This window comes from Rousettus aegyptiacus, unplaced genomic scaffold (assembly GCF_014176215.1).
Source record: "Rousettus aegyptiacus isolate mRouAeg1 unplaced genomic scaffold, mRouAeg1.p scaffold_m13_p_11, whole genome shotgun sequence".
In the NCBI taxonomy this organism is placed as follows: domain Eukaryota; kingdom Metazoa; phylum Chordata; class Mammalia; order Chiroptera; family Pteropodidae; genus Rousettus; species Rousettus aegyptiacus.
In genome coordinates, this window is record NW_023416286.1 from 25767715 (window position 1) to 26056072 (window position 288358).

The window sequence follows — 288358 nt, forward strand, 5'->3', positions numbered from 1 at the left end:
AAGTTATTACAGTCACAAATCCTGGAGACTATTCATACTGTTCTTTGAGTTCATTCACTCACCCATTCAATACTTACTGTACTGCGTGAATACTGTGTGCTGGGCACACTGCTAGACTCTGAGGATACAGCACAGACTGTCAAGAGGTTTACAATCTAGTGGATATCAGAGGAGAAACAATGTAAATGAGTAGTTGTGATGCATGTGATGAAAGCTATACTAGAGCAATATACAGCTTCTGTGTGTTAGAGAGAAGAGAGCTTCTAATGCCTTGACAGTATGGTGAAGAGAGTGCTGGGAATACAGATAAGTAATTCATTTAATTACGAAAATATTAACTTTGGATATACACACTGAAGTGAGCTTGCTGGACCATATGGTCACTCTATTTTTTAGTTTTTTGAGGAAACTTCATACTGTTTTCCACAGTGGCTGTACCAGTTTACATCGACACCAACACTGCACAGGGTAGCCTTTTCTCTATGTCCACACCTAAACCGGTTGTTTCCTATCTTTTGAAGGTGGTTATTCTAACAAGTGTAAGGTGATATCTCATTGTGGCTTTAATTTGCATTTCCCTGAAGATAAGGGAGGAGCACCTTTTCATGTACTATTGGCCACTTGCATGTCTTCTTTGGAAAAATGTATATTCAAGTACTCTGGCTAATTTTTGATTGGAATGTTTGTTTATTTTTTACTATCGAAGTTGTATAAGAAAATAAAAACATGATCTTGAGGCAATATCTATACTCCCATTGCAGCATTATTCATAATAACCAAGATACGGGAAAAAAAAACCCTGTGTCTCTCAATGGATGAACAAATAAAGAAAGCAAGGTATATATATATATATACACAATGGATTCAATGATGAGAAAGAAGAAAACCCTGCCATTTGAGACGACATGGATGTACCTAAAAGACATTAGGCTAAGTGAAATAAGCCAGGCAGAGAAAAACAAATGCCGCATGATATCACTTATATGTAGTATGCAAAAAATCCAAACTTATAGAAACAGAGAGAAGAATGGTGGTTACTAGGGTTTAAGGGTGAGAGAAATGGAAAGATGCTGGTCAAAGAGTACAAACTTTCAGTTATAAGATAAATAAATTCTGGAGCTCTAATATCCATCGCGGTGATTATAGTAATATTGTACTTATTATACACTTGAAAATTACTAAGAGAGAAGATATTAAATGTTCTCACTGCAAAAAAAAAAAAAAAAGATAATTATGTGACATGAAGGCAGTGTTAGCTAACACTATAATGGTAATCATCCTGCAATATGTTTATCAAATCAACATCTTGTGCAACTTAAATTGACACATGTTATGTGTCAATTATACCTCAATAAACCTGGAAAAAATATTGAGTATCTACAGTATAAATTCTTGTATAGTTTTAATGAAGTATGTTAAATGCTAGAATAAAGGTAAAGTGCTTTGAGAATTTTCTTTTCTTTAAAGGAACTTACTTTACCTTTAGGATAGAAGGTTTCAAGTGAAGCCTCCATGAGGGAGAAAACCACAAAGCGAGAGTATTTTTTTATTGAGAAATTAAAGAAGAGCTTTCGAATAACAAGCACAGCAATGTGAAAGAACATCAGTGCTTGGGGAATGGAGAGCCACTGAGCCAAGGCCAAAGGAGGTAGAACTGAAGGAGGAGGGAGGGAGACAAAGCAGACAAGGCTGGAAAATTAAATTGGAGTCAAGTAATGTCGGCCTTGTAAGCCAGCTAATGAAAAGAGCTAAAAGTCGGCCTCCAAGAAGTTGATATGAAATCCATAAAAATGAATGCTGTCGTCAAGAAAGAAAAATAGAAGAGCTAAGAGTAGAGAAAGACTAATCACTTTCTTTCATAAATTTACTTAAGAAAGTCAGGAAGAATTACCTACATTAAGTGCTAGTTTTACTAGTCTTCACTTATGACACAAGGATTATTGATGCACCATTAGTAGGTGCCAGGTTTAGTGGTTTTTCCAGCAGTGGAGATGAATTTGCACTAAATGTCAAGGCTGCCTTGTTATCACCTTTTCAAGTAGGCTGGGAGTTATTAAGAGTTTTGTGGGGCTGGGTTTAAATAAAGAAAAAATTCAGAAACAGGCAAAGCTCTTTTTTAATTCTCATCAGATTTGCAAATGGAGAGAGAGAGGGAGAGAGAGAGAGAGAGAGAGAGAGAGAGAGAGAGAGAGAGAGAGAGAGAAAGAAAGAAAGATTGAGAAGTTAATGGAGAGAATATTGAAAAGAGAGAGGGCGCAAAACAACTTTCCCTTTGGATTACAAATCTGTACATATTTCAAGGAAAATATAACCTATTTCTAATAAAATAGTTCCAATTAAGTAAAATTTGATTTGGCAAGAAATATTAGAACACTAATAATTCCTTACAACTTATTTGCTAAACTTCCTTAAATCTCTTGTTTGAAGGAGAAATTCATCGCTTGCCAGCCTTGAATCTTGAGAGACTTGAGTTTTGTTTCTGGCTTTGGAATGACAAACTACATTCTACTATGCTTAATTGTTCAGAGAGAAAGAGATTCTTGTCAGAACATTCTGAATATAAGAAAATTATGTGTGAACAGTGATTTCTGAAAACACAAATACACAACTGTGACCGATTTTATTCTTCTGAGATTTGCGTCAGTGGGAAACACCGAACATGGAAAGGATTTGCTAAAATAATAATGAGCAAAGCTCTGCAAACAGCTACTTAGATTCTTTTAGACTGCCTGGTTGCCTAGGGGGTGACCTTGGGCAGTTGCAGAAGCAAAGAAAAAGATATTTGATCCAAAAGGTGGTGAATGGAATGGAAAGAGAGAAGTAGTTACTCATTTCTCAGGCAAAGCTGAACACTCATCAGCGAGCACAAACTGGTTGCATATATTTATATTTAAATTTTTACACGCAGGAGTGAAACCATTCTCTATCATAATATATGTTACATTTCAATTTAATTTTTATTTTCCATTGATGATCATTGCAATGTAATGTTATTTTACCCACACTAATGAAAGTGACAATTTTTCAGTTCTAAGAATGGGAATAAAAATATGTTGGCCCATATTCATCTATAAATGAATTTATTGAAAAGCTCTTGATATTCCCTAGATATTCATGTCAGGGACAACTGATTTTAATTTGTCTTTTTAAAGTCTTCTCACAACATTCATTAAGAAAGGCAGGCACTACAAGAATTCATACATCGAGGATTTTATGCCCGACAAGTTACGTGAAAAAGACTTAAGTACTGCATGATTCTTGAAAGCATTTACCACCAGATGATTGCAATTTGCTTACATTTGAAAAAAAATATGCATTTGATTCAAATTTAAAATAATGCTGAGATCTTCAACTTGCCGAAACATAAAGTCAGAAATGTAGTCGGAAGAAGAAAAAAAAAATCACTTTAAAATGCAATGCGTATCATTTTGGGGGAGCATATTCAATATAATATAAATAAAAAGATCTGTGCTGTGATAATTCTGATTATTTCCATTATCTGGTCAGTAACAGAAAGAAAATCAAAGTTATTTGTAGTTTACAGCAAATTTATAGTTCTACCTCATCTCAGCAGATGAACTTTAAATGAGAAGTTGTATTGCTTATCTTAAGGTTTTAAAAAATAGATTCATTAGCTATATTGCTATGGCATGTAGACCCCATATTGTACCTAGAGCTTTTCCCCATTTCGCTGCCAGGACCCTAATTTAGGCTCTTGCTATTTCTTAAAGGGCACTGAAAATCCCTTCTTCTGCCAAGCCATGTCTTCCTACAATATTAAACATTATTGATTGCCTACTTTCTCACCTCAAGTCTGTTATAGATGGACTCGTGTCCTCCCAAAAGATGCTGAAGTCCTAACCACCAGTACCTGTGTTGTGGCCTTCTTTGAAAATAGAATGTTTACAGATTATCAAATTAAGAGAAGGTCATCAGGGTGAGCCCTAACTTAATATAATTGTGTTTTTAAAAAGAGGAAGTTTTGGACACAGAAACAGAGGCAGATACACAGATAGGATGGTACATGAAGATTGGAGTTTGGCTGTCACGAACCAAGGAACTAGAAAGTTAAGAGAAAGGCCTGAAACAGGTTCTTCCTTATCACTTTCAGAGAGAGCATGACCCCGCCAACACCCTGATTTCAGACTTCCAGCCTCCAGAACTGTGACAATAAATTTCTGTTGTTTAAGCCGCTGAGATTATAGTACTTCATTATGGCAACCCTAGCAAACTAGTACATGGTACCTCATTTATTTTGTTTTGCTGCCAATGTTTACTTTCTATAGCTCTATGTGTTTTTATCACTTCTCCAGTGATGACAGGACTAAATTATCTCTTGTGTCTAGAGTGTCAGACAAGGATTAGGTACTCATAATTTGTTGAAAAATGATAAATGACCATATTAATTACCTATAATGTTAAGAAAAATTACCTCATTCAAAAACATCGAGAAAATAAACCATCTGTCTTTAATCTGTTTTCCAGTCTTATTAATTCTCATTCTTTTACATGTATCATATACTAAAATAAAACTTGGCTCTTAGCTACACTTTCAAAACACTGAGTTTATGCATTTAACCGGAATGTTTTTATGTACTGTGGGTCAGGTTCTGTGATGTTCATTTTGTACTATTTTCTGATGCTCTGCTGGCCTCTCCACCAAAGTTCATCTGGTCACAAACCTATATATCATTAGAAGCCTATTATCCCGCCTACTTTATGAATCCCTTTATGACTCTGGAGATTGGAATCTAAAGTTTTGTCTCTTCTCTCTGAACCCCTAAGAACTTTTGCAACTGGTTTTATGTCATTTATATGATATTCTTCCTCAAAATGTGGATATCTAGGAAATACTTTTATACACGCAGTTAAATGCTCAATTATTTGAGGGCTGGGGCCATATTTTACTCCAATGGGCACCTCACATAACGTGAGTGAAATTCATGCACAGAGTAGATACTCAATACATATTTCGAATTAAATAAAATTATTAAAAATTAATGAGACATATTTAAATGTTATGCTAGCATAATCTTTGCCAATTTTCAGAAAAAGGGAGATATGATGACAGAGGCAGAAGTTGAAGTGATGAGAGCCAGATAATGAGGAAGCCTCTCGAAACCAGAAAAGGCAAGGAAATGTGTTTTCCCCTGGAGACCCCAGAAGGAATGCAGGCCCACACCCAACTTTGATTTTAGTCCCATAAAGCTTATTGAAGAATTATGGCTTCCAGAATTATCTCTAAATTAATTCGTATTGTTTTAAGCCACTAGTTTTGTGGTAATTTGTTAGAGTAGCAGTAGGAAATTTATACAGAACTAGAAGTTTTACAATTGGATAAACCAGTATTTTCTGTAGCAGTGTGAAACGCTATGAGAAAAAGGGTATTGTAGTCAAATACATTGACAAATGTGTCACATTCCTCTTGGATAGTCACACATGCCCCACTTGGAGATTCAAGATTCAAATCATCATGTTAGGCTTGGAGGAAATTTAAAGTAAAAAATCTATTTAAGCTAGCATGAAAAAAAAAAAAAAAAGACTATATAATCACAGTTCCCCAACACACACACACAAACACACAGAGACCATATATGACTTATTAACACCCTAAAAGAATGCATTTGGGAAATTCTAAAATGCAAGCTCTTTAGATCGTCAGGTGAATTTTGTTCACTGCTGCAGTATCGCAGAAGTATTTTTTCAGGATACACTCAAATATTACAATCTAAAAAATGAAATTTCTAGTTCTGAAATTTGAACTTATCTGGATTTATGTCACATTCATTGTGAACATACCTACCAAAAGGTAATAAATAGGATGTGAGGCTACATTCTAAATAATAAATGTATTTTGAGATTCAAAGCCTCAGCGGTTTAGACACTTAGGAATTTTAAGTAGTCAAATTTTAAATTGTTGCATTCTAGTGTCAGCATCAAGAATTTCTTCTTTGATTCAGTCACTTACTTAGGAAGTTTCATAGGTACTCATAAAATTATTTCCTACAAATGTTCTCCTTTTAATTTTCTAGTAAGTAGTGGGCAAAGACAAATGAAGATTAGCTGGAAGGAAACATGTCCCAAGGTGAGGAAAATTAAATGCTCTAGACTTTATATTTAGCCTCATGAGGTCCTTTTGGCTACTTGCGATAGATTCTCTCATTTTTTCCAAAGCCTGGTTTTCTGATTTTAAACCACCACGAACCATATCATGAAGGCAGAATTCTTTGTATCATCTAGTGAACTTATCTTATTTTTCTTAAGACCTATTAGCAAGAGATATATTATCTGAAATTCATGGATACTATAGTATATGATTGCAGATTAATTAATATTTTATTCAACTGATATTTACTAATTGCTTATTATCTGCAAGTTGCCAGGACTGTAGTGACGAGAAAAAAAAAAAAAAAGAAGAAAAAAAAGAACTCCCAACAAACCACTATGCTTGCCTTAATAAATTTTAAAGTCTAGTTGGGGGAAAGGGGCAAACATTAATCTAAAATAACTACTAGGCAAGCCATAGAATAAACTGCTATTGCTAATGCAACTATAGCAGCTTTCATTCAAGTATAAGCTTGTCTCCAGAAGTCAGATTATACTCAGGAACAAAAGCAAGCAGCTTTCTGTCAGAAAAAGTTTATTAATACACATAAATAACCTTGCTTATTTCAAAATAGAGGTACTCCACAGATTTCCTATCAAAATTGATCCAGTCTGCTTACATTTTTTTTCAAAATTCATGTTTTAAAACAATTATTCACAGTAGATTTATAAAAGGAACAAATGTAATAAGACATACCCTAAACTTCCAGGTAATTACCAAAAAGCAAAATGCAGAATGTTGATTATAATTACCTGAGTTGAATGAAATTGGGATAGGAGAGCTAGGTAACAGCTTGGACGCAAAATTTAAGGAGTCACCAAAAAACTCAATACTCAAGGTAAATAACACTGTAATGTGATATTTTAAAAATCAAAATTAATGTTAAAACACATGATGAATAAAATATAAACATTTTAAGTAAAGATGGAAACATTATCACAGACATTTCTTTTTGCCTCCAGTAGGGCTTCGCACAGCACCCTTTAGCTGGCCTGCTGTCCTGGGTATTATCTTTTCATCCATCCAAATTCAGTCTCCACCTTTCTCCAACCCATTTTATACCTTAGAAAGCTAGCCTTCAGAGACTTGCATCAATAGTTTCTCTTCCTCTCTGTTTTCAGAAGAGCCTTTGTCAATGGGAAGTTGGGCAGATTATCAGAGGACAGGAAAATAATAGGACTGAGATGATATCCTAATTCTTTTCTTACTGAGTAGTGGCAGTTGCTACACTCCTCTACCAGAAGCCACAGCTCCTCTTCAGCAGCCCACCCCTATAGCTACTATTCCTTAGCTTTGCTCCTTGAACCAGGAGTGGTGATGGCTTTCTGCTGTTGCCAGGAGGCTTCCACATCCCTCCTTGGTTCTCACAGTCTTGCTCACATTTCTGTAGAAAGACTTTATTATGTCCTCCAATCCTCTGTTTAAATAGGCTAAGTATTTGCTGCTGGGACTTAATAGGCTTGGACTGAGCCAGGTCTTATGCAATGCCAAAATACAAATTATGACAAAGCAATGTCTTAATCTACATTCTGCAATAAGAACTAACTATGATTAGACCTTGTCTCCAAAGCAATGCCTCCTCATGATCTCTCAAGTATTGACCTGACCGCTTTGCCCTCACAGAACACGCTCCGGTCCAAACTGGGCAACTTCTTTGTTTCATAGATGACGAACAATTTTTGATGTTTGTTAAGACTAGACAAAATACTTCTATAATTAATAAAATTGAGAAAGTTTTGCAAATATATATTGAATTTAGATGATAAAGCATTTATTTCAAAAGTTAGTTATCAATCAAAATTTCTCTTAATTTCTAGGCTTACTTGAACAAAAACCATTTTCTTTAAAACTAATGAGTTGAGATAATTAGAGCTATGATACAATTTTAGAATAGACTCTGGGCTGATCTGAACTCGAAGGAATGATTCATATAACTGCATCCGTTCTCATCTTTCGAACCATGTGTTTGTCATATTAAGACCAACAAAAACAATGTTCAAAACAGCTAGGAGGACTATCATGAAATATTTGTCTTACAGCAAAATTCTTTCTCATGAGAATCATACAATTGAGTTAATAATTTTTTTATATATCAGTTATGTGGTATTATAATTCAGATAGTATTACATTAATTTTTCTTGTTTCCTAAATTTGAGTGAATGTTTCAACTTTTAGTTTTTTAAGTATGCATTTACAATTGTAATTTTTTATGATAAGAAAATATGCTATTTTATAATAGACTAGAAATACCAAAAGGAGTAATAGAAGGCAGACATTTAGACATATTTATCTAAAATATTAATTTTCATCAAGATATGAGAAAATTGATGAGTAAAGCTTACTTTTATATTTTTATAATAAAATTTAATATAAAAGTTAGTTAATATATACTTATTAGCTTGTTTTAAGACAGGGCATATTGTAACAACGTAAGGTCTACTTATAATAGAATGAATTAGCTAATGAAATAATATAAAGTTCTTTGAGATCTTCAGAAGAACAATGCTATATAAACAGAAATTAGTAAAAAAATTGACATCCTGATTGTAAAATATATTATATTCTACTTATTGATATCCGACCATACTCCCTTCCCTCCCTTCTCATCTAATATGGGTCATAATATCTTTGTGTTCATATTAAGGAGGAGGGAGTTACATAATTTACATATTAAGATTTTTCTTATATTCTTCATCTCTTTTAAATATTGGAAATTTCAGAGCTTCATAAAAGACACTAATGCCAACACTAATTTCTGTGTATTATGCAAACATCCTTTATAAAATCAAATACACTGGGTCTTCTAATTTGGTCAAGATTTTATCAACTCGCATTTGTATGATTGCTTTAGTTTTGCAGATTTATAATATAAATTCACACTAAATTCGAGTGCTGAGCTTTCAAAAGTATTCAAACAACTCAAATTCCAAATTCTTCTCCAATAAAATCAGTTAGAGGGCACAGGCAAAAATCAAGCAAATTAGATTTTTTTTTTCTGTTGAGATAAGTCAGTCAGGACACAATGAAATCAATCCAGTTTCAGCAGCCACAGAAGTATTGCACTAAAAACTCAAACACTCTTTTGGTGTGTTTCTGAGCTTTCATTTGAAAAAGTAAAAGGAGTTTAATTAAATGTGGATTGAGACTTCCATCCACCAAATCAAACCCGTGTGATGATAGATGTAAGTAGCTTTCTAGCTCTAAGACTACACACTTAATCCACCTTTATTTTTCAGCTGCCAGAAGTTAAATAAATAAGTAAGTTCCGGCACTTAACATTTACTTGATGCTTTGCTTTTTTAAAGATTGAGATGGCAAGTCAGATGAAGGAAAGCATAGCCAAATACATCATGGTCGAGAGGCCTCCACCTACGCAGGTCCTCTCTCTCACCTTTCCTTAGGAGATTAGCAAAGACAATGTGCACATGTTCATACTCACCAGTATCCGTGTAACGAAGAGTCTCTCAGGCTATTACTTCACTGCCCATATATTTTAAATGTAAATTAGAACACCTACTGAAATGAATTGAGAAGAAAATTCATAAGATCAATTTCACAGGCCAAAGGAGAGCAAACTAATAATATGGATATTCAAACAACAGAGCACATAAAATAGCAAGGATGTCAGGCAATTTGCCCCTAAATTACATATTCTAGGTGACTTGAAGTCCATTTGCATATGCTACTGTGCGGCTGTTGTAGTGTTTTCTTTTTTCCTTCAGTGACTTTAGGGCTCTGCTAATATGCAGACCTGTGAAGTTTATGGAAAGACTTCTATTATGTGCCTTCATCTAAATTTTTATTAGCATAACATCAAGTGTTACAAGTAATCACCACAATATCATGCAGTCATTGCAATCACTGTCAAACTCAGTGTATCAGAGTCCCCACGCTCTGCTGCAGGAATTCCTGGGTATGCCTCAGGAAGGAGCAGAAAGATGCCTAATGAGAATTGCCAGGGTACAAGTGCCTTGCTTGTTTGTTATTTATTCCCTCTGATCACGTTCCCAGTAGCACCCACTTTTTAATATTATATATAAGGCATAGATTTATGATTCTATGCATATACTTTGGAGCTATATGCATCTGGGTTTGAATCCTGATTTCCTGATTGTTATCATTTACCCACGTCATGTTAGGGCAAGTGACTTAACATGACTAAATAGAAAATGATGATGATGGTATCTAACCCACAGTGCTGTTGTGAGGATCAAATAAAATGATACATGTAGATAGTCCAGTGTTATAGAAAGTAGCTGTTTTCATAAGTAGCTTCAAAATTTGTTTTTTCTTTCTGCATCTCTCCTTTGCTTCCAATCAACCCTTCACACTGTCCATTTTTCTCTCCTGCTTTCCCAACTACATCCTGAGGCCCACAGGACAAAGGAGCGCAAGGTCCACCACATCTAGACTCAGCCTTCCTTTCCAGCACTGGCTCCCATCAGTGTCCCCACAGACTCTACTGTCCAGACCCACTAAACTTTTCACAGTCTATACTGTCAAGTGCCTTGCCTGGACCCATACCTTTGCACATGCTGCTCTCTCCACTGCATGAACGAATTCCAGTTCACTTGTTAGAACTAAACTCAAGTGTTGCCCCCTCTTCTCTTCTTTCTTTATATTCCTATCGACCCCCACCACTATGATCTCCTTATAGTTCAATTATTGCCTGAGTGTTCATGTATTCAACCAGATAACACCAATCAGAGACCAAGCAAAAGCATCTCTGAATTTTTGATCTTTAATTTTTTCTGTTCTTGTCTTGATGCACTCACAATCACACCACAGGAATTCAACACATTTGTTGAAGAGTGGCCTGCACATCCATAAAACAGCAATGAAAAACAGCCATCTCATTCTTATGGTCAACAACATTGTATTGTATATTTGAAAGTTGCAAGAGGGAAGGTCTAACAAGTTCTTATTGCAAGAAAAAAAATAATAACTATGTGTGGTGATGAACATTAACTAGACTTATAATGATCATTTTGCAATATATATGTATATTGAATCCTATTGAAAGTCCTGAAAATAATAGGTTATATGTCAATTATATTTCAAAAAAATAAAAATAAACAAAATGAAAACCTTGTCTGCCACCCTTACCTCCAAAAATCAATGTATTTTCACATAACTTGCATGAGTAAGATAGCCCCTGCCCTCTAGACACTAAATGTCTTAGAAAAGAAATGAACATGTAAACAGACAATTGCAATAAATGCAAAGTGAAAAAGGTTGTTATGGGAACTCATGGGAAGGTCACTCCTTTCACTATAAAAAAGTAGATAAAGGTATTCTGAAAGAGTTGAAACCAACGCTTCAAAAGAGCATCTTTAGAGCATTATTATTATTGTTTATGTTTAAATTTATAAGTATAACAATTGCCAAACATATTATCAATGAGGTCTATAAAATTTTCTAGTTAATGTAAGCAACTATTATTATTAGTCATGATAAGAAATTTAAATAATTCTTATTAACATAGTCTTAGCATTAAAATTAAATTGACAATAACTGCCTCTTTGATAATACAGAAGGCACTTTAGAAAGCTGCAGTGACTGAAGGTCAGTGTAAAAGTAACTCCTAATACATAAAGAAAATGGCTATTTGAACATTTTTTGAATTATGTTCAAGTAAGCATTTGCTGAAACATCTACAATTTTGCCGCCCAACATATAGGACTACATAATTGATACTCAAAAGGCCAGTTGCTTTATAAGTAGCATAGTAAAATACTTACACTCGTTTACTCTCTTCCTTCTTTGTCTTCAAATTTAAGATTACAACTCTAGGACTAAATGTATGGGCATGAAGAATTTCTGTCAAATTAGAGATGACCATTTTGTTAACTTTTTTCAAAACCTTTTAAAATTTTTATTTAGTTGACACAGAATTAGTAGGCTGGAAGGTTTCAAATTAAGCACTCAGGTGGTGAATAAGCTAGAATAAAGAGCCTTTAAGAATTGCACTTTCATCTTTGTTCACGCAACTTGCAACATTAGTAATTTTGTGAGAACTCTTTCAAAATGAAAGGTCATCATATACCAAGAAGAGTTAATTTCTAACCATTTTTCTTCGCATTTCTTTTCTGTCTACCAAATACATTAAACAAATTTTCACAGTTAATCTTACCTTGGAAATTATAATTTTTTTTCCTAAAAATTTCGAAGTAGATTACATAAAAAATCTTAGTCTATAAATCTATTACTAATATCTGTGGAACATTTAGAGTCCACTAGTTGTGGAACATAAAGTCAAAACAGTAGTAACAATATCTTTTATATTTTGAGATGTATGTATTATGGATTATCCATATTGTAGTTTTAAATATATGTATTATGGATAAATTACTCACCAAAATGAAAATGAGGTGTGTGAAAATTAAACTAAGGAAATTACTGATCACTGTGAAGAGTTAACACATAAAAACTTGTTTTTTTTCACTTGCCTTTTGGAGGACTGACATTGCTATGTCTTCCTGCTGTACCGTAAATGTGGACATCCTCACGAGCGCGCTTCAGTATTTATCAGGAATGGGAATTATATACATGATTGCCAGCAAATGAAAGCATTCAGTGTCACACAAAATGGATTTATTCCACCGCATTACTGTCATCCCTTCCAAAAACCACAGCTGCCAGAACGAAGCAGGAACACAAACAAGCAGAGGGCATGCGCTTCTGCGGCTTTGTTCTGGGGGCTCCTGGCAGACAGGCAGGGCCTCTGCCGAACTCCGATTATAGCTACAGCGACCAGAAGCAGCTGTGGACAGAAATAAGTTTTAATTCTGAGTGAATACCAAAAGGACTCTGCTAAAAACAGGCATTTGACGATACATAGCAGCCTGGCTAAAATAGTAACACTCTTTTTATACTCTCTCATTTCATAAAAGTGAAGGCAATTATTGAAAAATACACAGTAACAGGCTTTGATTCTCCTATTCAATCTCAATCTGCTTTCAGGAAAAGGAGATGAAATAAAGTTTTTCTTTTCGTGTGTGTATATTTTTGTTTGTTTGTTTTTAACCAATGACATAAAAATAATTTAAGTTGTGTAAAAACTGTTATATAAGCAATGTACTCCCATAGTTTAAAAATCAGAATGACATATAAAAGATGTTTTAGAGAAATAATCACACTTTTAAATTTCTGTTGTATTTGTATTTTATTTGTTGTAGTTTGTGTATGCACTTCTGTAAATGGACAACTGCTTATACATCAATTACTTCAAATGTTAGGTAAATGCAAGCTGTAAGTTTCATGCCTATCTTTAAAAATAAAAGCTTTTAAATGAGATGAGACTATTTAGACCTAAGGTGAAAAGAGTTTATATCATTACTCTAAGATCTTCAATGTATATTAAAGCCATAAATCAAATGATGATAGTATAATATTCATATTGCAAAATATTATTGGTTCTGTGCATAAATGGTAAGCACACACATACAGTTTATAACTCGGTATAACAGCCGCTATCTCTAAATACAAAGGTCATTCAAAAACCAGCCACTGAACTACTAGTTCGCTCTGTGTAGTAAGTAAATTAAAACCAAGAATATCCATATAATTCTCAAAGAAACTCAATGATATCTATACATAAACAGAGAAATGCAAATGAGAAAAGGACCATATAGAATCCTTATTATTTTACTGGTAATTCAACGAAGTGCAATGAAGTTAAGCAAAGTTGTCCAGACTGTGCAGCTGAGCCAAGATTCAATATCAGACATGTTATTTCTGATTGGTCCTCCGGGTCCTAAGAGACACTGTTTTATCAATAAACGAACCTGTGTACGTGCAACTGTATTATGCACAGAAGGAAATGAAGAAAATATCTTTTTGTAAGGATAGTAAATATAAACTGAAAATGTCAAACTTAACAGAAGTTGACTTTAATACAAAGTAATGTTTACATTTTCAAAGCATTTTAAAAGTGAATTATGAAGTTTCTGGCAGTAGTTGTTACAATGACAGTGTTATGTTTAGCATATTACTAGGATGAGGTCATATCCTGTGTGTTTTCTGGGTGGTTTCAGAGTAGGTAGAGCCATAGGGAAGAGTAAAGCAGTCAAGTCAGTCACATTTGGACCCTGGGTCTGGTAACTGAAAGGCTACTTATTTACGCCCTGAGAAAATCATTTCTGGAGAAAGAAGACACAATGAATTTGGATGGGTAAATTTATTCAATTAATAATTATTGAGTACCTACTATGTGCCATGGACTGTTCTATATTCTGGGAAGGAGAACAGTTTTTATAGTATATTAGAAGGTGATAAGTACTATAAAAGGATGATAAGGAGTGGATGGGGTTAAATAAAAATAAATAATTCAATAAATTTAAGATAGTCAGGGAAGGTGTTATGGTTGAACTGTGTCTTTTTCCAAATCTATACATTAAAATCTCAACTCCGTGAACTTAAATGCGACCTTATTCGGAGACAAGTTCTTTACAAAGGTAATTAAGTAAAACTAAGTTTGTTAGGATGGACCCTAACTAATATGACATAGAAGGAGAAATTTGGACACAGATATACACAGAGAGAAGAAGATGTGAAGATACAGGGAAACACCATGTGTGTATAAGGATGTCTATCTCCAAGCCAAGGAGAATGACCTGGGACAGATTTTGCCCTCACAGTTCTCAGAAGGAACCAACCCTGCTGACACCCTGATTTCAGACTTCTAGCCCCTAGAACTGTGAGACAATACATTTCTGTTGTTTAAACCATGCATTTCGTGATACTTTATTACAGTACCCCTAGCAAGCTAATACAAAAAGTTTCATTGTAAAGGCAGCACCTGAGTGAAGACTTGAAAGTAATGAGAAAGTTGGCTGTGGAGTGTATAAGGGAACAGTGCTCTAGGCAGAGAACATGGCCAGTGTAAAGAACTCAGACCAGAAGCATGTTTGGTCTATTGGAGCAATAGCAGGAAGGCTAGAGTGGCTGGAGGGAGTGAGCAAATTGGGAGGTGATGAGGTCAGAGGAATAGTGTACCGGGGGCAGCACAGATCCTATAGAGCTGGTAGAGCTTTGTAGTGTTAGGATTTTAGCTTTTACTACAAATGAGGTAGGAAGCTACTGGATGGTTTTGAGCAGAGGAGGGATATGGTTTTTACTTAACAAGATCATTTTGCTATAGTGTTGAGAACAAACTCTGTAAGGACTAGGGCATTTGGAAGCAGGCAGACCACTTAGCAGGCTGTTGCCATAACCTAGGCAAGAGATGTTGGCAGCAAGCCTGAGATTAGCAAGCCTGAGAAATGGTTATATTGCAGAAATATTTTGAAGGTAGAACAAATAAGACTGTCTGATGGTTTGGATATAAAGTGTGAGAAGAAAGAAGTCAAAAATAACCTTAATTTTTGTCCTGGGAAGTGAGAAGAATGGAACTGTTGTTTAACATTGGTGGGCATCTCTGATCGAAACAAAGGTATATAAGAAAAATTAGTTCAGTTGATTTATTATCATCATAATCACATTTTGTAACAATACATTCTAAAACTGAATGGATTTAAAGAACAATCATATATTTCTGCTCACTTGACTAAATTGTGTTGATATCAGCTGATAGGAACTGAGCATGCCTGGGTATGGCTACAGGCTATTGGTTAGGTCATAGTTGCTTCACTATGTCATTATCTTTGGACCAGTAGGATAGTTGAGGCATGTGTTTTTGGGGGTGGGAGGAACAGAGTACCCTCAACTTTTCTTAAACCTAAGCCCAGACCTTGGGTATTACCACTCTCTACCACAGTCCACTGGTCAAAGCAAGTCATCAAGTTAAGTTCAAAATCAAGGGTTTCCTAGCTATGTGGTCAAAAACAAAGGATATTATGAGTTTGGAGTTCACAGGAACAGACTGGGTTCTCCTGACAGAGATAAAAATTGAGACATCACCATAATACAAATGATAATTAATGCTAAGAGATTAGATAAGATTATCAAATGAGTGACTATGGCAGAGAAAAGGTTCAAGAACTGAATATCTTGAAGCTTAAAATTTAGGTAGTCAGAATAATAGGAAAAAACTTGAAACTGCATTGAAAAATTGTTGCAAAAGAGATCAGATGAAAACTCAGAAAACCCTGTGTCCTGAAAGCCAAGTGAAGAAAGTATATGATGGGGGAGAAAGTGACCGACTATGTCAAATGTTGCATATCAGACCACTAAGATAAGAGCTGAGCATTGACTATTGGACTTAACGATGTGGGGGCACTGGTGACATTGATGAGAGTAGCAAGGCAAAGCTCTGACTGGAATGATTTTAAGAGAGAATAGGAATCTAAGAGAGATTCATATGTGTGAATATGCACGTATACATATAAATATACAGTATTATATATTTGCATAGTATATATAAAAGATATTGTCCTACATATGTGTTAAGTTTAGTGTGTGTATGTGCGTGCACACATGCGCATACAGATATATTCAATTGATTCTGATTCTCTGGAAAACCCTGAATAATATCCACTTATTATTTTTTTCCAGACAAATAGGAAACAAAATCATCAGATAAGAGTGAGCATAATGGGGAAGCACTGAAGGTTTAAGGAGAGAAGAATGAATGGACAAAGGATGGCCTAGCTCTGTTAAATGCCATCTTCGGGCAAATGATTGTACATTTTAAATTGTTCAGTTGGTTTTAATGTGTGCTTTAATGTGGTCTTATTTGGCCTCAAGAGGACAAATGCAAATTGTTCACATGCATCTGTGCTGGGCAGGGTGAATAGAAAAATGGATATAGCCAATGTTGGTTTTGTTAGGGAAGTAAGATTGAAAAAAATAGGAAGAGAGTTGAAGGCGTAGGAAAGGGAGTGATTATAAATGATTGGCCATGTTATTTCAGCTGGGTATAAAGGGAAATCTGTACAAGAAGGGGTTAGAGACAGTGAAAAGGTGAGTCTTTGAATGAAATTCAGGTCCTGGTGGGGTGAAAAAATTGTGTTTTAGACAGAGTATTCTAGAGAAATAAGAGGTAATGGAGGGAGCATGTGATGCATGAAATTAAGATTATGAAGAGTTTGCAGTTACAAGGACAAAGTCTAGGATATAACAATGGAAGGAAAGAGCTTAGGGAGGAAGACAAGAGTATTTGAGAAAAAGTCAAAGTACCAAGGGGCTATTTTGGGAGAACTATCTATGTGAGTATTGCAGTCACTAAGAAAAGTGAACATATAGTGTTAGAAAGACGGTTAGTAAACCAGGAGTAAAACCTTCCAGGAATGAGAGGATTGAGTTGAAGGTCAGTAGCTGCCAACAATGAAGAGTGGTAATAGGTGGTCTGACGATGTTAGCCTCCAAACCAGGAGGTTCTATGGAGGAAAGAGGGAAAATTATCTGGAAAGAGTAAGGAGGAGCAGATAGGAAGGCCTTTCAGTATGATATTTGAAGGAGAAAAACAGCCATAACTCAGAAGGCTGTAGGAGGAGCACAGAGCCAAAACTAACCATAGAGCAAATAAATGTTTCTGCCGGCTCCACTTAGAAAAGCTTCAAAAAGAATTTTAAATTGGTCTACCCTTGGTCACATGTTCATCTCTAGCCAATTATTGAGTCCTGGAGGGTAAGATATTAAAATTGAAAATATTCACCAGCACCACATTTTTCTTGAAAGAGTTAAACATTAAAACCATTAAAAAGAAAAGAGAGTATAATTAAAGCAGGCCAAAGTCACAAGGCATAAAAGAGCTTTTTTTTTTTTCCAATAAAAGATTTAAAATTATATAACATGGTCTATAGTAGCACAACAAATGCAAAAATATCGATTACATCAAATTGGTAATAATACATCATTACATTGCTTGAGAGTTTAGAGAAAGGAAAGAAAGAAGTGAGCCAACATACAAAGAATATTAAAAACTGTGAATCAAAATCCATTGATTCTAAGTGTTTTTTGAATTTCTCTTATTTTTCTTTTCTGATAGACTATCTTACTCTTAAACCAGTAGAGTTCACCACTGTAGACATATTTTGAAAGGTTTTTTTTTTTTCCTATGGAAGTTGTAAGTTCAGAGAAAGTATTTTTATAAAATAGGCAATTTGCCTTGTTCCAAATCTATATCACTTAAGTGAAGCAGATTTTAGAATGGCTCAGTGGATATTTGAGGAACAAATTGGTTGTTCAAGCTAGGTTATTATAGACCTCCCTAAAGAACTTAGGTTCTATTTTCACTGTGTAATTATTCAACACCCCAGTTTACTTGACTATACACGCTTAGATTTTAATGATCAGATTCCAAATAGGAGAGGGGCAAATTGAAAGAGAGAGAAAATCAAAATCAAAGTGGCTGTCTATTAATGCAATTTACAATTCAAACCTAGATTGAACAGGACAGAGAAGAGAAAGAAGAAAGGTTAATAAAAGATGTCAGCTCCTTGACCTGGAACAGAAATCTCACTGTTCATCAAAGGCCAAGAATTATACCATAGCAATCCTTTGACATATTTTTTAATGCTTTTTCACAGAAGCCTTAAATTCGAGTCTTAATTCTAAGTTAACTAGTTAACTTGGAACAAGTCACTTACCATTTTCAAGTTTTGTGTATACACTTCAAAAATTATAAACTGAGATAAAACATTAATTATTATTATTATGCCACTATTTGGTGATATATATGTACATATTACATGTGCATATATACATGTATATACATATATATTATACACATCCATATCTGTGATACCAGCTGGAATAATGTATTTTATTCATTTCATTCATTTATGCATTGCTTACAACCGTATAGCCTTAGGCAACATGTTTGGCTTCTCTGAACTCGCGTTTCCTCATTTGTACCTTTGCAGAGTTGTTTTGAAGGTTACACACAATTTTATATAGTTTCTGTCATGTGTAGACACTTAAAGCTAGAAATTATTAGTATATTTATTCTCATCTAGTTTCATATCCTTTGGCATAAAATGTTATTACACATTTTGAAGATTTGTAATTACCTAAACCTTCTGTTCTTCATTTTTAGTTCTGAAACCAAAAGAGCAATGATACCATATACATTTCTGCTATTGGCTCTGAATCATTACTCCTATACTGTGAGCGCTGAATGCAATAGAGAGTTTGAACTTACTGGGGAAAATTGTGACTCAGAAGTAGATATGACTCAAATCAAGTACTTCTCAGAAAAGTATGCTATGAGAATGAATGGTTATATTTTTTCAGTGATATATCACTTGGCTTGAGGGAGCATGCTCTTATAACATTGGTGATTTTTCTAGGCAGATCTGGATCATCTGACACCTGTGAAAGGAACCATCTTGAATTCTATCACAATTTCTGACAGAAAAATGTGGAAAGACCCTGTGATCTCATATTAGGTTCTTTTAAAAATTAAAAGATATTGGCAGAAATACAGAAATTGGATTGGTAAACAACTGCCAAGTTCATGATTGTACATTTAAATAAATGATGATAGACTTAAAGCAAATATAAATATTATTATATAATTAAAATATTTTATTCTGATGTAACTTTAATATATCAGTGTTTATGCTTTAGTCTAATTTCCATTGCATTTTGTGTAACTTTTTAAAGCATCTTTAGTGTTACATAATTGACTACCATAAATTAACCATTTGAAGTTTACAATTCAGTGCTTTTTAGTATATTCACAGTGGTATAGACATCACCCAATCTAAATTTGAAACATTTTTATCAACTCAGAAATAAACCTGTATTCATTAACATTCACTTGATAATCTTTTTTCTCAAGCTTCCCCAGATCCAGACACTAGGCTAATGATATACTGTCTGTCTTCATAGATTTGCCTATTCTAAACATTTTATGTAAATGGATTCATTCTACATGTGGTTCTCAGTAACTAGCTTTTTTCACTTAACATAATATTTTCAATGTTCATTCATACTGCAGCATGTATCAGTACTTTGTTATTTTATTATTAAATAAATATATGTGATTTATTGTTTTTATTGTTAAATAATTATATGAATACATCACATTTTATTTATCAATTCATTAGTTTAAGGACATTTGCACTGCTTCACTTTTTGCTATTTTGGGTAATACTACTATGAACATTTATGTACAGATTTTTGTCTTGACATGTATTTTCAATTTTTTTTGAGTATACATCTTCTCCATATCCTGGTCAACATTATTGTCTGTCTCTGATTGTAGCCATCTTAGAGGGGGTGAATTAGTATCTTCATTATGTTTTTGAGTTATATTTCCTTAATAACTAATGATGTTGAGCATCTTTTTATTTATTTATTACCCATTTTCATATCTTCTTTGGAGGAATCTCCTACTTGAGTTTTTTGCCCATTTGTAAAATGTCTTTTTATTATTGATTTGTAAAAGTTCTTTATGTGTTGTAGATGTATACGAGTCCATTATCAGATAAATGATTTCCACTTTCTTTTGGGTACCATCTGCAGCATAAACTTTTTATTTTTAAGTCTAATTTATCTTTTTTGTTCTTTTTCTGTGCATTTTTGGTGTTATACATAAGAAACCATTGCTTTAACCAAGGTACAGAGATTTACACCTATGTTTTCATCTAAGAGTTTTATACTAGCAGAAAAAATGTGTAAAAGCTCTCTAATGCTACTTTTTAAAAATATACAATATTTTGGTTTTAAAAATATTGCTGCTTGTCAATGGAAAGGATCATATAATTGAATGCCAAGAGAAAAAAACTGACAATAGAAACGGACCTATAAAAAACTCAAATGTTAGAATCAGCAAATGAGAACAATATAACTATGATTAATATACAATTGAAAATTTCACACTCTTGGATATTAAATCTTGTATTTCTAAAAATTCCATGGGTAAAAAGAAGAAATAAATATAGGAAGTAAACAATATTTATACTGACTACTATTGAATACATAACTCATTAAACTTGAGAGATGTAGCCAATGCAGAGTTTAGAAATTTACTGTTTAAGCATGTATTAGAAAATAAACACTGAAAAAAAGTCAATGATTTAAACTTGATCTCAAAAACTAGGAAAAAAATCAAACCTATATAATATAGAATGAAACTATAAGTAAGCATATAATTTAATAAAATAGAAAATAAATATACAATAGAGAAAAATTACCAAGCCACAATTTGTTTCACTGAAAAAATTTAATAAAAGTGATAAACTGCTATCAAAGCAAATCCATAGGAAAAGAGAAACACAAGTTGCCAATGTCAAGAAAGGAAAAGAGGACTTTAATATAGAAATTAGATTCAATAAATGAGAACAAGAGCATGTTTTGAAAGAAATAGTGAACAGTCTAATTAGAATATAAATTGGGTCTTGTCATTTTTCCTTTCAAAAATCTTTCAAATTTTTCCCATTGTCCTGAGGATAAATGAAGGCAAGTATGATTTGCTCCTTATCTGTATACTCAGCCCATTTGCTGGGGCAGAACATTCTCTTCCTTCTTTAAGCTGCAGCCATACTGGCTACTGGCTTCTTTCAGGTCTTCAGAACTCTTACCAAAAATCAAGGTCTTCACAAATACCATTGCCTCTGCCTGTGACCGGTTAGACAAAGAATCTATAACTAGTACTTCTTACTTTTGAGAGCCCTTGAGAATATATTTTGCTATCTTGGTTTAGCATGATATATTCTTTTTGCAATGAACTCTGTAATTTACTTTTTTGAATTACAAAACTATTATAGTGATTAAAAGATAGTTAATAAACACATAAAAGCAGAAAAAGAGAAAAAAGCAATCCATAATCCAATATCCTAAATGAAAAGTATTATTAACATTAATAAGTAGAGTTTTATATTGCATTTTTATATAATGCAATTTTAAGTAATTTTCCACACTACTATACTTTTATGAGTTCACAATATTCCATCATATAGATATGTCAAAAGTAATTATTTTCTCTCTGATGGAAAATTAAGTTTCGATTCTGTTCTATTATAAATAATGCTTTGATAAATGTCTTTTTCCATAAAGCAATTTCTGAATTTAGAAAGATTTCATTAGGCACTCATACATTGCGGGTGGGAATGCTCATTGGTACAACCACTGTGGAAAACCGTATGGGGGTTCCTCAAAAAACTAAGAATTGAATAACTACATGACCCATAAATTCCTTTTCTGGGTACTTACACCCCCAAGGAAACATGAAAACATTTGTCCACAAAGATATATGCATCTCAATGTTCATAGCAACATTATTCACAGTGGCCAGGACATGGAAGTAACAGAAATGTCCTATGATAGAGAATTGGATAAAGAAATGTGATACAAAAATACAATGGAATATTATTCAGCCATAAGGAAAAGATGAAAGAAGAAAAGATGAAAGACAGCCATTTGTGACAACATGGAAAGAACTGGAGATAATCATGCTAAGCAAAATAAGTCAGAAAAAGTTGAAAACCACATGATATCACTCATACATGGGATATAAAACTAAAAACAACAAACAAACATGACAAACAGCAACTTATGGACAAAGATAGTGAATTAGTGGTTAAAGGGGGTGGGGAAGGGGGAGGTAAATAGGAGTAAAACAGATCAAATATCTGCTGATGAAAAGAAGTCTGGGAAGTAAACACAGTGAGATATATATATGACTTACTGTTGAATGATGCACTTGCAACTTATTTGACTTTGTTAATCAATGTCACCTTAATAATTTTTAATAAAAAATATGCACAATTTTGAAGCAATTACTACATAATGCAAAATTACTATCTAAAGGATAATGTTACTTCCCACTTCATTGGAAGAATAGGACAGTGCTCATTCCTTTGAGCTCTTCTTAAGACTGGATTTTTTCAATCTTTCAAATATTTCCTAACTGGATATTAGAAACCATGTTTTATTTTACATAAAAACAATTTGTTTTACTGCAAATACTTTCCATAGAGGTTTATGGTTGAGTCGTGTGTGTGTGTGTGTGTGTGTGTGCGCGTGTGTGTGCATGTACATATTTTTATTCATTTTTCTATTGCAAAAAAAAAAAGATCTTTATAGTTGATAACTTTCAGACCACTGGAAATTATCAGCAGTTAAGTTACATAGCCCATATGCATAGAATAGAAACAAAAGAAATAAATGCCTTTAAGAATAGATAGGGGTATTAGTTTTCTATGAAAAGTATTTGAATTGACCTTCAAAACATTTATCAAGTAGTTTACAGAAACTCACAATTCCTTAATTTTTGTTCTTTACTATCCCTTGTAAAGCACTATATTAGACATACTTAAAAGCACTTAGTTCCTAAGGCATATCTGCTCTATATTGAGAAGAGGTTGCCAATAAAATCGTTAATTAGCGGCTTATCAAAATATCCATGTCATTATGTATTGTAAAATGCCCATAGGCCAAATGTAAATTATTCATAAATTAACATAGAAAAAGCAAAAGCTAGATCAGCAAGTCGAAGGTCATATATACCTGACAGACTAAAATGCTAACCAACCCATAATTATTAAAAATGAATATAAATATATAAGCATTTCTGAACAAAAAATACATATTATACTGTGCCTTAATTAGCTTAATAAAAGTTCCAAATTAAATTTGTGAAAGGTCAGTCACAATTCTTTTTGGATAATCAAACATTTTTTTAGAGAAATCTAAACAATGAAGCTTAAGTAAAAATAATTTCAATTAGTTGTGAAAAATATCATAGGGAAAATAAAAAAAAACAAGTATCATTTTTTTAAACCCCTAATTCCTATGAAATCTTTCTAAATTCTGTTCTCATTGAATCACTTCAAAATATAATTATAATATTTTTAAAAAGTATGTCATACACATAGAGTACAATGGCATTGGAGAAATCTCACATAATTAATTTTTCATCAATAACAAACAAAACAAAGATGTCATTCAGATTCATAAATGCTAACTTATGCCTACTTGGCAAACAACTGTGTATGTCTGTAAAACAATGTAGATAGTCTGTTATTTGTTATCAAGTATATTAGATCATTTCAAGTTATTAAATATTCTTTGAACCCTTTTATATATATGCTTTAGCCCTTACAACAATAAGGAAGCTATTTTTCTGAAACTCACTGTACAGATGCGGAAACTGGGGCTTAGAGGGGTTGATAATTTCACAAAGATCCCATAGCAAGTAACAAGGGTTGCAGGACCAGGCTTCGATTCCAAAGCCTTTTCAACATCATATTACATCTATAGTGTTCAAGAGCATGGTCTTCTTCAAGTCCAATCCTTTTACTCAGGTGCTACTTTTTACCCTTACAACAAGATTCAACATGTTGTTTAAAGTTGCTCTCTTTATAAAGAGGGTAAAGAAATAATCTGGTCTCCTTTTACAAAGCAGTAGAGATCTTTCTAGTGCTTTGAACTCTGATTAATACTTTCTTTCTATTGTGCAATCAACTGTGATCTGGTATCCATTAGAACAAATAGGGAAAAGCTCTGTGTTAAATTTTTTAAAAAATAGTTTTAATGAAATAAGAAGGAATATGATGAAAACTGTGGGAAAGTGAAATACAAGGTATCTATATCAATATAACATTTCTGCATGTAGCAGACAATGGTCAGAGATTTCAATAACCAGTTCATAAAATCATATTTCTAAGGGAAGAATCCAGGGCTCTGAGTATTTTTCAGAGTTTTAATGAGCTTCACAATGTTAAAGCAATTTGTTTATTCCTCTTCACTTGTATCGAATAGAGCTTATCTGGCCACTAGGAAATGCACTCAACCTTATGATAGCTAAGACATAGAGAAGTTTATGAACACTTTTGAGAAAAAGAAGAGTATATGGAGAAAAAGCAGAAGAGGAAGAAATCATGGCCTTTAAGAATATTCCAAGGTAAGCAAGTCAGGTTACCAAGAAACATGGAGAGAAAGAGGTCATTGAGAGAAACCAGACTTTCCAGAGAGAAACTTGGCCCAGAATCTTTAGAAGGGACAGATGGGAAGAATGTATCTTAGGTCTCTGTACAAAAGTCCTCTGGTCCAAGAGCACTGATCCATGCATTTATAATCACTTCAAATAGCCCAACATTAGCTGGATACTTTACAGGCAAGTCAGCAAGCCTTACGTTCAATTGTACATCTTTAGTTATGTGCTGCCAAGCAAGTAACTGCTTCCTGGCAAAGCTTGGGCAAGTCTAGAACTCATTGCCTCCTCCCTCCATGTCGATCATCAGACCACAGTGAGTGTTATAAAGGTGAAAGATGAGAAATTATATTTTTAATGTTTTGTAAAAATGTACCAATTCTACTCTATCCTTTTCAAAGTTTTATAAGTACGTAAACAAATATTCTAAAATGCTGCTATTTAAGTTCATGTCTATAAAAGAAAAAATTCTGTCTTACTCCCAGACCACCAAATGCACTGCATTATAAATGCAATCGATGTCTTTGAAAAGCACTCTTTTGCTTTTTGGTAAAATTTTCTGTAATATTTTTCAATTCTTAAAATATTTGCTGTTTTGATAAGTTCCATAGTTAATTTTTATTGAAAAATTAAAATGGAGAAGATTCACTGATATCTTTGCTGGTAAATGGCCACTGAGAAGTTCAAGGAAGATAGTAAAAACTGCTTTAAAAACTGTAACACACTATGCAAAATTAAGGTACTATTTTGATTTGGTAATAATAAAGAATAGCAACAAATAAATTTTTGTATTTGGGTCCTGTCGAAAGAAATGAACAGCTGCATTGGGTTATATTGAAAATGAAAACTAAAGAAACACCCTAGTCTATCCCTCAAATGAGGAAAAATGTAAAGCCAAGTTTAATCTTCTTTCGACACCTAGTATATGTCATGTTCTCTCTTGCTTCCAGGTGTTTCCACATGTTGTTTCCCCTGCTTGGACACCCCGACCCCCAACCTCTTTGCTTGATTAACTTCTTTAACCTCAGCTTAGGCATCACTTGGGAATATGAGTTGATGAGATTCTTATGGAACTTGAGAAGGAAACTGTAATTCATGTTTTGTTTGTCACGTGTACAGCATAAAGACAGGCCATGTGGGAAACTCTTTACAGGATAAACTAATTCAAATCATATACTAGCCCAAGACAGAAGTGACCATGAAGATATCATTCTTGTCTCCTTACTGAAATTCCCTTTTCTACCCTCAAATTTACATAACTTTTATGGAGGCCTGGTCACCTCCAGTGTTTGTGATAGGGCTTGAACTGATCTTATGTAGATTCCCGGGGACTGGGAAACCTTAATGGTTATCTGGAAGGCATGAGCATACCAGCAGAGTGTCATCTGCTGTCAGGAAATTACTTGGCAGATATGTAAGGGGAAGAGAAGAGAAGGAATGATCACTTTCATTTAGGATATGTCTCAGTACATACAGAGATGCTTGCATGCTGTTAGGGAATTCACTTGTCTGTCCAATCTATTCAAGTCTCTGGATCATAGTTGTCAGATCTGCTGGACTCCTAACACAGCCTTTTTTTATGGATGAAAGACAGATTTATAAACAAAAAGACAAATAGCATGTCTGGAGATAGCACCTGATAGCCCTAGCAATGTTTCTGGAAAATTCAAATCTAAGTATCCATTAACAGATGATTGAATAAAGAAGTTATAGTTCATATATACAATGGAATATTACTCAGCCATTTAAAAAAATGAAATCCTGCCATTCTCAACGACATGGATGGACCTAGAGGTTATTATGTTGAGTGAAATAAGTCAGAGAAATATGAATACCGTATCATTTTACTTATATGCTGAATCTAAGAAACAAAAAGAACCAATCAAAAACAGACTCACAAATATAGAGGAAAATCTGGTGATGGCCAGAGGTACGGGATGTTTGGAGGCTGGGAGAAAGCGGTAACGAGTTAAAGAAGTAAAAATTAGTAGTTGATAGATGGTCACAGGGAGAGGGAACATGGTATAGGGAATGCAGTTCGTATTAATATAATGGCTAGGTAGAGAGCCAGAGGAGAGAAAGAGCAATTAGGGGGATCATTTTACAAACTATATAAATACTAATGTACTGTATACTTGAAAGTAATAAAAAAAAATCTTTCACTATGTACCAACAAATACAGAACCAACAATATTACATCTAAGTTGTTATAAGACTCACATAGTAAAACTGTGACACATATAATTCAGTAAAGTGTTTGGACCTGTCTTGTCCTTATTACTTTTTGTTTTAGAAGTGATTCAACTAGTGTTTTTTTTTTTTTTTTAAGTCAGTAAATACATGAATTTGGTAGTTTTTTAAAGTCAGTAAATAAACGCATTTGTAGAAACTGTCTCTCTAATAACTTTCCAAGTGATTTATTGGTCCATAAAAGCCTTTTTAATTTTTTTTTGCTAATTTTAAGAAATGTAATTTATTTAAACCACAACATTTATCATAAAAGTTTGAATAAGAAAACTTGAAGACAAAATATCATGATGTGTAGAAACGTATATGAAATCATTCAGAAAGGCACATTTTGCAAAATCTATTGAACTATCTGGTGGCAGATCCTTGTGGGAAATTCCTCCCTCGGAGGGCATTAGAAAAGAGTGTGGGGAAAGGACTGAGATGAAAACTTAATGAGGATCGTGCCCATGACTATTTAGGCATTATTGAGTCTTCAGTTGACGAAATGAACAAGTACTATAGATCTTTATGGAATTTGAGACAGTTACCAGAATTTAAGAAACTACATTAGAAGAAAAGCTGGCTAAGGATCTTACTCAACAAGTAGGAAGTGATCATGGTCTGGACCTTGGCATTTGTTCCTTAAATCTTATAACTAAGGGAGTTTTTTTTATAACAGAATAAAATGAATACATGCTGCACTTAACATTAACAGCATTTAATTAGAGCCCTGAGAAATACCATTTGTATCCACAGTATTGACCTTTGCAAATAATCCTCACGATAATCATTTTGCGTATGAGCTCTGAAGCCACAAAAGCAGAGTTTCAATTCTGGCTCCACTCCTCAGTAATTGAGTGACTCTGGACATCAATTAACCTCTCTGTGCCTCTGTTACTTCACTTATAATGTGGAATAATTATAGTATCTACTGCATCTTATGTGCAGGGATAAAAATAGTATCTACTTCACAGAATTATTGTGAGACTTAAGATAATAAGTGTAAAGCATTTCGAATAATATCTACTTAGCAAGGTCTGAGTAATATTAGCTATTAATATCTTTTCAATATCTTAAATTACCAATAAGCATGCCGAAGCTCAGCGAGCCTACGCGCATGCTACAAATCAAGTCTCCAAAAAGTGACAGGGCAGGGAATAAAATCCAGATCTACCTGATTACAAAAAACATATTTTTTCCACATTATCATACTATAGGTCTGTAAGTAGGTCAAAGTAAAAAAAGAAAAACAAACAGGTCATTGGTTTGGTTAGGTACATGAGAAGGGGATAAAGGGCGCTGATAAGGTGAGTTTAAAACCCTGAAATAAGGTTACTTGAGTTGGTGACTTTGTCTAAGCTATGATTGCAGAAATGACTTAAGGGAATGAAATACAGGTGGTTACATTTGGAAACTCTCCATAATTTTATCATATCTGGTAGTACGCGATATAGAATTATAAATGCATTTCTTAATATTCTGTATTTTAATTTTATAATTTTTAAAATAAAAAGAACAGCCAAAAATAATCTTTTAACGCCTTTTCACATTAAATCTTGGCTAAGTTATATACAATTAGCATTAGATTTTTGTCTAATCGAAACTTCTGTTTTTCACATTTTAAATGAACACTTGCCATTTTATTTATTAATAATTATTTATTGAGTTGTTACTAAGCATATAAACCCTGACAACTATTACAAGAGTTAAAGAGGTAAATTAGTGGTAATCCTGCTCTCAAAACAACCACATTCCTGCAGGAAGACTAGGTATATGCATGAAACATTCACTGCTAGATAGAAAACAATGATTCTTTTTGAACATACAAGTAAAATACTATTGAAATTCAAACCTTGGAAGATGTGGGGTTTCGGCAGGTTCTAGAATAGGAATGCACAGACAGAAATGGAGAACAGATATTTTGATAAAGTTTAGGGAACATGAAACATGTGAATCAAAACAGCTTTGCTGGAGTGTAGGGGATGTGAATGGAGAAGTAGAAGATGAAGTTTGATTTCTCAGTACATAAATGCTAAATAATCAGGGGTTGGAGGCTGGGGTAAGTACTTGACAGTAGTCTGGAGACAATAGGTAGCCATTGAAGTTTACACAGAAGATGACCAGATTAGAGTTGTATTTTAGAAGAATCTGACACCAGATGGTATGGAAGGGAAGAAGAAAAAAAAACTGCATAAAGAACAGTCGGTAAGGAATTGGCATCATTTTTAATCTGTCATTGAATGCACAAATATGTATCTTTGCTTGGTGGACCTGGTTCAACACTTTGCTAGCCCATTAATGTGCTGACTGAATGAATGACTAACGGTTTAACATTAGAAAAAAATAAGAAAATAATCTGTTAACTCATAATGAAATCCAATAGACTTGATCTGACAAGGATTAAGGTAATCCTGACAAAAATATAATAGCATTATAGAAAGCAGATTAAAGAACAGGAGGGATTTTGTCCACACAACCAAAAGTACAATCTAATACATCAAAATGTCCACATTATTTGCAGAATGGTCCTGTTTAATATTTTATTTCCACTCATACCCATATGTACAATCAAACTCAAATGTACTTTACATCTAAACTGTGAAATATGATAGCATGGTTAAAAAATATTATAATTACACAGCCTCAAAAAATTTACACAAATCTTTTAAAGAAAAAGCTTTCTCCACAATCTGTTTGTTGTGTAATCAATTTGTGAGTCCTTATATACAATTTCTCTTCTGCTTCAGTTCAGTTTGGGAAGTGTACATGGAATGTCCAAATTAAATAAAATTGAATAAATTGAATCATATAAGCATTAATTAGCACAAATCTTCATTGATGGCTTATAGGAGCCTGATAAATATAAAAACTGTATTTAATAAATCTCTTCTCCTTAAACAGTTTATCTGGTATTATTTACATGAGTACAACATATTCTTTTCTATTTACCCTGTGAGACTTGGCAAATAATTTGTGAATTTACACTAGAGTTTACAAAATTATCAGCTCTTATAAAGTTGATTGCTATTACAATTTTTTCTCCGTCTAGGTGTCTTAGTAGCTTTTATATCTTTTGTTACATGACCAACTTTCTTGCAAAGAGGGAGAGATATGTGTCCCGGCCTCTCCCTCAGAACCAAAGGCAACATTGCCTTCCTTAGAGAAATGCCTTCCCTATGCCATCTTTACCTCCCCTCTTTACCTGAGCCACAGCTCTTAACCAAAGAAAGGGAAGGTCACTTAAGTGGTTGCTATAGGGTATCTTATACAGTTAGGGTCCAGGAGGAAATGCTTCTGGTATTGAAGAACTTGCCGGTTTTGCTTCTCCATGGCTCATATAGAGAGAGACCTGTAAGGATCCCAATAAAAAAGAGAGGAAGGCTACATCTTACCTGATTCAATTAATTCTTGCTAAACTAGTTATTTGGAAAAAGTTATTAAATGGGACTCATAAAATACAACATTTATATATCTTGATAGTTTATTCATCTGTATATTTAATGAGTAATTTTTGATAGGAAACTAGACCTAGTTTTGAATATGGGTTCACAGTTTTTATAAATCCAAAAAACAATTTTTTTACAAAGATATATTTAATCTCTATTAATTCGTTGAAAAGAAAACAGTTAACTATAAAAGTCCTTTACAAATCATTGTAAAACACATTAATTGTTTTAACTCTAGCCTTAACTTTTATAAAATACTCACTAAATGAATTAGTTCAGATTGCATTTAAAATTTCATTTAATACAATCAAAAACAAAAAAATCCCTGAAAAAGCAAACTTCCAGGTATTTCAAGTAAAAATCTGTAGAACCAGTTTTTTTTTCACGCTTGTGAGGAGGAGCACCCAACATCATTTAAACTAAAATTTATAAGAACAATACTTTCAAGAATATACTCAACAAATTTACAAGCATGGCTTTTATTTCAAAGAATGATGCTCTAGCAACAGCTCATATATACAAGGTGGTCAGCCCTACATTTTGGCAGGTAAAGTGGTTCGACTGGAGCAATACTTGTGAAAACATTTACCTCCACAGCATAATACATCAGACACCCTCACACACTGCTATGTGAGGGTTTTCCACACCCTAAAAATAGGTCAGAGTTTTAGGCAAGCCTATGAAAAAACTGAGAAAAGAAAACTGGCATAGTGAAAAAAAAATTAAATTGTATTTAACTGGGCCCCATGAATTCTTTTTTTTTTAAATATAAAATTATACTTGTTTTGAAAATTAGGGGAAAACACTTCATATTCCAAAATTTCAAAATAATGAAGAACTCATCTACACACCTATTTCTCCTAAAATCATCACTGATGATGGCACGAAATTAAGCAATTATTTAAACACCTTGCTTTTGGATAATGCCTCAGAGGCTGAGCTCAATATGGCAGTAATGCCCCTTTCACATTTTTTTCATAACACATCTTTATGATTTTAAAATTAATGTTGCTTTAGAATAAATTAGAAACAGTGACAACCATGCAGCAAAATCAGTGCAGGATCCTATTGAACTTTGTCCTCCACACGCCTGTTTCACTTCTCTTGCCCACGTACAACCAACAACATGTTTTAACAGTGTATGTTTGATAAGCCTTCAAACAAATTTTTATTAGTTTTTATAAAAACAACTATTGCTTTTTAAATAAGTAAACCTAGCATAAACAGGTGTGGAAAAAAACCCAAGTTGTATATATACTATACAAAACAGTACTCAACCAATGGGAACGGAATTGCCCTGAGAATTTAGTTAGTTAATTGGAGGTTGATTAAATATGCTTATTCTTCCCTAGCTTTGTCAGCGCTTGTGTTCTTACTGAATTTCTAAGGCAGTTCATTATTTTGAGCACATATAATATATGTGAGTTATCTTGATCCTGTGTAATTTCCAGAAACAAAGTTTCTTTTGCCTTTAAATAATTGGTACATTTTATAACTAAGTAGTAGCTGAGAACTACTAATTATTAGCAATCACTCAAAACTTAACAGGTACTATGCTCGGTATTTCTAATCAATTATTTTATTTAATCTTTTCCACAACCCTATTAATTTGATACTAGTGTTATAAGAATTAGAAGATGAGGAAACTGAGGTTCAAAGATGTAAAGGAACTTGAGAGTCTCACAGGTAATAGGCAAGTGCTACAGATTAAAAATCATATTCCTCTGACCATAAAGCCTAGGCTTTTAACCATTATGCCATCATTTACTATTGTCTCATTTGTTTATTCATTCTTTAAATTAGCATATTTTGGATCCATCCAATGGACGATGTAGGTTTCTCAACCTCGATTGCTTTGCTATTTGTCCCCAAAGAAATTAATCTTTAACTTCTCTTTCTAGTCTCATTAATAATTTCTAAATTTTAATAATCAAAATTCATTCAAAGTTTTTATGACCACTTTCACATTATAATTACTTTTTAATGATTTGAGGTTTCTGTAGTGTTTACTCTTCCATCCTTCCTTCTTTCCATCTTTTCCTACCTCCCTCCTAAAACTAGTGAATATTACGACATTCATTAGTGCCCTAACTGTTCTTCCTACTTCCACTCTTATTCCCCAACTGTCTATTAGTACAGCAATCAGAGTAATTCTTACTAAGACATGTCAGACAGCATCACTCTGCTCTGACCTGCCAGTGCCTTTCTTACTTACCAAGAGAAAATCCAAAGTCCTTAAGGACATTCAAGGCCATGAAGGATTTCCTCCTCCAGCTCCTCAACTTCTTGACTTTGTCTTCCTCTGTTCCTCCCTCCCTTTGTTCTACCCACCAACTCCTTGCTCTTTTTGAACATATAGGGTATGCTCTTGTCTCAGGATTTCTGAATTTTTTGGTCTTTCCTAGAACTTACTTCTCTCAGATATCTAATCCCTCACTGCGTTTATTTTCATGTGTCCAGATGTTACTCTTTTGTTGAGATCTTTAGTTTACCATCCTACTTAATATTATATACTCCGAAGTCTTCTGTCCCCCTTTTCCACTTATTATACTTTCTCCGTAGTACTCATTACCTTCAATAGCATATGTGTGTGTGTGTGTGTGTGTGTGTGTGTGTGTAAATTCATTTATGTTGGATTAAGATGCTTAGTGTCTATCTGAGTAAAATGTCTGCTTTGTTCCACTGCTGAATTTTCAAAGCCTAGACCAATGCTCAACATTAAGTAATACTCTACATATTGTTGGATAAATGACTGAAATAATGAATTAAGATTTCAATAAAAATATTTTATAAAGTCATAACGTATGTATGTAGGAATGTCAACATGTTTAAAGCATGTATCAAACTGTAGGCAGTTAAAAGATCAGATATTTAGATTTAATAATTAAGAGGAAAAAGAAATTCACAAGAGATACAGTATTTTACTTTGACAATTTAAAATTGTTATTTAATCATAGGGAAGAATTTAAAATGCTGGAATTTTGTTACCTACTGTGAGCATAAAGGAAAATATGTCTGTGTGTATATGCATATATGTGTGTGTGTGTGTGTGTGTGTGTGACGTATATAGATTTATATACATTTTACACACACGTATGCCTATACATACCTTTCTATATGAGGATGTCGGAAAGTATATCCTCAGGTTTTGTTTAGCAAAAACACCACAATACTCTGTCCCTGTAGTAGTTTTATAATCTACCAAACCAACTTCAACTAAGTCAGTTACAATTAAGGGACAAAGATAGCTACAAAAGAACTGTATCAAGTAGTTCTTCAACTTAAAAGGTTGACTGGGAGAGAATTACATCAACCTGTTCTTAAAGCCTTGAGAGACTTAAGAATTCAGGTTGATTGGATTACACAACTGAGAAAAACATTTTCAAGTCATGCTTGCTATATGAGTTTCCATGAGAAATGTAGAGATAAAAAATAAATAACCAAGGTCTTAGCGTGGCCCAGAACAATGTCACATGCCTACTAGGTTAGTAGACATGGAAAAATTACACCCATTGTGGCTATTTGTAAGAAATATTCTGCTTTTCTGTTCTACATTTTTTCCAAAATGACTCCTACTCACTTGATGGGACAGATGAATTAAGTGTAATTCTATAAATTAAGGAGAGGACTTTTCAGTTACAAAACAATTCAACTGTGTTTACATCTCTCATATTAATACATTATGAGAGTCTGAAGTAGAAAATCTACATGTTTCTTTCCATTTCTATTGTGGCATAATGCTAACAAATCTAAAAAATTCACAGTTTATCTAATGTCATAAGTTTTTCCAAGGCCCAAATCATGTCCTCTAACTCTAGCCACACTGTAGCTTTGTTCATAATTTTCCATGATCTCTAATTGTTCTATACCATGATCATTAGAAAACTACTAAACTAATAGGTAATTATTAGCTATGGCACACTCCTAGTTTATTGATTATATTTGGTAATGTGTCCAGAGGCTCTCCTTAAAAATTATTTCTCTAGACGTGTGAACGAAAGAAGCTGCAAAATAAATCTCCAGCAGGTTTAACACAAAAGAAAACTGCATTCAATTGAAAACACCACTTTTTGCATGCTCAGTTCTGATTTGCTTCTGAATTGGCAGAGAAAATAACAATGTCTATTTAATTGGATATTAAAAAGAGAGTTCAGCTCACTCAAACTTTCAGTTAGTGGCAATAATGGCATAGGATTATATTGAATTGAGCATATTTCAATTAGTTTGTGTCAGTTTCTAAAGCCTTATGAGCAATTATTGAAGAAAAAAAGTCTTAAAAATGAGTCAACAAATTTAACTTTTTTGGGGAAAGATGCAATAGATTTTTAAAAATGAGTTCTACTACTAGGCTAGAACTGTTTTTGTTCCTGGAGTTAGCCACATGAAGGGTTGCCCCAAGATGCTCCTGAAGGTGAAATTAAATCACATGCTTTTCTCTCTCCCCTTTTTGACCAGGAGAGGATGTCTATTATCCAGGCTGAGCCAGTTATGTCCTTGGCTACCATTCCTCACAGCCGTACCTAGCTCCTTATTAAATAAATACATTAATACATAAAGGAATGAATTTCAAGTGAGTTTTAACTCAAGTAATCTTTTATGTCTCAATTATACAGAGTTGAGTTTGGGGGTGAAAAAAGTTAATATCCCTCCCTCTGTGGTCTCTTGCCTCCCAGCATCATTAAAAAGCATAGAGCTTTAAAATTTAGATGCTTAGTTGTTCCCCTGGCCTTCATACAGACCTCCTTTCTTTTTCATCACCACCTTTTCCTCTTCATTTATTTATTTTTTTTGAAATTCCAATTTTCCCCTATGTACTGGACACATCATTGCAGTTTTCAGTGTTCATGGAGTCAGAAATCTACCCTTATATTTTGTAAATTGTCATTTCTTCTATCATCGATTATGTCAAAAGTATCTACTTTCTCATTCGACCTGTAAGTGGTTTCATTTCTGATTGTGAAAGGGACAAGAACATTCTAGTACTCCTTCTATCTCAACTCAAAATTTATTTAAATTTACTCTAGTTTCCATTCATCACATCCTTCATGATAAGCTAAAGATTTACCTTATTTAAAAACACTTTTTACCATCCCTCACAAATTACTTCAGGTTCTATTAATACTTCTCTGGACTACTTAAATATTTGCCCATGTTTTCAGTATTTTTACATACAAACATTGCATTTCCCCATTCATAAGTTTAAATCAAGGAAAGAGACTGTATTCTCTCATTTAGAAATTTTCATTTAGAATTATAGAGTATTAGACCTGCAATTCACCTTAGAAATCATCTACTTCAGTGGCCTCATTGTACTGATGAGCAAATGGAATTATTTTACAGCCTCCCATTAACATATAACACAATGTACACAATAAATGTGCAACAAGTGCTTATCGAATAAAAAAATTAGCTGCTCATTTCTCTGGTCTCATTACGTACACACATTTGGCAGTATTTTTTAAGGTACCACTTCCATGTGAAACAGTGATAGATGTTAAACAAATGGAATTGAAATGAAATAATCACAGTATGAGACAGATAATGCTGAAGAAGGTAACTCTATTAAGGCTACAAATGTGACAGAGAAATTGGGGTTGGTGTGATATGTAATAATGAGGTAGTTACTAGAAAAAAAAGATTATAGTGGGGCGTGAAGGTTGCAAGGAATCTACCAGTGCTTGGCAAATTAGGAAAGAATAAGATTTAATTGAAAGAGTAAGATTCTAGAAGTTGAGTGATAGCCCTAAAGTGTCCAGGAAGATGGAGTACCCATTTATTTTGCTGTATGCTCTGTTAATAACTGGTTAAGTGTAGAATCAATTCTCTTGAGAAAATGTACTCTGTTATATTTACGTTCTTAATTAGTTCTATTCTTTCCTATAACATGATTCTTTCAAGGACAGTTATAATTGTTGAATCTTTAACATGCATTCATGGTTGTTAGAAAAATCATTTTTATTTAAAGTTATGGGCCTCATGTTGGAAGCCTTTAATTTAAATATCCAAGTGAAAAATGCAGTTAATTGGTCTCTGGCTTAAGCGGAAATATTCTTTAAGCCATGCTCAGGAGATGGAAATAATTGCCTAAATCTATTTAATCAGTTTCTTTTCTGGGAATGGTAAACATTAAAGTTCAAAAAAGAGAAGAAATGCAAAATCAAAGTAGGAAGCTATTTTAGACAAAGGGCAATGAAATCGTATAGTAATATGTCTAAGTCAGAGAATAAATAACTAAGTAAATACAGATATCTAGAAAATGAAGTAAGCATTTGGGATATAAAGTAAATGCTATACACTATAGAAACATAATTTTTTAAAATTATAATACACAGTAATGAAGAAATTCAGATACCATGTAAAGTTGGTTAAGGAAAGGAAAAGACTTATTTCCCACATTTCATTTCAATTTCCCAGAAATAACATTTGTTAGTAGAATTTATTGATTCCTTCTTTAAAATTCCCAAACTCAAAACCATATACTTCCATCTCTATTTTCATATCAATCTATTTCTCTCTCTCTCTACCTACCTAACTGCTTATCTACCTATCTTTTAATTTATAACTATAATATCAATCTATTTATCTTTATATTTCTCTGTCTATGGGTATATGGAGTTTTTACATAAATGAAATTATTACCCACTCCATTTTGCAATTTTTCCTTTTGTTCTAAAAGTTGACAACATACTTGACATCTTTTCAAACTAACAACTGTATTCTCCTATTTTTTCCCATTACAAAATATTCCATTATATGAGTGCAGATTTGGATTATTTCAAGTTTTGTTGCAACGAACTTCCCTGGACATATATCTCTATGATAGATTCAGAGCACTTTAAAGGCTCCTAAGAGGAGGCGTGAGCAAAGTTCTTGAGAAGGGTATATAGAGAAGAAATGAGTATACATGATTTTAATCAGATGGAATATTGAATGCAATTAGAGTCAGAACTACACTGCATAGTAATAAACACATATGAAAATCCTCACATGTTCAAATTATTTTTAAAGCTAAGAAATTAGTAAAATTTTCTATATTTTAAAATCCACTTAACACTGATTATATAATTCAAATCATCATTCTGGTTATAACTAGTTGTTATATTTAAGTTTGAACGAGAGGCATTGATATAGAATAGTAGTACCATTTTTGTCTTGGCAACATTTTTCTTTTTTAAATCAGAGTCAGCAATGAGTCTGTCTAGGAACTGAGCTTATACTAAATCATTCATTACTTTTAATTGTTTGCCAGAGCTTCCCAAAGTACCAGTGATTCTTTTCCTCAAGCTTTACAATTCCTGCAGATTTTAAGATAGGAAAAGCTAATTTTTGATACATTCAATATCCATTTAGAGTCTATTCCAATTCTGTAAGCCAGGATAAAGTTAACGATTTCTCTCACGAGGATAATATAAAGACAATGGCTAAATATTTGTGAAAAACTTTATATTAAACATATTTTATAGTGAATTTCGGCTATTTTAGTTATGTGCAAAATATGATGAGGGTCAAAATAGAAAAAAAGAAAAAAATCTATGTTACACACACACACACACACACACACTTTTTAGATCTTAAGAGAATTTTTAAAAATCTGAATTCTGGTGAGTGTGGTGGCCTTACTGTAGGCACATGGTACTGTGGTGAGTGTCCCTCCAGGGTTATGTACCTGTAATTGTACCTCTTTGCCCTACTCAGATGAGGGAGGGGTTTGAGCAGGGGAAAAGAACTAAGAAAATCTGAAAGAGATCATTTACAGAGGGTCAGACAAGAGCTTTACCAGCACTAAAAGGAGAGCTATGGATTGGGAAGAACATTGCTTTATTATTTAGGATGGTGGATGCATCTAGGTCAGTGGTTCCCAATCTGCCACTTGCACATAACTCACCTACAGAGTTTATTAAAATGCAGATTCTTATTTTCTAACAAACTCTCAGGCAATGCTAACACTACCATACTTTGAGTTGTAAGGCAGTCTAGGTATTAATGGAAAGATTAATTGTGGAAATGGGTGGCAAAGCTGATTGAAACTGGCAGTAGATAGTAGGGATAAACAATTTAATTTCTTTAGTTCTAAGAATGTGATTAAATATTTAGCAAATTTTGTTATTATTGGAATGTCAATTTCAGTTGCCGAAAACCTTTTTTGGCAAACAGTGTTAGAAAATGAATTATGGATGGGTATCGAGTTCTCAGAAACTTATTTTGGTCCAAAGTTTTGATTCATTTTATTAGACTCTGGAAGATGGGTAGGAAGTGAATTGAAGAGAACCAAGAGGAAAGAGGATAAAGGAATGGAGGGAACTGAAAGAAAGTGACCCCAACATCAACAATTCACTGATTAATCATAACAGAACTCTTAGTAGCTCTTTATGGCTAAAGATTTGTAACTTGTCAGCAAACATGTATCTGCTACATTTGCATACACAAATTAATTTCATTGAATTAAAAAGATTTTAGTTATTTAACTATTCTCAAGAATAATGCCAAATTACTGATTTAATGCAATCTTTCATTTTTAAAGCAATTTTTCTCCTCATTTTGGTAAAGATATGCTTTTTTATATAGATTGCTTCAAACAAGGAGTGTGACAGAAATCCTATCACATAGAGATACAATGCCTTCATATACTGTCATGTCTCCTACTAATGCTATAGCTAAATATGTCATGCAAACAATGTATAAACATTCGTTAATTTGACCATTTAAACTTAAATTAAAATGATCAATTTATTTCAAATCTTTATACCACTTATTTAAAAAAGTAACTTATTTGCTATAGTCATATTAAAGCAAATTATACAGAAGAATGAAAATCATCAGAAAGTATAGGGAATCTCTTATGTTCTGAAGACAAGGAAAAATCAAACTTTTTAAAAACGTAATATAAACATATTTCCTGATTATTTGTAGTTTTAAATGTGAATAAGAAAAAAATATATAGGGAAAGATGGAAAAATATTTAATTAAAGGATCAAGAGTCATATAATTTACTTTTTTTTTTATCAGTACTTTCATTTCCCAGAAACATGACCAAAGCCTGGAGTTTATAATTGTTCAGAAAATTTATTTTTTTAAACCTGAATAATACTCAAGAAGTTTCAAAAATGATTGTATTTATTGGAGAGAACAAAAATAAATGTATTAACTTCAAAATGTCTTGTTTTAAAACTTTCTCATTTTATATTTCTTTTTTATCCATGTACATTTTATAATTAATTTTCATGTTTTGACCAAAAGAATGGTATGTCCTTCAGCCTAACCTTTGCTATCCTCATGCATGATTATACTCAGTGCTTTCCATATGTAATCACATTAAAAAAAAAAAATTAGATTTAATGCCTTAAACTTGAGTCAAAGTGTTGAGAGAGGAAATCAGATAATTTGATTTTAAAGCAATGCTGCTTTTCTTACATTCTGCCCTATCTCTAAATCAGTTTTATTGTTCTCAGACACTTTTGGTAACATAACCAAAGTGGCTTCCACCATTCCTAACCACATTTAGGTTTTCCAAATGTTGAAATGTTGAAGCTGGAAAATGTACAGAATCAATTTAATTTTCCCCCTGTTTCCTAACCGGATAGGAAGCAACCAATCAACAACATTTATTGGTTTCTCACTGAGTGCTTCAAGCAATGAAGTTGATTGTATGCAAAAGTGTTGAAAGACATTTGGAAAAGTATCCAGTCTAGAAAAATTTGTGTCTCCAGTTTACTAATGCTCGTATGAAGGAGAGTCCTTTTGAGCTTAGTAAAAATTCAGATGAGATGATAGGTAAGAAACTGACCCAGAGTCATAATAAAGTTTAAATAGATGATTCTAAACACTCAGTAATAATAAGGTTAAATAGTAAAAAAATAAAAGTAAAAAAATAATAAATCAAATTTGCTCTATCTGAAAATATTTGTCAAAAAAAAACCCCATAACAATTATGTCAATTTATGCAAATTTTTTCTGAGAGTTTTGTCTGTCTATCATCTATCGTCTGTCTATCTATTTATCATCTATCTATCTATCTATCTACCCACCCACCTATCTACCTACCTATTATTTAACTTTGATTCAGAATCAGAACTTAAATAAAATGTCAATTTCCTCCCAATCTGATAACTGTTTTGTGGTTTATCTCACTCAATATGATAACAATATGATAATAAAGAAAATATTCTATTGTGCAATGGCAGAGAAGAAACAGGAAAAAGTTATCAGGCTGTATCATCACCACATTCAGATGTTGGTTATTTGTTTGATTCATCATATGGTTTAACAAAAAAAAGAGAATGTTTATTTTCTTTTTTTGCATTATTCAAATAAAAATTTTCACAGTTGTATTTAATTCAACTTATTACACTCATTTAAAAGCCAATAAATAAAAATTAAATAATGCAATATTTCTTGATTTAAAATATCATGTAAAAATTTGTTTATACTATACCAAACCATACCAGAAATGCACATTCAAATAACGCTTTATTAATATTGTACATATCCTTTACAATTGGCTTTTTGGCTTCTTTGACTTCATAAATCATACCATTGTAACATTAGAGAACAACTGTCATAATTCGTTACCTTCCATCTTTCAAGTCTATAGTTATTTCTAAATTTGTCACCACATTAACATTCCAAATGGTATCATTAGTAGATGATTAAAACAACAATAATAACAAATAAAGTTCATGGTGGTGGTGTTGACTATATTGTGATTTTCTACATTTTCAGACTGACATAAAAAGTAATATTACCAATAACCATTTTAAAGAGGTAATAGTATCTTCGTAGGTCCCATGTCTATACAATTAGTCAGAAATATCACTTCCTTTCTTTGAAGCAATAAATACTCATAATAGGCGATATTTATTGCTAAAACCACTGGGAGGGAAAAACATTAGACAAAAAAATACAGACAATTTCAAGCTCTGCTGTATTGTTTTGTAGGTTTGTCTTTATTTACTTAAAACATAATATACAAAGACTTAGAGTATTTGAAGAATTTTTAAATTTGTACCCTGGTATCTGTGAAAGTAACAACACATAATTTAAATGTATCTTTCTTAATTTAATATCTGACTTGAAGAATTCTACTCCCAGCGTCATGTTATACTGTCCATGTCATTCCTCTTTCTCACTGTCTCTGTTCTTATTTTGTTCTTTATGAATATGTAGTAGAAAGAAATTTCCCTTTTCCTGTTTAGAGATAAGCAAGGATTAAAACGAAGAGTTACAATGAAATTCTTCTTTATTTACCTGCTTTTTCAAGAAATGAGGGAAGACCTCGAAGTAGATTTTTCTTTTAAAAATATGATGAACAAAGCCATTTTGACTTATTATTTTTCTTCAAAGGACAGGTGACATTTCCTGCAACGATGACTTTAGTTCATAATCCTCTTTTTGGCAAGCCAAGGAGAATTACAATTGGAAAGATTGTCACGGTCAGATGCTTCACTAGAATGAAATGCTGTACAGTGCTTCATTTCAGCCAAACCAGCAAAATTCTTCCATTGCCAAATTTTTCTTTTATATTTTGAAGTTAGCCTCTCAGCACAGATTTGATTCACACCATTTAAAAATAAATCTAGCATCTGAAAAGCAAAAATATTGGGCTGTGTTGTCATAGTATCAGTATTTTCATTTTTATTCCTGAGACTACTTAGATTTCTATTTTATATTTACTAAAGAAAGAAGTTCCATATTTATATAGCACATTAAACATTTTTAGGAGCGATTTAATTCCATTAAAAAATAAATATTTGTGTCAAGAGGTGATACACAATGGCGAAAATTGATTTTGAGATATGTAGCTTAAATAAGAATTTTAATTTAATAAAAATATACCATTTGTTCTCACTTTACCATAACAATTCCATCATTACTTGCTTAAAACCAACTAAACAATCTATGAGATTTTCCTGGGAGACATGTAGTGTCTCACCTCTGAAGATCACTCTTCATAATTCTGTCTATGCTTCATCAAGAAGTGAAACTTTTGCTCCCTCCCTTGAGCTCCGTGACTGCTTTGACCAAGAGGTTAAAGAGGAAGTGATGTTTTGAGACTTCTGAGCCCTCAGAGTTTGATAACTCTCATTCCCTCTGTCTCAGAACCCTGAGCCACTATGTATAAAATCCAAACTACCTTCTGTGTGTGTATGTGTGTATGTGTGCATATGTGTGTGCATGGGGGAAGGAAAGGGGTGTGGCAGAGAGAGACACTTTGTGGAGAGGGTCGTGGAGGACAAGACGCTGCCAAAAAAATCAAGGCCACAAGTGTCCCTGCCAAGAGGAGTCAAAGGAGACGTGACAACTATATGTAGTGTAGGACCCTTGATGAGATCCTAGAACAGAAAAGGATATTAGGTACAAACTAAGGAAATCTGAAAAATAACAAAACAAACAAACAAAAAGTCCTATAAACTTCAGTTAATAATTTTGCATCAGTATCGGTGCATTATTAGTAACAAATGTATCACACTAATATAATAGTAATAGAGAAAACTTAAGTGTGAGCCGTGTGAAAATTCTGTACTACCTTCTTATGTTTTCGCAGTTTTAAATATAAAACTGTTTAAAAAATAAAACTCTATATTAAAAAACAAACAAACAACAACAACAACAAAAATGAAGCCACTGGGAGAACATTAGGGAGCTAGATATGGAGCCACAGCTGCTCCCAGCCACCATTTATCTGCAATTGCAGGAGAAACTCCAGGCGAGGCAGCAGAGGGAGCACCATCAGAGCCCCGCCAATCCACAGAATCAAAAGCCAATGAAACAACTGTTTAAGCCTCTGTGTTGTGGGGTTGTTTATTAAGCTGCAATAGAAAAAAAAAAAAATGCTACTTTGGTTTGGCTATATCAATGACTTATGCCCATTTTACTATATTTAACTTTTAATAAAGGAATTATTAAGAATTTCATTTCATTGAGAGGAATAGAGATGTCTGGAAAAGGGGTTTCTTTCTGGGAAAGATGATAGTTTGCTTTTGAAATATTTTTTCCCCCTATCAAATAGGTTGCCATGCTTATGTCATAGCATTAATGTGATTATAAGAGGTAATACATTCAGGTTCTAATAATCCCAGGCACAAAAACCATATGCATTAAATGTTGCCCATTAACAGGTTCCCTAAACAGGCCACACCGTCAAGCTGTGTCTCCTCACCATGTTCAGGAGGCCCTCTGTACCACTTAAGTAGCTTCAGATCTAGGTCTAGTCCTGTTAAAACTATGTCTGATCAAATATTAAATTCTGCTATTGAGTAATTAGTGTATGTCAAGTATTTGACATATTATCTCATTTCATCTTCACAACTACTGTCCAAGATGGAATTACTATGTTCTTTTATATGATAAGAAGCTCGTTCCTTATACTATTTAATTTAGGCTGTCCAAATTTAAGTAGAGAATAAATAGTACAGCTAGGATCCAAACCCATGCTGTCCGATTTCAGAGCCTATGCACCAGAACATACTGAGTTTCCTTATATACCTTCTACTTGAATGAGTTAGTCCTTCTTTGTTCTTAGTAAATACTGCTCTGAAATGTACTATTTTCCCTTGAGATAGGAAATCTTGGGTTTAGTTTATGCTAGAGCAAGTACTTCGTGTCTTTAGGTTAATGGGTTAACACTTCACAAACTGTTAAAATTATTATACTCATATGAAACAAGCTAGATATTAACCAGACTAATCTAGGTCAGAATTTTTAAAAATGCTTTACTGTGAAACTCTATTACAAAGAAAAATTTGGAAATACACACACACACACACACACACACACACACACACATCTGTATGTGTTCGTGTTAAATTGAGACGACCTAGAAGTAGAATACTCAAATAGCAGAAGGAAATATTTTTATACTTCAAGAAAGAAAAATTCAGTACAGCTAGATAAAGGTCAAGAAAAAATCTCCTACAATTCAGCACTGGTGGAGCTGAAGAATAGAATCAGGTTGCAATGAAGGGCAACAAATGATAATAATAGAGATATAAGATGGAAAAGAAACAAACAAGATAGGAGACATACAATATGTTCTAATATTGGCAGTGTTCCCAAGAATTCAGCTGCAGGAGGGAGAATCAAAGTCACATATCTAATCTCTGATCACAGTCTCCTAAAGTGAAATAAAAAAGGGACAGGAGAATTTCTATACAAATATTCCACAAAATAACATTGTTTAAAAAGCCGTAAAGTTGATTATCTGCAAAATACTCAGTTAGTCTAAGTCCACAGTTTAGGAGATGTATTTCTTAATGGAAAATGATTTGCCTCCTGATAAAAACGGCAAACTATTTTCTTTTTATGCTTCTGTAAATGTTGCAGGAATAAGAACAGAAGAGGGAAAAGAGGATCAGGATAACCCAAAATGGCCTCCTATAAAGGAGAAAAAAAAAATCCTTTTTTTTTAAAAAAGCTTTTTGTTCATGAGAAAAGAATAACATATTATTTACTTCTAATTAGATACTAAACATTGAATATCATATTTGTAGTTTCCTGTAACAAGATGCACATTCTGCCTTATGTGGCTGTTGCTTATAAACTTGACTTATTAGCTATATTTTTTTTTTTTGAAAAAAAGTGTGAGGTTTGTGATAGATAGAAAAATGCCTCTCCTAAAGATGTCTATGCCCTAATTCTTGGAACCTGTGAATATGTTATGTCGGGGCAAAGGAGACTTTGCAGCCATGGTTAAGGACACAGCCCTTCAAATGCTGATATTATCCTGGATTATCCAGCTGAGTCGAATTTAATCACATGTGTCTTTAAAAACTGAAAACCTTCTTTGGTGGATCAGAGATAGAATATGAGAGAGAATCAGCCCACAGCTGCTGGTTTTGAAGATGGAGGAAGGAGCCAAGAGGCAAGGAAAATGTGGTGGCCTCGCTAGAAATTGGGAATAGCCTTCGGTTTACAACCAACAACAACAACAAAAAAGTGTTGTTTGGGACCTGAGTCCTATGACTTCAGGGAAATGAATTCTGCCAACAACACGAATGAGCAAGAAAACATAGCCTCCAGAAAGGAGCTCCCCTGCAAAAACCTTGATTTTAGCCCCGTGGGGTGAGTAACAGACTTTGATCTATAAAAATGTAAGATAATAAATGTGTGGTGTTTTAAAATTCTAATTTGTTGTAATTTTGTTACAGCAGCAATAGAAACTTATACCAAGTTATTACATCTTGTCCATCTTTATAGTTTTATAGAGTGTAGCACAGTGCCTTAATTATATATAATATGGAAATGTTATATAACTATATTATATATAAATATTATAGAATTAATGATATATAATATGCATAATTATATAATTATTATTAATTGCTAAAATGTATTGATTATTTATTTTCTTGTCCTAAAATCATACACAAAGAAGCTTACCATTGGGATTCCCATGTTACAGAAAAGGAAACTAGACTTAAAGAGAACAGAGCATAATACTTAGGCATTTCTATTTCTTTTTAGATTTTCAAAGATGTAGAAATAACTTGTGAAGGTATCCATTATGATGGACCTAATTTAAAGATCCTTTGAATCATAGGTCATCTAACCACCCACATGTTGATTATATAGACATTAGTTATAAATATGGGCTTGATATTTTTCACCCATGCTAAATTTAAATGATAATTGATACAAGTTATTTTAAAAGCTAAAAATATTAATGTGGATAATTAAGACATCAAGCTTAAAGAATCAATCTAATTTTATTGTTCACTCGGAACAGAACTTATTACCCCCAAACACTCTCAACTCAATTAACATTTCCTTTCAAACTATAAAATAATATCTACTCCTGAAAAATGGACTTAATAATCTCCTAGCCTTTACTTCTTGTGCTTTATATCTCCCTGAACACAAAGTATGTTATAAATATATTGTTTAAGTAAATAACCAAACACAGATTAATTATTTAGCGAAGAAGCTATAGGATTTCTTAAAGATGTTATCTGTATGTCAGGACTGTTGTTTACCCAAGGCTAACAGGTAGTTAGAATAAAAAGGAAATGAATGCAATTTCATCTAGTGAATGACTCTAATTTGCTTGTCTGGAACAAGCAGAGCAACATCAGCCCAGAGCTTCGTAGGATAATAACAATAATGAGAAGGAGCAGGAAGAACACTGTAACCTCTAGGGGCTGCATTTCACACTCAGATTCTCACTGGATCCCCTACTAAATGTGAGAGGCATCTTTGCAACATTTTATAGGATGGAAATCCAGGCTATGCAAGGTTGGGTATCTCATATAAGGGCATAGATAAAGCACAATCTCTAGATATGAAGGTGTCCAAAATTAGCAAGTTCTCTGTTTTATACATTGCCACTTTTCATGATTTCTCTCATTTCAAAAGATTCTATCCTGAAGCTATTTCAGGTCTCTATCAAGAAGAAAAATTCATTAGTAAATGTGCAAATAATATTGTTTATCTTGTTTAGAAATAAGTAGCTATAATTGCTATAATCCATAAGTAAATTTTGACCTTCGAACTGTTTCCATTAATTCTTTCCCTTTACTTGAGTCTTATAAATACTTTTGCAAAATATCTAATGTGTCAAAAAATAAAAACACCTGATCCTTTATTTCTAATATTTTTAAATTAAGATAATAAATGGGATAAAATCAGGGCTATCTGTATGTGTGTGTGTGTATATAAATGTGTGTGTATATATATATATATAAAATATGTATATATACATGAAATACATATCTGAATAATATATATCTGATAAATGAAAATGATATATCTGAAATATCTATCTACCTAAGGGTTATATAGACATATTTCAAATGTATATCAAAGTTATATACATTTCAGATGTGTGTGTGTATATATATACATATGTATATGTATATATACACACACACATATATGTATATATATACACACACACACACTTATATAAAATTAATGGATTGTTGTATGAAATATTTGAATTTCAAAAGTTAAATTCTCACTCGATTTATATTTTCAAGGTAATTTTTAGTTCACCTTTAAGAGGTAGGCTCTGAAATAATGGGAGAAAGTATATATTTAGATATATATAGTTCCCGGATGTTTGACCTAGGAAAGATATTTTTAATATTTTCACTTAGGACCCAGGATGTCTACTAATCTATAATTTAATCACTGTGTTTGCTCATTTTTTCCCCATTAATTCTTATAATTATTTAAAAGATTTCTTTTGAAAAGCATGTTTTTTCCAGCTTTATTGAAATTTAGTAGACAATTAGTTGCTTATATTTACATTACACAATTCAATTCAATGAGTTTTTTTAAAATTATAGTTGGTGTACAATAATATATTAGTTTCGGTTGTACAGCATAGTGATTAGAGATCTATATAACTCTCAAAATGGTCATCCCACTAAATCTAGTACCCTTCCTCTTCCTTACATATATATTACAACATTGCTAACTATTTTCCCAATGTTACACTTTATAGCTCCATGTTTATTTTATAACTATTCATTCGTACTTCTTTGAAAAGCATGTTTTGATGGAGTGTTAGTATGCTACTCCAGAAGGAATAGCCACATGGGAACCAAAGTGCATTTATAAAAACTATATTCAGCTCAACTTTACCTCTGAATCCGTGACTTGTTTGAGAAAATAATAATACTCTCTTTAACAAATATAAATCCAAATTCCGTTAAATAAAAATTTGAATTTTGAGATTCCAGGAATAATTTTACTTCTAAATAGTTAAGATTTAAAACAATTCTTTATACTTCTTTGTTTATAAAAGAGCTAAAATTCTTTGTAAATGAAATCACAACCGCCAAGATATCTACGAGTCTCTATATTTTGAACAGGTGTGAAAATATTCTAAAATTTTTGATAAAATAAATTCATCCAGATGATGTTTAAAAATTTATATACTTAAAAAAGTGAAGTAAAATGTTTTATTTAGTACTTTTACACATATAAAATTTAAGAAAACAGAATTTCTGCACATTTATAGTGTAGTAAAAAACAATGTTCATCTTTCATTTTTTTATTCATTATAAAAATCACATACTGACCACTAAAATTTACTGATAAGATATACTCTATAAAGATAAGAAAATTTTGTCTTCGGGTAACATTTTATTAAGGTAAATTTTACTAAGAGAGCTCCACTGCTCTACAGAGTTTTATTATCCTACATCATATTCCAGCCCACAGGAATTCTCTCTCTGCCCTAACAAGTTACCACAAATTTGATGGCTTAAAACAACAGAAATGTATTCTCTCACAGTTCAGGAGGACAGAAGTCCAAAATCAAGGTGTTGGCAGGCTTGGTTCCATTGGATGCCCTGTTGGAGAACATGTTCTATACCGCCCTCCTAGCTTCTGGTGGTGGCTGGCAATCTTCGGCGTTCACTTACAGATGCATTACTCAAATCTCTGCCTCCATCTTCACATCACTTTTTCTGTATTTCTTTGTGTTATGCTCTTCTTATAAAGCTATTTATTATTGAATTTGGAGTTCATCTTAAGTCCAGAATGATCTTAAGATACTTAATTATATCTATAAAGGCCCTACTTCCAAATAATGCCATTTTCACAGGTTCTGGGGGTTAGAACTTGGCATATCTTTTGGGAGGCAACTATTCAATCCACCACACTTGTATGGCTCTTTGTTCTATTGGTTTTACAACCAATCATTGACCATCAATGTTATATATGTTCTGCCTTAAGGACGCAACAGAAGATAGCGGTTAAAAGCATGGACTCCTTACCCGAACTGCTTTTAAGTCTTGTGCAATTCCTGGCTCAGCTATTTTCCTAACAGTTTAACATTAGATGAATTACTTAACTCTTCCTGCCTTGGTTTCCTAGACTGTAAAATGTGCATAATAGTAGTGCTTAACCTATATTATTTTTTTATATTAAATAAGTTAATATGTATAAGCACATACACAACAAATTATCACCAATAACCATGAAAGAACATTTTTTTTTCTTTAGTAGAAGATGTTATTTTGAAGTATAGTCTTATTCACAAATTCTACAGAATGTCATTTAGGTGGGAGAGATGAAATTCAAGATCTTAGGTCAATAACTTGATAAAATGGCAGGGATGGTTTAAGTACATTCACGCCCCACTTAATGATGGGGATATGTTATGAGAAATGTGTCATTAAGTGATTTCATGTGAACATCATAGAGTGGACTTACACAAACTGAGACGGTCTTGCCTCTACACACCTAGGTTGTATGGCAGAGCACCGATAGATATGCAGTCTGTCATTGACCATAACATTGTTATGTAGTGCATGGCTTGATAAAACAGGCTTAGGAAAAGGTTTCTTATGTCAGCTCTTCTCCTAGATAGAATCTTCTGTCCTTTGGGGGCCATAAAGCAGGAGGAGCTAAGTAATGAGAGAGGAAAATAATTATTTCTGTTTGTGTACATTGTGTTTAAAGTAATAGCAGACATGCTAAGGCAGTGACTACAAAGTAGAATCAAAACTTTGGAGTGGAAATTTATTAGTTATTCATAGAGGAGTGTGTGAGAGAACCAAGAGAGAAAACTTAGAAAGAGAAAAATAACCTCAGAATACAAAAGAACATTAAAAGATATTCAATTGAGTAGGCCGGAAGAGAAAGGGTTCCCACTAAGAAAGATAAGAATGGGTATTTAAGAATAAAGGTGAAAAGGCAGTATTTGCAACCTCAGAAAGGTTGGGGAAGAAATTTGTGTGGAGAGAAGAAGGAGCTGACTAGAATTATGTGGAAATAGAAGAGTAGAAGAGGCCATAAGAACAATGAACAGCAGATTCTGTATGAATAACAGGCTAAGAAAGAGAGTTGAAATTATAGAAGGATATTAAATTGTTTTATACAATGAAAAGTACTCTACAAAATAACACTTTTGTTAAGTTTGAGAAATGAGGAAAAATAAGGCAAATTAAACAAAGAATTTTAGCTATTTCACATGAATGTTTTCAAACACATGCAATACTTCAAAGATAAGCAGTTTATAAAGCTTCAACTTTTTTAGTTTTTTTTTTTTTTCCCCTGAAAACTTCCTAATGCTTTCAATGTTCAGCATAATCGTGATGAAAAACAGATTTGGTAAAAAATCAGACTAGAGAGTTTGAATAGTGGCCTAAAATTATGTGTTCCTTTTGTGTCCTGAAAATTTAGAAATGGTCTGGACATTTCTGGTTTATTTTAATGTGTTTAAATGTATATAAAGAGTGGCTATACTTGGGCCTGAAAATCCCATGTTCTTCCCACCCTTGCAGTCTATGTGGACTAAAAAATAACACTTTTCCAAAAAGATCTTAATGCCCAGCTCTTGCTTGACTTTTATAGTCAATGTCTAAACTCCAGATAATGTAGGTTTATGATGAGAATGCTGACAGGCTCTTAGGTCTACTTTCTGGCTCAGACTCGCCACCCTGCATGATGTGACACTGTTAAAGGTTATTCAGTATGATCTTCAAAAAAGAGGATTCTGAGAAGGTAGGTCTGGGTGAATTCATACCATCAAAAACACATTGGTTTGCCATTTAAATTAGTTTAATACAGTACCCTCTTGGTCTTAATTCTAGGTGGATGTCAGAGTGTTTCTATTTTAAGTAAGTCACCTTCTCCTAATACTTGTATAAAAACAATTAGAAAACTTTTTTAAAAATGTGTGTGAAATATTGCAACTATTCCTTTTGGCTAAATCCACCTTCAAATACCTACACATTCCCATTCCCAATGCTCCACTGGAGTTATGATTGTCTTATTGTTCTCCTGATGTGTTCTTATTTATATTTCATGTGTAGAGAAGAAGCTTCATCCTGGTTTTAGGTTCATACCTGTTTATGTGTAATTACCTTGAAAAGACCTCCACGTGTTAACAAAACTATCAGAATGGCAAAAACAAGAACACATAACTTCCTAAGTGTATTAGAAAAACACTTTATTACTTTCTTTTCTAGAGTTTTTTTTTAGCATATAAAAACTAGTTTTAAGTACATACTGAAGCTTAACAAATACATTTAATAAATTCTCAATTTCACACCATTTTCATTAATATAAAAATGTATTTGTTATTTGAACTTTGGAGCTGGCACCAAACTACAGTGGTTACCAATTTTTAATCTTTCAGAGCTCTGCTTGCATGGCAGAAATGAGCATTAGAAGATAATAAATCAATATAGAATGCCTTGTAACATAATTTCCCAAACCACTTAAGATCTTTTTTATAAAATATAAAGGACATAATTTCTATATATCCACAAATGGTACTATAATCATTCTTCTAGTCTGTCTTTTTTGCCTATAAAATTGTAAAGGAATCCACTTAGTTTTCTATGAAATGACAGCAAAATCTTTATTACCATAAAAGATTTTACTGAAAAGATGCATATTAAAATGAACAAGTAACACTGAAACTATTTTTTTCAGCTAAATCATATTCTTCTCCTTTTGAAAATTGTCACGTGGAGAAAGATATTGAATATCCTCGGTATGATAGTTTCACTATTCAGAAGACACATCTTTCACGTACTAAATTTCTTATCAAATAAAATTTGCTATCGCCTCAATACAGAGGTTTCTTTCAATTATTTTTTGAAGTCCTTATAGTAAGATTTTGGAATTCTGAACACAAAAACCTTTTTATAGACTCTACTCCTTTTTAAAACCTGCTGTATTAGTCCGAGCATTGCATATATTGCCATCATTTGTCTGCATACTTTCTGGGCTTTTTCCCCAGTACTATACAAATTAGATCCCAAGAGTTTTCTACTGAATACCTCATTCATTACTGTTTCTTCTATGTATTTCTAAAAACATGTTAATATTGGATAGTACAGAAAGATTGAGCATACTCCATGATGACATTCCATGAATACATTAAAAAAAAAAAGATTCACTGTAATTTTTAAGCCAACTGTATGCAAGCCAGGGTTGGGGATGCAGTGAGAGACTATATCATGGCTTTGATTTCTATGGAAATTCTATAATTGTTTTTTATGTTGTGCTTTGTTCATTTGAGTGCACAGTCATACAGTTGCCAACCTTACTTGAAAACGATCTGCTCTATTTTAAACTACCGTCTCTATTAGTGAGTTCCAGGACCATTTTGAGTGTGTGTGTGTGTGTATGTGTGACAGAAAGAAAGAGAGAGAGAGAGAGAGAGAGAGAGAGAGAGAGAGAGAGAGAGAGAGAGAGAGAAGTGGGGGTAAAGTGAGCTCAGAGGTAAGACAACAGGACTCTCTTTTATACAATCTTTTTCTACAACTTTTGTTAATTGTCACTTTATTGCAATTGTTGTCATCCTTCTCTACAAGAACTCTGTTATTTTTATCACCAAAACTTCCAACATTTTAAGACGTTGCTGTTCGTAATCTAAAACTTACATCTTTAATATAATTTAACTCTATCACTAAAATCCAACACTATGAATCAGTTTAAGTTCATCATTATCATTAACATTAACAAGTCAAAGCCTGGTTAAATACTACATTGTATGTTCCGACCTCTTTATGTATTACATTGCTCCTAAAAATTTGACACTTATATAGCTTTTCAATAATTCTGACCCAACTCCTCTTCAAATTGCTTTTGATTAAAAACTGTAATTTTTCCACTTGCATACTTGTCTCCATTATCCCATGATTGAATTTAGTCTCTCATTTTACTCATATTTTCTCTCCCTTAATTGATTCAATATCCTTCCTATTATTTTCAGCATTCATATTTAATCCTCATTTATGCCTTCAATGAATCATTTAAAGTTATTTTAGTGGGAAGTGACAGAAATTTAAGTTAAAATAACTCATGCAGAAAAAGGACCTGATTGGCTCCTGCAGCTAACATACCCTGCAATGAAACTGACTTCACGTAAGAATGTAAACAGTGACTTTTAACTAACATGCTAAGCAGGTGGCGGGGCACGGATGCAGGTAAAGAGTGAGGTCTCCTTATGAGAGAGGAGTAGTTTATTGCTTGCATTGTTTAGAAACGTTGACACATGATAACAAAAAATCACAAATTGTTTTTTTTTTTTCATTTTTTAAGATTCTTTTTTTTTAAATAATTCTCTTTCATTAATTATGTAAATATTTATATGGATTTAAAGTAAAGTATAAAGCAAGATACATTCAGAAAAGTGGAGCTTTCTTCCTTGTCCTGAATACCCTGCTTCATCTGCCCACCTTTAGGTAACCATGGATTCTTTTTAAAAATAGCAGTGGGTCTATATAGTTAATACACTCACACTCATGCACACAAACAGATCCATCCATGTGTATGATATCTATATATGATAAATATGCTATATAACATATATAAATAAATTTATATTTATATAAAGTTTTCGTCTTTCCTGAAATGAATAGAGAAAAACAATTGTCCTTTTTGACGATTACATTACACGGTACTTTATTGTGCAATGGTAATATATCAGATCATTTAAAAAATTAATAACTGCAAAAATAATAAAAATAAGTTCCAGTTATAAAGTAACTTTAAATTTAGAGTACTATATAAAAATATATTCCCTTGGCCCTACAACAATGCCCTCTATGTGAGTTCATATTTGGAGAATAATTTCTACTCAACTACACTCAGTATTAAGATTTTTTAAAAGTAATTCCCTTTTATGGAATTTCCAATCTGGACCCAGAAAATTTGGGAAGGTTTTTCCTTTCTCCACCAGCAAAGATTTCCTTTATTAATTGATGTTGATGTCTCAGTTCAAAAGAAATTAAACCGTTTTCCTTTTTCAATATCAAAACTTTGCTGAAGAGTGTACAGCAAGTCCTCAAATAATGTTATTTGGTTCAACATTGTTTCATTACATGGTTGATGTGATATTATAGGAACTTAAATTTTGTTTATGTCAATTAGCATATGGTAAAATTGGTTCTGTTATTTGTCCTTTTGCTTAAAGTTGCAGAACCTATCATGGACATTATGAGAAGACTTACTGAATGTAGTCACTTGACAACTTAGTTTTTAAGACTCCTGATGAATTAGTGTCCAACATCATGGTTCTTTCTTAACATATAAAATCATCTCGGGTTCTCTGAACATGCTGATACCGTCTGCCTAGGGTTTTCTCCTCCCACTTGTTAGTTCACCTTTTCATATTTACCTATGATCCCTTCCCCTGAATAACTTATTTTGATACACCCTCCTCACAGACAAAGTCAGTGGTTTTTCTTTTACACTCTAAAAACTGTGCATATATCAACCTTCCCACTTATCATCTCGAGTTACTTATTTGCCTTTTCCCCTCCTCTCTGATTGGAGTTCCTTTAGGACAGGACTGTCACTCTTTTCAATACCTTCAACACTTAACAGAATACCTGACAAAGTAGGCACATTAGAAAGTTATTATGTGTATGGGTTGTTAATTGTGTCACAATCATTTTATACTGATATGCCTAACACAGTGCCTAAATATAGATCGAATGTAAAACATATTTCTTGAGCTGCAAAGTTTAAACGCTAAAAGAGACATTACCATCACTTAGGTTCACTTAGCAATAATACTTTTATTTTTGTTTAATGTTATAAAAAAAGAACTCACCAAAATTGTTCGGTTATAGAGGATATGGAATAGAGTCTATGGGTTTGAAAATAGTCACAATAATAACAGCACATTACCCAGAGATAATGAGATTTTGTTTATCTCTTTTTCTTAGCCTGCAGTTATGGTATTCTTTCTAGGTCATTCTGTCATGCATTCTGAAAATAGAATGCAGAACTTTCACTCTGATTATAGGAACAAAAATTTTTCTAAAAAAAAAAGTTAACAGATAATAGGAGGGTGACCATGTCCTCAGAAATTTATAAAATAAATAACATTGAAAAAATAAATACAAATTATTCTTGGTAGAGTGAATACTTCTGGATTTTGAACATTTTTTTGTGTGATTTGCTTTCATCATTTTAACAAGATTTTTTTTTTTGCCTAAATACTATATTACACACTCCAAAATGCCCTCATAAAGTTTATAAAATTCTTGCATTTAATTACTTGTCTTCACAAAATAATGTTTGGTCTGTAAACAATGAATAGTAGAAACATATTTTCAGGGGCAGAATGTAGACTTTTTAATTTTAAAATTGGATTGAATACGAATATCCAGGGTAGGAAAATATAATACTCTACATAATAACTTCATGATGGAAGTGAGCTATGTATTTTCTTCTAGAAGGACTGAGGTAAAATCATTTGCCAAAATATAACAGACAACATTTTCCCCCCAAAGAACCCCTTTTTCATTTTTGTCTAAATCTATACACTCATTACAAATTCTTTATCAAAAATGACTAATGAAAATAATAGTTCTTTGATATTGGGAAAAGTTGATCAGTCTGCTGAGTCTGGTGTTTTCTTAGACTTTATATGAAGTGAAAAAATAATCCTAACTTTTCATCTTGAATTAATAATTAGCATCAATAAAATGTTTTGTTGTTACCTTCTTTCAGAGATTGTTTCTAAATTTTAGAGATAATTTCAGGAAATCCAAAAAAGAGGATACACCATTATAATTATATTAGCTACATATTTATAAGAACATTGAATAACGTTATTCAAATTACTACATATATTTTAATACACTGCTCTTTTGCTGAGGCTGGTTCAAATTTTCTTATAAATATGCTGGATATCTTCCCATTCATATCTATCCTCCACCCAGCTCTACCTGCTTTCTGCCCCTAAGGGTCCAAGTAATACACACTAAATCAGTGGCTTAATTTCCAATTTCCAGGTGAGTTTTTATTATGATAGACGTCATCAGTAGGTAATTATGGCTGAAGAAAAGTGTAGCCAGGATCTTTATTCTTCTGGCTTTCTTGTTGCTAGATATTCTGAGCTAACTTTTATGTCCAGGAAAGACCACAGCTCCTCTCAGGCAGCCCTCTCTGTACAAGAGTCTCCAGATGTTGTTAACAACTTCCCCTCTTTGTCCCTTTAGGCTTAGCCCTGGAAACAAGTTTCTGTTATTAGCCCCAGTTATTACATGATCCTTTTTTGCTTTCACTAAATCCTTCCTACAACTTTATAAATAGTCCTTATTAAACTCTCCTCAAAATACCCACTTTGAGTGAACTATCTAATACCAGACAGGATTCAGACTGATACATACACTATTTTTACATATCTCCATTGATATTCAGTCCTTTAATTTCTGTGGATATTTGTAGTTTCATACACATAATATCTGAATAGATACATAAGAGCAAATTTGTAGACATTCATGGCACAGGTAAAAATGAAAAGTAGCCATGCAAGATGAACTATCTGTTCATAGACTTTATAGTCTATAAACTTTATCCAGAAGCAGAGTATCTTATTCAGAGTCACATTTCTCATTTTTAGAATATAATTATTATTAGCACGTCTCTCTGTTCTGACTAGAACATTTTATAAACTACAAATTGGATTGCAAGAGCACACTAACAGCAAAATTTAATGACAGATGACAATCAAACAGCAAGAAAGGTGACAGAAAATATAAATAGAAGACAAAAGACTTTAAAAAAAAAAAGCTGTGTAGAGCAAAAGGAAAAGTCAACATTTCTAAACACCTTGACAGACCGTGGAAACATTATTGCACTTGAACCCAAGGGAAAAACTCATGTCCATATTAGTGATCTCAGGCTGCATCGTACTGTGCTTAAGAACACTAATTGGCATAAAATATGCTAGAAATATTCTGTCAATGATAACTGAATTTGTTCAACTTTTTTTAACTTTAAGTGGTATTATTTAATTATGTGGGGAATAGATGTGTGTACATCAGAATTTCGCACACACACATGCATATATCTTAGAAAGACTGTACAGCATGAATTTAACTCTATGCTAATTTCATTTATTTTAATGTACTATTTCTATATATTTATTCACTCTACCACTATCTTAATTTTTAACCATTTCAGTATATCTAAACATGATCTGTTCAACTGTTTGGTTTCTCAATTTCTTGACTTCTTCTTCTCCAGTAAACTTGTCCTTCGCTCTAAGTCAGCCATGTGCTAGACCTTGCAATTACAATAGGTACAAATGTGTCATTATTTCTACTTCATAAATTAACATTCTATGCCCTTTACTTCCTATCTTTCTAGCTCACTCAATCTATGACAACAATTCTAACAAAGCTAAATCCCATGATCAATCATTATAATCTTTCCCTTGAACATATGTTCGACTCCCTTTTCATTTTCTCACTGTGGTGGGCTGAATAATGGCTCCAAAAAGATGTCCACACCCTAACTGCTGGACTTGTGGATGTTACTTCAAATAGGAGGGGGAAAAATGGTAGTTGGAGATGTGGTTAAATTATGAATCCTGAGATGGAGAGATTTTCTTGGCTTTTCAGTGTGGACTCTAAATGCAATAACATGTATCTTCATAAGAGGGAAGAAAAGTGATATTTGACACACAGAAAAAGAGAAGGTAATATGACCATAATGGAAGAGCTTGGAGTGATACAACCATATCAAGCCAAAGAATGTTAGCAGCCCCCTGAAGCTGGAAAAGGCAAGAAACGGATTCATTTCTAGAGGGAATGCGTCCCTTCTGACACACTGATTTCAGTGGTATTGATTTGGACTTCTGGCCTCCAGAACTGTGAGAGAATAAATTCCTATTGTTTTATATCACCTTGTTGATGGTAATTTGTAACAGTAGTCATAGGAAACTAATAATTCAGTTTTTAATACTTAAGATGAAACCACAGTCTTGGTTAAACCTAACCTCCATTTACCCCGCATCTGAAAACATGCAACTGAATGCGGTTAGGTAGAAATCACAACCATGTTGGCCAGTCACACTTTACATTCACACACATTCAATTTATGACCACAATTATCACGTGGGTCTTTGATGTTTCCAACAATCACACTATATCTGCTAGTCTATCCAAAGATCTAGATGACTATTGCGCACTTTCTCCTTCCTCCTCTTCACTAATACTGCCTCCATCATCTGCACTCTCAGCTGATGATCTTACTTCTTAACTGCATTGGGAAAATTTAAGCAACTAGAGGAAAGTTTCTGCAAAATTTCATTATGACATCTACTCTCTTTAATTAACTCTCACCCTAATTCGTCACACTCTTGAAATGGTTTTACTTAAAATCCTTCTCAATAAGACCTACCGTGAACATCTCATAAAAATTGCACCATCACGAAACTCTTAGTTTTCCTTGCTCTGTGTATGTTTTTCTTTCTGTTCCCCAAAGAACTCACCACCTCCAAACATACTACATAATTTGCTTATTTTTATGCATATAATTTATTCTCTGCCTCCTTCCTCTGGAATGTAAATGTTTCAAAGATAATATCTTTGTTTTATTCACTGATGTATTTTAAGCACTTAAAAATTGCCTGGCACATAGTAGGTGCTAAAATATTTATTACATTTGTAAGAGGTAATTAAGAGTGCTTAAGAGGTATGAAAATTTTATCATTAGATAGATATAATGAATGTAAATCGATATTATAATTTTAATAATTCATGCCAAACTCTGAAGCTAATATTAAGAATTCTCACTTTTTCAAACATTTCAATTGTAAACAAAAGTACCATTTTTATCACAATCTGATATGTTAGTATATTGGCCTGGAAAATCACTGTTTTTATTTTGGAGTTTCTGTCTTAGAATTACACTGAAAAAAAAAATGGATCATTCTCTCCTCTTCATCATAAAACATATAATTGCCATACTCAAAAAGTTATATAATATTAATCAATTTGGTGCTGTATATACTTAAATTTATACAAATAAGGTACATGATCTATAGCATTAGAATGTTAAAGAAGCAGAATAAAGAAGTAATATATGTGGAGTCCATAGCTCCTATATTTAAAATGTGCATATTTAGTTCCACTATTAAAATTGGTTTGTGTTTCTCGGCATTCTGCTAAGTAATTTACATATGCTGCTGAATAAATCTCAATGAATTAATCTCAACAACTCTACCAAGCAGATAAAATGATACACATTTTGTATGTGAGGAAACGAAGATGAAAAGAACTGAAGTCAGGTGCTTGGTGACACTCACAGATGTCAGAAGAGAGAATTAGACTTACGGGTTCATGATCTCGAAGTCCATGTGATATCACCCATATTGCGAAAGTCAACTATTGTAATTTATGTGGGACGCTAGATTCAAATACCATTTTTAACTTAAGGACACTCTTTTCTAAAAATAAAAGTTCTCATAATGAAAGGAATGCAGTTCCATAGTTATATACATAGTAGCTGGTTATGATATCCATTCCAGCAACTCATGCATTCTAAACATTACTTGTTCTCAGCTTTTAAGATACCTTTTAAGATGCTCTTCATCTTGAACTTTGGCTTAATTTTTATCACATGACATCATGAAGTCCAGATGTAAAAGACATGTTCTTCATCAGTGGACATGAAGAAAGCAACCACTCATGTTGACTCTTCCAAGAGGATACAATACACACACACACACACAAAAACTTACTCAAAAGGAGAGAAAAAATTGTCATCTCTATGAATATAAGGCTGAAATAAAAAGTAATGAGAAAGAAGAAATCTGGCCATATCACAAAGTCGTTAGTCTTACCCTTAGGATTAAAACATTGAAATGATAGAAATCTATAATTTACTCTCACCATTGTGAAATGTCACTGAGGAGGTATCCAAACACACTTTGTTGTGGGAGAATTGTTATGTAAAATATCAGGGGAATTCTTCCATTTTAAAATGCCGAGAGCAGCAGATATGAAACCACGAGCTTCATTTTCAAAGCCTTGGAAGACCTACAGTATGGCCGTGTGACTCTGCTCAAATATAGCTCCTGGGTTTTATCTGCAGTTATTTAAACATGAGTAATTCCTGATGCATATTTACTCTGAAGTTAACAATGAAGGATTACATTGCAAAATAAAACACTATTTTTTTCCCCCCAGTATATCTGGTAAGCATAAAATAACTCTTTAAAATTATTGTTCGCAATAAATTTTAGCAATCCTCAGCAATAAGCGAAGGAATGAATTAAAATTGAACAAGAAAGAGAATTAAAAAGCTAACTAATAAAAAATGAGATATAAAAGGTCGTATTGGAGGTATACTTATATTATTTAAAACTAGCCTGACAGGCCTCAAACTTTTTGAAATATGTGTGATTTTTTAGGATTTATATCTTCTAATTAATTTTTAAAAATCTGATAATCTATGAATTTCCACATTTTTGAGGTTTCTTTTGAGAGAAATTTTTCCAAGTATTGTTTTGATCTGTTTAAAAAAAAAAAACTTTATTGAGATGTAGTTCACATACAATAAAATAATGCCATTTCGAGTGTAAAATTAATGGTTTTAATATATTCACAGAGTTGGACATCCATCACCACTATCAATTTTAGAGCATTTTAATCATCCATAAAAGAAACCCCATAGCTTTTAGCTATTGCAACGCCCCCTAGAGGTCACATCGTCTGCAGTTTAAAACAACCACTAATTTATTTTTTTTCTGTGTAGATTTACCATTTCTGGACATTTTGTATAAATAGAATCATATATTATGTGGTCTATTATGAATGGCTTATCATTTACCATAGTGTTTTCAAAGTCTATCTACATCATAACATGTAACAGAATTCATTCTTTTTTATTGCAAGTAATATTCCATTGAATGGATTTACTACATTTTACCAATTGATCGGTTAAAGAAAATTTAGATCTTTCTTACTTTTTTGCTATGATGGATAATGCTATTGTAAATATCATGTACACGTTTTTGTATGAACATGTTTTTATTTCTCTTGAGTATAGACCTAATAGTGGTATTATTGGGTCATATTATTGGGTCAGTAATTATATTTAGCCTTTTGTGGAATGGACTCTTTCCTAAATGGCTGCACAATTTTACATTCCACAATGTATGAGTGTTCCAATACCTCCACATCTTGTCCACCTTTTCCTATGATAGTCATTGTAGTGAGTAAAAATAACATTTTTATTATGATTTTGACTTGAATTTTCCTACTAACCAAGACTGCTGAGCATCTTTTCATTTGCTTATTGGCCATTTGTGCATCCTCTTTAGGGAAATTTCTATTCAAATTCTTTACCCATATTTTAATTGCATAAGTTGCTTTTTTGTTCCTGAGTTGTAAAATTTTTTTACATAGTCTAGACATAACTGCTTTAGATATATAATTTGCAAATATTTTCTCCCATTATGTGGTTTGTCTTTTTACTTTGTTCAATCGTGTCCATTAAAGTCCAAAAGTATTTAATTTTGATGAGGTTTGATTTATTTTTTCTTTTGTCATTTGTGCTTTAAGAAGGCTTTGTTTAACCTAAGGCCATGAAATTCACTTCCATGCCTTTTTTTAGAAGTTTTATAGTTTTAGCTTTTACATTGATGTCTATGATCCATTTGAAGTTAATTTTTGAGTACGATATGAGAAAGAAATCCAACTTTATTATTTTTAAATGGGTATCTAAATGTCCCAGCACTATTTGTTGAAAAGACAGTTCTACCAGTTGTCTTGGTATCCCTAAAGAAAGCATTTGATTATAAATGTAAGAGTTTATTTCTGGATTCTCAGTTCTACTCCATTGAATTATAGATCTGTCTTTCTGCCAATACCACGTTATCTTGATCACTGTGGTTTTGTAGTAAATTTTGAAATAAGTAAACATAAGTTCTCCAGTTTTGCTATTCTGTGTACTTGTATTTTCATATGAACTTTAGGATCAACTTGTCATTGATTGTACTGAATATGTAGATCAGTTTGGGGATGTGGTTATGCTAATAATATTAAGCCTTTCAATCCATGAACATGGGATGTCTTTTCATTTATTTAGGTATACTTTCATTTCTTTCATCTATTTTTTTGTGATTTCAGAGTATAAGTTTGTACTTGTTTTTGTTAAATTTATTTCTAAGTATTTTTTTTCTTTTTGATCCCATTATAAGTGAAATTATTTTCTTAGCTTCATTTCAAAATGTTTATTTCTAATATACAGAAATACAATTATTTGTCTAATTTATCTTGTATATCCAAACTTGCTGGACTTAATTGTTTTTTAATTTTTTTTTAATTTTTCAATTGATATACAATATTATATTAGTTTCAGGTGTACACAAGTGATTATTCATTTTATAGTTTCCAAAGTGATTACCCTGATAAATCTAGTACCCACCTGACACCATATATAGTTGTATTATTGACTCTACTCCTTATGCTATATTTTACATCCCCTTGACTATTTTATAACTATCAGTTTGTACTTTTTAATCTCTACTCCCTCTTCATCCACCTCCCAACCCTCTTCCCATTGGGTGACCATCAAAATGTTTTCTGTATCCACGAGTTTCTCTATTTTGTTCGTTCATTTATTTTGTTCTTTAAATTCTGCAAATCAGTAAAATCATATAGCATTTGTCTTTCTCTGCCTGATATCCTCTAGGTCCATTCATGTTGTTGCAGATGGGAAGATTTCATTTATTTTATGGCTGAGATTAATTAGTTTTAATAGCTTTTTTTTTTTAGTTGATGCTTTCAGATTTTTTATGCGCAAGATAATTTCATCAACAAATAGAAATAGTTTTATTTTTTTCCTTGACAATTTGGACATTTTTTTTTCCTTTTACTTCCTTGCCTAATTCCCTTGGATAGAATCTCCAGGAAAATATTTAATAGAAGGGACAAGAGGAGATATCTTCATCTTGTTCCTGCTTAGAGGGAACATATTCCGTCTTTCACTATTTAGTAGAGTACCAACTGTTATATAATTATATTTTGTGACATTATGATTTTAAGTTACTTCATTTTATAGATTTTGTTTAGGAATTGTTACTTGAATTAAGTTACTCAGCCAGTCTTTTAAGAATAGTTTATTTATCTCAGTATGCATATATATAGATAGAGAAGCCTATTCAAATAGTTGGACAGAAAATGAAAGGAAAAATATGCATAGTTTTTAAATTACCTTAGTTCTCTCTTCCTCCCTGGATCTAGGTCCCTTCATGAGGATGGGCTGTCCTTTGGGACAACTTTGGGCTGTCTTTTCACCCAGAGGCTCAGCCTTGTGACTTGCTTTAGTCAATTAAATGTGAGCAAACATGACAGAAGAAAGGCTTGAAAAGTGTTTACTTAATTGGGCTTGCTTGCTTTTGCTTTTCTGCAATCATCCCAAGAGCAGGGTGTGATGAGCTAATGGAGAATGAGACACATGGAATAGAATAATGTCGCCCCAGTCATACCAGCTGAAACCATTCTATTTCAACAACAGTAAACCAGTTCCCCAACACGTGAAACTCAGCCAAAATCAGCAGAGCTCTTAGCCAACCCACAACCAGCTACAGAGTGAGCCACTGAGATCAGCTGAGTTCAGCTAAACCCACAAATTCCTAAGCTAAGTAAATATACTTTTTGTATGCCACCGAGGATTTTTAGTTGTTTGTTACAGAGAATTATTATTGCAAGAATAATCGTTAGAATACTCTACTATACATGCTATTTTCAATAGACTTCCTTTAAAAGTCTTAATATTATTCTACCAGAATGACTACATGACTAAATTTCAATATAGGTAAAATACTTAAATAAACATTCATAATTATAATCAATATAACATTAAAAATTCTTCAAAGTTTTTACATCAGCTTGTGAAATATATTAAGAATAAAGTCACTTAAAATATTTTTTAATTTTATTCACTACTGACATTTTGTCATAAAAAAAATTAGGAAATTGCTTTTTCCAGTTGTTCTATTTTGTTAATTATGTTACTATTTTAAATGTGTTTTATTTTGTTCTGCATCCGAAATATTCTTAGTTATTTAGTCCTACTTCTGTTTTCTTTCTTTTCTTTTTTTTTTTTTAATGAAAGCATTGCTACCTTACCAGTCTCTTATGATAATGTCTGTTTAATTATTTTCATTCATCTTTTGGTCTCCTAAGTTCTTTCATGTTTGAGAATGTATGATATTGTCTTTATGTCTGAAATATAATTTAGCTAGGTATAATATTTGTAGTTATACACCCTTTCACTCAAGACATGACCTATTGTTCCCTTATCTGTTGACTTTGAATATTTTTTCATATAGGTCAGTGAGAAAAATATCTACCTGTAAGTTGTTTACTATTTCTACCTGAGTTTCTGTAAAGTTCTTTCTTTATTATTTAATTTCAATTAACTGGTCAGAAAGTATGTCAGTTTCTGTATCATTTTTTTCTAAAACAGTATGTAATTTTTTGTTCCTTCAATTATTCAATTATTTCATTTCAATTATTTCAAATCAATTTATTCATATGTATTTTTGAATATTTTTTATTTTTATATGTTATGGTCTTCATATTAAGGTAACCAATTAAACTTGCATTTTGCTGTCTCTGCTTCTGCCCTAGATATCCATCAAGTACCCTCTAACTAATTTAATGTCTTTGTGTTTTTCTTCCATATTTCCTATAATTCCTTTTATTTGATAATTTAGTCTTATCCATTTTGCTTTTTTCATCCTGTTTATTAAGAAATGGTTTTGTTCTTCCTTGTTTTATTATGATAACTTTCCAAGATTCCTTTTAATTTCATTGTGATTTTACCTTTGGGACTGTATTCGATTAAACTTGTATTTCTACTATGTCTCTAAATCATTACACACTCTTCTCTTTCTTGGTTATTTATTCTGCAGACAGGAGTATTCATTGTATTACATGCTCCATTCTTATCTCTTCTTTGGAAATTTTTGCTATAATATATTTAGAAATTGTCAAGTAAGAGTTCTTTGTTTATTTTGTTTTGTTTTTAACCTTCCCAATACTTGAGGCTAGCAGCTTCGCCCAGATATTCTATTTGTACTTTTATAGTTTGGTGGATTCTTATTAATACCTTTATACTCTTTTCTACTTTTATCTTGGTTATCCTTGGTAAAGGTTTTTGAATTTTATGGATTGTTTCAAAGATGTAGCTTTGGGGTGATTTTCTGTATCATTTTCTTGTCTTAAATTTTATGGTTTCTGCTCTAATTTGTATTAATTCTGCTTACTTTAGACTTATATTCTTCTATGTTCCCTAGTTTGCTAATGCGGAATGTTAGATCCTTTTCCTAATACACACATTTTCCTAATACTATAAATTTTCCTTGAGGCACTGCTTTTCCTGCATCTCACATATTTTGACAAATTGTATTTTTATTCTTATTTACTTAAAAATATTTTAAATTTCTCTTGAAGTTCTTTATTTGATCCATGGGTAATTCAAAGTATTTTTGTTTGTTTTTTTGTTTGTTTGTTTTTTTAATATCCAAATATTTGGGGGAGGGGTATACCTTAGCTATTTTCTGTCATTTCTTTCTAATGTAATTTTCATTATGGTCTGAGAACATACTTTGCATAGTTCTAGCCTTGTTATAATGTGCTCTTTGGCACAGAATATAGTCCATTTTGATAAATGTTCTATGTGAACTTGAGAAGAATGGCTATTCTGAGGCTGTTGGATAGGGTACTCTATAAATGTCAATTAGAAACAGTTGATTAATAGTGCTGTTTATTTCAGCTACACCCTTACTAACTTTTTGCTTGCTGGATCTATCTATTACTGGTAGAGGAATGTTGAACTCTCCAAATATAATGGTGGATTTGTCTATATTACCTTGAAATTCTATCAGTTCTGACCTCATGTATTTTGACACTATGGTTAGGTGCATACATGGTAAAGATTGTTGTGCTTTCCTGAAGAACTGATATTTTTATTGTTATGTAGTGTCTCTCTTTATCCTTCATATTTTTTCTTGCTCTGAAGTCTGCTTTTTTTTGAAATTAATAGAGTTGCTTCAACTTTTTCCGATAAATGTTAAGTAAGAATATCTTTTCCATTCCTCTACTTTAAATCTGTCTTTGTCTTTATATTTAAAGTAGGATTCTTCTGGACAACATACAGTTGAGTCTTGTTATTTTATTTACTCTGATGGCATCTGTATATTTAGACCATTCACACTGAAAGTTATTATTGATTTAGTTAGTTTAATATCTATTATATTTGTAACTATTTTCTATTTCTTGTCCTTGTTCTTTATTTTTTCTTCCCTCTTTTTCTGCCTTCATTGATTTTAGTTATTTTTTTATAATTCCATTTTCCTTCTTATAGCAAACCTATTATACTTATTTTTAAAATATTTTTAGCATCTGTCCTAAAGATTGCTATATACATTTACAACAAATCTAAGAATCTAATCTAAATTATAAGTAGCACTATACTACTTCATGGTAGTGCAGGTACTTTATTACAGAGTATTTACAATTACTCCTTTCCATTACTTATAATATTGCTGTCACTCATTTCAGTTATCCATAAGCTATAATCATGAAATACATCTTCGCTATTGTTATTTTGAACAAACTGTTGTCCTCCAGAACAGTTAAATATAAAAAATTAAAAAATTAAAGATTTCCTGTTACCTTCATTTACCTTCATTTCTGTTACCTTCATTTTCTGTTACCTTTCTCTAACACTCTTCTTTATGTTGCTGATCTATATAATTTTCCTTCTCTCTGTAGAACTTCTTTTAATACTTCCTGCAAGGCAAGCTTACTAGTGACAAGCTTCCTCAATTTTTGTTTGTCTAAGCAAATCTTTTTTTTTTCTTCACTTTTGAAGGATAATTTACTGGATACAGAACTCTAGACAGAATTAGAAAGGGAAAAGCTAAGAGCAGAATTTTTGTGAACCAGAGTTTTGTCTTTCCTGAGATACTGTTAAATATACTCTACCAGGAATTACTCTATTCCCTAGATATAATTTGTCTCCAACTTGAAAACCACTAAGTGTAAAGCCTTCAGTGTTTTTGTTTGTTTGTTTGTCTTCCCTTAACTCTATAAATATCTCTAGTACCACCTATCCAAGAGTGGAGACAAGCTTAGGAGATAAGCCACAATTTTATACCTGTTTGTTTTTCCTTTCTTTAAGTTTATTTTTCCTTTTATTTTCTCTTTCTCCCATTCTGTCCCTGAAATTAACAGCCTAGAGTAATTATATTTTGTTTGTTTAATTTCTGCTAGTTTTTTATCCTGATTTTAAAAAGTGTTGTTACTTATTTATTGGAATTGGGAAATCCTATATCCACTATTACAGTGATTTCTACCTGAAAGTTTAAATAAAAGTTTTAAAAAGTTTTAACTAGTATTTGAAAAAAAATGTTTAGAATTTTTTTCAACATGGGAAGCAAAATAGAATTTTTTTTTTTTTTTTACTCTAAGTAAAAGAGTACCTGTAAGGTAGAATCTAGTGGCAAAATCCTTAACCAGTAGTCAGCAGATATAGGACTTTTCCTGGTTGTGCCACTGACCCTACCTTTATGTGACTTTGAACAGAAGCATCTACATTCTTCAAATTCTGTTTAAGCATCTATTATATTCTCAAGGTTGTATCACTGAGGATTTATTGATGAGTAAAAGAAATTCCTACCCTCAAGGAGCTTACACTCCAAAAACATACATGCCTATGAAACAGAAACTAAAATATAAAGTTTTACTGTTTCTTAATCTGTTCAGAGCTCACTTTCCCATACTAAGACAAAAGGCTTACCTAAATTACTAAATGGAATATACCTTTAGTCCTAACATTCTTTGATTATCAAAAATAAGAATCATAAATTCCATCATGGGGAATTTATCTAAAGAAAACTAGGTTTGCAACTAAAACATTTTTAAAAAATAGGAAACCCATAAGCATATTATATGTACATACTTTCCAAAAATGTTAAGTTCTTGAGGTACTAAAAAGGACAGTGGAAAATCTGATGTTTTGTAGCTTTATACTGTGTAGTTTCTTGGCCACTTAGATGAAACAGCTTTTCATTGCTTTGTCTATGTAATAAATTTTTCATTTTAAAATTTACCCACTCCAATACTGTTTCATAATTATCATTTCTGTAATCATTGAGAGAAAATATTATATATAGTTGATTAATCTGACAGGTACAAAAATGGCGAAAGGGACTTTATTAAATATCCTCCTGATTCTGAGACAAAAGAGCACATTACAAATCATCGTTTCTATTCCCCAATTTTCTTGTGTTTGAATCACTGAGCAATAACTTCAAGAGGTGAAGGGCTAGAGAATTTTATTGGGGCCCCTCTTCTTCCCTGTGCAAAAGACGCAGTTAGAAAAACAAAGGATATATTAAGAATATTTAACATTCAGCAAGAATAGCAGTAACCTGTTCAAACCTCGTTTCTGATGTGTCTTTACTTTAGAAGGATTTGCTTATTCCACATACAGTATATTAAAATGTCACTTAAATATTAAGAAAAATAGCAGATAACAGCACCTTTCATTTATAAGGAGAAAATTTCGAGTCTTTGAAAAGGTATTGCAAAAAGAATTAAGTATTAGCTACATAGGCCTTGCTAGCCTATGCCGCAAGTCCTACTCATATAAGTTAAACCCATGATGCTTTTCTACAAAAGCTAATAACCAACTCATTCTTTTTTACAAGAAAAATATTGTTCTTGTAGAACAAGAACAAAAATTGTTCATATATACAATTTTTTTTTCACTATAATATTGCTAGCAAAAGACTGGTAATAACTCAGCTGTCTACCAAAAGAGACATTGTTAAATTATGATATAACCATACAGTGAAATCTATGCAACTGATTAAAAAGTAAGGTTGAACTCTGTTATTTGTGTGTGTGTATATGCGTGTGTGTGTGTGTGTGTGTGTGTGTGTGTGTGTGTGCATGCACACACTCAAAGCAAGTTTTCAGTTCGGATTTAAAGAATATCTAAGACATTTGTTATTATGTGAGCAATGAACATGTTTTATAACTATCCTACAGTAAAATAAATAACGCCTCACTATGACCACTGAATTTTGAACCAATATCTAAGTTTTTCATAAGAATGCTCATCTCTTGGACACCAGAGAGGACTTTCTTCCAAACTTGTCTTTAGAGCTATCTGGAGCAACATGGTAACCAGAGAAGTGATGTTCATAGCTCCATAAAACAGCCTTAAATCTAAATACAGTTTCTGAAAATAAAATGAATTTTGATTTAATCCATTGTTGGGGTTCCCAAGTAGGCCCAGCTGACTCTTAAACCCCTGAGACTGGCCCATATTTGCTTCAAATGTCTGCCAAACCACAAGCACCATCATAACTGCTGATATTGATTGGGTTTTTACTCTGTACCAGTTGTTTTATATTTATGAATTTATTTATTTCTCATAGTAACTTCATCAAGTAGATGCTATTATTGTCCTCATTTTAAAGATAAGATTCAGGGAAAGTAGGTGACTTACTTAGGACTTACAGTCCATAAGAGATTGAGCCAGACTTGAAGTATAGGCAGTCTGACTCTAGGGACTTGCTCTTGTTCACTATCCTAAGGCTCTCTTTGAGGCTCCATTTCAGCCCAGGGTACTACAAACACTATTCAAAGGAATCATGGTTAAAAAAAAACAAACAAACTGTTCCTTGGTCCAGGTCCTCATCCCAGCAGAGTGTGGTGATGCAACAAACTGGCACAATAATTTGACTCAGAAATTCCTCTCACATTAGATAGGATATTCTGGTTTACATTGAATGCTTCGTGCTGGGCTACTTCATGCTGTTCTATGAAAGCGTCATTAAATGATGCCACAAGGTCACATACTCTGGGCATCTAACAGCAACAAACACACCTACCTGCAAATATTCTAAAAGGCTTCATGATTACTTTTCCTGCATCCTACCCACTAGCCAAATAATTCCTGCTCTCCTTGACTTTCTACTAAGACTCATACCTATGCCTGTCTAAAGGTTATCCATCAACATAGCTCAAAAGACAGGCAAGTTTTCTTAATTTTCCTAAGTGGAAGTAACAGTTCTTTCTGTATTTTCATTGTGACATTTCTCATTCACTATCCACTTCATCTAAGAGCTATTTTATTTCTTCCTTACTTCTTTCCTTTAGCCATAAAAGCATGTTTTTTATTCCAAATTTGGTCTGTGCTCCATAGTGCCTTGCCTATAGTAGAAATTGAGCAAACTTTTTATTTTTAAATAAATGAATGAAAAAATGGGGTGTGTCGAGGTATCATAATACAGGGCAACATCAGCAAAGTTTGAGGGAGAGATTAGAAAAAGGAAAAATTCATTGAGCAATTGGATAATTTGGCGAGGAGAATGTGATGTTCTTCTTGAGCAGCATCGCCAAATGCATAAGCGACTCCTCTAACAGATCTTTGTGGAGATCCAGCTATCACATTCCATTCCGATGGTGGTTATGGAGACATGACTAAAAAGACAAAAATAAAATAAAATCAGCATGGAGTATTTAGAATAAAAGAGCTGTCTTCACATGTGGATGTGTTTGGGGAGTTGCACAAGGAACCTAGCACTGAGAGATGAGATTCCGCCATTCACTTCCTATTTCAATAGACAGTTTCCAGGCATTCTTTCTGATCAAAGGCATAGGTAAATCTTACATAGATAGAGCAGAGGGTAGAATAATTTGTCTAATTCTGATTTAAGAGGTTTCACAACACCTTTCCATTTTCCTTGAATCCCTTCACAGTTGTAGGAGGTGCATATTGGGTTGTTATTTAGGATGCCAAGCTCTCAGTGTTCATTCATCTCTCTCCAGTACCTGAATCTCAGCCTCCTTTTTCTGAAGTCTCGACCACTATGATAGATAACAGCACCTTTGGCGTTGACATCATGTAAAGGTATGTACAAGTCAGAGTGTAAATGTGTGTATTTATAATAAGGGATATCCTTTTCTAACTCCTATCCAGAGTATATGCTTTCTGAGATCAGGTACCAGAAAGTTACTTTTTATTTTTTATTTTTAAATTAAAGACTATATAGTGGCTTTCAAATCAGAGCAAGTGAAAATGAAGATGAGTGATGTGTATGAATTTCATCAGTGTTGGGAAAGTTGACTACATTTCTGCTGCCCTGAGAGAACATTTCTCCAGTGACTTCCCTGGATTCACTTCTGCTTACACAATGCTAGTCTCACAATGACAAACTTATCTCTGCTTTTCTTGGCTGACCAGTGCTTTCTAGCTGATACATTCTTTCAATAAGTGGTACTGACACTGTTTCTATACCCCCGTTCCCATGGACCTGAAAGATATTTTGTGTGGGGAGATGGCCACATGGAACACTTTAAGTAATCTGTCATAGACAAGAAACTGACTCCTGCATACTATGAAATTCACTCACCATGGAATGCCGAATTGCCTTCTCTTCTTTTGCCTTTTTAAGTAACAATATCGCCGTCACATGATGTCTTTCATTTTTTATTCTGAATTTCATATCCTTTTCTTCCTTCATGTTTCTCCAAAATGATTTATTAGTCTTTGTTTGCTAAGAAGCCTTTTCTCCCTCCTTCAGAGAGCTCTTATTGTATCCTTTCTTAATCTTTCCCAATTAACTATAAGATAGCAATTTCTGTTTTTCATTGTCCGAGCAACCAATTCCCATATTGCAAATATATCACTCAAGTCTGATATGTATGTAAAACTTTTCTATTCTAATTTGTGCCCTTGCTGGGGTGTCCATGTTTCTATATTAACTGGAAAAGAGGTAATAAAAGATTTCAAATATATAAAGTTTTACATAAAATTCTTAATACCACTTTGGCTGGACTCTCTGTGTCAGTTCACTCAAATGCCCTTATACTTTTTTTTTTTTTTGAGGGAAAATTAGAAAGCTAAAAGTTAACTTTCCAGAGTTCTCTGATGCTAAGATTCTAGATTGACATATTCATGAGAAATTTGAAAAGTAGGGGTGAGCAGAGTCTATGTTCCTGAAAGTGTGAAATGGTACTGCTAGAAAGTTCATAGAAATATGAGGTTTCTCCAACAGCTGGCCAGTGTCCATTATGTGGACTCTTGGACATTAAAAGGCGGTGGTGGCAGAGGAGCCAGTTTTAGCTTGTTTCCTGCAAAGCTCCAGTGTGGTGGCCTCAGAGATAGTTCCATTACCTGTTTTGAGTTGCTTTGCCTAATTCTAAAAGAGTAAACTCAAACCTATTCCTTAGGCCATCTACAAAACTTGCAAATATCTAACTTACTGTATTAAATGTCTTTCTGCTTAAAATACCCAGAATTATGTCTGATTCCTGCACTAGACTCTGACTGATACAGTCCCACACTTATGTAGAAAAAGGTGATGCCCAGGGACCTCCAAAACAATCGCACCTGTAAGGCCTCCACCAGTCTTGGCAATCTCAGCTCTCAACACTCTTACCGGCCAGTGTATTCTCATCACACCATCCAGAATCTATCTCACTCTTCCACATTTCTGTGCTTTGGACATGCCACTTACTCTTAATCATATCCACCTCCTTCTTCTTACCTGCTCCCTGACTCCCTTGCTAGTACCCCAAGGTTAAATGTCCTCTTTAGCTTCCTTAAGCCATTAGAGCAAAGCTATGTTATTCTAATGCATCTAGTGTACAGTTCTGTCACTGAACCTATCACACCACAATTCAGGTCTGCGTTTAGACTTCTGTCTCCTCTTCCAGACTGTTAGTGCCTTGAGCTCAAGTCCCTTGTATACCATTTGTTCTCATACATCTAAAAAGTTAATAACAATTAATAAAATTTTGTACGAGTAAAAGGAAATTATTTATAGCAGCTCACTGACTTTGAATAAAAATTCCAAGTAATTAAATAATAATTCCTGTCTCTTCTATACTTGAAACACTTTGCAAAGGCGTGTAAATAATAGTGACCTACTGGATGACAGTGTTGTCCAGCAACAAACGAAGAAAGCATTAAAATGTTCCATCCTCACAAACAGTATTTACATGTTTATGATTGTTTTCATGCTGATTTATCCTACTCCAAGCATGTACATTTGACTATGGTCTGATTTATAACATAAATTCTCAGAGGGGAGACATTTAATCAATTTACCTTGTTTGATAAAAATACTGTGCAGGAGTCCTTTAAAAATGTAATTGGAAGATAATTTAAATACTCATGCGAAGTGGGACATTCTCATCAGAGTCTTTTCCATTCTGTACTTAAATAGAGACGTTTTTATATTTGTTGCTTCATGTGTATGAAAAACAGGCAGTTGAAGCTGTCTGACACTGCAAAGGGCAAAATGATAGCAGATGGCTATTTCACTGTTTCTGAAAATGGGTATTCATTTTTATTGAAATTAATATTTGAATGCACCATGGGAATTTTATTACAGGACTTCTATTAATAATGAAATGTGCAACAAAATTTCTATATAAAATTTTACTTTCTACTAACTTTCTTATTCTATCTGATCATTTTTTCTTAAAACATCAAATATGCATTAATGAGAATGAAAAAACAAGGACTGTATAAAAGTTTATTTGTCTCTGGTTAATAAAATTTGAGAGACAGTATGTACTTTACATTAAAAAAATGAACTTCTTGATGATTTCTTTATTAGGAAACATGTTATTCAGAAGAAACATTAAAGCAATTTTCAACGGAAAATTGTAACCACCATTTCATGCTTTTACAGTTTCTTTATATCATACTCAAAGTCAAAAGTTAGTAATGAATGCAATATATTTATTAGAAATGAAAGTGTAAAATAGAGCCATGATAGAATACTGACAGATTTTATATCATTTTCATAACCATTGCTAAACTCCCTAAAGAAATATATATTCCTCCAAGGAAAAAAAAACATACACCAAATGTGTTTTTGTCAATGTGTTGTTTTCAGATAAAGTGCATTCCAAACTGCTTTTATGAACTAGTATCTTTGCATCTGTGAAAATAAAATTGAAAATTTCCCAGTTATTGGACAATATGAACAATGTTAGCATCTACATGTACAAGAAATTTTGGTTCATTTATGTTGGTTAAATATCTATTAACTGTAGGCTCTATTTTAGAGAAAAGTTATAGTCTATGGTTTTAATATTAAATAAATCGAGAATACTCTTTTAAAAATATATTTATTGGTATTTAAATATTTAAGTGATTCATCATTATTGTAGCTACTCTGAAGGAATAAAATGAATGCCCACACAAAATGCAGTTTGGATATCAAGACAGATGATACCACACATACACCAAGAGGGAAAAAAAAGTTTATTTCTCATATAACGACTTGGGGAGAAGAGAGAGAATACCTTAAGTGATCTGAAAATGGCTTGAAAAAGGAAGAAAGCCTGGCCTGGGGTACGTATGGCGGTTAGAGGGCAAGGTGAGAGTTGTTCCATGTGGCGTGAGCTTCTTGTTATACCAAAGGAGAGAACACTCAGACATCCTTAACAGCTTTGCTTACATGAGAGACACAAGGGGAGGAGGCTGAGGGTAGGCTTAAAAGCTATCAGCAGCCAGATATGAAAATTCAATCAGAATCTTTAATATAACCATGCTTGAATTTTATTTATTTAATATTCTGTTCCCTTGGGAAGTTAACAATGGTTTGTATCATACAACCTGACCAGCACAGCAGAATAAACAAGAGCCTTGGCTATAAATATACTGAGGTCACATTCTAACGTTGTTGCTTGTTTGTTTTCTTTTCACAGGGCTATAATAGGGAATGAATGAGAAATACAAAATGTCTGATGCACAATAGATGGTTAATAACAGTAACTCCTATATTTTGCTTGAAGTTTTCTTAAACATTGGATTCTTTGACATTTATTGAAAATGTGGTACATGAACTACAGGACAAATAAAAATAAAATTTAACTGTTGCAAAAGATAAAGCTGGACACTGGTTAAGATGATAAGGGCAGATTTTAATCAGTACTAACTATTAGTACTGATTAACTATTAGTATTAATAAGGAAGAATCCAATGTGAACTGAACTCAACTTTGATTTGTACGGAAGTCAGTGGGAGTTTTAAAAGGAAAATGAGGGCCTAAGGAAAGGAATGATCAGGACCTTGAGTAGAGTCAGGCAAGTGAAAAATCACGAAAAGCAGGAAGGCGGCTTAGTCCATGTGAAACCCATCTAGGTTTGCTAAACCCATTTGAGTTGGCTTTTGTGAAGTTAGCCTACTCTCCATTGAAGACTGGGAGTGAGGAGTCCTGTCTCAGGTGTTGGCTGAAACAGTTAATTCTTTAGGCAGCTTTAACTTTTCTCAGGTAGGCACTTTTAAGGAGGGCTTATGGTCATCCTAAGGATATGGCCTTGAGCTCTTAGAAACTACATTTGTGTTTTGTTCAAATTGTTATAGGACAAGTTTGACAGCTGGTCGAGAAAGAGGATTTAGAAGAGAGTGGCTAGAATTTGGCCAAAGAGAATATCTTTGTCACTTTAAAAAGGAATATTAGGAAAATCATTATTGGCAATTTTATATTCAATTTAAAAACTGCTAAAATTGTTAGCTAACATAAATTTGAAAATTCTTAGTCCTGGTTAGAGGTAAAAATCTTAGCATATAGAGTCATTCACATAAATAGAAGATTGAAAACAACATATGTTTTATTCTATTTTTTTTTGAAGAAGGATTTATGAAGGCAATATAAAAAAAACCACTTTATTTTAAATAATTATAGATTCACAGGAAATTGCAATGAAATGTTCAGGAGGTCCCACATATTCTTTACTCAGCCTCCCCCAATGGTAGCAGCTAACATAATTGTATGTCATATTGATATGACATTTTCAATACCAGGAAATCAACATTGGTATAATCCACAGAGTTTATTCTGATTTTATGAGATTTATTCTTATGTTGGATTCTGATCAAGATTCTAATTCCACAGTGATATGCTGCATCTAAAGTGCAGAAAAGAAAGACCCATTGGTTATGCCAAGTTGGGCAAATACCCATGACATGAATTGTACTCTTTCCAGTGCCTTTAATTTAGCCATTACTGTATCCCAGGATCAACTCTTTGTCTCATTCTTTTGTCTTATTTTGTTTTAATTTTTATTTTGACATAATTTTAGACTCATATAAAAGTTGCAAGAATTGTACAAAGAATTCTCATATATCATTCACCCAGATTCCTCAACTATTAGTATTTTACTACATTCGCTTTCTCCAGGAAACACATACACACACGCGCGTACACACACACACACACACACACACACACATTTATTTGTTTTCTCCTAAATACTTCGGTATTTATTTCAAAGCAAGGACATTTTTATTTTTACCACAGTATAATTATCCAAATCAAAATTAACATTGACACAATACTCTTATATACCCTCATACATAATTCAGATTTTTGCCAATTGTCCCAATAATGTTTTATATAGCAAATGCATTCAGTCGTCATGTTCCTTTAGTCTCTAATCTGGAACAGTTCCTTAGTATTTCTTTGTCTTCCACCACACTGACATTTTTGAAGAGTGAAGGCTTGTTATTTTGTAGAATATGTGTCGATTTAGGTTTGTCTCTTATTTCCCTACAATTAGATGTAAGTTATGCATTTTTAGCAGGAGCTACTGCATAAGCAATATTATGTTCTTCTCAATGCTTCATATTAGGAATATTAGGAAGTGGAAGAATTTTATTTGTCTATTATTTGTTGTGTTAACTATAATCCCTTGGTTAAAGTTGTTTAGACAGGTTTTTCTAATGTAAACTTTTTTTCTGTTTGTATTTATTAAGTTTGTGAGAATGTAACCTTGCTTCTCCTTCTCTTCCCCCAAACCTTTAAGATTCAACTCAGATATTGCTTCTTCTATCGTATGTAGTATCTACTGTCTATACTTATATCACTAAGAACTTAGCTTCACTGTAATGTTCATTGTATTGTAAGTTTTTTTTTTTTTTTTTTTTGGTAACTAGTAGATTAGAAATGTTTGACATCAGGGACTTGATCTTACTTTTCATTTTAGAAAAATATTAGCATCTTAATAACTATCAATCGAATAAGCAAGCACATGAACAAATAAATCCCAAGAGGCAGAGTTGAGGTATTGTCATCTCCATTTTATAAAGAAGAATACTGAGGGGAACTAGCTAAGATGGCATAGAAGGTAGATGCTGTGCATATCTCTTCTCGAAACCATACCAAAATTATAATGAAACTACAGAGCAACCATTACTGGGAGTTTCCTGAGGTCTGGCTGAACAGTAGTCACACAACTGGGGACATACATAAGAGATCACCTTAAGGCAGGTAGGAGGAGTGGAGATGAAATGGCCTAGATTCTAGACCCATGTGAGCTCCCAAGCTCAGGGTTTCATTGACAGAAAGAGAAGTCCCCACAACTTCTGGCTCAGAAAAACCAGTAGAGATTGTGGCTGAGTGAGGCAGAGGGCTGCAGAAGTGGGAAGCATGCCTCTTAAAGAGCCCACACATGGACTTGTCTCGCTGACGAACTCGCTTGCTCTGGGTTCCAGCACTAGGGCAGCTGCTCGAGGGTTGCCAGGGACATATGTGGAGACATTGAGTTGTCAGGCTTCAGGACAAGGGCAGCTTTCTTCCAGATAGAAGTGCTGGTAGTATACATTGTTCTTTGGTTGAGCCCTCCCTCTTTCCAGCATGAGGACACAGGCAGCTGCCATATCTGAGTCTCCATCAACCTGGTTAACACAGATTGCTCCACCGCAGCTATTCCCTGAAATTCTGTCTCTCCCAACTTGTGGGCCCACCTAAGCTGCCTCCAGTGGTTTATTCCACACAAAAGATCTGTCTTGGCTCATGCTGCAGACTTTCCCAAAATTTCTCAAAGTCTCACAAAGCCCCAAAAAAGCAGCATCTGGCCTCAGCATTCCTTGTACCTCTAGCTGAGCGGCACCAAGCCTGGCACTAGTATTAGCTGGACTCAGTTTCTGTCTTGGCATCTCCAGGCAACTATAAGCCCAACGTGGGTGGCAGATTGCCTGGTGTTTCAGCACAGGTTGGGGCTGAACTTGACCTGCAGCTGGGCCCCTCCCAGCAAGCCCTTGGGCTTGCATACCCAGTGGCCTGCTTCAACCAGTGACAGAGCCAGAGCACCACCAGGGCTACATTTGAGGAGGACACACCCAAAGGGTGGACTGGGCAGGCACCGGAGCCCTGCTAAAGAGAATCCTTCTCCATAAGGTCAGCCCCTCACTGGCCAATCTTCACAACCAATCAGCCCGAGGGTCAATCCCTCCCATCGAATTGCAAACATCAACCAGGGCTCAACTACATCAGAGTACACACAACCCACTCAAGGGACATGCCTTGAGTACCTCACTCATGTGACCAGGGAAGACTGCCACTGGGGCCTACAGGACACCTACTTCCTAAACCCACTCTACTAAGACCAGGAGACATAACAGCCCTACCTAATACATAGAAACAAACATGGGAAGGAAGCCAAAATGGGATGAAAAAGAAACATGTCCCAAATGAAAGAACAGAACAAAGCGCTAGAAAAAAAACCTAAACAGTGGAGACAAGCAAGCTACCAGATGCAGAGGTAAAAATCACTGATTATATGAAAGCTAATGAACTTGGGGGAAGATAAGATGAACTCAGGGAGAACTTAAACAAAGATAAAAATCATAAAAATGGAGATGGAAAATATAAAAGAGAAACAGTCAGAAATGAAGGATACAATATCTGAGACTAAGAGTATGTTAGAGGGAATCAGTGGATTGGATGAAGTGAGAATCAAATCAGTGATTTAGAGGATGGAGTAGTGGAGGCCACTCAATCAGAACAGCAACATGAAAAAAGAATTCAAACAAACAAGAATAGTTTAAGGGGCCTCTGAACTCAAGATTATCATCATAGGGGTACCAGAAGGAGAAGAGAGAGAGCAAGGAATTGAAAACCTATTTCAAGAAATAATGACTGACAACTTCCCTAACCTATTGAAGAAAATAGACACAAGCCCCAGAAGCACAGAGACTCCCCAAAAAAGATGAACCCAAAGAGGCCTACACCAAGACACATCATAATTAAAATGCCAAAGGTTAAAAACAAAGAAAAAAATCTTAAAAGCAGAAAGAGGAAAACAATTAGTTAGTTACAAAAGAACTCCCATAAGACTGTCAGCCCATAAGACTGTCAGCCTATTTCTCAACAGAAATTTTGCATGCCAGAAGGGCTTGGCACAACATTTTCAAAGTGATGAAAAGCCAGGGCTTACAACCAAGATTATTCTACCTGGAAAAGCTATCATTTAGAATTGAAGGACAGATAAAGAACTTCCCAAACAAGAAAAAGCTAAAGGAGTTCATTGCCACCAAGCCAGTATTATAGGAAATGTTGGAGGAACTTCTGTAAGAAGAAAAAATATGTATCAAAAATATGAATAAAGAATGGCAATAACTACATATCTATCAGTGAGTACTTCAAATGAAAAATAAGTAAATACTCCAATCAAAAGACAGAGTGGCTGATTGGATAAGAAAATAAGGCCATTACATAGGCTGCCTACAAGAGACTCACTTCAGATTAAAAGACACACAGACTAAAAGGATAGAAAAAGAATTTTATGATGGACCTAGAAGGTATTGTGCTGAGGGAAGTAAGTCATATAAAGATAAATGCCATATGATTTCACATACATGTGAAAGGTCAGAACAGTATGATTAAATTACAACAGCAAGATCTTAACATAGCTCTTCATTATGTAACAATAAATATTATTGAGCTCATTTTCTTTGATTCTAAGAGGCTACTTTAATGTACTGCATCCCAAGAACGAAGAAAGCAAAAAACTTTTTTATATCTAAGTGTACATTCCTAGGTGAGTTAGAAAATGTGTTTCATGACTGCTGATAATACATAGGATGTTAGTTAGCTAGTGCGATAATAATGCTGCAAAACAAATCACCCATAACTTAGTGGCCTAAAACAATAATCAGATTCTCTCATATATATATGAGCGGGTTATCTGGGAATTAACTGGTCTACACTGAGCTCATCTGGGCTGGCTCCAAGCTTCAAGTTGCATCCAGTTATGCTCCATTTATCTTTCATTCTACTTGGACCAGCAGGTTACCCAAGACCAGAAGAGCAATAGGGGCTGTCCACAATATGTAACATGCAATTCTTCCTTATGCTGATCAGCAGAAGCAGCACACTGTAACCAAATTCCATCTACTGACATTTACCAAAGCAAATCACATGGCCAACCTCGGCCTCTTTAGGGCAAGCAAATACACTCTGTCTATAGTCAAATGGCAAAAGGTATGTATTCGAAAGGGGCAAAGAATTAAGGAGAGTAGTGAGAATAATAATTCACTTATTACAAACATACAAATATAGGAAATGATATATATGAACTTCAAGCTGAGGAGGGGCACAAGATTGAAAATTACATGAGATATTCTGAGTGCCCGTGCACAAGTATGTGTGTTTGCTTGGCATGTATTAGCTTTTCTGCTATTTTCCTTGTGTTCTAGCCAAGTCTGTATTCTCATTTAGATCCAAAAGTCCTGTCTTCTCTAGTGACTGTGTATGTATGCAGTCTAAGGCACTTAAACATTTTGATGCTCACCATATGTCCAACCTAAGTCACACAGTTGTAGTGAGACTAAAAAGTCACACAAGAGAAAAGAAAAATATTAAACTAATGTCTTGTTGCGATTACTGCTCTTTGGCTATTAAGTCCAGATTATAAATTGCTCCCCAGGGAGCATGATGATGCCCATCCCAGAGCAATAGAGCTCATTTCCTGAGGAGAGTCACATGAACGTTTATATTAGCTTGTATTGGACAGAAGTAAATTAATTCTTCCATCTTTGTAATGCCTAGAAGGAACGCTAGAAAATGTTCTTTCCTATAGTTCCAATTTTCAACATATATTTAGAGCTGAATTTTAAAAATATATTTGCTGAGTGCTATTTGAAAAACTAATTATATCTCCAAACATAATAGAATCAAGTAAAAAGCATAATAAATATACTTAAAATTCACTTGAGTTCTCTACCTTGCAAAGAGCAGATGAAATCTTTTCCTCAGTTATGTTCACCCTCCTTCCATTATTCAAGACAACAACAAAAGTCATGATCTGCTTTTATAAGTGTATGGGTCTTTTGGGAAACAGAAAGCAAATGTTTAAATCTTTAATATGAGAATGTGAACTAACTGTAAGTCTTTACATCAAAACAAAAATACAACCAATCATTTGCCAGGTTTCTTTTATCAGGAGAAACAAACAAATAATAACAACAAAACATCTTTCTTAGTTTTACACAGAGAAATGTGGAAAGAAACTTATTTACTGCAATAGATTTTTTTTTTAAGTACAAAAGAGCTAAAGAGATGCTTCTAGAGATCATAAACTCTAAAAGGGCATTTACTATTTCCATAAAGCTCATTTACTCCAAAAATAAAGAAAAACACCCATTCATAGACTTTAAATTAAAAATTTGCTTTCTGTAGAGCCAACATTCCCTTCTGTTTATTACCGTTTTCCTTGCTATCTTTCTCAGTGGAATGACTATGTAAAGGATAATGATTTCAGAGTTTCTAGGCAGCTTCTAGGAATAGATTGGTCACTGGTAGAACTAAATGTGCCCAAATTTGAAATTCACAGATGCTATTTTTGGAGTAGCTTTCTTAATTCTCCTTTCATTCTCAAACTTAAATGTTTTCAACAAGTACCATAGCATATGTTCCAGATTGGCTTGAAACATTTTCCCAGATTATAGTTTGGAGATTTGCATTCTTGAACAAACATATCCCAGACAAATATAATAGCAAATGTAATGCCTGCATGTGTGAAGGATGACAGTCTTCCCCTATTACACCTCAAAGTTTTTCCCTGTCTGAAAGTAAATATTAATACCAATCATTTTAAGTATATAGTACGGCTCTCCTCCAGGGCCAAATAAATCTCTGGGGAAATGCAGAATGAATAAAATTTCTGGTTCTCATTTATAGAGAATAAAATACTTGAGCTTCTAGAACTATACCTTAGATCTCAGAAAGTTGTCTCTTTCTTAATCCCTGTAAATTCCATGTCATTTGCAATGTGAGTTTTTCAGATGACAGGCTCTGCAGGAGTAACAGGAATATCATAAGGCTTCGAGAACTAAATTTTGCCTTAAGGCTTTATTTCTTTCATTCCTTTCTTCCTTCCCTTCTTTTTTCTTCCTTCCTTCCTTCTCTCCCCCTTTTCTTTATTTTTTCCCCTTTTCCTTCCAAATTTAATTATAAGATCTATTTGCCAGACAACAGATTGTTACATTCCTCAATTAATTTATATTTTGCTTATAAAGCGATTTCAAATTTGTTATCATAGAATAAGTGAGCGCAAGAGAGGGAATCTTGAGTTCATCTAAATCATTTTCTGGGTCAATATTACATGATTATATTGAGTCTGCTCTCATTGCCTTTTCTGTGTCTTTGTCTTACTACTGCTTGTTCACTGGTTTAATTCTCACAAAGTAAATCTACATATATTGTGGATTTCACTAGTCAAGAGTTCTGATATTTTAATGATGCTTTAAAATGTAAAAATAGTAGATTGACTATTTTTTTATTGTGGTAAAAAAACCATAATGAAATTTACCATCTTTATCATTTGTAAGTCTACACAGTTCAGCAGTGTTGTGTTTGCATTGTCATGGAACAGATTGCAAGTGTATTTCACATCTTGCAAATGTGAAACTCTATACTCATTAATAAATTCTCTTTTCCTTCTCCCATTTCCCCTTGTAACCACCATTCTATTTTCTATTTCTGTAAATTTGACAACTTTAGATACCTCACATAAGTGGAGTTATACAGTATTTGTCTTTTGTGACTGTCTTATTTCACTTAATGTAATGTCCTTAAGGTTTAGCCATGTTCTAGCATATATCAGAATTTTCTTCCTCTTAAAGGCTGAAAAATATTTCATTGTATGTATATATAACATTTTGTTTATCTATTCCTCTATTGATGGGCATTTGAATTACTTCCACTTCTCAAGTATGAATAACACCTCTATGAACATGAATGTACTTAGAATGACTATCTCTTACAAAGAACAGAACTGTCTGATAGGAACTTCAAAATATTGAGTCTGAATTAAATCTAGGGTGTATCTTCTCAGTTTCTGCAATATACACCTGACAGGTACTTTGCATTGAGTACCCTGCCCCACAACTTAAAACGGGGAGTAACAGATATGATTAGATTAAAACTTTACCAATTAAAAAGTAAAAGCTAATCTTCACTGTCTGGACTAATTCCACTCAGAGGAGGGTCTGTTTATTCTTGGTGGCTTCCTGAAAACAACTGTTAATTGATCCTCATGCTTTTTTAGATCACAGGAGTGTCAAGAGTCATTTTTGGAGTCTAGTTCTTTGTTCTGGTTCTTGAATTATAAGTAAAGACTCTTCTTCTGATGATATCTGTGACTGGTAACTAAACTTAAGGAGTTCACAATAAAATGACAAAGTATTGACCTAAATGTTATCAAAGTGATGCTCACATCTGCTTTGGCAATATTATGGTAAGTGTTCATATAGTGATTACACTACTTGCCTCACTATATTACAGTGATCTGCTTTCTTGTTGGTTTCCCCTTTAGACCAATGAGCTCTTTGGGAACATTTTATGTTCCCAAGCATAAAGCATAAAACATAAAACATAAAGATTCTATGCTTTATTCAGCTGTGTATCTCACATGTAATGTCACCACTATTTGCCCATAAGTTATACTAATAACCACAAGAGACAAGATGTGAAATAAATTATAAATTCACTGAAGTTTTTAAAGGGAGGGCCTGTACCATATTTATTTATTGGTAGAAAATCACTTATGAGGAGGTTCTGGTATACAACCTAATCAGAAAATAGCAACAAATTCCACTGTAAATGAATTTGTCTTTGTAAGACCAAGGAAGCAAATTCTTGACATTGATGAAGTAAAAAGCATGCACCGTTAGCAAAAACAAACATCCCTTGGGCTCCTCAAATATTATTTGACCCAACACATATACCTATTTACAACAAAGCATATAGCTTGTAAGGGAGACTAGATGTTATAGAAAATATTATCAGAAAGCATGTCTTTTGATGTCTCATGATTTGCTTTTTGTATCTACTGAACTGTAAATCATATAAATTAACTTATTAATTGAGAATGTTCATTGGTATACATTTTTTAATAGAAACAATATCTATTTCCTTGGCTCTGCCTTTGGTAATCATCCAGAACTATTAGAATCTCATTTACTCGCCCACAGTAGCACCACCAGGGAGCCACTCTATCTGACAGGAGAAAATCCTGTTTTTACTGGGAATGCTACCACTACTGTATCATAAATCAAGAAGTTTTAATGGGTTGGGAGAAGGAAAACTGCAGTAAGGAGGCATAATTAAACCACTTTTTGAAGGTAGTGTGTGAAGGTAACTAAATCCATTTATCTCTTTCATGAACTTCACTCTTATGTGTATTTGCTAAGGCTGCATCCGAAAACCAATTACAGATGTAGCTCCTACAGTGGCTTGCTATCACTGGGAGCAGCTAATGTCCTGTAAACACTCCTCTGTTATCTCATTAATTGAGGAAACACAACTCAGAAGGGAAGTGTGTTTACTTTCAAGGTAATTAAAAGAAATATCTAAAAGACTGGGGACTCCATATCAACCCGCCTGCCTTTCAGAAAAGTGAATGACCTCTAATTTCCATTTAACACTCAACTAGATAAATTCTCACCAGAAGCCCTGAAGGGATGGAGTTAAATATACTAGATATAAGGTTTGTTTTGTAAGATTTATAATTTAAGGGAAGATTATAAAAGAACTACATACATCCTTAGACAAAGGAACTTCAAACTAGTAACCAAGATACATACAAGCAGTCTAGCAACTGTTTTGAAGGTAGAAATGAAGACTCAAAATAGATGGGAGGAAAGGATCTAATTGTCACCTACAGTTAGCTGGAAAAGGCTTTGTGAGCAGGTGCAATTTCAAGAGATTTTGGGGTGATGAGGGTACTTAAATCAGTGGCTTCAATGCAATATCAGCAGTCCCCCACCTTTTTTGGCCCCTGAAAGTAGTGCTCCTATGAGAATATAATTCCTGGTAATCTGAGGTGGAGCTAAAGTGGTGATGCTAGCACTGGGGAGCTGCTGCAAATACAAATGAAACTTCACTCCCTGGCAGGCTGCTCACCTCTTGCTGTGTGGTCCAGTTCCTGACAGGCCACAGACTGGTACCATTGTGCAGCTCGGGGGTTGGAGACTCATGCAATACATCATTTATTTTAGAAAAATCCAAAGATACTAAAATTTTAGACTGTATGCAGAGAGATTCTTAGGAAACAAAGATTCAAAAACACAACCAAATTTTCTCTAAGAAGAAATTATTCCTTGATGCACTGTAATAATAATTTACTCGAATGGTCTCAAATAGTGAATGAGCTTCCCACAGTTAAACTATGTGTGAAAAAAAATTCGATTATTTATACATCAAAGTACTTCTAGCATAAATTACCAACAGTCAAATGTTGAGTAAATCACCAGCATCCAAAATATAGTATCTCATCACAGCTTAATTTAACAGTCTTTTTACGATCCGCATTAGAATCCCAACTATCTCCACATAAAGGACCTTCCAGGTCAATTTAAAGTCCGAGTTCCATTAAGGACTATTTAAATGTGAGGTCAATTTTAATATTTTCAAATCATTTTTAATGAATTATTTACGAAAGCAAAGAATGTGTTTACCTGCTCCTACTTCTCATACAACATATACAAGCAGAATGTCTCTAGAAGCAATCAAATATGGATAATTCTTAAATGGATAATTTTTGGTGGATATTCAACCTATGTTTAACGCTAACAGAGAATATCTTTAATATTTTCTTCAAATACTTAAAAAGAATTTAAAGTATCATTCTTAGGCAATCAAAGTCCAAGTAACCAGCAAGAATTTAAACACGAAGTCGCAAAAATGGTCATAAAAATGGTCAAGTAATATTCCTATAAATTTGGTAAATGAATATTATCAAGAATAAAACTTGGCAGTAGTCTCTTTGCTAGCAAGATTATGTTTTAGAATGTCATGACATCACTGAACAGTAACAAGAACCACTTGAATAATTCTTTTCTACGATACAATAACTTTAGTCAACTCAGGGGATTATGTAAAAATTAAGAAGGCAGCATATGTGATCTGCCTAATTTTCTCCATGATTTAGTCTTTCTTTCTTGGCTCCTTTGCCTTCTCTCAGAAAAATTTCATAGAGAATGAATATTGGATTCTTTTCAATTAAGACAGATTTTAGACCCACTTTAGTAGAAAATATCCCAACAAATCATGAACTGTATATTTGTATTTTTATAACTACTATGTCTAGCTATATAAGAAAAAATAATTTAGAGAGAAATCAAATGCTTAACTGTGGAAGAAGACAGGGATCTAGCTGGGTTTCTGGAACAAAATCTTACTCTTTGATTTACTCCCCTATTGTGAATGCTTTGGTCTGTCTCAGATTCCCTTTCTAAAATACAAATTTTCCTTGGATTGGGATATATTTTACAACAAAAAACACTTTTAGTCTGCACAGTATTTCTATGAAGAAGGCCTTACTCATTTCACAGTTTCAAACAGGGTGACCTAAACCCCGATTGACTACTGAGATTTAAACTCTATTTTGTGATTCCCAAAACTGCATTTTTACCACAATACCCAACTTATTGCCTTACTAGGAATTATTTAAGGAAAGGGGAATTTAAAAGGAAGGATTGACGTGCTGGATTTGAAATTTTTACTATCCTCATCTCTCATCAAAGCAAAAACTATAGCCCTATTCAATACAATTAAAATCTACAGACCATATATTATGCTCAGAGCAGTGTTCTCAGTGCTCACAGTTACAGACAGATGAGAAGATTCAGTCTCTGACATCGAATAATTTATATCAGTATCAAAAAAGAAAACAAGATCAACCAATCTTTGATAATCCAATATGTGTTAAGGTAAATACTGTATCTTGTCATATACATATATCGTTATAGAAACATGAAATCCTGTGGGGCTGAGAAAAAGGAAGAATTCATATCCCAGTAAGAGGGACCAGCTAAGAAGGAGTCTGATGGAGATATGACTGAGAGAGATGAGAAATATAAAAGAGAAGGTAAAAGGGAGTCATAAACAAATTTTCTTTGCTTCCACAAGATTGCTGAAAAGAAATAAAATTCTTCTTTTGGTATATCTGTTTCCCGTGTCTGTAGATTCTGTGTAGTAAAGTCCTCTCTATCCACAGACAACGTTGGCATCTATGACAAAGGAAAGATTGGGGAGAGTGTGGGACAGCTGAACTAGCCCAGCTAATTAGTCAGAACAGAAGAAGCAAGAGCTCACTGATATTTAATGTACACTGGGAGCTGAGAAGCTGTGATCTGTTGACCCTTCCTCCTCCTGCCTTCAAACCCTATGTGCTTCTGAAACCTCCCTGGCAAATCTCCCTTTTCCCCTGCCTCTTCTAGCAATGCTTGAAAACCTGAATTTCAACATATTTTAGAACTGACTATATGGATAGAGGATGGAGTTCATGAAAAACAAAAGAGAGTATTGTTCTTGGACTACCTGGCCCTTATGAGTTGTGTTGAAAGAATTCCCTGAGGCACCAGAAGAAATAAGACAGAACAAGAAAATAACCTAAGGGAAAAAGTGAGAGAGATAAGTTTAGAATGACATACATGCCCTAGGGAAAAAAGAGTACAGAAGGAACTGATTCAGGAGGAGAAAAGAGAAAGTTGGCAACCTAGCGGCAGTAGAAGGAGTTTGCACCTGTAAGAAAAAAATTTTCCTAGTCTATAGTACTCTTCACAATATATAGAAAATAACCATCAATTTTTAAATCTGCCCTTAGCCTTCCTTCTTTTTAACAGTTTTTATATAGAACTTTTCTCATTTGAAAATTTGCTTATCTTGGTAACATTTACCACTTGCTAACTTTATTTTCTTATGTTCGTTGAATTTTGAGAAAAATTGGAGCCACTGATATTTAATGAAATCACATGAAATCACATTTGCAGCATCACACTGTGTCTTTGAAATGTTGTTTGTAGAGCTTGGAGATCATCCTCTTACAAGCATGGAATGTAGGATGTTTTAGTTTATTCAGGCTGATAGAACGGATTACGTACGACAGACTGGGTAACATAAATTTATTTCTCACAGTTCCGAAGGCTGGATGTCTGAGATCAGGATGCCAGCATGGTTGAGTGAGAACTCTCTCCTGGGTCGCACACCTCTCTCTGTGTCCTCACGTACCTGAAAGAGTGAGCTAGCCCTCTGGGGCCTCTCATAAGGGCATCGATCTCATTTATGAGAATTCTGCCCTCATGACCTAATTACCTCCCAAAGGTCACACTTCCTAATACCATTACCTTGGATATTAGATTTTCAATATATGAATGTTAGACAAACATAAACATGCAAATCATAACATAGAAGAACTCACAAAAGATTATTCACCTCATAGATGATTTTCCATGCTTTAAAATAACTTATATAACTTCATTAAAAAGAAAAGAATAAGGGATATAAAAAAAGAAAGAAGAGGAAATTTGTGGTTGAGAAGAGAAAATAAGAAATGGGCTACTTGAAAATATTAAGGATTCTAACTAAATTCAGTTCAACACAGAATTTATTAATGATTATATTTAGTACCTTTTTTGAGTACTAAGTGATAATCATCTTTCACTGTTTTGTGATTTTTATTAAGTCCTCTCAAAATCTATATAAGTTGAAAAATATTATTCTCACATGACAGCTGAAGAAATGAGTCTCTGAGAGGTTACGCAGTTAGTAATTAAAAGTGTCAAGCTTTGAATCTAGCATTGCCTGATTCCTGTCTCTGCATTTTTATATTCTCAAGGTTTCTAACTCAAAGGTCTACAGGACTCAGAAAGTGTGAGGGGAAGTTAGACTTGAGAATACTCAAGTTGGGAGGGAGTGGGGCTTAACAGTGTTTTGCCAACCTAATAATAGTATAAAAAATTTTTAAACATTAAATGTGCCCCCCAAAAAAGGACTGTAGGGAACAGATTTGATCTGAATTTTACCAGCTTGTGACTGTATTATAACATACTACTTCATTCATTTAATTGCTTTAACATAGACATGGCCTTGAAGTAATTTTCACTTAGATCTAAAATTTGTTTCTCAAATAAAAGTATGTGTTTACCTTCTCTTTATAATAAAAAATAAATGCCTTTATCCTTGGCAGAAAAGCGGCTTTACAAATAGGCAAATATACCAATGGTGTTCAGATTATTTCTCCCACTAATATCCTTTTTAATACATTATAAGAAACAGTGGCTGCATTTGAGATTGGCAGAATGCCACAAGGAAACACAATATCAAATGCCTGAAGTTTAAAATTTCTACATGGAACTTTTGCTATAACCACCACACTGTATTAAAAATCGTGACAGACGTGTACCAGATGCGTAAATTTGAAACCTTATATGTGTGCTGCTTATCATGGCCCTGGGACATTCTGTGAATTTCAGATAGCGAATAAAGAATTGTTCCTGCATTAGAAATTCACAAATGTTAGTTCAAAGACAGGGGAAAAAGAGACATGAATGAGAAGACAAATGGGTGATAAGAATGTATATAATGTATATAGCCTCTCTGCACATCAAATGAGCTTTAGAGAACAGTTGTTCTTTCTATAAAACGTACCTCTTAAAGTAAGACTAAGACTTTATTTACACACTTGGCAAGATTATTAAATTTCCATAAAATACCTAATTTGATGAACACTGAATTAGTCAGAAATGTCCACTTGAATCAAATATGCGCTTTTGTTCAGATCTTCCACCTAGAATCAAATATAATTTCAGTTGTCTAAAGCAAGATAATACAGAAATATGACAAACAAACATTCCACACAAATTACTATTTTAATTACATGAAGAAGAAGACAATAAGATTTGTCTGCCAATGATAGTCTCAGAATGAAAAGAAAAAGTACATTGAGAAAAATATGCTATGTTCTTCATTATTGTGATCACTAAAACATTTCTTCCTTGGGTTTTTTTTTTTAAATTTTTCTTTTTATAAATAATAAAAAATCATGTGAAGGTTTAATATCCAAAAAATATAAGGAATCTATATAACTCGACAGCAAAAAGACAAATAATCCCATTAAAAAATAGACAGAGGATTTGAATAGACATTTCTCAAAAGAAGACACAAATGGCTAACAAATACATAGAAAGGTGCTTAACCTCACTCATCATCAGGGACACTCAAATCAAAACCACAATGAGACATCACCTCACACCTGTTAGAATAGCTATTGTCAGAAAGATAAGACGTTAGAAGGATTGGCTGAGGATGTGGAAAAAAAAGAATTCTGGTATACTGTTGCTTGGAATAAATTGATGTAGTCAATATGAAACAATATGAAATTTCCAAAAAAAATTAAAAATAGAACTGCCATATGATCCAGTAATTGCACTTCTGGGTATATATCCAAAGAAAATGCTATCATTATCTTGAAAGGATATCCACACCCTCATATACATTGTAAGACATGGAAATAATTTAAATGTCCATCAATAGATGACTAGATAAAGAAAATGTGATATATATATACATTTATACACTTATATGCATTTGTGTATTATATATACACACACACACATATACGTGTGTGTGTGTATATATAATACACATGTGTGTGTGTGTATATATAATACACATGTGTGTGTGTGTGTGTGTGTGTGTATGTGAGTATATATGACTATTTTGGTACCAAAAAAAAAAAAAAAGAAAGAAAATCCCTTCATTAGTGACAACATGGATGGACCCTTATGGGCATTATGTAAATGTACTTATGTATACAGTAACTATATTACATAATGATCAGATTTATCTATGTTACATTACTGATTGTCAATTTTCACACCATTATCAGCAGAGGAGCTGTATGAAACAGTGGATCTCACTGCATACATGATGAAACCCCCAGAGGTATATGCAAACCATTCCAGGGTTAAGACTACCATTTCAGAAAAACTTCGTCCCACACACTTAGTTTACAAATGGGGAAGTAATGTCAAGAGAGGTTTATTTTATTTGTTCATCTTCATACAACTGGCTAAAGGCATAGCCAGAATTTTAATTCAGGTCATTGACTTTTAAGCTGACATGTTTAATAGTATATAAATTTTGGTGTGTGTGTGTGTGTGTGTGTGTGTGTGTGTGTGTGTGTGTGTGTGTTGGTTATAGAGAAGATTAGAATGCTATTCAGAAATTATTAAAAACTAAAGAACAAAAGAAGAAATATTTTAAACTTGAGGGATCTAATTAGCAGCCCAGTCATAAACTGGGTGCCCACATAGGGGTTATCACTACTTAAATGATAGGCAAGTTACAGACTCAAACCCGAAACTCATATAAGGGTAATTGAATATGGATTTTTCCAGATTTTTTTTTTGGGGGGGGGTACATGTGGTTTTTTATACATTCTGTTTTTTATCCATTACTGTTTTATTTTATAAAGTAATTTTGAACTCACGTAGCAAAATAACTTTCTGTATTGTTTCCTTTTTTCTGATTTCATATTTATAATTTTTCAAAGTAGATTACCAATAAACAATTTGATCAAATTACCTTTGATAATAGTAAAGCTTAGAAGAATAGTTTCAATATATAAATGATTTTACTTTACTTGATCATTCTTTCTGACTGGATGTCTCTAACAAAAGAAATTTTGGAAGTCCATTTCAGCTAATTTATATGATCATTTAAAACTCTTAGATGAGTATGTTTTTCCTATATCATATTTTGGGCAAAATATCTCCTCAAAAATTTTCCCTGATTTTTCAGGAAGGTCAAAATATTTCTTATAATTTAGGTTAAATATGCCTCACAGTTTAAAATTTAAATTTAATGTCACTCAAGTAACATTCACAGTTCACGCTAATAGATAACCAAATTCCAAACATTCACAGTCACTTGTCTTATGTAAAATTTTTGTAACAATTGTCTTAGTGTGATTAATTTCAAAATGCAAGAGGCAAAGTTCCAGAATAAAGAAAAATACCTTTAAGTTCTTGTTGAGGGCAGGACCATACCACATTTATCTCTTCAGCACTTAGCACAATGCTATGTACAAATAAAATGTCAACAAATGTGAATTAAGTTGAATTAAATAAGAAAAAGATTCAAAACCAAAATGATCTCAGCTCTCCTGAAGAATTCATATTTTTTCAAAATGTCTTTCAGTTTATGTCCCATATCACTATATGTTAATGAATATTTTTGTAACATTTATGTTAGAAATGTATATCTATTTATTAGCTTATTAGATTATTTAAAATTAAATTAAAAACAAGTGATTTTATGAAAATGAAAATAAAGTTTTGTTTTTAATACAGAAACAATTTCAGAATCTTATTCCAATTACTGTTTATTGACTCCAAAAATATTTTTGTACTATAGAAAAGTTTCAGGGCCCAAAATGTTCCAGGAAAATAAATTAGGTATAATCACCAATTGATTATGAGTCCCTAATTGTGAATGACAAAACACATGTGTACCACTGTCTAATATCAAGAAACAGGGAGGCTTGGTGGAATTCTGATTTAATTTACGTCTTCCTTTATGAGAATCTTGTGAAATAAGATCATTTATATATTGAAACTACTTTTCTAACCTTTACTATTATCAAGTGGCCACCATGAACAACATGTATTTATTTAAATGGATTGTGAATTGTTTCTATAACTAAAGATTAGTGATTTAAAAAATAAAAAATAAGTATTGAAGAGAATAAAAATAAAATCATACAAAAAGTTTTAGTTTATTAGTGAAATAAAATAACATTTTATCAAATACAATGAATTGTTAACATTTAAATTCTAGAAAAGATTGAGATTTTATATAATTGTATTAAATTATCATTCTTTACTAATTATGTAGTTTAATTCTGCAATCAACATCTTCAGTGATAATGAACATCTTAAAACTTGACTCTAGAAATCTTCATAAAAAATGCTTTGAATATCCAATTATACAAATATGATATATACTCTTAATTATATTTATTTCTTAATTTTCCTTTATTGTTTCATTAGATGCACTGCCATATTTAATATTACTTTTGGATATATTTTCAAGTTTCAAATTTTCAGATATAGATGTATACTGATTTCCAGATAATAATGAATATTTAATTCCCAGATATTTAGATGCATTATAATATCATGTAATTTACATTGTAATAAGATAATAAAATGCAATTAAATTGAAAATAAGATCAAGTGCCTAGCTCTATTCCAAACAAATCATAATTATTTAAATGCTTATAAAGATGAGAATTTTAAATGCAATATCATTAAAAAATTTCTTACAGGAGTGTTATAAATACCCAAGCAACAATTTATTTCACTATCTAAATAAGAACGACTACCTGTAAACTGATATACCTGCATCTGATAAGACTTATATACAAATAAGTTGATAGATAGGTGGTAGATAGATAGATAGATAATTTTGTTGGTCTTATTTTGCCAAATCAGAGGTAGAAATCTAGAAATTCATCTACTTTGTTTCTTACGAAGTTTTTATTTTCTTATGATTTGTATGTATATTAATCTTGCATGATAAAAATATTTGTAAATTGTGTATGCAATAATGCTTTGGATAAATGATAATTCCATATTCAATAAATATTTATTGAGCCCCAACCATACTCAAGCACTAAACCAGACTTTGGGATACAACCATGAACAAAATAGCTAAAAATTTCTGCCTTTATAAAATTATATGTATGTATTGGGGGCAAGGTTGGGAGGAAGGAAATCAGATAATAAACAAAATAACTGACATGTATAATATTTTATATTATCTATTATTATGATTAATGCTGCAGGGAATGAAGAAAAAGAAGTGTTGGGAGTGTGGGTGGAAGTTTTAATTTGTGTGGTCGAGAAGTTGAGGTATGGATATTAACATAAGGGTGCTGAGTCTTATGGATGTGAATATATTGAAAAAGACTGTGATAGGTGAAGGGTATGTCAGTCAAGGCTCTGAGGAATGTACCCAGCATAATTTAAGAGGGGCTCCATTATGACTGATATTGAGAAAATGAGTAGCAGTGCAGTAGAGAATACCATCAAAAAAGTAATATAAGTTCAGACCGTGGTTAGCTTTTACCCTGAGATTCAAAATAATTTGAGGAGTGTGAAGAGTGATACAGTCTGTTCTTTTTAGCAATCATTGTAGCTGTTGACGATAAGAATATCACAGGTGAATAGAAGTAGGAGAATATTAAAATAATCCAGTGAAAGGATCATAGAGGTGGTAAAAATGGTTAGATTTTGGATATATTTTGAAGAAAGAGCCAGCAGTTTTGCCAATGGACTAAATGTGTGAGAAATAGAGGATTCAAAGAAAACTATAATTTTGGACCCAGATAACTAGAAAGATGGAATTGCTATCAACTGAGATAGGGAAAATTGTAGGTAAATCATTTTTTGTTTGTTTAGTGTGGGGTGAGTAGCATCAAAACTCATTTTCCATTCATTGAACCTGAGTTATGCAAGGGATCAAGGAGAATGAAAAGAACAGTGAGTGAGTTAATCTCCTTAATTATTCATAACACATAAGAAGAATATATTTTTAGAAACTAAAGTGACATATACCAGGAATGGATAATTTTAATAACAATTTGCATAATATTTTCTACAGAATGTTTATCTTTTATTTCATGTTGAAATCACTTATGATTATCAATTATTAAATTCGATTATAACTCCTATTTATAAACTCTGTAAATTTTCTGTCTGTAATTTATGTCAACTTTGTTCACACAGACCTTGTGATTCATTTCTATTTAACCTAAAGATGGAGCGAAAATGTTTACTGTATCCTTACAGACAGTGAATGGATTTAAAATTATTGTAGGACAGGTTGTAGAGTGGTGTTATCTGTGGATTTCACAATATGAAGGTTTTCATTCCATTCATAAAGTATTAAGCTGCTTGAGGGGGCAGTGTCAGATCCCTGATACCAGATATTAGAGTTAGTGTAACTGAGGAATCAGAGTCCATATTTTGAGAGTATAATTCTTAGTCTCAAATTGTGCCCAGGAATAAAACAGAAGCTCTTCCTGAAACTTAAGTTATAGCCAGACTTCTCAAATGCCAGCCATTAGTTGCCCCACCAACTGGCAAATTGTTTCTGCTACTTTATTTTCCTAAGGTTTTGCAGGTCCAATTCTTCAGCATTGATTTTCCTGACTCAGCTCAAAGATCTCCACAGCATCTCCCTCTGACAGGATAAAAGGACAGGGACATCTTTCCCAGGGAGATGGAAAAACCAAAGATGATTCAAAATGCCCTAGATCTCAACCTCCAGGCTATTTGTCATTGCTTCTATAAGACTGAACAGTCACAGACAACCTAAGCACAGAAATAATGAAAAGAACTTTCACAATGATAAGGATAAAATAAAAATATCTTCCCACAAGGGACAGTCAACAGCACAGCAAAGTGTTTCACTTTTGGCATAAAATTATTGCTATCTTATAATGTTATTTTACCCAACTCATCCTGAAATCTCTTTGGGTAGCCACAAATCTGACAACTCTTTTTCTATGCTTGCACTGATTTTTTCTGAAGGTTGAGCTTTTCTTGTGGTGGCAGTGGAGATAAAGGGAAGCTATAGATGGAATATTGAAAATAGTAAAGATAGAGTTGTGTACATATTACTAAACCAAAATCAGGACAGATGATTCAATGAAAAATTGGGAGGCCTTTTTAAGTACAAATAAAGTTTTAGCGGATGAGCTCGAATAACAAAAAATTGGGATTTCTGGGATAATGTTAAGGTTTAGGATATCTTTAATATAAGAAAGTGCTTCAGAAAACCCAGGGTCATCTGAGATCATTTTGGATCACATGGTTGTTATGGAATAGTAAATAGTGTCAGTTTATTAGAAAATGGGATTTGTTCTTAGCTTACAAAACAAACAAACAAACAAAAAAACAGGGTGTCAGACTACTAAGACTCTCCTGTGATTGTTACAAAGGACAAGGCCCAGATTCTTTTATACTTATTGTGGCAATATGAAACCACCCAGTGTGGCTTGCTCAAGAAATTATTGGTTCAAAACCAAAAAAAAAAGCAAAGATTCTTTTATATTATAATCTATGAAAATAAAATAAACAAAATAGAGAAAATCATAGTGTACATTTGATTTGTGTTTTCTCTGTCCACTCAGTGTTATTCTCAGATTGTGGGTTTTAAATGGCATGGAAAAGAAAAACTCAATAGAGTTCCACAAGCTAAAACAACAAGCTCAAGAGCCTGAAGGATTCCTAAGTGATTGGAGTGCTCACTTCTCATCATATCCAGGATGCCAAATTATATACCTCTTAGGTAATAAATTTCAGCTTTTGATTTTAAGGTAATATGGGGCAGGATAACTCTCTTTGTATGGTTCTTGGAACAGCAAGCACTATGCACATCTGAACATTTAATCAGTGCTACTTGATAATGAATATAGGATTTTACAGCAGAGAATGAAATTGGTCCTGGGAGAAAAATATCTAACTCTCGTAGCTAAGTGCTTTCTTCTTAGTTGCTGAGTGCCATCTCCCCTAGCTCATCAGTGTGAAACATTCTCAGGTAAAGAGCCCCTTTCACTTACCTTGAACCTTCCTAAGGTCAAGCCAAGAAATAACTAAAAATAGAACACAGATTATATGATCCACTTCACTTAAAAACCTAGAAAACTAACAGTGATTTCTGAAGGGTCACCCTTACTTCAGGCCATTTTACAGGAAAGTCATGCTGCTCCCAAACTGCCGCAAATTGAGAAGCACTCAACGCCCAGAGGTCCTTAAAACGTCTTGAGAGACTATTGAAAAGATAATTCACCTCTAATATCTAGGACATAATTCCATTTACTGCGGGAGAGAATGCAATAAGTGACTACATATCCACTCATTAGATTCACATTTCCAAGTGCAGTCAGGAGTCCTGACAAAGCTGTCAGGGTCCAAGGGCAGCAACATAGTGCCAGGAGCAAGGGAGTATCCACAAGTCCTGAGGCTGATTCCAACCTACTCTTCACCTTCCTCAGTTCCTGCCTAGATCGATTTGCAAATTTGACTCCTTTTACGCACTATTTAATATCCTTTTAATAGTTTTTCTTTTCTCTTTAAATCAAATAAAGTCGGTTTCTGTTTGTTAATTTTTTTAAATTTATTTTTACCTGACTGACTAGGTAAAAATGGGTGTTTTGAGAATGTCTTTATTAACAAGGTATATTATTGAACAAAGGAGAAAAATTGGAACTGTATTTATTATAGAATACCACTTTTGCTTAAAATACATTAATTAAAATGTATACCGAACATTTAGTAGAGTACGGTACCTTTGGGAAGTAGATTTACAGTTATCTTTAATTTATCTTCTTATACATATCTATGGTATTTTTCATTTTTAACCAAAATCTATTACTATAAAATAAAATACAAACATGCTCATTACTAGAAAAGTTCATCAAAGAACTACCATTTTGACAATGCTCTTAATCCACAGATTTTCACACTTCCAATTATTAAATATAGTTACAGCTACATGAGGAATGGTAATGTATTAAATACTATGTCAATGGTGGAGGGGGAGGAACAAGGGCGACAGTTGTTCCAATGAGGGGGTCACAGATCACCATGTAAGTTGTGCATGGCTAAGTTATTAAAGAGAATTAGAATAACATCTTTTATTTTGCGTATGTGTGTGTGTGTGCGTGTGTGTGTGTGTGTTTTTGAGAGACAGAGGATGGCTAATAGATAAGTTGCCTCTAAAATTCAGAGAAAAAAGGACAGAATGAATAAAATCCCATCAATGAAGTTTAAATACAAACATTCCACCAATAATTCCAAGACAACTGAAGTATCCTTGACTAGCACAAAGGCCCTGATCCAGTTAGAGTATGCAGTATAAGACGGGTGACGACACCGTAGCTATTCTGTAATCCAAAGCCTATATGATCTTCACAAAAGGAAGGAAATTGTTAAATCTATCGAGACTTAAATATATAAAAGCCTAGAATAGTATCAGTAAAAGTTATGCTGCAGGAACAACCTCAAATGCTCAGCAGCTTATAGTAGCAGTGGTTTATTTCTAGTTCACGTTCCATGTCCACTGTGGCTCAGCTATGGTTCCTCCCCAGGTCTTCTTTACTCCCAGGCTCAGAATGACAGAACTATCTTTATCAGAAAAAATATATGGCCTTTTGGCAGAGAATGAAAAACTGGCAAAACATTCATTGGATCTTAAAGCTTCCTCTTAGAAGCGGCATGTATCACTTCTGACTCATTTCCATCAGCCAAAATGAGTTATATGGCCAAACCTAATTTTAATTACAAACCTGGAAGAGGCAGCAAGTATTTTAAGACAATAATACCTTTAATCAGAAGGTATAATTGTGAAATTCACAAGGAAAGAGAAACAGTGAGGTAAACTAATAGATTATTCCTGTTATTATGCAATGCAAATTATTAAAACAATTTGCACGCAGAAAAGTCTAGGCATTTAATGTAATCATATCTTTAAAAATGAAAGCATAATTAATGCTGGAAACACATTATCTAGCTTTTGGAACTGTTTTAATTTTTATGATCTTAAATCTTGATGTATAAATTTTAAGTCTAGACTTGACTTAACATTCTAAAGCAGTCAAGTGTAGTAAATAACTTTGATAGGGGGTGTGAAAATAAAGCCTGGCCAAAAAAAAAAAAAAAAGTTCTATGACTGAGGATTCAAATCCATCTAAAAACTAACTAGCAAACTCTGATCTATAATAGATGCCAGATACTGCAACAAGTAGTTTTACCTACATATTTTTCATTAACTTTTCCTTAAAAATTCTTTGGCTGGGTAATTTATTTTTATTTTTATTTTTGTCAATGAGAAAACATCTTGAATTCACCAGCTGTTACATGACAGAACTGAGACTTAAATCCATGATAAGTGACTCCAAGTCCATTGCTTTTATTCTATCAATCTATACATTTAAGGATCTCAATGAAATTTATAAGACATCACCAAGGCTTGGGATCGAACAAAGAGAAATTCTCTAACATCTGGGCTGCAGCACCCAGGAGAGATTTTGGCAGTAGATAATTTGGCAGCTGCCAGAGGGATGCCATCTTCAACTCAATAAATTCATAGCCTCTTGTTCAATGCTACCTGGCCTGTCCAGCCTTATGAGGTTTCATGTTCTCCTATAACAGATAAACAAGTTCTCTCATTACTCAAAAGCTCCAGGAGAGTGGGGCTTACCATTTGATTGAAAGAAGAAGCTCACACAGGCCTTCTAATACATTCATGGAATTCAGGCTCTGGGCTCTAAAATTCTTCCATTTTGTTGTTTCTTCCACAATAAGGAGAAAGAAGCCTTGGTATAAGGTGCATGACAATGGGTAGAGTTATTGGTGGTTGATTAAATAGTCATATTATTAGTAGGGCATGTGATTTGGGAATTTTGTTTGATGTTTTGTCTTCAAGTTCAATGATAAATGGACATTTCCATTCCTGTCTAGTCCCATTTATGACCACCAGAACCCATTTGAAAGATGACTAGCTGAAACTGGAGCCATTTCTGCACCAATGTTAACTGGTGCCTGTGGAGTGATTTCACTACATGAGTTGAGCATATATATCCTGCATAATTATAATTCCTTAGATGACCAGTGGTGATATTTATTTTTCACATTTTCCTTAGAATAAAAGGAGTGACCTTATGTTTGGTACCTGACTAGGCCTCCCATGCTACTATAAGTCCTGTGCTCCAGATTGGTTTTTTTTAGAAACATACTTGGTTGGAGTTTAGGATGCAGGTTGTCTATTTGTGTCTTTGGCATCAACATCAATGGAAAGGAAAAAGGGAAAGGCAGTAAGTTGGAGCTGGTGGCAAGGATAAAGTGAGCTTTGAAGCTAAAGTGACCTATCAGAATCCTCCCATGTTGGGGCAAAATGGCCAGGCCTTTATACAACCATCTTCATTAGTCATTAGATGTGGGCCACCTTCGGAGGGACATGACCTTGGGTGAGGTGGTTCTCTGGAGCTGAAGCAGTTTCTGAGAGAGTATACGCGTGGAGGCTGTCTCTGACAGCACTCTTGGCATTGGGAACGACAAGTCCTGCCTTAAATATCTGTGCAGTGGATCTCCTTGTCCATCACAATCTATCCCTCAGAACCCTATCTTTATATATATTTAACGAATAGCAACTAAGATTATTGATGGGCCTCATCGCCTTAAGGTAACTTAATAGAGCATGCGTAGTGTCCTTGCCTCTATAACTGATGCTGGCTCTCCACTACCAAAGAAAGCTTTTACTAAAACAGTAGTGGCACTCAATACCTGTTCAGGTAACTCCTGTGGACCTGTGTCTTTGTACAGGATCTTAGGTCCTCAACAAAGAATTTACAATGATGTACCCTGAAGACCATCCGACTAGGTCTCAGAGGGCTGTAGCACCCTCCAAATATGTAGCACTTGAGGGACAGGCTGAAATAGGCCAGTGGCTGACTGATCGGGATATGATCTGTGCACTCAAAATTAAGGTGCTGTGGGTGAGGGGGAATCTATTGCCAAGTCCCACAGATATTGCTCCCATCAGAGAAAAAATAATTCTTCCTTAACAACATATCTTTCCATTTCTTATAGGAAATTCAGCTTCATTATAATCTTACAAGAATATCATCATATATACAGTCTCTCAATGACCAAAACATCGTTTTGAGCGGTATGACTGTGCCATGGTCATGTGCTCTGTCTATATCAGCACTCAGTAATATGCCAGGAGTTGTTTTTCAAAAGGTATATAATTCTCCACTGCAGAAAGCTTGGCTGTGCTCCAGACCCTCCAGAGACCTGTGCTATGATTCTCTCACTGGGGCTTGCCATAAATTCCACATGGCATCTTTCGCTACCACAGAAACCTCTACTATTATAGGACCTGCTGAATTGTGTGGCCCAAGTGGCAGAGCTGCTTTCTCTAGAGTCTGAACATAATGTAGAATTATTTCTTGTTCTGGGCCTCACTCTAAACTGGTAGCCCTATTTGTCACTAAGTACATGAGCCAAATCAGTACTTCCAGGTGTGAAACATATAGCCTCCAAACCCAAAGAAGCTCTGCATTTTCTAAATTTGTGGTGGGAGGTGCAAGATGCCATAATTTATCTTTTACTCTGGCTGATATGTCTGGGCATACCCATGATCACTGACTGCCCCAAAATTTTAGTGATGTGGAAAAATGCTGAATATTCATAAGATTTCTCTCTCACCCTCTGGAGCCCATATAGTAGTCCTCCCTTAACCACTTTCCAAGGTTTTAGTGATTTGAGGTCAACTGCAATCCAAAACATATTAAATGGAAAACTCCAGAAATAAACAATCCAAAAGTTTTCAATTTTGTGCAATTATGAGTAAGTAGTGTGTTGAAATTTTGCTCTATCCCACTCTGTCCTGCCTGGGATGTGACTTATCTCTTTGTCTAGCATCTCCATGCTCACTCCATTAGTCACATAATAGCCATCTTGGTGATCAGATCGACTGTTGAAGTATTAGAGGACTTGTGTTCAAGTCAACTTTATTTTTCTTAATAATGGTCCCAAAGAGCAAGAGTGGTGATGCAGACCATTTGGATGTACCAAAGAGAAGTGAAAAGGTTAAAGTTCTTAACTTCAAGAAAAGAGAGGAAAAAATCATATGCTGAGGTTGCTAAGATCTACAGTAAGAATGAATCTTCTATCTGTGAAAGTATAAAAAAGGAAAAAGAAATTTGTGCTAGCTTTACTGTCACACCTCAGACTGCAAAAGTTATAGTCACTGTATAAGTGTTGAATTAAGATGGAAAAGGAATTAAATTTGTGGGCAGAAGACATGAACAGAAAATGTGTTCCTACTGAAAGCAATGCATTGTGCTAGAAAGCATTAAGCCTATATGAAGACTTCAGCAAGGGATTCCCTGAAACACATGACACGAAGCTGTTTACTGCAGGTAAAGGATGGCGACACAGATCCAGGAATGTTTTAACCGAAAAATATAAAAATTATTGGAGTGGCTGTGTCTGCTAATGAAGAAGCTGCTGCCACATTTCCAGTAAAGTAGAAATTGATCAGGGTTTGGTACTATCCATGGTTACAGGAATCCACTGGGGGTCTTGGAACATTTCTCTCAAAGATAATGGGGGGGGGGAGGGGGTAGGAATACTGTATATCTAAATAAAGCTGGTCACCTCTTGCACATCCTATTTGGTTAGCATGACATAGTAGATCAGTGTGATATTCTGTAGGATATCTAGACAGTTCAGAACACTCTCTGAATTATATTATAACATAGGGAGGGGGAGTTAACATAGCCCTAAGGCAGAACTGTGAATGTATACTTTCGTACATCACAAATGTACTTTTGTATATCACATGTGAATGTAAACTATTTCTGACTCTCTTTTCAGATAGGGATAAGAAAAAGCTCACTTGCCAGATCAAAGGCCACATATCATGTACTTAGGACATATTAATCAAAAATAGAATATCTGGCATGGACCTACAACTGGGGCTACTACTTATAGTCTACTGTCATCCTCAGGATTCTTCTGGTTTCTAGAAGAGTAGAACCAGTAAATTAAATGGAGACATGGTTTAAGAATTATCCTTTAGATCTTAGGAGAGATGCTATTTTCTGCCATCTCCCCCTTCACCCTGGGGTGCAAGAGTAACTTTAATTTACTGTTCTGGCAGGGTAGGAAACAACTTTCATGAGCTTTCATCTGGTCTTCTCACAATCAAGCTCACACTCTATAGGCAAAGGACCCAATATGGGACTGCACCAAATACCAAGTATGTCTATCCCAATTATACATTTGGAGGCCAGGAAAATGATCCCTGAGTAGCTTAGAAGGCATTGTGAACCCACTCTGAGCTGATCTTGGACAAAACATTATTTATTACCTACCTTACATATTCCTCACACTAACAGAGGGACTATAATCACACTTCAGGTCTCCAGATAGCAATATCAACTTGGCTCTTGTTTCTAGCATTCTGCAGGATCAATAGTTCCCTTTCTCCAGTGTGAAGTGACCTGAGTAAATGACCATAAATCCTTCTTAGGAAGGACTGGATCATTACTACAAATAGTTGTCATGCTGTGGCAGGGTCCTTTCTCCTGGAAACCCAGTTCCTTTTTAATCAAGAGGTTCTAAGTCCAAAAACTCACTGAGGTCCAGAAATTAGTCACAGGAAGCTGAGTGTATCCATGAAGATGGGAGAGAGCCAAAGACTCTCTGGTATCAGCATCCCAGGAGGGAAGATATCAAGGCCCACTTTAAAGGGTAACCTGGATGAGAGATTGTCATATCATTATAGCTCTCTCAGTTATTTCTATTAATAATAAAATTCTTTTTGAGGAAAACACATGAGCCTAAAGCAATCTCAATCAATACTACTTTTAGATAATTGTAGGTGGCATCCAGTAGATGTAGTGAAAAAGGAGGCAGGGATTGAACACAAACTTAGAGATTATTTCTAAGAGTGTGCTATCACAATTACAAGTCTGAGATATCATTTTCAAAAGTCTTTTAAAGATCACCATTAAAAGCAATAGAGGAAATGATTACTCATAAGACAAAAGTGTATCACACAAAAATAAAGAAAAAAACTAAAATAGTTTTCAAGTTCTAAGTATTGATAATCAAGGATTGTGACTAAAGTATCTCAAGCAACTTAAACAAAAATGATGATTTCGGGCTGTAGAAAAGTGTGAGATGATTCAATTATTAGATGACACTAGAGCAAGACCCTGATATTAAAGATGAACAATGAAGAAAATGACTAGATGGCTTTTCCATCCCTCTATACTGTCTAAGTCCTATGGTATGGTTTTCTCCTGATCACATGATGCATGGACAGGTTCTGTGAAGTTTTTCATGAGACTCTTTTGCATCCCTAAGTTCAGAACCATATCATTGTTTTCTTCGAAATAGTCAATGCAATCCTTCACAGAACTACTATAATCTATAAAGAATAAAATTTTAACTCTCATAGGGCAAAGAGTAATGATGGAGAAAGTTTCATATAGGGAAAATACTCAGACACATAAAGAAAACAAAGAGGAAAAATGAAAGAGGAGAAAACTTGAACTCAGAATAAAAGAGTAAAAATTCAGTACATATGTAAATACATATGTAATATTACTCAGATATGAATTCATTTTATTATTTTTAACATTTCATTTTATTTTGTACTTTGGACTTTTGTAGACACTTTCAGGAAATCTCATTTGGTGGACAGTTGGCCTATATCCTAAAGTTTATCAGAATCCCATTATGCTTTAATCCTCTCCTAAAGCATTTATTCTTGGCTCTGGATTGTCCACAAATCCAATTAGCACACTCTCAACTCAATTTCCGAGTAGTTAATAGCAAGACTGAGTAGAATAAGATTGAAAAGGAATTGCTATAACACACAGTTGTCATTAAGCTACTAAGAATAACCGCAATTCATATACTAAAATTTTCCCCTTAAGTTTGGGATGAAACCAAAACTGTTACTGTAATAGTGATAACAATAAACGACATCGGTATATTACACATACTTTTACATAACTGGTTCACAACATCATTTTAGTTATTCTTTTCAATAACCCTTGGAGAGCAGCAAAGCATTGATCTGACAAAATGTAAAAATTGTCATTTATCTATGTAATACGAATAAGAAAACCTAAAATGGCTTAGGCAGTTTGAAATTCATAAAGTTTAAAATTTTGCTCACTATCTTAGTATTGCCAATTAACCCTGTCCTATAACAACAAACCATGTTTTTCTTGTCTCAAAATATTTGTATCTGTCACCCAACAAACAATTGGCTACTCATTTAACAAATATGAAGATAAAAAAGTAACTGTCATTTAAATATTGATAGTAAACATCCATCCATGTATGCAACAAAACTACAGTAGATCACCATGTTCAGCACATGCTGGTTTTGGCCAGAGCTTTAGAAAGTTTTTATGTCTAATCATCCTATAAGACGTTTTCTTCCCCCTTCCACTTTTCTGAGGCAAGCTTACTGCAGTGGACCACTGCTGATCATGCGCTGAATGAAGAGGCTACATGGTAATTTTCATTTGAGCTTTCTTTGGACCTCTAGAAATCTGAGCCAGAAACAGTTGTCTTTGGAAAATACAGACCATCACTGTAAAAACTAGTTTACTCGAAACATTTAGCGCATTTACATGTACTCCCAGGGAGCAAAGAGTTGCAAGGAATGTCTTAGAAGAAATTATCCCCAAGATTTTCTAACCCAAATCAGGCGTTTTAAAGTTAACGTGATGCCAACACAAACTAATACTGTTTTGCCTGGAAGGAACACTGACCAACATTAGTATACAACACATATTTTTATAAAATTCGTTCATAAGCATCATTTTAATGCCCGTCTGTCTAAAGACATTGTTAGGGTCTTTTAAACTCTAGCCATTGTTTATTGAAAATTCACTGCAGATGCAATGATGTCTTTTGTAACAGACATGGCACATGTCGATGGAGCACATGACGTGTAGGCTGCCTGGTAGAAAAAGCTACTCCTGGGTTCATAGTGCTCTTCTTGACTTACTGATCCCTCTCTTCTTTTAACATAAGCCTGTTGACTGGGGACGGTGAAAGGTGTCACCTTTCACAAATTCCTGAGACAACTCTGGATATATATGAAGCTTTTTCCAGAACTCCAAAGCAGTATACACAGGTAAGGGTTACTCTTCTGCATCAGAATTCCCACCTGTACCCTAAAGAGGCTGCAGGTTCTAGAGGAGTCTATTTGAAGTCTGTGGCAATGAGTTTATATTTTTAAAAATCTTTCTTAAAATCCTCGATATTTTTAATGATACTGAGTTTATATGAGAATATTACTTCTCAATCAATCCCTTCTCTTCTCTTTAAAAATTTTCTGTTATCTTCTTTAACTCTCCAAGGTGATTTGCAATTAAGATTGAGCAAGCTGCCAGGCAAATGTTATAAATGTCCCCATCTATATGAGAAGATATATTCAGTTTTCACATGACCCAGATAAGAAAATTTTCAATATGAAAGAGAAAAGTTTAATCACTCTACCAAGCATACTATGCAAAATTTGGCTATGCTTACTTATTTTTATTCACTCTGCTATGGACCTAAGATATATATATATATTTTTTTTTTGAAAACTACAAAGGTCAAAATAAATTTCATGATCATTGTCTTAACTTGGGTCCCCATAAAATGACGGCTATGGTGGCATATGCTATTCTTTTATTAGAGAGTATAATTCCAGGGGCAAAGGAGTGCATGAAAAAGGGTAGTGAGTAGGAACAGAGGAAGAGTCACCCCTCATTGCACAGCCTCCTATACAGGCCTGTTTCCATAACAATCTATAATCACCTTAGGATGACTATCAGTGAAAGATATATATAAATATATATACTGCAAACTATAAATTCATAACATTTTATAAATTATATTATTAAATAGACTTAATATTCAAGCAATGCAGTCATAATTTTGGTAATAATATATCATACTTTTTCAATTTATTGAGAGCTGCAAAATGATTAGATTTTTCAAGCTTGATGAAATCAATAGACTTGAATTAACACAAGATTTAAGTCCAAAAAGATAACCTCTCCTTTCCTTCTCCCTTAGGATACAAACATCCATATGTATTAGAAAAAACATCCTAGAAAATAGAAGGTATCCATAGTTATAAAAAGAAAAATTAGAACAGGAAGGGCACATGCCATATTTTTTAAAGGAGATATAGGATCTCTTGTTTGCAATGACTCCTACAAACTCTTAAAGAGTAAAAGAGACATATTCTAATGTCTTGAGTGCACACAACAAAAAACTGACTTCACTGATGTGTTTAATACATTTTTAAATATAATACTTGAATTAAAATTGGGTAAATGGTTGCAACAAAATTTTACGGTAATCCAGGACTTTTCTTACATTGTGTTTATTTCAGTTTAGAAGTTCTGACTTGCCATTTTATTATTCACATATAATGTATAATCTAGTTATCCTATATATAAACTCAGTAGTTACCATTTGACCTCTTTGCCATGTTTGTTTTTCAAATAATAAAGTATCTGTGAGCCATAGATCATCACTATTTTTCCTGATTTGCAAAAATGACTTTACTGTTTTTAAGAGGTACCCTCAGGCTAGATCAAATTTAATGAGATGACCTTGCTTGCATAATTTCTTTAAAAGATGTAGAGAGATACCCTTTTACCACATTTATAATTATAGACCAATTTTATGGACTCCTCAGGAACACGTCTAGAAGAAAACTCACACAGACTGATATCTGTGGTGAGAAATTATTCCCACAGTTTTGTATTTTCTCACTCATACTACTTATGACAAAGGAAAGCATTAATATCTAGCATTATCTTGTAGCAACCGTAGCAATCCAGTAGCAACTGGTTGAATGGATCATTTGCCTGAAATACAATAAAACAGTAAGATTTGTGGTTCCCCATAGCATCTGCAGGCGTGATGTGTCAAGTAATCTGATCCCAGGCTAGGGGAGCTGCATGTCTCCCTCAGACCCATCCCTGGGTTTATTCATGTGTGTCTTTCACACTAGCCTCTGTTGCATTCATGTTGGTCTCTCCTCTATTCACTGTTGCATGGTAAGAGGAGAGGAGCGAGTGGTGTTAAATGAGGGAAGATGGCTATGTAGATGAGGACAGGGAACATAACAGCAATATGGCAAAGTTCAAGGGCAACTACTTTGAAGGTAAATGGGACTCACAATATGGTCTTCATGATGAAATAATTGGCTTCCCTATGTTCTGTAATACGGACTTTTTGGTTGACAGCCTAAAGGAATGATCTTTGGAATTTCTGACTCTCAGCATAAAAAAATTCTGGAAGGTGAGAAGGGAGGAATCAAAAGAACAAAATCAATGGGTGAATCATTTCAAAGAGGAGAAGTTAAAAGGTAATAAGCAGAATGCTTTATGAAGATGGAGCAGAGTTGGCTCTTAAAAGACTGCTATAATCTTGTCCCATCCTATTTCAGTGAAATCCTTATTTAAAGGAATAGATAAAAGTAAGTCGAATGCAGTTTTGAATATGGTAAAGACTTTATATTTGATAGCATTAGCATGTTACGACCCCATATACTTCCCATATATCTGCATGGTTGTGGAGATTTTTTTGAAGACTATCAGAAGTAAAAAGTGAGCACTTGGTTTTATATTAATATAGAATGAGTTACTAAATTCTATTAGACATGCTTTGAGAAAAGTATCTTCTCAACTTCTACAATGATCTAAAATGCGTTAGAGAGTTGATGCCTTTGAAGATTATATTTTAATTCTGTACTAGTCAGTCAATTCCCTCCCCCCAGAGGAACTCGATATGTAACTAATTTTAGAATTTAAAGGTGATTAAATACCTAATTAAATTGAACAATGAAAGTATAATGTAACAGAAATTAACAATGTGTGAAGTATAATATTTTGGAGGTTTTTGATGTTTGACATTTTTTTTTTTTTGCTTATTTTTAACACATAAAGCACTTTTCCATACTTTAAATACAGAATAATTTCTCAACTTCACTTATACCCTCTGAATAACACTGTAATGCCAAAGATAATTTCTATGGGTTAAACTCCCCTAATCAGAATACCAAACAGATTAAATGCATATAAGTATTACAATGTATAATATAATATAATATAATTAATACAATATAATACATATGATTGATTATATACTCATTGCCTACGTTCATGTAAGCTATATACCTAAGGAGATTAAAAATATTCCCATAAATAACTATGAATCAACATTTTCTATGTGGTACTTATATCTTGAGTGTTTGTAACAGAAGATAAAAAGGCTGATGTAACCAAGACTATCTCCTTCAGAGAATGGCAAAAAAATAACTCGTCCTAATTTGTTATGTTATGGCTCTTATCCCTCATCATTCAGGAGTTTCACTCTTGTTTCAGGTATTGACCTTGTATTTTCCTTGATCACAGGTTAGTCCCTGGCTTCCCTGAATTTACAAGACCTACAAAACTTCAGCGAAGTTGTGTTTCCACCTGGTCATCTCCTCTCTTAAGAGCTCTAACACAAGTCTCTGGTGTGGGTAAGGCAGGGGGAAAGTGGAGAAAGAAAACCACACGACAAGATCTCTCACACTGACTCATCGTCCTGGGACCTAACTTGTGTACCTAGAAACTCTCTCTAATACAATTAACTTCTTTTTCAATTGCTCGTTCATGACAAAACACATCTGAGTTTTCTGGGGAACCAAGTTTAAAATCAAAATTTGAGATAATCTCCCTTGTTACTTATTTTTTAATGTATTTCTTTAATATATGATAATGAGAGAGATATGTCTGCAAAAATTCAATTTTATAAACCAGACAATAGTCCATTTGAGATCCGCATATAAACCACAAGGGCAAATGTCGAACCTGGCTGATTAAGAAAGTTAATGAACGTAATGCAAAACAATTCTTTATTTCTCCACAGTCATGCAGTCAAAAGAAGTGATTGTACTCCTTTGCAAATATCCTCCATTTCTTTAGAAAGGTATTATCATCAATTCGTGCCTGTATATACATCTACTTATATCAAAATATCTCCTGTTTTAGCTTTCTTATGTTATGTTTTAACATCCTGGCACTCATTCAGTGCGGTCTTTATTTCCTCCTACATCTGTTTATAGAGCTTTCTTTTTTTTTACATGCCTACTATGAAGTAGGCACTTCTTTGTGCTAAGCTAGTTTCTCCAGGAATACAAATGATTACTATACATTATCTTTAACTACCAAAATTTAATTTGTCAATTTATAATCCCCTCACAGAAAAAGTGGTCCTACAGCAAGGAGTAAGTTTTGATGAGATAGTTGGAAATAGGGCTATTACTAGACACAGACTGCTTCCTAAGTAGGATGCCACATTGAAGGATTTGGGTTCAAAAAGAATACCAAAAGCATATGAGAGGTGGTGTGTGTTAGAGAGAAGGTAGCAAGCAGTAGTAAGAAAAGAGAAGAAAAAGTATCTGTAAGATAAACTTGCCCAGTGATACTCAATCAGTACAAAGAAATTACACGATATTACAAAACAAAATATGAATTTTCTTTCTTTCTTATTAGGACAATCAAAGAAGTTATTTAGCTCTTAGAACTCTTGTACTACTTGAAAATAATTTATCACCTAAATTCATTTAATGCTTCTAAAAATTATTTTTTAAGGAAAAATATCATGGCTCATTAACTCACAAAATTAGTTGAAAGGGCCCTAGACAAAAGGCCCTTATAGTACAGGGAAATTTAATTTTTTCTATTATTCAAATGTTGCCTTTTAGTTCAAATAGATAAAACTTTGTATATTATTGTGGTTTATCAAAAAGTATTCACATTGAAGTATTAAAATGGAATAAAATATATTCTAAGATCATTCATTTAATTTTACTCACTTATCACTCCCAGCCTTAATAAATGTAATTAACATTTATGCAGTGCCAGGCAGTTTAAAATAAATTGAGATATTTCATTTGATACATATATCAAAAATTTATTTTATTTTTTCAGGAAAAACTTAATATCATCCAAATAAATCTCAATATGTCTTTACCAAATAATTCACATTCAGCTTAAATGTATTGTCCATATGTGGACTGGAGATAGCTTCATGTATATACAAAAACTACCATTTTCTAAATATGAAGTATCACAATTCATAAATTAATTAATTTGAGTAAGGTCATTTAGTGAATTAAATATTCCTAGGTATTGATATTATTGATTTTTTAAAAGATATCAGACAAATATAAGCAATGCAGTTTGGGAAACAGAGAAATGAGTTCTTATGCAACAGCATAGTCATTATATAATAGGAGTGAAGATAAATGCTTCCCTGGAACATTCAGCTGATAAGATTATACCTAAAACATGAAATCTTCTCATTTTTAGTATCTCTGCTCTTCCATGCTCATTATCATGGAATGCTTCCATAATTCAGCAATGGAATGTAAATTCTTATAGGAACTTCCTATGGTGATGAATGGTTCATACTGGTTCGAAAACATGAGATTTATTTTTAAAAACATATCTTTAAAATTTTATCATTAACAATTATAATTACCCAATTTCTGCATAAATCAATGTTACTAAATAGAAAAGCAAACTAATGCACTAAATCTGAAAGAAAATTTATCCAACCTTCCAAACTTATTTTCATGTTTTTGTTTGTACTTTTTATGATTCAAGAAACTATTTATTTATTTATTTATTTATTTAGGTGTAGCTATTTGACCAAGTTATTGAGTAAATTGGTCCAAAGAAAGGCTGAGTTATCCGGTCAAAGGAAAGGACAAAATAGAAAGGAAGATTCACTCTGACATCTCTGTTACTGTACATAGTCAAACTGAAGTTTTACTGATCACTGGAAGTCAAAACACGTTTAACAAACAAAAAAAGAAAAATGTGGAAGAACTCTCTGGACTAGCAAAAGACAGTTACCTCTCTGTGTCTACTACTAAATAATGTCAGAACTTTGATTAATTATTGATAATACCTATCCATAAGCCATACTGTAAGATTGTGAAAAATGCATTTACTAGTCCAGTATTACTCCCACAGTAAGTTTTTGTTTTGATTAGTGAACTTTTCTTCAAGAAAGAGAAAACAGAAATGTAATGTAATATATGTTCTCAAAAACTTTGGCTATCCATCGCATGATCTTTCTTGCTCTGTTTTGTCACTTTCATTCTTTTGTGAGGAATATTCATTTTAATAGTCTCATTTTGAGCAGATTAGATGAGCCTAGCTGCAGCCTCACAAATTTTAGGAATCCAATTATGAAGCAGGAAAACCTGAGAAAGTTAAAGACAGGGGGTGTGTTTACTCAATCATCAATTTAATGTGTTTATTGGGCACTTATCACATACCAAGCACTGCTAAGTGTCTGGAGATATAGTGAGGTAAACAAAAAGAATAAGGTCCTTGACCTCAAGATGCTTACATTTTAGTAGCTGTATGGGCAATAAACTTTAAAGCAATAAACTAAGAGCTTCAGTTTGTGATAAGTGTTAATGAAGAAAATAAATCAGATGGATAAAAAGTGGTAGGTACCTCATACCTAGAGTTGTCAGATTCATAGAAATAGAAAGAAGAATGGTGCTTGCCATTGGCTAGGCAGACAAGGAATGAGGAGTCGGGGTGTTTAATGGGTATAGAGTTTCAGTTGGGGAAGATGAGGCAGTTCTCGAGATAGATGGTGGTGATGGCTACACAACAGTGGAAATGTATGTAATGCCCCTGAGATGTATACTTAAAAATGATTAAGATGGTAAATTTTATACATATATTTTACCAACAAAAAGAAGTAGAAAAAAATAAAGTGGTAGAAAAAAAGTAAATTTAAATAAAGTGCTATGGAAAGATAATACAGAGAAAACAATACCTTGGGTGGGGGGGGGGGCGGGAAATGACACAAATATACAAAGAAAGAGTGGAGACCACCCTTCTTCCTAAGGCAGTCAGAGCTAGGGGCATGGAAAAGGCTGGTGTGGATTGAGCAGAATGAGCCGGAAGTGGGGTTGGTAATGATGAAATTGGAAGAGCATTCCAATAGGCCACAGCCAGTAACAGAGACAACTTTTTTCAGGTTGGGATAAGCCAAAAAGTCATGTTTTTCTGCCTAAACAACCAAGGCTGTCTGTAAAGTCACTCCTGGTGACACTGAAGAGCACAATGCTCTGAGTGGAGAACTGAGTGTGGAACTCTTTCCAGGTTAAAGAGAGAAAGACACCTCTTTCAGGGTAACCAGGAACTGTGGCCCGTATTTGCAAATGCACATCAAAGAAAGACTTCTTTTTGCTACTTTATAAGTTGGACCAATTGTGGTTACCAGAAACAATAACAGAGACATAGTTGAAGCATCTCTGTGCTTAACTTTGAGTTGCTACAGATGAGGAAGCTGAAAATGCCAAATAGGCATGATAAATGCCCTGAAATAAGTGTGCTGTAAGGTCATCAATGTGGATGACCCCTTTCCTTTAATACAAATAAATACAAAACACCACCCTACATAGTAGCAGAATCTTTCTTTCACTTCTTCTTGGTGGATCACCATCCTCTAGGGTTTGGAAATAGGATTGGTTTTCTCTCACCCACTTGAGAGTCAGTTCACCTTCAGCCTGGCTCTCCATGTTCACCTGGACCATGACTGCTATTCAAAGCTCAGCCTTGGGCTCTGCTGGCTTTGCTGTTGATCAGTCTGCACTCAGGGAGTCCAGCCTCCTTCCTGCATTCCTCAAAGTGCCATCAACACAGGACGTTTCTTCATTTGATTTACTGTAAATGTTTAGAAAAAAATAACAGAAAGTTGCTTTTCCTAGAAATTGATTAATCATTCTTTGCTAAATAAAATGTCATTTCTGGTGTCCCTCCAATGGTCCAGGCATCCTGCCATCCTGCCAAGTCCTTTTCTCCTTTCTTCTATTTACTGTCCCAAAGTCCTCCATCCCACCATTCATTCACATCTCCAGGCATTATTAGCAAACTCCAAAGTTCTTATTACTTTATTTGGCAGCACAAAATAATTCTTTATCTAAAATATTCCCACTTATCTTCCTAGGAGTTATTACACACAAGAAAGTATTGTTATGACTGTGTTAAAGAGAAAACCACAGACCCAAAATGAAGTCACTTGTGCTGAAGCCCATGACACCAAGCCCAGTCTTATTATCTGACTTAATTTGTTTCAACTTGCTCGAGAATGGTCAATCTGAAAACTTCTGGTCAATACCAACAAAGTAATCTGTCGAATCTCCACAGCACCCCCTCAAAAAAGGAAGGTGAGGAAATTCAGCTGATAAAACCCTTGCCTTCTCCTAAAGGAAGGTGAACTTACTTGAAATGATCTTTTATTTTGCTAGTTACTTTCTTGTCTTACCCAGTTTCTGACTTTAAAAGCCTTCCAAATTGCACAGCTTTTTGGAGATCTTCTCGGCTTGCTAGATGGGATCCTGACAGATTCATGAATTGCTCAATAAAGCCAATTAGATCTTCAAATTTGCTTTTTGTTCTTTCATAAGCCATTTATGCCATGTAGAGAGTAAAGAGTGTATCTGTGAATTTTCTAATTTTAAGAAATAGACCATATGTGATGATCTATTGCAAAGTTCTTATTCTTAGGCCCCAAATTTAATGGAATAAAAAAAAAATGAATAGCATTTCAATTTGTTTGCTTGCTTGTTTTCAAAAGGTCTTTAACCACATCTCACATCAACTTCGGGAAGCATACAGAGATTGCTGTTTAGTGCTTGAAGACACTGAAGAACTGAGAAGTTTGTAAAACAGCTGGAATTCCCCCCCCCCCCCCCATGGAGTTAAAGACTAAGAGAAATGAATAGGCTAGGGCACATATCTACATTCCAAGATCAGCTAGTTCAATGAGCAGCATCCCCATTCCCCCAAAATATCCTAGTCCCCAAGTAACCAGACCTTTAGGACTATGTTCTGGGAAAAGGGAATGATGTGAAGTCTATTCATCAGCTGACCCTCATCACCTCCGAGAAGAGCTCAAAGATACATGAATGGGGCTTTGTGATACTGTGATGTATATATTTGGTCCTCACCCGTTTCTGGCACAAAGCTGCTGAAACCCTTGGAATTTCCTAAGTAATGAGAGCAATAAAGGTGTCTAATGAGGTGACTTTTGGTCACACCTAAGGAATGGGGGCTAGTTGCCAGAAGGACAAGCCAAGTGGTTAGAGGGTTGGAATTTTCAGTCCCACTCCCACACTCTGACCTCCGGGGTGGAAAGAGGTGTGGAGGTTGGATCAGTTGCCAGTGGCTAGAGATTTAATCAATTATGCCTATGTAATAAAGCCTCTTAAGAAGGACCTTACCTTATGCTTCTCTTCAATCTGACTGTTCCTGAGTTAAGTTTTTTATAACGAACTGGCAATCTAATGAGTAAACTGTTTCTCTGAGCTCTGTGAGCCATTCTAGCAATTGAACTCAAAGAGGGGGTTGTTAGAACCTCCATCTATCGGCAGTGGGTCAGAAGCACAGATGACGACCTGAATTTGCAACTGGCCTCTAGAGGAGAGTGTGGCAGTCTTGTAGGACTAAGCCCTTAACGTTTGGTATCTAACACTATCCCAGATAGAGAGTGTCAAAACTAAGTTGAATTGTAGAACCTAGCTAGTGTTGAGAAACTATGGGGGAAAACCCACAAATTGAAATTAGGTGCAAAATCTTAGGCTTCTTTCTTGGCTATCATTATTACAACTGCTTTCAAGGAGCTTTTCATCTTCAGTCAAAAATAAGCTGAAAGATAAAGCTCGTTTCTGTCTGGGAGGCAAAGTAAAACAGTAATTACAAGTTTTAGCTTTGGAGTCAGAATGTTCAGGTGTGAATTCTGAATGTGTCAAAATTCTATGACATTAGGTAATTTAAACCATTTAAACTTTAGTATTCTCATCAGAAAATGGTGGTGATAATTTTATTTATTAATTTCTGTGAAGATCAAATGAGATGATGCGTGTGAAAAATTTGGCACAGTGCAGAATAAAGAAGAAGCACAAATAAATATTAGAAATTATGTATGAGGACCTTATCTACTACTTTTTAATTTTCTTAGGGAAGTCTGAGTTGATTTTGTTTCACTTGGTTTAAAAAAAAAATTTCGATTTAACAAACTGAATTAATAACTTTGAGCAGAAAAACACAACTCAGTTTTAACTAAAAATTTCCAACAGTTGTAACATATTCTATCTTCAGAGTATAAATTGTATAAACATAACTGGAGATGTTTTAACTGCAGAATTTTGAGTAAGTTCTCATTTTCCCAAACACTATTGTCCTTTAAGATTTTTAAAGATTCTGTAGCCAAAGTTATGTCATCTTAAAAAGATAAAAATCTCTTCTCTTAATCTTTTAATTTTTACATAAAATAAATGGTTTTAAAAGTGAACTCTCATCATCATGAAAGTAGAATTATTAGTGGACTCTTGAAGGTACATATAAGGAAAAATATCCCATGTTCATATTTCTCATCTGACCTCAAAGAGAGATCATTTGCTCACAGCTTGGAGTCAGCCATCAGCTCCACCATGGAAAGAAATGACCTATTTCACTTCAGTATTTCTCACTGGAGATTAAAATATACAAAAGTTTAAAGGGTGTTATCTGTCTAGATAGATATAGGCAAAGAAATCTGTATAAATATAGATATATTTAGTTTGCTTAACTCTACAAAACTGTATAAAAATTATAATAAATATTTTACAAATGTGTGCATTTTGCTTATAATTCAATATATTAAAATTTTATTATATTTTATTATAGCTTTTATTATAGCTTTTGCTCTGCCATTTCCAGAAAGAAAATACAATTTTAGAAAAGTCATCTTAGATTTATATTTCATGAATGTTTCAATCCCCACCCCCCCCCCCCAAATTGGATTGAAAATAAGTGTTGCATTTAAATCCATGTAAGTGTATTTAAAAAGAACTTCTTAATGAGATTATAACAATGGAAAGTCCTAAAGTGATTGTAGACTGTTGTTCCTCTTTTTGCTTCCTTAGCCCTGGTATCTCAGGACCCAGTCAGGACAGCAAGATCATAGCAGCAGAAGCTACCCATTGGTAGGTTGGGGGCTTGAATATCAGTAGGATGAGATGACTATGAAGAACAGATTTATTTTTGTTGGAAATCAGCTGGTTCTGTAAGTTATTCTGACCCATTTAGCATCTGACCCAGGAAATGGCATTGTTACCACTTTGATTGTTTCTGAACTTTCTACTTAGCTCTTCATTATTGAGTTGTTGAGTGTTCCAGAATGGTCGAGGGAAGTAGAATGACAATTAAAGAATAGTATTATACTAGAAATTGATGTGATGTATATCTAAGAACCAAATTAAGCACTAAATTACAGAGCTGAATGTGTAAGGATGGAGGTACTAAGAGGATGTTTCATTTCTGATGAAATGGAGAGTTGCCTGAAGGTTGGTTGAGGTGAGCATAGGCGGAGAGGAAGTGGGCTTCATTAGAGTGTACACATTGGGAATTCAAATATATTGTTTAATGGATAAGGTGGAGTCAGATTGGAGAGCGGTTTGACAACTAGACAGAGGGGTCTGGGATTGATAATATAAAAAACAAGGAAAACAAATGTTTTTGAGTAAGGGAAAAGCATGATGAAAAGCCACATGCTGACATTAACATTAGAACCTCGATTTTCCAATGTGTAACCATTGAAGTGTTTGCACATTCATATATTACAAATATATTATGTAAGGAAAACTTCAGGAGAGAGAAAAATCAACAAATGCTCTATTGACATTCTTAAGTGAGAAACTCATAATCTCTCAATTTGCATTAACATTAACAGTATAGATAGACACTTTTTCAAAGTTTGCTTAAAATTCTTCTAGTTGCTTGTTAATTCTGGCAATGACTATGACAGCTCCATCTACAACACTAAAATGGCAAGGTAAACAGTGAAGCAGCTACTTCATCTGTGGATATTTAAGTAAGATTACCATTGGTACTACTTTATTTTTGTCTTAAAATTGTATTTTTATCTCTGAGGTCCTTAGACATCTAATCAAAAGAAATCTAAAGGAGACTACAAAGTAATGGAATCCAACAGGAAACTTAGGAAAACTTGCCAATAACGCAAGCTGTGATGGGTGCTGGCTTCCAACAGGGGATGCTGAACAGAGGACTCGTGTGGATGCTGGACCAAAATCAGGGCTGTGACAAGCTGAGGAATATGAGTCACCACATTTTGTGAGCCAGGAACAAAAAGCATCATTCTATATTGCAGAAAGAGGACTCTGGCCAAAAATACAAAGGGAAGTGACTTTCTGGAAATCCTGTTTTATATTCATATTACTAAATTTCTCAGGGTTTCTAAAATGTTTAATAGCTTAATTTTTTATGAATGAATACTATTATAAAAACATACACTATATATATTTTTAATTAATTTTTTAATGCAGTTGTCAAAATTCTAATTTCGTAGTGTAGTTGCTATTTCACCTAAGATTAATATTTCTTTAAACAGGGCAAATACTAACAGGCATCCTCTACTTAGAACGTAGAATACTTTGTTATTCCTCTATCGGAGCGAACAACTGGAATTAATATTCTCAATCAAGGCAAAAATATCTTTGAGATATTAATGATTATTATGTAGGTTCTCCTTTTTAGTGCTCTTTTTCAAAAGCACTGCAGTTCATCTTTAAAAATTAAAGGCTACTGACATGCAGAATGATAATAAAGTAGACATTTCATTGTTAGTTTGAAAAGTTTCTATAATTGAGTTTTAATTAAGTTATTTTAAATGGATATTTCAAAACCTGAGTGGGTGTTCTAATAATGTACTAATATGTGCAGCTAATAATGTCTTTTCTCTTATTGAATTGTCAGCGAATTTAAACTGTCATTGGGATTTGCCCCTCATTTCTTCAACAGACTTTTTGTTCCCTGCATAGGCATTCTGGTGGCAACCTTGAAAATACTAATCACCAGGAAACAAAACTATGAAGCCACATTACATGGCCTCAACTCAAAACTTCCACAGTACATCTTTACGTTTTATGTCCACATTACCTAAAAAGACAAATAGCATTTAAGGAAGCCTATGCTATGTCATCTGAAGGTCAGGTGCAAGAGAAATTGCTATGAATACAGCTCTCCTTGTTCAAGATACTCTAGCCTGTCTGAAATACTGGAGAAGAATGAGTGTGTGGACACAGAAGAGTCAGCTACCTAGCAAAAATTCCAGTCCCTCGGTAGTTTCATTCCATTTTTATTACCAGAAACTTTGGGTTCTAACTGGTATCATACAAACTCTTAGTGGAATCTACCCCAGATCTCTGAGGATAAGCTATGGACTGACAAAGACTCCCTTATTACTGTGCAGGCTGATTTGATAATATGGCCCTCTCCTGAGAGGCCCCCCATAGCTAGCCCCCAAACCAGAACTTCTGACCCTATGTTTTTAGTTCATATAATAGGCACGAGGGACTTCAGTTTGAACCATTACCTTCTTGTAATCTCTAATAGCTGCAGTGAGCTGCCATTCTAGATGTCCACTGTGACTCTAAACTTCTCGTTTGTGGTGTACATCTCACATACATGTCAGCCTTCTCACACTTCCAGCTCTTTTTTCTTTATGTTTTGCCCACAGTATCACTCTGGTTAAACATATTCTAGCCAAGGTTGAGGCATTGGTGAGTATTCAAAAGAAGGTGAGACATCTCTGAACTGGATATATGTAAACACTGGTATCTTCTGATACCTTAAAGTACTGTGCTAGAGTATCAAAAGGAACAGAAGAAATAGCCATACTACTCTTTAACCCACTGGCCAAATTTGGGAGGCTCAAGGTAATACACCCAGTTTTCATGCCTAGATGATACATTGAAATTGTGAGAGAAATACACTGATCTATAAAGATCAATTAGATGATTAAAACTTCAGAATTTAAGAAAAAGTACATGTGATATTCCTAATTTAAGTTGCAAACTTTAGAATATCATGTATTGTTTCAATAAAACAATGTTCGATGCTATTAGATTTGATAAAGCGGTCAAAAGGAGACCTGGAGCTGGGAAACCCAGGTTGACATCTTGGTTCTACTATTGACTTTTCGGGTGCATTGGACAAGTTCCTCAACTTCTCTAAACCTCAGCATCCCCAGGGGTGAAATGGTGATGTTCTCTCTCATATCCTATGATTGCTGTGAGGATTTAGTGAATTGTGATGTGATTAGAAAAGCACTCAAGAAGTCCTACCTATTACTGTTATTGAATCAAGCAATAACTTTTGAATGGATCACTTCTAGAAAAATAATTTTGACTCCATTAAAGGCAAATAAAATGCGTACTTGAAAAAAAAAAGCACATCGACTCTATCTTCATAACAGGTAATATCTTCAATGTACAAATCACAAATGGAAAAAGCAAATTCAATACATTTCAAATAAATTTATTCAATAAGTTGTGTTCTTTCCAGCTTCTAGTATTAGAATGCTTTAAACATTCCTTTCTAAGCTCTTTCATTGCTAAACCTCTAAAGCTGGTTTTGCAAACTTGTTCTTGCATCCCTAGTCTCAAACTTTCCACAGGTATCAAGTCTGCAATGCTTCTCCATGCTTCCTTAATCTTCCAGTGCTGTCCCATTTTCTTCCTATGTCTTTACTAAGAGAGGGGTTGGGATACTAACATTAAAAAAAAAAAAATCAAAATTGATGTTTCATTCTCCTCAGAAAAAATGTCTACATTACCTTATTAAAATGGCACTCATTTGGCCCCAGAACAGAACCCAAAATGAACAAAGATATTGAAAAGTTTATTATTTAAGATGGGCTTATAATTCAGCTGGAAGAAACCACACATAAACAAGTTCCAAATTTACTTAGCCAAAGATGTAGACATGGTTCACGCCAAGTGAGATCTTGCTAGAACAGAGCATCTCAGTTTCTTCTCACTGTTTCACAACCTTTTTAAACTGATTCAGGAAAAACATGCCAAAAATTTACACATAAATGGGTAGACATCAGTGCTCTTCTTCATTCTTAATGGAAACCAATGGTAAACAAGGAGAATAAAGAGTTGTTAGCAATGATATTCCTGACCTGTATCTCCAATCTTACTGTATCCCTATCTTCCACTCTCTAGACTTTCTCTGCCATTATAATGGCAGTTTGGTTCTGAATTTTGTTTGGTTGAAAACCCAATTACCTAGAGAATGGTACAACCATCAAAAAAAATTATGGTTGATGATGTCTTTGCTCCAAATATGAGTATTATGTCAGGGTAATTTCATAGCAAAAAGAAAAAAAATACATAAACCTATGTTGTACATGTCTACAATTATGATTATACTATGGTTATTTGTATTAGACTTCTTGCACTGCTATAACAAAATACCATAGAATGAGTGTCATAAAATACAGAAATTTTCTTTCTCATAGTTCTGGCGGCTGGAAGTATCAGATCAAGGTCCCACAGGATTGATTTCTGGTGAGGAATTCCTGGTTTACAAATGGTCATCATGTTCTCACATGACCTTTTCTTGGTAAGTATGCATGGAGACAGAGAGAGAGGGGCGAATTGGTGTGTGGGAGGTTGGGAATTGAGAGAGAGAGAGAGAGAAAGAGAGAGAGAGATCTTTCTCTTTTTATACAGACAGGAATTCTCTCACATTAGGACTTCTCCACCCTTCTGACCTCATTTAACCTTAATTACTTCCTAAAAGCCCTATCTCCAAATACAGTTAGGGCTTTAACATATGAATGCCCCCCCCCCCCCCGCAATTCAGTCCATACTATATAACAACCATATTAACACCAGTCTGATATATGTTTATTCAAGAAATTAATATTATCTATTATAATTGTCAGGTTATCTTACCTAATTCTATAGTCCTTCCCAGACACTCTCTTTTACTTCTAGGCCTATCTCAATAACAAAATATCTTTTATTATCACATTTCTCTCCTGGTGAGTTCAGTGAACACACACAGCATTATTTCGGCAGTTGTATGAAATCAGCAACCCTGCTTTTCCCATGCCAGCCAGTTTCTTACACTGTACATACAAGTTCTATTTTATGAGATTTGAACATGGCACTTTTCCTATGCAGGCTTGCCCAATCAATCATTTCACACTAAGATTCTTAAAGTTGTTTATCCTCCCATCCGTCTGAGATCTGGAAGCTGGCTACCTCACATCCATATGTGTGTTCACATTTCATGTCTGAAATCCAAGCTTCACATACTTGAAACCTCACCGACTTGTCAAAAGAAAGAGCTTATTTCATTTAATTATGGTCATCATATTTTACTCTGTCTCCCTGAGATTTTTTGGTTTCCAACCTGTATATCACACCAATTTTCCTCTCTTACCATTAAGTTTTCTGAGTATTCTTTTTTCTTTCATGCCAGTTAATCCACATACCACCCTCAATACCTCTTCGCCTCCAACATCTTAGATATCTTCCTTCTCAGGGTATGACCCTCTACTGCTGCCATGTAATGATCTCTTTTCAAAAGAAAGAGATCACATCTCATAGACCCTGTAGACCACCTTCAGAATATATATCCAGAAAGTTCCACATAACTCAAAGGAGCCTTTAGACCAAAGCCTGTGTGCTATCCCAATTGCCTGTAATACAACTTGGAGTTTTCATAAGGATTTTCAAGGAAAGTCACTTCGACCTACCTTGATAGTGCTCCTAGGTCCTTATGTTGTGGTGTGATCAAATCCAAAACCCACGGAGCCAATTGAGATGAATAGTGAGCCTTTATTAGCTGTTCAGCAACTGACTCTCTACCACGCAGGGTTAGAAGAGATCAGCCCCGAGCTCCCAGAAGAGGCAGTTTATATAACCACCAGGACATCTGGTTAACAGCATCTCTTTGATCAGATTACCACACCCTGGTTAACGGAATCAGAAGTAAATATTTAATACTGGCTTACTGGAAAATTGTCCACCCATAACACTTATTTTAATAGTAGGACAGTAAAACCGGTTGTTGAATTATTATCTAGTTCATAGATATCTGGTAAATCTAAATCTAGATGTCATTTTAGATGGCTTCAAGTTATTTGGGGAAGAACTTTAAAAAACTTAAATGGCTTCAGGATCAACATTGGAAAGTGTATTAAAACCTCTTACTTATCATTAATCTTCAGGTTATTGTGATTTCATTTAATGCCATTCCCTTCTAGGGCCTCACTTACCTAACTACTCCCCCAGCTACAGCTGAAGGGAGTCATGATAGAGGCTTGATCTAAACTGGCCCATGAGGTTATTATTTTTTAAGACTTTAGAATTGAGACTGAGAGAGGTTAGTCACTCTCTGTGGGCCTCTTAAACTAAAGGCATATAAGTCTGAGATCTACAGGGTCCTATTCTGGCACAAGGAGAGCCACTTACAGAGAAAAAGGTTGAAGCCAATGTGCAAAGAGAGGCAGGATAAAGATGTAGGTAGCTCTACAGGGAGAGAGGATGACTGAGAGAATGAGCTCGGTTTCTAAGGGGCTCTTCCCAGTTGCTATGTCTGGTGCCTTCTGAGGCTCAGTTGTTATTTCTGTACTTGAGTTCCATGACCTTCCCTCATATGTAGGTTGAATGATATTATGAACTGTTTGTGACCTTCTTCTCCCCCACATACACACGAATTCATATGTTGAAAATCTAATTCACAGTGTGATGGTATTTGGAGACTTTATAAATTGGTGAGCCCATAAGAAGAGATGCTAGAGACCTTGTTTCCTATTTGCTCTCCACCAGGTGAGGATACAGCAAGCAAATGACCTTTTACAAATCAGGAAGCAGGCTCTCACCAGACACTGGATCTGGTGGCACCTTGATCTTGAACTTCTCATTCTCAAGAACTGTAAGAAATAAACGTTTGTTGTTTAAGCCACCCAGTCTATGGTAATTTACTATAGCAGCCCAAACTGACTAAGATAAGTGGAAACTCCCAAAATATGTCCACAGAGAACCTCAAATGTGACCTCATTTTAATAAGTCTTTGTAGATGTAAGGTAAAGATCTTGAGATGAGATCATCCTGAATTAGGGTGATCCAATGATAGGTGTTCTTTTAAGAGACAGAAAAGAAGACAGAGAGAGACACAGAGAAGACACAGAGAAGACATGGCAGAGATTGGAGTCAGGCTTAAATAAGCCAAAGAATGGCAAGGATCTAGATAGATAAGAGTCAAGCAAGGATTCTCCTCCAGAGTCTTCAGAGGCTGATGCTTGATTTTCAACTTTTAGCCTCCATAACTATAAGACAATAATGTTTATGGTTTTAAGCCACCTGGTGTGTGGTAATTACAGTAGACCTAGGAGACTAAGACATCCCATAAGTCTTATAATTCTTTCTGCTGACACTAATGTGAATAATATTTAGTTTTGCTAATAAACAAAAGTTCTTTCGCTAAGACAGAGGTTATTTATAAATCACAGTTATTTTACAAGCACATTTTAAAAATTATTGTTAGTGTAAGACAATTAAAATATTATTAAAAATACTGTTAATAATACATAATTAGAAGATAACATGTAACTAGGACAATAACCTCTCCATAACTGTGTATTTGGCCATTTGACATAAGCTAAATATCCAATATGAATATTTCCCTAATATTCTAAAATGTGAAGATTCTTGCATGGATTTGCTTTTCCAAACTTTTGTTTTCAATCATCCATGGGAATGGTAATTGCTTTTTCTTTATATACCAAAGTGCAGTAGAACTCTATAGAATACTAAACTGAAAACAGAAAAAAGTCATCTAATAGGAGAGGAGTAGAGACATTATGTTCTCAGGACTTTAGATTAAAATTACCACCCACAATCTCTTTCACGATAGATGGAAATCTCTTTGGCTGCACCCCATTAATTAGCTGATTCTTTAGTATTTGGGGCTATATGGTAAGAGATTCCACCTCCCCACAGGGGGACATCTAAACAGCAAACCCACATAGACCTGTAAAATAGACCCAAACACTGGAACGAGTGAATTAATAGAACTTTCTCAGTTAACAGAGAAAAATTAAGACTCAAGAGAGGTGATGTGTTTTCTCTATAGCCAAAGAGCCACTTAACGCAACCTTACTGCCATTGATAGCCGGACTAGGGAGGCAACAGGGCTGGGCTACTTAGAAATGTACGAGTTTGCCAAGGAAATGAAAATACAAATACATTAAAATGGCGACAACACCAAAATACTACAAGATTTTAAAATGCTATTTTGTGGTCACTGGAGTAACTCTGAATCCCACTTTCAATTCAATCTTTCTCTCCCTGAAGTGAATAAGAAAGAAAAGTTAATGTTGTTTTCAAAAACTGTGTTGTTTGTTCAATAAAGTTTAAATAGTAAGAAAATTAGGTTCTGCCCTGCCCTTGTCTGTATTTTTTAGTTTGGTCTATATTCCCAAGCTATGCCATACATCTGCAAGTGAATTAATCCAAAAGAAAAAAAAATAGTGTGTATTTAAAGTTCAAGGCATTTCTCAAACATAAGCATTTGGTTCAATGGGTCACTGATTCCATTTTCAGCTTACTGATAACAAAATCTATATATATAAACATTAAAAAAAATAATAAGGAAAACCTTTTACTTGTTTTTTGCTTCTTCTCTGTGACATTTCTTTAGGGTTTAGGCATTTGGCCCCTAATTTTATTTTCACTTCACTGCTCTGACAGCCGAGCTTCATACTTGGCATTAAACAAAAATCAGTCTGAGCAGATGAAATATGTAATTTTCTTGGTTTGGGAAGGCCTCCAATGTCTGGCCACTTACTTCCCAGCCATCTTTGTAAGCTTCACTGACAGAATGGGTCATGCAGCTTTGTGATGAAAGAGAAATTGGAAAGAAAAGATGGAATCTAGTTATCCGATCTTAGACTCTGGCAGAGGGGAGAAATACTGGATAGTTTATCACTACCTCGAATCCTCATCTTCTTCCCTACACCCCTCTTCCCCATACCAGGACATGAATGCCCTGAATTTAACATTATTGACATTATTCAGACAGCAAAGTAGTTTAAAAACAAAATAAAGCAAAAACAAACAAACAAGACGAAAAACATTGCCACTGTGTTTTCTGTAATCTTTATAATCATTTACTTCTAATCTCCTCTGTAAATCCTGAAAATTTGTCTTTGGGTTTACCTAGAACAGATCCGCCCGTATCAATGATTCTCTTAGGCTTTCTTGAACGCTTCTACTTTGGGATTTGCTTCCTCAAGCCATTGGCAAGTCAATCCTCTCTTTGGTCCCAGCCCTTTTGTAAAAGAACTTTCAGGTGAGATTTTTAGATCCTATAGAAATAAGAACACCACCACCCCTTCCTTTAGCTGAATCTATGTTTGCTATTATTTCTCACAGGGAAATGCCAATTTGTGCAGAAATCACTCACTTCTTGGCATCGGCTAGTGAATATTCTCAAAATCTTTAGTTATACTGTTTAGGGACAGAAGAAAAACTGCTGCTCCTAAAACTGGAACAGAAACTATACAGGGCCATTTTCTGAACCAGATTTGAAAACAAAAGACCAGGCAATGCTCAACAGTGCTGACATTTGCCCAAATTTATGAATTGTGACTGAATTGTGTATGTTTTGCATTGTCATGGAAAAGGAAAATCTGGAGTTTAAATATCTGCTCCTCAAAAATAAGCAAGAGAAAGAATGCTCAAGACAAAATAAAAGAAATTTGAAATAAGTTTTATTTTTTCCTACAAGGTCTAATGAAGGTCTCTACATGTAGCTGTTCAGACTGTGAGCATTAAGGCACAGGTCATAGAGGCAGGGGTGAAGATGTGAGTTGTTCCTGGAGTTACTCAATTCAGTGGCCCCACCTTTGGGGCAGGGCTTGGGCGAGAGCTTCCAGGGAGTAGGCAGGCAGGGGACAGATACCTTCTCACCTTAAACTTGCCTGAATGACAATTAATGTCAGGGCCCTGCTAAAAACACCCTGAAAGCAGTGTGGGAACTGGGAAAGACTTGCCTTGCTATTGCTTTGGAGGACCGGAAGCTGACTGTTGTGGTGCAATCAAATCTAAGACCCACAGAGCCAATTGAGATGAATTATGAGCTGACTGACTCTCTACCACGCAGGGTTGAAAGAGATCAGTCCCCAGCTCCCAAAAGAGGCAGTTTATAAAACCTAGAACAACACCCTGGTTAACAAGGAAACAGATTACCACACCCTGGTTAACAGAATCAGAAGTAAATCCTTAATGCCACCTTACTGGAAAATTTTCCACCCTTAACACTGACATGTATTTTTCTCCAGTCACTCTCTGTGTTCTGATTGGAACTGGGTTTACCCAACATTCAATACCTCCTTGCCCTTTTAATGGAAGAACATATTTATATTATTTATTTCTTTTCTCTATGCTTGTATATTCTAGTCTTTCCAGCTTATTGCCATTATTTATGAGTCCACTAAAATGTAAAACTGACTTCAGAAATGTCAAACAGAATAATGGGAATGGAGAAATCAGATACAGAAGTCAGCTATTACCAGTCCTGTAGCTTCTACTCCTACACGGCAAGTGTGAATTATTTTTTTATATTAACTGCTTTCGTGCCTATGAAAAAATACTATTCTTTAAAATGTATGCACACATGTGTGCATGCGCACACACACACACCAACTTGTCCACAGAGGTAAAAAGACCTTTTGCAGAGTTTACTGAATTAAGCCTATGTTTAGTACCATCTCAATTTCATATTAAAAAGACTTACATGCTCTTTTTGGAGATAATATCCAGCACAATCCTATGTAAGCTCGTTTTGATGGGTTATATTGAAATCAAAGGGGGGAAATAGAAATGAAAAAGAAAAAGCACTGAATTATCCAAAATGAAAAGATTGGAATAATTTTTGCAAAGCCACAAATACTAGTAGATAGGGATTATGTGTCAAAAATAATTTGACCAAATCTCTATTACCCCTAGAAATTAGAAAGTACTTGTCAAATATTGGAAAACTGGAAAGCCCTAGGTTCTAGTTGTGCATCTTTTTCTAACTAATCATGGAACAATACATCAATTCTTCAATATTATAGTACCTCCATTTCTTCATATGGGAGAAAGAGAACTAGAATAGATAATATCTAAAGTCTTTTGAGACTCTAAATTTATTTAGTTTTAAGCCATTTGTACAAATTCAGATTGTAAAAAAAATCATACGGGGTTAAAGAGAATGTGATTATAAAATTTACTGATTATTTTAACAATGATATTTTACTCTTAAAATATGATTATGCCTATATATGATAATTTATTTCTAATCTATAAATTTATTTTTATGCATTTAATCTTATTTGGAACTTCATTAGAAATCTATGGGGTAGATGTCATTAAATGGACTTTTAAATGTAAACATTGAGGCACAGAAAAGTTAAAAGACTAAAAAGTACAAGGCCAGGACTAAAAATTCAAGTTTTCAGACTCCTAGTATTATGCTTATTCTTTTAAGCCAAGCTACTTCTTCAAGATACAAGAAACATAAATAACTTTTTAAAGAAACATTGAATGCATCCCTAAAATACTGAGATTAGTTCTAGTAAGTTTGAAGGAGATAGTAGAAAACAGAAAAGAAACAGCTCCAAAAGACTCAAAAAAAAAAAAAAAAAAAAAAGAGCAAACCCAAAAATCACACATACAAATTTCTCCCCTATGTAGGAGCAAGAGTGAGAACAGGCTGTTATTAATGCCTGTGGTAAATGTATGTTGTCTTAGCTTGGTTCCTTGGAAACAGATTCTAAATTGGAGATTTGTGCACTCGAGATTTATTGAAGATTGGTCTTGGGAATTATACATGTGAGGGAGCGAAAGAAACAGGGCCTAGTACAGGACAGGGCTGAATCATAATGTAGTGGCAACGCAGACCTCAAATGATTCCTGAGGGAGCTCTGGAGCTACGATCCCCTACAGAGCTGTCCCTTATTGAGGCGAGTAGGACAGTCTTTTCTATCACCACACTGATCACCACTGGATATGTTTCCCATGAGACGGGAAAGTAATATCATATGGAGTGATTCTCTTCTGCCAAGGAAGATTTTCACATAAGGACTCAGTCACGAGATGTCAGTACCCAATAGCCCCAGTTGCTAAGGTAATCAGTTCTCTCCATCCCAAAGGGTGACACACCATAGCATCTACTACACAATCCATCTCATGGTTAGGTGGGCTCCGCTTTTTACCTAGACAAGAGGAGTTCAATCTAATTTTTAAAATATGATTTGGAAAAACTGAAAGGAGGAAGAAAGAGACATCTCCTAAAAGTCTAATATTTATCTATGATTGCCAAACCACTAAATCCTCAAATAAGATTCTCTTTATGTATATCTCATATATTTCTTCTGTTTGTAAAACACTGGGAACTGACCAGAAAAATCTCTTCCTTTAAAAGCATTTGAGAAAAAAAAAAAAAAAAAAAAAGGAATCTGCTGACATTACTCTCTTTGTGGAAGTTGAAGGCAGATTTAATCTAATTCTATTAACTTCTCTGATCATGTTTAGTTCTCCCCCTCATCAAAGACATTTTGTATGTTAATCATCTTATTAACCAAGAAACATTTATTGATAACCTGCTATCTATAATATGGCACTTGCCTGGGCAATATGAGAGACATAGAAACATAAAATCCAATCTTGACCTTGTTTTGTATAAAAGAAGGAAATGTATGTCACTGAGTAGATGACACAAAGGAGTCATCACAATGTGTAGCTAGAAATACACAGAAAATAATTTAAAATTAGAATTATATGAGATACATAAAGAACCATGGCTAAATTAAGCATATTAGAGGATAGAGATTATATTGGTATGGTGGATAATAGGAAAAATAGATTCAAGGTTAGAAATAGCAAAATTGTAGAAGGCCCCAAATGCTGAACAAATAAATGAAGCCTATTAAATAGGTTTTAAGAAAGGGATATAAGCAACTTGGCCTTCTAAGAGGCATGTAAGAAGCGTGCGAAATGAATTGGATTAATAGGACAACTCAAGGGTCTGAAAATAGTCTTTGACATTCAAGGGCAAGTTGACTTTCCTGACCATCAGCTTGACAGGCGTGGATAATCAGGTTGTTATGGAAATGAAATAGGAGATAAAGATCATCAAATCAAAATGTCTGTATACCTTTTACCTCTATATGATATTACTATATATTGCTAATCAAAAATTTTGTTACACGCTTTCTAAAAAACTTAGCAATTATTTTGTCTAGTTCTGCAATAATCATTAATTTTCCCAAAAGAGTAACCTTTCATTCTCGAGAGTTTTAGTTCAAAATAAAACACTGAATAAATTTGCCTAGACTATTTGAAAGTTTGCCTAATATTTTCCAAAATGTGTTATCTTTGTTTCTCTATATGTTTAACTTCTAATCTCTCTGACAATTTTACATCTAGCTGGAAATCTAAACATCTATTTCCCCTCAAGAAATATATTAAACTGCAAAAACATGATATTCAGGGTTTGAATAAGACAAAACAAACAAACCTCAAGATATTCATGAACTTCAAATCATTCAAAATTTATAAATCTGTATACATTAGGCTTCAGGAATTCTAGCAATATGTGTAATATGACATGCTGCCTGCTTTACATCTAGACAAAATAAACAAAAATTGAAATAGTTTTGTAGAAATCTTAATACACATGAACAATACACGTCAGGTAGGAAGTCTGTTATGAACATTAAAGAAGCATCTTACATATGACTTTTGCAATAAAGAACTTGACCCAAATATTTGGTGGCTACACGTGATTATTATATCCCCTCAATTTTCTCAAGCCCCACAATTTAGACAGTTCCTCATAAAGAGAAATATTTGATGGATTTTAATACATTTTTTTTTTCGGTTACTGCCATTTGGATATAGACTCTATGCATCAGTCTCTATCTCTGCTTACCTTTTAAATAGTGAAGTTCCTCAAAACCAGGTTTTAAATACCTCCTTTCATGTGTACTCTTTCCCGGTTGATCTCAGCCATTCCATGAACGTAGATACCATGTACAATTTGATAAATGCTAATTATATCTTTAACTCAAATTTTCCTCCTAGATCCAGGCTTATATCCAACCATCCACTTGAAAGCTACATTGAATTCCTCTTAGGCATCTCAGATAGCTCTATCGTCCCATATATGTTGTCTGACTTTCCCTGACTTTGCTTGGCATAGTCATCCACATTTCAGTAATGGTGCCATCATGCACTCAGTTACCAGCCAAGAACCTAAGAGTCACCTTTGACCCCTCCCTTCTCTCATCTCCCTCATCCACCCATCAGCCTTGGTGCTTCCTTATAGATCTTCACATACTTTTCCTTCACTTCCACTCTTATCAACCCTGATTCAACTCACAGTTATGACTCGCCTTGATTATCCATTAACTGCTCTCCCAATTTCTACTTTATCCTTTCAAGCTATTCTTCTATGGAGCCACAAAAATGATCTTTTTAAAAACATAAATCCTATCATAGGACCAAAGTACTTACCACTTACAATCCTGGGCTTCCCATGACTGAGAGGGTCCCACAGCTTGACCCTTGTTTTATTTTTCCAGTCCTTCATTTCCCCAGCCACCGGACTCACTGTTCCAGTCATACACCAAACTCTTCCTTATCTCAAGGCCTTCAAATTTTCTCTTTTCTTGTCCTTGCATGTAACTGGATTCATTGTGTCTCAATTTAAACTTCACCTCAATACAAACGCTTTACTCTTCAAGTCATCTAAGTAAGTTCTCTAGATTTTTCTTTATTTTAAAGACCCAGTTATTATATAAAGACTCAGAAACTCCATTTGTGATCTTTACAACACTTTTCATAGTCTGGATTTTATATTTATCTGATTATTTATTTATCTCCTTCACAAAAACATAAATCAAGAGTCAGGATCTGTTCAAGTTAGATTTCTAATACTAAACACAGTGCCTGTTACTTAGAAGATAAGCTAAAAATACTCTGGAGTGAATGAGTAATTACATGGATGAATGAATTTGGAACTTAAATTTAAAATGTCAATAGTAGTACTAAAATGACGAATTCCCTTCTAGACATGATTTTCTGAGAGCTTAGTAGGTAAGTGTAATGGCAGAACTGTCAAAGAGCAGCCATCTTGGGACAAAGTTCTTCTCAAAGTCATAGTATGGAAAAATATAAGCAGTTAAGTATTTCCACAGGGGAAAAAAAATAGACCATTTGTAATAAGATTGGAATAAATTTCTGGCTGTTTCAGAAGGAAATGGCAGCCTCCAGTTGAAGCTGAGCCAGGGACAGTAAATAGGGTGTGGTAATATACCTCAGAAATCGTGTACATTGGCAAAGTTGGAGGAAAACAATTTTTCAACTGCTGCTTCTACCATATTTGGGCATGAGACAGTATCATTAGTCTTTTTCTTCCTTTCAAAAGTGACACAATTTTTAATTTTAAAAAAACTGGTTATCGATTCCTAAAAATGAGCTCTAATTTCATAATCTTCACATTTAATAAGATGTGAATTAATAGTATCTAAAATTGATGTCATAATATAGAAATTTATGAAACACTCTGGCTTTATTTAAATTTCCTACAAAATCACTATTATAATTAAAGCACTTGAGCTTAGCTTACCCTGGCATTGCAAAAGAGGTCAAACTAGTAAGACATATTTCTAATGTTAAAATAAATTAGTAATCTTCAGTAGCTCATTTTATAATTTTGGAATCAAGACAGGTTTCTTCTAAATGAGAGGATTTTTCTTCTGATCTCTGACATTATTTCTTTCTGTTCACTAGGGTTTCAACTTCACTGCCAAAATGCCAGTCTCCACTTGAGATTTAAAAAATGATGTGTTTTGCTTGCTGGGGCAGAGACAATATATGTGCACGACTCTGTTTTCCTCCTGGGCACACAAGAAGACTGTATCCCAGCCTTGCTTACAAATTAGGGTGGGACTCTATGACTGAATTCTGGTCAACGTAAGTGGAAGTGACTTATGTTACTTTCGGGTTTAACTCCTGCAACATCTTAGAAGATCTTCCGTAATTCCTCTCTTTTCTTTTCTACTGGATAAAGGTGAAACCTTCTGGTGGAAGAGTCCAAAGATTTCTGCTCCACTGCATAGATGAAACTTAGGTCCATGAGAAGTTTCATAAACCACCTTTTATTTTGACCCTGCCGATCACCATTGGATTATAAAGGGCATAAGGTTTAAACTTTTATTTTGTTAAATAACTGCCATTTTGGACTTTTTATAGTAATTAGCCTTTTCTGACTAATATATTTGTAAAACCCAGCTTTTCTAAGTATTCAATTAAAAGTGACTTCTCTTTGTATTAACTATATGATTATGTTAGATACTATACTGAGTACTTTATGAAAATTACTTTATTTAAATAAGATAATTATTTAGGTATCTTTTTCTTTGCCAGGTATTTGTATCATTTTATTATTAATGACTTTATCAGTGAGAATACAGTTTTGAAGTTAGGACAACATAGATTTAAATTTTGATTCAATTACTATTTCTGATTTTGTGGCGATGCAGATAGTTGAAATGCCTCTCTGAGACTTTGTTTCTTTATCAGTAATATAGACCTGTTAATACCTAATAGAGTTGGTTCTTGTAAAAATTAATAGAATATTCTATGCAAAACAGTATAGGAACTAGAATATAGAGGAACTCAATAATAAGTGACTTACAAATGTGTGGTAGCATGTATATGATAATTATTTTTATTTCTTAAAATATAATGTGAAAAAAGTGTGAATAAACAAAATATGTCACATGAATCTTTTTAAAGATGATTTTAATCAGTTCAACACTATAAAACCCTCATATGTAAACAAGTGTGTTGATGTTTAGATCCTGCTATAGTCTATAGTTGTGTAAAGAATGTATCAGAACAAATAGAAACCTTCTGGGTCCTTTTGATTTTAGGGAGAATACCCTCTTAATTATGATTATATAGCCTAAAGGAGGATCTCAATATTTAAAGACAATTAAAGAGAGAACAAACAAGATTACCAGTCAAACCACAAGAATGAAATAAAGTTAAATGTCAACATGCACTGGAAAAAAATAGTTTCTGCTATTAATTAGAAATAGATATAATTTTTGTGTTTATAAAATCTCATGATATAAAAATCAAATATTCTCCCACAATAGAGAAATTATTCACACTATAAATGTATGCAAAGCACTGAATTTGCTTTTTAAGTATCAGAATACCTTTAAGAACTCTTGAGAAGCATGCCATTGTATATATTTTATTTTACCCACTTAGTTGAAAGCATTCATCTTATGTATTTTCTCTGAATTCTTCTTTGAGAAACTTATCTGATAGGTGATTAAGTTTTCCTTTCATCTTATAATAAAGCGCATATAGATTTTAAAATTAAATTTTAATACAATCATTAGTTTTATAATAATTAGGACCCTCTCTCTTGCTCTCTCTCCCTTCTATCTCTCTTTTTCCTCTTTCCTCTCCTTCTCTTGAGACATTTAAGGTCATCTTGAGAGCATCTTATTAGATACTTCCCTATAGATTTATTCTATTAGATAGTATCATATTAGATAATATCAAGATGGTCCTAATTGTATATATAATCGAGAATAATCGCTTTTCATTAGGTCCTCACTGGATACTTTATGAATTCTTAATCCAACAGAGTAGTCATCCCTATCATTAATTGTATTTGTGAACTAGATCTAATATTTCTCATTGGCAAAAAGAGGGATGGCTTGGAGGGGATGGCAAAAAGTCTCTTAACAACAGCACCAACAAGGGCAGTTTGCCTATACAGTCAGCATTAGTTTTTCACTCTGAAGCAGGGAGTGACCCTCCCTCCACCATAATTACTGTAAACATCCACTCCCGGACTCCAGGGAAGCAATCACAGTGCACTATTTAGGAGTTATGTTGTGGATAGTAAAAGTTCTTCTATCTTATGATAGAGTCTCAAAGAACCTTTTATCAACCCTTGTCTCTGCAGGGCCTTATGAAATATCCTTTCTACTATCTGAAAATTCTTCGCAAAATAGAACTATGCCTTTAAAAATCAGACACTTTATTCAGTCACTTTATGCCACCAATCCTTCCACATGATGAGATTTCCATTAAAAACTTTCCCAAGCAGCATTACTGCTTCATGTGTTTTACATAATCCTTCAGATTTTTTTTTTTCATTTTGTACTTGTGATGTACCTAGAACAAAGTTAGCAACCATACAATCAATCTGTTTCAGATTATTTATAAGAAATTCTTGGAGACAGATACTACATGAATAGTTAAACAGTTATCAAAACAAGTAACCCCAACAAAGTTTCTATATGTCAAAATTATTTTTCTACCATGGCTCTCAATTAAAAATTGAGAGAGAAAATTTTTAGTACAATCAAAAGATTTTTATAATCTCTTCAGTAAAAGAATTAAAGATAATTAATTTGTGTTAAGAAATATAATGTGTAATACAGGTGTTAGTTCATTTGAGCTGCTGTAACAAAAGTATAATTTGATGGTTTAGAAACAACAAACATTCATTTTTCACTGTTTTGGAGGCTGGTAGATTTAGTGTCTGGTAAGGGTTTATTTATTTATTCATTAAACAGGGATTTATGAATGTCTTCTGAGTGCCCTACCTTAGGGTAGGTACAATGGTGAACCAATCAGACCCAGGCTCTGTACTCATTGAGCTTATGTTTTGGTGGGGAAGACAGATATAATCACACGATAGATGTGTAAAACTCCAAGTATAATGAGGGGAAAAACAGAAAAGTAAAGGTGCTCTGAGAGTATGTGTTAGGAGAGCTGATATAGTCAGGATGGGCAAGGAAAAGTTCTTGGAGAAAAAGATAACTCAGCTCAGAGCTGAAGAATGAGCAGAAGCTAACTAGGTGACAGAAAGAGTAGTGTCATCCACGTAGATAAAATATGTGCAAAGAGCCAACAGCAGGTCTTTGTCATAGAGAGCCTGGGTAGCTAGAGTGAGGAGTGAGAGCAAGTGTGGTCAGGATGAAGCTACAATGGTAAACCCATGGACTACGTTTTTATCCTGTCATCAGTACAAACTCACAAAAAATTTTAAAGGGAGAGTAGATAATCAAATGCACACATTAAGAAATTATTACACTAGATGGTAACTAGAGACTGCATAAAAGCTAAGATAAATATTACCTAGCAAACATTGATAGATATATAATTTGAAAGGCAAGATGTAATGACTAGGCAATTCATATTCTAAATTCTAAATTCAACTGCTTTGGCCTAGAAGAATCAGATTTTACTTCTTAATGCTAGTATGCCAGAAACTCTAAGGGTTTATTCTAGTTATTCTTAGTGATGAAATACAACAGTTAATAAGATTACATTCATAATATTTAAAAATAAAAGATATCAACTCTACTTATATAAAAAATAAATTTTTTAAAGTAAAAGATTTCAGAAAGTGTATACGTACCATTATCAGAAGTGGCATTCATTGTTTTAACTTCTAGAATTTAGGTTTTGAAGAAACCAAGCATACAATTTACATGACCAAAATTAATATTTTATGGCTAAATTCAAGACCTATCAACTATATTACCTTTCGCTCATAAATATTTGTAACTCCTTAAGGACATAGAATTAGGCTAATATTGACAGTTTCCTTAAGTGACCAACTCTGCACTTATCAGGTGGTAAAAGCTCAGTGAGTACTTTCTAATTTAATGAGTTTTCTACCTCATTTTACTTTAGAAGAACATTTTGATTTAATAGTTAGAGTAATGACCATGAACTAGATGTTTTATGTTTTAGGGAATGAAAATTTCTGAACTATTACGTTCCAACTTCAGTAAAATGAAAAAGAAAAAAATTCCTGTCCAGTGAAAAATACTTTTTCCCTATAAAATAATTGACTCTCATTGAAATTCATATTCAAAGAACTAGGTAGTAGAGAAGTCACCAGACTGGAATGATTAAGAAGAGGCTATTGAAAGCACAATTGATTTATAGTGTTTGCACCCGAGGTGGAAGTTAACGGACAAGACATTTTTGTCATGTATTTTCTCAGTGACAGGGTATTCAGAGACTAACCAAGTGTCACTGAGTTGATGAATTTATTAGACCAACCTGATATCCCAGGGAATTTTGGCGTGGGGGGCGCCAAACAGCCTGGCGATGAGATCTTTCGGAGCATTCCCCTGCTTTGCTGGAAGCAAAAGCAAATTCTGAGACAGGTAGCAGTTTTTATTTTGGTCTAGAAATCCCTAGGTTGGGAGGACGGATCCCAAACACGAGCCAACCTGGAGGACCTTTATGAGGAACGCCCCCCACCCTCACTCCGCCCCCGCTCCCGCAAGGCTGGGAGAGAGTGCTGCATTCAGCGCTGCATTCATTGGTCACCATCTCTTTTAAATGACACTCAGAGAATTTCTAAGGCCAAGAATCCTCCAGGACACTTTAAACTCCTAAAGTTGCAAGTTGAAGCAATTATACACTACCTGATTTACAAGTGTCCATTCCAGTGTTTTCAATAACGGAGTTGCCTTCAGAACTACTGTTTTGCCCAAGTTAAATTTTCATCTCATTGAATTTCCACCATAGAAGTAGACTATTTGAATCTCTAAAGCAAAGGCTTTGAGAGAATGGAGCTAATGCATTTTTTATTGTACCTTCTGGGGCTTTATGACTACACACGTTTTTTTTTTTTTTCCTCAAAAAAAAAAAATATTCCAACAATTTTAAAACATACAGAAATAAAGACTATCACAAAAAAAGACTTATAGGCTGGTCATCTACATTCAACAGTTGTTAATAGTTTGCCTTTTATGCAAATCTAGATTTCTATATGTAAATAGATACTTATATCGATATGTATGTCTATCTTTTTGGCTATATTATTTAAAATAATTTAAAGATATGACAATTTCCCCTAAATTCTTCAGTATGAAAAGAAATATTCTCCTACAGTCACAATAGCATTATCACACCTAAAAAAAATCAACAATAAATCCTTACTTAATAACATCAGATACTCTGTCTATATTCAAATTTCCCCCAAATGTGTGTTATGACTAAATTTTCTTCTAAATGAGGATTCACTCAAAATGCCTTCAGTATATGGTTTGCGTCTCTTAAGTCTTTTGAAATCAAGTATAGTTTTCTGCCTTCTTTTCCTTTTTTTCTCTCCAAGTTATTAACTTTTTAAAGACATCAGACCAGATATCATTTACAATATCATGTTCTGCAATTGTCTGTTTTCATGATGTAATACATGTGTTTCTCTATGCCCCGCATTTTCTATAAACTAAAAGCTAAAACTAACATCATGATTAGATACAAGGTAAACACTTTTTGCAAAAATAGTTCATGGAGAAATTGGTATTTGTTGTTGCATCTCATTTACAGAATGCCTGAGTCATTAACTATTAAATGGTGCTGGATTAATTTTGTTACAGTCGGACATTTCTATCATAAGTGTATATTTCCGCCTTTGCAATTAACAAGTGATCTGTGGAGAGGTACTCAGCATTATGTGACTATCGTTTCCCAACAACATTTCACCAAAAACTGTTAGATCCATTGAAGTTTCTTTCCTCAGTTGTTTATAAGTAAGATTAGCAAAATGGTGCTTTCCAATTCTACTATTGTTTTTACGTTTATTATGCTTCTGTAAATAAATAAAAGCTTTTTCTTATCAATGAGGCTCACTTTTTTAAAACTCGAATCTACAGTTCTTATTGGAAAAACAGGATATTTTGTTCTTATCTTTTAATTACCAATTTCCAAAGTAAGGAACTGTATATTATTCATTTCCAATGGTGCCAAGTGAGTTTGTTTGATTTATAGTCTGTCCTTAGTATTACTATTGACTCACTGCTATGTATTTATGTAATGGATTTCAAAGAATTATAGTTGTTGTTATGTTGTTTTTGATGCTTGAACTATCCCAATTTAGACTAGGAGGAGACACTTCAGACCTTTTGATATAATCCCATTAGACCTTGAATACTTTCTTTTGCAAAATATATAAGGCACTGATGATATAAAAGGCTCAGCTGACAAGGTCCCTGCCCCTTCTGCCTCTAAGCTTTCAGCTCTGTAATCAGCTACTTCCAAAGGGTCCTGATTCCTTCGGTGTGAATTATAATTGAAAAATAAAATGTGGGTGTGAGTAGTTTTGATTTCTACAAGGAGCATGATTACTTCGGAACTTTTACAATGGAGAGAGCCAGAAAAAATTATCTTTTAAAATTATAACTTCATTTGGTATTTTCAACTTAACATTACTTAGTTTAACCTTTAAAAAAAAATTGTGATTATACCTCTTTTTTATTCATTGGAACTCTTGGTTCTTAAGCAAAACAGCTATTACTACTAAAATGAAACCAAAATAATTTTAAGATTCTTCTACCTTTTAAAAAAAATTTAGAACATATCTCTAAGAATAAACACAGTACTATGTTCTAAAGTTACTCTGATGTGAACATTTATACTTTGTTGGGCTTGTAAGTGTAAGGTTCAGCCGCTCAACAGACAAAGTCTGACTCATGATTAACAGGCGTCCTTTATTGAAAGACAAGCAAGCGGTCCCTGGGAGGTTCTCTGGTCCCAAGGAAAGTGGCCAGAGAAGTCGCACCCGGGCGGGATCAGGGTGGGGTTTTAAGGGTCGCCCCCAGGAAGGGGAAGATTCAAAAAAGGCAGAAGCATAGCATGGGGCTCTTTCATTGGTGCAGCAGTTTGACCATGTGTAGTCCTGGCACCCGCGCATTGGTCCATGGGCATCAGGTGGCTAGCAGGGGGAGCTAGGGGCGGGACCTGGCCCTGGGGCCTTTTCCGGGAGCGCTGGCCTTACAGTAAGTGCTACAAATTTTTTGTCTCATAAAAATCATCTCTTTATATTCTTTTTCTGTTCTTTTAGTATAGACCTTCCAGTAGCTTCCAGTTATCTTTAGTACAAAATTTAATTGAATTTGGTTCATCTGCCCTTTTATTCTACATTTTTATAATCTCTCATGTTACTCTTAAACCAAGACTTCTTCCTCCAAATGAAGAAAAAATTAATGCTCTGACACTCCAATCCCAGTGCCAATGCCCTTGACTGTTTCCTCACTTTCAGAACTAATATAAAATCTTCCCCCAATATTAACAAGGTCTCCAATAAAACCAACAATTATAATATTTTGAAAGACACTTGATTGTATATTTATGCTATTTAACATAGTTGTGAATAGAAAGGAAGAAGTCATTTTAAGTCATTCATAACATGATACTTTGATACTCGAGAAGTTAGAGTTAGGTACTGGAAATTTTCCACTGTTGAGCTAGAGAAGGGAAAGTCTTGAATCGAAATAATTATTCTGACAACTCAGCAGAGAAACAGAACTTAACTAAAGAACAGTACCACTGTGGAAAAAGTGAGATATTTGGCTAAAGTTAGTCCAATGGAGTGTCTAGTTTGATCAAATTCTCAAAGTAATTGCTGGGCCTTTATTTTTTACCCCTACTGACACCCTGGGCTTTTCTGGAGTCTTTGGAGAATTGTGGAAAATAATTGCATAATAAATTCTTGCCCACTATCAAAGCTGTGGCATTTTTCACACTGGTTTTCAGTGTTTTATTTTGTGTAATGACTTTAACTTTCCCCTTAATAGTTAGCATTTGCTTAACAGACAATGCATTTCTCAAACAAAAAATCTGAGGAGAAATTTTATGAAGCAGCAACTTTGTGAAATTCTATATGAAATTCTGCCATTTCCATAAACCTCACTAATAATCTGCCTCTATTCTCGTGACAAATCTGAATATCATTTTATCTCTTTTTAAGAGTCAATAATGAGATAAATGATGTTAAAAATGATTTTAATTTACTTGAGAATGTTATCAAAGTAGTCTAGATAGCTGCGTCACATTTAAAAAATGAGAACAGAGTTGATTACACATATTAGACAAGAGTACTTAATGAAATTTGTGTTTGTATAGATTCTTCTAGATTTTGAATACATAATAAAATATTTAATGTCTTCTATGTGATATTTTGACATCATTCTCTTTTATTTAATCTCAGAATGTTCACTTTAGGTAACAAGAATTCTTAGACGGAATTAACTGAGGGGAAAAATGAACTATCAGTCTTTTTAAAGGAAATATAGGCATACAGAATTTAATTACATACAAAGTTTTTAATCTTATGAGTTTTCAAATGAATACATCTGTATTTTTTTATGCAATATTTCACATTGTATATGCATTTTGAAGACAGCAAATTTTGAAGAAAGCAAACTAAAAAACATGGAGAAGAATCTGTGGAAATGTTTGCTTTGGGAGCCCAAACAATGACCTTGAAGATTTATAAAGAATAAAAAGTATAGACATTTTTGTGGGTTCACATTAGGAATACTGAAATCTAATGAGTAAATTATAAAGCTCAAATTCATCTCTTAAAATCTAAAATTAAAATTTTTCTTTTGGATGTATATTAATAGTAGAGAGAAGAACAGGAGAGACTAAAGATCATCTTTTTTGGTATTTTTGAGAAATAGTTTGACATTAAAAAGATACTGAAGCAAAAGAGAAGAAATGAATTAACTTCACAAAATAATATGATAATGTTCTTCAGTCACTGAAGGACATAAGCAATCTTATTTCCAGCCATAGACATCTTAAATAAGAGCATTTGGATATGTGACAGCTGTGGCAGTCAGATAAGAAAAGCATTGTGAAACAGTAGAAAAATAATTTTCCTGAAACTTATTTATAGTCATCAGGGCTATAAAGGTAGAGGAAGAGGGGCGTGGGAGGCATAAAAAAAATTAACCCCAACATTCGAGAGAAAAAAATTCAATACTTATTTTGTAAACATTATACATTGAAATAGTGATACTGTTCTTTCACTTTTTTCCCCCCACAATTTTTAGAAATAAATCGACCCAGTGAAGAATTCTCGTTGGTGCCAATGTATGTCTCTTGGTCATTGTCAAATGTTGTACAACAGCTGTAAAGCTACTAAGAGTAATTCAATTTTAGCAGATTCTAATGATGTTTGTGCTGACAGAATAATATTCATGGCATGTAGTTGGATGGAGCCTCATGGCCTAATATAAATGTCTATTATATCTCCCTAAAGAAGCCAAGGAGAATTATTTAATACAACATACTGAGACACATGGTCCTTTCTTTCTCAAATTCCTACTGGACATTAAGCCAAGATACCAGTTCATTTACAAAGTACTACACACTTTAAATGGCGGGAAAAATTGTCGGAGCATCTTTTAAACTCTTTTCTCTCTCCAAGACCTCTGAGTTAATTACAAGGACAAAAAGAAGGGGAGACAAAGAGAAACATTTGTTCTTTCCTTCTATGATGGAAAGGCTAAGAAATGATGTGGAAAATATGTTCTGACAAAATATAGAATATAATCTCTAAAAAATACCCTGTATGCTCCTTTACCCAGAGTATTTCAACTGTGAAAATTACATTCTTTAACAACTGTAAAATGTATCTTTTAAAAATTAGACTTTTAAAATAGGTTAGTTCTAACACTGTGGCCATTATTCTCACAGCATCCAAGAGGATTTGCTTTCTCACAGAAAAAGCAATACTGTGTGTTATAACTCCTAGAAAGAACTTAGCCTGTTCTTGAAATAGCCATGTAGTGTTCCAAAAATAAGAACTGTATGACTATGGGAATCCCGGGGTCAAAAATTCAAGCATGAGGGATCATGATCCCATGCCAGCTTGCACCTTCTCCTTTGAGAGAAGCCGATGACTTTGATGCTGCTCTAAACACCATTCTTTTTCAGGGGTGACCCAGAGGCCGTGTAGATAAGATGGAACTATGGCGCTGTTTGCATAGGTCAGCAGGAATAGAAAGACTAGAGAATACAATCAAAATCAAAGTCAAAAGAAAACTCATTTTTTTCTAGAGCACATGGGGTCAAATGCAGAAAAACTGGGAAAGCCTAGTTTCTCCATATAGTGATTGTTATGAAACCAAAATAAAATTTTTGCTAATATTTTTAAAGGGTTCATTAAATCATGTGGTCTTCTAAATAAATCTTCCTTGATCTACCCCACCCTCAGTATACAGGTATACTGCTTGAGATGTTACTCAAATAAAAATAAATTTAGTAAGACTCGGTCTCCTTTGCCTATGGCATATACTTCATTTGCTTCTTTCACAGGGCAGTTGTCATGCATTGCTTTACTTTCTAACTTTATAAATTTATCTGTATCTGTCTTATTTCCCTTAATAAGGTATAAAATTCTTGAGCAAAAAGACCTTGCCTTATTCATCTTGTCTCCTTCGACGTGTTGTAGATCCTCAAGAAAGACCAAAGTTGGTGAAATAAACTAGATCTACAAAAGCACGGCTGGCATGAAACAAAACTGCCTCACAGAGAAGCTCCCTTCTTTTTCTGCTTCTCAGACACTAATGACAATATATATAAAGAGAACATGAATAACATGACAAAAAATAATAATAAATGGAAGTGGCAATAAAAATGGATTCCATTTTTAGAAAAAAGCACATTTAAACATTTTGATATAATTTTGCTCTACTTTCTCAAAATATACTGTACATTTAATCTAAGAGTAGCAGGGCGACAGCCACAATTATGCATATTTGAAAGTAAAATGTTTTTCTATTTTCTATAATAGGTGTAATCTTTTTTCCACACCAACCAACAAGGAAGTAAAAATAAAGAATATTCTCAGTTGTCTATTGACAGTGTCTGTCATTGTTTTTTTAGTATTTAAACAGCAATTGTCCATTAACTCCACCTATTTCACATAAAGGTTCAAGTTTTGGGATTGTAGCTCATGCCATTCTCCCACTTATATATACATAGCACATGTATATGCACACACATATGAACAATAAATACACATAAATTCACACAACACCTTCACAAGATGGTATCCAGGTGAATGAAGAAATCAGATGCCTTAATAGCATATAGGAAAGAGAGACCTAAGTCAATGGACTTTTATTTGCATTTTCATTTGTCTTTGCTTCAAAGCACCAGATAACATTGTTGCTTGTTCTAATTTCTCTGTTAAAAACTGTGGTCATTCTTTGGTGACTGCTAATCTTTATCCCTATTAGTCTAATTTTCATTCACAGTGTGGCACCTCACAAGGCCACCCACCTATCAGTGGATCTCTCAGCATGGTGATTCTGTGGCAGACTTGTTGGCCCTTAGCCTAGGGACCCTCTACTTCTGTTTCCTTTCCATGACACGCAGAAGCTTGAAAATAATAATTCAGATCCACTTTCTGCCTAATCACACCATGCCACTTTTAAGAGCCCCACGACTCTGGCTGTGTTTTTTATTACCGTGATGGAAGTTCCCCTGCTATCCTCCTTGTTACTATGGGACCCTCCTGTGAGCAGAAGCATAAGCTCCCTTTGATTTCAGTTTTTCCCTCAAATAATCTAACATCATCTCACCTTCCCTGGGTTTTCATCTCAGAAGAGTAAACTGAAAGATAAACATGTCTGTCTACCTTTCTTTTCTTATCCTTTCTTTCTGCTTTTCATATTACCATCATGTAAGGGGAAGGTTTGCCCCAACTCTTTTTCTTGTAGTCTAGAAGTTCGCACTCTATGACATCCTATTCTTTCTCAAGATACATTCGTTTTGCTTCCTTCCAGAGATTCTGAGGTACAGAAAGAGGCTGGATAACTAATAAAGAAGGTTTTGCAAAGACAAAAATTAAAAAAAAAATGCTTTTTTATTACATAGCAAAATGAGTAGCTTTACAATGGAGTCCAAAAAAAGAAAAACACTTAGTGAAATTGAATTATCCTTTTAACCACAGGAGACATCAGAAACCACAGCAGAATCTAAAGCAGACGATGCCAGTTGTTCTCTACAGGATTCACACCATTGCAAAACTTTTCTTCCGTAGATTGATTGAACATAGCTGCAAAGTCTAATCTTAAAGACATGATGTATTCAACCACAAACATTCTTTCTTCGAAATATCATGCTAATTATATCAGAACAAATCATTTAACACCACCTTAAATGCTCAAGAATAAACCTGAAAAATAACACTGCAATATTGACTAATAATGACAACAAAATAATTTTAGAAATACCAAAGAATTTAGTTGGGTTGTGTCCAATTACATTATCAACTGAAAAAATATTTTTGTACAAGAATAATAAGAAAACGTGATTCTAGTCCAGAAAATCTACTACCTAATAAACTTAAATAATGTGCCTTTTAAAAGTTTTTAAAATAACCTTGGTGTAAGACCGAGCTCTGTGGCAGAGTGGGAAGAGGTGATTCTAATTCTAGAATCAGTACTAATTTTCTCACTTCAGTTCCATTCAGCCAGTGCCATCTGCATGAACTACATTCTCTCTGGGCATATCTCTCAGTTTAGCTAAACACTAACTTATTTCTTGTTGCATGTCAGGCCTTATAATAGTACCAAAGATTCAGCAGTTCTTGCTCACGGAGTGCTTATAATCTAGTATGGGAGAGAGAAATGTATATTAATAATAATTCAAAGTATGTAAGGTCACATGCCACAAAAACAATATGAAGCAGAGATCTCCATCTCCCAGACTATGGACCAGCACCGATCCGTGGCCTGTTAAGAACCAGACCGCACAGCAGAAGGTGAGTGGGCTAAAAAGCAAAGCTTCATCTGTATTTGCAGCTGCTCCCTAGTGCATCACTACCTCAGCTCCACCTCAGATCATTAAGCATTAGATTTTCATAGGATCACTGGTCCCTGGTGCCAAAAAGGTTGGAAACCACTAGTATAAAGTATAGCTAAAAGATCATTATTGATTTTTTTTCTAGTTCTATTATAAAAATTTCACACAGTTAGTGTTGTTAATAGTGTTTATCTAAAATACAAATTGAAGGTAATACAGTAAAATTTTATTTATTAACAGGAAGTCTCTTAGAATAATTGCTGGTTAGGGAGAGGATGTGGAGCCACTGACTGGTAGGATGAGGGACTGATAAAAATAATATCCTTAAACCTCCGTATATTATGACAAAGGACAAATTAGAGAAACGGTTTCATTTTCTTCCATAAATATCCATCAAGACACACTTTACCTGCCTATAAAACCTCATATCCATCAAATAAACCCTTGTAATTTATTTATCCTATTTTTATCTATATTGTTTCAGAGAGAATATACTGTCTCTAAATTATACATCCACATAAGACTTTTGCGGCAATAATTATAATCTGTTCATATTGACCTATGCAGACCTAGAAGGAAGATATACAACTGTACTCTGCAGTATCAAAATATATGTAAGAAGAAAAAAGAAAAAAAAATTTTCAATGTCATTGTGTTAAAGTTAGCAGAAGGAAGAAAATCATAAAGATTAAAGTAGAGACAAATGAAATAGGAAAATAATAGAAAAGGTTAACAAACCTAAGAGCTGATTCTTTAAAAAGATAAATAAAATTGACAAGCTTTTAGCTAGAATAACAAAAAAAAAAAAAGAAAGCCAACCCAAATAAATAAAATTATAAATGAAAAAGGAGACATTAAAACTGATACCACAGAAATACTAAGAATCATAAGATTACTATGAACAATTATATAAAGCAAATTGGATGACTTAGAAGAAATGGGTAAATTCCCCAAAACATACATCCTACCAAGACTAAATCATGATACAATGGAAAATCTGAACAGATCAATAATAAGCAAGGAGATCGAAGCAATAATCATAAACCTGCCAATAAAAAAAATAGCTCAGGACCAGATAGCTTCACTATAGAATTCTACCAAATATTTAAAGAAGAATTAATGCAATCCTTCTCAAACTTTTTTTTTAATTGAAGAGGAGGGAATACTTCCAAACTCATTTTTATGAGGCCAGCATTACCCTGATAGCAAAATCAGATAAAGATACTAGAGAAAAGAGATTGTAGGCCAATGTGTTCGATGACTATAGATGCGAAAATTCTCAGAAAAATTCTCCCAAACTGAATTCAACAATGTATTAAAAGGATCATATACCATAATGAAGTGGGATTTATCTGTGAGATGTGATGATTCAGCATATACAAATCAATTAATATGATGTACCATATTAATAGAGTAAAATATAATAATCATATGACCATTTCAATAAAAGTAGGAAAAGCATTTGACAATTTTCAACATCTATTCATGATAAAAGCTCTCAACAATTTAGGTATAGAAAGAACGTTCCTCAACAAAATAAGGGCTATTTATGCTAAGCTCACAGATAACATAATTTTCAATGGTAAAAGAAATGATCTTTTATTTAAGATCAGGACAAAACAAGGATGCCCACTCTAACCGATTCCTATAACACAGTGGTGGAAGTCCTAGCCAGAGTAATCATGCATCAAAAAGAAATGAAAGGCATCCCAATAAAAAAGAAGTAAGTCAAAGTGTCTCTGTTTGCATGTGACATGATTATATATACAGAAAATCCTAAAAGTCTACCAAAAACTGTTAAAATATAAGAACTCAGTTAAATTGCAGAATACAAAATCAACATACAGAAATCAGTTGCATTTCTGTACACTAACAACAACAAAAAAAAATAAAGAAAAGAAAAGAAATAAAGAAAAGAAAGAAATAAAGTAAAGAAATAAAGAAATAAAGAAAATATCTCTTTTACAATAGCATCAACGACAGTAAGATACTTAGAAATAAGTTTAACAAAGGTAGTAAAATATCTGTACACAGAGAACTATAAAACATTGATAAAAGAAGTTTAAAAAGGCACAAATAAATGAAAAGATATTTAGCGTTCTTGGATTAATATTGTTAAAATGTCCATGCTACCCAAAGCTATCTATAGATTCAGTGCAATCTCTATCAAGATTCTAATGGTATTTTTACAAAAATAGATCAAACAATCCTAAAATTCATTCGGAACCACAAAAGACCTTGTATAGCTTAAGATATCTTGAGAAAGAACAAAGCCAGAGACATTGCACTTTATAATTTCAAATTGTTTTACAAAGCTATGGATACTGACATAAAAACAGACACATAGACCAATGGAACAGAGTTGAGAACCCAGAAATAAATTCATGCCTATATGGTTAATTAATATTTGGCAAGGGAGCCAAGAATGTTCAGTGGGGGAAAAGACAGTTTCTTTAATAAACTGTGCTGAGAACACTATATCTTCACATGCAAACAAATGAAATTGGACCTCTATCTTACATCAATCATAAAAATTAACTCAAAATAGGTCAAAGACTTCAGTGTAAGACCCGAAACTATAGCACTCCGAGAAGAAACAATAGGAAAAAAGCTCCTTGACAGAAGTCTTAGCAGAAATTTCATAAATGTCGCAACAGAAAGCAAAGATAACAAAAGCAAAAATAAATAAATGGGATTACATCATACTAAAAAACTTCTTCACATCAAAAGAAACAATCAACTAAATAAAAAGGTAACCTAAAGAATGGGAGAAAATATTTGCAAACTGTATATCCAGTAATAGGTTAACATTCACAATATAAAAGGAAATAATATCCCTGAATATCTAAAAAAAAAAAAGTTAGATTAAAAAATGTGCCAAAGACCTTAATAGATATTTTTACAAAGAAGATATTCAAATGGCCCATGGGTACATGGGAAGGTTCTCAACATTACCAATTATCAGGAAATTCAAATCAAAACTACACTGCTATATCACCTTACATCTGTTAGAATAGCTATTATCAACGTGATGAAGTAGAAAGTGCTGGTGAGGGTGTGGAGAAAAGGGAACCTTGACACACTGTTGGTGGGAATGTAAATTGGTACAGCCACAATAAAAAATAGTGTGAAGTTTCCTCAAAATATTAAATATAGAATTATATACAATCCAGCAATTTCACTACTAGGTATGTATCAGAAGAAATAAAATCACCATCTTAAAGAGATATCTGCACCTCCATGTTCATTGCAACATTATTTACAGTAGCCAACATATAAAAACAACATAAGTGTCCATTGATGGACAAATGGACAAAGAAGATGTGTATACATATAATGTAATATTATTCAGCCATAAACAAGAAGGAAATTTTGCCATTTGTGACAACGTGGATGAACCTTGAGAACATAATGATAAATGAATTAAGTCAGAGAAAGAAAAAAACTGCATTATCTCACTTATATGTAGAATAAAAACAAAAACTCATAGAAATAGTAAACAGATGAGTTGCCAGAGGCAGTAGGCAGGTGGGAGAAATGGTCAAAAGGTACAAATTTCCAGTTATTAGATAAAATCTAGAAATATAATGTACAGCATGGCGACCACAGTTAACAATACTGTATTGTATATTTGAAAGATATTGATAGAGTAAGTCTTAAAATTTCTCACTAGAAAAAAATTGTAACTATGTGAGGTGATAAAAGTTTTAACCAACCTTATTGTGGTAATCATTTTTCAATATACACACATCATTAGATTGTACACCTGAAACGTATACAATGTTATATGTTGATTATATGTCAATAATATTGAAAAGTAAAAACTCATTGAATTGCTTACATTAAATATGTGTAGTTCATTATGTGACAATTATACCTCAATAATGCTGTTAAAAATGAAAAAAAAAAGTTAAAAAAAAGAGAGAGAGAAGACTACCTCAAGAAGAAAGAAAAGAATGTGCAAAGCCATAGAAGCTTGAGAGCAGAATTCTGGGTCTCTTGAGCAGCATAAATTTCAGTATGACATCAGTATGGGTTTGGGAGAAAGGGACATTGGAAGGAGAAAAAAAGCAGAGTGCAGAGATAAGTCCCACAACCTCGTAGGTGAAAATGCTTGATGTGTGCGTGCATTTCTATTCCGCTTTGCTCTAGAAAAGAATTCTGGCAACTGAATAGTTTGCAATAACATAATTCTGTAGATCTTTCATAAGTCTGTTAGTTGAACTCCCTAACAGTAGAGCTAGCTATATGCAGATTTTTTTGTGTGTGTGGAGTTTTGTGAACCTGGAAGCTGAAAGGCAAACAAAGTTATTAGATGTAATTTTAATAGAATCTAATTGGGAAAAATGTGTGATAAGAAACAAAAAGTTAAAAATAGTCATGTCTTAACTAGAGAATTTTGGATAAACATGAGAATTGAAAAGGAAAGAGATGTCGTATGCATTATTATTGTAATAAAACCTGGGCAAACAATAAGAAAGCTGTAGACAGTGATTTGGCATGAGTCAGAGGAAATCTCCACTACCCAGGAAGATTTTTCCAGCTCTAATTTACTTAAGTCTGTGAATATTGACAGATTTGTTTAAAGAAACACAACAATACAGGAAAGAAGCTAGAGAGAATGTGCCAATAAACAAAGTATGTCAAGTTCTGTGCCAAGTTCTGTTGCCAATGTTCTTTAAAAATATGACCCAGAATTACTATTAAGTGATAATTATAAGGAAAACGTATGCTCAGTATGGGTTTGTTTTACTGGGGGATGATAAATTTTGAAATCTTTGTACCTTACAAGTTTGTAATTTCTGTTATATATTGGACTAACACAGGCTAATATATATGCTTTAATTGATTAAAAATGCCAGCATATGCATGATCAATTTGCTATTTCTTTTGCCATAAATTTAATCATTAATTCATCATGAGTTATATAATAAAAACATTAATTTTTTAATTTATTATAAATCCATATTTTGAGAGAAACTAAATCCAGTAATATTCTAGCAAACAAAAGAAAAGAAATAAGTAGACCCTTAAGAATGACTTCTTGGAAAAGTTTAAACCAGATTGTAATAATTGTGGAGACTTCTTTATCTAAAATCAGTGCCAATCTGCACAAAAATAAGTTCTCTCATACACTAACATGGCTTGTTCATTTATGATAAACCCACCAAATAATGGGAAAGCTACGAAATTAGATCAGTCTCTGGAAATAGTTGACTCCTACAATACTTTGTCTACTTATGAACACTTACAACCAACCTATCAGTCATCTTGCCATCTGCCATTTTCATACCTTCATTCCTAGAGTTATTCGAACTCTGTTTCAAGGCCTACTTCAATATACCATGAGGCCAGCGCACAGGAGCCAATAGAAAAAAAAAAAAAGAGAGAGCTCTAATTTCTTCCCTTTAATTCTCAGAACACATTAGAGTAACACCCTGACCCAGTGTCACAGAATAAAATGAAATGTTACTTTTGTTTCAGATGGGCGCTTGGACACAATTATGGAAAATCTTCACCACAGAGGGAAAAGTTGGAAGGTTATGATCTGGATGTTCTGCACACTCCACAAGTCTGATTTACATTTTGTTTTATGAGCGAAAGTTTATTTCACGATAGATAAGCAGTGCAACTCTACTTGGGCTTGTTAAAGGACTGTACATTTTGCAGTGGCTAAAGAAATGTTGATGTAGAAACCAGAGCCCTGGGGTTGCTTGCCTGATCTGGATCTAGAGAAATACAAAACTGCTTTCATAGAAGTCTTTCCAGAGATCAAACTGCTGTGATTAGGATGTGAAAACTGAGGAGTTTGCTTTCTAATATTTCCTTTCCACGCTCCCCTCCGGGCCACAACAGTTAATTGGCCTACTTGAGGCTGAATGCAGCTAGCTCTGCGAGAATTGCTAAAAAGGTATCTTGGAGTTAAAATTACTTCTTGGGAATTTCACTTTTGGTCAATGAGAGACTCCAGAACAAACACTTAATATAATCTGTTTGCTACATTCTTCCTAGTTACCTTTACTGAATTACTAAAAGATCTACACCTTAGCAGTTGCTTTTACAAAGCTCACATATGAAAGTTACATTATTAAACATTAGATTGGCACAACTCTTTTAGAGCTACGGTATTGAGTATTGCTGACTTTTATCTAGTTTGCCTGTGACTAAAGTGATCCACGTGGATTAAGGCAATAATTCAATTCTAAAGATTTTCTTTGTATTTTAAAAACAAATGTTGAACAGTTGTCAGGTGTTAGCTTGATCTTTATTATAACTCTTTGCTAAGATTATAAGGGTTACACTGAGCACTTGAAGTAAGATTTGAACAGTGACAAATACCAGGTTACCATTATCTCATTTCAGCATCAAAGAAGTATTAAATAATCAGATAATGTCTCCAAGCTCTCAAAATACTAAATCCCTTTATGCTAGCCCACACATGCTACTGATCATGAGGCAACCACAGGAACTACACAAAAAACAGCATAGATTCTGGGTCCTGTGGAAATTAAGAACTAAGATATTCTGTTGTGATTCATTTATGTCATGTACCTTTAAGCAAGACAAAATATGTGTTGCAGGATCTCTTCTGGCTTGTGAAGCTCGTTGTAGAATCTCTATGCTTGCTTCTGGTGATTCCTTTATATTTTTTACCTATCTTTGGATCCACCTTCAGAATGGAAGTATAATAGAATCTTGGCATGTTAGGTCTGAATGAAACCTTCAAAACAGCTTAATCTAATTAATTCACATTATAGGTTAAGAAATAAACCTATGAAGTTATAGTTTGTTTGTAGTGGAACTCAAATCTTCTGACCTAGAGCTCAATTCTGTTTTTATTACACCAAATGACTGTTTACTGGAATTTTATTGTCTGCCTGCTCTTTAAATTATCATTATTTATGAAGAAGAAAATACTTAGAATTTTTTTTTTTTAACATAACTCAAACATTGCTTTCCATTTTCACTTGATGATGTGGGTGTTTTCCAGTGAGAATCAAGGATTCTAAGTCTACCAAAAAGTTAGCACGTTTTCTTTGGCACACCCATGTTTAGTAATAATTGACTTTGCTTCCTCTCTCTTCTACTGTCTCATTTCTCTTTCACATATGGTGTCTGTTCTTTGAACAGATGGTTTATTTCCACTCACCATCCACTTTTCTTGGCAATTTGGTTTTCCTCATCCCTAAATTTATTGAAACCTGTGATTTTTCCTAGATGTAAATCAACAGTTTTTCTCCTGACAAATATACACCTCACTAAACAGAAATAAATGACTCTCTTCACTCCTTAATCCAGTCTTACTTAGCAATTTCTCCTTTAACTTCTGTGTCTGTGGGTATTTTCTAAGGCTAAACACTTCCTCTTAAATTTGTTAGTAAAAATTAAAGAGTTTGAAAGAATAATTTCTGAAACACCAAGAAGTCTCAGTATAATAGGCTCTAAAAAGGAATTTATACTTCTAAGGGCAATATTAGGTCAACTGACCCTGTGGCTTTCATTATCTTCATACATTTTAAGGTTGGTAGAGTAACTCTTTCGAAAGCTATCAAACTTGAATGATAGAACTATTTTTCTACTTGGTTACTATTCTATTCTATTTAGTAAATGTTTAACATTGGATTGTATGTAAATCTCCCACTTTAAAAATTAGAGATTCCTGCTTTAAATCCTGCTCCAGCTACTACCTCGTTGATCTGCTTCCTTTCCAAATAAATGGATCAAAATTCTTGTCTATACCTTCTACCAATTGTCTCTACTCTCAGTCTCCACTTAGTTGGGGTGAGGTCTGTCCTTTCTCCCCTTCCTCATGGAAATGGCTCATGTCAGGGTCACCAAAGATTTTCATGTTGCCAAATTCAACAGTCACTTCTCTGCCCTGATTTCAACTGTTCAGCAGCATTTGATACAGTGTTATTTATTTCCTTTTTAGACATTTTCTCCTCTTGGGTTCTCAGACATAACCCTCTTCCATTGAGAGCTCAGCCCTAGGCTTTTTTATTTTTCCTACTTTCTGTTCTTAAGCCTATTTCACCTAACGTATGATTTTTAAAGCCCACATATCTATTTGTTGGTGATTTTCTAGCCTTAACCTCTTCCCTGATTTTCAGATTCATATACTTCTTATCTAATGACATCTCTTCTTGGTCTAAATTCAAACTTAAAAAGACCGCTCATCTACCTTCCTTACTTTTCATCATCTCACTGAATTGCACCACTATCCATCTTATGGCTCAAACTCAGATTATAGCTGCATCATAGATTATTTCCTTTTTCTCGCCATCTACTTCAGTCCATCGGCAAATCTGAAATATATCCAGAATCTGAACAGTTCTTTCTTTTCTGCTAAATGTTGAATTCAGGCCACCATTATTTCTGTCAGTGGCAATCTAATTTGTCTTTAGTTGTGTAGAAAATGTACTGAAGGAGGCCAAGACAAAATGAAAGTTGGGAGACCAAAAGAAGGCTGATACCTTAGTACAGTAAGAGAGAATTGGTCAATAAACATATGCGAAGATACTCGACATCATCACTCATCAGGGAAAAGCAAATTAAAATCATCATGATACCAACATTCACCTGCCAGATGGCTAGAGTTATAAAGACCAACACCAAGTACTGGCAAGGGTATAAATCTCATATTTCTGGGGGGAGACCAAATTGGTACAAGCATTTTGAAAACTGTGTGACAGATTCTGATAACAGTTAACATATGCTTACTCTATCCCTTAGCAATTCTACTCCTAAGTATACACTGGAAACAATTTCAATGTTTATTAACAGAAGAATGAATACATAAAATATAGTAAATTCACACAATGTAATACCACACAGCAATATAAAACAATGAACCACTGATATATGCAACAAGATGTATGAATTACAGATTCCATGTTGAGTAAAAGTTTCCAGACACAAAGAATATGTTTTATATGATTCCATTTATATGAAGTCCAAGAACAGACAAAACCATGTTATGGTGATAGAAATTAAAACAGCAGTTATTGCTTTATGTATGGGAGGTGAGTAGTAGAGGAGGTGAAGAAGGGAGAGATTTTGATCAACTAAGGACATGAGGGAGTCATTTTGATTTCTAAAAATAGCCTATATTTTATAATTGGGGGTTCTTGCATACATGTAAAAATTCATCGAGCTATATATTTTAGGTGTGTATATTCCATGAATTTTAAAATAAAATTGCACATATTTATAATTTTTTAATTTAAAACTTTAATCAAAATTTCTAAATGTTGAAATAAAATTTAAATTTATTTTCTAAAAATTAGATTAATATGATTAATAAAATAATTAATAAGATTAAGATTATCTTGGTAATGTTTAGCCTTTTACATTTCCACATACATTTTAGAATAGGTTTTTCAAATTCCACAAATTCTGCCATGATTTGACAAGAATTACATTCAATGCATTAAATCAATTTGGGCAAACATTGCCATCTTTATAATCTTCGACCCAGGAATATTGTGTTTAGGGTCATCCTTAAGTTCTTCACTATTTTATAATTTTCAGTGTAGAAACTTTAAATATCCACTGGTCAACTAATTCCTAAGTATGTAATTTTTTTACATGTTTTCATTATATACTCAAAAGAACTTATTTTGTAGGAGGTAAGGTAGGTTTTATTATCAATACTAAAGTAAGATTGATTAAATTACTCTTTTAAGTTCACGCGGTAGTTTAAGAACAATGCCAAAATTAGATTCTAAGTATGTGACATGCAGTCAAGTGTATAAATTATCAGTGGTCACAAAGAATGTGATCAAGTAAATGGGGGATGGGGAAAATCACATAAGCCATTATTAATAAAGCTAGATTAGAATGCAACCTTTCTAAAATTAAATGTATTGGGGTAACATTGGTTAATAACATCATATAAGTTTCAGGTATACAATTCTGTAATACATCATCTGCATTGTGTGTTCACCACCCAAAGTCTAGCCTCCTTCTGTCATCATATATTTGATCCCTTTTACCCTCTTCACCTTTCTCCTTTGCCCCTTCTCCTCTGCTAACCCCCATCCTATTTCTGTGTCTATGAGCTTGTTTGTTTGTTTCATTTATTCATTTGTTGCTTTTTGTTTATATTTTACATATGAGTAAAATCATATGGTTCTTTTCCTTTTCTGTCGGACTTATTTCACTTAGTATGATAGTCTCCAAATCCATCCACATTGTTGCAAATGGCAATATTTCATCTTTATGGGTGAGTAGCATTCCACTGTATATATGTATCGTATCTTCTTTATCCAATTATCTGTAAAAGGATACTTAGGTTGTTTCTATGTCTTGGCTATTGTGTGTAATGCTGCAGTGAACATAGGAATACATATATCTTTACGAATATGGTATATAAAGAGATATAGAAAAATACATAGATTGTTTTTATTTCTTGGCTATTATGAGTAATGAAGCAATGAACATAGGGGTTCATATATCTTTATGAATAAGATATATGAAGAGATATATGAAAAGATGCTCAACTTCACTAATTAGAAGGGGAACGCAAACCAAAACTACAAAGTGATACTACCTGACACCTGTTAAAATGGTTATTATCGCTAAGACAAGAAATAACAACTGTTCGAAAGGACGTGGAGAAAAAAGAATACTTTTACACTGCTGGTGGGAAGGTAAATTAATTGGTGCAACCACTATTGAAAACAGTATAGACATTCCTTAAGAAATTAAGAATAGAATTACCATATGACCCAGCAATCCCTCTTCTGAGTATCTACCCCTAAAATTTGAAAACATTTATTTGTAAAGAATGCAACCTTTTTACCTCTCTATATAGATTATGGTCACAGGAAATATCTATACTTCCTAGTTTCATACATATTAATATTAGGGATAAATTATGTCTGTTTTAAAATTCTTAACTATGGCCCAGTACAAAAATATCCATATGAAGACAGAAAAGGTTAGCTCAAAAAAACAGTTTTGGAGCATCTGTTGATACTACTATTTATTGATATTTATTAGGTGCAAAACATCATTTCAGGTTCTTTCACAAATTAATTAATTTTTACTATTATCTATGTTTTGTTATTTCCATTTCACACAAGAGGAAATAGGTACTTAGAAAGGTTAATTAAATTTCTCAATGAGAATTAATTTAAATTAATAATAATTAACTACAGTATAATACAACTGTAAAGTATGCACAGATTCTTCAAAAGCAAGGATGTCCAATTCTCTACCTATTATTTTAATCAATAACCTATAATGTCTCTATTTTTAATTAATGAGAATATAGCATATGTTAAATACATACTTTTTTTGAAATAGATACAGTAAACTCTCACTTGACATTGTCAATATATTCTTGGCAGCTGCAACTTTAAGTGAAATAATGTACAGTATAACAAAGCTAATTTTATACTAGGCTAATTGATATAAACTGGAGTTAAGTCTCAAAGGCACTTAAACATTTATTTATCATCACGAAACATGATCAAACTACTAAAGACCTAAAAACACTTCTAATACTAAACACTGAAATAAATGTGAGCTATACATATATTTAAGAAAAATGAATAAAAACAAGTAAGATACTTCTTTTCCACCCTGCTTATCCTAACTCAGGTCAGGGAGGTCAGACCCACTCCCAGCTGCTCAGGGCACAAGGTGGGCACCAACCTCGGACAGGATGCCCTTCCATTTCAGGATACACTCACACCCACATCTACACTCACTCAGACTTGGACAATGCAGACACACCAGTCCACCTCACGTGCACATCTTTGGGATGTGGGAAGAAACTGGAGCATTCGGAGAAAACCCACACAGACATGGAGAGAATATGCAAACTCCACAGAAGACATCAGCCCTGCTAAAAATCAATTTTTTTTTCTTACCAACGTTGTAATGAAATGATGATGAATAGAAGGATGTTGTTCGAGGACCCGCTGTACATACGTTGAGTGGGAGTGAGACTCAAAATTCTAAATGTCGGCAAGTTCCGAATCCAAATTAGTTTTCATAACATGGTTTCAATGTCTGAAGTCATTACAATTTCAAATCTCCCTATCATATTTTCATACAAATTATCTCTTAGAATAAATAAATTCCTTAGCATACTAACATTAATATTATTACAGAACTATTCAACAACAATTTAAATGCCCAGTGAATGCCTAACAAAGTTAGCTTAACTATGCTGCAAATAAGTATGTAAGTTACCAAATGTTAAGTACACTTAAGTACTTACAATAAGACAACTGCTTTCTAAAGCTTGGCTTCCCATTTTTAGCTGTATTCTGCCTTTTATTCTCATGCTCTCAAGTAATTAGGTGTTATGTGTATTTGCGTGAATGTGAATGTGTGCTCACGTATACATGTATGTGTGTGGACACAAGCGTGTGCATGTGTGTCCTGCAGGTAATGCTGGACAGCACTACAGTGCTCCAGTAGCCAAGACATTTCTAGGTCTAGGGAATTGGAAATTTAGTGCCTGGATGTCCCTGGTAAAACTACTTTGGATTACAGGAATTTATCCAACAGGCTTTTGGGCTAACGCCCAACTCAATGGGAAGTCTGATTTTTCAAATATGAGTTTTTAGTTTTGTGTATTCATTTATTTATTTTGTAACACCACTGGGTTTTAAACTCTTACTACTTTTTAAATACGTCCTGGTAAGGATATTTAGTTGTTTTCTCTCATGTACAGCTTCAAATTGGATTCAGAAATCCAAGGCAAGGGTATTCTTTGTGTCCTCTTAAAGTTAATGACTTCTAATTAGCCCAGCAAGAAGCTAATGACTTGTAATCACTTGCCAATTGATTCTGAGTATATTCTTTGTAAAATTATCCTGGATGAAACAGGAAGGCTCTGGCTGGTGGGGAAAAAGCAGAGGTGGATCAGGATTTAAGAAGTTACAAGGTGAGTTCTGGAAGATATTCAAGGTGATGGGAACCATATTTGTGGTCTTTTACCAATTATTATAAGGCCTATAATGGTGTAAATACAGCTGCATGTTTTAGAGACTATATAACTGAAACACTGAGAAAATCATTGTTTACTATTATTTAAGTGACCTCAGTGTTTATCATTTGCATCAATTCAACTACAAAAAGCGGAATATGCACACAAAATTATACATTAGATTATTGATTTTATGAGATGCTTCACTTACAAAGATACAGTTACTTTGATTAACATTGTTCCATAAGAAGAGAGATAGAATGTGTATGATTATGAATCATATAAATATTTATTGGGAATCTGTACTTGGCTCAGGCTCTGGGCTGTGTATTGAACATGAAAGATGAATAATCCGTAGGCCCTTTCTCCAGGAGTTCATGGTTTACAGATTAGATGCATTGTCCCAAGTTAATAAATAATCACCTAGAGTAAGGCACTCTATGAGCAAGAAAAACTCCACAGGATATCAAATTTGAAAATGCATGTATGGTTTTCTCAGGTCCTTTGCACAATCATATGTATTTTTATATCTCAATATTTATCAGTTATTAGCCACATTGAAGTTCAGGAGGTTGACAAAGGAATCTTAATATAAAAAGAATTTGATGCAACAATGGCATTGGTTAGACTTATTCGAATTGCAAGAAATGTTTCAGAGACTATTAAGAAACAGTCTACAGCTACAGCTATGGGAAAAATATCTAGTTTAAAAGACTAACACTATTCAAAGCATTACACATTAAAAAAGAGTAGCTTGTGATTAAGTATAATAGGTTATAGTAGTGTGATAAGCAATTGGAAAAAATTGTCATTATTACTCGCTATTCATACACACACACATACACACACACACATATATAAATAGTACAGAAAAGCCTGATGTTATGAAAAAATTTTCACAGCCATGATGTAAAGAGTTGTAACAATAAGGAAAATTTTAAAAGTAAAATAAAGGAAAAAAAGTTCAATGTTTCAAACAGTATCTTTTTTCCTCTTAGAAAATGGTTAAAGAGCAATTCAGCCCTGTAATTTTTTTCCAACAGAGAAACAAGGAGATCAGAGTTATCAGCAACACTGGGAACTCGTTAAGCCTTGGCCCTTTTGCCTTCAGACATCATCAATGCTTAAGTTCTCAATCCAGAAGCAGAATCACCTACCAACCCATTCATTCATTTTTACTTGGCACCATTATTTTTAACTGCCTACCAAAACATCCTGTTTACTATAAAAATAATAATAATCAAATTAGGAGAGTAACGAAAGAATAAGGCCATTGTGTGTGCAGGTACTTCTAAACTGGCCTGCCATTTTCCCTGGGAAGGAGCTCTGAACTGAATGGGCAACCCAAAATCTTAGGTTCTATTCTCAGACCAACTGCTATGATTCTTCATGGCCTTAGCCAAAATCTTTGATCTCACCAGTCTCCTCTCTGCAGCACAAGTGTGCATGAGCAGTTGTGTTTGAACATGTATGTGAAAGTATCTGGGTATGGCTAATCAGATACCTGATATCTTAGATTTTATTTTTGGGGGGAGTACCACTTCAATGTTTTTTGTTTCATTTGGTGGTGTTAGTTGATTTCAGTAATTCTTATATAAATAAGTATGTAATACAAATGTATATATATTAGGTAGCCTTATAATAAGCACATTGGCTTTTGTACATTTAGCTAGTACCAAGGTCAATTAGAGAATCCTTGGAACAGTAGTCAGAAATCTCTATTTTTAAAGGAATCATGAATCTGTGTGCCCCTAAAGGATAGAAATGAAAATGACAATTCAGCATAATACACTGACATATCAGAAAATAAAATAAGGCCATTGATTTTCCTTATAAAACAAAATCTGAAACATGACAGAGTTTGTTGTTGTTTTAGACCAAAGGCTGGCTTTTCTTCTGGTTTCTCTTCTCATCCCCAAAAGCCTCATTCCCCTACTGCTCTCTACATGAATACTCTCAGCACCGCTAATCCCAAGAGAAGACTTAGTTTTGAAAACACAGGAAAGTTCAACCCTAACTGCTAATTGCACCAGTAAGACACAGTATGTTATCCTTGCAGATAAAACATAGAGAAGGCTCATCAATTGATTGTTCCTCCAAACTACAGAACCCTCTGAGTAAGATTAGTAAGAACAGACACTATTATGCCCTATTAGCCCTGGTAAATGTTTATGTAAAAAATTCCTTAGTAAATGCAAATAGTGGTAAATCACAGGCACAGAATCTTTGCCTTCCTGTTTCCTTGGTCTGTAAGGAAATTTTTAAGATCTTTGTGTGGTTTCTTGCTTCTCATTATTGAGGGTTAGCTCAAATGTCTTCTATGAAGAATGATCAGTCTTAACTTTCCCATCTTGTGAAACCCTCCAAACCCCTTTTTCCACATTACCTCGTTTAGTTGTTATACTACTTTGATTATTACTATTTTGCTCATTGGCTGCCTGTCTCTCTCATTAGACTAGAAGTTACATGAGAGCTGAGAGCTTGCCTCCCTGATTCACCATATTTCCAAGGCTTCTATTAATGCTTGGCTTATAGTAGGCTCTGATGAATATCTGATCAGTGAATGAATGAATGAATGAATTAAATGCTTATTTTCCATTGTAAAGAAAAGAATTATATAGAAATGAAAGGGTTACCAATTCAAGCCAAACTCAGACTAATTTTACATGAAAGTACTCAGTGCTTACTAGATAATACTCATTCTACACTTGAATTTTCAGACCTCGCCATATTAACCTTTCTGAAATTTTATGTAGAATAGCCATCTTATATAAGTGTAGGGAATATGCAAGAAAGAATGCACAAATAATAATGACAAATGAAAAGTATTATAGTGAGGCAAAATCAACAAATTCAATCTTCTTCATGTGACAACTGGCTCAAAGCTGAATTCCTAAGTAACTGAATTAGCATTGTTACCTTTTTTCATGAATTTACAAATTGAGATACACTAATTCAATCTACATTATAACCTCATGAAACACAGTTATTACAAATTGATCGAAGTCGATTGCAGGAATAAAAATTCATAATCCAGTTTTTTTAGGGGTGACCTATGGACAACCAATCAAGCAATACGATACAAAACAATAGGAATTATTCATTTTGGTATATGTTCTAATTGTGTTAAGTGCTGTTTCACAGTTTAATTTTGAATTCTCATTAAAAAAAACTTTTAAAAATGCTATTTTTAAAACCACAAAATTAAAATAAGGTGATTCGTAGTACTTTTTTTGGATAATCTTATTTTTGCTATATAAAATATGATAAATTGATATATGATTCAAACCCATAATTAAAGAAAATGACTATTTGAAAAGATTTTGATCAAATCATGTTTTAAAAATACTTGTCTAAAACACTTTCTTTTTCTCCTAATTTTAAGTGTTAAATCTACTATAAGGCAGAATTTAGGTAGTAGTTGCAAACTGGAAAAATTCAGTGGCAGACAACTCACAATAGGTGTTCTCACTATATTTAGGAAAGAAAAAAGTCTGCATTCATTATGTATTATATTAATAGGAAAAGACACATATAAATTGTTTTTTAACTTACACGCCTTTCCTTGGTCTCACGCATGTCAGACCTCCAAGAACAACTGATTCTGAAAATCTGACATGTCTGCGCCAGAATTCCAGATGATTACGCTGAAGATTTACTTTCAAGAGCATGTTCTTACATAGTTAATGGTTTGGGGAAACAGTAAATCTGTAAAATTAAATGTCAATTTGTTAAAATTAATGGCACAAATCATAAACTCGTTAGAAGAATTAATTCATTGTGAATCAACAAGGAGACTTCTTGGTGTATATCCAGTGCAAGCTTACTGGAAGCTTCCAATGAATATGCAGTAATCACAATGTAAAAAAGCATTCTGAAATATTTTTAAAATCCAAATTCGTCAGCCAGAATAATTTCAGAGCCTCATTTTCACTATCAAGGAAAATTTTAGTTGTTTACCTAAAGATTCTTGCAGAGTACCGATACTCTGGGAGGTGATCGGTAAAAGCTGACGACTGACTGATGTCTTGGTCGTGGACAGATCTAAGTCACACACACTTTCCTGCAAAATAAAGACTGAGGTGTGGAATCGTTCATTTATAAAGTCACTCCTCTGAATTTGTTGGTAATTCATGCCATCTATGTAAATTCTGAAAACTTTTTCTAAACAGATAAGGCCATGGTTAAATTCAACTTAAATTGTTCGAGATAACATTATTTAATAGATTTTAATTGAGAAAAATCTCATTAATTTTACAGTTTTATTTATGGTTTAAAAGATTTTGAGCTTAAGCTATTTAGGTTTTCTAGGCTCTCCCATGTTTCTTTTTCACAATCATTGAAGAATGTAAATTTCCCCTTCCCTTAACAGATTCATTTTTGAAAATATAGTCATTCAAATATTTTACTTTTTAAAAAGTCAAGTCCAGAAATGGTATTGCAACAATATATTCTCATGGCACCTTATTTATAAACCTGAGAAAATATCGATCAAGTTATTATCTTTTAGATATTGAGTACTGGTCATAAAACTTCTGAAAATCAGGCTATTTCGCACATTAAACACACCCCATTAAGAATGTGAAGAAAAATTAGTTTGAGGAAGACAACCAAATATCTTAGATTAATTTTTATTTATCAAATTACATCCAAACTCAGTCTTCCTTCTCTCCTCTACTTTTATATATATTTTAGAGAATCCTGATGATATAAAAATATATGAAAACCAGATCATAATAGAGCTCAGTCTTCAGTCTATTGGAGGAGAAATGTGTAACTAATTAAGATACAAGCTAAGTTGTAAAGAAATTGTAACCTTCATGCATTGTCAATGGGAATAGAAATGATGTAGCCAGTTTCGAAAAGATTTTGGCAGTTCCTCAAAATGTGAAACAGAATTACCACATTATCCAGCAATTCCACTCCTAGGTATTTACTCAAGAGAAATAAAAGTGTAGGTCCACACACACACACACACAAATTGTATACAAATATTCATAGAGCTTCGTTCATAATAGTTAAAAAGTGGAAGTAATCCAAATGTCCATCCACTAAGTGGATAAACAAAATGTGTTATATCCACACAATGAAATATTATTCAGCAAAAAAAAAAAAAAGAGTAAAATTTTCATACATGCTTCAACATGGATGAAACAAGTACATTAAGTGACATGAAACAAGCCAGTCACAAAAAACCACATGTATTTAGATTTGCCAGAATAAGCAAATTTATAAAGAAAGAAAGATCAATGGCTGCCTTGAGCTGAGAAGAAAGAGGTAGATAAGGTGATAAGGGGAGATAAAGAGTCATTGTTAATGAATACAAGGGAATAGAAGTAATAAAATGTCCTCAAACTAGATGATATGGCTGTACACTTCTGCAAATATACAAAAATGATTGAATTGCATATTTAAATAAGTAAATGTTATGGTATTAGATTATGTATCAATAAAGTTATTAAAATACAAGATGATGTTTTATAACATAAAAATAGAATGGAAAGTGTTCTTGAAAGATGGAAAAGAGAACAAATAATTCCTTGTGTGGTAGGGTGAACGAAGAAATAAAATGAGTTTTCCTAGAAAATTTTAAAGTTGGATTTTGAAGAATATGTTGAAATTCTCTAAGTTGAGAGTGTATATCATCTTAAACAGAGGGGCAAAAGCAGGAACACAGGGAAGACCATAACTCGTTTGATGAATGATTGAGTAGTGAGAAGACAGGCTGATAGGCAGAAGTAATAGAAAATGCTTGTAAATAAGACTGAAAAGAAAGGTAAAAAAGCAAGACTGGGAAGAACCTTTTAGGTCATGCTAAGAATCCATTTCCTTATAGTTGAAGAACTTTATTAAAGTTTTTTTTTTTAAGAAAATTAACATAAACTGTTTTGTTTCACAGAAATAAAATACATCCCTTTCAGATAAGATTTCCATCTCTCATCAAAATTATCAATGAAATTTAGAATTAATAGGACACTTACTGGTTTTGACTGTCTAGCATCCAAATCAGTGGAACAGTCTTCTATTTTCTAGGAAAGATTATTCTTAACATTGTGGAAAGAGAGAACTGACATATTCTTACAGACTCACCTCCCCAGACACAGGTATCACCAGGAACATCCTTGAGACAAGTAAGTTCAATCATAGTATGCTATGATACTGTCCAAAGTCTTTGGCCCTTTGTCATCATTAATTTTGTTCTCTAATTGAGACTAAGAAATGAAAGCCCCATTCTGTTTAATGGTAAAACCAAAAAGATAAATTAAACCAGAAGCTTCTGGTGCCCTGGTGCCAGCATCATAGAGAATGTTAATGTTTGTCTACAAAACTTAAGGAAAGAAGTAAAAACATGCAGGAGTAAGAAACCAAGGGTATCCTGTTGGTATTCAAATCCACAGTTCTAGCAGCCTTCGAGGTCTTCTTCTAATCTGGTAACACGTCATTAATTTCCTCTTCTGGCTTAAGCTGGTCAAAGTTGAGTTTCTGTCACTTGTGGTAAAATATTTCTCGCAGTGGTAGAGTTAGCTAGTTTAACTAGTCACTAGTAGGTTCTCACTGGCTCATTAGATGCACCAGAATTTATTAGGTATCTGATAATAAATAACCTTCTGCTTTAGCTTGGACTTGGATACTCAACTCTGAAGCAAGAACAATGTGCATGTGCTATAAAAGGGAGACTTGAAAGGAAATAAATGAAGTACCACCATCAATTTTGAACACCAGTTCCTGGTCTGTAGACATTATTATATCCTATAGACACACTTCCTTATAGAAAGACTTTTGCAGCTAATAATGTATGCCAGAGATACCAAATACCTAGCCTGTGTGTATCAACTTTCCCTCAATGCTTTCGGCAGCCAGAGCTAACTGACAAGAGAACTGTTTCACTAAAGTTGGATATGCCCAGGAATTCATGAACAGCCCTTTAAGAAGCCGTCAACAATTAAGTAGAGTCTGCATGCAAAATAAAATCTACTTTCCGGCCCTGGATTACGTTAGCGATAAGTACCTTAAATAACAAAATCACGATGACCCCTTTTCTCTTTTATATAAAATTATACTCTAGTACCAGTTTAACACTGAAAGGCTGCTCTCAAGAAATCTATTATTCATGTGTGCTAGAGTGTCTGTTTAAGCAAGAAGTCACCTTTCCCAACGAATGTGCATTTTAATCTTTTACTACAAATATTGGATGAAAGGATTTCCTTTTGGTGATAAAGAATTCAAGGCATTTGAGAGCAGATGGAAGAGTTATTTCAGGAAGACTTTTTTTCCCTGAGTTCCCAGAAACTCATCATGTGTTTGGGGCTAACCCGCCTTTTTCAGAAGACACACCTGCTATATTCCACTTACTAGGCCCACTTGAGACAAAGAAAATTTGAGAGAAAGTCTGACCTGTTCATTAAAGTATAATACATAAAGGCCAAGACTGTACTCAATTCATTTTACAGATTAGTTCAGAAGTCCATCAAATCTTATTTTCAATATCTCTCAATATTCTATAGACCTAAGGTTAAAAGGCAATATATACTTTTTCTTTTAGAAGATTCTTTTATTTCTCTTAGCCAAGGTAATGGTGGGGAAAAATCAACCAGCTATTTCTAAAATCTAAGCTCCTGAATTCTTGCAACAACTGTCAGGAGGCTGTTCTCTTATAAATACACCCATGACCACACACACATGCACACGCACATACACATAAATTAAGGAGATTATGACAAACTAAGGAAATCATATTAATTTAATTTAATGCACAACACATATTTATGCCAAGGTAGAAATTTAGAAAGTGTACACGGAGGGAAAACCTTGTCTCCTCTTTCTTCTTTTAAATTAGTCCCATAGTTCCTTGTCTTTTCTCATGATGTTGTCAAGAATAATAAAGGGTCTGAGATTTTATCCTAATTAGAGGCTAATAAATTAGCCCGCTGCAAATTCATGGATTCTGTCAAAAATCATGAGACTCATAGATCAGAACAAGGGACTTTATTATTTAAGAAATAGTAGTAGTCAAAATATCAGTATTTTCTTGTTCTACTTCCATAAGCCTAATTCCCAAAAGGCACCTCAAAGAGGGTAAAGTGATACTTGTAGATGCAAAGAGTTTTATCACAGGAGAGGAACCCTGAGATTAGGGAACTCAAGTTTTTTTTTTTTTTTTTAATGGGTAGTAGTCCTGCCTACTCATTTGTTTTAAAGGAATTTATTTTGTATTTTATATAATATAATATAATATAATATAATATAATATAATATAATATAATATAATATTATATTATATGTAATATTTTGTATTTTATATAATATTTATTATATTATATTACATTAATAATTATTATATTAAGCAAACCTGCCTTTGCTATAGAGATACTATCTCTTATCTTTCAAAGATGTTTGATATGAAAAAAATCTTTGAAAAAATAACACAGAACAATAGCAGTCAGTACCTAAGCTCACAAGACAGATGTGTATGACAAATTCTTATTTGTTAGTCAATATGGTTTGGTTCTTATTAAAAGCAATGTAAGTCCAATTATACTAAAAGAATGATCAATAGATTTAATAATAAGTGTCCTCACTGAGAATTTTTTGAATGTAATATTAATTGATTACTGATATATAACTGGGAGAAATACTGCCAGCATGTAAATTCCGAAAAATATCAAAATTTAAAAGGAAATAGTTGCCATTTTATCCCTATCTTATTTTGAGAATGATCTACACATTGAAAAAAGTTAGGGGAGACATTTATAATTAGAGAAACAACTTCATTTATCTCAAATCGATCATCTAAAGATGGTTTAGTACATATAAAACATTGGTTTGCCTTTGTAACAAATGTGTAAAAAATATGAAAATTAATTGTATGTGACCTAGAAAACCTTTATTTTAGATAAAATATATAATTGACTAAAAGAAACATCATATATCAATACCCTCAATTACAACTCACTTCAGATTTTATAATCTAAATCTGTAATCAAGCACAAACTGCTAACTGGAAATAAAATTTGACACACATTACCCTGTTACATATTTAAAGAAGTGATTGAAGTGACTCATATTTTGAATGTAAATTTGTTGAATTTGTAAATGCCGTTACCTATGCACATGACTCACATAGAAGCTTTGCTCAAGGTTCTAATACAAGCAAATGACCCCCTTCCAAGCTTATTTGTGCTTAGAAAGGATCCTCACTTCTCACTTTGGGCACAAATTGAGCTCTCTGATAGCCGTAAGGTTGTATCCTTTCTAGGTTAAAGCCTCATGTAAGGAACCCTAAACAAGAGAGGTATTTTTAGGAGTCACCACAGAATTAATATAAATCATTTGAGTTATAGACCCATACTAATCAAGCATGAAGTTGACCTATAAAGTCACACTTGGTGGGCTTCAAACTAGACTGAACCCCTTGGGCCTCTTAAGCTCCATGCTGTTATGTATGGCAGTACTCATGGTTTCAAGGCTCTAAATACTCAAGTTCTAGTAGTTTCCTTTGGCTCCTGTACTCTCGACTTATCTATTATTTTCCAAAAATAAGTGTAAGGGACCATATACCAGGTTATTATAGTTCAATCGAAGGCCTTCATAGAGGCAAAGTTATATGCCCCATTAGTGTAAGCCTATATAAATACATGTTCAAATAATTCCTTCTTTATCATGCTCTTATTTGTATATTGTATCATATGCCTGAATTTTAGCTCACATTAATGTTTCATTTGTCATCAGACTGGCCTGTGCCTTGTTCTAACAATTTCTTGAATCTTCTCTCAACCACACATAAATCTTCATCCTATTCACATTTCCCAATTTCAAGTTATTTTCCTTGAATGTGGCTTCCTGATCAGCATGTTGCTGTCAGTTTCCAACGTGGAAGAAAACCAGCCTACTTTCCAGCCTTTAGTGAGGGCTGCTTCAGTGATCTCATTCATACTTTAAGAACAATGTTACAGCATGCACTAAAATGGCCACTTTTGCTATTTCTTCAATTTCTGGCTATCTTGGGAGCAGAGTGTGTAAGATTGAATGAACCTGGTAAATATGGTACTGATCTGTATTTTTCTTTAATGTAAAGTCATAATTAGTTTGTTTCTTTTATACCGTGTAAAAGGAACAAGATGAATTAGAGTGGTTTCTTCAAGTAATTATGTAATTAAGATGTGTGTGCATGGCTAAGTGCATTCATAATCTTCAGGAAATTCTTTTTAACTATGACTAGTGCATAGTAAGCAATGTTTTAACTTTTAAAATCCCCACAAATGTTTATTTTTTTCCTTAACATGCCAAATTAGACTTTATTGACATATTGGCCTATAAATTTTCCTGTTTCTGTTTAAAACTTAGTTGGCAGAGAAATGCTCTAGAAAGGTTTATGATCAAGTTTGAAAATCTGAATTACTTAAAGAACACTCATTAAAAATTGCCTCAATGCACTTACTAAAACTAATAGTCAACAGCTTGGATTTTATGTACTTCTCACTTCTAAGAGCTTGCTATAAATTAAGTCTGTATGGCCTGACAATTACATAATCTGAAAATTCAAGATTAATAACTTGTTGTGACTATTCTGTAGAAAGCCAAATCCATATGAAATTCAAAAGTATACAACAGACTTGTTTGCTTCATGATATACTTACTTAATGTTTTAAAATTATAGTATTGTGATTTTTGAGGTTAGCCATTATTCCATCCTAATTTGTCCTACATTACTACCTAAAGATAATTATAAATGAACAGAGAATTTGTTCATTCAACATTTATAACTATCGTAATAATTAATATCTAATGAACCAGAAAATATTATAACATGTGCTATAATTATTTTTGTACATGTTTTATATCATCCCTAGACTATATCTTATTTGTTTGTCATCAGCCAAAGCGCTCGGCATAGTACACTGAAAATGAATGTACACATATTTGCTGAAGGAAGGGATAGAGGGGAAGAGGGAGAAATGGAGGAAGTGAGGAAGGAGGGAGAGAAGAAGGGAGAGAGGGAGGAAAGCAAAAAAAGCTTTTGGAATTTTTTATTATTTTATACATTTTTAAAAGTTAAAAATAAGCTTAATTGTAATGAGATAAGGCTATCATGAAAAGATTTCAATGACCACGTACTTTAATTTTTGCAGTGAGATCATTAAAATTATTTCAAACTTTCTGAATAAAATTTACTTTTAGAAGTTGAGTCTATGATGGTAAATACTTTAATCTCAGGGATAAATTAATAAAAATATTTTCTGGTTTTAACTTTTTAATATTTTGCAAAGGTATTTAACATTCTCTAAATTAAACACATTTATATATGTTTATATTTTATAAACAAAATAGCTAAACCTGTTTTCCGCAAATATGAAAGCCACGCATCATTATTTGCAAATACTTTTCTTAGCTTTGATTTATAAAGAGGCAATAGAAAGACCAATATTTTTACTAATGATGATTTTTCTTTAATAATTATTAATTTTCACAAGAAAATATATTTTTATTCTTGACTCCTAAGACTTCAAATCATAAAAATAAGGAACATTTTATTTCTCCTCTTAACCTTGAGGATCTCTGTATTTTTCTTGTACTTTTAACTCTGGCATTGGGATTGGCATCTTGCAGTTAGCCACAAAGTGAGCATCTTTCTCATAGCTTCAGTTTGAGTTTCCTTTTTGTTTACCACTTCTAAAAATTTCAAACAACGATATCTCCTCAAAGCTCCAAATATCTCCAACTGCCTAATCAACATTATAATTCAAAAACAGTGTCATTTTCACCTAAAATTGAACTCAAACATCACTATACTTTCTTCCTCATTTTTTTTTTTCGTTGTTGTTGTTGGTTAAGTCGTATCTATACCCCCAGCGGCACATGCTTGAAAACCTTCTTGACCCTCCTTATCCTCTTTGTGTGATGACAAACACTTTGTTCTTTAACCTCTTCTGACATTAAAGTTTTCTTAGGAAAGAATTGTAATCATGCATTAGAAGACTTATAATGCTTAAAAGCAGCAGTCCTCAAATTTTTTTGCCACCACGGACGAGAATCTAATGCCTGATGATCCGAAGTAGAGCTGAGGCAGTGATGCTAGCACTGGGGAGTAGCTGCAAACACAGATGAAGCTTCTCTGGCTCACCTGCCATTCTCCTCGTGCTGTGTGTCCCAGTTCCTCACAGGCCACAGACTAGAACCAATCCATGGTCCAGGAGTTGGGGACCCTTGCTTTAAAGTATGAAAGTATTCACCCGAACATTGCTTCCCATTTTAAGGATATTATATGCAGGCTCAGCAAAAAGAAGCATGCTATTTAAAAGCAAAGCTCAAGAATTGTAATATGAGCTATGAACGTGTATCAAGCGATCTTGACTGTTCAGGTAAAAACAATATTGAGATATTGTATCATATTCAAGAGTCAGTAGCTAGATGCCACAAAGTCCTTTTATAGCTCTATCAGGATTTACAAATGTTCTTGACAAATAATGAAACTTAACACCATTTGAGGTATACCAGAAATTAGTAATGTCAGCCATAATGTTACACTTTTTTAAAACTCTCTTTCAAGCTCTTTTCTCAGTTGCTGATTATTGATCAATGATTTAAAAGTGATCAGATATTTATCCCTGAGCATGAACTATTCTGAATAATTTGGGTTTTCTATACTTTTCCAGCATTTCATGGAGAGCTTACATTTATAGTATTCTGAGTGTGGCCAAAGAACAAACCTGATGTGTAGGATGCTTATCACAAAGCAAACTTATTTGAATTGTTATTTTCATTAACTTTGAAAGAGTCTATTTTTACCTTACTCTTAGGTTAAAGAAAAGAAGAAGAAGGCAGTTCCATTATTTTCTGAGCATTCTTAGGTAATACAGAGTCCAATGGTGACTTTTAAAACACAAAAGACACAGCAAAAATTTTTTTTTTAAATGTTTAGTTCCAATGAAATAATCAGCATTTTGGTTGTCATTCAAAGAAAATTCTTTTCTGTCACACAGTTAAGAGAGAGATAAACAGTTTCTCTCTTTCTCCCTTACTCTCTTCCTTTCCCAATGGCTGCTACTTCAACTCTTCCTAATTTGAGGCAGGAGGAATCAAAGGCAGATAAAAAGATCAAGAAAATACTTATTGAACTGGTCCAGTGGCAAGTAGGATTTATTCTATGAGTCTGCAAGTTGTTTGAAGAAAACTCTCTCCTTTTTGCATGTTGCTGGATTTTCTAAGGCCTTCCTCCCCATTTTCTACCCCTCCTTCCATTCATCAGTAAGGATCTCTGACTTGTAGTTCTTATTTATTCTGGCCACTTAGTTTTTCTGCAGCTTTTCAGAGCTCAGAGGTCAAGTTCCAGAAATTCTCTCCATGAGTAGCTACATAGGGCTTTCAGGAGTGGGGACAGGGCAGGAGGAAAGTATTAAAACCATCCACAATCCAATCATTTTTTTTTCTACCTTGTCCTAGTCATTAGCCAACTCAGCCTTGGGTAAGGAGAGAAGAATTGTAAAAGACATCCTGAGAGGAAACATTGAAGAAGCAAGAAGTATAAAGGAAAATTAGATTGGCCTTATAGAAGAGTTACTTCCACTCAGTGAATAAAAAAGGAAATAATGTACTTAAAGATTTACAAATTAAACATTCACAAATTAAACATTCTAAAGACTCTGAGGGCCTATGGGGCTATTTAAAAATTTCTAGAATAACTTTCCCTCTATCAATAAGAAAACAAGCTGCCTTAGAATGTAAGAGCAAAGTAAAAAGCCCAAATGTTTTAGTTTTGTCCATATTGACCCATGACTGTGTAGATCTGACCTAACTTGCTCACTGGTAGAATTCAGTCTCACTTCATTGTATCTGATACATGGCATTCTTTAAGCTGAAATTGCCTAAAACCTTTAATTTGACTTCGAAGCAATAGTTTGGAAAATCCCACAATGGCAAAAAATATTGGCAGCAACAATGGAAAAGTGAGCTTAGTCAGGACAAAAGGACAAACCCCTGCCAGTAATCAAACACTCTTCAGAGACTTTTTTAAAAGTCAAAGCATGTACTGACTGGATGGAAACTCCATACCAACCACTTCCCTTAGAAGGTTAAAATTACACCAATTCAATTTCAGAGCTTTTAGTGCAGTGTTGATACTGAAGTGTGATATTTAATTCAATGGGATAGAATTTTCCATCATAATTTAATCCAAGCTATGGCTAACATGTAAGATAAAAAGGATATTTAGTTATCCAATTATTGTGACTCAGAGAATATATTTGTTCATTTAGAGTGTTCAAGATATTAAGACAAGCAAGCTACCAGATGTGACGTTTAAAACATTGGTTATAAGGATTCTCAATGAACTTAGGGAAAGAGTAGATGAACTCAGTGAGAACTTTAACAAAGAGATAGAAAATATAAAAATTGAGATAGAATACATGAAAAGAACCAGTCAGAAATGAAGAATATACTAACTGAAATAAAAAATACAATACATCAAATGAAAAATACATTATAGAGAATCAACAGTAGATTCAATGAAGCAGAAAACTGAATTAGTGACTTAGGTAAGGTAGCATAAAACACTCAATCAGAACAACAATAAGAAAAAAGAATCCAATAAAATTAGGATAGTTTAAGGGGCCTCTGGGACAACATATAGCATACCAATATTCACTTCATATGGATACCAGAAGGAGAAGAGAACAAGTCATTGAAAACCTATTTGAGGAAATAATGATGGAAAATTTCCCTAATTTGGTGAAGAAAATAGATATACAAGCCCAGGAAGTGCATAGAGTCCTAAATAAGATGAACCCAAAGAGGCCCAAACCAAGACACGTCAATTAGTTACCTGCAAGGGAACTCCCAGGAGACTATCAGTTGATTCCTCAAGAGAAACTTTGCAGGCCAGAAGGGATTGGCATGGAATACTCAAAGTGATGAAAAGCAAGAACCCATAACCAAGATTATCGAGCAAAACTATCATTTAGAATCAAAGGACAGATAAAGAGCTTTCCAGACAAGAAAAAACTAGAGTTCGTTACCACCAAACCAGTATCGTAAGAAATGATAGAGAAGTTTCTTTAAAAAAAAAAGGAAAAGAAAGATTTAAAAAATATATATAAATAATAAAATGGCAACAACTACACATATATCAATAATTACTTCAAACATAAAAGAATTAAATGCTTCAATCAAAAAAATAAGGTGGTCAAATGAACAAGAAAACAAGACCCTTACATATGTTATATACAAGAGACTCACTTCAGATTGAAAGACACACACAAAATAAAAGTAAAGGGATGAAAAAAAGATATTTCATGAAAATAAAAATTAAAATATATATATATGGGGTAGCAATACTTTTATCAGACAAAAAGACTTTAAAACAAGAGATAAAGAGGAGTCCAGTAATCCCACTTCTGGATGTTTATCTGAAGAAACCCAAAACACTACTCTGAAGAGACATGTGTATCCATTGTTCATTGTAACATTATTTACAATAGCCAAAATATGAAGACACTTGGGTATCTGTTAATGAGTGAATGGATAAAGGTTGAATAATATTACTCTGGATTTATAAATAAAATTTATATATATATAATTTATATATAAATATATATAAATTTTATATATATGTATCCAGATTAATATTATTCAACCTTTAAGAAAATTTTTTTAAGGAATGCAATCTTGTCATCTGCAACAACATAGAAGGACTTAGAAGGTATTGTGCTGAGCAAAGTAAGTCAGATAGAGAAAGACAAATGGCATATAATTTCACTTATAGGTGGAATGTAAAGAACAAAACAGAAACAAACTCATAGATACAGAGAACATTTTGAGGGGGATTGGGGATGTGAAAAAAGGAAGGGATTAAAAAGTACAAATTTGTGGTTACTAAATAGTCATGGAGATCTAAAGCATAGTATGAGGAATAATATCGTAATAACTATGTATGGTGTCAGATGGGTACTAAATATATTAGGACGATCACTTTGTAGTTATATAAATCTCTAGTCACTATGTTGTACAGCTAAAACAAATATAATATTGTATGCCAACTGTAATGAAAAAAATTTTAATTATTAAATAAAATGTTCAAGATAAAAAAGTCTGAAAATGTGCTTATTTGTGGTTCTAATAGAAACAAATATGTTAAAGAAAAACAAAAGCCAAATTGATTTTATATATTGAAAATTAAAGATCAACTTTTAGAAGAAAAACAAATATTGTCAAGCACTAAAACTAGCATGTGTGGCCTCTGTGTCTTGTGAAGCTGCAACAAAGCCCAAGGCAGCTGATCACTCATTAACCAGGGCTAAGACGTCACCAATCAAGGTCATTAAGCAGTACGAAACAGGTCTAGAAACTTCAGGTCTGGACACGAACTGCTTATGCTTATATGGGGGTAGAAATTATTTGACCACTGCTGTGAAATGAGAATTTATGTGTCCTTTTCTGTCTTCACATTATCAATTTATATATATTCATGCCCTTTATATGGTCTGCCTATTACAGCCTATTCTCACGCAAAGTCAGCTATGTTATTAGCAGATTTACTAATTATTTAACAATAATAATTGCAAATTATTTATTTCATAATGCTCACAACAAAAACTAAAGTTCCTATTTTTCATAGGGAAAAACAGGAGGCTTAACTTGGTCAATTAACTTGCCTAAAGCCATGTAGACAGCTAAAAATGTTAAAGTCAGTCATTAAATATAGGTCTTACTTAATTCAGGGCCCATGGTCAAAACACTATTGTTCTTTATTTTTTACCCCTACGAGGTTGACTTCTCATTCTCAGTTCACACTCTCCAGCACTGACTGTCAAAGGAAGTGCTCTCTTAAATTAGTACTCGCTATAGTATTTCCTCCTGAATAAATTTGCCAACTTCCATTGCCTACCCAGTGAATTGCATTTTTAAAGAAGCTATCTAAATCTAGAAGAGCCAGGGCTAATTCTATCAAATAGATTTCTATCTGGATCCACTGAGAGTAGATGGGCAGGTGAAATATTGGGAACTAGATTTTCTTTCATATTACATTATGCAAACAATTGTTAACCTCATCAAAGTGGAAAAAAATATTTGCTTCTCTTATAATTTCTTTCCTGTCTTTAGACTGTGACTTTCACAAAAATATATACCATGAAAGGATGATGATGACAAAAATAGAAAATAAGATTGAATCAAAAACTCTTCCTGAACAATTATTGAACTTTTTAAAAAATACCTATTAATATGCAAAATCCAAGTCAAATCCTTTTTTTTTTAATTGTATAGTGAATAACATATGTGTCTCAGACCTGGCAATATCTCCTATTAACAAATTTAATTTCCAGGAACCAAATAAGCCATCTTTTCAAAACATCATTAAAAAAAAAAAAACAGTTGTCTTGCCTTAGTCATTTTATTAGCTGATGTCCACAAATAAACTAATATCTTTAGAATTTTTATAAATTTATTTGCAATATATATTTAAATCATATACTTTTTTCCCCCTCATGGACAAAACTAACATAGGGCTTGACTATCCTTCTTCATATGATACCGACTGTGCTCTGTCAAATTCAGAAGTCCTTTTACTCCATGGTATGCTGCCATCTAGCCCTTGTTACCAAAATCCCCAGGTTTCTAAAACATCAATGGGACTTCGACTTGAAGTCGTCCTTTGACATAATGGATACTTTTGAGTCATCTGTCTTTAAATTCTCCCCTTTGCTTTTCTCCCACTCTAGTTTCAGTTAAATATCACCTGGCATTCATATGCTATTACCAAGGTTGTACTGTTATGAAAGCTGTCTAAAGAGTTTCTATGTTTCGTAATTCCCCTGCAGATTAGTTCCTATCTCTAGGAAATACAGTGGCCTTCTAGTTCTAGTTCCCTATGTTATTATTGGTTGGCACTCGTCATAACTGAGGGAGTCAAGGCTGCCAGTAGAAACCCATTCCACCCAGGGAGGAATAAAGTAATAATAATGACATGTGATGTTGATAATTATACCTAACACTTATTACATACTTACTACTCTCCAAACAATGCATTAAGTTCATTTGTCCCTCACAGTAACCTTATGAGAATATATTATTTTCCTTAGGAATGTTCAGAAGTGAGGAAAATAAGTCATTTGCTTACTGTTACAATGAGCAGACAGCAGAGTGGAAACTTTAACCAGGCAACCTTACTCCAGAGCTTGCCTCCCCAGTAATATTGCAAACTACCCATGGTAGTGTCAGTGGACAATACTGAGAAGGCAGAGTGGTGGGCAGCAAAGCAAGTGAGGGTGGATGGGCTTTCTGGATAGACAGTGTACAGTGCATCCCAGACTCCACAGTTTTTTGAAAAGAATAAAAATCAGTGTGAAGGAGATATCAAGGACGAATGCTTTCAAGACTGTAAATTAACTTTACTCAATCTAGGTGCATAAGAATACAAATGGCTGGCTGTAGAATTTAAGCTGGCCTATGTAAATGATTGGCAAAATAACTAAAACCCTTTGGCCTTTGAGAAAATTGCCAGTGTGGTTCCAGATGCTTAGAAGATGTGCTCCCTAATTGAGCCAGGCAGGGTCCCTTAGTGAACCAGTACCATTCTGTGAATCACACCCCAAATATGTACGCTATGTACTGTATTTTTATTTATTAAGCAACCATGAAAGACAAAGCTGCAGAGAATTCCCAAAGTACCAATAGACAATGGAAGAAACCCCAACTGTTGTTTTGTTCACATTTCAGTTTTCCCACATGCCAGTCTTCTTCTTAAAATTGCTATTCGTCCCCATGTTGACTTTAACAAAATGTGATAATCTGTAGAGATCGTTTTCTTTTAGGCGCAAATAGCAATAAAGCTTGCTATTTAAATCTTCTTTCCATTGAGGCACTTGAGTATTTAAATTGCACAGTTAAAAGTAATGAGCACTTAGTACCATTTTCTGATTGCATCAAACTGCTCTCTTCCATTATCTAGGAGACGGTATTTCATTCTGAGCTTCTCAAATGAAATAGAGAGACTTTTTACCTGTTTTTCTTTTTTATCCTCATAATTCCTTGGCTCTCCCAAGTTTTACCCAATCGCTTTCTGATGTTTGCATGCGTTCTTTAAATGATAAATGGCTCCTTGAAACTATCTCAGCAATAATACCTTCTGCCTGCTTTTAGAAGAGCTGTCAAAATTAGTAAATCTACAACATAAGTATTTTCCCTATCATACTTTCTCCAAATCAGTAATATTCATTTCTCTTGCTCTGAGATTCTTTATAAAACAGTAAAGATATTATTAGCATATTTCACTTGTAGCTCAATGTATAACTTGCTATTGTCCAAAGACAATGGTTTCCAGTCAAAGGTGTTAGAGTAAAAAAATAATGATTTAAAAATAAACTTGCCGATGACCCATGCTCTGGAGTGTAGGTTTCACCCAACCATTAATTGTCAACAATAGCAAGTATTTACCCTCAGAAATCTCAATTTAGATACAGTGTCTGTTCTTTGATATGATTATACTTTTTCCTCTCTTTTGGGCTGGATTAATTGAAACACAAGGCAGTCAAATGCCTGTGCACAGTCATTCACTTTGTCAGTGCTTACTTCGTACTGTCAGTCTGCTTGCTGTTCTGCTCCCCACCACACGGGCCTTCCTCAGCTGATCTTCTGTTTCAAGGAGCCATGGGGAGGCAACATACTTCATACACTTCCTGTTTGAAGAACAGTATCTCTACCTATTGTACGCTAGATCTGCTCATACCCAATGGGGTCCGGCCATTCAGATACCACCCACTTCTCATCTGTCTCTAATGACTTAATATTATATTACTGTATTTTTTAAATAAGAAAATATTTATGAAAAAGGAAAACTAATTATAAATCTAACAATAACTCAAGCTTTTAGGGCATTAACTGATTTATAGACATTGTAATGACATAACAAAAATAGGTATTCGTGAGCTTTTTTTTTTAACAACTAGCAATCAGGAAAGCGTGAAATCTTGTTGAAAACAATGTTTAAGTAATTTAACCAAAACTGCATGAATCTATATTTAACTTTTAGAAATAGAGAAAAGAAAAATCTCTCAACTCTCTTCGTAATTTGCCCAGAAAGGAATTCATGTTGTAGTTTCATCAGTCTTTTTCATCACATTATTTCATACTATTTAAAAATATATGCCAAAAGTGTATATAGTGTTTAAAGAACAATAATAAGACAAATATTTATTCAGTCACCATTGTATATTATCAATACATTTGCTATTCCATTATGTTGAATTTACTTATAGTTACATAAAAATATTAATCTTCCTAACCAATATGTTATTTAATTTTCCAAGTTTACTTTTCTAATGATGGAATCATACCACAAGATAGATATATTTATGTGCATGTAATTTTCTTTTATTGTTTAATATTAACTTTTTGACACTCATGCTCATTTCAATATGTGGCTCTCATTTGTTTATTCTGGTCTTGGAAAGCAGTGAGTTCATTCTAGGCTTTTGCTTTTCTACAAACACAGCTTTAAACATATTGTACATGTCCCCTGGTGTATATAGGCAAGAGTTCTTCAGAGTATACGCCAAGAAATGGAATTGCTGTGTTTTAGGTAATGTGCATGTTTACCTTGACTAGGTAAAGCTGAATTTTTTCCCAAAGAACCACTGCATAATGAGAATCCCAATCTTCTGAGCACTTATAGTCTTAGATTAAAATTTTTTTCCCAGTAAGTTGGGTGTCAAATGGCCACTAATTATAATTTTACCTTTATTCCTCTGATTTCTAATTGAGGTTTAACATTTTGTTTTATACATGTAGCCACTTATGATTCCTCTTTTGTGAACTGTTGTTCACACTTTTGCACATTTTTTATTGAGTTGTTTGTTAATTTCTTTATATATTCAATTTTATATGTTCTGAACACTAACTTTTATCGGTTATAAATGTAAAGTGTGACTGATATCATGTCTTACTTCACTTATTTTCTCACTTTTTATTGTTTTATGAAGAACAGAAGTTCTTAATTTTATGGGTCTGTTTCTGGATTCTTTATTCATTTCATTCATCTATATCAATATCAATATCTACTACATTAATAACTATATCTTTTTAATAAGAATTATAGTTGGTAGGGCAAGTTTTCCTAACCTAATCTTCTTCAGATGTGACTAGCCACTTAATGGCCCTTTGCTCATTATATATATTTTAATCTGCTTATCCAGTTTTATGAAAAACTATTTTGAAAATTTTATTTGAAATACCAAAAATATCTGGATCAATTTGGGGAGAAAATGACAAATTTACAATATTGGTTTCTCTCTGTCAATGCACATAGTCTAATCTTTCATTTATTTAGGTCTTCTTTGATATCTTTCAGCTAATATCTTACACTATTTTTCATAAAAGACTTATGTATTGTTTTTAGATTATTCCTATGCCATATTTTTGCTGCCATTGTATATAGCATTCTTTATTTTACAAATTGTATTATTTGCTAGTGTATAAAAATAAAATTGACTTTAGTACCTTGAACCTTTTATCCAGCAACCTCATTAAACCACCTTATTAACCACATAATCAACAGATTACTTTAGATTTTCTCTTTACTGTAAGATAAGGATGGTGTAATTGTTCACCCTAGAAAAGGCTGAGAGAAAGGCACAATCACTTTACATGTGAGATGTGCATGATAAGCTGAATAATGCTGATACAGAAAAGAAAGAGAAAAATACATACGCAACTGAGGCACCCTCAAAGTGGAATGTCTCTGAAGGTGCTTATATAGAAAATGTTGGGTGAGTTTCTTTTAAAGTGTCCATTCAATGCTCAAATTTGAATCAGACTGTTCAAGTGCTTCTTCCACAGGTTTTTTTTCCTCTCTGATATCTTGTAGTTCAAAAATTAATGTTACATAATAATTCATTAAAAACATATTTTTACCTTTTAAAGAGTAAATAAAATATAATAGAACATTAAACAAATGTTATAAAGGAGACAACATGCTATGGTTTTAGACAAATACAAAATGTTTTAGAAGCATTCCTACAGTAAGTTCAAATTTTTGCAACAAATCTTCATTGAGGGTTTTGTATATGCCTTACACTGACCCATTAAGAAAATTATTTGTTTGGTCATCCTTATGTGAAAAAAAAAAAAGGAGATAGTAAGTTTAACTAATTTAAATCATTAATCTTAGAAATAGAAATGACCCTCACCTCTATCTTTGCTCTGTAATAGGTTTTTCACTCTGATTTATTGAATAATTGACTAATCCATCTTGCATATGTAGACAAGAATTCATCAACCTGAGGCATTTAAATGTATTCATTTTTTAAAGAAAACTCCAACTAGCTAACCATTATATCCTAATTCATTAGCTGTGGTCATCATTCAACACTTTGTAGGGAAAAGTTATACAAAGGAAATACTTCTAAGAATTCTTTATCTTACTCAATGAAAATTCTAATGTTTCAATTCTTCAATAATTGTTATCTTTACACTTTCTCTTTCCTTTCTTCCTTGTGGTGGGGGAAGTTGAGGTGGTGGCAGAGACAATATCTTTCAAAACAGAAAACAGTTTAAAGACTCATTTAGATGTTGGGTATTTAAAAGAATAGCAAATGTTCTATTTAGTTCGTTATTTGAACTATTCAAGTCTTTTGTACTTGTTACATCTGCTAGAACATAAATATATTTATATATAATAAATGCAAAGAATATTGAAATATATTTGGTAGAAGTGCAAATACCCCACTTTGCCACCCAATGTCATTTTCCTCCCCAGAGGGAATGAAGGCAATGTAATTCGTAAACTTCAGAACATTTTTCCATGTATTTACATAGATACATGTATAAATAGATAAAAAATTAGAATATAGAGAATATATAGTTTTGTTGTTTTAATATAAATGGAGTAATATAAATATTTCTGCAGAATTATTTTCTCAAAATAATACGTCTTAAAAATGTTTCCATGTTTATATTTTGATCTTTATCATTTAACTGCCATAGAGTAGTTCTTTATAGTTTGAGACATTATATAGCCATTCACTTACATATGAAAATTTATAATTTTTTTGTCTTACAAAGAAAGTTTTTATTTGACATTTTATTTTTCTAACAGAAAATTTATAATATTTATGTATATATATATATATTTATAATATCTATGTATATATTCTAGATCATCCTGGAGTGAATATCTTTACATGTGACTTTTTTTACAAGTGTGAACAAGGAAGATACTTAGAAATTCTATTTTTGTGAAAGGTAAAATAATCTTAGCAAGACCTCCTCACTTACACATTCTTATCTTAGCAGAATCAAATTCATGTTCCCGGAAATTGCTAGCCTCCTCCCTTAGTATACAGCACACATTCAGAAGATCCCTTGAAATCCATTTATGTGTTTCCCAATCAATTCTCGTGTCCAGGATCTCTATCTTTTCCCATATTCAATCATCTATCTCTGTCAGATTCTGCAAAATTCTTTCTCTAGATTGGTTATGATTTCTAGTGGCCCTGGGTTGCTTAATGTGTGATAAATTCAAACATGCATGTGGTAAAAAAAAAATTGCTTAGATTTGGCTAAATGCAGGTTAGCTGAAATCTAATGCTTCAACTCAACAATTTGTTCAAAAATTAATATGTGTAAGAATTTTGTTAAAAATGAATATATAGGAAATGATTTTTCAAGTATTAATATTTTGTTGCATATTGTATAATCAACCATTAACCATTTTAATATTTGTACAGATCCTTTTCTAAAATGTAGAGTGTATTGTATATTATATAAATATTTATGTATTGTCTGTTGAAATAAGATCATAGCATTATTTTGATACCTACCATAATTTGTTTAGAGTATTTTATTGCATGTTGTAGAGAGTTTGATTTTTGCCACATATTAGAATTTTTTAGATAGATACAATCTTTCTCTATTTTTTCAATAGCAATTATCAGCCAATTATGCCTATATTACTTGTTTATTTACATATGTTTTACCTATATTTTATATTCATTCTTAAACAATTATGATCAATCTTTTGTTTTTGATAGAGAAATGTTAGACAAAATTAGATGAAGACTTAACATTTCAAAAAGTCAAATGTCAAACAAAATGGGCTTACTTTAAAAAAACAGAAAAAAACTGTTTTTTTTTTTTCCTTGCACAAAAATAAAAACACAGCCAGATAAGCAAATAGGTATAATTGTCTTTAAATTGACATTTTTAAATTTAAAAAACTGCATCTTTCAGATTTAAGTTATTTGTTATTAATGATTATTTATTTTTTCTATTTATATTACAAAAGAAATGTGTTTTATTTTTAAAATAGCGTAATACAATTAAGAAAAAAAGAGCACCAATAACTAGAATTTTACTTACCAAACCAACCATTAACTTTTTAATTATCTGTATAGATACTTTTCTAAAATATAAAGTATGTTTATTATGTATTATATAAATATTTGTGTCTTATTTGTCAACAAATGGGACCATACTATTATTTTGTAATCTATATCTTATTTAGGTAATTTACCAAATGTTAGATATGTGTTTTATTTTAACATCTTTAAAAAAAAGTACAAAAATAATTCAATATGAATTAGAAACATAAAAACGAAAAGGTAGAGAATAAGGAGAAATGATAGGTTAAACATGAAAGAATATGACTAAAATGATGTAAGATATCAAAAAAAAAGTAGAAAAATATTTATAAATTGGGAAAAAATATGTAATGATGAATGAAGGTCTGCAAAATGTCCCAAGGTGAACCAAAGACGACTAATACTAGAAAAACCAGTGTTTAGGAATTTTCATGTAAGCCATGTCATCATTTCAGCCAAAATGACCTGTTGACCAACTTGCTTTTAAGTAAATTGCTTTCAGCAAAATTATGTTCTATAAAATTTCATTTATACAAATTGCTTTTCTGTTTTTTTTTTTTTTTAATGATCAAATCAAATGCCACTATCAAGGACAGAACTAGAAATCTAGAAGTCATTTATGTCTCATGCTTAGTTCTTTTCTCTATCTTTATCTTTTACTCTGTCTGGATTTCTCTCTCTCTCTCTGTCTGATCATCTTTATTCTGACATTTCATCATGGAACAACATCCATCCCAGGAACATGAGATTTTCAGTGAATGTGAACACCCTTTGGAAGATGACTCTTTTCATACTATACCTTCAGAAGTATCTTGGAGTAATGGCTTTTGACAATAAAATGTTTAACTCCAAATCTCAGTTTATCTTCTAGTTTGGAGACATATCCTTCAGTCATTTTCTAAACTAAATTTTATGTATTATCTTTTTATCTCTCCTTTTAAGATGAAGACTAAACATTTCAAGTTAACTCTTAATAAAATAAGAGTTTATAAATAAGTAAGGTTTCTGGCACTACATTAGCAATGAACAAATCAGCTAGGCTACTCCACTACCTGTTGAAAAATCATATGATAGCATACGTTTTCCATATATGCCAAGAGCACTCTGTTTCTCCCTTCTTATTGCTTCATCTTTTAATTCCCAATATCTGCACAATGCTATTCTAACACAACAATGTAATAGAAAAACAAAACAAATTATTAATATATCAGCATTCATAGCCTTTCTCCCCCGAATTCCAAAATTCTTGTTTGAAAGATCATCTATTGGCGTCTTCACTGCAGCCTCAAATCCAAAAAACAGGCTACCTGTGAGACGACACTTTCCCAGTCGCTGCACCTACAGCAAGGGGATGGTGTAGTATGATAGGGTAGAGGTTTGGGGAAGAGGGAGACAGTGCATGAGAGTTAAGAGAGAGATAGGAGCAAGTTAAACAGAGGAGCAGGATGGCATGAAGAAAAAGGAAAGTTTTTATTTTATTTTGTGTCTGTGTGGCTTTCATGAAAGTATATTTATGGAAAGAAGAAATGGTGTCTAGAAAACATTTATGGTAAACTTCCTATGTTATGAACAGAGTAAAATGCTTGGGCTGGACTTAAGAAGGTGAAAAACAAAGATATTACTTCAAAGCTTTTGGAGTCAGGTTTGTGCTTCTTTTTAATGTGATTCTACAGAGACTAGGTCATGTGGAAAAGTAATATATATATATAATCAGCTGGTCAAGAAATGAATAATCTGTCCTGACCATTTTTGCGCAAGTAAAATTGGAATAAAAACCATCCTCACCTCAAGACAAGCTCCCAGGGATCACTGTAATACCAGAAGGCAAGTCTGGCTCCCTTGCCATAATTTTTGCTTCATCTACCTAATAGAAATTTGTACAACGATCACCAATTACATTCCATCTCAAATTCCTCTCAACTATACAATGAACCCATATACTATTTTTCATTAATCCTTTTCAGCCTAACCACATCACATTCAGTATCTCACTTGACTATGAAACACAAATCTGTCTGTCATTTGAGCAGTATTAAAGGCTTTCCAGAACATGACTGGTTGTAGTATTTATGAAACTGCCTGGTTCTGAAGAGTAAGCCTGAAAATACATGATTCATGTATAAATTATTCTATGCCTCATGGCATCCTTTTACCACCACCATCCCAGAAGACCAGAACTCACACGGGCAGTAGAATGAAGGGAGTAACACTGAAAATGTTACCACAATGGTAAGATTTTGCACATAATTTCAAAAGGAACTCCACCGTATATAAGGCTATCTTCAAGAATTCATCTGGGCCTGCTGTGTAATCTTCCTGTGTCTCTCACTGTCCTTGCCAATTTTGTCTATTGTCACCAAAGAGTATATCCTCCTGTTGGTCATTAAAATTGTCCTGATCCCTAACTTTGTGTTTCCCCTAAATCTACCTATTTTGTTCACTGTTGCATTCCTTGGCACTTAAAACAATGTTTGGTAAGTAGAACATGTGCCCATTTGACCTTGACTGTTTTTTGACTCTTTTCTCAGTCTCAGCAACTCAAACTATGCATTCTAAAGTAGCTTAAAGCAGCGGTCCCCAACCTTTTTGGCACAAGGGAACAGTGCTCCTATGAGAATCTAATGCCTAATGATCTGAGGTGGAGCTGAGGCAGTGATGCTAGCGTTGGGGAGCAGCTGCAAATATAGATGAAGCTTTCCTGGCTTGTCTGCTGCTCACCTCCTGCTATGAGGCCTGGGTCCTAATAGGCCACAGACTGGTACCAGTCCACAGACCAGGGGTTGGAGACTTTGGCTTAAAGGATCTATGCCAACTTCAATCATCAAAGGAAAAATAAATTGTTCATAACAGTGAAATTAAAGATAGGAAAAATAACACTTTTGGAAAAAGCAGAAAAATTAAATTCTTTGTTAAGTGAAAAGACTAAGGGTCAAATGATATTTTGCAATTGTTTACAATGCTCTAGAAGCTGCAGTTCATGAAGAATCCAATTTTTAAATAAATATTTTATTTATTCATTTGACAATTCTAATTATGTACCTGTTCATATTCTAAGCATTGGATACAGAGGTGAAATTAAAGTGATTAAGTATCTTTCATGTAGCACATATTTAAAAAGAAGGAGACAGAAAATAGATATTTAAACAAACCATTTCTCAAGTGAGTAATGCTATAATGTAATTAAAGCTGGGTAACTGGATGAAGAGTTTCTAAGAAGGGTGGTACCTTCCCTTGAGTGGTCAGAAAAAGCCTCCCGGAGGATATTTTAGTAGAGAACCAAATAATGAAATGCAGAGAGCCATGTACAAACCTGAGAGATCATTCCAGGCACAGAAAAGAGCAAGTTCAAAGGCCCTGAGGCAGAAGTAAGCTCAGCATGTCCTAGGGACAGGACCAGTAAATAAGGTGACAGCAGAATCTAAGGGCATCAAGTTGTAAATGCCGTGTAGGAAAATGTATGCTCTTGGAAAGAATATTTTTATTCAAACTTAAAGGATCTGCAGCAACTTTAATCATCAAAGGAAAAAAGTGTCATGCTCTGATGTATGCTTTTAAAGATTAGGAGAGTTTTCCCTGAAAAGATTCAGTGGACCCTCTCCATTTGCAACACCAAGTAGAGGCCCCATTTTATGAAATTTATTTATAAAAAAATAAGACAAAGGGTCTATGGCCATGCCACCCTGAACAAGCTCGATCCTGTCTGATCTCGGAAGTTATGCAGTACTCGGATGGAAGACCACCTAGGAAGATCAGGTGCTGGTCACAGTAGGAAACTAAGTAGGAAAATTGGTTAGTAGGCTTGAATAGGCATTTCATATAAGTGTATATCCAAATGGCCCATAAATATGTGAAAAGACACTATACATCATTAATTGTTGGAGAAATACAAATTAAAACCATAATAAATATCAGTACATACCCACCAGAAATTGCTAAAAATAAACAAACCACTACCCCAACAGTAAAAGTCTCTGGCAAGTATATGGAGTAAGTAGAATTCTCATGCACTGCTGGTAGGGCTGGTAGAGCTAAACCTCTCTGGAAAACTGTTTGGCCATATGATCATGTGCTAGAGCTGATTCAGCTGGCTTGTGAGATCCACCATCGGGTGTTTGAAATTGACAAGAGTAGGAATAGTTACACCATGAAAATTCACAAATGCTACAAATCACTGTTGCCCTCCTTCCCCAAGAGACCTGGTTGTTAAATATGATCATCATCATTAACTAAAGTTAACCATACTCATATTCTTGGCTGGGACATCTATGACCCAGGTATTTCTATCTATGGCAAAGTGTGAAACAGTCATAAGATGGAATACTATGTAGCAAGAAGAATAAAGTAGAAAGAGGTGACAACATGAATCAATTTTACAGAAATAATATTGAAAACAAGCCATAAAGAGAAAAGCATATAATATATAAATACGTATAATGTATGAATATATATTATATTATATATATTAATATATATGTATATTATAATGTACATAATTTAACCTACCTAAATTAATCTGTAGTATACAAGTGAGAAAAGCAGAGACAACCCTGGGAAGATGTGGTGACTGGTAGTGAAGAGAAAGGGTTCCAACTGTGTTCTCTTTCTTGATATGCATGCTGATTACATGGGTGTGTTCATTTTGTGAAAATTTATCAAGCATTGGGTACTTCCATGGATGTATGCTATCCTTTAATCAAATTTATTAAAAATAGCAAATTAAGGAAACTGACATAACACATATTAATAAATGTTCCCTTGTATATTATTACAGGTAAAGGAGCTAATTCTCTTTATTTCAAATATCTGGGCAGCATATTTAACAATTTCCAGATTACTTATGTGGAAAAATAATATGTATCTCATCCTTAAATATTGATTATTTGTTTGAAGTGTTCTCTGGTTTAGGTAATACATCTCTCATTATATTTCACTTTACTCATATTAGACTAGAAAAGGAAACCCTCTAGAACTTTGATTTTCACACATTAGTGTATATAAGAATGACCCGAGGAAATTGTTATGAATTCAGATACCTGAAGTTCCACCGCAGAAAGTAATTCAGTAGGTTTATTGAGATCTAGTGATGTGCATTTTAATAATCTTCTCTTATGATCTGGAGAGAGCATGGGTAAAAAATTTGAAAAACCTAATCTAGATGATAAAACTTACCCAAGACTGTCTAGAGAGAGACAAAGACAGAGAGAGATGGAGTCAGAGAAGATATATTGTTCTAGTGAATAGTTCCCAGTGAAATAGCGATCCCAGTTAGGACAGTATATTGTCACTGTATAAATTTAGTTCATACTTGGAATCAAAGAATTAGAAATTTGAGGACTTCAAAAGTTGTGCATTTAAACGTTCATGCAGTTAAAATTATCCTGGTATAAAACTAATTATTAAAATAATACATTTTACGTAAATTTTTAAACATATAATAGAAGCAAAAATAAGAGTGGCCAAGTATAGATGCAAATAAAAATATATAAGTTGTAAGGGATATCTATGTATAAATTTTGGTTAAAAAAACTTACTTTAACTCATTTTCACTTGGCAAATGCTCCTTAGAAAATGGTAAATTAAGGCTAGAGAGTTCAAAATTTTCTGTAATTATGGAGAGAAAATCAATTACTTTAGTTTATTTGTACTATATTGACTACTTTCTTATGTCACTATGGAACTACAGGGAATTCTGTTTTAATAAAGCCCAGTGTGAGAAAAATATAAATGCAATATTATTAACAAAATATAAAATATTATCAAAGGAAATGCAGCCAATTAATACTTAAGTATGTAAAAATAAAAACAATTCTTATAAATTGTAATAATGACACAAATAAATGACAAGGTATATGACAATACAACTGATAAAAGTTTAAGTTCTCTCTCACACACAAATATATCAAGTAACCAGTCACGATCTGCTGACTAGTCATTATAACTAAAAAAAAAATTATGGATGAAAAAATAGAAATCACAAATCATACAAAAAAAACGAACAGAGACATAAATAAAAACAATTTTGTTACCATTGCATATTGAAAATAAATTTCGGTAACATAAAATACTGGCTACTCTTATGGTACTGTGGACTGATTCATTCCTATTTCAGAGAAACCTGGGTAGGTGCAACAATCTTGTTGAGAATCAGACTGCATGAATAACATTATAATAATATAATATTTGTATTAAAATGCTCTATAGGGTTGTTAGGACATGGAAGTATAAATATTCCAGATATTGCAGAAGTCAAGAGTACGCGGTTCAACAAGTTATATGCGTAAAATATATACACAAATATTAACAAAAATTGAAACAGAAATTAATAAGATGCAGATATTTTTGCTTTTCATTTTCACAAATGTTTTGTTTTTCCATAAAGTTTCTGAAGCATCTCGGGCAACAGATAATTACAATTCCCTGACACATTCTTTATCAATAGAAAAAGGCTTAAGAGAGGGTAATTGTTGTTTTTCTCTATTAATGAGCCAAGAATCAGTTTCTATGACAGTTATCTATTAATTTCTCTGTAAATGACATGATCTCTCAAAATAACATTTACCTCCTGTCTTCCTCGCATCTCAATGTAAAATCTAAGGAAATAAGATCACATTTCAGCATTTCCCAAACTATTTTGTTCACTAGTCGGGGCAATTGCTCTTCTTAAGAAAAACTAATGACAAGATATATGCACCCCAGAGTTCATAGCGGCATTATTCACTGTGGCCAGAACATGGAAGCAACCGAGGTGTCCTACGATAGATGACTGGTTAAAGAAGACATGGTACATATATAGGATGGAATATTTCTTAGCCATAAGAAAAGATGAAACACTGCCATTGGCAACAAGAATAGATCTTGGGATAATCACGCTAAGCAAAATAAGTTAGAGAGAAAAAGTTGAAAACCATATGATATCATTCATATGTGGTATATAAGACCAAAAACAACAAACATGACAAACATACAGAGACCCATGGACACAGACACTGGATTAGTGGTTACCGGACCAAAGGTGGTGGGGAAAGGAGGGAAGGGGGATATTATTAAGGGTAACAGGGGTCAAATACTTGGTGACGAAAGGCAATCTAACTCTGAGTGGTGAACACACAATACAATATATATGACTTACTGTTGAATGATAAACTTGAAACTTACTCGATTTTGTTAATCAATGTCACCCCAATAATTTTAAATAATAAACAAACAAACAAACAAACAAACTAATGACACTCAATATGGAAAACTGCACATCATTTCTCAGATTTTGGAATCACATTCTGCTGGCTTCACCTTGCCTCTGCAAGCTGAAGCCAGTGAGAATTACATTCACAGTTGCTTGTCTCTCTTGGGATTACAGTAATTTACATCCACTACCTGTAGATTACGCTTATGTTTCCAAAGTGTGTAATATAGTTGACCCTTGGACTCGGGAATTAGGGGCTCCAACCCCTGCAAGTCAAAAATCCACATGTAACTTTTGACTCTACAGTCAGATCCTCATTTCTCAGAATTCAGGTCCTTCCTCCTCACACCACCCATCCTACCCCTGTGGATAGAAAAATGCATTTTTTTTCTTTCTTGACTGTGGATTCCTACCAGCAGGTGGAGAATGCTGTTTTAAAAAATACATTTGGTTGAATCCGCAGATGGAAACCTGAGGAGATTATTGAAAAAAATCTCCGTGTAAGTGGTCGTGGACAGTTCAAAATTGGTTGTTCAAGGGTCAACTATTGTCAGGTGCAGTTCAAACTCAGTGTGTCCCAATAAATATGACTATTTGTTCCTGGTTGGGCTTCTGCCCCAAATTCGATCTGCTCACTAAATGTTCCTTCAACTGGCCAACTGTAGAAGCCTCAACCACTGCATTTGTCCTTTTCCTTGAGGCCTAAACCAGGACTGAAGAATCTAGACCTTTGCTTCCTAGTACTTGAGCCCCCTCCTGACTTTTTTCTAAGTTCTCCATACTATAAGGGGCCCCAAAAGCAAAGGAAAAGAAAAAAAGAAAAGTATGATCTCAGACATTCTTTCGATTTTTTTTTTTTTTTTTTTTTTTTTTGCCGCCTGAAGACCTGGTGCTCTCAGAGGGCAGGGCTGAAATAGGACATTGCTGAGTGACCGACCAGACTGTGTCAATGGAACATTTCAGAATTCTCTCTGAAGATAGATCTGTGGAGAGAGAAAGTAAGGTCAACATTTTCCAGTCTGAAAATTATTTTCCCAATATTTGCATAGCAAAGCCTACGACTAGTGGCATCTCTAAGGTTCCTTTTTTGTTTGTTTGTTTTAATTACCTTACCTTCTTTCTTTCTTTGAGAAAAAAAATTAAAGAGATTTTCATAGTTTCTTAACATACTGTAATTTATTGAAAATTTTTGTACTTTAGTAAGGAGGGCGGTATAAACAATTTGTGAAACATCTGATTGGGGAGGATACTTAGAGAAAAAGCATAATGTACATGTGCAAATAACATTTATGTGAAAATTTAGAAAATTATTATGACTTTTTCCAAACTATTATATTGCTCAGTTATATTTTTGTTGGAACATATGAAAGTGGACAAGGAGAGGGAAAGCTTGGAACTTGAAAGGTAAGTTAGGACTTTTCACTGACATTTTCTAAGAGGAAATTAGTTATATTTCTCTTAACATAGGGATAATAAGGGGAAATGAACAACTATAGAAGATAGGGAAAAAGCTTTAAAAAATTTGATACACGAATAGATATTTTAAGTCCTAGATTAGGAGTCAGCCACAAGTACCATAAAATCAGGATGACCCAATAAAAAGTTGGGATGGGCTAATTTTACTCAAGAATGAGAGAAAACCAGAATGAATAATAATTGAAGGGGACAACGTATTTAATCACACATATCTTTAAAAAAAAAAAAACTAACCTAAATTATATATTATTTAAATGCATTACATAGTAATTCTAGTAGACACTAAGTATAACTCTTTAAAGCACTCTTTGTATTTTAAAATAATTGTAAAGGAGGATTGGTTTAAATCTCTACTAATCATACTTAGAGGAAGTCTAGAGGTTAATATGAAGACTTAGCCCGGCTATTTCCATATATCTGACAAATAAATATGAAAAGTTGAACTATAATGCCCAGAAGATATAATTTTGAAAAATCTTTCACTTGTACTCAACAAACTACATAAATATATTATTTTTAAATATCATTATAAATATATACAAACTTTTTTTAGATTTTTCAGTTAGCTAGTAACTTTAGAAAACTTAAGGAAGCCCACCCCAAATTTGCTTTTACAATTATGATTTGTTATCTTTGAAACACACTGTCAGTAAATAATATTCTAAGCTCTATACAGGTTGGGAGAAAAAAGCTAATTGCATTCTTGAACATTCCTGGATGAAATCAGATGCTACAATGTATTTTTTTTCTTTATTAAGGAAGAGAGAAAGTCAGAAATATGTTCACCGTGACCAGGAAGGAGATCTAATCTCTCCATTTTATATTTTTACTATTGTTTATTATTTTATTGGTCTTCCAATTGACTTCCCCATATGGACATGTGCTATTTCCCCATTGGGTAGCCATTCTCACCTACAGTGTCTATGTTTCTGTCAACAGTGGTGTTTCTACAGGGCACATCTGGAGTTCTGGCGTTAAAAGTCTTTTTTTTTTCTTTCTTGTTTTTTCAGTAAAAAGATAACCAGCAATAGCTTAATTTGCTTTGTGATGCTCCATTTTCTTATAGAAGAATCCATCTTACCCAAGAAAGCATATTCTTTACAAAAAAAACAAACAAACAAAAAACCACTAAACATGTGCTAATTTTAGAGAACAGAATCTCCTACTTAGATAATCAGTATATTTACTCCTAAATCTCATTTTGATTCTTATACTCAGATAATCCTAAGTGCTTTCATATTTTCTAACTGTTTGGTTTATAAAATTGTAATTTCTGCCCTGAAAATACACTTTGCACTACATTTAGAGTGTTAGGACACTCGTTGTGGCTGAATTGTGACAATATTATTTGTAGGTTTATATTGAACTTTGAGTTTTGTAGACTCTTAGCAATCAAAATGTTTTACCCCCATGGACTGATCAGAGAATTCAGTGGGTATCATTTTATTTTAAAATTTTAGATCTACTTTATTTGACTACTATTTTATTTTAAAGTACGCATTTATTAGTTTCCATCAATAATACTGATTGAGCATATTTGGTATCTTTCTTCTAGATTTTTTTTTTAGCATTATTTTCATCTAGCTATAAAACCAGAAACAAATTTTTAACTCAATCCCATTTGTTTTATTTTATTAAAAACTTTAATCATTTTACAATAATATCCTTTATAGAAAAGGGTCCAATTCTATTTAGTTGGCTTATCTGTTTAGTTCTATTCATGTTGGATCTATTTTTCTATCTTTACTTGACCTGCGTGACTTGGCAGTTTTAAAATTACAGGCCAGTTCTTTTGTTATATGTCTTTCAAATTAGGTTTGTCTGATTTTGCTTTATGACTAGATTCAAATTAAGTATCTTTGGCAGAAATATCAGAAAAGTGGTACCATATATTCTCATTGCATCCTATCGAGTTATAAAAAAATTTAATTTGTGCCATTGACTAGTGATATTAAACATAAGAGTATGTTTAGGTAGATTCCTCCAGGTTTCTGTTTTGTACAGATTCTCTTTTTCACTTTTGTAATTGATAGCATTTTGTGCATAAATTCTTTGAATCTGTGTAAATATGTTGTGCATCATTAACTTTCACCCAAATGCTTTACAAGTACTGATATTTTGGGCTGAGTTACTTATTACCATGACAGTGGCCAAATGATTTTCTTTAATTCTAAATTTCTTTCTATATTTATTAGCTGGTATTCCACTGTTACAAAAATCTTTCATCTCTCATTTATTCATGCATTCATATCTGCATGGACTTATGGATTTCTGTTTTATTCAATTGAGTATAATCTGTTACTATTATTATTTGTTTTGGTGCTCAGATTGTCCCAGATTTGACCAGTGGGAGTCTGAAGCTGGCGTACGTATCTTTTTAATGTGGTTCCACCATGTTGGAAGCATTTCCTTTTTATCTGATGCAGGAAGATGTACCTGGCTCATCTGTTTCTTTCTTTCTCCAGTCCAGGAATCAGAAATTTCTCCAAGGAGCCCTGGTCCCTTTTAGTGGAGAATGGTATTTATAAAGCGATATCTAAGTGAAAGATATGCTCAGTGCTATTGGGGTATCTCTGCTCCCAGGCTCTCTCAGGCTAGAGCTAGGTTATATATATATATATATAATTTATATTATATATAATTATATTATGTATCCATACATCTATTTTCCTTTCCTTTTATCGCTATCTACTGAAAACTGTGAATTCACATTGATATTTCTGTTCCCAGTCCAACATTACAGAGTTCATTTTAGTTTTCTTTTTTCATATTTGTATCTCCCTTCTCTAGTAGCAATAAATCTGACTCAGATAATCTCAATATATGTAATTATTTGATCACTTCCCTTCCTATATATTCACCTCCTATCAAAGCCATCATCACCCTCCTCTCCATCCTTCCCATCCTCCCACTACCAGTATAGATAAACTCCTCAATTTGCTTAGTTTCTTAGTACCCTACCCAGCAGGCCCACTGTCACTCCCCATCATGGATGTCATCCTCACTTCACTCGATCTTCAGTATTTCACTCTAGACCCCTAGACTACCAACTTCCCCTGTCAGACATCTTCCCCAGCTTGCTGGTGCTCTTAATAAGCAGTGCCAGGTTGCCAGCAGTGCACTCAACTCCCCTAGATGGCCTCCTTACCACATGCAGTTTCTGAAAATCCCCACCAGGCTAGCTGCTGCCCCTACCATTATGTACATGACAGTTTTTCACATCTTTACCTAATGTTTTTTGACTAAGTTAGGAAGAAAGGAAGGAAGGAAAAAAAGGAAGGAAGGAAGGAAGGAAGGAAGGAAGGAAGGAAGGAAGGAAGGAAGGAAGGAAGGGAAGGAAGGAAGGAAGGAAGGAAGGAAGGAAGGAAGGAAGGAAGGAAGGATTTTATTGTTTTAAACCAAGGAATTTATGGACCTTTATCTTACACCCTACACAAAAGTCAAGTCAAATAAACTAAAAACTTAAAAATAAGACCCCAAACCATAAAACTCCTAGAAGAAAACATAGGAAAAAACCTCTCTGACGTTGGCCTTAGCAATGGTTTTTTGAATATGACACCAAAAACTCAGGTGACAAAAACATAAATAAACAAGTGGGACTATATCAAACTAAAAAGCCACTGCACAGCAAAGGAAACCATCAATAGAATGAAAATGGGAGAAAATATGAAATGGGAGAAAATATTTGAAAATCATATATCTAATAAGGTTTTACTATCCAAAATATATAAGAAATTTATACAACTCAATAGCAAAACAAATACTTGCTTAAAATACAGGCAAAGGACCATTTTCCCAGAGAAGATATACATATTGCCAACAGGTTTACGAAAAAGTGTTCAACATCACTAATTATGAGAGAATTTCAAATCAGAACTACAGTGAGAAACCACCTCACACCTGTTAAAATGGCTATTATCAAAACGTCCAAAGATAACAAGTATTGGTGAGGGTGAGAAGAAAGGGAATTCTTATATACTGTTGATGGAATTGTAAATTGATTCAGTCATTAAGGAAAAAAACAGAATGGAAGTTATTTTAAAAAATTAAAAGTAGAACTACGTGTGATCGAGCAATCCCTCTTCTTAGTATGGGCCCAAAGAAAATGAAATTAGTGCAGTAGTCCCTCCTTATCTGCAGGGGATATGTTTCTTGACCCTTTGTGGATGTCTGAAACCATGGATGGTAACAAACCTTGTATATACTATGTTTTTTCCTATACATCTATATCTAAAATTTAACTTATAAGTTAGGCACAGTAAGAGATTAACAATAACCAATAATAATAAAATAGAAAAATTATAACAATATATTGTAATAAAAGTCATGTGACTGTGGTCTCTTTCTCTCAAAATATTTGATAACCAAGATGGCTACTAAGTGACTAATGGGCAGGTAACATATACAGAGTGGACACACTGGACTAAGGGATGGTTCATGTTCTGAGCAGGAAGGAATAGGATGGCAGAAGGTTTCATCAGGCTATTCAGAACATTGCACAATTTAAAATTTATGAATTGTTTATTTTTGGAATTTTCCATTTAATATCTTTGGACCACAGTTAACTGTGAATAGCTAAAACTGCAAGAAGGGAAATCTCACATAAAGAAAAGACTACTGTGCCACGAAAAGATATGTCTGCTTCTATATTCATTGTTCACAATAGCTGAGAGAAAGAAACGATCCCAATCCCATTAATGGATGAGTGGATAAAGACTATTTGGTATATACATACAATAGATTATTCAAGTTTTAAAAAGGAGATCTTGCTATTTGTGACAACATGGATGAAAAAATGGAGAAAATTATGCTAAGTGAAATAAGCCAGACACAGAAAGAAAAATACTACATGGTCTCATTTATATGTGGGATCTGAAAAAAGTCAAATACATAAAAGCAGAGAGCTGAACAGCAGTTACCAGGGGCATGGAGGTGGAAGAAATGAGCAGATGTAGGTCAAAAGATATAGTTTCAGTTACGTAGGATGAATAAGTTCTAGATATCTGACGTACAGCATAACTAGAGTTAATTGTACTATATTGTATACCAGAAATTCGTTCAGAGAGTAAATTTAAGGTGATCTCACAACAATAACAACAAAAGAATGGTAACCATGTAAGAAGATGGATATATTATGTAACGAGTGTAGTAATCATTTTACTACACATGTATATCAAAACATCATTTTGTACATCATAAATATATACAATTAATTTTATGCAAAAATGAAATAAAAATACAATTATCATGTGATTCAGCAATCCCACTTTTAGATATTTATGCAAAAGAATTGAAATCAGTATCTTGAAGGGATATTAGTATTCCCATGTTCACTGCAGCACTATTTACAGTGGCCAAGTTGTAGAAACTACTTAAAAGTCTATCAACAGATGAATGGAGAAAGAAACTGTGGTATATACATACAATAGAAATCTATTCGGCTTTCAAAAGACGAGAATTCTGCAACTGTGCCAGTGTGGAGGAACCTTAATTACACTATGTTAAGTAAAATAAGCCAATCATAGAAGGCAAATACTGCATAATTCTACTTACATGAAGTATCTAAAATAGTCACATTTATAGAATTGAACAATTAAATGGTGGTTGCCAGGAGATGGGTGTGCGGATTAATTGGGAGTTTCTAATCAACTAGCATAAAATTTCAGTTAAGCAAGATGAATAAGCTCTAGACATACACTATACAACATTGAATTGATAGTCAACAATAATATATTGTACACTTAAAAAATTAATGGATAGTTCTCACATAGGTGTTATTTTCCAAAATAAAATTTTAAAATTAAATTAAATTTTTAAAAGTAAGTCCATTCTAATCTCAGTGTCTAGCACAGATCCTGCATAAATTGAAGACGAGGTAATAAATATTTGATAAATAAACATATTAAAATAAACCAAGGACTTTTATTTATCACCCTTCCCAATAGAAATATGACATTAATATTTTTCCTTTTTAACTGTCAGTATACCTGTGTCAGAAAGAAAATGTAGAAAAAGAAAAAGTTTATTTAGAATACTTAAATGAGACTAAAAGTTGTCCCCTGAAAAATTTACAGAGTTGTCAAATGTGGCTTTGGTTTCCACGCTCTCCCCATTTTGTGTTTTTCTGCTTTCTCACATATTTTAAACATACAGAATTATCATAGACTCTCCCCACCTTGCACTCAGCACTTAAGCAAGGATTTGAAACTCATTCACATATTACAAATAAGCAGAAGTCAGTTTCTTCTTAGATGATCAGTACCCAGACACTGAGTGCTAAATATTTTTTATTTACTTCAGATTTTTTTCTAAACAAATGGTATCTCTAAGTATCCTATAAGTCAACCTTGCCTTGCTTCTTGATCATGCTTAATTAAAGCCTACATCATGACTCGATCCTTGACCTGTTTATGCCATATCTCATCACTCCCTGTCACAACCTGACCAAGATCTTGCTCTAGATAGTATCCATTACTAGTTCTTGCTTCTTTACAAATACAAAAATAGAAAGAAATGGCTCCTCAGTTGCTCAGTGGAAAAATTGATTGTAGGCTAGATGGGCGAAGTACAAAAAACCAGATCAAAAAGTTGTTGCTTTTGTCTTCTTTATTTCTGACATTAAGGAGATGGGCAGACTATAGAAAACAAACACAGTAGAACAGTTTGTCTGGCAGCAGATCAGAGGTGCGGAAGGGCAGGAAAGTTTATAAAGAGACCACGGGGAGACCCCAGAGGAGTGGTTCTCAGATGCTTGAACGTATACTCCTTGCCTTTGCTGATCTTTGTGGTGATCAGATGCTCAGGATTTCAGTCAGACTTTCTTTAGATTTTCCTTTCCTTATGGTTTCTACATGGTGAGGTGTTTTATTGAACGTCTGGAGTAGCAGCATAGGAAAATGTCATAAAACTGGAGGAAATTAAATGAAACATGCCCAGTAGGAGCCAAGCACAAATGCTCTAGTTCTTGTTCTTTGTTGCTGTTTTTTCCAGATGTGTAGAATTTTCATGAAATGGAAGATATTAAAAAAAAAAAAAAGAATCGTTAGCGGTATCTGAAAAATATGTAATTGGATTCAATGACTATTGTGCTGGAAAGGTATTTTTCAGAAGCACTTCCTGGAGAAAAAGTTGTAGGAGAAAGTTTATTGCAACTGTTTTATCTGGCTATCATACTCTGTGCTTTGCTGAGTATTAACCCTCAGAACATATATTAAGAATCCAGTGCCAAGGTAGCTGTTCAATGTCTCCGCCTCAGCTTCTAGTTGGATGGCAGTTGCTGCATATTAAAAAAAAAAAAAAAAAAAAAAAAAAAAGATATATTGCTGTGGAATATGTGGAATACAGGGGAATATATTTTTCTAGCAAATAAAATGTAAATGAAACTGGGGAAAAATCACTAGTATTTTACAAAGCTTTGTTTCTGCTTTTCTAAAAAAAACTGAAGTGTAGTTGACATACAATATTTTATTAGTTTCAGGTGTATACCATAATGATTCGCTATTTTTATACCATATGAAGTGATCACCATAATAATATTTAAGTGGCTTGAAATCTCTCCTTCCTCACACTCACTGTTATTGACTGAGGTTTACCTCCTGTGGTAGACAAGGTTTATCTTCTGAAGGAAAGCTATTTTCTCAACAACTTTCTCAATGGTTTTTAATACCTTCCATGATGAATGATAAAACATCACTTGCTTTTTTTTTCCCGTTTCTAACTCCACTCACTCTCTTTTCCTTATCTGAAAGGGAGAAAGAAACAACTTGATCTTCAAAACTGATATTTCACAAATTTGCATATTCCCCCGATAAACTTCCCAACTTTCAAACCCACATATTTTCTAGGTCCTGTCATTTTCCAGTCCAAAGTCTATAAAAAATAATAACACATAGGTGAGTGCTAAGGACAGGAGAGTGATGTCCTGAGCAGCAGCAAGGCAACTTAGCCATTTTCCCTCTATCCCAAATGTTCTATACATTTAACATCTATCTATTGAGATTGCCCAGCTTTACACATTTTAGGTGATATAAGGATCTATTAGAAACAATCTCTGCCCTCAAAATTTTAGATTTTAGTAGGTAAGAAAAGATATTTTTTAGAATAACAGTAGTAGGTAATAGGTAATAAAGTAATCTAAGGACTACAAGAAAAGCACCTGTTAAGTGCTAAAACAATAAATAAAAAGACAGACGTTTGGAAACCATGAATGAGGAAATTAGTATATTTACTTTATTTTATTAATCAAAGAATTGTTTTATGGTGAAAGTTCCATTTGATTTGAGATAGGAAAACTGGTTGAATTTCCATGGGTGGAAATAGGGTCAGAGGAAAGAAATTCAAATGAGGAAGAACAGTATAAATACAATTGCTGACAAGGAACTGACAAGTATTCTTGTTTACTTGTGCCATGTGTTTTTCATATAGGGAAGCCTGCAAAAGTTTTCTACACCCATAATGCTCACCACAACATTTATCCCCTTCGTTTCTCATATCATTCCTCCTAGCTCTGCCCTGGACTCCTTGCCAGGGCCCTGTGGAGCCAAGGAAAATATGAAAGCCTTCGTCTATTCCCTCCAATGTTGTCTGATGATAGTGAAGTTTAAGCCAAATCCATTGACTCTCAAGGCCTGAAAATGACACATAAATGATGAAGATGTAGATATACAACTATAACCCTCAAATGAATTTTCAGAAATATAGGCTCTCGGAAAGGCACTCGGGCCCTCTAAATGTTTTTATAGTTTTTTACAATTACTCAACTTCTGCTTAAAACCTCTAATCACATGAAACTCGCTACTGCTGGAGAGTCCATTCTTCCTGTCAAAAACCCTTACTGTTAGAAATTTATTTTTCCCATATTAAATGGAAACTATCTTCTGCTCTCCAGCTCTTCTGTCCAAGAGGGCTGCTCTCAAGAACAGCCAGACAATGAGAAAATCCTCTTCTTCTAGAGACAAACTCTACTCTCCTTGTATAAATTAATCACAGGCTTCTCTCTCTAAAGTGACACCCATACATAATACTTTCTATGTTCTGACAAATGATTTGGAATATTGGATGAATTATTTTGTGTATTTACTACTAACTTCCAAAGACCTCAAAAATACTTTTCTAAAAATACAATTCTTAGCATTAAGAATGAATCATGAATAGAGAAAAGCATACATTCAATTCTCTTGGCAAAAATGACTGCCTTTATAAACCTCTTTTATACGACCTGTTCTCTTATGGAACCAAATGGCTTGGGTTTATAGAGCCTTCATCCCAGAATGTTTACAACATGAGCTTAGAAGATGGTGATGCAGTAATTGAGAAGGCAAGAGTAGCTTTGGTTATTACCCTTTCAGGAATCATTCGCCACAGCCTGGCTATAAGAGTCTGCTTTTTGAAGGAAGATAATGTTAGTTAGGACTCTGGGGAAAACCCCCGGTCATCAAAAGTGCTGTTAACTCTTTTATTAAACAAAAGAGTAAAACTAAGCTCAGAGACCAAAGTATAAAATGGTTCCAAATTTTACTTTGACTACAGGAGAATGTCTTCATCTCTAAGTAAAATAAAAAGTAAGCATAACAGTTTTGTATTTCTCAATGTCTTGGCAAGAAACACATTTGATTGCTGCCTAGTTTTTAATCAAACTGAGTCCACCCATAGAATGTGCAAAATGCTTTGGATGCTTTTAAGACTGTGCCTCAGCTGACTAGTGAGAAACTCCTTTCTCTAAAGTTTCAAACAAGTTACTGAATACCAAATCTAATGGCCTCTTCTAAACCTATTCTTTCTATATTCAGAGGGTCGGAAATCTTATTTTTGAAATTCTATTTTCCTCTGGGATATAAATATACCGAAAAGAGTTAGAATAACACAGAACTGCAATTCAGAGCTAGGGTATTTGTGAAACTAGTTGGCCAATGACTCTTTCAGAAATCTCTCTACAAAAATTGATAGATATGAATGCATATCTCTCATTAGGATTGTAGAATTACTTTTAACATTTAGCTCTACAGACTGAGGTTTACTTTGTAATATGATATGAGATAGGCTCAAAGTCATCTTTCTCTACAAAGTGAGTCCATTTTTCTACTGTGATTTAACAAATGTTCTATCTTTTATCATTGATTTTTTATGCCAGCTCAACAGTATACCAAATTCTCATGTGTGAAAGGATTTGCTGAATACACTCTTCTATTTAATTGGCCCATTTATCTGTTTCTGTGCTAATGCTATACTCTTTTAATTAACATACCTTTGTAATGTCTTGCTACAATAATATGGGTTTCGTTTTTTTAAAAAATTGTCTTAGCTAACTGTGAGCCATTGATCTTCAATGCAGTTTTTAGAATCAATTATTTAAATTCCCCAGTAACATCTTGCTAGAATTTTTATTGAGAATATTGAATAGTCAATATATATGTTAATCTAGAGAGAATTGACTCGAAAAGGTGTTTTATTCCACTTGTCTTGGTCTTTTTTAAAGTTTTTAAATAAAGCTTTAAAAGCATGTGCATGTGTGTGTATTTATGAAAGTCTTATGCATTTTCTGTTAAACTAAATTTGAGATATTTGGATAAATGGTGTTTAATTTTCCTATCACATTTTAATTTGTTATTACTTATGTAAAGAGATACCATGGATTTATATGTTTATTTAATTCTTGGAAACTTGCTGAATTCTTATTTTCTGTGTAGATATTCTCGAGTTTTCTATGTAAGTGATGAGAGCATCTCCTAACAATAGTTTTCATCTTTTCACTTCTATCCACATCTCTTCTGGTAATTGTTTTAAAGTTTGCCTTGGCCAGACCCTCCAGCTTGATCTTACCTCTTTCATGCAGTTCAAATATTATCTTCTGATTCATTTCTTTAAGGTTGTTGACACCTGGAACTCTCTTTCCCATTCTTGTTTTATTTTTCTCCTTGGCACATTACTTACAATATGCTAAAATATACACAATTATTCTATTTATTTTCTACTTCTGTTAGAACATAAGTTCTGTAAGGATAGAATTTTTTTTTTTTTTTGGTCTATTTTCTTCACCACTAGGCATCCCAGTGCCTAGGAGAGAATGCTTGGAACATAATGGGTGAGAAACAAATATTTGTTCAGTAAATAAATGCTGGAAATACTCTTTCTTATTCCTTAAAGAAAATGTATCTAAAATATAAAAAATTTTAGGGAACATAGACTTTTTTATGTTAAAAATATTTTTTTCTGGTCTTAAGTTCTGCTATGTTTTGATAAATAAAGATTTAACATTATCAAGTGGTTTTTTTTGTATATATTAAAAAAAGAAACGGCATAAAATAGTGGGTAAAAACCTGGACCCTGGAGACTTATTGCCTGTATTTGAATGATAAGCTTGCTGCTTATTAGCTGAATGACCTTAACTGACCTAATTAATTAATCCCCCAAGTTTCCTCACCTTAAAATGTGGATGGTCATACTACTTACCTATTGAGTATATATATATGCTCAATAAAGAAAAGAAAAATATAAATAAAGCAAACTCTTGCAATATTCCCTATTAATTAATATCAATAAACCAGTAATTGTATTTTTTTCTTTTTGAATTTGACTTTTGTCTTATTCCTTACCCCTTTCCACAGGGATTCATTGATATGACTTTTATGCATGTGTTCTAGTTTAGCAATGATCTCCCCTACTGAGTAGTAGAAGTAACATTCATCTTAGCCAACGGGATTCCTCTTAATGCATGGGAACATTTTATTGGTATTCTTGCTTTAGATCTAAGACAATTCAGGATAAATATAAAATTCAGAATACTCTTAGTAGGGTTTTATCTCAGGTTAACTTATTAGCTAACCATTTGTTCATCCTAATGGCTGCATACATTATTTACTTGTTACTTTAAGGTAAATTGAATGGAGTCCACAAACTTGTTTTATATTTGAAAGATATTATCAACAGCTAAGAAACTGAAATAGTTAATCTCGATGATTCCTGTAAAATGTTCATTTGCATTCCCTTTGGTTTAGGATTATTTGAAATTTATTTTAAAAAGTGGCATTCTGCAGTTTTAGATCACTGCTAAACATATCCAAAGTCTTCAAGGACTTTAAGTAGGACAGAGAATTAAAAAGTTAGTATAATAGAATCTAAGAATTTTGAAAATCCAAATAAGATACATTCCTCATTTTTAGTGAACTGTATATAATTGTTGCAAATATCCAAAACTGATGTAACTGGGAATTAATCCATTTTACATAGCATTGGACTTCAAATTTCAGTCATATATTTTTATCTTTGATGGTGGGAGATTGCTAACAGTCAGTGTCTAATGTAATCCCTAACAATATCTACCTACTGGTAGTCATACCTTCATGTAATCCCTCTCTTTGAGTCTGGGTAGGATCTGTGACTTGCTTCTTGTAAGACTCTGTTTTTACAGACTAGCCTAAATTGAGTTCATCTTTGTGGGCTTGATGAAATCAGTGGCTCTGTTGGAGAAGTTTTCATGGCAAGGGACTGTAGGCGGCACCTAGGACCTGATGGCAACCTCCAGGTGACAGCCAGTGAAAAACCAAGGGAAGTCAATCAGTCATACAGCCTCAAGAAAATGAATTATGCCAACAATCTAAATGACTTTGGATAAAAGCTACTTAAAGTATATCTATATAAAAGAGATTGACATTACAGTAAACAATGGGGGGTTGGGTAGGTAAACGCATTACTTAGATTTTTTCTGTAAAGTTTGGCAAAGTATAAATTATAAAATAAATTTATTTCATTTTTAATAAAAATAAGGTTATAATTATATTAGTTCTAAGAATAAAAATTAATCAAATATTAGCTGATAGATTGGATTTATTTTTTCTCATAATATTATATTATAGAGGTATAGGATTTCCTACTTCATGTTTGAATTAAAAGCAAAATTAAAACATTTATTATGTTTTCAAAGAATTCTTGGGTTTCATCAGTTTTCTCCATGATCTTTCTTAATTCTTTTATGGTTAAGTTATTCTATTTTACTTACTTATATTTATCAACTTTGTTTCTTTCCCTTTTCCTCAGTTCTTAGCTAGTCTAGCTAATAGACTTTCATTTGTCATTGAGTTTGTTGTGATCTGAGCAGTTCTTTCATATCACTTTTATTAACTACATGAAATATCGAATCTTTTACAATATTCACCCTTCCACTTAGCAAAAGTTTTATTTTATTTTTCCATCGCAGTGTTGAATAAGCAACAATTTACAAAACTACTCCTTATCTCATGGAAAAGACATAATGTAATATTAAACCTCAAATGTGAAATCTGCACTAGCAAGAATTTTTTCATTTTGTCTATTACAGTCCCTATTACAGTCTCTTAATGCTAAAACCTCAATCTCACTGTGAAATCTGCTATACTTTCTATTTCTAAACTCATTCATCCCACAATTTTCTCTTCCTAAAAACCTCTAATGATAATTCCAGTCCTCTGTGAAATTATACAGATGTAAGTTTGTGAACTAGACTCTTTTGTTAGGAGTTTTCATAATGGAGAAGGATTACTTGGTACCTTCTTGTAGTTTCAATCCCATCTCATCGAGTGGCCTTTATGAACCAAGAGAAGGAAAAGCTTTAATACTTTATTTTCAAATGTTAACTAGTAAAACCAACAAATGTATGTATCTATTTGTTGTTTCCTGATAGATATTGTTAAGATTTATTATATTTATAACTCCATAAATGAGTTAAATCAATATGATGTATGCATTGAATATAAAGTTATTCTGTTTCTTCTGCAATCTTTCTCTGTCTCATTTCCACATATGCTTTCTTCTAGTGTCTGACGCAGTGCCTGACATTAAATAACTTCTTAATAAATAGTTGTTGAGTAGAAGAGGCAAATATTCCCAAGCAAGAAATCTCATAATAATTTTCATAATTTTCATCTTTTAAAATACAGAATGATGTGTAAATGTTAGTAGTAATAAACTTCATTATGCTACCTTAAATAACTGCAAATTTAAGTGTAAAAAAAGTCACTGAAGAGGACTCCAGAAAAAGCTGTGCACTTAATACTGTGTGTTTGAAGGAGGTCAATGTGACCCAACAATGTGGGGTACATTTGCATTTAGCAGGCAAGTGACAGGCACACACATGGAATCAAAGATTTTTTTTCAAAAACTACAGACATGAATAGATGTGATTTCCTAATGATCAAATCTGAGCAAAGGCAAGGCAAACTTGATTACCACTTAAAATATTTGGTTCTGGCTCTGGAAAAAATCCAAGGCTTCCTAGTAGATAGACTTACAATGTATACAGTTCATTCGTTTCGCTGATCAGAACACAGCAAGGCCCAAATCAGAATCTGAATTCCTGTGGAGACCAAATTATCTTTACTTTATACCATGGCCAATTCTTAACACCAAACAACAATTCTAAGTTGGTTTCAAAATGATCTGAGTGAGAAGAGGGTGAAGCTTTAAATTAAACCTGTCATTACAACAGGAGAAACAATCACAGCTGTAACAGTTGTCATCCTGGGCCGTGAAGACTTTAGCTGCAATTACAGCTAATCAAAAGAACAAAATAAAACATTAATAATCTTTTAAGTAATGTACTAGGATAGTTTTTTTATTTTTTGTTTTTTTTTTTTGGGGTGTGTGTGTGTGTGTGTGTGTTTGTTGTTGTTACAGTTGAACTGAAAATACATCCAAGAGAGCAAAGTGACATCTTTATTGAAATCTAATTCTAACTCATTACATTGGCTGTTAGGATAAGTAAAATAGATTCAGTTGTCATATGCAAAATGAAAATACCAGCTACATTATTGACTATAAGACAAAATAAAGAACTACAGAACTGGATCCCAACAAGCCCACATTATACAGAAAATTTCAGTCCAAGAACATAGTTACAGTATAATGAGTCTTATTATCTTTTGCCTCCATGTAACATCGTAATAACTATGGAATTTTTTTTGTTTTTCTTCTCATCGTTGTTGCTGTTGTTTCTTTTTTTTTGTTTTTTAGTTCAACTGCAAATGCGTTTTTCTTAGCAAGTAATCTGAAATGATAAATTCTGGTTGTTTTATCAAGAAAGAAGAACATTCCTTGTTGCCATTGTAAATTTAATATATTACAAATTTAGTATCCCTAAGCCAAGAGAAAAGCAATAGTCTGACCCAGTATTTGTCATTGTTAGACTACTAACATTCCATCTTTCTCCAGAATATTGACAAAACAAACATAAATACTGACAAATATAAAGCAACATAGATCAACTTAACTCATTTAAAATTTTGATTATGAAATATAAAGACAAATAAAAAATACAATAAAATTATTAGATAAAATTTAAAACTTTACATTAAAAATAGTCAATAAAATAGTCATGGAAGTGCAAAGCTTACTTTGATATTACCAACAATTATACATTATATTTCGATACTAAATTTTCACTATTAAATAAAATATCTAGTTATTTATTGAATTACTTTCTAAATGAATGTTTCATTGTAAGTGGGCATTATAAAAGTTCAATCATTTCTGTTAATAAATGAATTGTCTTTAAGTTATCAAATGTGTACCGGGCCCGATAGGTTCTATTTTAATATTTTCTGGTCCAGGATCACACACTGTTTTTAGTTTTTGACATTTTTTTAGTCTTTTTAATCTAGAATGGGCATCATTCTTTCTTTGTCTTTCATGGATTTGATATTTTTGAAGAGTATATGGCAGTTGTTTTGTAGACTGGCCCTCATTGGGTGAGTCCGATGTTTTCTCATGGTTAGATTTAGTTTATGCATCTTTAGCGCGGATCTCAACATAGGTGGTGTTGTGTTCTTCTCAGCGCATCATATTAGAAGGTGCACAAAGGGAAACGTTTCAAAGAAAAAAATCATTCTGCCATTTTGATGAGTAAGTTTTTCTATGAACATGTTTACATTATTTTTTCATACTTATAATCACAGAATTATATAATTTTTATTTTGCTTTCTTTTCTACCATTGCAGCATTTTTACGCCTCTGTATAATTTCATAATTTTAATTGATTAATTGCATAATATTCAGCTAAGTTGAGAATTTATTTAACCGATTGTCTTTATTATTGGGCATTCAGGTTGTTTCAGATGTTTCACTATACTTTTTATTAAGTGAATAAAAGTCATGTATTGTACACTGTTGATGGAACTTTTAGGTTCGAGTGGACAAAAAATTATGACAAAACATTATGTTAACATAAGTGAAGTTCTCTATTCTCAAGTCTCCAGCAATAGTCCTACTATTCTCAACCAACAGATTTATAAATGGAAGTTTTGCAGAAAGCAGGATCTGGCAGAGAAGAATGGTGGGACCAAAATATATTCATTCTCAATCTTAGAAAATAATTTTAAATGTAGGTTTTGCTGACAGTGACTCAGTTATGTCATTTTTGTTAATGGACTATAAAATGTTTTTGTATGTAAATGTGCTTGGGGGAAATGCAATTTCTAGTGGCTTAAATGTGCTTAAAATTACTTTTTAAAAAAGGAAACGTATGGGAAGTTTAGATATATATCTAGGAATTTTACTCATGCTTTTGCCAACTTTTACACTAGAAAAGAAAATATCTAAGAGACCTTCCTGTATACTTACACAGATGGAGAGGGAACAGTGTTTTACATAAAGCAACTATTGTGTATGCAACCAAAATACTGTCAAGTGATCAGAATTAGAATGTCAGTGTGCTGTAGTGAGGCCTTACAGATCCTGCATACATTGTGAGATGTTCCATTAGAGCCAGGAGTGGGCTGCTTGAAATACCTCAGACACTGAATCCTGAATCATAATGCCAAGCAGCCTTACACAATGCCAGACTCCCAGGACAGAAAGATGGAGAAATGGAGGAAGAAAAAAGGAAGAAAGGAGGCAGAGGTGGAAGAGGACTTCGATGATCTCTTCTTAGGCTATGTAGTTACCTAGGTTCATGGTGATTAATTATGATGGCATTTCTAAAATTTGTCCAGCTACCAACCTAATAAAGAGCCTATCAGAGAATCAACTGCTGAGTGAGAAGAAAAGAATTAATGTGGCTCTTTCTGGTTACATCATTGCTTAATTTGACTCTTCCCCATATCTAGTCAAATCATAATTATCTGCTCTAATGGGCCTCAGAGGAATGGGTGGGAATGGGTAGCTATGACACAGATAATACTAAATAGCAAAGAGTGAACAATATTTTCTATCAGGCTTTTGCATATATTATATGCTTAAGAAGGAAGTATGTTTATCTTTTTAATTATGTTTTGCTTGGACTAACTTTTTTTAAATTCCCATGCCAATGAAAAGCTATTTTGTATTATACAGATAGCAGAGGAAAGCAGCCTAGGTTTTAAAATCTTCAAGATAAAATTTATGAATTTGGTTAACTATAAACCTGAAACATATTTTTCTGAAAATGTGTTCTCTCCAGTGTTCCTGTGCCTCGGTTCAGGTCTTCACTACCTCTTAACCAGACCCCCATTTTTTTTTCTATTTTCCAGTCATCCTCCTCTTCAACAATGTAGCCAGAGAGCACAGTAGTTGTGGGGGGTTGAGAGAGTTGAGTTTCCACCATTATCCTGACTTACCCATAGTCTAGGATCTGGAGAGGGGGTGTTCCCTTCAAGGATTTTATACTCTGTATTAAAATACTATATGAGTATTTTAATCCACTGAAAGAATAAGTCCAGCTAGTACAATCCAGATGGCAAATTTTTGCTCTAATGGTCTACGGATAGATATATCCAAGTAATGACCATGCCAATGGATGGCTTTCTAAACAGCAGTAAGAACAGACAACATGGCTGTGCAGCGTAGGTGAATTGTAGTGCTCAGTCAATCTTGAGTCGATGTTCTGAGGCCTGGTCTTAACTTCTTGGAGTGGAAAAGCAGCTGTATTTGATTCTCTACACTAACTCCATTAGTCTGCATGTGGCCAACCACCCACCCAGCATTCCTACGCCTATCACTACAATCATCCCATTCCTGTGATCAGGCACCTCTATACCCACCCTTACAGCCACCTCATTTCTTCAGTCAGGTACCTCCTCTGTCCCTGATGTCCCCCAAAATAACAATTTATCCAAGCCTCCTCTCCTATAATAACTCATCTCAGCTAAAGTGAATATTACTGTGTTTCTGCTCTTTTTCTCAATTTAAAGTTTTAGAATAAATTTTATTCCTTGCTTCATTCAGGTTCTGCTGTCGATTCTCAAGAATCTTATCTTCTTTCAATAAAATAACTTTTTGCAAAAGCAATTGTTTTGACTATCAAAAGTATTGATGAGGCAGGGAAGTGCGCTTCAAAAACCTATTTGGGAAGAAAAAGAAACACCAACCTTTCTTTTCCCTCTTCCTGTTTTTGGTATAACCATCTAAATTCTCATCTGGTAGACAAAGGCTAGCTCTGTTCATCGAGGAGACAAGAAAGTTTAGAAAAGAAAAGCATGGATGAAAATGTTTAATCTGTTGTGTCAGTAGAGGGATTGTTCTAACACAGATCTCTTCGTGTTATTCTCCTGCTCAAAACCCTCGAGCGACCTGCCAGCATTGGTAACATTAAGACTATATGCTTTATAGTTCCGTAATTTCCAAATGACCTTTTTAGTTCAGTTTGTGTCACTCCCTCCACTAGGCCAAAAACAACAACTATTTTCCATTCTCCATAGGTGTAATAGGTTCAAGATAATATGCTTTTAGGATAATATTAGTGTTGAAAGAATATGGACTCATAAGGCCCCTGGCCCACATGAACCAATGTAATACCTTGGTTTAATATTCAAAACTTTATTATCCTCAAAAAAGATAGAACTGGGCACTCACTCTACCCTTTCAGTCTGTTTCTTTATGTATTCAAAAAAACACTGTGTGTTGTCCCTGAAAATTGCATAATAATAAAGTGCCGTGCAAAAGTGTCTATGTATATGTTTTCTGAGTCTGTGGTTATAATTACTGTGGATCAAGAGGATTATTACATTTCCCTTCCCCATGCCCCTTCTCTACACCAAAGGGAAGATGATTTTTTATTACCTATAAATTCATATTTTTCCTTTTATTTTCATTTTAATTGAATATAACTATTGGATCACCTATAGTGTGCTATATTCTAGAATGCGTAGCAAGTCAGGTGCTTTCAAATTTTTGTGACCTAAATCCATGGTAAGAATAATTTTTAATTCTAACTTATACATATGCAAACATAGTTTCCTTTTTATATGTGCATATATATTTAAACACAAATATATGTATATTGTCTTTATTATGTGTGATATTCTGATAATTTTCATTCTATTTCTTTTATATTCTTTTTCTTTCTTTCTTTCTTTTTTTTTAATTTTGAACACCGGTTGCAAACCATTATCTAGATTTCATGACCCGGCCTATCTGCCTCCAAGGGACCTCTGGCAGCGGTCCTAAATTGTTCTGGACCCCAGCTACTCTGGCTAGTTCCAAACGGCTGGTTTATCTGGTGCAGATGAAGAGATTCAGTCCCAACACTATCATGGTACAATTTGGGGGCAAAACTAAGTTAGACTTTTTTCTTCTTTTCAATCCAACCCTGTTGGTTTCTCTACAGATTATATTTCAAAATGACCACCTCTCATCATCTCCACCACTGCCTCTCCAGCCCAGCTACAATCTTTTCTCACCTGGACCCCAGCAAAAACCCCTGAGTGCTCTCCTTTTTATGGAGTTGCTCACAAAAGGGCCAGAGTGATCTGGTTACAAGGTAAGTTATATTTCTTCACTTGCCACTAAGTTTCTTATTATTACATGTAAATCAAATCAAACCAAATTCCATGCCATACGTCGGCGCGCAGTGTGACACTTGATCTGTCCTGCCACCTCTTTAATCTCATCTTTTAGTTCCCTTCCTGCCGCTCCCCTGTGCTTCAGCCTCAGACCAGCCACTTTATATTTCTTCAGTTAATCAAATCCTGCCACAGGGCATTTTCAATTATGCAGAATCTTCCTCCAAAATTTCTCATACAAAACTTCTCACAAGTGATTTACTTATGCATCATGCTCATGGCTTATTGTTTATTTCCTTTCTGTTGAATATAAGCCCCCCAAGGGTAGAGATCTTTGTTTTGTTCACTGGTGTATCTTAAGTAGCTAGGAACAGTGCTTGACACATTTTGGGTGTTTTTTACATATTCGTTGTTAAATAAAAATATGTTGGCTCTCATTGCTAATACTATCAAGAACGCCAGCTACTTTTGCCTCTACACACATACACAACAATCACAGCTCCATTTTTCAGCATCGAAGTACACCAGTCAACTTTATAATATAATAGTAGGAGGAAAAAAATAATAATGTTAATTACCTTTGTACTGGGTTAGTCAGTAGGACTTTGGTAATAAATGTTTCTCAAAAAAAATTCTTCTTATAAATAATAAAGTTTAATATCTATGTTTCAGACTCTGTTTCCACTATAATTCAACTGAACTTTTATAATAGATATTCAATGTATGTTTTACAGAAAAGGAATAAAAAGTGCCTGCTTAGACATTTTAGAAAGCTATTTCTGTACCACTAAAATTATACCCTCAGTGGTCCAAGGAGGGCCAGTTTGCTAAGTGAGGTCTTTTCATGACCTCCTGAAGTATTCTGTTTTGGCAGTTTAGATTCAGAATATTCAGATGAATTCATTCAAGGCCGTGTAAGTGACAGTTTTGATTATAACACTGCAGACCAAGAGTTAACAACATGGGGACTCTAACAATAATTCTCTGCCAGTATTAACAACATTTTCCCATCAGTGCAATAATCTTCAACTGTGTAATCAGTTAGAATTTAATTTAGTACAGGATTAATCTGGAAGTCCGAGGCTAAGCATTTCTCTAGTGTAACATCACTGAGCATTAGCCAAGGTTGAGTTCAAGGTTCAAAGGTCAGGAACAAAAGAGGAGAGAAGAGAGGGTAAGAAAGGACGGCCGAAATAAAGATTGGTTCATATGAGTTTGTCTGCTTTATCTCATCTCATCTATAAAATTCTGGAAGACTAGTTTATTTTGGAAAATTAATCCTTCTTTTAGTACACATCATATTTTGCAAAAAAAAAAATAGTTTATATAAAAATATCTATACAAAAATTGCCATGATATACATTACAAGTTCACATATATTATATAAGGCATAAAGAGAGAAATAAAATCTGTTTGTATTTCTTCCCTTGGGCAGAGTCCAACATCCACCCTGCTAAGAAATAAGCCATGCTTTGGAAGCAGTGAAATTAGTAAGACTGAAATTTAGAGAAGTCCTCAGATGGTCATGTGCTAAAGCATTATTATTCTACATTAGTTAGTTCTTTCTGTGAATTTTGTTTAATTCAGCGGAAAGCTATTCTTAATATACAGTGGGGAGGGACATCATTGTAACATGCTCTCCTTGATTGAAAGACATCGTGTTATCGGTTAAGAACATAAACCCTGGGTTAGGTTATCTGGGTTCAAATTCCTACCCTGCCACTTGCTGACTAGACAAAATTGGTATGTTACTTAACCTTTCTCTCCCACTGGATTTCCCTTCTAAGGATAATAATAACATCTTCTTTATAAGGATATTTTAGGATTTAACTTAAATAGTACTACATTAGTCTGCTCAGGTTGCCGTAACAGAATACTACCATGTGTGTGGCTTAAACAACAGATATTTATTTCCTCACAGTTCTGAGGGCTGAAAGTCCAAGATTAACGTGCCATCATAGTTGGTTTCTGATGAAGTTTTTCTTCCTGGGTTGCCGACAGCAACCCTCTTGCTGTGATCTCATACAGCCATTTCTTTGTGCACACACATGCCTGATGTGCTTTCCTCTTCCTAGAAGTATTGAGTTAAGTCTCCACCCTTATGACCTCATTTAAGCTTAATTCCTTCTTTTAAGGCACTATATCCAAATACAGTAACATTAGGACTTAGGGCTTCAACATATGATTTTGGGAGAAACTCCATTCAGTTTGTAGCAAGTACATACATAGCATACAGCACATAGTAACTCCACAATAAATACTAGTTCTTATTTTGAAGTTGTTTACTTTTCTCCCAGATAAGAATATGAGTCTTAGTTTCAACATTTAGCATTTTAGCTGGTTAAAATTCCAGTTCATAAGTAGAGGCAAATTTACATGAGCAAACCCCAATGAATGCATTTATTTAAATGACAGTGAGTGTCATTTTATCTCTAGTGGGATGACTTAAATACAGACATACACACCTTACCCATTAATTTGTATAATGCCTTTAAAAAGGCACTTGACTGTAATCTTGTACAATCTGTCACTGCTCAGTGTCAGGAAACCACAACCTGTGGGCCAGACCTTCTCTGTGGCTGCCTTTTGTACAGCGTATGGGCTAAGAATGTTTTTTCATGTTTTTAAAGTGTGGCAAAACAAACATACACACACAAAAGACGAATATGTGGCTGCTACCTTACGTGGCTCACAAAGCCGAAAATATCTACTATCTGCTCATTTACTGAGTCTGCTAAACTCTATTTCATAGAAGGAATTTAACATGAGCCCCTCAAGTATGTTCATTTTTGTAATGCGAACAGCTCCGTTTTCCTCCACCCTGAGCAGTATTACTTGTTACCCTCAGCATTTTCTTTTCTTTTTATCTTATTCTGGGAAGAAGTAGTTCTACAGTGTCTAGAATGTCTCACCAACTTCTGGGAAATGTACTGAGTATAATTTCAATTTCTCTTGGTTACTGTGACCTAGTGGTGGCCTAAGAAGGGAGTCAAGATCGTGGTTACTTTTTCTATTTGATACCTCTTACGATCAGGCTGGATATGTTATTTTTTGCTATTAGTCTGTCCAGCTTTAAAACACCCCTCGTCTGCTCCTAATCTTCCATGGGCTTGGAAAAGTAGAAAAAAGAAATCACTGTTAAATAATATTTTCTATCTATCAAGTTATATTAGATTCTTTTAACACATTAGCTTCTTTAATTCTAATAACATAACTTCATAGTTAAATGTTCTTATTTCTGCTTTACGGTTTAAGAAAAGGAGCCTCAGAAAGGTTAATTTATTTGAATTTAATCCCAAGTCTTTCTGGGTCCAAAATTGAAAGCATTTCACCAAAAAAATCTGGCTGGCTTCAATTGTAAGTAACATAAAGGTAAACAGACTAAAATGATGCTTTTGTAAATAAAGTGCCCAGAGTCAAAATGTTCTGAGACATCTGTTCTATTTTCCTATCATTTCTTAGCTGTGTTCCAGGTAGTTCATTTGTCTGACAAACAACTTCCAAGTTAGTGAGGTGCTGTGATAACACTTTCCTTGTGCAAATATATCCTTGGACACCTTTCATTTCATTTAATATATTCATTCAAAGGTAAATATTGATAAAGAATGCATGCTTATGTTTCTACAGAAGGTCTGAAAATGAGTATGGTCATGAAATTATGATGTGCATGTACATATATAGTGTTATGAACATACATATTTATATATAGTGACATAACACCATATGAATATAACACTATATATATTCAAATACATGGATACCTATATACAGTGTTATATACATACCTATATGTATATAGTGTTATGTTTGTAACACTATATGTTACGTTCATAACACTATATATACGTCGGAATGTATGTATAGGAATACACATACATACGCACAGTTCAATCAGGTACATTGGATACTCAGCTAGAGCATTTCGGTTGCCCCTGTTTTACTTGTCCAGTCTTTCCCCTGAGGCGGGTTTTAAGTTAAACTCTTAGAATACATTTAACATCCATGCCTCTCTAGCCATCTAAATAACACAAGACCTTATGCATAATTCTGTCTGTCTGAAACAAACAAGAGAAACTGAATCATTCTGAAGACACATGTTCACTAGAAAGTAGGCACTCAAAGCTTAGAATTTAATAAACAAATTATTTTGAAGATTTTTAAAAAATTACCTAATACCAAGCTACATAATTGGCTAAATATATTAATTTCTATTTCATTACTACATAGATTCTGTATATGAATGTTTTTTCACAATAATAAATATCTGAAATAAAAAATCAAAGAGCAACCTCAACACCATACCAAATTAGTTAGACGTTCAGCTTCAGGCAAAGTCTGACAGTCTCACCAGAGCTGGAGCAAACTCGGGGCTTGATGGGATTGAGACATATGAGGAACAACAATGGGGCATTACATTTTCCTCCCCAGTGTTTTTCAAAATCAGCTTACCACTGAAAGTATGTAAAATGATATTTATTGAGATAGAAATTTACTTTTGCTCTCTTTGCATATATGTCTGTCCTTCCAAGGAGCAGGTGGGATGCTTTGTTCTCTCTTTTCTTAGGGGAAGGTTGGGTTACAGATGGAAAGCAGAAGGTAGTTAAACACATTTCTTTCCTGGAATTTGGGTTCCAAAAGCCAGAGCATCTTAAGAGTGTTTTGCTAGGGTGAATCAGTAGGGTGGGCTGAGGAATCATCTGAGCTGCTAAAAAGAAAGAAGATCCTCTTAGAAAGAGAGGCAGAAATTGATGGATACCCCAAAGAGCAGTGACCTCTGCCTCACCCAAGGGAAGGCCCCCACAGAAGTGGAAAGGCTCCAAGGGAAAGACTGGCTGTACCCTAAAGGAGGATGTACTCTAAGGACCCTGTCTCTCAACCCCAAGAACGTTCCCAAACCAGCTGCACACATGGTCGCACTATTAGGGACTAAGAGGATAGTGGCTATTATCATAACAACCTAAAGATAAGAGAGTCCTTGCCCCACTTTCTAGATATTACAAGAAAGTCTCATATTCTTGTACAATCCAGAGAAGGAGAGAGCTCTCCAGTAATAATTGAGATGGTGTTTCTAAAACAAAGTATTTTGATTTAATAACAATAATAATGGTCTATTTTCTAATGCCGGTTCTGTGGACTAGTTGCATACAAGTACATCGCTAGGGAGAGTCCTCTCCACACATTCAAATCAAAGGGCTCTTCCAACCTCTGATGGAGCTGGTGCTGCTGTGAGCCAGGGCCATTGTGACTAATGCCAGAGAAGGCCACTACTGCCTGAGTGCTGCAGTTTACATCTCACAGTGGCCCCCAGGCTGCACCCACGTCCTCCGCCTGGAGAACGAAATATCACCGTCTCCTTTGAGTCTCCCATTTCTCCGGTTACAACATTAATATGACTGCAAAGGGGATTTTTTAGTAGCATCATCAGCCCTAGACTCTAAATTCACAAAAAAATTTCTAGCCTTTCCAGATCTTTTAAGTAATATTTGCAAACATTCGTTCCAATGTCCTGCTCAGTAGACCCCCAGAACTGTTCCCAGGTTCCCATACAGATACTTATACTGTGATCTGCAACTTTTCTTCCTTCTCCTAAATAATAGTTCCGTGTATTCACAGCGATTTTTCATGCTCTTATAGGACCTCTTCATTACATCCAATGATCCAAACTGATCCACTGATCCAAACTGGCCAGTCATAATTCATTTTCTTCTGGTCTCAATTGATTAACTTACGAATGGATGTGTGACCCAAACCAAGCCAAGTAGAATCTTTCCTGGGTTTTTTATTTGGGGTTTTGGTTTTGTTTTTGGTTTTGAGTGTGTGTGCGTGTGTGTGTGTGTGCGTGCGTGCGTGTGTGTGTGTGTGTGTGTGTGTGTGTGTTATTGGTACTAAAAAATCCAATCCCACTTTGGTTAGGAAAGCTATGATATGTACAACTTGTGAGCTGTTAGTGGCTGTAGGGCCATGTCTCTGCCACTAGGAAGAAGCTGCTTTCTGTAAAAGAGGCGGAAGAGAAGGCAAGATGTGGGGAGGCACCCCAGTTGTTCTCAGGCCTTGATTTTATCCTTTCCCTTCTTCTAATTTTTAGGAAACCTAATCCTTGGACTCTAGGAGCCTATGAGGTATCTCAATTTGCATTTTTGCATTTAGAACCTTAGGATTCTTGATTTTCCCCTGTTTTTTTTTCTTCTCAGCTTCTTTCCTGTCCTAGAATAAAGCCCTAAACAGACTCAGCGAAGTAAGTTTTCCTGAAAAGTGAAGAGCAGAGGAAATTTGGGGGTGGGTGCAGTGAAGAAAAGTAGCCCAACAGGGCGTTAAGGCTCCCATGGGGCTGGGCAACAAGAGGAAAGGGGGGCCCTGAAAGCAGCGTCAAAGACAGAACAAATAGTCTTCTGCTTTGAGTTCTGCCTAGGGCGCCGCTGCTGTGCTGCAGGAAAGTGACTCAGTAGCCTTTTTGTTTGTACGTGTTATTTAAAAGATCTGGAAAAGCTAGACATGTTTTTGTGAATTTAGAGTCTAGGGCTGGTGATGGTACTAAAAAGTCTCCTTTGCAGTCATATTGATGTTGTAACTGGAGAAGTGGAAGACTCAGGAGACGGTGATATTTCCTTACTCCAGGTGGAGGACATGGGTGCAGCCTGGGGGCCACTGTGAGACGTGAACTGCAGCACTCAGGCAACAGTGGCCTTCTCTGGCATAAGTCACAATGGCCCTGGCTCACAGCAGCACCAGCTCCATCAGAGGTTGGAAGAGCCCTTTGATTTGAATGTGTGGAGAGGACTCTCCCTAGTGATGTACTTGTATGTAACTGGTCCACAGGACCAGTATTAGAAAGTAGATTGTAGTCCTTTCCTGTTATTAAATCAAAATACTTTGTTTTATAAACACCATCTCAATTATTACTGGAGGGCTCTCTCCTTCTCTGGATTGTACAAAAATATGAGACTTTTTTGTAGTATCTAAAAAGTGGGGCAAGGACTCTCTTATCTTTAGGTTGTCATGGTGATATCTACTATCTCCTAGTCCAGCTCAGCGGGGCATGCATGCAGCCAGCTTAGGAACTTTCTGTTGCTTAGAAGGACAAAGACACTTTTCTAAATAAGTATCAGGATTTAAGAACTCAGACAGAATCATAATCACAAAATTACTTCTGAAAGTATTATTGTCGATATTTAGTTTTCCCATTTACAAACATATACTTGATCAAAGCAGATGAGTGGAAAATCCAAAACCATGAAGAGAAAATAAACATCAATACTCGTGATATGTATTCTTCCAAAAATTTCTTTTCTCCTGAGATTTCTTGTGTGTGTGTGTGTGTGTGTGTGTGTGTGTGTGTGTGTGTACAGAGAGAGAGAGAGAGAGAGATAGTATTCAAAACATTAAACCACCTGCACAGCTCATGCATCAACCAATCAGAACAAATACTGGCTGATGGTGGAGAAGGATCTTGAACTCCACTTCTCAAACCCCCATTCCAGGCTCTACCTCGTAGTTGCTTTTGTGGAGGTTCAGGGTTGCCAAATTTGAAGGAAGCTTGTATACGTTGTAGTGATGGTGCTCTTGGTGCAGTGGCTATTTACCAACTGGTGTAGAGGTCCTTTTATAGTTTCAAGACTGCTATGACTGTATGACTTTCTGTACCAATATGTTCTGATGGAGCTACTAGCTTGGGAGATATAATTCCTTATGGTTTGGTTTCTTTAACCTAGCAAAATCTTATGAACATTTTCCTATGGCAAATTATAGTCCCACACACAAGAACTTTCTAACTGGTCTTTGGTGATGAGCTACAGGCATTCCAAGATGTCTATCACCTCCCCTCTTGCAGTGGCTCGGTGGGTATGTGCCACCACCATCCAGAACCAGTCACCTCAGGCCAATTTGACTGTTTCCCATAGTATGTGATAAAAATGCCATCATTTTTTTCATGTGTCATGATGTGAAAAGGTTTGGGAAAAATGATTTTATAACATGGTTTCTATGGGAACCATCAGAAGCCATTTCTAATGGGTTTGTAATGGTCCCATTTTATCTCTATAATGTGGTTAACTTAACTAGGCCCTTATTAGTGGTATTTCATATTTTTCTCATTTTTAAAAATATTTCATTATATTCTAGTGGACATACATATATTTGGTTATTTTTTAAGACAAGTTTCAGAAGGAGGAATTTTGACATATTGGGTCCTATTTAAGACTATGGACACAGAGAATCAAATTTCGCTACCTTCTAGGACTACCTAAGAACACAGGCTCTAGACCTAGTCTACTAGTATGTGCATCTCTGTTCCATTGCCTTATTAGATGTGTAACTCAGTCTGTGACTCAGTGCCTCTGTGCCTGGCTGAAAATGGGATGATCATAATATTTATCGCTCTTGATTGTCATGAGGATCAAATGGAATGCATGCTTAGAACAATTTCTAGTTCATTGTTACCACTCATTAAATATCAGATATTTTCTTTGGTAGTAGTAGTTTTTGTTTTTCTAAAGTTTGTCAATTTTTAATCCCCAGCTATATATAAAAATATATTTTTCCACAGTCCCAAAGGCATTGAGAATTACATTTTTTATAATCATTACTATAATACAATAGGTGGATAAAGATTTTCCTTTTAAAAAAGTTTAATTACTTTGAGACTGAATTTATGAGATTACAAATCTTTGACAGACATATGTTTTTCTCTTTTGTTTGTTTTCTATTATATGTTTGTCTAATTCAGATATATTTGAAAAAAACTGGGAGGAGCCCTAGGTAGCCTATTACTCTATTCTGGGTAAAATAAAAAATAGAAAGGCCAAAGTAATTTGAATGTGATGGATATGGTCTCAGTAGGGAATTGTGGTTTCACATCTTTGGCTGTCCAGTATAATCACCTGGGAAACTTTAAAAGCCACTGATGACTGGGCCACACCCCCAGACTGGTAATTTAACCAGTCTGATTTAATTATCTGACATAGGGATTGTTGAAAGCTCCCCAGGTGATTCTAATGTGAAACCAAGACTGGGAACTGTGGTGTAGGTGGGTACTGATTAATGTGGGGTCAATTAGGTGTGTCTGTGAATCCAGGTACTACAGAGAATGACTTGCATAATCAGCTGACTCTTAACCCAGGCCAGCTGAGTTAATTGCCACAGTGAAAATTGGCTACAAAGCCTTCTAAGACTGAAATCAAAACATCCAATCCTTCTTACACTTTGCAGTATCTCAAAATTTTTGTTCTGGATTGAAGGTGAAGGGAGGGGAGGGAGGGGGGTTGGCAGGGAAGGGAGGTGGATTTTGGAGTGGCGGGCGGGAGGGAGGGGCAGGGGGGCGGGAGGGGGGAGGGAGGGCGGGAGAGGTAGCGGGGCGGAGGAGGGAGTGAAGGGAGGGGGGCGTGAGGGAGGGAGGAAGGGAGGGAGGGAGTGGAAGGCGCCTTCCTTCCTTCAGTACTGCAGTACAGTTCCTTATTCCTTCCTTCCTTCCTTCCTTCCTCTCTCTCTCGCTCTCTCTCTCTCTCTCTCTCTCTCTCTTTCTTTCTTTCTTTCTTTCTTTCTTTTGAAAATTAACCTAAATGTTACACTTGCATTTGGTCATAGAAAAGATCACAACGTGGCAGAAATTTTATGTTCTTGATTTTATCTCTTCTGTGTTTTACTGATATTGAGAAAGCAAACAAGCACCAAAGGATGAAATACATACAAAACAGCTTGGATAGCATGCAGTCTGCATGTAATAATTTTGATCTTTTGTCTACTTGGAGTGTGTCTTGATATTTTAAGGAAAAACTACTTCACTTAAACTAAAGATCATAAACTGGCATTATCCTGAAACTAAAAATATTCAACTACAATGTGTTTTCAAGGGAAAGATTTAAGAGCACCTTCAAAGAAGTCAGAAACTTAAGAGAAAAACAAGATGCTGATGCGTTAGGAAAGTCTACGATATTTGCTTCTGTGGTTTTGAAAATGTAAATAGAAACAGCTATGCAAAGAAGTTCTATAATTAGTTTTCATCCTGATTCCAAAAGTTGCTTATTATAGAGTTTTTAGTAGTATATATAAAAACCACCATTTAAAACTCTTGCTTTGAATTTGGGCACTTTAATGAAAAAAAAAAAAAGTATTTTTAAGCTTTGTGGTGTCCCTAAAGTCATGTGCTGAATAAGTAGAAGTCCTCTGTTGCGCAAAGGTTTTTGGAAATGGTGAATGCTATGGTAACTTCCTTCTCCCCAGGCATAATTTTCTCTTTAAGAGTCAGAGCACCAGTTTAAATCAGAAATTAAACGAATTACTGATCTAAACTGTGGGTTTTGTTATGGACAGACACTAGTATTTAGACCAAACAAATAAGCTCTTTAAACATAGTGACTTTAACCAGTTGTTCTTCCAAAGCCACAACAGAGAACAATCTTGCTCAGTTAACCATACCTCCCTGAAGAAACCACTGCCTAGAAGGGTGTCTTTCAAAATATGTCCAGCAGCATAATGGAGCAACCACATCCTACCCTGAAAAGTGAATCCTCATAATTTCCCCTCAATCGAAACTGCCAGTCAGCATCAAGTCCCTCTCCGGAGCTCACCAAATGTGCTGTTTCATTACTTGTTGATCCACTTTGGCGAATTCTTTGTAGATCTAAATTGTGTGGATAACAACCAAATGTGGAGAAAGATGTGGAATAAGCCTCCACCACCCCAACCAAATTTTATCCAGGTCAAAGTAGACCACCTGGAAATAAGAGAAACTAAATCACATCTGTAATTGAAAGAACAGATTATTATTGATGAATAGCAAAGAACATTGATGGAATTTTTGAGTCTCATTTATGATTCTGCTTAGAAGTTTCAGAAAAAATTTTTTTTATTTATTTAGTTTATACAGATGACATTTGTTAATAACTTTTTATAAGTTTCAAGTATACAATTACATAATACATCATCTGTATATTGCATTGTGTGCTCAATACCCAAAGTCTAGTCTCCGTCGATCACCATAAATTTGACCTCCTTTACCCTCTTCATCCTCCCCTGCTCCCTTTCCCCTCTGGTAACCACCGTTCCTGTTGTCTATGTCTATGAGTATGTTTGTTTTGTTTGTTCATTTGTTGCTTTCTGTTTTATATCCCACATATGAGTGGAATCTTATGGTTCCTGTCATTTTCAGTCTGACTTATTTTACTTAGCATAATACTCTCAAGATCCATCCATATTGTCACAAATGGTAGTAAGGGAAAAAAATTTAATAGTAATGGTGACTGATAAACCAAATAAGTGAATCAGATCCAACTACAATTATGTTACTCTTTACATATTGGGAAAAAAAGTTCTGAATTAGCATCTTGGATACTAGATAGGAAACCTCTAACTTGGTGCACCCCCTAATTTGAAGAAATGGTAATAAGCTTTGGAGTACGCCAAATAACATTAGTTTTGGTCTCCTCCTTCAGAATGCTGCCTTGTGATCACTGTCCCCTAAACTAATTTGAACCTATTCAATAGAAACAGAAAATCTCCCACCAGTGGTTCTTAACCTTTATTATTTCTCAGAATTATTATCTGTAAAGAATTTTTAAAAGTACCCATTCACAGGACTGATCGCAGAATGTCTGAATCAGAATCTCTGGTTCTTTATGTTTTGGGAAAATATTCATAAATATTTCTGATTTACAGCAAAGTTGAGCATCTCTAAATTTAGGCAATTAGAGAAGATCAATTGTCCCACAAGAACAAGCCCATCTAAGGTTAGGGGACTAGAGGTTTTTATCAGGAAGGTCCAGACTACCTCAGCAGTCCCTTCGGGGGACCTCAAATCATTCAAAATGTTCTAATAAACAGGATTGGTTATAGCAAGGACACTCTAATTGTAAAGGGTACTTGAACATCAAAGTTCTGTGCAATTGAAACCTTTATTCTAACCAACTTTTTCCTGCAAGAGTTAAGTTCGGAGTTGAATTTCATTTTTATTTTTCACAAATTTTACAAAAAAGTATGGTAACTTTTTTAATTAACTTAGAAAAAATTCTATTTTTTATAATATACTCTACATGTAAATATCTCCCTATTTTTATATTTTTCATGTTAGAAATCATTTCCAACAATGTTTTTATTAGAATTTTTTTGTCAAAACATAATCATACAGTTCACAAATTTTGCATAATTTATTTAGTTAAAAAGAGTGTATCGGGAAGGAAAAGTTATATTGTTGGACTAATATTTATTGAGCTCTTCATATACATCATTTTAATAATGAATTGATTGTTGATTATTATTCTTTGCATTTTGCTGTTGCAAAGAAATAAAGTTCAGAAAAACAGAAATCTCCAACATCATACAGTTGGTAAATAATGAAGTCAGGATTTGAACTCAAGTCTGGCTGATTCTGTAGCTTAAGTGTGTTAAATTGCATTATACTAAGCCAATTAGAAGAGAAGAAAATATTCTTTCTTAGTTCTTAAAAACATATCATTTAATAATTTTTATCCTGGAGAATTATTCTGTGTTCACAGCATGGTCATAAAATGACACAATTGGATATCTAATAAGACTTTTTCATTTCTCCTCTTTTCTTATTTTTCAAGAAGGGATATACAGACACTTTAAGGAATCTTCAAGGGAGTCAAATTTTAAAAAATTAACGATCTTCTTAAACAACTAAGAAATGAGACAAAAGAAAGTAAGGTATTTGGATATCAAATTATTACCTTTACTGTGGACAAAGTTTAGGCTGAATGATAATAAAGGAAAGAGGGTCTCTTAAAATTAAGTCCCAATTTTAAACAGGCTAATCCATCTAGGTACCGGCAGCCTCCACAACACTTGCATTTAGAAGGAACAGAGATAAATGTATGCCTTCTGTATCTAAGGTTTCTTATAAGAGAAAATGAAGAGGAAAGGTGAGGTCTCTCCAAACTCATTCAGATAAGTTACTTCACCAAGAGTTTGAGAAAGTCCAGTATTGCTACAGCTATGATCTGGAAAAAAAATCAGAAGTAGAATAAGTTCTGTGCCAAGAACTTTTTCATATGCTTAATAAAAAATGTGTAAGGAATCATGTAAAGTTACACTTTATTCACCGAGTTTAATAAAGAAACAGAAGCCTGGCTAAAGAGCAACCATATATATTTATATTTACAATCCACTTTACTAAAGAGGAAAAATTAAAAGCCTCATGTAGAAAATCATTTAACAGTACTAAATTTGAGGATTAAAGGGGACATGAAATACTATGATATAGTATCGGAGAAGTTAATTGGGACATTTCTGCCACACTTATAAAAATCCTATGCTTAATTTTTATTTTCTTCATCCCTCTTTGTACGTTTTGCTTTGAATTAAAGTCTTTGAAGAAACATTCTTCACAACAGAAATCAGAATTTCTTTTCGCCACAAATCCTCAATTCCATAGTAAGATTTAAGACACTGCAGGAAAGACAGCACCTTTGTCTTAGTTTTAAGTATTCTTTTTATCTTCTTTAGTACATTTGAAGAAATATTTTCACCATTTATAATAGCAAACACATGCAGTATTTGTTCAGCTTATAGTCAATTTATGCCAGTACACAACAAAATTATTCCAAATATGAATTTAATTTCTTAAATAACATCTAATGATTTTTTACTCTTTATGATTTTTTAGTTTACACTTTAAAAAATGATGTATAATGTTAAGACAGATTTCTGAATAATACGTGCCAAATTTCTTACCTCATTTTTCTAAAAAGTTTTTATATCAGGTTCCCTAAATTTGAGCCAATATTTGTTTGATTTAACAATTAAAAAATGAGAGACATACTAGAGCTGGAAGCCACTGGGTCTCATGCCCTCATTTTGTAGATAAAGAATCTTGGACTTTAAAAGAGTAAGTGATATTACAAAGATCACAAAATAACTTATTAGGTAGAGATAGAACTAGAGCTAAATTCTCCTAATCCCCGAAAGGACTTCCAACATCAGTTGCCTTATTTTTCAGTTTATTTTTATACTTCTAACTACTAGTTTACAAATTTTACCTCTTAAGGTAATATTTCTCAATCCTAGTAGCTTTGTTTTTCAGTTTAATTTGATGCTATGTTTTTTTTTATTTGTTTTGTTTTGTTTTTTTTTTTTTAAATCCGGTGCAATTCTACAAAAGGAGGAAAATGGATGTTATTGTTTGTATTGTTTTATACCATAAAAAGAAAAAAAATCACATGATATCTAAAATCTTACAAAGCGTTTGCTTTTTACCCTTTCAGCTCTAATTTTAATATGCAGTTTCAACTTTGTGAAGGAGAAACACAGGCACTTTCTATTCCCTGTTTTCTGTTTGGGTGTGTTTTCCCTGTCTTGCTATTTCATTTGGATTTGATTCTCATCACCCACATTTCGCAGGGGTCCCTTCACCACTTCCAATGGGACCTGTCAGACTGGGAGAATCAGCTCAGGTTACAGAGTTGGATACAATTATGTTTATTTACTGTTCTTTGGAAAAAAGCTAAAATGTCCTTGCCTGTTTATTACATTAGAAGATGTTTAAGTGCATTTTTTACTAAGAAGCCCTTGTTTACAATTTGGCTTCAAGTAACTGCAAAATCTCTGGGGATGATCATGTCTGTTCTCGGAGGTTCTCTTTGCAATTTGATTATGTAAAATAAATCTGCTTCTTCTCTGGATGCACTTGCAAATCTCTCCTCTTTCTTTTGTTCCCACTTTATTTAAAAACCTGCTCAACTGTTCCAGATAGAAATAAATGTTACTTTCTCAGTCAAAAATTTTTGCATTTACAAGGGCTAATTAGATGGTCAAATTTATCTTTTAAAATTGGAGATTGGGTTTCGTCCCTGTCAGCAATGATTTCCATCAATATGATGCAGCCATTATATATTTCCAACAGATAAAAATGTAAATAAGGGCATAGGTGTTTTTAAACATTTTGATGTGAAATAAACTGTAAAATGCAATATAACATAGCATATGTCAACGCAGTGGGAAACAGCTTCCAAAAGAAGTGAGCCTAATTTTCTGACCCACTGGTGTGAAAGTGACTAGACTTGGATGAAGCACAAAGGAAGCCATCTGAGGATCCAGCAAGCCAGAGGGAAGGAACATTTTGATAATCCTGCCTTTCTCAGGAGCACATCCACTTTGATATGGGACCCACCGAGTGGAGACAACAGAGGAATGCTGGAAATAGATCTGCTTTTCTCTCAGATTCTTCTCACTCCATTCATGCCTTCAGTGACAATGTCCCACGCACTTGAGCAGAGGCTGAACCGACATGTTACAGGGTCTCAGGACAAGGAAAGTTGGAGTCATCACCTATATGCAAGATCCAACCTGCCTAAAATAGTCAAATGACTGAAGCAGGATTATATTTTTTGAATTGAATTATTGATTCACACCTCCATTCCTTCTACATGGGTGGACCCAGCCTAGCAATTTGAATTAGCAATCTAAAACATTCTTTCTAAGTGTCTCCCCTCATCTTATTTTTTCACAACCTTCAGCCAAAAAAGAAAAATAAAATAAAAAGGAATTTCTCAGGAACTGTTAGGGAGCCAAAATGTGTGCTAGATGCATTAGATTTATGTCAGATATAGATTATAAGGGAAATAAGAAATCCAAGAACCGTTTAAAAATCAGATCGGGTCTAAGAGGAAGCAGTCTTTGGCTTGACACCTTAATGGACAGCAGGAATGATGCGGCAAGGATTATAAGTCACTTATTCCCCAATTAGATCTCATTTACCCTGACAGCACAATAAAGCCATGTCTCCACACGGCAGTAAAATTCATATTCCACTGATTAGTCAGGTTCTTTATTGCTGATTAGGTTTCCTGAATAAAGAAAGTTCAGTAGTAGCCCTAATGAAAAAGCTTCTAATGTGATGGATAGAGAGTTTGAGCCCTGTTTAATAGAATTGTTTCAGTTTATGTCTTCCAGACTTGCCAAATTGAACTTGAAAAAGAGTTTCAGCATATCTAACCTGGCTGTTTTCAGGACAGACAAGTTATTGGGCCTGAATCTCCACCAACATAGCAGAGTCATATGTGGAGGATCAATAGCAGTGTGAGATATGGGAAAGGTCAGCAAGTCTGGACTATGGCCCTGACCTGTCCAGAACCATTTACTTTGTTTCATGATGAAGAGAATTTCCTTCTCTTTAAAATGGGAAGTTGGCCTAGAGATGTCCTCCAAGTGAAACCATTGTGGTTCTAGAAATAGGGCAAATGAAATGTCCTAATCACATTGCATCTGGCTTCCCTCCTGAGGTACACTTCAGCCAAAACAACCACAACACAAATAGTGCATGAGAAATGAGTACTTCGGGTGCTACCTGTTATCAGGTATCCCTCCCCTTCCCACTGCCAACAGGTTCCTAGGATTTGCTATTCCCATGGCCGCAATGTTGCAGAGGTGATGTGAGAGAGAAAGACATGTGGACAGAGACAAATAGCAGTTACCTCCTCTTTAGACCCATGATAGCACTTTTGAAAAAAAGAAATGAGCTAAAGAATGATTTTTGTAGGCAAGTTTTCTAATTTTGAGTGTGCATTTATATTATGTGAGTAAACCAAAGTCTGTGAAAATCAAATCACTTGGTGAAAAAAAGTGAATTCCATTAGATAAAATCTTGGTGTGACAACTAGACAATAATTAGAGATATTTCTTTGTGTTACTTAAACTCCATAGGTAATATTACAAGAGAGTTTTGAGGAAGGCAATGGTGAAATAATAACCAATGATTTCAGAAGTATATCATCTAATGGGTATATTTGAAATGAAGTTTTACTTTCAAGTCCTAAATGTTGTGTGCAGAGTAAACACCTGTGTCCACAGGACTAAGAGGACCGTTCTCAGTCAATCAAGAAGCTTCCTGAAGAAGTGGGTCTTAGCCATAGCTTAAAAAGTTAAAAGCAGGTGAAGAACTTTTGGGAAAAGCAGAATGGAGAAATAAGAGACTGACTAAAGAGGCAACTCCAAATTACTATGATTCTGAGGCTGAGAAGGGATGGACTGAATTATCATGGGAGAAGAGGAAATACATATGTCTAAGTAGGGCTTTCCAGGCTATGGAGTGGAAAACCATTTTACTGTTCTGCTAATAAGTTAAAATTCTCATCCCTTATAAATTCCTTTGGATAGCCTTTAACTTCTTTCTGTGTGTATGTGACAAATCATTCCCTCATTTCTACTTTTATCAATAATTACTTTGTCTCTTACATTAACTTCAGATAAATCTCTAGTCACGCTGATGTTTTGATATTTAAAAAGAAATTTTGCCTTTTAAAAAGTTCAAAAAGTAGTTATATTTATTTAATACACTCATTCTACGTATCTCAACACTACACAAAATTACTCAGTAATTTGTATAACAATAATGAGTATATATGTTAAAGTACATTATAATCCTTTTTTAATAATATATTCTTTATAAGGTCCATGATGCTCTGCTTTGGTCGAATATTTATTTTGATTGAAAGTAATTAATATGCACTCTGCACTAGATTTCTTGAGAAAAAGAATAAGCCATACATTTATGCCTCCTTCCTCTTCACCTGGTTTGGTCTTGCTTTGGAAACAGGTAAAGAACATGAGTTCTTCAGTAGCCCTGATTATATTCTTTTATAATTACTTTTTTTTTCATTTGGAAAATATAAATTTAAGTGGTATGTGAAATCTCTTTTGGAAATGGCCGAAAGACTATTACTTAACACAATTTAACATTATCTTCAGTGTTTGATCTTTAGTGTACAGTTCATACCTCATAACAGAAATGTCTTATCTGTAGGTGCAACAACTAATCATATATCTATATGTGTGTGTGTGTGTGTGTGTGTGTGTGTGTGTGTGTATATAGATGCTTTAATAATAAAAGTGATATTTGATGCAGTATATATCTTCTCCAAATGATTTTTAAAGTAATGTATTTGAATTATACTCACTTTACTAAAAGATTTTACCAGTGCTTTGAGTGAAACCCTTTAAAGGACAGCTTTTACTAAAATAAAATAATATAGTTATGGAATTAAAATTATAGCATATGCTATTACAGGTTTATAATACAAATATAAAAATAAGAAAAAAACAATAATTTATTTTAGGAGGATAACAAACATATTTTAGTTTCCTCATTTACTATATATATTAGAATATATTAATCCAATATCATTTTTATTCAAACGGTATTTAAATGGTCAATACTCTAAATTTAAAAAAACTCTTCGACTAGTATTTTGTTTAGGAAATTGTTCTAGTTGTGTTCAATAAGCTCTATACGTACTATACCTTTTAAATAGTATTGGAAAGAAGAAAAATATGCCACCTTCAAAATGATTATTTTGAACTGAAGGCAATCAAAATCCAGCCAACCAAGGAAATTTTTTACTTCCCTTCACCTACCTAAAAGAATTTAGATAGGGGACCTGGTTCAGAGGAAGAACATTTTCTGAATGACCTCTCTGTATCGCAGTGCAAACATCTAATTACCAAACATCTGTTTTCACCATCCTTATGAATCACCCCTCCCCCTTTGATGACCCAAGCCCCTAACTCATCCCTTAGCTCAGAATGGCATATAAGCCTCAACTGCCCCACTTGCCACTCGGTCTCATATTTTTATGGAGCTCTTACATGTGTGAAATTAAATTTTTTGTTTTTCTCATGTTAATCTGTCATGTCAATTTAGTTGAGTTTCTTAGGATAAGAAAGGTAAAATGGCCACAAGAATATCTTGTCTTATTTCCTTAATGCTCTTCTTCTGCTTATTTTCATAAAAAACAAACAAACAAACAAACAAAAAACTGCTCCACATAGAAGCAATGATATTACTTGCTAACAAACTCCAAAGCTTCAGTTATTTGTTTATAGTTTGTTTACCAAGGGAAGAATCAGGTCACCCTGTTTCATCCTAACCTACGTGCATAGTAGGATGGGGGGGACTCTCAACAGTTCAGCAAGAAAGCTCCACGTAAAAAAAAAAAAAAAAAAAAAAAAAAAAAAAAAAAACTTAAAATTGAATTCTTATAAGACAGTCCAACTGTCAGATAAACACTACCTTCACACAAAGACTATTGAGCTGAGAAGATCACATCAGGAAATTTTTAGCAAATTATCTGCTATTTTTTACAACATAAAACTGCAACGTGGATGTATATTATTTACACTTTTCTTCTTTTGTAGGAGAAGAGAAATCCACATGGTCTTACGTGCAGTCAGGGAGCGAGACTGGGCATGGGAGGCAGGTGTTCTGGAGGAAGCCCACCTGGGACAGCAGGAGATTATTTCTAGTTTTCTCCAGGAATGAGTGCTAGTGTGAACTCTCCTCTCTGTCACTCCTTTTTCTTCCTTTCTTCCTCTAACTGATACAGGAAAAGAGAGGAGACAGGAAAACACTGACTGAAGTGAAGAGTGTGGACAGCAGGCCTCTGAACCAGTTTGTGGCCAGGACATGATTGAGAGAGAGCAGCCCCCTTCCATGAAGTCTGCCATTCCAGTCAGGTGCTACTACTGTATGAAGGGAGCACCACGGGCAGCATGCCACAGGTCTGAGTGGTTCAGTTCACCACCCAAGCCCTAGACAAATGCAATGTAGGCAAGCTCTTTCCTGGCATTGTCCAGCTTCCTCTGTGAAATCTTCTCTCTCTCACTCAGCATAAAACAGCCTAATGGCAGTTCCAAGAAAATCTACTTTCCTCATCACCAGGACCCTAGGCTCCCAATTGCCCTCTTCCCCTTTTTCAGTATAAAAATTCCATTCAGAGATCTTATGTCAGTTACATGTTCATGCAATAACAATAATGAGATTATGAAAAATAATCTTTAACCTTTTAGTCAATGGATGCTTGTATCCTGAAAGACATTTGGTGTTCAACTCAAGATATATTCTCATTTATAATGTGTGGGGGAGTGGTACCACTGAGCAGCGGCTTTTATGGCACCAGAGTGTCCCATTTGTCCAAAATCTTGTAGGGAATCAAACACAATAAAATAAACCAACTTTATCTTATTTAATCATCACAAAACTGTAATAAAATAGGCTTTATTCCATTTTTTTTTAAATAATAAACTGAAACTCAGAAAGGCTAAGTGACTTGATCAAAGTTCAGTAAATTCATGTTCCAAATACTATGTATGTTTTTATGCTTCATCACATCATAATTTTAATGTAAATATCCAGAAGTATTAATTTTGAAAGCAAGTGAAGTCTTTTCTATATATGATGTTAGAACATAGGCTTCTATACCTAAAATAAAAGGTTCATTTAGGCTAGAAAGACCTGAGTTTGAATCTCAGCTAATTAGTTCCGAAACTGAGGGAAGGGACTCAAATGTCCTAAGGATCATTCTCACCTGTCCAGTGAAGGGTAATGGATGCTTAAATGAATAGGTGTATTTAAAAACTTCAGACCGGTAGATGTAATCCTTGTTTCATGTTTCATATTTCTGAGAAGTGGGAAAAAAATATCCTATCTTTGGAAAGTTATACTCAGATTTCTAAAAATTGGAATCTGGGTCTGCCATCGCAAGCTGTGTGACTTTACACAAGTTACTTAACCTCTTCATACGGCAGTTTCTGCATCTGTACGAAATGAATAAGAGTACGGCCTACTTCCTAGGATTGTTATGAGAATTAAACAAAACGATCCAGCCAAACTGCTTCGAATAGTGCCTGCAGCATTGTAAGCCTTCAATTAATATTTTCTATTATTATGGTTACATTAATGGCGAAATTAGAACAGAGAGAGCTACAGCTCAGAAAATGCTGGAGAAAGCTAAATGCAGAAAGGAGCTGTTTTCACAAGACAGCCCTCAAGTGTGAGTAGGTCCACAGAACTGGAATGTGAAAAGGGAATAGACTGAAGAAAAATCTGCAGAGTAGCTTAGTGGTTGGTTATACAAAATAAGTTACCTATGTGCCCAACTCCATTCACATAGCACTGGTTTTGTCTGCCAACTAAACCAAGCTTTTTGTCTGGGAGTTTGGAATTTCCAGAGTGATAATCAGCACACTGGAATATTCTTTATATTGAGAGGTATAGCCTGTCTGCATCACTCAGGGAAACTTGGCAGGACACAGGTCCAGTAAGAATGCACAGATATACTGGCCAGCCTCTCACTTGGGGAAGAGGCCAGAAGAGTAGAGGAAAACAATCTGTATTAATCTGGACACTAATCCATTTAAACATCTATTACTCCTTACTGGACAGATGAGAATGATTTCCAAAATATTTGAAGGCCTTGAACTTGGCCTTAGAGATATGAAGAGACAACCAAAAGACAGCAGATGTTTAGGAGACAGCAGTAAAACAAAGGGAAAGAACCAAGACAGATGGATAGAACAACTCACACGGCAAGAAATGAAGCTAACTGAGGGGAAAGAAGAGAGGATTAAAATAATGTAATTAGTAACCTCACAGAGATTCAAGAAGAAAAAAAAGGAGATTCTGGCAAAGAGATAAGATATTAATTGGCTTCTGTGGGAAAGGAGCAAATAAATAAGAAAACATTTATGAAAATGAAAACCTAAAAGTTAAAGTTTAAAAAGAATGGTATAGAGGTCCGTAAAAATCAAAGTAAAGAAAATGCGCCAGAAAAAAAAGAAAAAAAACATGAAGACATTTTAGAACTTAAAATATCATCTAATAAAAGACTCATCTAATAGAAATTATGGAGAAAAAATAAAAATAGAGGAAAAAATAATCAAAGTGACAATTAAAAAAGATATATATCTTCAGATGAAATGGGCTCACTAACTCCTGAATAAGATAGAAATTAATTCAACCTAGAGATAAAAAAAAAAGTAAATTAGTTTTATAGAACAGAGTGTAAATGTCATTAATCTTCAAAATGTTAAAATAATAAGAGCAGAAGGTGGACTACAAAGAGAAGAAGCTGAGTTGGAGGGAGACACAGGAGCACAAAGTCCTCTTTTTATGGAGCAAGATGACCAGACACATTCCTACCTCATAGGTCACAAAATAAAGGGTTAAGTATATTATGTGATGCTATAAATACAACTAATTAATATATTTAAAATTTAAAAATATTCTGTAAGAGATTGTAAGAAAGAAAGAAGAGGAGGTAGCTTAAATGAACTAAGTTCCCTATCTTTATACCAAGTAGTTGGTATTTACTATTGATCAATCAGGAAACAGAAGAACCTGAATTAGGGTCATAACCTCCAAAAGAAATAAAATTTTTAACACATGGTTAAAATGATTATATCTAGAAAGGAGTTTAGGATGGGAATGTAAAGGCAATTTAACATTTCAATTTATAACTTTCTCCATTAGTGAGATATTTGATACTCTCTGTGGGGACTAGATTTAGAATAAATAAACAAACATGTGTAAAAACAAATACTTGCAAAATTAATTTTAAAAGTTAGTGTTCTAAATTCTACTACCATTGCAATGCTGTAACACAGAAGCCAGAAACTTTTTCTATAGAAGAATATTTATTATAGTAAATATTTTAAGCTTTTCAAGTCACACTGTCTCTGTCACAACCACTCACCTCTGTCCTTGTAGCATGAAAGCAACCATAGAGAACACATAATGAGTGGACTCGACCATGTTGCAATAAAATCTTACTTATGTATATTGAAATGTAAACTTCATATAATTTTCTCATGCTGAGAAACATTCTTCTTTTGATTTTTTTCCCAATTATTTAAAATATAAATCCTAACCTTAGCTCATGGACTACACACAAAAAAATAGACAGTGCGTTAGATTGACTTAGATGCCACATTTTGCACTAGAAGGAAGTGTTCTTCCAAGCATGCTTTCCCAAGTCCCTCAGGTGGAACTAGGCCCTTTTCAATGAGGTAAACATTTCCCACATCATGATAGTGCTGACTGATCACTCCACTCTAAAGCAACAGTGGAGAAGTGATGACTTTCTACTTAGGCAGTAAACTTCAGTCCCTGGCTCGAGTTCTTAATTCAGACACATGAGCCAAATCAACCCAGGATCTGTGATAAACAATCTGTAAAGAAGAATTCCCTTTCTCTGGAATTGCTAAACTACAAGGACAATGTAGGCCTAGAGCTACCAGTCACCACCTCTATGATTATAAAGGATGACATGGTGGTTAATTTTATGTCAACTTGGCTAGGCCATGGTACCCAGTTTTTGGTCAAGAACCAGTCTAGGTGTTGTTGTGAAGGTATTTTTAGGATGTGGTTAACAATTAACTCACTAGATTTTAAATAGATTACCCTCTGTAATGTGAGTGGGCCTCACCCAATAAGTTGAAGGCCTTAAAATTAAAAGACTAACATCCCCCAAGGAAGAAGGAATTTTGTCTCCATACTGCCTCCAGGCTTAAACTGCAACATCATCTCTTCCTTGGGTTTCCAGCTGGCTGGTCTATCTTGTAGAATTCTCAGTGTATCCAAATGTCATCTGTCTGTCTGTCGTCTGTCTATCTATCTATCTATCTATCTATCTATCTATCTATCTATCTATCTATCTATCATCTATCTATCTATCTATCATCTCTCTCTCTCTCTCTCTCTCTCTCTCTCTCTCTCTCTCTCTCTCTCTCTCTCTCTCTCTCTCTCTCTCTCTCTCTCTCCCCATCTCTTATTGATTCTCTTCCTCAGAGTAGAATCAAGAATAGAGGGGAGGAAAGCACGTTTTTTCTTCAGTTTTATTGAGGTATAATTGACAAATAAAATGGTAAGATATTTAAAGTTTGCATTGTGATTATTCAATATATGTATACATTGTGAAAAGTTCCCCCCATAGCATTAACAGATTCATCATCTCATTACATGAGTTCATTTAAGTTTGACTTAATTAGCAAATTTTAATCATACAATACAGTGTTAGAACTCTAGTCACCATTTCATACATTAGATCCTTAGACCTTAGTCATCCTATAACTGCAAGTTTATACCCTTTTAACAACCTCACCCTATTTTCCCCACCACCTAACCCCTAGAAAACACTGTTTTATTAACTGTTTATATAAGTTTGACTTTATTTTTAGATTCCACATATAAGTAATACCATTCAGTATTTGTCTTTCTCTGTGTGACTTATTTCTCTTAGCATAATGCTCTCAAGGTCCATCCGTGCTGTCGCAAATGGCAGAATTTCGTCTTTCTCAGGACTGAAGAATGTTCCATTGTATATACCAAATCTTCATCCACTCATCTATTGATGGACATTTAGGTTGCTTCCATCATGGCTTTGTAAATAATGCTGCAGTGAACATGGGTGTGCAGACTTCTCTTCAAGATCCTGTTTTATTTCCTTTAGATATAGACACCCAGAAGTGAGATTACTAGATCATACGGCAGTTACATTTTTTATTTTTTGAAGAAATTTTATACTTTTTTCCATAGTAGCTGTACCAATTTATATTCCTGCCAGCAGTGTACAAAGGTTCCCTGGAGAAAGGCATTCTTGATGATAATTTTGAATCAGATCATATGTCACCTGAAGCTTGAATATCCCGTGAATGTCCCAGTTGAAGAACCTATACATTTCTTTTCTAAGAAAAATAACATTAATTTGATTTCTGTTACTTAAAACTGAAGGGTTCTTGATTAATATATAAGTAATCCAAGCCAAGAAAATTACTAATGGCGTTTTGTTCTTTTGTAAGTATTCTTAAAAGTACTGAAGGTATTTAAGTCAGAAAACCATTCGTAAGAGCAAGAATAACATTCATATACATATATAGCTACATAAACACTACTTCTATATTTGAAGCTGCCAAAAATTCTAACCAAATATAACAGGTACCCCTAGGCTTTAATGCATGAGAATTGTTTCAATTCGTTGCTTTTCATAACAAAGATTTTATTTCCCCAGTTGATCAGAGAGCACACTTGGAGAAAAATCTGTTGATATTCCCTTTGCTGAGTTTTAAATAGCCTGAGTATGTGTGATATATCTTTTGTAGTGAGTAGTTTAGAGAAAAAGCATTGCTTTTAAATCTCATGTATGCCTCAAATGTAATGTGAAATAAATTTCACCGTGAATGAGCTCCTGCCATGTAAAAAACTGAATTGTAATATGCAAGATTTCCCCAAGACAGACCATTTTTTTTATGTGTGTGCTCTTAAAAGCAGCAAAGCTAAAAGGATTGATAAATTTTAAATCTCTCTAGCAGATTTCATGCAAAGCAGTAAGTTTATATCTTTATGCAGTTCTAGTAGCAAAAACAAAAGTAACTCAATCTTATGTTTCCCAGGAACTCAATTCCATTCAATTAGCTGGGTGTATTTGACTAGACATAGGAGTGTTGTGGAGAAAGAATAAATGATAAAACAACCTTGGGTCTACCCTCCAGGAATTTGTATTTAATTCCTGAGACTAACCCATTTTCAGAGGGTGATATCTGAATTTTTCCATCTTGTTTTTGGCATATTTCAAAATAATCAGATTGTAATTAAATACAATTAAATTTCAAGTCAATGAAATCTCTGTTCTGTTGCTCACTGCAACAAGAAGAGCCCAAGTGTGTGTGTGTGTGTGTGTGGTTCTCTCATCTCTAAAAGGTGAAGAGTCTTTTATGAACTCTAAAAGAATGTCTTGTCTTCCCTAGAGATCCTTCTGGATCTCAATAGGAATAAAATTGAAACAACAGCATCAGTTGTCATTTACTGAGCACACACTACATGTCAAGCACTTCGCCAGCTTTTCATACATCATCTCTTTTAATTTATACCATAATCTCAGAAGTAGAGGTCTTGTTATTTCCAACTTAAAAATAAAGAACTTGAAGGTCAGCGAGGTTAATTAACTGAACTAGGGTCACAAAGTTCTGAAACAAAAAAGGCAAACTCAAACCCCAAGCTGTCTGTCATCAAAGCCCCTGTTCTTTCTATTAGGCTACCCTTGTCTGAAAAAGTTTCCCCAGGGTCTCATATTGAAGCTGTGAAATAGTACTTTAGCATAAATACAGTCGTAGAGGCTCTGGTTTGCTTTCTTCTACCATATCTCAGATCATTCCCCAAAATACTAACGCTTACTCTGTAACCTAAGAAAAGTCTTCCCAGAGGCACTTCACCTGCAATCAGCTGAGGAAACTAAAGCATTCCATACCCCATGCCACTCTTAAGACCTCAGAGGCTGCCCCTTCATCATCCCCAGGGTTTCATGGCTGAGTAGAATCGTAACCAGTGGACCAAAGGGACAATCATGTTTACAGATAAGATTTCCAAATATCAGCACCTGAATAACAGTCCCAGGACTAGGCTGCTTTGCATGCCAAATATGAATTGCAATATACAATATAAAGAGCATACAAAATGTTTTTTAAGTCATTTGCAAGTGCAAATGTAAGTTAAGGTTATAGACATATGAACTGTACAAATAAAGCATTAGGACATTCACATTTTGTCTCTTCAGTTTCAAAAATTTTACAACTGTTCTTAATGTGTGCATGAATATTTTACATTTGTGTTTTGAAGGAGGTAGAGTATTATCTTTCTTAAAATTCTCTGAATGGCAGATTATAGCAGTAATTTTTTTTCTCAAATGCATAAACTCTCCTGAAACATTAAACCTTATTCTCAGAACCCAGTGTTTTAGGAATGAGATAACCCAGTGTCATTTCTTAAGTTTATTTTTCTCTTTAAAATAACTTTATTGGGTCCAGAAAACATTTACATAAAACATTAGATTTTATGAACTTTTCTGGTTTTTTTTTTTCCCATGCTTTTATCAGTTACATGCCACTGAAACTAATTGGGTGGTATTATTAGTTAAAATGACAGGAGAAGATTACATTATACTGTTAAATTCCACTATATTAAGCCATACATTTTTTTAAATTGTGGCAAAATACACATAACATAAAATTTTCCATCTTAACCATTGGCAAGTGTACAGTTAAATAGTATTAAGTACAATCATATTTTACTTATACTATATATCTCCAGAACTCTTTCTCCCTTGTAAAACTAAAACTCTGTACCCATTATACAATAACTCTCAGTTTCTCCCTCCCTCCAACCCCTGGAAACCACCATTTTACCTTCTGTCTCTGAATTTGACTATTCTAGGGACTTCATATAAGTGAAATCACATAATATTTGTGTTTTTTGTGACTAGTTTATTTCATTTAGCATATTATCTTCAATTCATCCATGTTGTAGCATGTGTCAGAATTTTCCTTCTCTTTAAGGTAGAATAATATTCCATTGTATTTTATGCCACATTTTATCCATTTATCCATTGATAGACATTTGGATTATTTCCACCCTTTGTCCATTATGCATAATGCTGCTATGAACAGGGGTGTACTGGCATGTCTTTGAAATCTTTCTTTCAGTTCTTTTGGACCTATACCCAGAAGTACAGATGTGGAAGTGCTGGGTCATATGGTAATTATGTTTAATTTTTTTAAGAAATCACCGTACTGTTTTCCACAGCAGCTAAACCATTTTACATTCTCACCAGCAGTGCACAAGTGTCCAAATTTCTCTGTACTCTTACGCATACTTATTTTGTTTGTTTATTTGTTTATTTGCTTGTTTTTTGATAGTAGCCTTCATGCTCTAATGAGTGTGCAATGGTACATCATTGTGCTTTTAAATTCCAGTCTTCTAAGGGTTAGTGATCTTGAGCATCTTTTCATGTGTTTTTTGGTCATTTGTATATCTTCTTTGGAAAAAACGTCTGAGTTCTTTGCCCATTTTTAATCAGACTGTTTATTTTCAGTCGTTGAGTCTTAAGAGTTCTTTATACGTTCTGAATATAATCCCTTATTACATACACATTTTGCCAATATATTCTCTCCATCATTGGGTTGCCTTTATACTCTGATTATTGTGTCCTTTGATGCACAAAAGTGTTAAATTTTGATGCCCAATTTTTTTTTTTTATTGTCTGTGCTTTCAGTGTCACATTCAACTAAATTTTCTTCCAACTGTTTTCACAGTTTTAGATCTTCTGTTTAGGTTTTTGATGCATTTTGATTAATTTCTGTATATTGTGTGAGAAAAGTATCTAACTTTATTCTTTTGTATGTGGATATATATCTCCTTGATTGTCATTATTCATGGTCATTACATTTTATACAGTCACTGTGAACACTAAATTAAGGTATACTGGACCATCACTCTAAGGAAAAGATAAGCTTTGTCTTCTGGGAGCTTCTGTTCACATTTTTGTCAACTGATCAATATATAACTTTGTTTTATGTGTGTTCCTTTTTGAAGGCTCCCTAATTAATGTGTATTGTCAGTTTATTTACATTGAGCCCACAGCCATCAAAACAGTACTGTAAGTCATACCTGAAGGAAATTTATCTAACAAGGATTTTCTCTATAAGATAACACAAACTTGCACTTAAAAATACTAGACAATACTTCAGCAATATGCTTGTGGGCCATTTTAAATTGCAAAATTGCCAACAAAAAGAATAAAATGTAAAAAAAAAAGGCACTAGATAGACCACAAAAATGGTACTTATTTACAGTATAAAAGCAGAAACGAGAAGGCAGTGTCGCCTTGTTACACAAATGACCGTAAAAGCACCACAGGATTGATTTCAGAGTCACAAATGCATGTTAGCAAGTAGGTGAATTCACAAAAATTAAATCCACTAATAATGAGAATTGTCCAAATACACACACATATACACACACGCACGTGCGCGCATGTCTTATTCTACTTTGCTTCAGGGGTCCTTGTCTCCAGCAACCATTGAGAGGAAAAATTACATGTGCATAAGCTATGGAGAATAAAGGTAGATGTGCTAAGATCTCTGTCTTCCTGTCGATGAGTTCAATATAATTCCTTTTTCCTGCCCCCAAAACCAACTTGCTTTATCTCAACCATAGACATAATTTCAGAAAATATTGAGAAAACATGGTTTAATTCAGAAATTATATTCCATGTGTTTATTTTGTCCAAACCATTGAATTTTTTAAACATAGGCCATGTTGACACAAGTATCTAGACCACTTAACAAACACCTACTTACTGTGGAGATAGATGCACCCGACTGGCAAAATCTTATGTCCTTAAATGTTTACAACATATGACTCTAATATTTTACCTGGCTGCCATGTAGCTTACTGTAAGGTGAGATTATCTGAACAACTACTATGAGTTCTGGTCTGCTTGGCTGTGAGGTATATCACTGCGAACGTGCTGTACTGCTACGTTCAATTCTGAACTACACTCACCTGAGAGTGTACATGTGAGGCCTAGCAATTCTGAAATACTAAGCTCCCAGTCTCTGTGAATTCAAGGCTGAGGGCGGACAAGGGCTTGTGGGGAATACAAGGTAAAGGTCACCTTCTGGAGGCTCTCAGCTTCTTCGGGCTGCTCTCTCCTGTCGAGATCTCCATCATGCCTTTCCAGGCAAGTGAGTTGATTTTATTTTAAAGTTGAGTTTTCTTTTTGGTTTACTTCATCTTTCTAGCATACACAATGATATTAGTGAATGTCTATGTATGTATCAAGAAGGCACAAAATATGTTCACAATGTGTTTTCATTTTTCTTTCTTCTCTGTCTAGATATCAGGACTATAGCATTACTTTATTTGGGATTTCTGACTCTTTCAGTAGAAATAGAGTGTGTCTTTAGGTGTTGTTGTGGGTTAAATTGTATTCCTCCAAAAAAAAAAAAAAAAGATATTTTCAAATCTTAACCCCTAATAAACCTGTGAATACAATCTCATTTGCAAATAGAGTCTTTGCAGATATAATCAAGTTGAGGTCATACTGATTAAGGTGGTATCCTTATAAGAAGAGGGAAATTTGATATTATTGGTGTTATAAAAAGAGAAATTGGACACAGAGACCTATCATAATGTCTTGGATTTTGCTCATTATTATAATAATATCTGCAACTAGATTTAGACCTGCATAATTAACTCATGATTCTAGCAATTAAAAATTTCGACCTTCCTTTTCCCAAATGCACCCCTCATACATGTACACACAGAGCCATGTTTTAATCTTGATCGAGGTATTAGGCATGTGTGAAAAATCCATTCATTAATATATTTGCCACTGAATAAGGTCTACTTTTCCCAAAATTAATATGTCTTTAAGGTATAAGTATTAATAAAGGAATGGTAGGCATTCGAGATGACATGTGGGAAGGACACGGTGCTCCTACTGAGAGTGGGAAGCACCACACACATTCACAGCAGAGACGGGAATTTTAGAGCTAATTGGTTATTTTACTTTCTTAAAACTAAACAATAAATCTAATTTCAAGAAAGCTGATCAGAGATAAAATTTGTGTTATTCAACATTTTAAATTAAAATATGTAACTACCATAATTAAAAGTCATAGTTATTACTCAGTCTATTAATAGGTACATAATAATAATGAATGATATATTTTCTTTTCTGAATGCCAGAGCATGACATTGAATTTTCTTCAAAATCACTATTTAATGTATACTTACTGCTGCTTTTTGGTAGATTATCTTGATGAATTATGATTACCTTAAGAAGGACCCAATGAAATTTACTTTCTATCACCTTACTTTTTAGTTACCAAGATTTATTGAAATGTGGTACCACCTGTGCTTTTTGGTATTGCATGTATGGTAGGACTTATTTTAAAATTAAATGTTTCATTTCATTGCTAAATATGTTTCCGTATTCACTGAAAACATGTTTTTTAGCTGTGTTACTTTATAGCAACATTTTTAGTTTTTGTATAATAACATTATATAACCAAGTCTTATGAACTCTTTCTGATATATATATATAATTTATATATATATATTATATATGCTTTTCTACTTCAAAAGTACTTTAAAATTAATTCAATCCATGTATGATAAAAAGTACTTAGTACTTTTTTCAAAAATCATCCTTGCATAATTAAGAAATATCTTATACTTCAGCTAATCCTAAAAACTGTCAAATTGATATACTGAATGGTCTAAAGTTCCACTAATATGGTGGCCATTAACCGCATATGACTATTAAACTTAAATGAATGAAAACTAAATAAAAATGAAAATTCAGTTTCTTAGTCACACTAGCTGTATTTCTGGTGTTCAATAACCTCATGTAACTAATCGTTACCTAATTAGTCAGTGCAGATACAGAGGATGGCTATCATTGTAGAAAATTCTACTGGACAGTGCTGGTCTATAACATTAAATGTTAGAACTTAAAGTTAAAAAATAGATCTCTAAGAAGAATATGGTGGTGTCTCATTTATGTATTCAAGTGAATAGAGTTTAGGGCTCACTACAACAAAGGCCAAAATAAACGGGAAAATAAAAGATCTAAATGTTTTTGCATGAAATACTATCTAATGTCTTACACCAAATTGCTTTTATTTCTTCAGTTCTAGTTTACTAAATTCTCATTTCAGTATATGTACCAATGGCTTTTCTGCTTATTTCAATCATTCACATGCTTTTTATCACATACCCAGCCTGTGTGACATAGTGAGATAATCCTTAGTTACATTACTGAGAATGTTCATCTCAATTAGGAATTTAGCTAGCTTTCTGCAAACATTCAGACATAATTTTAAATTTCATGGTACAGAAAATAGTAACATGTGAACATTACATAAAGTCTGTTTTCATTCATTTTATAAGTAAATGCTAGATGGATATTGAGATAAAATATCCATAATTTGTACAGTAGCATTACATGATTCAAAAATTATATATAAAAATTTATAATGAATGCTTTATCATTAGGGCATGTTAATTCAAGGTATACATTAATTTTTATATAAAGTTTGAACCTACACTCTGGAGAGAGGAAGAGAAGACTAAAAAATTTCATGAAATATAACACCTCTGTTAGTGAAAAGTAAATTATTAAAACAGAGGGAAAAGAGGTAAATATTGGCCCTATTTAAATTTCCCTTTGCTGTCATTCATAATTTGTAGATTTTAGTTTCAATATGAACATTTGATAAGAAAAAATGATCAAAGTACACCTTTAATGATTCTTAGATGGCATGTCACATTAATTGCTCAGGGTCAGTGCTCAAACACCATAGGAGAAAACTGCTAGCTGTCCAGGGAGCTTCTGACTAACAAAATAATAGTTTCAACAATGGAGTGCCTTCAGCCAAAAGCAGGAAGAAGGATTTCCTAGAGATTATTGTAGTGCTGTCTGCTCTTGGGATAGAGTTTGACTTTAATAACGTAGCAAGTCTGTTAAAAACCCACAGCAATGTCCTAGGATGACTGGCCAGAAAAATATTCTCTGATAGTGGACATACGGTTCCCATCTCTTTTCCCAGTGATCAGAATGAAAAGAGTTTTACTTCATTATTTTTCAGCAGACTGTTTTTTGTTATAAAAACAAACAAACAAACATAAGTCCAAACTGTAAATTAAACTTATGTTATTTAAGAGAACGAGCTATGAGAGATTGCCTAAATATTGTAAGAATGCTCATTTAACTATCTGTCACTAACCTACTCATAGAAGAATGCCAATGCTCATTGAAGCACAAGTAAAAATAAGCACAGTTCATGAAAATAATAAAGAATAGAAGAGAGACTAGCTGGGTATCAATTATCAATATCTTTTCAAACTCTACTTTTTAAAAATCTCTTCTGGTTTTTTGGACTTCTCCAGCTATTTCCTCTGGAAGATTCAAAAAAACAAAACAAAACGAAAGATGAGCAAGATAATTTAAAAGAAAATATATGTAAAAAAGAGAGATGAGTTAGTTACAGTGTAAATTTTATATAATCAATAAATTATATATGTGTGTGTATTGATATTTTATCGTAATTCCAGCACCATGCTATGCCCTAAAGAGACACTAGTTTTAGCAGATTAAACCTAATTACAGTGAAGATGTGACATTGCTTAAATAATATCTGGAATCAAATAGAGCATTAGTTCATTAATTAGACCATATGAATAATTAGATAATAAAATGTGTATTTAATGCCACTTTTTTTGTCTTTATCATGTAATAATAGTTCAATTATAGTTTAAAGAAGGGAGAAAGCCACAATTAGCTGGATTTACCTTGATGAAGGAAATAATTCATTTGTCCTTGATGGATTATTCATATACACAGATAAAGACAGGGGAAGAAGGGTTCTCCAGAGCTAAAAAGAAACTGAGTCTGAAATGAACATCTCAGCTCAGAAGACAGTTCAAGCTCGGTTCGAGAAACAGGATTTTGTGCCTGCATCGTATAGTTGTGGAAAATCAAGTTATGAAGATCAGATTGAGGCCCATATCAAGGACCTAAATATACCTTCCAAAGCAGGCAAACTTTCTAAGTTAAATGGCAGTTTAGACATTTGCATTTGTTCTCTGTCACCCTAGGGCATCAATGAAATAAAAACCCAGAAGTACAATAAGGAATATACCTTAATTATGAAAAATAATGACGGCAGATGAGGGTCAGCAATGATCAATGATCTCAGCATATTTCCGAAGGGGCAGGTGCATGCCCAGCCTGCTCTGCCGCGGTGCGGCTTAGAGGCTCGGGGGCAGGTAAGGGCCTGTCCACCTGCGAGGCCCAGAAAGAGTGCCGGGCTCTGGTCAGCAGCTACTGTTGATGTACAGCTGAACAGACAAAGAGGTTAATCAAATCAGCCTTTATACACTTTAATCCTTATTCAACATGAAAAACAAATAAAGGCTGATGTTACCTCAGCGTCAACCCCCACAAGTTCTTTCCTAAATAAATTAAAGTGAGTGCCTGGGAAAGCTGAGGTCCACAACACGAATGTTGACATTCCAGAATACATCTTTCTTTGTTCTGCAATTTGGGGGATTTGCAGTCTAACATCCAACTCCTTGTCCACTCGCTAGAAAGAAAGAGGACCTGCTGATCAGCACGCCATGCCTCCCTTCATATACCTCCACATCCTATTTTTTAGCCAAATGGGAGACCAAGTCAGAAAAAAAAGTTATAGAGCAGCAAATGATGAAATGCCCACCTTTTCAAATGTAAATTAATTAGCGGAATTGCCTGTTAGTGTCTCAGCAATGTTTCTACTCCTTTTCATGCCTAGACTAGAAACCTGGAAGATACATTTCATAGACTGACTCTGTGGGAGGCACTTAAACAAGATTTAGAGGGCTTAAGAGAACAAGAAATCATTCTCACTCTTGCATTAGCAGGAGGCAGGAGTTTCGGCAGAAAGTGAAGGACATTCGTGAACACCAAGCAAGAGTCTTCTTGTGAGTCACACTGGTCTGGTCTCTGCATTAGCTGATTTCCTGAAGACCAGGAACAACTTCCTGGACCAAAAATGCAGCCTCAGCTTCCGAAGATTTTGTAAACTTCTGATTCCCTGTGCTCATTTACTTCCTGTAAAAAAATACACAAAGTTGCTTATTTTTTTTAAATGAAATTTGACCTATTCAGAGCTGTATGAATAGACTCGATAAACAAAGTAAAACAATTTTTAAAAATCAGCATGAAAGAAAAGCTGGCACCAGGGTGAAGAGAACTAATTTAGAGAAAAAAGAAGATAATGAAAAAAATAACTAAAAAATTTGAATTAGCATTCAAAGACAAATTTTAAAACATAATACATTCATAAAATAAAATTATAGATAAGAAATGAAGAATAAAGGATATTTAAATATGATCTCTGAAGTAAATGAATTAATTGAAAGTTAAAAAGCAAATGTGAAGAAATCTAAAACAAAAGTTTAAAGCATCAGGAATGGCGAACATAAAAGAAAGCAGAAAAAATATAAAGAAATGAAATTATCAAAGAAATGATAAAAGAGAACATCCAAGAACTAAAATGCACAAGTATTCAGGCTGAAAGAGAAAACTGATTTCCCAACACAATAAACAAAGAAAAAATTAACATTTGATTTTTTTTTTTTTAAATCAGGAAGGCAACTTAATTTCTTTTCTGATGATTTCACCCATTTCTCCCACCTACCATTCCCCTGTCTCTGGCAAATCACCAATCTGTTCTCTGTATCTATGAGTTTGTTGCTGTTGTGTTATCTTTAGATTCCACATGTAAGAGAGCTCTTACAGCATTTTTCTTTCTCTATCTGCCTTATTTCACGTCATAATGCCCTCCAGATTCACCTGCGTTGTCCCAATGGCAAGAATTCATTCTTTTTTTTGTGACTGAATAATATTCCATTATGTATCTACACCTATATATATCACATATCACATCATGTTTTCTTTATCCATTCATCCATCAATGGACACACTTATGTTGTTTTTATATCTTGGCTGTTATAAATAATTCTACAGTGAACATGGGGGTGCATATATTTTCTCAAGTTAGTGTTTTCATTTTCTTTAGATAAATACCCAAATGTGGAATAAAACCTGATAGTTTTATTTTTAATTTTTTGAGGACCTTTCATACAATTTACCATAGTGGAAAACATTCTCACCAACAGTGCACAAGGAACCCCTTTTCACCACATCCTCTCTAACACTTACTTATCTTTTGGATAATAGACATTCTAACAAATGTGTGGTTTCGATTTGCATTTACCTCCTGATTAGAGATATTGAGCAATTTTTCATGTACCTTTTGGCCATCTGTATGGCATTTATCTATCTATCTATCTATCTATCTATCTATCTATCTATCTATCTATCTATCTATCTATCTATCTATCATCTATCTATCTATCTATTTATGATAAGTTTCTATTTACATCTTCCACTCATTTTTTAATTGGATTGTTTGAGTTCTTCATATATTTTGGATATTAGTCCCTTACTAGATATATGATTCACAAATATTTTCTTCCATTCAGTAGGTTGTCTTTTCATTTAATTGATGCTTTGCTTTGTTATAAATAATCTTTTTATTATGATGTAGCCGCACTTATTTATTTTGCTTTTGTTGCTTGTGCTTTTGGTGTCAGATTCAAAATATCATCCCCAAACCTATATCTACAAGCTTACTGCACATATTTCTTTCTAGGAGTTTTATTTAGATTTTACATTTAAGCCTTTAATTCATTTTCAGTTAATTTTTTGTACGGTGTAAGATAGTGGTCAAGTTTTCATTCTTTTACATGTGGCTAACCAATTTTCCCCATATCATTTGTTGAAGAGACTGTCCTTTACCCATTGCATATTCTTGGCTCCTTTATCATAAATTAATTGAGTGTATATATATATATGTGTATATATATATATATATTCAGTTCCATTGATTTATATGTCTTTTTTTTATGTCAATATTTTACGGTTTTAAATACTGTTTTTAGTATGTTTAAAATCAGGAATCATGATATCTCCAACTTTGTTGTTCTGTCTCATGATTACTTTGGCAACTCAGGTTATTTATGGTTCCATATAAATTTTAGGATTATTTGTTCTATTTCTCTGAAAAATGCTATTGGAATTTTCATAAGGATTGTATTTAGTCTGTAGATTGCTTTGGATAATATGGACATTTTAACAATATTGATTCTTTCAATCCATGGGCATGGAATATCTGTTCATTTATTTATGCCTTTAATTTCTTTTATCAGTGTCCTAGTTTTCAATATACAGGTCTTTCATCTCCTTGACTAAATTTGTTTGTAAATATTTCATTTTTTGATACAATTATAAATGGAATTTTTAACATTTCTCTTTCTGACAGTTTGTCATTAGTGTATAGAAATAAAACTGGTTTTTGTGCATGGATTTTTTTTTCTATCCTGCAACTTTACCGAATTTGTTTATTAGTTCTAACATTTCTTTAATGAAGTCTTTAGAGTTTTCTATATATAATACAATTTCAACTGTAAGTAGTGACAGTTTTATTTCTTTTCTAACATAATAAATTTTTTCTTATTAGTCTAAGACTAGATAATAAAAGATATACGCCTATCGTTATTTTTGTATTTCTAGTGTGATTAGTGTATTCTAGGGTTATAGGATTAGTGGTATTCTTAGTATTAGTTATATTTATTTATTCTATTATTAATGTTATGATTCTTGCGGATTGATATGTTATTCTAGCTTAGTGTCTGTTCTTCTTGTGGTATTCTGGTTGTTGAGGGGTATTTTTTATTTTATTGTCTTCTTATTATGCGTTCTTCTTTTTTTCTTCTCTTCTTCTTTTATTCTTGTTTTGTTCTTCTTCTTCTTCTTCTTCTTCTTCTTCTTCTTCTTCTTCTTCTTCTTCTTCTTCTTTTTCTTCTTCTTTTTCTTCTACTTCTTCTTCTTCTTTTGTCTAATTGCCCTGGCTAGGACTTCCAATATTACGTTGAATAAAAGTGACATGAGTGGGCAACCCTACTTGTTTTTAATCTCTGTGGAAATACTTTCAGCTTTGCACCATTGAGTATGTTAGCTGAGGATTTGTCATACAGGGTCTCTATTATATTGAGGTAAGTTCCCTTTATATACATTTTGTTGAGAGCCTTTATCATAAATGAATGTTAAAATTTGTCAAATGGTTGTTCTGCATCCATCAAGATAATCACATGATTTTTACTCTTCATTTTACATAGACTGATTTGCAGATATTGAACAATCCTTGCATCCTTGGAATAAATCCCACTTGATCATGGTGTATGATTCCTTCAATATATTTTTGAATTTGGTTTGCTAATATTTTGAGGATTTTCACATCTATTTTCATCAGGGATATTAGCCTATAATTTTATTTTCTTGTCTGTCTTTGGTTTTCGGTATCAAGGTAATGCAGGCCTCATAAAATGAGTTTGAAAGAATTTTCTTCTCTTTCTGTTTTTTGGAAGGGTTTAACAAAGATTGGTATTTATTCTTCTTTGAATATTTGGTAGATTTTACCAATGAATTTGGTTCTAAAATTTTGTTTTTTGGGAGGTTTTTGGTTCAATCTTCTTACTAGTAATAGGTCAATTCAGATTTTCTATTTAACCATGACCACTTGTATAAAAAAAATTAAAAATAATAATTAATTTAAAAACATTTATCTTCTCTTAGTTATTGACCATCTAGACACAAAGAACTATTACGTGATAACAGGACATGAAATATAATATTTATTTTATAATAGATAGACTGTTTAAAATCCAGTGATAAACTGTATTACAAAATGAACCACGGTAATATTTAAGCAAAATCAAGTAACTCAAGTTTTAGAACTCCTTCCTGTATTTTTTATTAAGACATGGAACAGTTTTAATGCCTCCAAAAAATCAAAAAATATTCCTAAGGAAAGACAAAATTATTTATAATTGAAGCTTGAGCACAAATTCAATCTGTTCCTTTTTACTTGTTTGTGAAATGGATCATATTCATTAGAACAATGTTAGTGAACCAAAGGCAAAAGAGATGGAGTTCTTTACCATGAGGGCCAGCATACTGTGAAGAGGAACATTCATTTGAAGATGGCAGACAAGTTTCATCCCACATACCAACTCCAGACTATTACCGTGATAGTTTGTAAAGCTTTGCTGAAAGAGATTTTGAAGTTTACTCTTGGCTCGGTAGAAAAGTGTCATTTTCAGTTAGAAATTCTCCCTGGTATTATAGAATAAAAAATAGCTGCATGTGTCGCCTACCTTGCCCTTGGCCATATTGATATACTTTGCCCTTAAAATTCCTTCTATAGTCTCATGTTAAGCTTATTGTTAGTATAATTAGAGGGTAACATTGGAAGCATGTATATTGTCTATCTATCTTTTTTCCAGAATGATTTGGGTCTTTCAATGGTAGCTATAGGCAACCTGGACTTCATCCATTAAATAAAACAAAACAAAACAGAAAAGATATTGAATGTATGTATCTGGCACTAAGTAATGGGATATCAGGATACATAAAACACAGTTCTTGTCCTCAAGGAGGTGGCAGTCTAATACTAAAGAGAAATAAATGCATAAAAAGTAGAATGCAATGTGAGAAATATTGCTAATTATGTTGCACAGATTGTTTATACTATAGCAATGAAGAGCAACTAACCCTGATAGAAAGGAAAAATTTCTTAAAAAAGAAAGGAGGCAAGAAGAGTAAGTCAATATTTGCCAGGCGGCAAAAGATTGTAAGTGGTGAAAGAAAGGCATTCTGCATATAAACCAGAAGGAGATTGCATGTGTAAGAGTGTAGAGGTGCTAAAGAATACAGAATGTGCCTATCTGGAAGCTGTGAGAGTAGATAGTAGCAGAAAGTTTGATGGAGGAGGAAAGAGAGAAGAATCAGACAGAAAAAAAAAAAAAAAAAAAAAAAACAGGTTTTTTTCAGACTATAGGAGGCCCATTCTCTGCTAGGGAGTTTGAGCTTTCTTGGATAAGTGTGAGCCCGTACATTCCCTCAGAGTCCTAGTCCATGGGCCATGGCTATCATAGCAATCAAGGAGATAGCAACCTGTAAGCCTCTTGGGTATAAAACACAAAGCTGTGCATTCCATTCACATTTCTCTCATCCTCAAGTGTTCATTACTCTAGCACATAAAATAAACTGTCTAATAATGTTGCTTTTACTAGGTGGCAATATCACTAGGAAACTTGAAGGGTTTTTTTCTTACTTGATCTTGATCACCTAAAAAATCTTTCATTCCTTAAAGAAGGAATCTTCCCCACCCTCACAAGCATCCTGGTTAATATTCTTTATTCCCAGTACATTTGTTCTTCAGTTTCCTCAAGACCTAATCTCTCCTCGCCTCTGAGATCTCTATCCAGTCTAGATCCCATGTGATCACATCACATCAAACACTCCCCCGAGCAATGTTCTTGTCTTTCTTGTCTCTTTTTCTTTTTTTTACCACTCATCAAGGCCCAGTTTTCCATCCTGCTTGATGTTACTAATGCCACTCACAAAATGTTAAGGTTGCAATGTGAACACATGTTACAGGTCATATCCAGTTCATCTTATAGCAGATATCCTCTTAGATAACAATGAACACAGAATCATTAATGGGTCAGGCATTATGTGCCATCCCTAAGGGTTCAGATTATATGAGCTACATCATACTTTCATCATATTCTTATAAGAATGGGAATGTCGAGGATGAGAATGTCTCCAAAATATTTTCACCAATCTACATTTCCTAAACAATACTAATTTCAATAATGCAAGCTTATTTCTAACATCCACTATATCCACCCATCAAAACACATTTCTAAGGTCAATAATGCTAAGTAACAAGACCCTCTGGTGTCGATGTGGGATAACAAAGCTGAAATACTTATAGGAGTTGCTTCTGCAGAATTATCTTCTTCATTACACATAGCTGAATATTTCTGAGGTGTGTGTTTCTCATTAGAGCAACTGACCACTCCAATCTAACAAAGATAATATCATACTGTCTCCAGTGAGGTTTTGTAGAGTAAATTACAGGCATCATAACAGGTCTTGCCATATCTCTCTCCAAAGTAAGCCATTCTTCTTTTTGCCTTTCCTTCAGCCCCTCTTCTCCCTGAGAACTCCCATAAGAGTGTCAGATGTCGATTTAGATGTGACTTCCTCTCTAATGCTTTCTCATCTCCAAAAAAGTCCAGTAAATGACTTGACTGTGACTTCTGCAGCACTCTGCCTCAATGTCGTTGCATTTTATTGAAATTGTTTATATGCTTATTTTTGTCTCCTTATAAGACTTTAAGTTCCTTAAGAACAGGGAGTGGGTCATTGTCCACCTCGTTACTACCAGAGACTGCTGTGCACCTGGTATAAAGTCGATGCTAAGTGACTGATTCTGGGATTGATGAAAGGGAACAAGCTTAACAGCAGCTTATATTGGAAAGCTGCTATTTTGCTCACATTGAACAAACATTTTGAGTGCCTGTGATGTGAAAGAAAATGTGCTATGATCTGGAAATGTGGAAAAAAATAAATCAGAGGTCCTGATCTTACGAATTCAGATTCTAGTTCATTACATAAATACACAAAATATGCAGTTGTAATAGAACAGTGATAAAGCTATGCATGCCCACTTCCAGGGGTAAAAACTGCTGATCAGTCAATCAGGATAACACCAACCTCTTGCTCTTAAAATCAATTCTGTTACCCAGGCCCAAGTCAATCAGTTTTGACATTATCCTGGTAAGATATTATTTTTTTAAAAAAAGGGAACATGACACATTTTAGGTCCAAGGAGATAGAAGGAAAGTTTTTCTGAGATTTCTGGAAAACAAACTTTCTTACTCTTCTAAAGCTCAAAAACTTTAGGAAAAATCTAACACAAAGGCAAAGAGATAGAATCAGTTCCTTCATATATAGGGATGAGCTGCTGAATCAAACCAATCCCATTTTCCATGATTTATAGCTGAAAGCAATTAATTATAAGTGTGAAAATAGGACATGGAATCCAGATTCCAAGATGTATATTTCATTTATTCTTCTGTATGCACTGATCAATAAAGCTGCTGTTTTGACCAAATGGTCAGTAACTTAAGTTAGGTTAATTGCAATAAATACACTCAGATACTAAAGTTCTTTAGTAGAATTAACCAAAGAGCAGTAGTTTTTGCATCAGGTAAACTGAGATATTCTGTTGTAGAAGAAGAATCAATAGGAAAGAAAAATGATATCACATGAATCTTAAGGAGGAGATTGTAATGGAATAACTTACCCTCAGTGGCAGAATGTTGCCTTCTGTAAAATAGAAATTCTATACAATTCATAGAATGGGGCACAAAAAATTCAAGAATAACTGTAAAATCACTGCAAGGTGATTAGGAACCAAATCATTTTGACAAGATTCAAACATATCTTCTATAGAGTAACTTATCCTTAAGTGCATGAGGTTTAGTTAAACCTCTTACATGACTTGAGTTTAAATAAAATATATTTACACGTGCTTTGAGAAGTTTGAACACATATTCTCAGGCTTGTTTATAAAATTTAACATAGCTGTAGCATTTAGAAGTAAATCCCAGCCCTACAAACTGCATAGAAAAGAATGAACTGTATCTCATTACATCTGCTATTTCTGTTTGCTACATCATCCAGGGTAACTGAAAAGAAATAAAGTAATTTAAACTTTAAGAATAATCAATTTATTTCAATAAATTTCCAGAACATTTTGTATGTGATTACTTTAGAATATTAGATAGAGCTTAGCAATTACTTCATCCATAATAAATAGCTGATTCTGCAGCCTCAGTTCAAAGTTTTGAAAAGATTATTCTTATCTACTAAATCCCATTGCCAACCACACTTGATATGTTAACCTAGCAATGAGGGAGTAGGTGCATTTGAAATAAGGACAGTGCATGCTACAAAGAGCTGAGCTATGGCCAGGAAAAATTGATAGGCTCACATAAAAAGACTGAGAACAGTCTTAAAGCAGAGTTTCTCATTCTCAACAATATTAACATCTTGGGTCAGAAAATTTTTCTTGTGGTCAAGTTGTCTTCTGCATTGTAGGATATTTAGTGAGTGGCCTTCACTCACTAGATGCTAGTAACCTCTGATTATACAATCAAAAATGTCTCCAGGCATGGCCAAATGTCCCATGTCCTGGTTGAGAACCACTGACCTAAAGTAAACTAATTTTCCCATGAAACAATGATAAATCACTGCTCAAAGAACATTGACTAATTTTTATAGGGCTTTGCAAAGTAGATATTACTTTATCTTAAAGGAAAACAGAATTAGTGTAAAAAGAAGACAAGAATGAACCAAGGCCCAACAATAATTCTAAATTCAGATGCTAAATGTACCTGCACTGTGCTAGGTTACAAACGTTCAACAGTGATCAAGATGTAATTTTTGTCTTCAAGAAGCTTCTAGCCTTTTGGTATCTGGCAGAGGGGTAATATGGACAGAGTGCTGTGGGAAGGCATCAGAAATTTTTCCTGCAGCCTTGGAGTTGGGATGAGAAGTGATCAAAGAAAACCATCCAGGAAAAGATCTGATGGGTGAATTAGAACTAGCCAAACTAAGGGAGGTCGAGATGGGATTTGGAGGTGAGAGAAGAGATGAAGAGGATTCCAAGGAGTAGAAACAGGATTTACAGATGCCAGGGGTTAAAAGTGAACATGGCACAGTTCAGTATATCTGGAGAAGAGGTCGGGGAAGAACTGATCGCACTTTTAAATGTATCTTAGATCAAAAACAATGAACTGAAAATAGTTCATTTGTTTTCTAGAATCTTTATCATGTGTTGGGAAAAGCTATAGCCTGCCTCCAAAGAGTTGGCTGTGTTCTACATTACCTGTGCTTCCAAGAAAATCCTAGTCTACATTCCTAGACCAGCCATGGTATTTGTTTGATAATAAGATTTATGCTGTGTTCTTGATTAAGCATTAAAAATAGCATAATAAGATTGTCTCAAACTGTTGAAAATTGGAAATAGTAGGTTAATATTATTTATTTACTTTTATTCATGTTATTTACTTACCTTCTTATAGCTCAGTTTTTTTTTTTTCTTGAGAATATTCCCACAAACATACACACAAATCTAGTGGAATAAATATATAATTTTATGAAACCACAAAGGCCTTCTAAACTCTGTGTTACTTATATTAATAAACAAGATGCACAAGGAGGCTAAGAGGTTCAGAGCCTGAGGGGATTGGCTCACCAGTAGCTTCTGTCTCCCAGGCTTGTTTTACATGAACTGTGTTAAGAAGGCAGACCTTAGAAAAAAATACAAAAGTAGACAGTTATTTACAATATGCTTCAATTCATGTGGAAAACATTGTATGTATGTTTCATGAACATATTTGTGTATATGTATTTTAAGTAATTTCCTTCAGTTGAAAGCAAAGAAAATATTTAACTGGATCTCAAGATGTCACCAACCAAAACTTCTTCTCCGGTGTTTCCTTCACTATCTTCAACTTGTATTTCCAATCTACAAACTTTGTAATTGTACTTAATTAATTTGAGAGACTAGAGAGATGTAGTGAGGTTCAAAAAAGAAAGGCACTACATGACAGTCAACAGATGTGGCTCTCTTGATAACTTTATAAATAGCAAGATTGACATTTTGTTGCCATAGATAAGTCACGTGAATGATTGGAGTATGTCCTGGCAGCCTCACCAGGCTGTTGTGGAGATAAAAATTATAAATTCATATAAAAGTGCTTTAAAAAGAGAGATGAGTAATGAAAATATTTTTAGGTATGGTGTTTGCACTTCGTGGCTCCCATTTCCCAAGCATCTACATTTTTAAACATTTTAAATGTTCTCTTTGTTTCCTTGAAAGAAAGAAGGGCTACAAAAGTAGGATTTTCAATAGGACCTTAATTTAAAGAAAGTTCAGCCTCTTCTAGATTTCTGTGGACTCTTTCCCCAACCTCCTTCTTAGACACAGGGCCACTTTTTTCCTAATGCCCCCAACTTTTGGCCAACCTCTTTCTCTATAGAGATCAAAATCATTATAATGTCAACAGCTATAGTTTCTCTCACTAAAAAAAAAAAAAAAAAAAAAAAAAGTCATCCAAAATCCTTCTTTGGCTTCACTCTTCTCTTCAGCTACCAACCTATTATTTTTTCTTTCTCTTTTACAATTAAATACCTTTTAAAATGTAATTATATATGTGGTCTCTGTTTCCTCTGCCTTTTCCATTAACTTGTCAATCCACTCCAATCAGTAAAGGTTGTCTGTCTGTTTATTAATACCCTTTCACTAAACACCAAGGGTAATTTTCACTTCTCAACTCACCTGACCTCTCAACTTCGTTCAACACTGGTGCCCTCTCATCATCTGGAAATCTTTATTTCTGTCATCCATAGGCTTTCTTCCCCTCAGTGAACCATGCAGTGCAGTCATTCTCCCCTTCAGTATGATGGGATCTGGCGACTCACTGCGAGAGGACAAAATATGGCAAAAGTAATATAGATGTCCTTCTGAGAACTGGTTACAAAGAGACTGTAGCTTCTGTCTTACACACCCAGTCTTACTCTCTTGCTTCCTCCAAAGGAAGCCAGCTTCCATGTTCTGAGCTATCCTAGGAAGAAGCTCAGGTGCCAAGGATCTGAAGGATGCATCCAGCCAACAGCCAGCAAGAAACTGAATTCTCACAACATGAATGATCTTGGAAATGAGTTCTCCCCCATCAGGCCATCAGATGAAACCACAGCCTTGGCCCACATTGAATTGCAGTCTTGTGAGAGACCTGAGGACAGTGGCAGTTGGCTCAGCCATGACCAGATGCCTGACCCACAGCAACGGTGAGATAGTAAATGTTTGTTAATTTAAAATGACTCTGCATTTTGGAGTAAGTTATTATTAATAACTTACTTTTTATTAATTAGGCAGTTTCAAATCTCAGAGTAGATTGTTCTAAAACATAGCACTTTTCTTTCCCATGGTTTTTTTTGAAAAAGCGATAAAACAAGACTGAGAAATAAGAAGTCAATATATCACTTTTACTGATAAAAGCTAAGCTCTCATGAGTGGCTTAGTATGATAGCCAAATGATCATTCTAACTGAATCTCAGAAGTAGACAGACTTTGACCTTATCTTGGGCAGTGCTGGATGGAACAGGCATTCTCATGTGGCTGGAAAGAACATGCCTCTAGAAAAAGAGTTAATCTCTGGGGAAAAACACGAAGCAGAAGCTCCCTGCAAACAGCTAACATTCCCAAAGGAAAAAAAAAAAAAAAAGGACAGAGCAATCAAGTCAAGTTTTCCATTTCAAATTTACCAGTCATGCCAAGGACGGTATGAGTAATGGAGCAGAGAGTAAGCTTGAGAGGCCACATATGTGAAGGTCTCTGCACCTAACGTAAACTAAATCACTAGTGGTTAAGTAGTACTCCCTGTCTAATTTGAATCATTACACACTACCTATGAATATCACCGTAATGGTTATACCATATCCATCATGTGGTTGTACTCTAATTTATTAAACTAATCACCCCATATTAGAAATTTAGATTATTTCAAATTTTAGTGTTATAAATATTGCTGCCATAAATGTCTTTTTATTTCCTTAGCATAACTCCCCCAAAACAGAGTTACTAACTCGAAGATCATAAACATGTAAATATTTTCTCTGTATATTGCTAAATTGCTTTCAAAACGTTTGACTAATTTCCGCTCCCATCAGCAATGTATAAAAATGTGCTTTTGACCCTTGAAGTCTTGGATGTCAGGCTTTATTTGATAATCTTCACTAATTTGATAAGTGAATCATAAATTACCCTTATTTTATTTTCAATCCCTTGATTATAAATAAGGTTGAAAACTTTTCACTGCTAATTGGCTATTTGCATTTCCTTTTCTCTAAATTATCTGTGAGTGAAGGTGCTCACGGAAGCATCATCCGTCTCTGTCCATAGCATAAGCGCTCAATTGCCCGCTAGCCTGGAACAGTGCAATCTCTCACACAGAGAAGGGCCAAGGGAAAGTGGCGCTGGATGTTTTTAGTTATTTTTAGTATTTTTATTATAATTCTTTTTATTTAAACGTAATTTTTCTAGAGCGTCCTCTACTAAGTGACTCATAATAACAACTAATTAGAGTGCTTACAGTGTATCAGGCATTGTTCTAAGGGCTTTGTATGGATTAATGCATCGAACCCTCATATCAAACCTATAAGGTAGCTACTATTTTTATAACCATTTATAGAAGAGGAAGCTGAGGGAGAAAAGGTGTGGAGTATCTCTTTTGTCCATGGTAAAAGAGATAAAAAGCAGCAGACATAGGACCTAAACTCCAGCATTCACATACCAGGTCCTCTGATCTTATCCGTAACCCATACAGCATCATACTGGGGTTAATCCCAGAGATTGATGGACTTAATTTTCCCTAACAAGTCATTCTCAATGAATAATGTGTTTACACATTAAAAAGGGTAAAGATTCTCCCTCATTCTGAAGTTTTAATAATAAAATAATTGTTTCCTAAATTAAAAAGCTTTATTTTTTCCTGATTATAAGTGATGTGTATATTTTAATGTTTAAAAAGTTCATGGAGTGAGAAAAAAAAAACAGAGAAGAGAAACATAATCTTGGGAAAGGCACAGTGTAAAAAAGAGTAATCTGAAATTCTAGTTTCACATTATTATAAATCTGATGAGGGTGAGGAAAGAAATTAAATCATAAAATTCTGCTTTTTCTAAAAGACTTTCATATCACCTCCTAACTGTGTATATTATAAGGTAACATTTATTTATTACCAACAAAACATATATACTGAGAGAAATTAATTTAATTATTCCGGTAGAGCCATTTTTATTGTTTCACTTAATTAAAGAGAAGAAACAAAACATTTAAAAACAGCCCTGATACCTAGGATATCTGTGTTTCTTCCTCTAATTCCATTTCTTTTTCTATTTAGAACTAATTTGTTCCATTTATATTAACAAGAAAGAATTTACTACTCATTTAAGTTAACAAACTTATGTAGTAAATCATGGGTGGATACAAGTTAGGTGTACACCGCATCACCAAAGCAATGCCGTTAAAAACTGATGACTTCCATTTTATAGAAAGCTCTTAAATTTATGGCAAATATTTGAGATCAATTAAAATCGATTTTTGATTAACGATGGCATACAAATATAACACAATTTAAAACTAAAAGGAAAAATGGCAGTTTTTAAAATGTCCTATTCATCTAATTTTTAAAAATTTAAATGGTAATTTTTAAAGCCTAAAATAGTCTTGATTTGAAATTCCTCTTAAATCAAACATTGATTATTCTTCTAAAGTCATTAATTATCTCATGCCTTAAGAGTCAGTGTTACAAAGTGAAAATTGATCTCAAAGATATATTTTCTGGTCTTAAATTAATACCTATTTCACCTATTTTGAAACATTGTGAAAAATTATACTTTACAACATAGAGGCGTAATAAATTCAAGTGAAGGCAAGCACTACATCTTTGTCCTCATGTGTAACAATGAGCTTGGATCACAGCAGATGTGCAACAGAGAAGCATTGCATGTATTTTCTGTTTAAAAGTAAATATATTAGATTGGGAAGATTTTCTGTTTTCATGCCAGTGTATTGTTAAACTTCTCTTTTACTAAATGTTTAAAATGCATAGTCTTAAGAAAAACAAACGAACAAAAATCCACTATTTTTAGAACAATCAAATGATTCCTCTGTACTTCATCTTTTTATGACTCCCTTTGATTAAAAATCAGATATGTGTTTAAATTTAAGCTGTAGACCTTTTTTTTTTCTTTCTCTGCTCTTAAGGTCTCTACCCTCACCCAATGTAGTGAACACTGAGCTACGGTAGAGTTGCATGATAAATAGAAAATGGCAGAACTAAGTTATATCTTAACTTTACCTCTTTTAACATGTAACTCTGAGCAAATTACTCATTTGCAAAAGAGCATGACATATATTATCACCTCATAACACCATCTAACAAAATCATAATACTACATAACATAATATTTAATAACTGCCACAGTCTTATCTATTCTTAAGTAGTCTGTAATTTCTTTTCAACATTATTTTTATTTCTAATTATTCAAGGTAATCAAAGACATGTTGTTCAAAAATAGACTTCCATGAAAAATAGGAACATTCTAAAAATATTCATTGGAAAAACCTACAAATGTAAACATTTTTTAAAAGGTTGGAAAAGACTTGAAATGTTCTAAAATAGATGACATGATGATGAGATACTATGTGACAGTGAACAAATCCCATTTTTCTATTTCTGGTTTTGTTCAGATCCAGCCGGAGAATATAAGAAAATCAAAAGCTAACATGATTATACACTATAGCTCTGTTGCTAGGTCTGAAGACCCTTTGATATGTCTCTTGTTACTTAGAGAAAATAGATATGCCCTAGTCAATTTTAGGCTAGCCTGTAACATGATGTGGGGAGGAGCTCATTCTGGCACCGACGTGCTCTGGCTTATAATGGCAGCCTATCAGCCATGGAAGACACTCTGTGCCAGAGCCTGGGCCAGGATGTATGACAGCAGCCATGCCCGGCCTATGCTGTGGTATAATCAGAGACGGGAGTGTGCACATCCCATTTCTTCTTTGCACACTTCCCTCTGTTACATTTACACCATGTGCTGCTTAGTGATGGTATCGAAATCAAGTTGTGTAAGCCCTAAGAATCATGAATTTTTTAAAGCTGGATGTATACGTTGGCACAAGCCACAATGCTCTAAATACCATGACTGACAAAAAATAAGCCCTAACAAATATATGTGTTTTATCAATTTAGCAGAAGCAAAACTACATATGTTCTAAAACTATTAAAATTAGTTATCAAAATTGTTCATAAAAAAGCCAAACTAAAAAAAATAAATTTAAAAAAATAAAAAGTAAAGCTAAACTAAACCTATGCTTTCATTTAAGTCCCTAGATAAACCAATGATAATATACTTGGAGGAGTTTTGGGAGAGAAGGCAAGCCTGCAGTCTCGAGCTTGCATGAGAAACTCCAAATGTTCACACATCTCCTTCTTTCTTCTCTTAGTTAGGTGAAGGTTTAAAGTATCACTAGCACCTGCAGGGAAGACTCTGCTACCCCTAAATGGAATTCTGCTCAAGGGTTGAAAACCTATCAGAGTCCAATGAGATTAATCTCTCTTCCATGAAGTCTCTTAAGATTTTCTTAATTAGAATTCTCTATTTCATGTGGGAACTTATCAAAACATATTATCGGTACCTTTTGTGACATATTTTATACCACATTAAAACAATATTAACCATGCATGATGCATTAACAATTCGTGAATCCCTACCAGGTGCGGGGTTGAGCTGAAAATACCAGAACCTTCTAAACGAGAGGGGCTTCCCCTCACCAGATTTAATTCTGGCAGTAAGCAGTTGCTGAGAACTCTCCTGACCTTGCCTTCTCAGTCACTAGATGTGCAGGTGGAAGTGAACTTAAGCACCATGTTCTCATGCAATAATGTGCAAAAGCAGGAAGCAGGTGACAGCATGGGGAAAAAAAAGTCTCCTTGTCCCCTTCCCTCCTTGTCAGGAAGCCCTAGCAGTCTTCCCCTTATGGCTTCTTGTCCAGTGGAAGTCATACCTACCTCTAGAACATACCTTTAGTACAGGCTCTGGGTCCACTTACCCTAAGATCAAAGTATCTGGACCAAATTAGAAGTTTAGTGGAAGGTCAGGGGTAAGATTCTTTGAGTAGGCAATGTATTGTACCTTATTTAGATGGACATACATAATACAACATTCTTATGAAGTAGGCAATGATTTTAACTTTTTGACAAAGAAAAAACTGAGGTTCAAGTGCATTAAGTAACTTGCCCTAGACCATACAATTAGAGAGGAGTAGAATGAGATTGAAATTCAAGTTTCTCTCACTCTATAATGTTTCACTCTTTATATTAAGTTCACGTATTATTTCCCCTTTCGACTGCTGAATAATTAAACTGAAGTGGATATATTTATATATCCACTTCATATATATACATATTTATTGTATAAATTAAGAAAATAACTCCCTCAACTCTATTCAGTAGGATATAAATTTTCATAAAGTTATTGAAAAGACATAGAATTTACAATGGAAAGAGGAATAGAACATCAAAAAATAGTAGAATCGTATATAGAGTAGATAGGGAGCAGTGGGACTTATTGTATTTTAAAATACAAGGCTATATACTAGTTATATGGCAAGAAAATTATTACTATTAATAACGAATGACAATAATACACTAGCAGTTATTGCAATTCTCACAAATAGCCTTTTTTTTCCTGTTAGCCTAATGATGTAGGAAACAAAATATTATTTATTCTAGTTTTGCTATTGACTTCTCCATTTCACTGGTAATGTGTCTGACAGGTTTTATGATCACTCGTGATAATTCAAAGACACCAACATATACCTAAAGCAGTGGATAATTCAGAGATATTTTACAGTAGATTGTTTTTTGAGGTAGAATTGTTTTGCTTTTGCTAATGTCGAAACACAGGAAAGAGTCCCTGAAGGAAGCCATTATTAAATTGATTTTCCTTTGTATAATTTTAAATTCTCATATTAATTGTTTGATTTTGCCATTTTTCTTACTGCACGGTGAGGGCAAGTAATGTTGTACATTAAATATTATGTTCAAAATTGTCGCTGCTATTAATAACTGAAAGCATTTACCTAACCATTACTCGTGCAATTATTTATATTTTTTAAAACAAGATGTCTCTCTGTTGAATGAACACTTATGACATCATTTTTTATCATTAGAATTATTAAACATCAAAAAATAAAAAGCCCATATCTTGTTTTACTTCCATAAAGTCTCAGATTCAAAGCAAGGATTTATGTAGAATTTCATTTAGAAATATATCTATAATCACTGTTTTTCTACCTTCAAACTGAGCATAAGGCTTCAGACTGCAATATTTTACACCCACACATTACAGCTGCCTTATTTCCCCTATCTCTTTTTTTTATTCTCATCTTACCTTTAATTAAAATGCATTAAAGAAAGAAAAAAAAAAAAAGAAACAAATGGTGGTGGAAAGTAGCATTTAAATAGAAACGATTGCTCTAAATGTTCTGTTCGGGAAATATATGGCATGGTGTGCAGCTTTGCAAGGCGTCAAAGACTATGCACAAGATAAGTATTATTTATTATGATGTTAAATGGAGTGAAAAGGACTGTGCCTGTGATCTGACTTCAAGACACAACTTCCCAGACTATGAGCTAAAGTGTCTCCTGAATTTTTCATTTTGAAATTATGTTATTATAAAATTTAAAAATACATATAATATTGCATTGGTTTTCTATTGCTGCTGTAAACAATTACCACAAACTTAGTGCTTTATACAATACTAATTTATTAACTTCTAGAGATCAGAAGTCCGAAATGGATCTCTGGGCTAAAGTAAAGGTATCAGAATTTTTTCTTTCCTGGAGGTTTTAGGGAGAAATCTTCTTTTTTTCCTTTTCTAGCTTCCAGAAGCTGCCCTTATTCCTTGGCTCATAGCTGCCTTCCATCTTCAAAGACAGCATTGGCCAGACAAATCTTCTTCAAATCCTATCACTCTGACGCTGATTCTTCTGTCTTGGTCTTCTGCATTTAAGGAACTTGGTGATCACATTAGACCCGCCTGGATAATCCAAAATAGTCTTTCAATCTTAAAATCAGTAAATTCAAATTTAATTTTATCTGTAAACTTAGTCCCCATTTTCTATGCAATTTCACATATGCAAAAGTTGCAGAGATTAGAACAGTGGACAATTTTTAGAGGCCATTGTTCTGACAACCACAGACTCATACTGATATACCCCATTCTAATACAATTAGAAATGCAACTATTTAGTAGTTAAACATTTTTGCTCACTCATAGATGTAGACATCTTTAACGGTCTTTAATGATGCATATTTGAGTGCATATGGTATACAAATGAATCTTACTTTTATAATTAATGTATGAAGATATAAACAGCTTTTACAAAGCAAGTCATGACTAAGTACAAGAAGAAACAAAACCTTTTCAACCCAAGTGCCCTGCTTTTTGCCTTACATCAACTTATTTTTTTCTAATGAGGGGTGGCCAGCAACCTCTCCTCCAAAAAACAAAGATGTACTCTTACATTCGTGCAAACACAAACCCACTTACAGGCACATACCCGCACATCTTATCAAGTTCCTGAATTCATCTTGTCTGAGGGAAGGAAAGCTTTTTCATCCTGATTTCCAGGGGTGCCACTTTTAGTTGTTGCTAAATCCGCTCCCACTTTGTTCCCTGGATTGGAGCCATTCTAATGCCAATGCCTAATTCTGATAAGCAGGTGTGGTTAAACTTGCATTTCAAAGTCTGAGTACCCTATCTCCCTCTAAATGTGGGCATACCCCATGCATGCTGGTTCGTATCCAACTGCATGTTTACATTCTGAGGATCTCATCCCTCCATCGGCCTCTGTACAGTCGGAAATGATGGACTCTTCTGGGCTTGAAGTTTTCTTACTTCTCTCTCTGGGAACTAAACTAATGCACTCCTGACCCTGAACTCAGAAACTGGGTCTCTATTCCCCATGAATACAAAGACTGGTTAGAACTATAAAATATCACCAAGGAGACACTTGATCACTTTTCCTGGCCTCCTTTCTGAGGACTGTAGGTCCAAATTTCTGCCTAGAAGGGGCTTAGAAATGGCAGACTGATAGGAAATGGGATGTAGGAACATACTTTGATGCTGAATTTGTCTAGTAAACACATTATTTTTATTCATATTATTTGGAGTGGCTTTGAAAAGAGGCCAAAGACCTCAGAAATCTTCTGTTCCCATTCCTATCTGTCTTGTTACACCGTCATAAACCCCTAGTGCTAACAATTGGACTTAAAGTGTCCTTCGTATCTTTCTGTCCATTAAAAATTCATGCGAGTACTTTATCTCTCAGATTTCATAGTATTCTAACAATATTGGGAATAGTTTTTAATTGAGATATAATTGACATATAACACTATATTAGTTTCAGATAAACAGCATAATAATTCAATATTTGTATATATTCTGAAATGCTCACCACAATAAGTATAGTTAATATCTATTTTGTTAATCTTATTCATATTGAGAATCTTGATTATGACAATAATAATTTATAATACAATGAGTTTTATGTGTACTAAGAAGCTATCTTAACACTTGACCTATAATGTCTTGTTTAATCCTTACAAACCCCATGTGTGCTATTTTTATCTGTATATTGCAGATAAATAAACAGAGATTTAGAAAGATTATGTAATTTACTCAAATTCTCCAGTTAATTTTTCCTGGCCAATGATAGAGTATTAAGACCTGATCATTAAATTCTGGAACCCAAGTTCTAAATTACTATGCAATATTGCCTTCTGTGCTACCTAAATTACAGTCCCAGGGGGATTAACCAGAAAACTCCCATGAGTCATAATATGTGACACTATCTCGACTATTCAGAGAAACACAAGAAAGATCCTTAAAAGTGTTTATCTCAAGCCCGGGCATGAGCACTACTTCATGCAAGTATGGCTGGAGACAGTCATTTCACCTCACTGAGCGTCGCTTTGGGGGCATGGGGATTGAACTCTGATATTTGAAGTTATCTTGAGTATTACTATTTTATAATGTGTTAAATCTCTTTGCTGAACAAATAATCAGTGCTTAATTTCTTCCTTTTATAAATGCAGATTTTCTTTATTTTGAGAATATAAGATGCCTTCAGAGTAGCTGTGATCATGAAGTAATAAGCCTCTAATTTTCTCAATATTGCATTGGATGTGTTCTTTTTATAGCTACCATATATCCTTGGTAGAACTAACCAGACTAAGGATATCTGTATTTATGTATGTGTGGCTGACAAGGCTGATTTCTTCTTTGGCTCATGGACATCTGTTTCTAAATCTTATAATGTTACCTCATATATTGATTCTAGGAAGGTTCTAGGAATCGTACTGCATATCTAGTACATTAGTTTTAAAATGTAATATCTTATATATTCAAATTAATTTCTAGCATGGCTATTGAGAAAATATATTTATTACACAGTGAGTTTCGTCCTATTGGTAATGGAAAAGGAGTTACACTGGCAGAATTCACTCTGTCTTAAATAATATAGTCACCCTAAAACAGCTGAAGAATGTTGAATTTTTTAGGCAGCTAAATTCACTAAAAATTCCAAGGTTCTGAGAATGTAAGTTACTGCAATAAATATTCACTGAACACATATTATGTACCAGACTTAGTTAGCTCTAGGCACATTAGACATCTGAATGTATAAAAGAGAAAAATAATCTTTGTCCAACATGTTTTATGTTTTGGGGCAGAGTCATGCATTCAGGCAATTTCAGGTGAAAGACTTCATTAAAGAACGCATTGCACAGGAAAGAGACAATAGCAAGCTGTCTTTCCCATGGTCTTGCTCTTTCTTACACCTGCTTCTTTCTCAACTTCTATTATATTTTATAATTTACCGTGTGTGTGTGTGTGTGTGTGTGTGTGTGTGTGTGTTAAGTATTTAGATGATCAATCATCCATCACTAGCATGTAAGCTCCAAGAAGGCAGGAAATTTTATCTATGTTGGTCACCACTGCATCCTCATGGCTTAGAAGTGGCTGGAACATAGCAGATTCTCTAAAATTATTTGTTGAGTGAATGAACAAATGAACACTGCCACTTCAGCCACTACTGACTGCTTTCTTCCTGGGGTCCTATGTCATGCATTAGCCAATTTCTCAGTCTAAATCTTTATTGTCAGCTGCTCAATAAAGGGAAGTATTAGTATTTTGTCCCTTTGGCTCTCATAGCTTTAATTTCTTCATCTGTAAAACAAGGATAATAAGAACTTTATTACTTATCTACTTCTGTGTAATAAGTTATGCCAAAATTTAGTGGCTTAAATAATAAAAAATAAAACAGTAAAAATGTATTATTTTACATACTTTTTCTAGGTCAGAAATCTAGGAGTGGTTTAGCTGGGTTACTAGAACCAGGGTCTACTAGCCAAGGTTTCTCATGAGGTTTCAGCCAGGAAATGGTTAGACCTGCTGTCATTTGAAGGCTTAATTGGAGCTGAAAGATTGCCTCCTAGGTGACTCATTCACCTGCTTAGCACATTAGTGCAGGTTGTTGACAAGAGGCCTCAGTTCTTCCATATGTGGTTCTCTTCATAGAACTGCCTGAGTGTCCTAATAAACATGGCACCTAGCTTCTCTCAGAGAGTGATTCAAGACTAAGTGAAGCAGAAGTCATGTGGCTTCTACGATCTAGACTTGGAAGTCACACTCATCGTTTCTATAATATCTACTAGTTACACGGGTCAGTCCTATTCACTGTGAGAGGAGGCACAAAGGCACAAATACCAGGAGGTGAGAATCACCGGGATTGTTATCTTCAATTGGCTGCAAGAAGATATTTAGTAAGATGGTTGTTGGTATTTAAATAAATCTATATGCAAAATACCTGGGATGGTGCCAAGTAATGAGGACACGTCAGCTCACTTGGTTGCTCAGCTTTGCTGAGCTTTCTTCGTAATGATAGAATATCATCTCTCAGTGCTCTCTGTAGAAGTCTGTGTTTATCTATGGAGCTCGTGTCTCTTTCTCATTTATTCATTCATTTATGTCTGCTGCTCTCAGATACTGTGGAACTATGATAGCCTATCCACCTAAAAACGTAACTTCTTGACACTAAACACATGCTAAAATGATGACTCCCAGATTCTGTCCTACCCTGTGGTGTCAGAATGAGTTATTTCTTGGCATCTGTGCAATGATACTAGCTTCTGGATTTACAGAGTACATCTAGTGTCTGTCAGTGGTAAGTTGTCCACCTTCTCCAACCCACTCTGACAAGATTGACCCTTTCGATGTTATCTTCTATGCCTCCAACCTTCCTTCTCACAGAGAGAAAACTATCATCCCTCATCTTGGGTGTAGCAGAAGCAGTGTGCTACAGACCACATGGGTGGCACACAGTGAAAACACCTTGAGTGTGACTAATACCGAGGTGTGTGCGAATAAAAGAGATAAGGAAGCAGATGAGAATAAGTCTTTGACATCAGACTAAAAACCAAGCTGGGATCATAGAAAAAAATATAAAAAGGAATTTTATCAAACCTCGTTCCTCTTGAATCTTTTTAAATTATAAGCTTTTATTGAAGTGCTTTCCTATAAGCATTATTTTGCACACTTGAAGAAACCAATTATAAGCTTCCCCTGAAGATGGCACCTGTTCAATTCTGTACCACTAGCACAGATGTCACAGGAGTAAAGGCCTCACTCCAGGGAGTTAGCAGGAGATTAAATTTCAGCCAGAATGTTAGGAGAAGCTGGTATAATGAGTCAATATCAACCACCATGTTTAATTTGATGGTTTCCACACACGATCAAAATTGTGTTTTTTTCTAACTGTAGAGCTATTGCCTCCTCTGCTTTCTTTTATGGGTTCCCTGTAGAATGTATGTTATGCTCCGATATTTTGAATTGATCTTGCAGGTGCTATTTCAAGGGTGACAATAAACGTAATGAAAAGCTGAGGCTAGCGAAAGTGACTATTAACCTTTCTTCTAATACAAACGATTTATTTTGTCTTGTGGCACAAACTGATTCCCATCATGATCCACTGATAACTATGATTTAAATATCACCTATACACAAAGAATGTAGAAATGAAAGAGAAGTTGTCTGAATGTTTGCAGGGAAAGCTAAAAGGAGTTATTCCTCCTTATGTCCAGATACTCATTACAAATTTTGCCATTAAGTAATTCATAGGTAAGTAAATAAAGTCTTTTCATTATCTGCCATGTAGAAGTTAACACATACAGACTATCATATTTCTCATTTATTTAAAAAAATAAAGATTAATATGGTAAAAAATCTGAAGCAATTTTAAGATCAAAATGATTCTTGCCAATGTGTGGTGAAAAAACTTAAGTTTTAGAATTAGATAAATCACATTTACTGTCCTGTCTTGGGCTAGTAACTTAATTTCAGCCTCAGTTACTCTGTCTACGAAAAGAACTAGAAATCCCTACACTTTTGTCCTGTGAAGTTTAACATCTGCAGCACCTAGACTATTAGATAGATATTGAATACAATGTACATTCTCTTCTCTCTTTATCTGAATTGTTCTTATAACAAACTTATAGTTTGTCTATTTGTTTTTTTTTTTTCATTTCCAGGTCTAAAGAATCCCAGGTTTTAGTTGTCATTTGCTACAACAGATTTCTTTTGAATAATGCATTGGCAAGGTGGCAAATGAGTTACTTAAGGTCTGGTTGGAAACTGTATCTCAAACTTCTTATTGTCATCTTAAAATATAGATATAAATTATATTACAACTAGTTTAACATTAATGAAAACATATACAACATTTATAGCTATTCTTTATATGGTAGCCTTTTCTGGGTGCCTTGTGAACTATTTATATCTCAAATAGGAGTCCAGGTAAATTTTATTTTGTAGTAAAAAAAGTCTTTATTGCCAAAATGATTGGTTAGCCAGAAATAACTATAAACCACCTAACACAAGACTTCAGTAAGAAAATGACTGGATACTTCTTTTAAATTCCCAATTGCAAACAAAATCAACATTTATGTAATATAAGAATCATGTCTTGGTGTTAGCCATTATCTGTCATTATATACAAAGTTTTAAGTTTCAAAAATTAAGATAAAAAAAAACTACCCAACAAGGACCAACAGGAACATGACACACGAAGTTAGCTTGTATTCGGAGTTATTTACAAGTCAAAGGGAACTTCGATTTTCATGGGTTGAGAATAAGTAGACATCTAGACAGCTTAGAGTAACATTGCAAAAGTGTATATATGCAGTGTTAGTATACTTTTTTCTCCAAGTAAAAAAACAAACCTCAAATTTCTTCCTATTAGGCTTTTTGGGAGATGAGAGAAGGAGAAGCAATTTGTTTAAGAATTTAAAAAATAATGTTGAAAAAACTCAAAGCTCCAGAAAGCTCAAGAATGTGGTAATAACAACCTCTCTAAGGGAAAAACGGTTGAATATTTTACTGAAAACTATTAAGATGGATAATAGTTGTAAAAAGACTCAAGTCTTTTTACACTTAATTAGCTTAAAAATATGAAAGACAGACCCATAGATGTTTTTATCCAAAAAAAAAAAAAAAATCTCTCACATGTTAAAAGAAAATGATCCATATTCAAGGCCATGGCATACATATGTTAAATTTGAAAATATCCTGATGTGTTTAATGCAAATTCTTAAAGTAAAAGATATTCAAAGCATTATATATATCTCGTTTATGGCATATGTTTGAATTAAGCAGTAACACAGAAGGCCTGCTTTGTTCATTATATGAAACATAATTTTAATAATAAATGAATAAAAACTACTAATGGACCCAACTCAGTAAAATTTCTTTTACACCAATCTTTAGTGGTCAGTCTTCCTGAATCTGGGGTGTCTGTGAGTGCCGGGAAGGGAGTAGAAGACCATGGCCTTCCTTATGGATACATAGATAATCCTGACACGGCGAGCTGGCATGTGTTTGATTTCCCACTAGATTTGCTTGCTCAGCTGATTCCATATATTCTTTTCTCCCTAGATTTTCTGTCTTTTATGATCTGAAACACTTTTTCTCTTTATCTATAAAATTTTATGGCTAAAAAATAACTTTAAATGCAAAGATAGTATGGTTTTTGAAGGAATGGCTTGGGAGGTGTAACAGGCCGACTTAGCAAAATGTTTACATAAACTAAAAAAAATTTTCGTTTTTGAAAGTGGATTGATAATTAAAAGTCTGGGTGCATGTAGGCAGATTTTACAAACTTGGCATTGGGACTGCTAGAGAGGCCCATTTTGTTGCCCTTGGCCTTGGTTACAGTAAGAATATACTTAGGTTTTTTCTTGCTTGAAAATTTTCAGTTTTCTAAGAATTATGAACATAGAGTCATTGATTTTATATGACCCAGGTTTGACTCCGCCGCTTTCTGTGTGACCTCTGACACCTTCCCCTCTAAGCCCGAGTCTCCTTATCTGGAAAACAAAGTTGTACTTGTACCTGTTCCTCATGTTGCAAGAATTAGGTTAGATTCGTCCAGTACGAAGTACCATAATGGGTGCATATTCAATGCACAAATATTTTTTGTTTGTTTTTTTTACTATTATTCTCAGTCGATATTGGTTTTATTCAGTTTCTTGAAGAACTCTGAGGAGTATTCTTGCCTTCTCATCAACGCCTTTACTCTGTGCAAACTGCTCTTCCAGATACTTGTGAAAACCCAACAAATGAGATCTATGATTCCTAGAGCTTCCTCTCTAGTGGAGGTAGATATGCATAAAAAAAAAATATCTTTAAAATAGCAGTGTGGATGATAAGTGTTAGAGTGGAAATATGAAATTGTTAACTTTAGGAGGAACACTGAGCTGTATACTTTGCAGGTCCAGTGCAGAATGAGAATGCAGAGCTTCCTGTTCAAACTTCGAGATGGCAACAATAGAACAGAAAACCAAGCACAGGTCATTTCTGATCATGGGGCCTGCTATGACTTCATAGGTCACACGCTCATGCAGCTGGTCCTAACCGGATGGGCATATTAATTTCATGCAAGAAAATTGGAAAAGTTTTACTATTGGAAGATCTAGGAGCTGAATTAGATCTTAAAGGATGAAAAGAACTTTGAAAAGAATGGTTAGAACAGTTCAAACAAAAGAGAGCCCACTTAAAGAAATTCTAAAATTGTTTTTAAGTGAAACATTGGAGCAAAGTGACTTGGCAATCAAGGAAAGAGTAGGACTGATTTTGAATTTTTTTATTAAAAAGAAGTATAAAAGGATTTTGAGCATAGAAACAAGATCAGATCAATTTAGGAAGGTATCTCTGGTGGTAGAAAAAGAGAAGGATTGATTTTATGAGGAAGACTCAGGCAGCAGAATCTTTGTGGGTAAAAGCAACTTATTTCTTAACTAGAGAGTGGCAATATTCTTTTTCTCTGTTTCTCTGCAGTCTGATGTATACCTTTTCTCCCCACACAAAGCAATGGTCTGTTTTCATTTTGAAGACATTTTCAATTATCCAATGCGGGCTAAAGAAAAACATAATGGAATTTTAACCAGATTGCTTTTTTCTTTATATACAGCTTTTCAAAAACACCTCCATTCTCATTGTAGAAGAGCTCAAAGATGCTCAAATATGCATTAAAAACTTATCATTTTTTCTTGGCTTTTCAAACAGAATTGTATTCCAGAAACACCATGTCATTCTGTATTCCAGGCAATGTTTTGAAGACAACATGGGAGAAACATTTACCCTACTCATCACTGAATAGAAGTGCGAGTCTGTGCACATTCTGTGTGTCTGTCTCTTGTCCTGACAAACTGTCTTCAACAGTGGAAAGTTAAAACCTTCCTTCCTTCCTTGTTTTTCTCGTAATAACAGCCTTGAGTCAGAGATACATGTTCAGCCTCCCAAAAGTGCTGCTGTCATGCAGAGGGAGTTCCTTTTGTTCCCTAATTTGTCATTTCTTGAAGAAAGCTAAAAAGTTAAGAATGACAAAGATAGAACCAGCCATACCCTGAAAGTGGAGAATGCACACTCTATTTTAGTATCTACAAGATACAGGAGAGAGAATTTTATACATGTTGCAGACTCCAACAAACAAGAGGAAAGGATGACTATATTCTAATGCCAACAAAGTAAGAAAACGAATTAAAATTTTTAAGAAATAACCCTCTTAAGGTAAAAATTGAGAACTCTTTTTTTTTTTACTCCTCCACTAAATTTTTACTCTCTCTGTTAAACTAAGCAAATGACTTCAGCCTCTTCAAGCCTCAGATTTCTTACCTGTGAAAGACTTGATGCTCAATAATGTTCCTTCAGCATTGGAGCATCAGCAGTAACATTGGCTGGTTAGGTGATTCTGTTTCAGGTGCCTTCCTGATGGAGTAAGATGGGAGGGTCTACATCCTGCACAATTTGTGCCCATGGAACGCCCATACCCTTGAGTATGGCACTTACATCTCTAAATATCTATCTTTCTCAGATGAAAGCTGTTACCCTTGTTATTTTCTCCAGGATACTGTGCAAATTACAGGCAATAATTAACACTCCTCTACCCATGAGTAACCAGTGTAAGGTTGAGTCAGCAGCTACCCGTCAAGCTCAATCAGATGGGCAGAGTAGCACATTCAGAAGCATTATTTCCAGGGCTCTAAGGTGGGGCAGGTAGCCCGTTAAATTAGAATTCCCTCTATAGGTCTAGTTCATGACGTTAACCAGTTGTTAATATTGTTTTCTTGTTTTAGTTTTTTTTTTTTAAATTACCACCATTAATATCTTGCATTTCTAATATCTCTCTCTCTTGCACGCGCGCGCGCACACACACACACACACACACACACACACTACCAGAAGGTCTAATATTTGCACTGAAATTATATTGTCATTTAGAATATGCACTGCAGTAGGAGCTAAGCTCAGTGCCCCCAGGGAAATCTCTAGCTAGAGTCTGGACTGTGGAAAAGGAGCTATTATTATACCAGACAGTGAAGTAAATAATGTGGCGGAGAATCTCAGATGGCCCAGGAGGCAAAGCCTTTTCCAGTGACCACACAGGTGAAGTAGGTGTGGGTGGTGAGAATGTGAGTATGGCAGAGCTGTAGGCATCTGCTGTTTTGCTGACAAAAGGCTGTGGGGTAAAGGTGAGCCGTTTCCTTAGAGCACTTTCCACTCAGTGACTTTTGGGTAACCCCTCCAAGGAGGTGCCAAGAATAACTCTCAACTTCTTCCTCTGAGCTATAAGAATGAAGCAAGAACTTGCACCATCATGGGGCAAGAATGCTGTAACTAGTTTAAAAATGCTACTAACCATGACACTGCTGATTTACTTTCTTTAGATTTTTCTGATTATTATAATATGGGACTTCAAATATCTACTGATAAGCAATAATCGTAGAACTACACATAAGTCATACCTTAGTCTATACGCTCACATATAGTATTTTCCCCTTTTTAACGTATATTGTGAACGAGGCTCAAAGAAATATATGACTTGCTCCAAGCCATTTAGAAAGAGACAGAGCTAACAGATCCTGTGGCTTAGATCATAAGTTTTGCTGCTTGCATTATAACATTTACCTCTCAAGTGTGGTTTTCCTAGAGAACAAGTTCATTTTTAACCATTCACATTGGTGTTTCTGTATTATTCTTCTTAGAAATACTATATGTCAGTTTTAATAAGTTTAATTAGAATATTATGCGCACATGCGAACGTAGTGGAAATTTCTCTGTTGCTTCTACTCTTTGGAATTTCTCTGGAAGATACATTTGTACTTGTAATTATTTTCATTTTCTTTCATGTTGTCTCTTACTATTTCTAACATGGCTACATAGTAACAACAACAACAAAAAAAACAGAAATGCAAAAATTTTTCTAATTCTAGAATTTGAGACAGAGGGATAAATGGTTCAACCCAGAAAGTCACTGATGTTTGGTGTACTAAAAATGCACAAAACACAAGTAATGACTTTTAATTTCAACTCCATTACCAATTCGACATGGCAATGAGTAGTAGGTAAATTTGAATTGAATTTAAGGATTCTTAAGTTTTGTTTTGTATTGTGTTATATACCCGTACACTCCAATTTTTAAAGAAGTTACTACATGTGAGCACCTTCTTTCTCATATGAAAATCATGAGCTGCCTAGAGTACTTCCCTCCTTTTACCTTTACCATCTTGTTGTAGAGGGTCATATTTCTTACAGTTCATGTCTCTCTCTTACAGTTTGCTTCCAACTGAGGAGCAAGGCTGAGCCAAATGTGAGGCTGCAGACGCTGGCAGAGTCAGACAAGGACTGGATCCCTTTTCAAAAAGCAGCTAATAAATGCTTTTTGGATTTCTTGCTCCCTTTCTGATACAACACTTTAGAGTTCTTTCAATTTCATGAGTTTCTTGGGGCTCATTCAGTTTTAGTGTGAAGATAGCGCAGAGTTCATGCTCAAGTCCAAGCAGAAAGTCTTAGAAGAAACCAGTCTGAGTCCATCGTTTTTGTTTGTTTGTGGTCACCGTGGCAATGTTACATCAAAGAAAAAAAAAGAACAGTTTAATTTATCAATAACTTCCAATCATACAAAAGCGCCTTAGTGATAGGAATAGAAGCTCCCCAGTCCTACTATTTACTAACACTGTGATCAGGACCAAATGCTGAAACATCTCTGAGCTAGTTTTTTCTCATGTAAAATGAGGAGTGTATAAAATAACACATGTAAAATATGGGGGACATATGAAAATTTGGAGATTTTATTGAAGTATCAGAATATTATTAAGCTTTTTAGAAAAGTGGCTATGTTAAAAAAATTTACATATAAATATGGCAGCTTTGACCGAATGATTTCAAAATAATGCCATAAGAAGATACACGTTCTGCAAAAATAAAGTTAATAGCAGATAGTCTTTATAAATGGCATTTCTTTCCCTTTAAATTTTTTTTCTGTTGCTTAATTTTTTTTTTTTTACTCTTTTGATGACATACATGGAATAGAGGTAAATTTTTCTTTTAGTCTAAAAAATTTGCAAAATACCTATGCATTTTTTTCAGTCAGGTGTGTTTAACTGAACAGTCTAATTTTTTTTTTTTTTAGATCCCTGCTCTTACCAGAAAACTCAAAACAGAAATATAGCCCCAGGGGGTAGATATTCAAATTGATATATTTGTTGTAGTTCTCATTACTGATCTGAGGTATATAAAATGTATTAAAAGGTTTCCCTATGCTCCATTCACCCTTTCACGACCTTTGTTCAACCAGTGTGCAACAGCTGGCTGCCCTCAGGGCCAAGCAGTTAAGCTACATAAAGAAAGCATTTTTTGAGGCGGGTAAAACAAGGTGTAGAACTCAGGCTCTTGGTAACCTGTGGACTTATTCCAAGACCGTATTGCTTAGGAGGCAGATAAAATGCAGGTTTCTTTCTCCTCTCTTAACTCTGTAGGCATCACTGATAAGAACCTAATGAAAACTGTCTTTTATTACTCGAGAATGCTAGCATGGATCCAAAGAAGTGAGAAGTCAGAGAGATCAGACTGGGTACCTGAATGGCTCTCTCTGATACAGGAACAATTCTGTATGTTTCGATCCAGTGTTGGCTGTGTTTTATTCTTCATGTTGATGGGATCTGAGGGAGAGCTGCAAATGGGGCAGATTCAGATGAGGGAGACAAAAGATTTATTTGTCTGTTGTGGCCTGTTACTGATAGGTGCAAAAAAGCTATTGAAACCACCCCCCCCAATGTGCAAGAAAACACACACACACACAAACACATAAAAAAACAGCAAATAGTCTTATATTGGATACTAAAATGACATTTTTCAGGCACACACACACACACACACACACCTGAATAGAATTAATTAGCACTCTTCATTTTCACACATGCTAAATGGTCAAACTAAACCTCATTTAACCCTTAAAAGTTCAATTTATTTCCCCCAAGCACATTTGAAAATTTGAATTCCTTATACAGTAAGAGTATGTGTTTTCCACTCCTGTGAACATTAAAATAACTAAAGAGAGAGGGGACAGGGGAAGGAAGGAATTCTTTGAACCAAATAAAATCTTTAATGTCAATTTACTATACTTTAGAGAGGTCCCAGGTTGAGGGAAAATGGAAGGTTGCAGGAAACAGGAAGAAAAGCAGAGACCATAAAAATGCTAGAGTGTAATTTCTCAATCATAGTAAAACATAATATTTAAAAACTAAAATATGTTATCATATCTACAAAATCTTTGTAGACCCCTGCACATACCTCTGTTCCAAAACACGTGAAACTTTAATGTATATAGAAAAATAATGTAGAAAAAGGAAGTTGCTACCTAAGAACTACCTTTCTTTTTAAAAATCCCACTTTTAGAGAGGACTAAATGACAGCAAATATACAAACATCTGGAATCCAGTGATTAAACAAATATTTCTTATTTTAATCCTTATACACAACATCGTGTAGTCATCTAAAAGTGTACACTGACAAAAACTCTACAGCATACACAGCATATTTCCTCTTTGGAAGATATGTTATCTTGTTCTCTATTTTTAGAGACACAGGCTGCAGAACTGGTTTATGATCATGGCTTGGAAAAGCTTATCAAGATACAGCCTTGTTACTACACCCAGGTTTGGCACAAAGTACAATGTTGAGGCTATACCTTAAGATGAATAAGATTGTCTCAGCGTTGCAGGGCAAAAAACTAGAGAGACCATATTGCTAGGTGTATCATGTTCATGAGACATGGCAGCATGACAACTCCTCAAGTTGAGTCAACAGATGCAGGATGTCTGGAGAGGATCTGGAGCAAAACAGAGCGATGAGGGATCTCTGAGGGTTTGCTTCGGATGTCCACCATGTAAAACATTCCCAACATAAGGCATGAGATTCTTTCAGGGATTTTAAACAATGTGTGTATCTTCTTAAGTGCCTAGTTTACTACTGAAGAACGATTTGGCTTCTGGAAGTAATTTAGTGAGTAAATAGAGGATGATGATCAGGATAAAGACAGTCTACAATTTGGGGGTTTGACTTCATGACCCAAAATAGCAATTTCTTGGTAGCTTATAATTTTTGCTTCTAATCTTGAATTGGATAGAGTACAAGTATAAAAACGTAAACAGCCACTTTTTTCAACATTCGAAATATTTCATCTGAATTTGGGTAAATTTTTTTTATGTTAGGAAAGATAATATCTTAAATCAATTGTCTGTATGCCTACTCATCAGACTGGCACAAAGAATCCCCATATTTTTCATTTCATTTTATAAATTTATAACTTTATCACATGTATACATATATATGCATGCAAATGAATTATTTATATTTACATATCAGTCATAATTGTTATAATATAATATTTTAAGTTTAAAACTTTATATTTAGGCAATATCACATTAAGTATGAAAAGTTATATACTCTAATGTTTCATTTTTTGCTAAAGAGAATATAGAAAAAATCAAGTCAATCTTTGATAGGTACAATAGTGTTTTATTTATGTACATAAAAGGATTTCATTAAAATCAACAGAAGCTCATAGGGCAAAAGGTTATGTTAATGCTACTTATATTCTTATCTAACATTGCAAATGTTTTATCATGATATTAAGTACCCACAGAGTTGTAAAGCAGCAAGTCTTTGGAAAATGCTGTTTCTAAATAATAATAACCCAAGAAATTACATATTATTTGAGGTTTGGAATTGAAATGGAATGTACAATTTGTAACAACCACCTGCAAATTTGCAAAGCTACTACACAGTCATAAAATGTGTTAACTATCTGAAAAGAAGTACCTCAAAGATTAAAGGATAAACTAAGGCAGGTATGTTCTTTTCCAAGAAAACAAAGATAAAACTGAAGTTTGTTTTATATAGTTGTATTGTAGACTTGAACTGATCTTTTATTTTTTGAAACAATGAAATAACTTGTGGAAGTTAGTGACTATCATCTTCCTGTCCCCTCAAACTCATGTGCGCACTCTCTCTCTGTCTCTCTCTCTCTGTCTCTCTCTCGCTCTCTCTCTCTCTCTCTCTCCTTCTCACACACACACACATACACACACACACATACCTTTTTCAGAAAATGTATAGAGCTGTGAGGACTTTTCTTAATTTATTTAAAGAAATTAAAACATCTCGAATCCATAGTCTCTAGTCTCTATCCATTTATATGTAAACCTTTACATTTTATGAAGTTAGCAGTTTTGCTAATCAAGACATCACATAATGAAACAGTTGGTTTACTGAGCACTTCGGGGAATGGAGCCATCGTTAACTGTACTGAGGAAAGAGTACATGGATTACAGATTTCCATTACTGTATATATTTGAGAAAAACAGGTTTTTTAGATTATATTTTTTTCAACAGAAAATATAGTTTTGAATATAGTCATAAAAGTAATAATATGGCATAGTAATTTACTATTGAAAGGAAACACAGAATTTCATAAAGCGATGCTGTTTATTTCAGAAAGAACTCTAAGATAATTTGTACAAGTCTTTAGTGACAGAAGCTTAACATTTCCCTTGATAATTATCCCTAAAGTCTAACAATAGCTCTTCAAGAGCTTTTGTTTTATGTGATAAAATAGTTACTCCAGTTTTTACTAGTTTTTCTCAGAAGAGAAAAATTGATTCCTATTTTTCGAATGCCTTAAAAAGCTTTCAGGTAAGTATTTTTGTTTTATGATGAGTATGAGAATAATCTATGACTATGGCCTGGTTTCCATGCAGTTCAAATGGACTGTGTTTTTTATTGTCTGTTGCAGTGGGAAGGGGAGAAGAATCCTGTATAAATTGCTAATTGTGATCAAATCAGTCACATGTAACATTAGACGATTTGACAGATGAAAAATGGACTGTTTATTTTCTAGTTACACCAATACCAATATAATTACACCAATGTACATAGAACTATAACCAAATATCTTTTTATTGCTCAGTATTGACAGGGGGCATGTAAAGCTTTAAAGAGAGCATTTAAAGCTTTCGAGGGCAATAAGATTTTATTTTGCTCAGAGTTCCAATGGACACCTGAATCTTGTCATGGCCCTGCTATTTCTTCTCAGATGGGACACCTAAGTGGTACAAATGAAAGGGAAGTCAAGATGCCATTTTATTATTAACTACGCTAAACCACAAAGCCCAGTTTACTTGGTAAAGTGAACTGAGCAGGTGGCTTAAACTAAATTCAAGTAGATTCTATTCTTCTCTCACCAGATGGCCACAAGAAACTAAAGCAGCCAGTGTTCACATGTGAAGAAAAAAAAAAAGAAAAAAGATAGCTGTGTGCTTTCTTATCCAGCAAGCTCCACCGAGTAGGAACCTAATGAGACACACTTATTTAATAAGTAAATGTGGCCAATCAGGTGTGTCCTAAATCTGATCCAATCAGGCTAATGTTCTATCCACTTGTTGAACAAAGAAATTAGTGAATAGAAGGGCAGAAACCTCACTTCCTCTCTTGCAGGACTATAAGGTGTCGTTGGACAGATGGAAGCACCAGCTCCCCTTCCGGGTATCCTGGCACAGCCCAAGTTTCCCATGTCTTCTTTGCAACAACTAAAGGGGAAATCAGAAAACTCCAGACAAGGATTCCCACCCACCTGAGTAATCTCTCCAACAAAGAAATTCCAGGGCAACAATATAGAGCTGAAATCCTTTGCTCTGAAGGCAGAAATTCTAATAAATTAAACAACTTAAACATTATTTCTTAGTGTTGTCCACTGGACATCATGCTTCTTAAAAAAAGGTCTGTTTTTTCAGATCTTTTTTTCAGCTTTATTGAAGTATAATTGACAAATAAAATTATAAGATATTTAAAGAGTACACCATGTATATGTATATATTGAAAAAGGATTCCCTCATCTAGTTAATTATCTTATCCATCACCTCACATATTTATCTTTTTTTTTTTTGGTCACAACATTTAAGTCCCATTCTCTTAGCAAATGTTAATTATATTATGTTATAATTATAGTCATTATGTAGCCATCAACACATACATGGAGAAAGATGTGGTACATCTATATAATGGAATATTATTCAGCCATGAAAAAGAATGAAATCTTGACATCTGTGACAACATGGATGGACCATGAGAGCATTATGTTAAGTAAAATTAATAAGCCAGATAAAGACAAATACTACATAATTAATATCATTTTTACATGGAATCTCAAAATCAAAAAACAAAAACTCAAAGTCATAGAAACAGAAAGTAGAAAACTGGTTTCCAAGGGCAAGAGAGTAGGGAAAATAATGAGAGGCTGGAAAAGGGTATAAACTTTTAGCTATAAAATGAATGAAGTCTGAAGATCTAATGTATGACAAGGAAGGTCTATTTTTACTGATACCTGTATCCCTGTCAATAAATATTTGATAAGTGAACAGAACAGTGAGATATACAATTAATTTTTGAAGTAAAAGTCATTTGAAGAAAGATATACAACAAAACACATTAAACACAATAATCATTCTGATTTATTGCTGAAATATAATGACACAACTATTTGCATATTTCATTAATTACCCATACATGCCTGTTACTCAACTCAATATCATGAAGTAATCTGAGAAGATGCAAAAGAAGAGTATCTGTGGAGTAGTATCCCAAAGGGATCTGAATATTAAGATTTTTAAAAAAGTTTTCAAGCTATGAGATAATTCTAAACAGTTAGAAGAATAATTTTAAGAGGAGACATCAAGGTTTCCGCTGTTAACATGGATGCTGCAGAAATTCACTTAGTCATTCAACAAAATGTAGAGCACTATGTTTAAGGTATGGTACTATACACAAAAGTTGAAAGATAAAGAAAGTATGCTTCTTGGCCTCAAGAAAATTTCTAGTAAGGTGTATAAACATCAGAGAGAACAGTTTACAAGTCTATGAGAATGTAGGAAAGGACATACAGTTTTCATATGCATCTAGATGAGCAATTTGAGGGAGCATTTTTATAATATCTGAAGGATGGTCAGGATATTTCTCCATGTGACTTTTGGTTGCGAGAGGGATGGATATTAGGCAAAGCTAGGTAAGTGTATAAATTAATTGTAGGAGCAGTTAAGGGGAAACAAGATAAAGAACATAGCATAATGAAAGCAGAGACGTAAATGGTGTTTTCTAAAGACTTCGTTCTCTAGTGGTTAAAGCAGATTGTGCAGATAAGGAAAGAGGCAAAAATCTGCAGAGAACAGTGGTGGAAAGTGAAACCTTAAGGTAGACTTGGGGGAGCGTGAATGTTAGCTGCCATGTTGAGGAGTTTGGACTGCTGACTCTTCAGTGCTACTCTGATTAATTTCTACTTCCAGATCAATGTTCTTTGTCATTCTCCCCAAGAATCTTGTTCCCAACCTTTCGCTTCTTCTCTTGAATCATGCTTAATGAGTTATCTCCTTTATCATTAATCTTTCTTTTTTTCTTGTGTTTTCTCATTAGTGTTTAAACAGCCAATATCTTGTAAAGTTAAAAAAAAATTAAAACATTTGGGAGACCCTCACCAATCATCATAACTTCTCTTTCCTATCCTTCACTTCATGAAGATTAATCTATGTTTAATATAATTGCTTTTTCTCCTCTCTTTATTCCTAAATTCACTGCAATTGAGATTTTGTTCCATCATTACACCTTCTCTGCTCAGACACACATCATCACTGAACTTGTTGTTGCAAATTCTAAGGGACACTTTTATATTCTTATCTCAGTGAGGTCTTGTGTTGTGTTTGTTAGTGTCACAAATGTCCTTTATACTTTCTACTACTTTAGTATCATTCAAATTTACTTATCTTTTTTACTATTTATTCTCAGTTTCAAAAGTAGAATACTCCTGTATCTACTATTTAATGTTGACATTCTTCAGGAGTCAATCCTCGTTCCACTTATCTTCTTATTCTTTACACTTCTTATAAGTAATTTGACATTCACTCATGGTTTGAAGAAATAGTAGATAGATGATGAATAGGTAGGTAGATAGATAGATAGATAGATAGATAGATAGATAGATAGATAGATGATAGAAGGTAGATGGATAGATAGATATAGAGATAGATAGAAGATAATAGAAAAATAAATAAATGATAGATGATAGATAGATGATAGATAGATAGATAGATAGATAGATAGATAGATAGATACTCAGACAGACAGACACAAGCAGACAGGCAGATTGACAGACAGACGACTCTGAAATCTGTCTTTCTGACTTGGTTTTCTCTGAGTTTTAGATTTCTCCACCAAACTTCCATTTACACACATCCACTTGGATATAACAATATTTCAAACTCCAAAAATTCAAAAAATAATATGATTTCCTCCAGCCCTTTTTTTTTTTTACACATATTCTCTAATATCAGCTCATGGCAGTACTATTTATCATTGTCATAACAAAACCTGTCATTATGCTAGGCTACTTTATCTTCCTTATTAAGCTCTCTCTCAGAAAATTAATGAAAAAAATCCTGGTGATTTTAGCCCTAAAATTTTTTTAATTTTATTCTTTACACTATACAAATACCAGCCTCATCGCACGTTGCTTGCTAACTGCAATATCCTTCCAATTAATATCTTTGCCCCAAGTCTTATTTCACATTGTTCTTTGCTCTTCATCCAACCACTAGAGCAGCGGCCCCCAATCTTTTCACACCAGGCCCAGTGCTCCTATGAGAATCTAATCTCTGATGATCTGAGGTGGAGCCGAGGTGGTGCTTTTAGTGCTGGGTATTGGCTGCAAATATAGATGAACCTTTGCTCGGTTGCCTGCCCACCTCCGACTATATGGCCCAGTTCCTAATAGGCCATAGACCAGTACCAGTCCATGGCCTGAGGGTTAGGGACCCCTACACTAGAGTGAACTATCTTACATACGGCTATACATTTCTGATTAAAACCTATTATTGGTTTCCAATTACTCAAGAGATACCATCAAACTCCATGTTGTGGTGTATGCTTGCTTAATACAATCCAAAGGTTTTTCATTGGACTTAAAATCCATATAATGCACCTAGACCTACAAGACCTTGCAAGGGAGGTTCCTCCTTATCTCATCAATCTCACTTTTAGCTACTCTGCCACCCTTGCTTGCTTGCTTTCAGTTCTTCAAAGAAGTCAAGCTCTTTCCTACCTCAGGGCCTTTGCAATGGAACTCTTTTCTAACTTTGCGTGCATTAGTTTCTTCTCATATTTAAATGAGATCTACTCAGAAAGGAGAGCACATCTCAAGTATATCCATTCTCTCACTTTCTATATCAGCCATTTGTGTTTTCCTTCATAGCACTCAGGACTTACACAGATTTTATGTATCTGATTCTTACCTTGTAGATCATGAGCTCCAAGAGAGCTGGGAGAGCTCTTTTTTTATAGTTTCTCTCTGTATCCCCAGCAGAGTGCATGGAATAAATTAAGCCTTCAAACAATAGTTGTTAAATGACTATGTGGTATATGTGATCTTCATATGTCATCTCTATTTCTTCTCCATCTTTCTGAAACTTTACTTCCTACCTCATATTTTGTGTCTTTATAATACTGAATTGTTTGCAGCAGTTGAGAAACTATGCTGTACTCTTTAATACTTTTTTTTACTGTTCCTATACCTGCCTGGATAATCATCTTTGCTTCCCTTCCTTCTGAGCCTGGATGACTCATTAGACCTCATCTAAGGTATCGCCCCTCCAAGAAAGCTTCCTGAAAATCTAGGCTAGGCAAAATCTGCTCCCATTGAGCTGCATTATACTCTGGGTTCCTTATGAAATTACACTTTTCATGTTATATTGGAATGATCTGTTTATAAGTGACTTTCCACCTCCTGAGTTACACATCCATATTCACGTTCTTTTAAGGGAAGGCTCATATCTTATTCCACATTGTATCTCATCTCTAAGTAAGGTGGCTAACAAATAGATACTTATTGAATGACCTGATTTTTGAACTTTATCTTTCAGGTAATAGGGATTTCAAGAGCATTAAACATGAAAGTGACATTGTCAATTCCATGTTTTTAAACAATCACATATCATCTGGATTAATAAGTAGAGCTTACTAAAGACTAATAAAAAGATGAGACTACCATGGAGCAAGCAAGAGATGCTGAACTAGGGTAGTGACCAGTAGGGAGTGGGGAAAATATGGACAAGTTGGTAAAAAGATACAAACTTTCAGTTGAATAAAGTCTGCGTATCTAATATATAATATGAAAACTTTGGTTGATAGCATATATGGTATAATTGAAATTTGCTGAGAGAGAATCTAAATGTTCTCACCACAAAATAAAGAGGAGGAGGTACGCATGTGAGGTAATGAATATGTTAAATAATTCAATAGGGGAAATCCTTTCACAATATATATGTTTATCAAATCATTACATAGTACATTTTTAAAAGTTTACAAAATTGTCAATTATACTTCAAAAGAGCTAAAAAAAAAAAAATCAATAAGACAGGAGAGCCAAGTTGAAATTGTAATGAAAGAGAAAGTGAACCAAAAAGGAAGGATTCTAAGATGGCCATGTTTTCTGATTTGATTAACTAAGCAGACAGTATATTCATTTATAAAAAGCAAAATGAAATATTATGGAGCTCCTAATGTGGTGAAATTCAGTATTTATAACCTTTGTATTTTAGCAAACTTTCCTATAAGTCAAAGAATATTTTAGTCTGTGCATTCTCATTCCTGCACTAGCTAATGTTGATTTTGCTTATTTGTGCATTCTGGAATAATTATCAATCTCGTGAAATGAGAATTTAAGTACCTTTCATTTTTTCTACCTATAAGTCTTTCATGTTTATTCTATGTAATTTGGAATGCAACCAATAAAAGAGAGGATAATCTTTTACATTTGCTTTACCTAAAAATAGTACACTTTTTTAGAAAAGTAATCAATTTTGCACATTTACTTCAATTGTGAGTATTGATTTTCCAATTTTATGAACCCTACTCTTGACATTCATATAATTCTACATAATTTCCAATTGCTTTAAATTCTATCATTTAGTTGAGCTTCATTCCGGTGATTAAACAATGGATTTTGAGAAAATGAGAATAACAAACAAATATAAAATTTTAAAAATTATGTTAATGTAATATATTTTTTTCCTGTGTGGAAACTTGGATATACACCAAAGGAAAAAAAAATCTAGTAAAACACTTTATTTAAAGTGGATAATATCTCAAAATTCATCAAAACAATTAAAATGCTAGTTCCTACCTCAATGATTCTATTTACCATTAGAATCAAATTTTCCAAAAAGTATTTCATGAAGATGAAATTTCAGAGTGTGATTACATTGATTAATGAAGATTTCCTGGGTATGTTGATATATTGAAATATAGCATAATAAGTAAGAGCACAGGACCTGAAGTTAGAAAGGCTTATTCAGATATTTCCTTTCTGGAAAGTTTCTTAATTTTTTTGAGCTTCATTTTCTCAAATTGTAAAACGAGAAAAATAATTGAATTGGTTACATTATATGATACAAGTTTCAGAAATGCAATTCAAATTAGTATAAATACAAAAAGGAATTTATTATTTTGAGTTGTTGAAAAGTGCGAAAGATGTAAGTGCTAACTAACTTATTCAAGCAGTATCCATGTGTTCAAACAATGGCTCTTTCTCTTTCTCTTTTCATCACTTATGACTGTGTTCTCAGGTTGGCTTCATTCCAAGCCAGAGGTCAGGGCTTAAACACATGGTGAGAAAGTTGCTCATTTATTTATTTTTTCTTCTTTTTTGGGCAGTGGGGGGAGGATACTATGAGTTGTAGTGTTCTATATAATTTTGGACCAGAGAAAAATAGAAAATATGGCATTTCTTACTTGAGATGAATGATTAATCATGCTTCAATCATGTTATCAGCCCTGAACTAATCAATGCTGGTTTCCAAAAAGAAAGAGAACTCTGATGTTCAGGTCATGGGCCCATCTTTTGATCCAGGAAGGCAAGATCAATTCCACCTGACCACAAGGTTACAGCAGAATTACTGCAGAATAAGGAAGGAGTGCTCCCTTAAGGAGAGGATAACAGGCAAAAACAAAAAGTTTTCCATTATAATAAAATATATTCCAAGATCGTTGGAAGGGCAAATTAGATGATACACAAAGAAAATAAAAAAACATCAAAAAACTCCATAAAAGTGGCTTTATGTTAATTATTAGAATAAAATATTAATATACTCATGGACTATTCCTACACTCTGCCTGCAGTGGAGAAGTCTGTTTCTGCCAGACCAATTCCTGGGCCTTTATTGTGCAGGTTAAAGACAAAGACAAGAGATTCAGCTTTGGAGAATCAGAGGGAGTAATAGAGATCATAAATTGAACAAATAGTTTTTGAGTCCCTACTTTGTGCTAGGTACTGAGATACAATGGTGAAACTAAATAGATGAGGTACCACTCTTGTGCACGTGTATAAACAGACATGATCGAAGGTTACTAGAAAAGCAACAAAGAGTAATACTGTTAAAAATTACCTAGAAATAAACTATTTTAGATTGAGTTATCTGAAGATCATTGTCTTATCACCATACTTGCCAAAACAAGAAGGTGAGAAACACAGTGATATGAAACAGTCAATGCCTATTAGCTAGAATATAGTGGGGGAGAGGGAGAGCAATAGAGATGAGGCTTTGTAGGTTATGATGAAGGATTTCATTTGAATCTAAGGGTAATAGAAGCCATTGAAAGACTTTGAGCAGAAATAAAATGTGATCTGCTTTAGAGTACTAAAAAGTCATGCTATATTATTTTTTTAAATGACTATTGAGGCAAAATTGGAAACAGGAATACCAACTAGAAAGTCTTGCATTCCATGCTGTGATGGTGGTGATGTGGAATAGAGCACTAAGTCAGACTCCCAAATATTAAGGTGTCAAGCACAGAAAGAAAAGGCAACAATTTAGATATGGAAGAACACAGGTGTCAGAGAAACAAGTAAAGGAAACCATAAAAATCTGATGTCATAGAGAACCTTTCAAGAAGAGAGTGATGAATGATGTCAAATGCTTCTTAGAGAGAATGTTTGACAATGTCAGAGAAGTGACCGTTGGATTGCATAATGTGAAGGTCATTGGTGACTTGGACAAGAATAGTTTCTGTCGATTGATGTTAATGAAATCCAAAATGAAATGGTTATAAATAAATGTGGAATGGACAATGAAAGAAATAGAACAGTAGCCGAGTGAGCTATGGGTCAGTGGGCCCAAAGGAGAGTTTTCTTAAGCCATGAAATACTAAAGCAAGCTGATGATAATAATTCAGAAGAGAATATGAAAATGAAATGCAAAAGGTTGGGAGCATTATTTGCTGTTTAAAATTCTAAGAAGGATGAGATCCAGAACACCAGTGAAGGAATTGCCTTTGATGGGAGCTGGAGCCTTTTATCTACTATCAGAAGAGGGAAGGGAAGTAGAGCATGTGGACAGAGATAGAAGTGTTTAGGTGGATTTCCTAGTGAGGGAAAAAAACAAACAAACAAATAAAAAAAAAACCCCAGAAAGTTCCCTTCTGAGAACTTCTATTTTCTCAATAAAATATGTGATAATGTCATTAGATGAAATGTTAAACTGTGAGTGGATATCAGGTATCAGAGATATGAAAAGACATACAATTGTTGTTTCAAAGTATGAACAGCAAACTGTACAGGGAAAGGTGCTAGGATTAGGGACATGAAGGCTGTCAGGTAAGATTTGTGAGCATGGATTTAGACTGAGCTCAAGAAACCAATATGTGTAGCATTCTCTAGCAACTTTTAGTACACAAATAGCTGGGTTTAACCATGTTTGGGGTTTTGCTGGTATTAAAAATGTTGGCAAAAAGTGGCAAGAAATTTAAGGTTGTTTGCAAGGGACTAATAGATTTATAGTCAATATAAATTAGACATGTTGAGGATTACGGATAAATTAAAAAATAGTAGAGTCAATGAACACTGTTGGCATAAAAGGAAGCAATAGATTCTGAAGAATTAGTGAGAGAAAAGATCAGTTAGTGTGGGCTAGATTTGGTGAGTCTGAATAAGCTTGGGGAGAAAAAGAAACATATAGGTGACAGCTCTGTATGTGAGATATGTGAAAAACAATGATAAACAAGGATTTTAGGAGGGTTCATTTATTATGAGTGGAATTCTTTCTTGGCATTTTTTGAGGCACCTCTGCAAAGATTCACAAGTATGTTTTGAAGTGGAATTGGCATTTCTACGAACATAATCCCATACTGAGAATATGCCTGCCTGAACATAGGGGATTCTGATTCTTTTTAAATTATCGGATCTTTATCAAACCTACACAGCAGTCAGGGTTATCTTTTAGAAGAGGGGTCAGTATACTACTTTGTGCATAAAGTTTCACTGGAACACAGCCATTCCCATCTGCATAGATATTGCCTGTGGCTGCACTTGTACCACAGCTGCAGAGCTGAGTAGCAACGAT